The sequence below is a fragment of the Podarcis erhardii genome, assembly GCF_964252035.2.
Source record: "Podarcis erhardii genome assembly, chromosome: 7".
Lineage (NCBI taxonomy): Eukaryota > Metazoa > Chordata > Lepidosauria > Squamata > Lacertidae > Podarcis > Podarcis erhardii.
In genome coordinates this window covers 45,710,516-45,951,704 of record NC_138511.1, presented here as the reverse complement: position 1 = coordinate 45,951,704, position 241,189 = coordinate 45,710,516, and the positions used below count along the sequence as shown (strand labels likewise).

Genomic DNA, 241,189 nt, shown 5'->3' with positions numbered 1-241,189 from the left:
CAGCGTATTTCTAGCTTCCTCTAAGCCAGGGATCAGCAACCTTTTTCAGCCGTCCCTCAGACCATGTGGTGGGCTGGACTAAATTTTTTTTGGGGGGGAAATGAACGAATTCCTATGCCCCACAAATAACCCATAGATGCATTTTAAATAAAAGGACACATTCTACTCACGTAAAAACACGCTGATTCCCAGGCCGTCTGCAGGCCAGATTGAGAAAGCGATTGGGCTGAATCCAGCCCCTGGGCCTTAGGTTGCCTACCCCTGCTCTAAGCAGTTGATAATCCCGCTTCTCCATGGCCTCATACCTGTTGGCACTCACCCGAGTTCACGATTAGAAGTAATGATGGCTAAATGGAGCCCTCCTGGTTGAATGGCCTTTGAATACTGAATTGAAACTGCAAGAGCCCTTCATATCCTTATGAACTTCCCAGTAGCATGTGTTTTATTTCTAAATTTAAAATATTTCTATTCCAACTTCTATTATACAGTCCAAGGCAGCTAACCCAGGGGCTATAAAATAGAAGAAAACCAACAACCAATGGTTGTCTATTATGGGAAATGGGATATTAGGCTAGTCTGCTCCAGCAAAATTTTATGTTCCTAAACTGAACACAAGACTACACCATCCATTTTTGAAGTTTCTAGGAAGCAAAAACAGGTTTATCAAACCCTACATCATAGTGTGAGCGTGTGCCACAAGTTGCGCAGGCCCAATTAACATTTGATGACAAATTCAGAGATACACATTAATCTATAAATGCAGCATTCAATAAATGATTTGTCTTTGTAAAGAGCATGGAAATAGATGATTCAATAACTTTAATGTCATCCCAAGCAAGTTACTGTATATTTTTCTATGGAAATATGGAGTTTGCATGTTTACTTGCAGGCTACATCTCACACTTTACTGAGCTAGTGGGAACATTTGTGAACCCTTGTGCAAGAGAAAATTTTTACACGTACCCACTACGAGATAAGACTGGCTGTCCACAGCACATCTTTCTTTGCCATGTTAATAGCTATTCATGAAAAGTACTACCTAGAACCTCAGCCCTTGATAAGCCGATTTTCTATGTGCTGGAGCCCACACTTTTTTAGAACAGATGTATTAAAAATGCACTTATCTTAACTGGTACAATCCAGAAAGTGTTGTTAGTAGTATAGCTCAGCTCTGATATTGACCAACATCACCAATTTGTCACAAACATTTCTGAGAATGCATGAGAAGCACTTCAGCAACTGAGGAAAGCACTCTGGAAACACCAAAGTCCGGTATAACAGCTGTGCTGTTTATTTCTCCCCCTTCAGCTATATCCTGCCATTCCATAAAGCTTTTTCACTACTTCCCCACCCCTTTGTTCTTTGGCAATGCACAGCCTCCTCCAATCCCCATTGCGGGAAGCAATATTCCTCCTGCCATAGCAAACTGGGAGCCAGTGTGCCATCCCCCTGCCCCTTGAGGAGAGTGTCAGCAGGCCAAGTTTGGTTGAAAATAGGTCTTACATTTGATATTGTTAGGTCGACTATGCTTCAAAGAAAATGGAAGAGAAGAACTCAGAATCTTGTGCATGGATTCCAATTTGCAAGTACATTTTAAGCATCTTTTGTAGAAGTGTTGTGCATGGCCCATTAATACAATGCATGAAAAAGCCAAAGGTGTCATTAACTGTGTGCTATGTGATTAAAATGCATATGTAGTAAATAATAGTTATGATATTATTTATTGATAAATATGATATTGATAAATATGATATTAAATAAATATGATATTGATAAATATGATATTAATAAATATGATATCATATTAATAAATATGATATTATTTATTTATTTATAAATAATATGATATTATTTATTATTTATTTCTTTAATGGGAAAATCTCCCCACTGAATGCAAACAGCTCAAAAAGGTAACATGTATTCACTCCCCCTTCACTTAAAAGTGATTATAAACTTGTACCATCGTATTTTTCACACAACTTTTTGAGGTTCCAAGGAGGCAGAAAGCATGCACACAGGTTCATCATTATTATTTATTAGCTGTACAGCAGTATATTCTCCTTCCCAGAGTCCAAACCCCATTATGTATTTTTATAACATTTTATCTCATGTTGGTTTCCTAAAATAATGAAAAATATCACACAGTACAGCTAAGTACAAAAATGCATCAACCTAGAATCAGATAGCTAACCTGATAGCTCTCTTAAAAGCAATACATAGAAGAAAATTCTTTTTGAAATCAGCAAGACTGAGGCTCTATAAAAAGCTTACGTAGTTTTAACATGTGATGGTTCATATACAGGCATCATTTTGTATTTTCACATTATTCTTCTTTTTAATTAAAAACTCCAAATCTTTTAATTAATGACCTAGTATGATTTCTTGCCCTAGGTTTCAAGGGCTGGGAAGCCCTATACAAATTAACACCTTGGCTTTCAACACAGAATTCATAAACACAAAAAAGTGAGCAAAGAAAATTGAGTTGTGAAAACCTGAAACTCAAAAGGGAGTTTAAGTGACACGTTTCAAGACCAAGTCTATATATTTAGAAACGGAAATGGGGTGTGGAGTTCTATCATTACACTTGGCTAGCACTCTTCCACTAATTTGATAGGTTCCAATATTTAATTTGGGACCAATTCCTGCATAATTCATTTTTGTAAGAGTTTTAAAACAGGGGTGGGGAACTTGCAGTCCTCCAAATGCTGTCTGACTCCAACTCCCATCAGTGCCAGAGACAATGGTCAGAGATGAGGGGAACCGTAATCGAGCAACATCTAGAGGGCACCATGTTAGCTACCACTGGTTTAAAATAACAGGGTTCTCTTCTTTAAACTGCATTCCCCCCCCCACAAACCTCTTAATTAAATGGAAAAAAAGATTAAAATGTAAAAAAAAGTTATTTACAAGCTTGATCATTACAGAGATGCCCTGCAGAAAGCAAAGCATCTGGGAGGAAAGACACCAGCTGGAGCATGCCAAACCTACATTGCTGACGCAGAGCCAGTCAGTGGAAGGGTGGAGTTGGTGGGTGGGTGAGGGGGGAAAGCAAAAACTAAAATGCAATAAAAGTTTTACAACCCTCCTGAGTTCTGCATTTACATTTAAAAACCTCTATAGAGTAAAATGAGGCCAGAGGGCTTCAAGGAACGCGAAAGCAGATCCAGAGCAGTTAGTGTGGGCTCGAGTCCGGGCTTCCATGTTTTCCACGTTACGTGCAAAGGCTGTCCATGGCCTGTCACTACAATGCAGTCCAGAGTTAACTGGATCCAGCGACCTGCAGGAGACCCCTGGGGACTCAAAAATATCCCCACGTTCCATGATCCGGTTATAGGCTAACATTAAACAGAGAGAGTTCTAGGCAAATCACTTTCTAACATCATTTGAAGTTTTGTTTCCCGAGTTGTTTGGTAAAATGGTCTAAAAATGATGCATTTCCCAAAGCCAAAAATAAGGTAAAAAGGAAAATAAAAATAAAAGGGATCGAGCCGCTTCAAAAGAGCCCAGGCCAGTTCAGTCAAGAGAATAACTCTTCCTCCATCACCGGTCCATCATGCTAAGAATCATCTCTGGGGTGAGGTCTCCATTGGGTGCTTCCACCGCAGCTGGCTGAGCTCCTGCTGTAGCTGCTACAGTCTCTGCTTCGGGCTCCTTCTTGACTTCCACTATAATGTTTTCAATTGCACCAGTGTTCTGGTCTTCCACCTGAATGATTGCTGTTGCTATCAAATAAGAATGGGGTAAAAGTCAGACACTCTCTGGGGATACCACTTCACAGTATCTCAACACTAGGCACAATAACCATAGCTAAGGCTGTGTATATGCTGCGATTCTCTGGCAGTGCACTGTGTGGCGGAGAATTGTACAAACTCATAGCTGGACAACAGTGACTAGCTAAGGCCTCTCTAATTTTAACAATTCCAAGAGTGATAGCAAAATTGGTCTCTGACCAATGTGGCTTCAAATTGGTATGTTTTTGATGGCTGCAGGGAGAGGAAAAATGTGTGTCAGACTGAGCATGAATATACAGCTGAGTCCTGCCCATGGAATGCCATCACAGGAAATGTACTCTGACATGTATTACTCACACATCTTTAAGCTGCATTTGGAGAGAAAGAATAATTTTTTTTAGGCTGACTGCCTAAGGTTATAAAAATTCAGTCATCATAGAAAGCTGACTTTTATCAAATCAGGCCATTGGTCCTTCTGACCCAGTCAGATGGGGCAGGGTATTAAATTATTTAATTATTATTATTACACTTACTGGCAGGGGGCTGTCTAGGGTTTTGGAGCGGGGATTGATTCCCCAGCCCTACTTGGAGATGTCAGCAACTGAACTGGGATCATCTGCATGCAAAGAATGTGCTGTTCACTGAGTTACGGTGTTTTTTCCTGTGGCTGCACAAGCTTCTGAGAAGAGGTTTTCATTACCTACTGAGATGGAATGTACGGCATCTTGGTTTCATAAATGTTTCTGTTCCAGCCCCCGATTTCTGAAATTTCTAGAAATCTGAACAAGAGTTCAGCCATTAACAATACCAAGATGCTCATAAATATCCAATTCAGGGAGACTGACCAATTAGATTTGGTCATGCAAGTTCAATCTTAGTTGAGCAGAGTGTTAAGAACTAGCCACCCTGACCCTACATGCGCAAATGCTTCACCAAGAATCTAGTATTTTGTGCAAATTCCCAAGACATTTGAGTACTCTGCCCCTCACAAGTTTCTAGACCTTTATGGTAGCAAATATTACTGAAAATAGGTTAAGTGATGATATCCGATTTCCCACTGATTGCCAGTCATATTTGTCTCTATTATAATGCACCTTGCAAAAACTTGCAACCCCCCCCCCAAAAAAAAACCACCTATGCACAATCTTCCTTTTTTCCATGGCCCAGGACTTACGCTGGGGCTGTTTTGGTTGATTGGCTTTGCCTGGCGGCCTTCCTCTTCGCTTCTTAGCCGGTGGTGGTGCTGGAACCACAGGTTCCACTTCCGGTTCAGCCTCTATTTCAACCGCCGTCTCCTCTTCTTCTTCATTATCATCCAATTCTGGCTCTGCATTTTCCTCTTCAATATTGAAAAAAAGAAAATTAAATCAGGGCATCTATCAATGAAAACAACAAAATGGGAACAGGTAATATGCTCCCCATAGGCAATATTGCCATTTCAGGTTTTAATCATGAATGAATGAAATGTAGAACTTTGAAGATGTCAGTACACCTCTCCACAATGAAATGGGAGGGGAGAATTTTTGACTGTACATGTGTGCTGGGGGTGGGGTGGAAGCAAGAAATTTCTTTTTATTAGCTATTCAGAATGCTCTTCAGTGGAATGAAGAAGCAGAATTTTGCTTTATTGTTGTTTTTTAAAAAACATATTGCAAATAAATAAATTGCCTCCTAAGGAATTTCATCATCATGTGTGGGATACTGAACTTTAAGGCATTCTAATGACTTCCCTATTAACTTTATCAGGTCCTCCCCTTAAAATTTTCCAGATCTGCTTCAAAAGATCCCTGGCGCCTTTTGTCCATGTGTCTTCTCACTTCCACTCACTGAGCTGTCCTGTGACCACTATGAGCAAGTGTACAGATGCATACACACTTAGCATCTGGTTTGGGTCTTCTGTATATTTATCTTGCAAAGAAGTGCCTTCCCCACTGAACTGCCTATTAGAAATGACTCCCCTGCTTTGCACTTGGAGGCACCTTCCAGCATCCCCCACCTTGACTTGGAAGAGAACGGCATTGCAAGGGGTTGGACTAGATGACACTTGGGTCCCTTCCAACCCTACAATTCTATGATCCTATATAGGCTGTATGTAAAACAGGTGATGAAGCAGCCCAAAGGGAGGGGAAAATATCACCTCTACTGCCCTTTCTTGGCAGCTTAACATTAACACACTCATTCACACCCAAGATTTAGACCTGTTGTGGTGTGCCAGGTGGTAGGCAAAACAAATTTGGAAGCCAAAAGCTTGGATGTTGCCATTATTATTTATTACATGTTTATACCGCACTATACTCTATAGCTGCAAGAAAAATTGCAGCTAGTAGTGCTTAAGTGACCATTGGCAAGTTATTTGTTATGAGCGACATGCAAGGCTTGGGAACTATAGAGCTGCATGAGAATATAATGCAGAGGCTTGAGCACATAAGCAAGGTGAGGATGTCACAGCTGATTCAGAGGTAAGCTTACAGTTCTTACCACTATCAGAGGAGTCCTCTTTCTTAGAGCGCATCTTTCTCTTTCGCCCACGTTTCCCCTTCTTGGGCTCCCCTCCATTTTCTCCCTCGACTCCATCAGGGCCTGTGCAGTTATCTGCATGTCTGGCCATGGTGTTCTGATTAGAAAAAGCCAGGTGAATGTTAAGACGTTGGCTGTATCGAATTAGAGCACTTGAATCCAAGCATGACACACACCCCGATTTATCCCCCAAACGAAAAAAATGATCTTATTTGCCAAAACTGGGGCTAAGCCCCAACATCAGAAGTAAGCTGTGGAGATGAGCCAAATTTTAATTGGTACACTTTACTTCTCCCAATAATCCCACCCAAAGAGAACATACACACCAGCAATCATATGTTTGACATAGCTCCAAAGAGAGAACAGGAATCAGCAAGTGTATTTCAGTTTTGCAGCCCCTCCCATGACAAGTTACCATTTTGAAAAGGATACAAACCAAGCAAAATGCCGTATGGGGATGGCTTTTTCTGTTTGACCTCACCAAGGCAGATAGCAATATAGCACATCAAGGAAGCTGGAAGATCTATTAGTGCTCAACTTATTCTCTCAGGCACCAGTCTTACGCCCTGCTTCATGCAGCAACCTTGCCCCCAATCACTTACACGGCGTGTGAATGTTTTGCCACACTTGGAGCAAACGAAGGCAGCCGGAACAAAGTTTGGATCGTGGTAGCGTTTGAAGTGCATGTCAAGCAGCTGCTTCTGGCGGAAGGTCTTATCGCAATGGCTACAGGCATAAGGCTTTTCTCCAGTGTGGGTTCGCTTGTGCATAATCATGTGCCGTTCCTAGAAGGAACCAAGAACCAAGTCAGCAGGGGTGGGGGATAACTCTAGGGCAGGAGTAGACAACCTGGTGCCCTCCAAATGTTCTTGGACCACAACTCCCATCAGCTGCAAACATGCTGATGCGAGTTGTAATTCAACATCTGGTGGGCACTGTGTCGGTCTACATTATCCCACTTTATTATTCTGCATCCTCCCCCACCTGATCTGCGTGCCTCACCCGACCAGGGTGAGAACCACATTCTTAAACATTTACATATGCTTCACCTGTCGACATGCATAGTCACACTGGTCACACTTGAAACGCTTCTCGTTCTTGTGAGATTTCTGATGCTGGATGAGTGCATACCGCTCATGGAATACAGCATCACAGTAACGACACTTCTTGCCCTGCTCAATGTAGGAATGCTGCTTCCGCAAATGGACACCTGGTAAAGAGAAACAGGCCACATAGAGTGCTCTGCTTTTACTGCATAGCCTGTGGAATACATCAAGGTGCTCATGCTTACTCCCTAGAGATTATATTAATGTTCAGCTGAATGGGCAAATTCCTGCCCTAAGATAAATATTTTAGCCCACAGTGTCTAAGACTCCATGTCCTCTGTATTTGTTTTTCTGAATAGCATTGCTACTTTGTTCTGAGCCTTCAAGGTACGGTGGGATTAAAAATATAAATCTGTTATTGTACACATGGAATTTTAGAGTTCTGGAATCTGATATTTGCTAGGCTTATTATATTCTAAGCTCCCAATTTAGCAAGTAGTTATGTGGCCCTCATAACCAAATAGAAAGAAAATCAGACCCACAAAGGCAATCAAGTAACTGCATTTATACACTGCATTACTTCTGAGGAGCAAAAAACAGCTTATATGTGGTTTTCAGGCAATCTCTCAACAAGGCAATTTTTGCAGGGCCAGACCTGCATAGCTTTAGCAGCCTTCAGCCTGTTCTCTAGACCATCAAACTAATATTAGTTGACCAACCAACTAGCCTTTCCTCTGAGAAGTATGATCACCACCTCTCTTACTAGAATCTGGTACTTCAACCTCAAGCCTCATGGCACTCACCCAAGTCGCTCTTCCGTGCAATAACAGTGTCACAGTGAGGGCAATGAAACTTGGCCACATTCTCTGTGTGCTTCTGCAGGATGTGCATCTTCATAGTCCCACTCTGGGTGAAGCGAGCGTGGCAAATGTAACACTCGTAGGGCTTCTCACCTTTCAGAAGAGAGGAGCAGTTAGCAAGAGAGGCTCATTTGCGGGCAGTAAACTATCAAAGGACCTGAGGGGTGGGCTTGGAGAGACAGCATCCCCTCAATCAAAGTTAAATTATGGGGCAAAGAATTCAAAGAAGAGAGATCTCTCAAATGTTGCATGGCAGATCTGTGGTTGAGTGCCAATATCTCCTTCTCTCCCAATTACAAAATATCTATCGCTCTTTGAAGCTGCTGTCAGGAAACTTCAAGTTTAGTGTTCAGTTAGAGGTTATTACACTTTCCTAACAGTTTGCAAAAAAGCAAGTACTGTACAAATTTTAAAAAACGTCTGTAAGGAATCCCACTTCTTGAAATGCTGATCCAAGCAGTGACAATGGTCATAGCAGCCTTTAAGAAAAGCCACTAGAATATGAAGTCAGACAGCCCCCATCTCACTGTTTCTGAGATTATTACAGACATTGCACACAGGTTTTACATGCCAAAGAATTTCCATTGTGTGCTGGCCTCTGTGCCACCTCTGCAAAATATGTACCAGAATGGGTCCTCATGTGCCTCTTCAGTTTGTAAGTGTCCCTGCTGGCGTAGCTGCACAAGCTGCACTGGAATGGCCGCTCTCCAGTGTGAGAGCGAATGTGGCGTTTCAACTTGCTCACCTGTAATTTAAGAATACCAAGATGGGATTTGTACCATAAGAAGAAAGGGCTTTGCATTCACTGTCTTTTCACAAAAGAATCAGTGCTATTTTTACCTTTTGCATTTCTTGAATTGTAAGATGAGACATACAGAAAACAGAATGGCTATGGGGCTAAAAGCTTTCTGGGAGCCAAACAGCTGCTTATGGCCTGCCAATGTCATTTTTTATATTTCCACTCTGGGCAACAGACCTCCCCTACAAAACCAGAAACTGCATTTTTTGGGGGGCGGGGGTAGTTCCAGGGGCACCTGGCTATACATGTTTTTGCATTTACATGTGTTCCAGTTACAGATAGGTAGCCGTGTTGGTCTGCCATAGTCAAAACAAACAAACAAAAAAATTCCTTCCAGTAGCACCTTAAAGACCAACTAAGTCAGTTCTTGGTATGAGCTTTCGTGTGCATGCACACTTCTTCAGATACACACTGATACACACTGTATCTGAAGAAGTGTGCATTTACATGTGGACGGCCATAACCGAACCCTTGCATAAGATGCAAGTTACCTGTCTATTTAGACACACTAAATATATGGTCAAGAAACAAACAATATGACACAGGCTTTGTTAACTCCATATCCATTAAAAAAACCCAAAACCTCAAATGGGGAGGGGGGGCATGGAGACAGGATAATACTGGTAGTTAAGTGGGTATGGCCTACCTACTACTACTGGAAAACTGGATTCAAAACGTACCTCCACGCTGGCATAGTCACACATGGAACACTTGAATGGCTTCTCGTGGGTGTGTTTGTAGCGGCGATGCCGAACTAACTCGCCACTTGTCACAAAGGCCATGTCACAGTCAGGGCACTTGTGAGGACGAGTACCTGAGAGATCCCAGAGACAAATACATACATATATATATATATATATATATATTAAAAAGTCTAAACAGATATTGACATCATCTGTAGGGAATGTGTTTGCCTTCTTAATTTAAAGGTGCATCAAAAATAGGCAAGAAAATCTCTATTTAAAAAGACTGATTATTATTATTATTATTATTATTAAGTACACTGATGCCACCATGCTAAGGGTCCGAATGCTTGAAAAAGCTAAGTATGGTACATGCGGTTAAGTAAGAGTTGTTTTCTATAGCATCCCAACTATAAAAAAAACCAAGCCCTACCACCCAATGACATGGTAAGGAATGTGACTGTTCCACAGAGAAGCAATTGATGCAAGGCATTTTTATTTCAATTATGCTTCTGCTTTATTGGAAGTTATGTTTTGGACTTTGTGGGGTGATCAAAACTATGCAGGTTGGTGTTAACAGTAATGAAGCCAGTAATTCTCAGTGTTTCAAAAGGAAGTTTCCAGCCCTCGTGGGCAAGAAAATGAAACTTCACAGTATGATATGGCCTCTAGGACAAGGACTGGTTGGGACATCTGAAATGCTGAGGTGTCCAGATTGAAAAAGAATCCAGTCTGTCGCTTGTGTCAAATTCTTCCCCCATTCCTATGAGCCTCAACCTCCCTTCTGCAACCCTAAGACTAGTGTTCAGTTAAGACACAATAAGATTCGCCATAAAAATCCATTCAGGTCTTTTTGCATATACCGGTATGAGTTTTGGCTAACAAAGTTCTACTCAGAGTATACCTAATGAAATTAAAGGACATAATTCAGTCACATCTTTTAATTTCAATGGATATTCTCCAAGCAGAACTAACATTAAATACAGCCCTGTTTGATTATTCAGTAGATTTAATCATGACACTTGCCTCTCATATCACAGAATCTAAAATTACTGGTGGACCAATATTAGCACAAGGATGGCTTGAGATTGTAGCTCCCACAAACCAAGAGGCAGGTGCCAGAAAAAATGCTTATGGGTTGGCAGCATCACCTAAACCACAGATGGGAAACTTGCCTGAAGCAGTCCCATTCTTCCATCACATTAGAAACATTCTTCCTTGTTTTTCTTGGCTTTTTACAGTCTTTCCCCTCTTTTTATATGCAGTGTCAGAAAAGCTGGATGGGGCAGCATTTTATCTGATAAATATAAAGCTTTTAAAAAACATTTTTCCAGGTCGTATGGCTCGGTAAAAGCCTGAGAACAAATTGCTAGGTTTCTGGCATCTGCAGTGTGTGTTTTTGTTTGTTTGTTTGTTTGTATAGTCAGAAAGGAACTGCTTTCATTAGGTTTCTAAAACATTGGATATATTGGCCTGTTGTACTTAAAAATAATAATTCACTGCATACTTATTCATGCATCATCCCTTAACACCCAACAGCACTTACTCCTGAATAGACTTGCCTAAGTTTAGGGACTCTAGCATGAGGCAGTTACTGTGAAAATTTAAGCACAGTACCGTAATTCTCATTCTGGATCAATTAATCCAGAACCCTTGTGTCTGGCTCCATCCATCACTGGCTCCGGCATGCCGCCTCCAATACACTAACCCAGAGGGAATGTGCCCCCCCCCCAAAGAAACAGAGGTCACCCTTTCCCTTTAAAGTACCTGTGTGAGTGTTGAGGTGATTTCTCAGCAATGTGACTGTCCGGAAAGCTCTGCCACAAAGATGGCACTTGTGCGGCCTCTCATCTGTGTGGCTTTTCATGTGACGGTCCAGGTTTGAACGGCGTGGGCAAGTATAACTACACAGTTCGCACTGGAATGTCTTCTTCACTCCTGTCCAGAAAGCAAGGCTCTTTAGCAGTCTTAAAATAGCAACCCTTCTATATGCATAAATGACCTGGAGCACCACAGAGGCAAATCCAGTTCAAAGTCCCCACTTTGAGGCAGGATCCTCCTCATGTTTTTCTTCCACCCCACTTCCAATTTCAAGGCACCTATCCAAAGGGGACAAAGTATACCACATCAGATTAAATCAGGGGATAGCATTAATAAAACCAATAGAAGTAGATCAAACAAATTAATTAAGGAGGCAACTCCTGATCTGAGGTAACACTGATCTGAGGGAAAACTAGATAATTCACATCCTGAAATCCACCCATCACCCCTGTATTTAAATCTTCATGGAAGGAAACACCAGATTCTTTAAAAAAGTGGGGACAAAAACCCTTTCTTGATCTCAGCAGGCCATAATGAGGTATCAAAGATAGTCAAGTCTCCTATCAAAACATATCTGGGTTTCAAGGCTGGCAAGGCTCTTTGCTCTAAGATGATGATGTATTCAGGAAGAGAGCAGTAATTCCTATCCAGAACAGATACTGAAGATGCCCCCCTTCTGATCCCCAAATCCAATGTCCCATGTACCTTTCTTTTTAATTTTTGTTGGCTTGGGGGGCTTCATGTTGCCCACCACCTTCTCCGCATTGACCTCTGACAACAAGCCCTCCTGTTGCTCCTCTTCAAAGTCGTATACAGACACGTCCACATCTTTTCCCTCCTCAGTATAACGAAGTTTGCTTTTTTTGGTTTTCTTTGTCTTTTTGGCTGGGGGCTGATAGTCTGGGTCTTTCTGCCAATTAGGATCCTCCTGGGGCTGAAGTTCACCTTGCTCCAGCGTCTCCACCTCACCATTTGCACCAACTTTTACCACCTGGAAGCCTTCCGGCAAAGGGAGGGTGTGGCAGATCATAGGCTCCCCTTCCTGGAGGCCTCCTTTGGAGACCTCATTTTCGTAGGCCCCCTGAAGTTCTTCCACCGAAGTGGTAGCAACAGGTACAGACACTGGGACAGGCACCTGGACAAGTTGGAGCTCGCCCAGGTTTATAGGCTGCTCTTCCATATTCACAACTTGTAGGGTTATTATTTGCGTGTCGTCCACAGTAGCCTCAGCTTCCTGTTGCACAGTGCCTTCCATGACCTCCGTCTTCATCTGAAGCAGTGTTGGATCAAGCTGCTCCATCATGACCATCTGGACACCAGCACTGACTTCCTGTACCACTTCAGCCCCATCTGCCTGGTTGGGTGGCAATGGGCAAGCATCCTCCTCCTGCCCACCTTCCCGGCGCCTTTGATAGGTCTTCCTTTCTTTGCCTTTAATGAAAGTTTCAGACTCTTCGCCAATAGCTTCAACTGCCTCCCCTTCCATGTCACCTTCCTGCTGGAAAACAGAGCGAGAGACAAAACACTTAAGCAGTTGTTTCAGCAGCTTGCAAGAATGGAGGGACAGAGTCTCACACCTTAAGAAATCTGATCAGACATGAATGACACATTGTATTTGCTGAAAAAAGAAATTCTCAGAACAAAGACCCCTGCTCACAAATATTATGGATACAACTCCTTAAACACTCTTGATATAGGTCTGTAATGTGAAAAAAGAGAAAGAATTATAATTCATTCTAACTCAGGATTTGGGGGACAAGATCAGGCTACAAGGATACATGCATTTTACACTTCTTTCTTCCTCCTGCATCCCGTGAGTCAGATGCAGTATATTTGGGCTAATGAAAAGCTGCTTCTGAATTTTTTGTCCCTCCCAAAAAGATTGAGAGTCTCTGGGGACACCATGAAATCCCTCCGCCATTACTTTCAGCAGTAGCCATTAGTCAAAAGGAAAAGGAAAAGGCAAGTTGCTCTAGTTGCTCCTGGAAATAAATGGTCTAGGTGTGATGTGATGTACCAAAATGGGACAGACGAGACAGCAACCCCAAAATAAGATGTCAGAAAAGCACAACCTCCAAGTATTGAATACTTTGTTTTGGATCAGCCAGCTTTTGCAACCATACCCTTCTTTACTGTGCTTATGTTGCTTTTCCCCCAAGCAGGAAAAATCAACTAAGTGGAAGGGAAACTGGAACATATTCAGAATGTTGCGTGGATACACACCTAAAGCTGAGTGCCTGGGACACTGCCAATACAAAGTAAAATGGCTGCTGTGGAAGTGTCAATAGTTCACAGGAAGAGAACAGCAAAAAGGCTGAGAACGTGGGCCAAAACAAAGAAGAGCCCACACAAATGCGGGTGGTTCAGTGCCAAAGCAAAAGCAAACAAAAGACAGTTGACATGTGGGGAAAGGCCCATCTGAGATCTGTTAAAATTAAAACAATATTTTAAAATCTTAGCTTATTCTAACCCCAGAGGGTTGGAGTACCTAAGAACATTGAATGTTCTTTCTTTAAAAAGAGAGCGAAAGAAAAGTCTTTATCTGAACTGGAATTTGGAAGTCAACGCTTAGAGTTATTTTTAATAAGACTACAGTAATCCTGCAAATAAATCTATGTATAGCATTCACTCATCTACCCACACTAGTAATTTGTTGCATAATGATAACATTAAAATTAAAGGAATGAACCAACCTCTTCCATTAAAAAAGCACAACTCTGGTGGTGCCATAAAAAAAATCCCAGAGTTGAGCACTTGAAATTAATACAGATGCAAACTTTAGGAATTAAATTACATCCATGTACTTTTTGTTACAGAATTGACACAGGATTGTCCTTCTGGGACATTTTTGTCTGCATGGTAGTACACAATGCTCCCCAAGTTCAACGTGTCACCAGCATGTTTTCTTTCTGTATACAAAAGGTGTACAGAAAGTACCTGGGACACCCACAAATTGTACTGATTTGCTAATGGGGTGCTTTATTGTCCCACTGGTAGTACAGTAATGTACTGGGATGAAAATGTTGCATGTTTTTTTCAAACCAAATGATCCAGGGAAGTCAAATTCTAGCAACACTTTGTTTCATTTTAAGCCATTCCAGTTCCCCACAATATATTGGAATGTATGGAATAGAAAACCACACCTAAAACACTTACTATTGCTACTACCTTTCTATCCCTCCATGGAGCTCAAGGTTGTATATATGACTCTTCTCTCCATTTTATCCTACATAGCAGGTGAGGCTTAAAAAAATTCTATGTTGATTAGCTTGGAGAGAAAACAACTGCATTCACTGAAAGGCAAGTAAGTATCTTCTGGAAGCAAAGTAAAAACCTGCTATTTTGAACCACTATTTGGTAGCTGGTGTTGAAGAAGGGATTATGACTTAACTTCTGTTTTGCTTTAAATATGTTAACTTGCTTAGGTGTTTAGCTCACATGCAAGGCATCACTATCCTGCACAGGATTACAATAGGCCCTGGGATCTATTCCATCTCTTTGAAAGTAACAAAAGTGAGGCTGACGTAGGATGAGGATTGTCCTGATGAGTATACAAGGTATAAGGAATGTTTTCTACCTTCTTCACACTTAACCTTTGGAAAACACTGCTCTTGTCCATGCACTTCACATTTCCTCCAACATAATAGATACTTTTAGAGACCCATGTGATTGTTGATACTGCAGAAGCACCCAAAATTTTGCAAAAATAATGATTTCAGTGTCAGTAAAACTAAGAAACGGAAAAGTGACAAAGAAATGCAAAACAAATTGACATGCAATGAATCCCACTGGTTTTAAGTTAGTTTCCTGTTTTCTGCCAGCAGCTGTCTGAGTATCTCAGTATTACATCCGCCTGCATGACAGTTAACAGTGAGATTCAACGCATGCGCTTAATAAGCTCTCCTGTCTCCCTGCCCAGAAGCTGTGACCACATGATTTGCAGTGTGGGTGGGTTGCTTTGCTTGTCAACACTGAGACAGCCTCACGTCTCTTGCCTAAACCTCCCCACAAAATAAATAATTCCATATCCTAGCAGGCCAGCTAATGTGTCTGCATAGGAGGAAAGAGGGGGTAAATCCAGAAATCAAAAGATCAGAAAAAGAGAATATTTGGTTATCTTGATGCTCTAAAGGTCACCTCTATAGGACTAAGTTTTGAGACAACCCAATGACTCACTTTCTGGTCAACTACTTCAGGGCTGTTGTGCCCCCCCCCCTTAAAACAAAAGGAACAGCAGCATTGATGGAAAGGCCACAACATACCGTTCTTCAACAAGCACCACAGCATTTAATTTGAGCATCAGTAAGTGGAAGCATGTGCAATTTGAGCTTCTACAGTTGTGAGGCCTTATAGGAGAACTGGCCCACTTAGAATTTGCATAAAGGCATATTGCCACTTTAGTGTAGTAATTACATTTATGAACCATAAAATAGCTTTTACCCTTTTTATCCAAAATTAGTGAATTATTATGCATCTTTCTAAATGTTCTTCCTTTCCTTACCCTCCGACTTGTCTGTCTTAATAATTTTTGCATAGCACTTAGCACAAATTTAAGCACTTTTTTTAAAAAAAAAAGATGCTATCAACTGTTTTGGAGACATTCTGAAACATTTTTCTGTTTTTAAAACCATGGCAGAAGAGAAAAGTCTGAATGCCTGCAGTGCATGCTGTCAGTTTTTAATTTGCCTCTGTGAATTTTAGAGTTCATTTGGATTGGCTCACCCTGCACACCTGCAGCAGAAGCCCATGTTTCCAGCCTTGGCCATTGCAGAACACACCTACTCAAGTTCTGCTCTGGATCTCCAATTAATATTTACAGTGGAGTCACAGCAAGTTGCTAAGAATAACCTGTAAAGTTTAGCTGTCTTTTACAACATGAGAAGTTGGGTTGGAACACTGAACCAATTAACAGGTTAGATTAATTGATATAAAACTATTTGAATAACTAAACTGGTACTTCCTATTTTTAAAAGTCTGCATATTCTCTCCCCCCCCCCCACCCCGATCGCTGTTTTTAAAGCACTTATATACTGCTTTCAGGTTGGTTGGTTGGTTTTTAAAGCAATAGTGGTATATAAATTTTATGAAAAACATTATTATAAATTATAAGATAACAGGTGACAAGAAGCACTATCTTGAAATAATATTAATATTTCAAGTAATCCACCTGCCACTCTGGGTGGCTTCCAACAAAATAAAGGAACACATTAAAAGCTTCCTGAAACAGGGCTGCCTTCAGATGCCTGAAATATGAGGGATTGGCTCTACTAAAATATGCCTGCAAAAATATAGGGCATGATATTTTGAAAAGTGTAGCATTTTTCTTCAGAGCTATTGTTCTTACTAGTATACAGATGTTAAAAAACCACACACACCAATCTTAACATTTATTTAAGGAACTTGACAGCTTCAATTAAAAAAAACCCCTCAATGGGACAGTTGCATCACGGTGGGGGGAGTTCAAACAAGGCTCTGGATCCACAGAATACACTCAAGTTCCTGATGCTACACAATGGTCCAGAAAGCTAAGACAGTACCACCTTTTAGAGGAAGCAATTTAATCAAAATGCAATTGCGATCACTCCTATCTGTTGACTACAACATAGCTGGCATCCAAATCTGCCTCAGCCTGTATTTTCCTTAACATCGTAAAGAAAGAAAATGCTACTTGCTTACTGGTAGTTTCTATGCCTGAGCAGCCACGTTCAAGGGAAAGTTTTGTATGTTAAAGGTAAAGGTAAAGGTACCCCTGCCCGTACGGGCCAGTCTTGACAGACTCTGGGGTTGTGCGCCCATCTCACTTAAGAGGCCAGGGGCCAGCGCTGTCCGGAGACACTTCTGGGTCACGTGGCCAGCGTGACATCGCTGCTCTGGCGAGCCAGAGCCGCACACGGAAACGCCGTTTACCTTCCCGCTGGTAAGTGGTCCCTATTTATCTACTTGCACCCGGAGGTGCTTTCGAACTGCTAGGTTGGCAGGCGCTGGGACCGAGCAGCGGGAGCGCACCCCGCCACAGGGATTCGAACCGCCGACCTTTCGATCGGCAAGTCCTAGGCGCTGAGGCTTTAACCCACAGCGCCACCTGCGTCCTTTTGTATGTTACCCTGCTGTTTTAAAATTATGCTATCATGCATGACATTAATTGGTTAACCTAAAGGTTCACAACAAACATGTTTTTGCTCTACTACATGTAGATTATTATAAACAAGCAAACAAATAGGCAGACAGTATGAGACTTTACTAACAACTATAACAACAAAGGGAATGTTAGATAGAGCATATTATTACAAAAGCCGTTCCCTAAATACAAAAAAACACACAAATAAAACTCAGGTTATAGTTACCCCAAAAATGTTCATACTGTTTTTTACTAAAAGCAGCACCCTCTGTCTTGAGCTAAATTTCCAACATTTATTTCCAAGTAGCTAGTATTAAAAAGGGAAATATTCCGCATCAATGGAAGGTACTTCTCCAAAAAGTTCTTTCACCTTTTTAAAAGATCCAACTTGAAGACAATGATTCACTATTGTACAATAGCCACCTAGGTGGTTTTAAGTAAAGTTAGCCAAATTCATGGAAACACCTATCATGAAAGCTAAGTCAAATCATCTTATTCAGGGGCAGTATATCTCTAAACACCAATTGCTACAGGGGAGAGCTGTTGCCTTTAATCCTGTTTTCAGGCTTCAATTTTAGTTGAAAACTTTTGTAAATAAGATGCTGGACTAGATAGACAATTAGTTGGACCCAGGAAGGCTTACAAGTTAAGCATCGCAAAGATGAATAAGGCATTTTTTGACCTTTGCTAGGTTAAATGCTGATTTTAAGGATTCTGCCAAGGCTATTTTAGAAATGCTTATGAGTAACTCATTTCACTCCAGAGACAGCTGCAGAAAAACCTGGGAGTCAGTTACTCAAACCCAAGAATTGAGTACCTAGAACATCTGTTTTCTTGGCTTTTGAAGTGTACAATGATCTTTTAAAGGGCAGTAAATTTAGTTCATCAGGAAAAACAGTGCCTAACTAATAGCAGACATGCCCACTGAAGCTTACAAGATTCTCAACTACGGTAATTAAGAATTTATACATATTTTTTCTTAGTCACATGCTGCAGATATATTCAGAATTTCAGTCAATTTAGATCTGTGTCATATATCTTCATGTTATTCCACAGCTGTACATATGAACTCTCCCTGGTTTTCAATGATAAATGTATGAACATTTATGATCCTTACTCACACTAAGCTGGTGAGAACCTGTCATTTTGACACTGCCATCAGAAGACTAAGTGTTAAAAGAGGTTACTCTCACTTGTGCAAAGTTGTTGTTGTCTTAATGTAATATTCCAGTAAGTGACCAAGATCCCAAGCTTGTATGAAAGCTTTAAAATAAAGTATGCAAATGTGTGAGCTTTCAGTTGATGTTTAAGTCATTTTATACACATGTAAGACATACTGTAGACCAGAGTTGGAAAATTTCTGAGTATCCAGCATGTATATTTCCCCACTAGCCCTTGTTTAGCTTAGCTTGCAGTAAATTGTGCCCCAAAGTCTTATTCCAACTGATCAGGAATGTCAGAGAGCTCCTCTTCCATAAAAACCCTGCCCTAGAAGCTTTCACTAATGTAGTTTCTTTGCTTCCGAAGAAGCAAGGAGTACTGGAGTGCTTTCAAATAGCAGCTCTACCCAGCTATGCCCCCTCCGATCCCACATCCCCTCCTACTCTATTTTAAAGAGTGTTTTGAAAAGGATCTTGCAGTAGCAGTCAACCATGGCCAAAGGCAAAACCAGTGTTTCTCTCTCACAATCTTTCTGTCAAGAGCTGGAGAATACATCAGGTGCCATTAGGAGCAACCCTTTTGATATGAATGCTCCTTCTTGACACTGGGGAATCAACAAGGTATCAAGGTGACCCACCATTGGGATTAATCAGAGAATATGCAGAAAAAAAGATATTTTCCAACACTAGCTTATGAATCCATCTTCTGGGTTAAGTGGAGGGTGAGAGAGGGAAAAGATCTCAACCCCTCAACACTTGCCTCTTCTAAACTGGACTCTTCTGGCTAACGCCTTGTTTCACTTTCTAGCCAATGCAAAAAGATCCCTTTGGCTTCAGTGTGAAAGATCGTCTGCTTACAAGAAACCAACACAAAGATCTATGAACTCTGAACAAAATTGTTAAGTTCCAGGGAGCCTGAAAGCAACTGGAGGTTGCCCCAGACTCAACGACAGAGTACACACACAGACACACATACATACAATAAGTATGGGGAACCTCTGGCCCTCCGGATGTTGCTGGACTACAACTTCCATCAGCCCCAACAAGCATGGCCAATGGTCAGGCATGAAAAAAATTGTAGTCCATAAACCTGACACCTTCCTTACCTAGCTTTCCCCCAGGAGCTCAGAAGCTGCAGATATGAATAAAAGCATAAAATGCTGTGCATGAGATGCTATTTAAGCCATTTGACAGCAAGCAATGGAGAAGGTCTATTTGGATAACACAGAGATAAATTTCCTCTTTCTTGTTAAGTAAGTTTCCAAGACTGTACCCAGAGGGAAAGCTATTCCACCGCAGTGAGATTCAAAAAGGTTCCCTTGTTTATGTGGAACCATTTTCACTGAAGTATTCATACCTCAATTGTAGAGCAATTGCTTTGCATGTACAATATAAAGATTTAGGCCCAATCTTTGTCATCTCTAGTTAAGAGGAATCAGGTGGCAAGTGATGAGACAGACCCCTGCCTGAGACCCTGAAGAACTGCTGCCAATCTGAAAAGACAATACTAGGCTAATCTGACTTTATATAAGGCAACTTTCCATGTTCTTAACAACAAAGTCTATGCATGTCAGTTGAGAACTAAGTTCCACTGAGTTCAAAGCAGTTAACCCCCAGCTAAGTGGTTATAGGATTAAATCAACAGGACTTGAAATTTATTTTACAAAGGTGGAGCAAACTCTAAAAATCCTGAGTTCTATACTACATGTTACAAAGGCCACCACATTTTGTAATTACAGCTATGCTAATAAAATAGGCTGATTGAAGCTACTCAAGGGTTCTTATTTTACATATTTATCTGAGTCCAATATCACCTCTGAATGTACAAACTGGAAGTTACTTATATGTAATGGCACAGTAGGGAAAGTGAAATTTACAAAAATAAATGAATTCTACCAGGTACAAGAATTCACATTAAAAGTGACCTTAAGTTTTGAAAATAAAGTCAGGTTCCCTAGCTATGAAGCAGATTCCCAAACTGCTGCCCATTGGCTCAACCATTTAGAATACAGTGGTACCTCGGGTTAGGAACGTAATTCGTTCTGGAGGTCTGTTCTTAACCTAAAACTGTTCTTAACCTGAAGCACCACTTTAGCTAATGGGGCCTCCTGCTGTGCACGATTTCTGTTCTCCTCCTGAAGCAAAGTTCTTAACCCAGGGTACTATTTCTTGGTTAGCGGAGTCTGTAACCTGAAGCATATGTAACCTGAAGCGTATGTAACCTGAGGTACCACTGTATTTCATAAAACACACCAAGTTTTGACGGAAGTAGCAAGGGTACATTTAATCCTTAGCAGTACTGCTGAGAATTCAACAACTGCAACATTAGAATCAATTGATACATTCAGATCTAAAACCAAGGTGAATGCCTCAATATGCCAGGAGATTTCTGGAAGTTTTACAGATATATGAGAGTTCAACACAGGTGGAGATAAAAAGATAAGTAGAAGCAGTGTAGATGGAGGTGGAGCGTAACACCAGGCAAGTCTGAACTACAGCTCAGAAGACCAGGCTATTAGAGGAAGAATGTATCTGATACTGGGGGAAATTTGCTAAGATTTAATCATAAGAACATAAGAAGATGCTGCTGGATCAGGCCAATGGCTCATCTAGTCCACCATCCTGTTCTCACAATGACTAACCAGATTCCTGTGGGGAACTTGCAAGTAGGACATGAGTGCAACAGCTCTTTGCCTACCTGTAATTCCCAGGAACTGGTATACTACCTCTGACAGTGGAGGTACAACATAGCAATTATGGCTAGTAGTTGTTGATGATAGTCTTGACCTCCATGTATTTGTTTAATCCTTTTTTAAAGCCAACCAAGTTGGTGGCCATCACTTCCTCCTATGGGAGACAGCTCCATAGTTTAACTATGTGCTATGTGAATAAGTACTTTCTTTTATCTGTCCTGGAATCCCCAATGAAATAAATGGAACTACAGTGCACTGTTACATAGGCATGTCTTTCAGATGTCAGCGCAGCCTAGTCCCAACAGGTTAACTTTTGCTCAATAGAGTCTACTGCCGCCAGTATCAGCCAACTCTAACACCATCAGATTAGCATGAATATGTAAGAGTAGCCTTGATTAAGTTACTCCCCGCCTCTCAAATTCATTTGTTCCCTTGCACCACTTTGTTTAGTACACTACTTGCCCAAAGCCGGCAAAAGAGTAAGTTAAGGAGCACACAAGGTCCACCTGTTTTCATGGTAGGAAAGTTTGAAAGTAAAATAAGAAACAGAATGTAACCCATAAAACAGCTTACTGTGGTTATTTAGAGATGACTCATTTGCATTAGAAAGTGACAGACGAATGACAAATGGGCAAGACTTTAGAACTGTGTTTTAAAATATATGTGGGTGAGGGATACTAGTTTGGAATACACTTTTAGGTTTAAATGACTACTCAGACAATCACTACAATACTGGGAGCCCAAAAGAATATTTTTTGGGAAATCAAGCAGAATTCTAACTATTACAGCAAAACAGCAATGATGTCCACTGACAACATAGAAGCATTAGCTACATCAAGATGCTGCACCAACTATGGGCTAGCATAATATAATTATAGTAGCATGGGTCTATTATTTCCCTTAAATCTCCCCTCATGGACCACCTCATTCTGTAAAGAACATGTAACTGTAAATAAATGGTCAGAATCAAAGCTGGTTAGCTATGACCAATACCCCTCCTCTCCCCATTTTAGTAGGCAGTTCACTAGTGTGATGCAATTATGACTTATCGGTCAAGATTACCCAGGATGGCTTGGGCAACTTGCTATCACTCACCCTAACCTACTTTGGAGAAATACATCTAACAGGCCCACCAATTTCACACTAGCAACCTCAAGCATGTTCTCAACTGCTCAGATTAAATTGACAGCATACATTCAGAGCAATATATTTTAAAACGAGGCATATAAAGTAATATGCAAATTTCTGGTATATTCCCTTTGTGAAAGAGTTCTTTTCTTAAAATAAAACCGCAGGAGAACCTTCAGGAAGATAGAGAGTCGAAGTAGTAATAGACTTCTCTTCTTCAGGGCTGGGAGATCCCCCTCCCCCAAACCTTCTTGGATTATACATGAGGATGTATAAAGGAAGATCTCTACAACCTCCGGAATTGCGTGGCCCAATTTTCTGGCAATTTTAGAGGGCTTTCCCTTAAAGTATTACTTTTTTCCCCTTTAAGAATAGTATCTGCACAAAGATAATCAGGACTAGGTGGTAGCGTCGAGGCCAAAGTCATGACTCGGGGTATGAATGAGATCCTGAAGTCTCTCCCCCCCCCCTTCCTTGACACCATCGTAACTTTACGAAAGGATCTTCCCCGGTAAAGGTGAAAAGGGGAGCCCCGCGTGAGCTCCTTCCCGGTTCCAGGCCGGGCGGGCGAGCTCGGGCGTCCCCGCCTGGCGCTCTCCCGCGCTGCATGGCGCTGCAGCTCAGCCTGCCTTGCAAGAGGGAGCTCGAGTCCCGATCTTGAGCTCGCAGCGCCTCTCACTCCGCAGCGCGCACAGCGAGGCGGCGGCCGGCGGGAGCAGGCGGGCAGGGACGGGCAGCGCGGACACGCAGGACCATCGGGGGAAAAGGACGCGGACGGAGCAGGCCGGGGACGGTCAGCTGGGACGGGACGAGGACGTCCGGGCATGGGGAGGAGGGAGAGAAAAGCAGAAGCGGAGACGGGCGGGAATCGACGCGGGGCGGAGGCGACCGGGCGGAACGAGAAGCGAGCCAGAAGAGGCGGGAGGTGGCAGGGTTAGGCCGCAGGTTAATGGGGGCGGCTCGGGAGGAGCTGGGAAACGGGGGGGGGGACCCAATCGACTCGGCCAGGATCAAGGCGGGCGGGTGGGTGTTTTGAACAGAGGTTTTTGGCGGGGACAGGAACGCCCGGGGTTAGTCGTTTCCATAATGGCGGACGAGTTAAATAAAACCCGAGTCACTCCAGCAGGCCGTGGTTGGCGGCGGCGGAGAGGGTGAGGCGGCGGCGGGTTGGGCAAGGCCGAGCTAAGCAGCCGCGCCTCTGTCTATTTATCCAGGCCCGGCCTGGTTCCGGCAGAGGCGCTGCTCTGGGAGGCCGATGGGCGGCAGTACCAGGCCGGCATCAGGGCGATGGGGACGGTAGAGGGAGACAAAGCCCCGCTCCCCATCGGCGGCGCCGCGGCGGGTCCCAGCCCGAGCCCCATCGTGACACCTAGAGGCCGGAGAAAGCGACTGCAAACCCCCCGCGCTGCTTACCTGTCCCGGAGGCGCCTCCGGGCCGCCCCTGCTGCCCCGGGCCCCGCCCCGCTCGGGCCCTGCGGAGCTCCTACTGCCGCTGCCCCGCCGCTAGCGGCCGCCGCCAGCGCCCAGCACCAGCTCGCGGTTTAATCGTTCCACAGTCGCCTCGGACACAAAATGGCGGCCGAGACGAACAGTGCGCCTGCGCCAGCCCGGCAGCCGCGGCCGCCGAAGCCGAGCGAAGGGAGGAGGGAGCGGGAGAAGCGGCCGCGCGGAGCACCATGGGAGGAGCCGCTGGGCGCCAACTTCAAATAGAGGACCTAGAAGGGCCGCGGCGGACGTGAGGGCGGGTGGTGCTGTGACGTCACGCGCGGCCTGGGCTGAGGGTGCAGAGCACTTGCACGTTGCAAGAGCGGGCAAAGGGATTGGTTCCACGGTGTGGCGCCCTCTTGAGGTGACGTCGGCCCTGTTGCCACCTGCCGAGAAAGGAAAATCTCTGTCAACGGGCGGGGGTTTCACGGGCGTCGTGTTGGTATAATCAGGAACAAATTGGTGCAAACGTGTCCAGAAGCAAAATAGGCGAGCTTGGATATGCAAGTTAACTGCAGCTTATATTAGGATTAAACCTTTAACGATCCCTTAGTAGGCAGAAATTCAACAGGCAAAGCTGCCACCTGTCAGTGTGGTGAGAAATACTGCTGTCCTTTTTAATTTGATGCACAGCCATTAAAGCCCTGATACCCAAAAGAGCGGGGGTGGGGGTGGGATCTACAATCTTTTAAATCTTTTACATTTTTAAAGATCTACAATCTTTAAAAGTCATGGGGATGTTTGCTTTTCAAATCTCATTTGTCTTATTTGAAAGGCACAGTAATCAGGTAAATTGACCCTAATCAGGGAAAGGATCACAACAGGGGGGTTGATGTCCTTTCAAAGTCCATACAGTATTTGTTAGGATATGTACTGTACATGAAATGTAGGTAAACTAACTGCAACCCATCCCAATTCTTAGTGAAGGGTTTCCACCCCCCTTGAAATATCTTAGAGGAGAGCAGTTTGTAGTTGAAAGTGATTATCAGAAATTCAGCAGAAAACATATTAAATAGATTTGCTTGTGTCCTATTCCACATTCAGGCAGTTTAGATTTTACTTTAAAATGGTGCTTGGTTTCTAAAATGGGAAGTAGCTCTATCTAGAACCCCCTTACCTCTCCTTATGGAGCCAGTGGATTATAGTTATTCAGGGTTTCCTTGCTGCATATGTAACATGAATGTAGTGACTATATGTTTGGTGGTTGTTTTTAAATAAATTTATTCTACTTTAATAGTATTTATATACCTCCCCTCAACACAAAATATCCTCTATCTTTAATTCCTGTTCTTTAATTAATCCTAGTTCTTTAATTGGAGCTGTAGTAATTTTTGTGGCCTTGCAGCAGAAGGTGCCATCTTGAAGGGAAACACGAGTTTTCTACAAAAGAACAGTTCTCTCCTAGAAGAAATCAACATTATTTTTTTAAATTAATTACATTTATATACCACCTTTATCTTCCAAGAATCTCAAGGTGGTGTACATGGTACTCTTCCCCATTTCATCCTCACAAAAACCCTGTGAGGTAGGTTAGGCTGTGAGGCAATGACTGGCCCAAGGTCACCAGTGAGCTTCATGGCTTTCACTATGCATCTGTCACCTGTCTTCCTCTCTTGGCAAAAAGAGGATGGCTATGTCTGGGTCCAACCCTTTATCTCCAGTTCCAGGGCAACCATCAGGGTCCCAACATCACTGATACCTGCCCTGAGTCCCCCTTTATTTTTTGTGGGCCAACACAACCACAATTCCCACAACACCCCTGACAAAGTGCTGTTACAAGGTATTGAGGGAAATTAACATGGTAGCTAGTCCCTGCCATCCAGCATTGCTGAAAGCATCACTGTTGTTGCTGCCAACCATTACTGACAGGTATGCCTGCTAGGGTGGACACTAGAATGAACAAGGCATAGGACCACCCCTACCTGGGGCTGGCCCTTTCCAGTTTCCTCTCAAATGACAGCTTCAGGGAAATCTCCCCATTTCCATCTGCTTACACCAGCTAAAAACAGCTAGGGAAAGATTTAATGCTGAGCATAGGCAGTGATCCTCCATAAACCTGCTGGCCAAGAAATCCCCAAACGTCTATTTCTGGATTTGCTGGATGGCCATTTTACTCTTGGTGGACCTCTTGGGAATCATGACTCAATTCTTCCCACTAGAAAACCAGACAGCAGCAATGATAGATGTTGGAAATCGTTTGCCTTGTATGAATTGTCTCAGGCTTTGCAGGTGCCTGTGGGTACTTTTAACAATCCCGTAGTTAACAGGGTAGCAATGTTAACAGAATGTGTGCTCACTCTCCTGAAAGGTATTTTATTCTTTGTATGGAAGAGGCAGGTACAAGTGCAGCTGAACGTATGCACCTTACACTGATTTGTTCTACATCACAACTTTATGTGGGCAGTGGGTAAATAAATGGAGAGCAGAGAAAACCCACTGCAAAAAGATCTTTTTTGGCCTTCCATTTTGCTTATTGGGTTCTGGGAAGGTTACATGAGGGCCCTGGGCCTTGCACATCCTTTCCAGAGGGCAGTAAGTGAGGCCAAGGTCAAGGCTGCTGTAGACAGGTAGGGATGGTCACGGGGAGAGCAGTTCCAGAGGTTCCTGGCTTTACACTATTTTGCATTTGCACGTGGACCCCTGAAACCAAACCCTCATATAAGCTGCAAGTTACCTCTACACAATCACAGGAACTTCCACCTGAAGTGGTATAGTCCAGACACTAGGCCTTATTCAAAAGTTATGCATTTCATCTCAGTGGCAGGCTAGGGAAGCAGCTTAGGGCACTTTCAATACATTTTAGTGAAGTAACCATGTGGAAACGAAACCCAGGGTTGTGCCAACAAGAAACTCCAACAAAACAATTATACAGGGCAAATAGCTAGGTCTTTCACAGGAGTGAAATATTCCTCATCAGGGAGAGGGAGGCTGTGGCCCTCCAGGTGTTGTTAGATGGCTAAATGCCCTCTGTCCCAGTCAGTATGGCCAGTGGTCAAAAACTATGATAGTCTAGCAACCCCATCTCTATGCTAAAGGGATCCATTCAAGCTGAGGATCTCAAGACACATCATTTTGATGTCACAAGCCAAGGAAGAATTAATTTAGGAACAACCTTGGTTTTAATTTACTTTACATCCATATATCCTTGGGCTTTCCTCATTCAAGAGCTCATTTTGCCCAGTGACTCTAGGTTAATGTAAGTCGGACATGTTCATGCTAGTTTCTGGGTGTAGGAGCTTTTTGGAGTCACAAGTGGTACAGGGAAATTCATGGGCACATGCATATTTTTATAAGTGCATTTACCTAACCTGTATTTATCCACTTTCAAAATGTATTTTCTGTTCTTACCTAACAGTCTATATGCAGCTCTCATTCAGGCATTGATTCAAAAACACTGCATCAAGTGCTCCCAGACAACTGGAGCAATGTTCTTATTTTCTTATGGGCAAACTAGATGAGATTCTATCTACGCAGTTTACAATTGTGTTACTTTTTTTTTAAAGTAAATGGCAGGCGTAAGTCCCCTGACTTTAGCCCTTTGTCCTCCCCCTATATTTCTGATCCATACTCGGGGGGGGGGGGGAGAACATACCTGCATTTAAATGTAAAAAAATGTGAATTATGTTGCATCTTGTTCAGCACCTTTGCTTCTTTTCAGATTGCAGACACATTGAGCTAATGTTTTCAGGAGACATCCCCAAAGAATTCTCAGCCTAGGTTATCTCAAGAATCACCTTTCTTCATATGAAACTGTCTTAACATTTTTGTCTTCTGAGGCCCTGCTCTAAGGTCCCTCACCACCACAGGGCCTTTTCAGATCTGGAATAACATGCCAAGGGGATTCACCTGCCCCCTTTGTTGTTTGCTTTCAGATAGGCAGGAACTTTTTCAGATTACTCTCCTTGAATTTCATCTTCCTGTTAACTTTTTAGTGTTTTGCACTACAATCCTATACCTACCTAAATGAGTGTAAGCTGTCTTGAACTCGGAGGGGCTTACTTTTGACTAAAAAGCTGTAGGTTTGCACTGTTAATATCTTTAAGATTGTTAGTTTGGCAGCTTATGTTTGCTGCTGTATTGATCCCCCCCCCCAAGAAATTGAAAGTCAAATGTGAGGCTTCAACTGTGTCAGTTTTATTTCTGGTGTATAAGTTATTCTCTTTAACTGATATCCAAACACACAAACATAGTACCGAAGAAATATTTTCATGTTCCTTTCCTGTCCAGTTAAAAGTTTAGAAATATGTTGTCAGAACATGACAGTTTTCAGAGATCCAGAGGGCTCCAATAGGAGAAGAGACTTCCTTATTCACTTTAATGCCAGTGTGAATTTTCTGTATTGATTTCTATCTATTAGAGATCTCTCTCTCTCTCTCTCTCTCTATCTATCTATCTATCTATCATATTCAGAGAACCTTATTTAACAAGGCAGGGTATGAATATTGAACATCGATGAATAATGGTTTTCCATTTCTATTTTCTGTACTGCAGGAAGGACAAGGATGACTTGTTGCCTGTGGTCTTCAGTGTTCGCCTTTCACTTCTGGAAAGAAGCTCAGTCCATCTTCCTTTTTATTTCACCACCTGTAAAAACCACTAAAAAACTTCAGTGCTGTACTTTGTTCTTCAGTTACCTAAGGTGTTTTGGACCACTTGAGGTTTCACAACACCTCGCTCCTTCCCAGTTTGGTTAGGGAAACTCCACAGCAGCAGTCACAAAATGATGTACACCCAACTCACTTGCTCAAACTTCTTTTTATTTCAGGCTTAAAGTCAAAATTAGCCAAACCTCTTGATAATTACATTATATATATATTTATATATCTATGTAGATATACAGATAAAATTATAGAGATTTTATAGAAAAGACTTTTTGCTTTTGTCTGCAACCTCCCCCCCCCAAAAAAAATGTGTAAATAAAAATAATAAAATAGCCAAAGAAGTGGCAGCGTTTGTCTATCCATGTTGCTTCCATCTGCCACAGCACCACTGTTAAAAACAATCTGTCCTTCCTCCACTGGGAGGTGGGAAACTCTCCTGTAATTGTTGTGCACTTTCTTTCCCCCCACCTCTCAGAACCGAGAGAAGAGTTTGCAGCTCCTCAGTAGCAGAATATACCTGGTCCCAATTTCCTGCAGTATTCACAGCCCCAGAGGGTGGAGGACATGGGCAAGCTAAGAACAAGTTGAACACTAAGTGGGACTTCAAGAACACACAAAAAGTTTGTCTCAAATGGGAGATGGCTTTAGCAACTGAGACTTTCTGCCATGGCCATAATGCTCAGCTGTTGTTTTTCTCCAAAATGTGGCATGTTGATCCTGGCACATGGCAGAGAGCAATACTCAATCCCTCAGCCCCGTGGGCTCCTGTAGGAAAGGAAACAAGCGGATCTCTCAGTGTCTTGTACTCATGTTAGTTCCATGAGTGAAGCAGCCATTGGGGCTAGGAAAAGGCATCCTCCACATAAGACAGCGTGTGGGTGATGCTAATACTGCAGTGTGTGCATGCGCTTAGGGGCAAAGAGCTGCCCAGTCTATGGCACACTAGTCTGACCCCAGTCTGTGTGACTTGGTTGAAGTTCTGTGGCATGCAAAGTCTGGGTCCCAAAAGGATCTGGCTGGTCAGTTTGTGTGGCACCCTTCAGAATGCAGTGCTGGCCATGCTCCCAGGGGCAAAGATTCGGGGCAAACTGTCAAGAGACTCTTCTAGACGTCGATGAGCAGATTTCCCATCTTCTCCTGCAAGCAAATATAGCAATCAGCTGTTAATTAGGATATTGTTTGCCCCAGCCTTGCACATGTCTACAGAGTCAGACCATAAAATTTCCCTGTAATCTTCCTTGGCAACACACTGGCCTGAAAATGGGTGATTCCCTCCCCCACCCAAGTTCATAAAACTTCATTGCTTGGCTGCCTAAGGGTGACCCAACCAGCTGTGTGGCCATCTATAAGACTACACTTCCAAAATTAATGTATGGTCAATATTGTTTGCTGATGATCGTCCATTCATATTTTCTTGAATGTGAACCCAATACCCCAATCAAACAATGAAGACTGATGAGGCTATATGATTACTGACAAGAATTTACCCTTGTAGGAATGGTCAGTTGATACATCTGAAGAGCTCATTTAGTAGTGGTTTCCAGGTGCCCTTTTCTGTCCTGAGTCAGAGTCATTTAACAATTGTTGCCCTGCTTCCTCTGCATGTTCAAATTGGCGCATGACTGCACTATTCTATTTGAATTTGCCCTTCATTTTGTACCTGTGCTGATCTTTGCTTGTTTGCAGTACTTTAGAACTTGTAAATAAATACCCTCCACAACAGGCATGCTGCTTTAAGCAGAACTTGAAAGGGAACATAAGAAGAGCCTGCTAGATCAGGTCAATGACTCATCTAGCTCAGTATCCTGTTTTTACAGTGGCCAACCAGATGCCCACGAGAAGCTCCACAAGCAGGACCTGATTGCAACAGGTCCCCCCATTCAGGCACCTGGATCAACACAGTTTTTGTGGCATTGCAACTGCTGACAATCCCCTCCTGCTGCACTTTGATGGTCTGCTAGTGGGTCTGTGTAATGGGTGGTGTAACCCCCACAAAAACCTTTTAAATTATTAAAAACTATTGTCCAGATTCCATTTCATTTTAGAAGATTTACAGGGTGCCATGCCAGATCCTGTGGATCTCACCCCACTCCATAACAAATACAACCAGCTCTGTGCCAGTGCTGACTCCTTGGCTCTTAGTTTCTAGTGATAACGGTTGGTGTGTGTTCAAGCTTCCCCCTGAAACCTATCTTCCCAATCTGGGGCCTGCAGTTGCAGCATATGAACAGTAGGGGAAGCCAAGGGCGTAGGCAGAAGCTCTCAAGAGAGATGCTGTGAAGGATGTCCTGCTGCTCAGTGAAGGGTGTGCTTGGCCTTGTAACACTGGCTAATGCAGCGATGGGGGCAAGAGGCCTTTACACCCACCACTGGTAGCAGAAAACCCCAGGGTGCAATTCAAAGAAATATGCCCTATGACAAGAAAGTTGTCATTCCCAACAACAGACACCAACAGGCCATCATCCTAACCTTATAGTTAAACCCCTTTCAGCTCTCAGAAGTTAGTCGCCCATCACTAATGGAATGCAGGAGGAGCCTGAACAGTGCGCCTTTGAGCAGTGCACATCTTCCAGGTGTTTTGAGCTTCTTAAAAACAAGACACCTTTAGCTGGGAAGGCAGGTTTCATTTGGAAGAGATGAACTACACGCTTCTTGTTATCAGGAAGCATAAAATAGGGGCATTTTCAGTGCCAAGCCCCTGATCTAAAAGGCTTGTCTGGGTAGGAGAGTGGAACTTGCTTTGCATGCAGAAGATCCCAGGGGTGACTGCTTGGCATCTCTAGTGGAAAGATCAACAAGCAGGTGATGGGAAAACCACAGCCAGATACGGGAGAGCCACTGCCACTCCAGAATAGACAATACTGGGGCAAGATGGACAAGCAGTCTGACCTGGCAGAAGGCAATTTCCTATGTAATCTGGATCATAGCCCCTCAACAGGTGTGCCATTCCCTTTGCAACAGTGACAAAGACACAGCCAGAACACAAGCACACTAAGAGGAGTGAGCTGAGACAAAAGACCTGACAAGATAAAGACCAACAAGGTCCAGGACAAGAGACACCAATAAAGCATGCAGCACAGTGGGAAGGGGGAAGAATGGACTGGCCAACACATCCCAACCTGTGCAGCTGCTGTCATGACCCAGAAGTCTAGTTAGCCAATCAGATGGTTCTCTCAGTGCCATCTAACAAAATGATAAACAACAACTGCTTAGTGCTTTCCACTCTCAATGTTCCATATCAACTCTCACTAAGTGAGCAGCAAGGTAAGGCCAAGAGGGTGCTCTGTCCTACGCTGTGGACACTAGCAAGAGGTCAAGGAATAGGTATGGGGTATTTAAGAGCATAAATCTATGGCCAAACAGGCAGGAGAAGTTCTGCCTAGCCATCTAGTATAGAGTGAGCACCACATGGAGCCCGACCCCACCCCGCAACATGCCACAAGGCAGGAGTGGACAACCGGCAGGGTGGGCTGCATATAGCCTTTAGCCTGGTTTCCAAAGCCCTCTGTAACCTACTGGTTTAAATTTTGGGAAGAAGTGATCTGTCTCTTTCTGAGTGGCCTGTTGAGTAGCAAGGGGAGGAGGGAGAAAGAATGAAAAAGGTAGCCCCACCCACCTCAGGCTCTGGCCCTGTGCACTGCTGACTTTAGCCCCAATGGATTCCCCTGAGGGAATGTGTCCCTTGATGGTTGTCAACCACAGTCATAAAGGGAGCCGCCTGCCCAGATGAGATGGGAGAGAACTATGTCTGAAAACAAGGGAAGAGAAGGCACTCACCACACAGCATTAAGCTCTGTTTGGCTGCCTCTCGTACGGCCTCTTTGTCCGTTTGGCACAAGTACACCAGCTGCTCAATACTCTCCTTGGCCTATTGGAGGGAAATGTAAAAGAAGGTGATGTTATCAAGTTTTAGCTCCTTCTCTACACAGAACCACAAAACCCAAAGCTACAAATAAGGTGGAGGACCAATACACAAATACAGGATATTGAAGCCCACTGCAGCCCAGACAGTTGCTCAACCAAACCTTGTAAACCTTGTAGTGTTCAATCACCGGGAAGGCTTCCCTCCCTTCCATACAACAAAGTCTTGTTTTAAATGATCAGGTACAGAGGGTGAGATACATCCAGAAAACTCCTGAATGTGAGTTAGTAAATATATTAAAAGCAGACCTTGGAGAAAAGCTTCCATCTAGCCCTCACCTTAAGGCAGCCCAGAGCTGCACAGGCTGCAATCCGTGTTTGCACCTCTTCATCCTCCAGCTGCTCAAGGTAACAGACCAGGGCCTGGGAAAGACACATCAGTCAGCCTGCTTGTGCCCCCCTTCTGTACACCACACACCTTTTGTTTCTTGAGACAGATGGGTGGCAACAAACAAAACACCCAACTAAGAAATCAGCAACCAATGACTAATAAAGCACCCTCAGCTACTTCACGAAACTGCAACTCCCAGAGTACTTCAGGCGGAATCAAGAAAGTTTAACTGCTTCCAACATGCTTTAGCAATCTGTAGTGTATGCGAGTGGCGCTGTGGGTTAAACCACAGAGCCTAGGACTTGCCGATCAGAAGGTCGGCGGTTCGAATCCCCGCAACGGGGTGAGCTCCTGTTGCTCGGTCCCTGTTCCTGCCAACCTAGCAGTTCGAAAGCACCTCAAAGTGCAAGTAGATAAATAGGTACCGCTCCAGTGGGAAGGTAAACGGTGTTTCCGTGCACTGCTCTGGCTTGCCAGAAGCGGCTTAGTCATGCTGGCCACATGACCTGTGTACGCTAGCTCCCTCGGCCAATAAAGCGAAATGAGTGCCGCAACCCCAGAGTCATTCACGACTGGACCTAATGGTCAGGGGTCCCTTTAACCCTTTACCTTTAGTGTAGCTGCACCTGAAACCAGGCTATCTCCTGATCAATAAATCCTCTCCCAACAATAGGACCAGCACAGTAGATATTTACCCGTTCCCGGAAGCCAGGGTTCTCTGAAAGGTTGCGCAACTGTGCTGACACGGCCCCGACAACCTTGCTGTTTCCTTCGACAAGAAGCAGGCTTAAGGCTTTCAGCCCATCCTTATGAAGCCGGCTCTCAGGAACGCGCTTCAGGGCCTTCAGGACCACATCTTGGTCATCAGAATTGAGGTTCTGTGCTAGCAGCACTACAGTGTGAAGGCAGAAGCAGCTCCATGGTTAGCTACATCATTATTTATTTATGAAGTTCATTTACATACTCCTTTTCAGGAATACATCTGGGAAAGCTGAAGACCAGACACAAAAGGTTATTGTATCCACTGTTAGTCCCACTTAGACTCACTGAAATAGATAGACCTCTGGGTCTACTCTTGAGTGAAAGCTGGTTGGCTACAACCCTGAAATTTTTAAATGTAAGCAATCCAAAATTAACGAGTAAATAAATGCATAAAACAAATATATAAATCATTACAGCATTTTAAAATTACTCCCATCATGCATATACATTATAACCCAAATTTATAATAGTCAATCTATAATGGAACCTTTATTTTTTCCAGTTTTGACTAACAGTCATTCTAACTGCAGCAATAAGATGTACAGTATCATCATTTCTCCATCCTCTGCTAATATTAATGATTTAACGTAGCACAATATTACAGTGGCGCAGCGTGGGTTGTCAGCACCCGGGGCAAGGCAAGTAATTTGCACCCCCTAACCCGTGGATTTGCGCCCCCTAACCCGTGGATTTGCGCCCCCTAACCCTAACCCCCAGATGTTGCGCCCGGTGCGGCCGGCCCCCCCTGCACCCCCCACGCTACGCCACTGCAGTATTATGGATGGTAATATACATATATCCAGTCATCTTGTACGTTAGTCATTGCTAACTTCAAGTATTCCATAATTTGCGACATTTCCAATAAATGCAAGTTGCATCTGCTTGAACTACAAGCAGGAATTACAATGCCAGCGAATGGCATTAACTCCTGGGTCACTTTAATAAGATCCCTTTATGTGGCTTTAAAGCAGGCCTCTAATTGGTAGAAGGAATAGCCTCCCCTAAAAAATGTCATCCTTGTGATGGGCAGGGTGATGATCGAACCCTTTAAGTGGCATTTGAGCCAAGAGGTATGGTCACATGTGCAAGTCTTCACTTGATATTGCAGCTATCAGGCATCACAACATGCATTTGGGAACCCTCCATGAATCTTCACAAATCACACAACAAACCTTCCTCTGCCAACTCCATGATGTAAGAGTCCAGCGTCAAGACAGGCAGAGCCTCAAAGTGGCTCCAGTATTGGAAAACAGTGATCTGCTCAGCCTGGCAGCTCCCCTGGCGCCTGGGCAGTCTGCGTTGCAGAAACTCCTCCACCAGCTTCACACACACTGTGGCAGGGGAAAAAACACTGTCAAGGTGGCTCCCAAATACTTGGTAGATGCACCAATCATATGACAAGGGTCTTGCAACTACACCCAGGCTTCTGAATGGGACTGGAGGATGATAGGGACTTGGGAACAGTCCCTGGGAACAAGCTCTGGGGTGGGTTCACTCTTTGGATATGAATAAAGCTTTGAGGAGTTCATTCTGAGTTACACACATTTTGCCACCACCCTCAACAGTTCAATCATAGTCAACTCCAACAAATCATGGGTCAGTTATACTGTTATTTGGAGTACAATCAGTCTTTAACATATCTCGATACAAAAAATGCTGAACTAAGTCTAAGGCAAAGAACGGCTAATAGGTTCCCTAGGAGTCATTCCTTTATGAAAGTGAATTTTAAGGCATCACAAACGACTCTTGTCCTCTAACCATACTCACCTTCCTCATAAAAGAAGCATACTGCACAAGCATAGGAATGGATATTTGGCTCAGAATTCAGCACTCAGGAACCCCCAGATTCATTCATAAAAGAATCCCAAGCATCTGGACCCCTGACAACATGAAACATGACCCATGCCTGATGGAACATAAAGCTGGGAACCAAGTGGAATGAGGAATGCCTGAAAGACACAGGTGTGCTTAGGGGAAGACATGATAGCCATCTTCAAATATCTGAAGGGCTGTGACAGAGAAGATGGAACAGGCTTGTTTTCTGTTGCTCCAGAGAGCAGGACTAGTACTAATGGGTGGAAATTGCAAGGAAACACATTTAAGCCAAGTGCTAGGAGAAACTTCCTAAAAGTAAACGTTGCAACAGTGGAACAATTTGCCTTAAGAGGTGGTAAACTCGGTTGGATTAAATAGCTTCCAAGGTACCTTCCAACTGTATGATACTGTGAAATGTCAAAGCCGGCGTGGGATTGAGGAGGACTTCTAGCAGTCAAGGTATTAGCCCCTTGCCCTTCCCACATCACTAGCTAAAGCATAGATGGTGCACAATGTGCAGGTTCATGCTTGAATTGCAAAGAATATAAAAAGACTGCAGAACGTAAGATGAAATTGGGGGCAGTGGAGAGAGAAGTAAAGCATATAGTAAGTACTGTCCTGTGTCCAAGTCACACCCACCTGGATCTGCCAGGCCTTGCTGGCGTTCGTTGATTCGTGCCGCATACTGGGAATTGAGTGTCTGCAGGAATTTTTCTACAGGGCAGGTGTATAGATTAGGCATGACCACACAGTTGTCCCAGAAGAGCAATACTCCCTCCTTCCATGAAGAAAACTCTACCACTGAGAGGAGAAAAAGACGACATAGACAGCTTAGACCTCTGGTTATGATAATAACACCAGAAGGAACATTTCCCCCTGAATCAGTCTTACTCTTAGAAGCTCCACAAATGTCTCTCTTGCCCTCCCCTGCAAAGTATCCTATACAAATTTACACTGAAAACAGCAGTCAGCAATGCTCTAAAAGTACATATTTATGGTCAGCTGTACCCATTCCTCTGCAGGATGAGCTCAAGTTGCAAAGGTCTGCAGAAAATGGCTGTGCACAACTCTGATTGGCTAGCAGCTGTAAGGTCAACATCTCCTCCCTTCCCCATTCTCAATTTAGCTTTACAACTCTTTAAAAACTGTTCTTTTAAAGAAAGGGGTTCAGGGAATGTTACATTGAATAAAGGCAGACACAATGCTTTAAAAAACTTTTTTAAATATAAAAAACAAAGCATGGGAGAAAGGGCAAAACTAACAACTATTGCAGGAATAAATGTATCTTACAAAGACAGGGCAGCAGGAAGCCAACCTTACCCTATGGAAGAAAGACAAACAGCCTGGCTGTTTGCTTGGTTGTATATTTGCAGACACCCTTTGTAGAATAACAGTTGACTCACTGTATCCTGCAAATAAGTGCCTATTCCGGCACTGATGTAGCTAATCCCAGATTCATTCCACATCTGTCCTCTTTTTTCCTTACCTTCCTCAGCAGAGCTGGCTGTCCCTGCTCGCTCCTCTGCTAAACGGCAGACCATCTCCAGGACTTGTGCTTCCCTCACCAGCCTGTCGAGTGCATACATTTCCCGGCAGCGGAGGGGCCCAAAAGTGCCCAGTTTCTAGGAATCAGATACAAGTGGGAAAGATTCTTAGTGGAGGTGGTCAATCTCAGCTCATACTGTGCATGGCATATGGGGAATCCTTTTAAGGTAAGGCTACAGTACAAGTAGCTACTCCCCCCCGGTTAGGTATCATGCGCAAGAACAACACAGAAGGGCAGGCCTGGCATCAAAGCTGGGACTCAACAACTTGAGTGATGTCCGACTGACAGGATGGTCAGAAAAGACGAGGAGGAGGAGTTCCAAGGTAAGGGCCAAGTCTCAGGTTCCCTCTAGTGGTGGGGAACTAACTCTGGATGTTGTTGGGCACCAACTCCCATCAGCCCAAGTCAACATGGCCAATGGCCAGGAATGATGGGCATTGTAGTCCATCATCATCTTCTAGATTTCAGAGTCTTGGTTTTGAATGAGGAAGCCCTAAAAGGCCTGGGACCAGTGTTATCGAAGGACCTCCTTTGGTATCAACCTGCCTATATACTGAGCTAATCTAACAGCGCCTTGCTCCAGGTGTTCCTGCTGGCTGGTTATCAGAGCCTTTTCCATTGCGGAGCCCCAACCATGAAATGCCCTCCTCAAGTTTTTCCTAGCACCTATTTCTTATGTTTCTTCAAATGGCTTTGCAAAGTTTTAATTCTGGGTGGCTGTTGGGTGTGTTGTTTTTTTAAAAAAATATCTGTCCATAGTACTGTTTTTTTAAATGTGCATTTGTACTGTATTTTTATTTGGTTTTATTCCTTATTTTGTTTTTGTTTTTTAAAAAAGCTCTTGCAAACCCTCCTGATCTTCATTTTTATGCAAGGACAATCATCTTGCACAATGAAAGACATAGCCAATTCTTCACTGAAACCTCACTGTGAACTCACCAGCAGCAAGCGATTGCAATGGTTCAGGTGTAGGACCAAGGCCCTGTCGAGGAACTCGTTGCCAGTGCTCATGGGCTCTGAGCCACCCTCTGAGCTTAAGCACCCAGCTGGGTCTTCAGTAACAGCCTCACTGGGTCCTGGTACCCTGCCCAGGGGTGCAGGCTGTGCACTGCTAGCCTTCCTGTGAAAAGAGCCAGCAGGGAAGATATTAGCAGGGATCCAGTCCTTTGCAAGCCCAACTTTCTTCACTCTGTCCACCCCTGAACATTGAAATGCATTGCAAGTATGATTCAGCTTGTCCCAGCATCCATGTAACACCAAAAAGCTCCTGAACAGGTCTGAATTAGGGCTGTGATATCTACTTGATTAACTGGCAAAATCAAATATATAACAAACTTTAATCAACTCAAAAAGGTGTCTCCCTGTTAATCAGGCAGAAGATTTTTCTGAAAATGAGAACATATACTTCTTGCCTCACAAACGTTTACCCAACATGCAAATTTAACGGAGTAACACAAATCAATCCATTGATTTTAAACCCTCTTCCGTTATCATATCCATAACTGGGTTACAGGTCTAGTCGAGTGAGCACTGCAACTTCGACTGCCAGTGTCTCAACAGAGCACTCCTGAACACTTTTATCCACTTTGTGCCCCAAGACATTTATACTCCCCTTTTTGCAATGGTCTACTTTTCTACAGAGAAAGAAGAGGCTGGAAGAGAACAGATTCTTGCTGGCAATATCCAGGGCTGGCCGCTAAGTGGCACTGTTGCAGCACAGCCTGCTGGAATTCACCTGTCAGGCCAGGCTCATTTCCGGCAGCTGCATCGGCACTGTGGGAAAAGTCCATCTGGGTCTCTTAGCGTGCCAAGCAGAGACATTAGCCTGGAGCAAACACAGAGCCCCAGCCAGACAAGGGAGCCACTAAGAATCCAAACTATCCCTGAACTATGGGCCTGTTTATAAAAACCAGCTATCCTGAGATAAAGACCTCTGAGCTCCCTTCAAGTTCTGGTACAGGGAGAGGATACACAAATAAACTGGAGGAGAGTCAACAGCCATAGGCTGTTTCATCCTAACTTAAGCCCAACTGGCAGGCCAAAGAATCAGTGTTATCTGGCCCAACTTTAATCAAGGTGGGGTTTTTAAAAAAAGTAGTAGTAATATTCATACAAATAAAAAAAAAGAACAGGTTTGAAAAAGCTGAATATATTTCCATTCTACATCCACACTGGACTTTCTGTACAATGCTCCTGGTTATGCCTGAATACAGAAGTTTGTTCATTATGAAGGAAAAGGCTGCAGCTCAGTTGTGATGCACTTGAACGCAGGAGGTTCCTGAAGAAGTGCTGCCAATCAGCAAAGACAATACAAAGAAAGTTGGAACAAGGGTCTGACTTTGTGTGAGGCACCTTCCAATGCTCCTATGAAGCTTTTACCATGTTAAGGGTCACCAGTGCTATCAGAGGACTTGACCGCCCATGCTGGATTTGGAGAGTGTGAGAAAACATACTTTTAGGCCACAACTGGAGAAGATAGGGCTCTTTGAGACTACAGAAGCTGGTCAACCTGATTAAAGCTACAGTAAGGGTGTTATTTGATAGCCAGAATTTGCAGTTTGTCGTCTCATCAAAGATGGTTAAACAAAGGGGTGTTGTGGGAGAAACACTTTATGTACTTTAGTGCCATAATAAACCTGTTAGTATTTTAAGGTGCCTTAGTATATTTGTTGTTTTTGCTGCTACAGAGGAAGAAGGTGACCTTCCCAGAATTCCTTGTTCCTGTAAAACAGTTGCTCTTCCAGGATAACCACCTGGAACAAAATTGTAGAACCTCAGTAGTGTGAGGAAGCTCCAGGGCAGGCACATGCTAGCCAAGAATGTTAAAGCTTGTGGGCTCCTGCTGTTCAGGAATGGGAAGCCTGTGGCCCTCCAAAGGTACTTGCATTCCAGTTTCCAAACTGCTCTGGCCAGCACAGCCAATGGTCTGGGATGATGGCAGCTGTAGTCCAGCAGGAACTGGAAGGCCACACCTTCTTCAGTTAACACTTCATCATTTTGGGATGAGGAGTTTTCTAATTTTGCCCCTTTGCATTGCAAGCCTCCAATCACTTTTTGCTATAAAACTGAATATTACTTTGTCCCCACTTCTCATACAGATCAGAATCCCAACATGCTGGGGTTCCGCTTATGCCCACTTTAACTTTCGGCAGCCTACACTGAGTTCCCTAGCAACCTGTCCCATCCTCACTCACCCGTCATCATCTGAATCTTCTGTATCAGAAGCATTGAGGAAGCTGAAACTCTCCAGAGCGTGCTCTACCGTCAGACTGGTGCTAGAGGCCCGACTCAGGCACACACCCTGCTTTTGCTGTGGGATGAGGGGAAAGAAAACAAGAATCACTTTGTCTACTCTGGCAGCTGTTTCCTATGTCTGCCAGCAAAACACTCTGGGCCATGAGAACAAGCCCTGATCACCTGTGCTTCTGTGGTTGCAGCCGCTGTAGCTTCGAGAAGCGAGAAACTCTGAACAATTTCTAAGGGGAAAGTTGTAGGGAGGGGACATCTTCTAATCTCATAAGTATAAAAGCATAAGAAAATGTCAAAAGCAATATTTGGGCAATAGCTTTTATCAGAAAAACCAAAATGTCACAAAACTTGTGTGCAAGCTTTTAAGTTCTCCAGAACTCTTTTAACAGGCTAGATGGTAAGCAAAGCTGGCTGGCCCAGGGGTGAGGGAGAAAGGGAGGGGGAATTAGGCTGAGAGTGAAGCCAGGGAAACTCCATCTGATCTCCACAGATAGAATGTGGAAGGAGGTGGCAGACATTCAGACTCATTTTCCTCAGGTGCCATGCAGCTTTCAAGTTGCACTTAACGATGCTGGGAAGAAGGAACATACCATATTTTTTTTTGCTTCTATATGTAAGGCAGAATTTGGCTTCTATGTGTATCTGTTTGTGGGCTGAGTGTTGGATTCTGTCAGTCAGGATGCGCCTTGGCAAGAGGATGAAAAAGGAAGGGACCCCGGACTCTAAAGGTGCTTCAAAAACTGTTGTTACATTTCGGGGGGGGTGTTCTTGTTTTATTATACTGTATTGTAGCTCTGCTTTATATTACATTGCAATGCATTTTATTACATTGTAGTTTCTCTGTTTTCTTTTTGTTATATACACATATTGCTATTTTGTTAACTGCTTATGTGCATCTGCAACAGTAACTTCACCAGACAGGGTGGGAACACAAGAAAGGATTTGCAGTGGTCAGGGAGCGAGGCTTCAGGGGTCCAACAAATTATTCTTTTGTTCTTCCCTATGGTTGGCACAAATTATGCAAACAACAACAAGCAAATATGCACAAAGTGAGGTTTGTTTGCACAATTCACACAAGTTCCAGAATTCAGAAAAGTTTGGTTAAAACATTTTATTTCAGCTCTAAATATACACAGATCCAGGGATGCTGTCCTTCCCCCAGCCATGGTCTTCTTCACCCCCTCTCACTCACCAAGAGAATCTCCTCTAGGTGCTTGAGCTCCTGCTCCAAGGTCTGTAGCTCAGGGAACTGGCCTCGGTAGTCATCTAGAGCAGAGGCCAGTGAGTTGATGGCCTCCTCCAGCCCGCAGTCCACAGGCTTGGGTTTTGGTGGCTCCAAGAGTCCCACTGGCTGAAGCTCCTTTGGGACCGGCAGGCTCAATGAAAGCTTGGGCTGTTCAACCTCTTGGGCTTGGGAGGCTGTGTCCTCACTCCCTTCTACAGTGGGAGTGGCCCCGTCAGGCTCAATCTCCTGTTCTCCAGCCTCTGTGATCTGAGTGTCCAGCACTGAGCCTTCACTTTGGGGCAAGGAGTTCGTTTCCAGCGGAGGCAGGTCCCTGGGACTGGAGTCTCTGGGGACAGTGCACTCCTTTTCCTCTGCCAATGGCAGGTCCACACTAGCTTCGCTGATCTGACTAAGAGTCCGAGCATAGGGCACATGTCCATTAGCCACAGCCACCTCCTCGCGAACGGCTGGTGGCTCTTTGTCTTCGGGTTGCGTAAAGGCAATTTCTATGGCAGGCGGAGTTGCCTGTACTGCAGGTTGCACAATAGGCCTGGGCAGTGTATGGCGGGCACTTCCAGACAGCTGTGGGCTAGAGGAATCATCCGAAGACTCTGAAGAGATGGACCAGGCTGCCCCATTCTCAAGCTCCTCCTGCTGCCGCAACATGTTCTGGAAAGAATGCAGCATAGATGAGACACGAGGGATGCACTGAGCATAGTGCATGTGTGAAAGCATGGAAACATCTGTCACTGCCTACACCCCTGCATAAACACCATCACTTCCTTCCACCACCACCCCACTCCTTTACTCTTCAGGCTCACTGAAGTTTCCTTATTTGTGCCCCTTGACCCCCTGATAAGCTCCATTGTTATACCAGGCTGCAACTGAGCTCCCTCTCTCTTCACTTGGCCAGCAACAGACACTTGGGAGATTGTGCCCTTTGGGTGGAAAGATGATGGGTATCAGAGAGACTGCAACTTTGGTAGGAGCAGGAAGCGCAAAATGTTGTTCATCATTTTGCGGCTCGGCTCCCCACTGGAGAAGACAGCTTGCCCAGGATGTGTGATGCTGCATCTCTTCCAGACAAAAGCAAGTCTCTGCTTCAAGTCTCAACAGTCTTGGAGACAAGACTCCAGGGCAGCAGCCCAGCTACTTGTGGGCAGTTAAATCAACCTCCCTTGCAAGTGGGGTTGGATCTAGAGCTGGCCAGGAGGGCCATCATTCCTAGTTCATGTTCTTGGTTTGCTGTGACAACTCAAGGTGCCCTCGACAAGATGGCAAGGCACCTGAGAAACATTTCAGCCCCTAACCATTCTCTAACAGGCTGCTTGGAGGAATACTGGCTTCCAGCCCTCCAGCCCAACCCTTTCTATTCAAAGCCCTTTGTACTTCTTTACATAGCTTCCACCACTCCTCCATACATCCACCACCCATGGATAAGGGCAGGGATTGCAGCCAAGATGAGACACACGAGTGATTTGTTTGTTTGCCAGGTCCCAGCACTGAGCCACATGTCACAAATCACATGGCAAATTATATGCCAATTCTATGCTAATCTTTGTGGCAGACAAGGAGGAAATCACTGTTTATTTCAGGTAGCACCCCAGATGAAGGAATGTTGCACAATTCCCTGAAGGTTACATTTCCTCCTTTCTTGAGATACCTGCTCCAGTTTGGAAATACCACAAATTACACAGAGGAACACGGGAAGCCACCTCATGCTGAGTCAGACCAATAGTCCATCTAGCTCAGTATTGTCTACACTTACTGATAGCATCTTGCCAGGGATAAGGGACAGTCCCAGCTGTACCTGGAGCTGCAAGGAATTGAACCTGGTACATTCTCTGGGCAAAGCATCTGAATTACCACTGAGCTACAGCCTGTACACACACACACACACACACACACACACACACACACACACGTCAGCTTGGGAGGCCTAGAGCAGGGAGGGGAAACCTGTCATCCTCCACATGTTCAACTCCCATCATAATTTACCATTTGCAATGCTGGCTGGGGATGATGAGAGTTGGAGTTCATCATCATCAACTGGAAGGTCAAAGGTTCCTCAATTCCTGGCCTACAGGGAGGCAGCTCTTCCTCAGCCACCAAATCCACCAGAAGGCAGCCATATGATGAATATGGGCAGCACATAAAAGGCTGGTATATTACAGAAGGCAAACTGGTGTGAGGAAGAAATCTATGACTACAAAAAGCAGGAGACAAAAGCCTGTATGATCCGCACCCTGCCTTCAGGGGCAGCACAAGGAAGCACACGATAGCCACAAAACACCACAATCTGGGAAGACAGGGGAAGTCCACTGCTCACTACTGCAAAGCGGCAGAGGGAAGGGGAAGATTCTGCAGTGAATCCACTTGTCTTATTCACAGCTCTGATTCAGGCCTTGAAACAGGAACCACAGACTAGCACACGGGAGACAGAGCACAGCTACATCTACATCAGGTGACTAGGCTAAGCTACAGGGCCAGCACTTACACAGCCCCGAGGTGCCCTTGTGCCGAGCTGCACTGAGGAGACGTCGCTGCATGAGCAGCTCCGCGGCAGCCTCTCTAGGAAAGTCTCCCGGAAGATGTCCAACAAGGCCCACCTGTGCTTGTGGGGAGCCTCCCGTGGCAGGCTCTTGAGCGAAGAAAGAGGCAACGGTCAGAACCAAAGGCTTAGCTCCATTACAACATGAGACTCACTTGCCTTACAGACAATCTGCTGGTGCTTCTCCCTGGCAATCAGGACCACTCTGGTTTCCATAACTGATCGATCTGCCAGTGTGGGGACACTGGTTAGAGTCTCAGACTGGGACCTGAAAGACCTGGGTTCCAATCCCTGCTCAACCATGATGCTCATTGGGTGACCTTGGGCAGACCACTGCCTCTCAGCCTAACCTGCTTCACAGGGTTCTTGTGGGGATTAAATGAGGAGGGAGAGAATGATGCACACCACCTTGAGCTCCTTGCAGGAAATGCTGGGATATAAATGCATTTTAAAAAATATATAACCTGACATTTCTCCTATCAACCAGATGTTGTCCTCTCCTTTCCTGTACTAATTTCCTTAGCTTCTTCAGCTCAAGACAAAGGCTTGGTTCAAATGCTAAAGTCTTGACTTGATAAACTATGGTTTCTTGGACTGAGAACAAGTGTTGACCCCTCCACTTCTCCCACATGCCTTAATGCAATACGTTCAAAGTAGGACTTGCTCTGAAGATGTCTCCAGCTCATATAGCATTGTGGCTAAAAGTTTGAGCTGCGATCCAGGAGGCTGCTGATTTTTAGCCACATCTCAGCCACAAACTTAGTTGGTGGGACTTAGGAAAGCTACAGTTCTCCCAACTAGGACCAGGAGTGTGGGTTTTGATTCCCTTCCAGGTTTTTTCCTTTGCACTCACATAAAAAGCCTGTTCACGCATAGATGGTGTATCAGGTGGGCTCTGGTTGTACGTGGAAAATCTCTTGTTGACTGTAGATGTCTTTGTCACAGTGCTAGCAGATGATGGTTGGTCCTCTTTGTCAAAGGGGCTGGTGAAAAGAAAGCAGAGTGCTCAGAGAGAAAAGTGAACCACCCCTCCTGTACACTAATGTAAGAAGAGAAAGGGAGGGTCATACATTATTAAATCCTCTTGGGGAGTCACCATCCAGAGCAGCCTTTCAGATGTTTTGGACCACAGATCGCATTGGTCCCAGTCAGCACGTTATACTTGCCATGGGCTGTTGGGAATTGTAGTTCAAAACACCTGGAGGGCACTAAGCTGGGGAAGGAGGATCTATAGTACCATGGTCCTAGTTCCCTCACTTACCAGGCCCTTCCCTTCAGGTTCTGTAAGATCACAAGCTTCCTTCCCCAAGAGCATTTCTAACACAGCTCCACAACAGAGAAACTCAATAAGCCTCAAGAGAATAACTCACTTCCAATTAACCTCCAGGCTCAGCTTGATGGTGCCCAGGTCATTGATATCTACTGCCACGACCTGGGGCAGTGCTGCAAACAGGTCCTTCGTTTCACAAGAGACGTTCCCCACCACCACATGACTGGCCAAGCTCTTCAGCTCTGTTACCTGGGAGGAGAAGGAAGAGTTGAGGCCCAGTAAGCCTAGGAAATGAATTGTCTTTCCTGTGACAGGGGCCAGCTGCCCAGAGTGGCACCAGATACCTTGATGGACAGGAACTCTGTAATGAGGGGCAGGAAGATCATCTCCTCACTGTCCCACACTTGCTTGCTGTTTGCCTCAATGCGGCCCCGCAGCTTCCACCGCTGGCGCCCATATCTCATGAAGATCTGCCACAAGGAATAAGAGAATTCAGATCAACTGGATGGACGTGAAACAAGGTGTGCACCCTATTAGAGCTGGACAAGAGCTAATGCAATCAGTGCTGGGGGACCAGATTCCCCTCCAACAAGCTGTTCGGTCAACTCCAGTTCATCTAGTTTCCAGGACCCAAGCCCCTCCCTCTCCACATGTTCTGAGCCCATCTCTAACTCACAAACCTCATATTGGTCTCCAGCACAGAGCCTAGCAAAGCCAGCCAATCCTGCAAGAGGGGGGAAAAATGTCAGTGCCTCCGTCATGACCCCACAATTTTGCTGATCCACATAAATGACAAGAGGTGTGGGATAGGGTGCAGATACATGTTTAGGAGGTAAACTTGCAGTTGGAATTTCATATATGGGATCTGGTGTAAAACACATCCGCTTTCAAGAAAAAGGGTTAACCCTCCCACCCACTCAGGGTTATGCCCTCCCCAAAGCTGCTTTTCATGTTACAAAATGGCCACCAGACATCCCTTTGTATATGGCATATTGTTTTCCTTTCTGTACCTTTCATCTTGATGTGAAACTCTCCCAACTGACTCTCTAGTTCACTCTCCAACAGACACATATTCTGGAAGGGGAAGAAACCAAACAACTGCCCATTAATGCCGCCAACACAAAGCCTGGTCCCCATTCCACCATTTCCTTCCTCCTCCCTCAGTACCAGGCCATCTTGACTCACCTCTGTGTACTCTTTGTAGCCCTTGCTAGCCTCAGCCAAGCTCTCACGTGCCTCCTTGCTGCCAGGTGAACCAGCTGTGTAGGCCTTGACCATGTTGTGGGCTCCATCCCGAAGCCGCCGCTGGATGCAGTAGGCCTCATAAAGCTCATCTATCTGTTAGAAAGTAAACCACAGAGCTAGGATGAGGGGCTGTAGGGGATGCTTGGCAAAAGTTTGGTTGCCACGAACTCAGATCAGCGGAAGCATTCAATAGGGTCTCAAATTTCAGTGGCACCCTATGCAAACCCAAAATTTGGTGTGTGTCCCCCACCTCCCGTCTTCCATTCAACATCAAAGTTGTAGCCCCTGAGGCTCTGCACCCAGTGTGACCAAACCAGCCACGCTTCCCTAAATCCTCTTCTGCTCCCACCATAAAGCAAAGGTGGGAAACCTGTGGCATTCCCACTATTACTGGACTCCCATTAGGCCCAGCTAGCATGAGTAAAGGTCAGGAATGATGGGAGCTGGGACCCAGCATAACCTAGAGTGCTACAGTTTCCCCACTACAGATATGAAGTGCTCTATGGAACACAACAGACTCCTTTGCTTGGAACGTCGGTCCCCTACATAGCTATCTGCCTCACGGCGAGACTATACAAAATGAGCAAATATATACAAACATACTTAAACTGCATAATATTCAAAGGTAACAGAGTTCAGCTTTTCTCAGTACAGAAATTCTGTTTTACAAGCTGAGAAGCAGCTGGTACCTTGCTAGCGTGAAACTCCAGACGGCGCAGAAACCGCTCAATCGACTTGACTTGCTGTGAAACAATAAAAGGAAATCCCATTAGACAGGAATTGGAAATCCGACTGACTAAGTAGTGAAGGTCCCAGAAATCCTCTACGTTCCCAGCTTGCGCAAGAAAGGATTGGGGTCTTTCCATTTGCAATAGATGTATTATTGGTGCTTACAGGCTAAACCGATTCCTTTGCTGATCTGTTTTAGAGCAACAAGTTCCTGATATGTATCTTCATTGGCAAAAGAACAATATTTAAAGCTAGGCAGATATAGCCTAGCTCAGGTTAATCACTGGGCAAGTGGCCAGGGTCCTTCCATCTGGCTGCTGTTTTATGGGCAAGAGGAAGTCATTCAGGGTTGAAAGGCAGGGGTAGGAGAAACTGGCAAAGTTGCTTACTTTTAGGCACCAAGCAAAAAGCTGGTTGGTTTGCTCCCACTTTCAATGCTTCCCTCCTACTTTTAACAGAAAGCACATCTTAAAAACATGCAACTCCTTTTCTTTTTTAAAATCCATCCAATTAGAGGCCATCACTACATCATATCAGATATGCCCATGAAAAGAGAAGTCCAGGTCAGCAGACTGTAAATAAAAGGGAGGCCTGGAAGTGCTCATTTCTTCTCTCATTTTTTAACTCAAAATTTTGGAACCACGCATCTGCCCTTCTCTGCCTGCCCAAATGCAGCATCCTTTCACCAAGCAAAGCTGACCCCCAAAGAGAAAGCTCATTTCCTGTGCTTTTTGTTGCTTAGGGCAGAGTGCAGGATGCATATACATTATTTTTTGCTCTATAGGACCCACCGGACCATAGGACACATAGGTGAAGGCACCCTGCTGCCCTGCAGAGGCTTTGCGCAGCCAACCCCAAGCTAGAACAGCGAAACGGAGCACTGCACAGCGCTCCGTCTCCCTGTTCTGGCTTTGGGCTTAGCCGCGTAGCCTGCATTCGCTCTATAGGACGCACACACATTTCCCCTTAATTTTTAGAGAGGGGAAAGTGCGTCCTATAGAGCGAAAAATACGGTAAGTTGTAATGAGGACTAGCCCATGGCTGTTCCCCTCCCAGTTACCACATTTAGCAAATATACTGGTTTCCTTGATGTCATGCACCGGGAAGAAAAGAGATTAGAAACTAACTTTGAAACTTCATCATTTTGACGTTATCATTATTATTTTGAGATTTCATTATCTATTTAAAAGATAAATTAGCTACCCCTTTTCCTTATGTCTCTAGCATATTTATTTTTTATTTTTGCCTTCAGTTCCTCAAGGAAACTTCTTGGAAAAGAGCAGCTTCAGCCAAGGCATGCCTGAGTTAAAACTGAAAAAACTGCCCCCTTGATTTCTTTATGTTCTCCTGGCCCCACAACCAGAAGTTACTGCTGCAGCTAATACACAGACTAACCTCAGGCTGGAGATAGGCAAATAGTTTTTATAAGAGAGTTGCAACTGGCTCAAGAGAGATTTCGCAAGGTATTTACCTAATGGTATTTCTTTTATTCACTTCATGTCTCACTGAACAGGTTTTGCATGTTTTTGAAACAATGCAAAGTCTTGCAAGAACTGTTTATCAGATGCAAAAGAGCAGGATAGGGTGTTTACATCCACTCTTTTGTTGACGATCCTACTCTTTTGATATGAAAGTAGCAATACCTGTCTTGGAACCACTTTCCACCCTTCTCCAAGGTGGGGAAGTTATCATCTGCTCCACTATAAACCAAAAGCAACCTCAAAGGCTGCCAGTCTGAGCCAAGGAAGGGCCAGCAGGGTGCAGGAGAAACTGCTTGACTCTTTATAGCCACTGTACAAAGCTCAAAACAGACCTCCCCACGCTTCTTCCCCCACCCCCAGTATATCTTCCCCTGCATTTGAGAAAGCAGCTGAAGGGATCAGAAATGCAGGATTAAGCATTCCTTCCTTCCCCTCTTCTGCTTTTGATTACGACTTCCGAGGCAGCTTTTAAAGAGAAACACAGTGAAAAGAGATGCAGAACTCCTGCGTCACATCTAGTTTGGCTCTTAAGGCAGTTGGCCAAACAAAGGATTCAGGAAGTGACATCTGAAGGAAAGCAGCAGAAGCAGCAGGAGAGAAGCATCACTGAAGTCAAGTAACTTGACTTTCTGTGCTAGCAAAGGCAGGGATAAGAGATGCAACCCAAGGCCCAGACGCTTCAATGTCTTGCATCCAAGGGATACAGAACTCAGCGGGTTGGCAAGCCCTCCCCCACCCGCAATCCAGGGCAAGCACAATTTCCTTCGCAGCATGCCTTACCTTATCAAGATCGTACAGAAAGCCCTAGAGGAGAAAACAAGGAGAAGGTGAAGGTTAGGCAGAGGTCAGAAAAAAATGATTGCTGAATACACAGCCCTGCTGGATTAGACGAAAGGCCTACTTAGTCCAACATCCAGTTTCCCACAGTGGCCAGCCAGATGCCTATGGTAATACCACAAGCAGAACATGAATGCAATGGCCTTCTCCTGCTTATGATCACCAACAAGTTGTATTCAGTAGCACACTGCATCCCATATTGGGAGATAAAATCCATTCATCACAGATCAATTGCTACTGTTATCCTTCTCCCCGATGAAGTTGTCAAACACCATTTTCAAGTTGGTGGCCAGCACCAACTGTTCCCAAAAAGCATGTACAGTATATGTGTCCCAAGAACTGTCGTCTGCCCCATAGCTGTAGGGAAGCACCCTCAGGATCAGAACTGCTGAGAGGCTACAAACATGGCAGAAGCCAATGCTGAGTGAGAGGGCAAAGGCTCCAAAACAAACAGTATCAGAAGGCTCCTTCCCTGACCTGTCACAGTCTCTCTACTATTGCCAGTCCTGCACTCTGGGGAGAATGAAGTGCATACACTGAGGGCAGGAATGCTTTTAGTTGGCACCAACCCTCCACTCACCAATCGAGAATTCCTCTTGGACTCGCGGATTTGGGTGCTCAGCTTCTCCAGCTCCAGCTGGTGCACTTCCAGATAAGCACTGTTAGGGGAGAAATGGGGTAAGCAGAAGCAGCAGGACTCTTCCCCTTTAAGTAAAGAGCTATGGGGAGACAGCATCCCGGCCACTCTTTCAAACTTCTACAGGATGTTATCCTTGGCAGCAAGGACCCAAACAGAATCCTTGCTTCCAGATTCCCAGGAGGCTGTGCCCAGTTCAGCTGTGTCCAGCAGAGCTTTCGGTTCACCAGCTTCACTGAGAAGGCTAGTGGTATAGACTAAGGTTTAAGCAAACATACTGTGCTACTTGCCTGCATGTACCCTCATTGACTCAAACATACATTTGGAGAGTTGGTGGGGAGAGGGAATATGCAGGTACGTAGTGCATTGTTGTGTGGGAAGAAATATTATACTGTGTGTGTATAGAGGGAGGCAGGGCAAAAAACTATCCCACCCTCCACAGACCAGTTTTGACAGGTGGGAGGGGCCTGAGAAAGTTGGTTGGGGCTGATGGGAGTTGTAGTCCAAAACATCTGGAGGACACAGGGCTGACAAAGGCTGGGGCATACACATGTTAGTTATGGTTATGGTTAGTGTTTGTTATGATCACTGGGCAGCTGGCACCCCACCCCTTTGAGATCTGGGTTCTATCTACCAATGTTGGGTTTGTACTGCTAGTGAGTTTGCATTCCAACATTCATTCTAGGGAGCCTCAAACATCAACATGTGATAGAAAGATGGCATTAAACAATTTTCAATGAAGCAGGCACCATAGGTTAAGAGGGTTTCAATGAAACCCAAGCCATAGGTTAAGAGGGTGGGACTTCTGGCAGCAGCATCACTCACGTCAGTCCCTTCTTCAGTGCTTCGTACACTTCGTCGAGTCGCTCCGGCTGGGGCACCTTGGGTGGAGGGGATTTGTGGGACATTGAAAACATCCTACTGACCCTGGAGCCAGACTTCCTGGAGACCGTTGGGGTGCTGAAGGCAGGGAAATTCCTAAAAAAATAAAAATAAAAATCCTCAAGCAAAGCATGACGTCATGGAGCCGGGCTGACTCTTAAAACAATGGAGTGAGTGTACCCATGTGGGGGGGAGAGCTTTGACTCACAGTGCAGAGCACCTATCACAAAAATACATGCACTCAAGAGGAAGCTTTCCACACCACTGCTGCTGCTTAGAGTGAATGCTAAAAGCACAGAAAATGCTAAAAAACCAACTCACAGTAAAGATCATTTTCCCACACTTTATACCCTGAAAGTGGGTCACTGGGACTGCATGAACCGGATCCCTTATTGTAATATGGACTACCAGGAACAAAAGGGGAGGGGGAGAACCACAGAGCACCAGCAACTCTGCACAGTGCCATTTGGAAGTGCACTTCTAAACCCTTTAAAGTATATGTCCAGCAGAGAACAGCATGCAGCACTTCACAAATGCTATCCTAAGGAAGATGATCCTTACTCAAAGAGTAGTGCACATGCCTGAGTATTGTCACAACTCAGATCAGATTGTTTTGGTAGAGTCACCCAAGTATTCCATGTACCCTAGTAGAGGGGTAAGGAACTTGATCTGTCCAGTGGGCCAGATCCTTATTTACCCTAGCCTAGCAGGCCAAATCTGATATGTGAGCAGGGTGCCCCAACTGTCCAATCATCAGGACTTCAAGACAGTACACAGGGCTTGCAAATTCTCTGAAGTGCCACTGATTAGGAGGGTTGATCAGCTGATGGGCAACAAGTCCAAGCCTACTTTTTGCAGGTATCACCTGCACGATGGAGTTCTGCATGGGGAAGTTGGTTGCACAACTGATCCAGCCACAATTCTACCTGCCCCATAACTAACATGACATATGTTGTCAGATGTGGGGAAGGAGGTCATGGTTTGAGAGAAATAATGCATGCCAAATTGGAACCTGCGCCAGGACAAATTTGGCCCACAGGCTAAAGACTCCCCATCCTGCCCTAGTGTATAACTGAAGAATCACAATGAACTCCTGACTCTTGAATTTCATTCTCTCTTCTTTTCTCTTCCAGCTAAAATGAAACCCTGTTTTCTCTCAAACATGTGCTAAATTTGATTCTAAGCAACACTGACTAGTTTAATGGGCATGGCTGTTACTGTTAAATTGATCCCTGCACCCCCTAAAATAGATTATTTTATTCAGGCTCCAAATTCTTGCTGCCAGATTAATATCCCATGCTATTTTGGGAGTTACTGGTCAATCTTTTATTGCTACAACAGGAGCAGGGAACCCTTAGCCACCCATATGTTGCTGGACTACAGCTTCCATCATTCCTGACCACTGACCATTCTGGCCGGGGCTGATGGGATCTGGAGTCCATAAACAACCAGACAGCCACAAGTTCCCCATCCTTGTGCTGCAGGAATAGTCCCAAGTCTGGGAGATGTGTGAAATGGAGGACTGGAACTAAGAAAGATGCCTTGCTGTTAGGAAGCTTTAGACAGCTGACCATGACAGTGTGTCTTTTGCAGTAACAGATAACGAGTAGGGAAGTACATGCTTATCACGTTCATGACATTTTTGCTCCTGACAGAGGTAAGAAGGAAGAATGGACAAGTGTTGATAGCAAAGGAACATAGGAAGCTGACGTAGCAGGTCAGACCGTAAGTCTGTTTAATCTGGTACTGTAAACCCTCATCTATGGCAGCTCTCCACAGTCTAGGCAAAAGCCTTCCACCTCACCTGCTATTTTATCCCTCCAACTGGGGATGGCAGGGATTGAACCTGGGATGTTCTGCATGCAAAGCAGACAGGGCAATAGTAAAGAATCCCAGATACAGTAGGTTGTGGGTGAAAAGCCCAGTAAACCTGGACATAAGCAGCAGCATGCTAGGAGCTGAAGACCAGCACTCATTAAGAAGTTCAGAGGAGACCAACAAAACAAAACAAGAACCCCAGAACAGGACCAACATGGCTAGTTGGAATTGGGGTGTGAAAGAGAGCCAAGCAGAATGGCCGAGGATTGGTTCTTAGCCCAACAGCTTCATGATCCAGCATTGGCTTTTATACTAATTTTGCCTATGGCACTTAAAGGCTTACACCAGCCCCTGACTGGTACTCTTGAAAGACTTGGAGGCAGGTGAAGAGATGAACAGAGCAGGAGACTGAAGCCAACTGGGAGGCACTGGTACTGTACAGCATGAAGTAATATTATCTTTCAACCAACCCAATAAGCCTCTAATATGGTAGTCCTACCTAGATCTCTGTTTTTCATGGAAATAACTTGCTACCTTACTTCTATAAGTACTAGGAAGCCTGTAACTTCTTTTCAAAGGCTTAGGTTTTTCCATGATCCTTCACAAGCAACAGTACGGTACTTTGTAGGCTCCACTCCCTTCAAGGGTAAGAAACACAAAATGACTCCAACAGCTGGAATTCTGATATCAGCTCTAAACTTTCAAAACACAGCAACTGACAGAAATGAGGATTCCAAATGTCAACAGTCTCTGGGTTGAGATGGCAACCGTCGCTAAGCCAACAGGTATTGCTTCTTCACAGATGTTCCAAGCTCACCAGCAGAAACGTGAAATGTTATATCTGGAGCAATTCTGTGCTGCAAAAATGTTTGCTGATTTGAAATACTGATTTACAGAATTGTTCTACACATTGAGGAAGTGATTAAAGAAATCTGATGTTATGGATTTTGACACTCCTGTGCCTTCTGCCTCACTCTGACCTAAACCTAAATGTTCTAGCACTGCCCATGGGCAATAAGGGCACTGAGTATGGTGGGCTGATGGCACTTGTTTGCAGGCCTTCCCTCCCTCTGTTTAATTACTGCAGAAACAAGAGCATTCACCATCAAGTGGAACTTCCGTTGCATCTAGCATGGCTCATTTTGGTCAGTACTTCAAGAATCCAGCCTCACGTATTCAAGTTCGCCAAGGAAAAAATTATCCACTTGCCAAATGTTCCTACAGAAAGAAATAAAAGGGCCTTCTAACATGTGGTCTCCTTGTTTATGTTATGGACTGGCTTGTTAGTCAGATTGCATCCTACTCCTTCCTCCCACAAGGGATTCTGCTCCTGCTCTAAACCAGTGGTAATGAAACACAGAACTGTCTTAGGAGTGCATTCACTAGATAAACAAGTTGTTTTCAAGCATTCTTAAAATGGGGCAAGCATATCAACACCTCATCACCCCACCCAACAGGCTGAAAGGTGACTATCTACAGACCTTGCGCATTTTGGTGCCATACCCAGCTTTCAGAAAATTCCACCTTTTCACATGCTAAGAAGCACTCTCCACCCAGACAGCAGATACAGCCACAGATTGACTGTATGGTGAAAGAAACTATACTTCTGAAAAGCTTGGGATTCCCAAAAGCTTGGTGATACCTCCCTCTTACTGTGGGGATGCACAGCCTCAAAATCAGAAATGGCTCAGATGCACAGCTTGTAACTACTAGAAGCTGTGCATTCAATGTAGTGGGCCCCAGCCTGTGGAACTTTCTTTCAGCTGGGATGGGACATACAACCTTCTTGCTGAATCTCCAGTCCATGACTAAGACTTTCCTGTTCCAGCAGGTATTTTAAGGTAGCGTTCAGTTTTATGATCAATTTTATAGACCTATTTTCTGTGGATTTTTTTTTTTATGTACACCACTTAGAAATTCAAATAATTAGGTGGTATGTGGATGTCTTAAACAAACAAACAAACAACATAGGGAATAATTATGGCAATTTATATAGGTAGGGGTGCTTCCTGAAGCATCTCTGGAGCAAAGGCACTGAGCGAATACACCTGCTACTGCAAAGTAAGAAGCCAGCCACTGTTCTTGCTGAAGTAATGTCCTATGTTATGAACAAAGCTGTGTGCATTTCAGCTTTGTTATTTTAAAGTAAGTATTTCATGTCCTGATGGGAATGAAGCTTAAGAACATGTGGTCAGTAGCAGTACCTCAGGAGATTTGAGGGGAGGCTGAAACAGACATCCAGTTGCCAGGGGATTGGATCATTTTGCATATTCTAGCCCTTCCACTATAACTAGCTGAAACAAAATACATTATGCACAGTAAATTAAAATGTATGTACAGCAGCATGACTCTCAGTCCTGGGTGGGATGGGAAGGCAATTAGCCATTTAAGCATCACACACCACCATTCACCTTGTTCTCCGCATGCTCCAACTCCCATTTCCACCCAGGGAGCTTTTTCTGGGCCTACCTGAAAGATTTGTCCTGAGTGGAGTTGACGCCAGCGAACGATTGGCTCCTATTGATCCTGACCACCAGGCTGCGCCGCTGGGGCCGCACTGAGAGTGACATCGTCGAGCTCCACCTGGAGGGACGCCCTGCGGAGAGAACAGAAGAGCATGGCATCAAGGACAAAGTGGGGGAGCAAAAGGAAGCATGTCAGGGAGCAATGTACAGGGAGAGGAGAGGGAGGAGGGAATCAAAACTGCAGGAGGTGGAATGACTGTGGGAAAAGCACTTTTTAAATGTAACCAAAACAACCACTGAGTCATAAGTTTATAAAAAGCAACACCCCTAATTACAATGATACACAAAAACAATAGACTTAGCTGAGCTACAACTTCTCAGAAAATGAAGAGAAGGATCAAAGTTATGATCAATAAGGGAGGCTCATAACCCAGCTGCCTTGCAAAGGGCTCCTGTGTAGCTCATTCCTCAACCTCCATTTGCTAAAACACAACCTGGAATATCACACACACAAATCTGCCTTGTACCGAGTCAGACACATAGTTATGGTTTTATTATGACCAGCAATGGCCAAGGCCTGATATCTACTGCATTCCTTTAAACTGGAGCTGCTGGCAATCTCTTACTCTTCCACCAAGTATAGCAACACCAGGTTAATACAGTGGAGGGTGATGTACTGGGAGGTCAGTCCACTGTTTTTGAAAGCAGTAGGACCTTGCCTATACCACTTCTCCACTCACAACAGCTGCCGAGTCAATTGACACCCCCACACCCTCCCCCCAAGTCAGGGCTGAAGAACCTGCAAGCCTCCAGATGTTGATGGACAACTTGCATCATCACTGACCATGTTATCTGGGGTTGATGGGAGCTGGAGTCCAACAACATGTGAAGGGCCACAGATTCCCCATCCCTGCCCCAAATGCTATCCCACTCGACGAATCTACCATGGGAATAAACAGACAAGACTACCTTTCCTCTGTTCTAGATCCTTCAGACCAGGTCTTATTTTTGAGAGGAGGCATTGTCCCATATCAAACACTGAGTAGAGGGCAAAAGTGTATTGTCCAAGTGCTGGAAGCAACAGTCTCTCCAGAATTGACTGTCTAAGTGTCCTTCCTTCACGATCACTCGCTTGCTGTTTACAGGAGAACTAATACAGTTGCACAAAAGGGCCATGCTTGATTTTTAAGGCAGAGGTGAGGAAACTCTGGCCTGTGGGCCAAATAGGGCCTCTTAGGCTTGTCAAGCCCCACAGTGGAATGCCCTATGCCCTTGAGTGCTTTTATCTGGCTGGAATGTGTACTTGAACTGTGATAATACTTCTGGCCTGCCTGGATTCTGGATGGAGATGTATTTCATGTGTTTGGGGCTGAATATGTAGAAACCTCTGGCTTTTTTTGTAGCTGAAATGCAACTTGCTGTACAAAGGTAAGAGTCACATCCTTTGTTCCACCAACTTTCCCCACCAGCATGTGGCCCCCAGAAGTTCACCCATGGTGGAATGTGGCCTTCAGGCTAAACAAAGTTCCTCACTTCCGAGAGGAAACCCATCTCTTGTTGCAACTGTTCACCTTAGGGATTTTTAGTGGAGCTTTGTAAATCAATTACAAATGTCACCAGCCTACCTATTCACATATGTTAATCATTTGTGGTTTAGTGAAAGAGCCTGAAAGGAAAAAAAAAAAAAAGGGCAGAGGAGGGAATACACAGAACTGCCCCATACTCCAGCTGGCTATTTTCTGTACACAACGGCCTTTAGAAATCCCCAATCAACCTTGTTTCCTGCACATTTATTTAAATATTTATAAACCACATTCTTAGCCAAAGGTGGCACCCCAAATTATGCCAAATTCCAGAGGGTGAGCTGTGTGTGCTGCAGAAAACACACAGTCTTGTTGCACCTTGAAGGACTGGCATATTTATATAAACCAAGATCTGCCAAGATCAGAGAGCCCACAATATCCAATTTCATAGCTTGTTGAGGACAAGAGGCAATGGTCCCTTGTCTCCTGAGCCTCAGGGAACTATTTCTAGTGTCTGGAATGAAACTAAACAGAATGCTTTGGAATGTCATTTGCTTAGGTAGGAGTGGTTTAGGTTTAAGACCATTAACTCAGATTTTCAAGAATTTACCAATAGGAGGGAGGGAAACCTGAGGATAGAGCTATGTATTTGGACCTGGAGAAGTTCAAATCTAAACCCAGGATTGGATCTTATAGAACAACACCACCATTAGAGAGTAAAAACATACACATGTAGCAGGCACCCACATAGACTTACTTCCTTTGGAAAAGAGCTGCAATATAATAAAAGGGGACTGGATTGCCATTGGATTGATATTCAGAGTTGCGTCCCTAGCCAGTCTAACCTGCAAATTTCCAATTCTTCTCCATCCACTGATTTTTAGTAGGTCATTGTGCTGTTTTCTATAGACTAGAAATATAAATCTTCTTTGACTTCTGATTTCTTCTAGGGAGAATTATTAAAATGTTCTTGCTAGGAGCAAGAAACTATCATGGCCTGAGATGAGGGCACCAATTCACCTTGTCCAGTGATTCTTAGGCCACAGCCCTGATGGCTTTTAGGTTGAGCAACAAAAATGTTTATTTTCCACTTGGCTCTTGCCTTTATTGAGATTGAAGGTTTTGATTCATTCTTCCTATTTTTTAAAAGTCATGTTTAACATTCAGTTTTAATTCTGTTATTGTTTAAACTGGTATTTTCTTTTCTTGCAAACTGATAGGATGTGTGTGTGTGCTAGGGCTGAAAACTGGTATAAAAGTGTTTTATATTGTTACGGAAAGGGGGGGGCATGTCTTCTTCACCTTCTTCTTCGCTACAATATATCAATTTATTTCCAATTGTCAAAAGGGACTAAAATCTATAAAATTCATAGAAAATCAGCGTGCCAGTTTGCTCAATTACTCTAGGACTCCATCACATCTCCCCTGTCCAGCATAATCCCTCAAGCAAAGTGTCAAGACCCTAATCCTTTCAAATTGTTCTGATCAGCCTTTCCTCCAGACAATGTCAGGTGGCAGACTATGCATATTTGAGACCATTGTCTTTTCATCCCCAGGAAGTGTTTATCTGTGCATATCTCCAGCTCTGCATATTCCCCCCTCCCTCCTCCATATGTTAATCTGTGCAACCCCTACCTTACTGAACTGCTGATCTGTGCGACCCCTACCTTACTGAACTGCTGATCTGTGTAAACCCCCACCCACCTGAAGTGCTAATCTGTGTAACCCCTCCACCTTCCTGAAGTGCTGATCTGTGTAACCCCACCTTTCTGTGATGTATTCATGACGTGTTTTGCACTGTATTCTGGGACATGGAGGGAGTTTCAAAAACTCATGTCACCCCTTTCTCACTGTTCAATCTCGCCTTGAACCTGTTGCGCAATAAACTTGGATCTTCTGCAGTTTGCTCCTGTCTCCGGCTGAGCTCATTTTCCTCCGCAGGGACCCACGGACTTAGTCCGATGAGCTGGGTGGCAGAGCAGCCTCGCACCCAGATTTTTGCCGTAACAGTTGGCGCCCAACGTGGGGCATGCGGTTCTCCCGCGTTGCTGACCGGGGGCCCCGAAATCTTCAGCCGGCACCAGGCCATTTTGCCTGGGAAGATCCTTTGGACCCCCGGCCATCTTCCGGGCGGTAATCGAAAGCCCCAGGAGTTCAGCCGGGGAGCAAAGAGGGATCCAGCCGGCTTATCATCATAGAAGACACGTGAGTATAAGGAAAAGGAAAAATCCAGTGCACTGGTGGGAAAGGGGTGGAAATCTCCTGGCAACTGAATTCTCTGCCCTCCTCTCTATCGCTCCTTCTCGCCTGTCTCTTGGTCCAATTGGTGAGAGAGACCGTGGACTGCTGCTCGACCCGAAAGGGGGGTTCTGAGCTCTATCTCTTTCTCTAAAAACCCTCCAGCCAGCCGCACCAATTGGGAGTCCGAAAGTAAGACGGAGAGACCCGACTTGAAAGATAGCCGACTCTCCGCAACGGGTATCCCAGTTGAAAGCAAGGGGCTGGAGTTCTTCTTCCGAACTTCCCGAGCGCCCTTACGGAGGGGGCAGGAAGGGGTCTTGCTTTCTGTATCAATCCCAGCCGCACTGGTCGGTGCCACGTAACACGTGTATCGTGCGTGAGCCCGCTTCCAAAAGCAAGGGGGATTTTCGGTTCGAAACTCTATCCAGGGATCACCCGATCTGGCACCGCACGGCGCGGGCGTTCAGTAGGGCCCCTTTTCCTGAGATTGACGATAGGTAGGAGGTTGCCAGGAGGGATAGCCCATGAGGAATTGGGCGGGATCGGCAGAGTGGAAAAGGACCCCAGGTTATTGACTAAGGAAATAGGAAGGAATACCGGATAGCTAGAGCTCTTTAAAAACCCTCTAAGGAAGTTGCCAAGCGACTAAAGACCCCTCTTTACTATAAATCCCGTATTAAGTATATCAATCTCCTAGATATACCAATCCTTACCACCCTTTCTCTTCCCTCTTTCTGTCTAGACACGCGTAAAACATAAAATGGGTACCCAGGCTTCCAAACGCGAGCGGGCTCACTCTGGGAAGAAGGCTTCTAGAAAGCCATCTCAGTCTCAGAAGGACCCTGACTCTCCTCTCCAATTTGTCATCACGTATTGGAAGACGATTCCTGGCCACAAATTATTATCGAAGCAAAATTAGAGAACCTCTGTTCTGAAATCTGGCCTGCCAGCACCGCCTCCGCCAAGCCCGAATTGCGTTGGCCGGCTGGTTAACTGGTGGTGTTTGAAGAGGCAAGGAGGCTCTTAAAACCATGTGGGACCTTCCTACTAATTTCACTTAATGAAGCTAAAGGAAGCAGCCCAACTCCTTGCAATAACCAACTAAAGGATGAGAGTATATATGTTTACATGTTGTCTGTTATGTGTGTTGTGTGTTAATACATATATGAGAATATGTGTGTTTACATGTTGTCTGTTATGTGTGTTGTCTGTTCCTTCTGTCTCTGACAGACTGCCTTTCTTAAGCGCGCATAGTTTAAACTGCAAGCTTGCTTCAAAATTTAATTTTTAAGGAAGCCATGCTGGACCTTATCAGTCCTAAATAAGACAAAATGAGAATGAAAGGTGCAAATGTTTACCCCACCTCGTGCTCTGCCGCAACTTTTCAGATTGTGAGTCTACAGTCTATTTTGGAATGTGAATGTTTCTAATGTTTCTGGAATGTGAATGTTTCTAATGTGAATTAGATGTTTCTGCTGCAAAAGCGTAGTCGAGCACAACTGCTCTCTCAAGCTAAAATGCAGTGTATTTATTTCATGAAGCACATGCCTATGAAAGTATGGTCTTCCTTCTAAGAAAATATCTGAGTCCAGTTTTAACTTTGATTTGGTTGGACAGAAGAGTTATTGTAAGGCTCCTGATATCAGGCCTCTTTTCTTAGAAAATGCCCCCCCCCCCCGTTTCATTCTGTCTCTTTCAGGGTTTTTTTTTCCTTTCTCTTCTTCTGTGCCAGGTAAATTTACTTCTGAGTAAGCTTCCTTTAAAGGAAACTGCAAAAGGGGGGGGGCATAGATTAGGTTTACTATTCCTCTGCAAATTCAGGAAAAATTGTCACTTTTGTATTCCCTTTAAATCAAATCTATGGCTGTTTTAACTATGCTTTATAAGAGATCCTCTCCCTATCTTAAGAAAATGTTCACTTCAATCTTTCTTTAAAGATCATTTGTCTAGGAACTTGCACTCTAAGGAACTTGCACGTCTAAGGAAGTAAACTCAAACTAATCTCAAGATCTGCTAAAGGGTTCTGTATAAAGTTGGGAATTTTTATTTTCTTCTTCCTTAGTACATGATAGGAGCACTGATTGTGCTCTCTTCCCCAGTAGTGCCTGTGTACATAAGTATGTGTGTGTAGTACAAATCTTGCTGTGAAATCTTGCTGTGAACCTTTTATTTTGGAGGGTTGGACTAGATGACCCCAGGGTCCCTTTCAACTCTCCCAATTTGTGGCTGTGTGGAAGGACATGTGTCCGCAAGCATTGCAGGGTAATTCTTAAATTCTGGTGTGGTGATGGAGTTGAAATTCAGCCTAGCTTTGCTCTTTAGTTTTAAAAAGGTGAGAGGTGAAGCTGTGATGTTTTGAAGCACAACTGGTAATATCAAGCATTTGAGTGATTACAGTGTTTATCATTTTGTTTATCATTTTGTCTACTATTTGAAAATCAGACAAATACATATGGGCCTTGACCAATCCTGTAAATAAAGGGGCAGGAAAATTTTGTCTGCAAATGGTAAGGCCGGAAAACTTAGAATGTTTAAAAAAAAAAATTAAAAATCCTATGAATTCCGACTCTCTGGCCATTTTTTCCCATATATAAGGGCGCGGCATTGTTCCACGAATGGCCAGAGGGATATTAGCCCTTTCCTGTACATAAAGGAAGCAGTCGCTTTGCTTGGGCTGAAATTGCTAGCTTTTGTTGGTGAATACTTCAATTGCTGAGTTTCTCTCTTTTGTTTTAAATCTAACCCTCTTTTAAAATCTACTTACCCTTCCCTTATTCAAATTCTAATTTTGCCAAAAGATGCAACATTTCAATAGTATAAAAGGTTTGCTGAGACATGAACTCCACACATGCACAGAGACTAGATCAGCAAGAAAAAAAAGAAAAAAAAAGAGGATAGGAAAAGAAATGAGAGAGAGAGAGAGGAAGGAGGGGGAACTGTAGAGGGGGGAGAGGAGGTTTATGTAAAACTTGGAACCATTGAGAGAAATCACCCTTAATGTGTCCCAAGTTTGAAATCTTAACATGCCAAATTCTTTTCACAGGTAAATATCAAAGAATTCCACCTCTCAATGGGATTTAAATCACAGACTTTGTTTGTGTGCATTTTAGGAACAGCATTTCCTGATAGGCTTCTCACATGAAAAAATTTTCCCTTTTAACAGGATATGTGAACCCCGATAACAAAGTGTTTGTCCCTTTTTCTCCCACAACAACTTTCTTTCTGTTCTGTGAAATCCCTGCTGTATTAACTTTCTTTCTGTTCTGTGAAATCCCTGCTGTATTAGTGACTTCCATCTCTTCGTGGCTTTGACACTTTTTAAGTTACAAATAATCTGTTTTCATTTATTTAATCCGTTTTTCCATGATGTCTATGAAGCTAATCGAAGCACAACCAAACATTGTTTGTGGAATGGTATTTGTTTACCTTTTGCCTGAGCATTTCTTATTAATTCTGTCATTTTGGCTAGTTCAAGGTACTTGCACAACTTTAAATTGCCATTCATTTTTTCTTGGTATTAAGTCATTTCCCAGTATTTTGCTGTTAACATTCTAGCCGATATGGTCACATCAAGAAACACTCTTTTATTTTCATTGTTACTTCAGATTTCTTAAAATTCTGTGTCTTAGCATTTATTTATTTTGGTTCCTCATAGGTCATTGTGTGTGTGTGTGTGTGTGTGTGTGTGTGTGTTTTATTATTATTTTAACTGTGTCTTTTAAGTCCACCCTGCCCTTACAGGATATCACTTCTACAAGTGTGTTATTACAGATCCAATGAAAGACTTCGCCACCACAACAGAAGACACCAAAGTTTCAAAGTGGTGTCTCTTTCAAAGGATATAGACTGCCGGGGGGAGTGGGGCTGACAAAGGGGGGTGGAGTTGAATTACAAGGACATTTTCTGACTTTTGAACCTCAAGATACATATATAAAATATCCCAATTGTCTCAAGATATGCAACTGATATTTAATTAGTTTGTTTTGTATTATGTGTTATTACGTAGGAATGTTGAAATGTGTCTGACAGTGTGTCATTTCCACAAATGGGGGGGCTATTTTGTGGCTATTTTTGTGTGTAAGTGTTTTATGTCTAATGTCTTATTCCTTACACCCCAGTGGAGGATCCTCATACATTTTATACCTTTTAACAGATCAGGATATTATGTAGTCCAATGTTTAGACTTAGATAAATTTATTACCATATTTCGTTGTTTCACCTGGCACTCTGCCAACTTCCCTGGGCTATTTTGTGGGTATTTTTGTGTGTAAGTGTTTTATGTCTAATGTCTTATTCCTTACACCCCAGTGGAGGATCCTCATACATTTTATACCTTTTAACAGATCAGGATATTATGTAGTCCAATGTTTAGACTTAGATAAATTTATTACCATATTTCGTTGTTTCACCTGGCACTCTGCCAACTTCCCTACCCATTTTAAAAAATGTGCTAAAACCCACTTTACCAAGGAGAAGCTTCTAAGATACATGAAGGTGGATATGCTTTGGTTTAGCAGGAACAGTTAAATTGACTTATTTCGACAAGTGCCCCTTTAAGAATGGTTTTCTTTTAACAGATTGGTTTGAAGAGTTGAGAACCATGGGGAAAGATAAATTCAAATTGGACTCAGTTTGAATTGGGCAAGTGTATCCAGGCTGCAATTAGCTTTTGGTCCTTAAAGTGCAAGTGAGCAACTTCCCATGACTGCAAGACCAATAATAAAACCCCATAGGAAGCCAAGGCAAGGACATTTCCCTCAGGACGTGTGCAAACCTGTGGCAGCTGTGGTGAGTGCCAGGCAACATGGTTAATATGAAAGCCCTAAGTGGATTCACCAGGGATTGCCACTACTGTGAGACCACAGAAAAGCTACCTTGACACCTGAGAACACAAAAATGGCATGGGACAAAGCAAACTGCATTTTTTTTCCAGTCAGTAGTGGACCTTCCTGCTAAATGTAAAGCATAGACCACTATTGAACAAAATACAACAGGTGTCCTTTTATGCGATATCCTATATCCAGCTATCTGCACTACTATACTTGCAAATGGCCTTAAGAGGCATGATTTGCAAGTCCCCTTCAGGTTTGCACAAACCCACACATCTAGTACGATAGATACAAAGTTATTATTTAGTGCATATCTATATAACATAAACATACATTGTATTGGTCCGTGTTGCTCCCTCCTTTGTTGCCCTGCTCAACCCACCTCCTTTTCCATTAGGGCCTATTCCCACTCACACGGCACCCCTACCTTCACCGAGATTTAGGGTGCGGAGAAAAGATTTGCAAGTTCTTACAGAACTTTAATGCAAATCTATCTCCGAATGGGGGACTGTTACGGAAAGGGGGGGGGCATGTCTTCTTCACCTTCTTCTTCGCTACAATATATCAATTTATTTCCAATTGTCAAAAGGGACTAAAATCTATAAAATTCATAGAAAATCAGCGTGCCAGTTTGCTCAATTACTCTAGGACTCCATCACATCTCCCCTGTCCAGCATAATCCCTCAAGCAAAGTGTCAAGACCCTAATCCTTTCAAATTGTTCTGATCAGCCTTTCCTCCAGACAATGTCAGGTGGCAGACTATGCATATTTGAGACCATTGTCTTTTCATCCCCAGGAAGTGTTTATCTGTGCATATCTCCAGCTCTGCATATTCCCCCCTCCCTCCTCCATATGTTAATCTGTGCAACCCCTACCTTACTGAACTGCTGATCTGTGCGACCCCTACCTTACTGAACTGCTGATCTGTGTAAACCCCCACCCACCTGAAGTGCTAATCTGTGTAACCCCTCCACCTTCCTGAAGTGCTGATCTGTGTAACCCCACCTTTCTGTGATGTATTCATGACGTGTTTTGCACTGTATTCTGGGACATGGAGGGAGTTTCAAAAACTCATGTCACCCCTTTCTCACTGTTCAATCTCGCCTTGAACCTGTTGCGCAATAAACTTGGATCTTCTGCAGTTTGCTCCTGTCTCCGGCTGAGCTCATTTTCCTCCGCAGGGACCCACGGACTTAGTCCGATGAGCTGGGTGGCAGAGCAGCCTCGCACCCAGATTTTTGCCGTAACAGTATAAATAAAGTAAACATGTATCACAACACATTTCTCTGGGGACCAAACTGGGCCTGGTTCTCCTCAGACCCTTGCAATGTGACCATTTTTTGCTCTCAGTTCTCATGGCGCATTGTGCAGATCTATGGCAAGGGTGGGGAAAACTTTTCAGCCTGAGGACTACGTTCCCTTATAAGCAGCCTTACAGAAACCACATGCCAATGGTGGGCAGGGACAGAGGCAGAGGTGGTGGGCCAATGAATGTTAACTTTTACTTTTGTACAGTAAGCTAGTTTCCACACACACTGACGCAAAGTTCTGTATCATCCGTCCAGGCAAGCAGGAGTCATCAGAGAGCAAGGATGCATTCCAGCAGACCTCAGGTTTCCCACCCCTGATCTGTGCCTTTGACACAGCTGCCCTCCAGCCCTGGCAGGCATCACCCTCCACATCACAAGGGAGGGACTACAGTAGTACCTCGGGTTAAGAACTTAATTCGTTCTGGAGGTCCGTTCTTAACCTGAAGCACCACTTTAGCTAATAGGGCTTCCCACTGCCGCTGCACGATTTCTGTTCTCATCCTGAAGCAAAGTTCTTAACCCGAGGTACTATTTCTGGGTTAGTGGAGTCTGTAACCTGAAGCGTCTGTAACCCGAGGTACCACTGTACTTATACCCTACAGAAGATTTCAAAACTGTGTGTCATGACACGTTAGTGTGTCGGCTGCAGTGTGTAGGTGTGTTGTGCGAACGCTCCCCGCGCTCTTCCCAGGGCTGCAAAGAGGTTAGTTTAACCTCTGGTTTGCTAGTAAAACTGAATTACTGTGTTGTGAAATGATGCGTGTCTAAAAAGTGTGTCACCAACATGAAAAGTTTGGAAAGCTCTGCCCTACAGAGTCTGCCAGGCAGTCTCTCAGTTCACACTGTCAAGCTCTTCTAGGCCGAAAGGATCTCAGAAGAACTCAGTGCCCTTCGGATGCCAGCTGCTTGCTTGACCAAGCGATTGCCACCAACTTGAAGGCAGAGTCAAGGAGTCGTCAGGGCCTAAACACAAGCCTCTGGCTTTGGGATCTCCTTCTAAAGAGGCCAAGACTAGCACCAGCATTGTACTCTTTTCAGAGCCAGATTAATATATATTTTTTAAACTGTTCAGTCTTTAAAAAATTTACAATATGGTTTTAGGTGGCTGAATACTTCTTTGGTTACAACCTCTGTTGTTTTATTATACTGCTCTGATTTTTATTGTTTATTTTTAATATTGTAGTGATATTTGCAGTTTTTATGTATTTTTTTCTGGAATCCATGTCTGGGTGAAGCTGCAGTTTAGACATTCTAAATGAATGAATGAATGAATGAATGAATGAATGAATGTCCTTTACACAGAAAGGGATGAATCAACCATTGAGGCCTGTCTCAACACAAGAGGAGCACATGTCAAGCTCTAGCCCAAGAAACATCTCCTTTCCCTTACATGGTTTGACAGGAGACAACTTGGACCTGTCAACACAGGCTGTAGTATGAGATGGTTTAGCTGACTGTACCAATTTAGAATCAAGATAGAGTATATTACACTCCACAAATAAAAACCCACCCTTCAAAGAGAGGTGAGGAGGAACCTGCCACAGAAAGAAGAAAAGATTCTTGCCCTATCAGCAAGCTGTTATACAGGCAGTGACCATTTTGTGTGGGGGTTCCATTCCTAGCACCCATGCATGAATAAGCCTGCCCTGTTACTCCCTGTTCCGGGTCTAAAAGGACTCATGTGTTGGTGGTCACTTGGAGGATGTTTTCCACATAAAAATGTGGTCCACTCCCTGAACTCTGAAATGGTACAGTTCATGCTCTCATCTCAGTGCTCAACTACACATGTGGCAGAATGAGGCAAAACAGACCTCAGAGCCAACCTACCACCCCACAGAGCAAACCAGGAAAAACTCAGGAAAGCCTTTTTTAAAAAGTACAGTATCACATTTCTATCCCAACCATCACACAAGGTTGAATATATGCTATGTGTCCCCATCTTCTCATTTTGTGCTCACAACAGACTGGTGAGGTGAGTACGCAGAGATTTTGACTCAATCAGCCAGTGAGCTTCATGGATGATTTCAGCCCAGGCCTACCCGGTCCAACAGTGTACACAATACAATCGCAGTCCTTCAAACCTGCATCTCAGACAGGTCCTTAACAACCTCTCTCTTGAGGACAAAATGTGAAGGCATCACAGCTGCTCATGATTTCCTCAGAGCACCCTTTCCAACATAGGTGGGAACATTAAGAGTTGAAGCTTACACTAAAAGTCTGAGACATGACATGGCGGGAGAAGGAAGAGGTCAAACCTTCTCTGGGGGAAGGTAATGAGTGTGCTGTTTCCCCGAATTGGATAGCTGTCAGAGAAAACATTCCCACCACCTCTAAAGACAGATCCTCTCACTCTGTGCAGAGAACTCAGACCCAAAGAAGTTGAAGTTCAGTTTGTGAGAAGGAAGCAGCCAACCATCTCCAACTGCTGCACTTAAACATTATTCCTCAAGCTGCAGTGTCTTTAGCCCCTTCCAGGACTGCCTCCTGCATAGGACTAGCACTTGCCAACATGCAGACAGCACTGAACAGATGGGCAAGGATAAAGTGCCATGCAATCACAATGCTCAAAGACCAGAGCGGGTGGTTCTTTTCGTAATTGGTTTATTTGGTGCTCTGGACTCTCAATAACTGCTTGCTCTCTTCTAGCACTCTGGAAATCCAAGCATACATACACCACACACGTACACTTACTTCTGTACTAAGAGATGAATTTTATGCAAATGAATCATGTCTGACTTATTTTTTAAAAATATATTTTGCATTGTTTAATCTGGCTTTGCTAGCAGGGAGAAGAGCAGCTATGTAGGATACTGAAAAGTTCACACACTTGTGAACATACTGACAAATGCAAGAGCTAGGCTTTCTATTTAAAAGGAAAATCAGAGCTTCATAAAAATCTGGATTCTGAAGCCAACACTGATGCTGTGCTTTTAATATACTCCCTCAGAATCACAACATATATATAAATCCAGGGCTTTTTTCAGCTGGAACTCAGTTTCGACACCTCTCAGGTAGGCACCATTTCCATTATAAGAGAACAAGGGAGGCGTTCATGGTGAGTTCTGGCACTTCTTTTTCGAGAAAGATAGCACTGTATTAAACCATGTGAGGGTTTGCACATGGTATTTCTATTCTCAGTTGAGAATATAACTGTGTGAAGATGGGAATTGATTTGACTACACAAAAACAAAGAGATCACCATATTATATTTGTAGGCTAGCTTCAACCAAGAAAAGAACCCAACAAAGTAAAGCATACCGCTACTAAAAGGGACTAAAATACATCTGATATTATTTGAGAGACTTAAAATAGTGCATGGAATAATATCCAGCCCAAAAAACTACTGTTGTTGGGAATTATTCATTTGATCTTGCTAGTTATGCAGAGGTCACAAAATTCAGCTTCTCTCAGTTCTGAATTTAATGCTGGTTGATGTTAGTTTTACAGTATGATATACAGTTATCAACACCAGTGTGTAATGTGTCGATCGTATTATCTAATTAAGAGGGTAACTCTTTTATGTGACTTTTTTGTTTTTCTTTGCTCCTCTTTTGAGAACGCTTTCACCCTTTTTGCATCTTGATTGGCTAATTAGGGGAAGGGGAAAGAAGGTGGCTGAGCAGTGACAAAGATGGGGAAACATATAGGGAGTTCATTCACACACTAGCAGAACTGGCATCATTATTTGGCCCTTGGTGGGACTACAGCAGAAACAGAACAAGGAGCCTGCCCTGTGTGGGACAAATCACAAAACACTTTCCATTCCAGAGTTGGAACAAGGCACAGTTACAAACACCATTAACAACGGACAAATGTTATTAATTCAGCCACACACACACTTCCAGGAGAATGCTACTTTGGAGCTGGAAAGTCGTAGCAAACAGTCATGGAGGAATGAATACAAACCCCCCAGTTCTTTATGGCAGGAGAGGAGCCCTACGGAACTCAGAAGCTTGTGATTCTACTAACATAACTGACCCACCCAGAAGATGGATTTTAAGAACCATTTTGCATTACATCTATCTGCGTTCTTTATGAACGCTGATCAGTGGGAGGAAGAGGAAATAAGACAGCAATGGTACAAACTAACTGCAAGGTCACCTTACTCATGGTCCATAGCTTTGTCACCCAGCTAACAGCTTATCTGCCAGTGATAACAGGCAAGGTTCTTCTCACTTACCCCAAAAGCTACACAGACCTGAACAATAGCCAATCCAAGACAGTCAGCATCAGCAACCAGCCAATAGGAGCCAGAGCCTTTCCCCCACCAAAGATCTCCGTCACAACATCCAAATCCTCCATGGTTGATCCTTTGTCACAAACATTTCGGAGTAGCATCCCAGGAGCTAGGAGTGAGGCTGCTCACATTGGGCTCCCTCCCACCTGCACAGCTCAAGACCCAGGCAGTATGAGATTCAGGAGCTAGCCCTATGATTGCTACTCCAACGGTCCCGTTTCTAGGACAACAGTGGCCCAATTAAACTCATTACGAAGGAGCTGTAATCCAAGTAGGACCTTAGCGGATTACCCTCTCTGTTGGAGCCATTTAATCAGATCACCAAGGGAGCCCTGCCCTGCCACCCCCACTGAACTCAGAGGGTCTTTATGGACTGCAAGCAAGGATGATGAGGCAACAGGTGCTCCTGCCAGGTCAACATGATTTAGCCAGTTGGCCCACTACAGAACTAGGAGGGTGCCCTCCTCTGGTCAGTGTAAGGGTACTATTGCCAAGAGCAAAGCAGGTGACAAAACCATGCAGAGCCTTTGTGGAGAAGCATAGACGCTGAGCCCTTTTAGGTGCCAGGCAGAGAAGAAATGCCAGTCCCAGGAACTTACCTGTTCTACAAGGTTAACATGAGGTGCTGGAAATACTGCCGAAACCCTTGGGGCCACAGGAGATGGAAGCTGAAAGACAGCCAGCTCACCCTGAAGGGGTTGAAGTCTAGGTGTGCACCCGCTTTACCCAACTCTTCGAAGCTTAGGAAAGTATTTGGAATCCGGAGCGGACACATCGTACAGCAAGCAGGATGTTTCCCAGTGCTTTCCCCGAGGGGCTGGGCTCCACTCTTGCATTCCTAACATTTCAAAGATAATCAGCAACTGGTACTGCTGACAGCAGAGGCGGGGAGTCTAGGAGGTGCCTCTGGCAGGCGGGCTAAGAACAGGTGAGCAAATCTCCACAGGAATAGGGCTTGCAACAGAGACCTGCAGCAGGAAGGAATGAAGCTGGTACTTTGGGCCACTATGATCAGAGTTTCCTACTTCTGTGTTCAAAACAGGAAATGGACAGAAAAGCAAAAGAAAACACATACCTTTTATCATGCCCCAAAAGTCTGACCCAAACATAAAATGCATTTATAAGATCTTGGGAGTTTTGCTAGACGCAGACCTCATGCTAGTGTCCTTCCTATTTTACAAGAGATTAACATTTTCATCCTGTTCATCAGCATGCTTTTTACATCAGATGTAACCCAAAATTAGATGGTGGAAGAGTGGAACAACCCTTTAAGAGGCAGGCTGGTTGGCACCGCCATCGCCAGCATCATTCTCTAAAGCTTGGACAAAGGAGGCCAGTGGAGGCAGCAGGGTCGGCCCTACCATGAGGCCACCTGTGGCGGCAGATGCTGAGGGGTGGGGAGGTGTTGAAGGACACTGCCTGCCCTGGGCCCCTAAACTAGCCTTCTACCCTCAGATGTGGTGGGATGAGGACACTGCTCTGTTACCAGTGTTGAAGTAAGATTCAACTGGCTGTCTAGCTGACTTCTGTACATGGACCTGGGAAGGGGCACCATCTTGTCCTTTACCTCAGGCAACAAAATAGGTTGGGCTGGCCCTGAGCAGCAGCAACAGCCTAATGGAGAGAAAGTCAGCTTGTGTGTTTAACACCGAGACGGTGAGGAGAGGAAACCTGTTGGAATTCCATTGATATCTCCTCACTCGTGGTGCTAGTTTGCCGAACCATCCTGCTTTTTAGTTGCAACTGATGGAGAAACTAACAAGGACTCCCTGCCAGCAGGACAGAGGACTTGGTTGCATCCAACGAAGTTATATTCAGAGCAGACTCATTGAAATTAATGGTCCTAAATTAGTCACATGCACTAATTCCAATGCGTCTACTCAAAGTAGAATTCATATTGGATACAACCCTAATGTCTGCTCAGTCTAGAAAACATGTTCCTTAAGGGGTGCAAACAAAACCTTGGGAGTGACAAATAGCATCTTTCTTAATGAAGGCAGTAAAACAAACAAGGTATGTTTACCAACACTTGGCTTGCTTTGATTTGTCTGTATTGCATGAGCTACCTGAACATTTTAGTGGAGGCAGGATAGAAATATTTTAAATAATAATAAAAAAGAATTCCTGAGTATTAGATATGAATGCATAGACACACGTACTCACTCTACCGAAAATGGTTTTTAACTAAAAAATAGAGGTGGACTTGTGATTTACAGGGTCACATGCCAAGGAAACAGATTTCTAGCAGAGCAACCAAATTTGTAAAAACAGTAGTCAAAGGGGGCAGGGGAAACAACAGAAATTGTGGCTTCCCTAAATTCCCTTATTAGTCTTAGCTGGCTACGGTTTAACAACCCCTATAAGGAAACAAAAAGCAAAGCCCCTTCCCCAAAGCATTCTAGGGATAAAGGTGCTAACATGAGAGTATAGAAAAAGTGACCCTCCCCTTCAGACTGAAGTGGTACAGTCCATTCTCCCATTTCAGGACTGTACCATCCCATTCCACTATGTGCATAGATTTAACACAGGTCCACAAAGTGATTGTATTTTGTACAAGTCCTCAGATGGCCAACAGGAGTCACCCCAACGAACAGGCAGTGTGTTTGTATAATAAGAAAAGGAGGAACAGATTAGATGAGATTTATTATATTTATCCTGCTTTACAGTCCAAAGACACACAAAACAGCCTGTTCCAAATTCAGCTGCCGGCTCTCCAGACTCTAGGATAGAGCAAGCTGCTTTAGCAGCTCACAAAACATGGCGACGTTTTTGCTAAGTCAAGAAATGAGTCACAAACCCTCGACTTAATCCAAGTGCATTGTGACTCACTCAGAATTTTAATTTTTTGTCTGTCTGAGCAAAGGTTTCTATGACAGAATGATTGACTCTAAGCAAATAGATGAGAAATGGCACTACAAAAGCTCTGAGCCATATTTCCACCCACGCCCAGGGCTTCCCTTTCCAAGCTCTTGGAGCCTTACATGCATGCAGTAAAATAAGACAGCACCCAGAAAAAGACTTGAGCAGACACACTCCACCCTCCATTGGCCCCAAGAGGGAGAAATGGGAAGCTGAAAATAATTGAGGGTTTAGGTGAAGTAAACATGCATTCGCAGTGAATGGTCACATTTCCTTTAAAGCAGAACCAGGGACACAGGGGTCCTCCAAGTGCCGGACTACAACTCCAAGAATCCCTAACCACTGACCACGTTGCTGGGGCTGAAGGGAGTCGCAGTCCAGCATGACATTCCTACTGTCTTCATTGTCATGAACTCCAGCTTCCCCCCACAACTATTCATTTGCAGTCTCTGACTGAAACTGAAACAAAAGAAATCCACATTCTGGGAAGTGCACATGGAGATTTTGTGCACATCTGCACTGACTGTGGATGGCTGTCACAAAAGTTTGGTTTCCTGTTTCTAGAAGCATTTTGGAGTGATGGCATCACTGATAAAAGCAAACCACAGAAATGGGGAAAGACCCTGGAAGGAAAAGGCAATTCTCTGTTTAGCAGAGGGTAGCTATAATTTTAAGGAACATGTGTGAGGTATCTTCATGTCAAGCAAAGTCAAGATGCGTACGGGTTAATGAAAGGGCATGCACGAAAAGGGCGACTGGGAAAAGGAAGAGCAACAACAATTGGAGGAAGTGGTTGCTTACCCGTCAAGCATCTCAAAGGAGGGTGTGCAAAGCTAAGAGGCTTGGGAAGGGCTCTTCCTGCCACACCAAACAAGAACCTGTGATAACTGAAGCTGTTCTCTGCAGAGTTCACTTCTCCATACACTGCAGGGTTCTTGAGTCTGTTCTATTTGAAGATGGAAGAAGTGACCTCTAATCCCTATTCAGCTATGAGTTCACTGATAGACACATTAAGGAAGCCATTAGCTCAGAGGTTTTCAACCTTTTTGAGTCCATGGCTCCCTTGAGCAACTACATTCTTTCTGTGGCACCCCTGTGGGGCTCAGGAGCCCAGTTATGTCACCCCTTGCCTCCAGAGCTGGCAGCCTCTCACTCTTTTTTGAACACCCTCCCTTGTGGAGTGTTCCCTCAGACTCCTCTCCTTGCAAGTTCTCTGGGCAGCTGCCACCCCTGGTCTCTGAGCTGACACCCCCCCCCCCGCTCCAAAGAGAGGTGCCTCCTCACACTGCCCCACAGGGGCCTGGGACTTGTCTGTCTGTTCCCAACAGCAAGGGCTGGTATATTGACTAGCTGGGCTCCCTCCCTCACTTGCTTGCTTACTCCAAGGCTGCCTCAGCTTCTGGAAACCAGCACCCTCTGACCAGTCCTAGAGGCACCATTCTCCTGGGGAGCTTGTAGTCAGGGCTGCTGCAATAAACAGCTGTGCAAGCCTTTGGGAGGCAGAGATGCAAGAGGGCACCAGAGGAGGGAGGGAAGGAAAGAGGGACAGAGGCCAGTGCCGCTTGCAGCACCCCTGACCATCATTCAAGGCACCCTAGGGTGCCACGGCACAGTGGTTGAAAACTACTGCATTAGCTCTTTGCTTCAAGTTTTTTCCAACCATACAATGGGAATACTAATGAGCAGCCTCTTTGGGATTCCAATCATGACATACATACAGACTGTGAAAAACTCTGCACAAAGAAGTTAGTAAGAACCATCAACACCAGCCCATCATTTCTCCAGTGGAAAAAATCCCAATACAATTGTGCAGTGTGTTCTGATCAATTTCTAGGATAATGAACCAAACCTCTCTCTCACCCACAGCTTTGGCCACTTTATTACCCTTCTTCTGAACATGTACTTTTTCTAGTTGTTTTAAATCTCCACGGTACTTCACATACATTTACTCAGCCATTCTTGCAAGTTTGTAAGGTGAGCAAACTAATAGTTGTCATGAAATAAGATGGGGAACTGCAGCTTCCATGGGGAAAAGAGTGCAGGAGCTTGAGGCATCACCCCACCATGATTTAGCCGTGGCTTCTGAACCAAGCCAGTAAGCTGCCTTAGGCCATATTGTGACTTCACAGCTAAAAGTCAGATATGTGAAATCAGATACTTCCCAGATCACACAGGGTTAAGCTATACACTAGATTCAATACGAAGCTTTTTTCTTACACGGAGGTAAGTGTGCAGGTGGGACATGGTTTGCAACAACAGCTCATGGAGGAGCGAAGCTTAATCCTTCCCTCCCCATCCATTCGCAGCTGCTATAAATAGCTTGTAAAAATTGAGTACCCACTGGCACCAACTGGGTTTTATTCTGTCACTGGGTGTGTGTGAATTTCCTCCTGGTGACCCTGCCATCTGAAATGAGGCAGGAAGAAACCAGGGAATGGGCCTTTTCAGTTAGAACACTCCATTTATGCTATGCTCTCCCTTGGGAGGCTTGCAAAACACCCATTTCAATCTCCTTTCAGCGCCATGTGAAGACCTTTAAAAACAACAATCCAAGCATTTCAGACAAGTTTCCCCTCCTGGAAATTTATGCTGCAACGACGGCTGTTTTTCTTTTTATGCAGTGTTAATTTTTATAACTTGATTTCACTGTGCTTTGTTGTAATTTTATTGTTATTTGGTTGGGTGCCCTGAGAATATATTATTGAAATGTGGTATATAAATGCAATAACTAAGTACAGCATGCCAACCTTCTATTCCTGTCTGTATCAATTAAACGCTTCTAGTCCTTATACCAAGGGTTTCACCTTTACTAATCAAAGCAGTTGGAAAACTTTGGTCTCCTTCACATACTCCTTCTGAGATTTTAGGAGCCATTGCCCACCACTTTCAAACCTGTATTTGTAGCTCACTGTTTAAAACAAAAGCTTGGATCCTAGGAGACTGAACTTTGCAGTTGTCCTGCCTTGGATACAGGTTGCCCTCTCCCTGAAGTATGAATTGCATATGGCCTCTACTGCACAGGTCTTCACACCGTCCTTAAAAACTCACCTGTTTCCAGTTGCTCTTTCTTAAGAGTATCAGCACTGCTCATTTTTTGAGATTCCTAAGTGGCTCTAAACTGTTTTCATGAAAAGAAATTGCAGAATGGTTCTTCTATTCTATTGCCTTTTAGACTGTGGTCTTACAATTTTTTTAAGACTGCCTAATGTTCTCAGCGTATCTGACATTTTGTTTGCCTAAGCCAGCTCATGAAGGTTAATTCCCTACAAAGTGGCTGAGGAATACATATATAAAAGCAAACACGCACAGCAGCTATGCTATCTATCCCTTACGTTCTGCGCAACATCATGCATGCTGATTAGTACCATTTAAAAATAAAAATTAAAAATTAAAACTGCAACATGCAGTAAGAGTTGTAAATTCAGGATAGACAGAAGATTGCACTTCCTCATGCGATCTATAATAAATCTTGTGAAATCCAGTTGTGGTGATGGCTACTGGTTCAGAGGGCTTTAGAAGGGCATTAGACAAAACCATGGAGGAGAAGGAGGAGGTCTTCAATGCCGGAGTTCGCTGTGGTTGCAACCGTGGGGGAGGGCCATTGATGGAGGGCTTCCCAGAGGCATCTGGTTGGCCACCGTGGGAAAGAGGACAGTGGATTAGAGGGATCTAGATATAAACCAGAAGGCTCTTCTTATGTTCTTACGCCCACCTGACTTCACACAGGCACTGGCGAGGCAGGAATGAACCACATCCCCACAGCAAGGGAGCTGGCTAGGGCTCCCTTGCAGGCAAGACTGGCACCAGCCCTCCCTGCCAAAGAGTCAGTCAGCAGTTCAAAAGTGCCCCTGCCGAGGCCTCCCCAGCTGCACGGCATCCGCCTGTGTTTATTTCTGGGTTCTCATTATCAGTAAGTAGCAATTTAAAATGGAAAAAACTGTGGGAGTGTGGCGGGGCGGAAACCTTAAAGCGATCAACTCCTAAGACACAAGAGAGCAGCGCAGCAAGACAGACGTGCTGCCATGCGGGGAAGGTTGCGAGGGAGGCTTCCCTCCTGCCTATAGCGAGAAGAAGCACAGCGCTTGCCACTGCCAAACATCTGGCGCAGGAAGCGCAAGAGATGAAACCGAAGCACTGCTTGAGCTCAGCTAGTGTGGGGGTTGTGGTCAGAAAGCAAACCAAAAGAAGGGCAGAGCAAGGGCCATGTGCACACTTACAAAAGGAAGAAAAAAAATAGTCAAAACTCTGTGACAAGAAAAAATGATTTCTGGGACCGCTATAGATCAGCAAATGTTTACTATCCAGCATCATTTTCTCCACTAGGGATGAGGGAGGCCAGGTAGCATTTTTACAAGAGTCTCTTAGCATGAATTTGATAGCTGGTATTTTAATTCGTGTATTTTATTGGCTGTATTATATGTTGTGTGTTTGTAATCCACTTTGGGCCTGGTAACAATGAAGGGTAGGATAAAAAATTCTTAAAATAAGAAACCCCCCCCTCAAACCTGGAGCTGGCCCCACCTATGGATGCCACACTCTGACTGCCCCCAACTTCGGAAGAGAGGGCAATAGCAGGGGCTAGGGACTTCCTTTGCAATAGTATCTTGGCTGGAGAGTTCATCTCCTCAGAAGGATTAGTCAGGGACAAATGCTACTAACATTTAGGCACTGTGTTAATTTTCATTATTATTCTCTTCCCCACTCAGCATACAGTGGTGTAGTAAACCATGTTTGGAGGGCTGTGTTTTGAAGACAGGAAAATGCTTGGACAATGAAATGTAAGGAGTGAGGAATGAAGAGAGCATGAAATGACCAGTTACTGGAGGTGGAATTCTGTCATTTGACAGTCTCTGCAAAGTAGATTGCTCAGTCGGCAGAGCATGAGACTCTTATTCTCAGGGTCATGTGTCTGAGCCCCATATTCGGCAAAAGATTGCTGCATTGCAGGGGGTTGGACTAAATGACCCTTGTAGTCTCTTCTAACTCTACAATTCTATGAAAAAGGGAATGGGCCAGCGGGGATTAGCTGGGTGGGATTGGGTTTAGGACAAGGCTGGGGATCTGTGACCCTTCGGATATTGTTGGATCTCAACTCCCATCAGCCCCAGCCAGCATGGCCAGAGGTCAGGAATAATGGGAGTTGCTGCATTTCAGCAACATCAGGAGAGCAACAAGTTCTCCACCCCTAGTTTAGGAAGCTTCTAGTTACAACTGTATGTGAGGTAAACCAAAGACTCAGATCAATTGTTTTCCTTGTTCCTCAAATAAATGTTGTTATGCCTGAGTAATTGTCAGTGAAACCCACACTTAAAGAGTTTGAAAACCTACTGCCGATACCTACACCTACACAGTGCTGTTAGCACAGAAAGTGCGGCACAGCTATTTGAAACATTCATTGTGGTGTGTCGGTGTTATTAACATTTGCTCCATGGCCATTTCAACGTTCAATTTTATTACTATTATTATTTTTAAATGTTTTGTTTAAGCTGTCCTGGAGACCTTCCAGTCAAAAGGCAAGATAAAAATGCTGTAAATAAATGAATGAATTTAAGGCACTGAAGCCCCTATTCTCTGTTACCACCAAATGAAAGCTATGTTGTTTAAAACAAGACATTTATAGCATTAACATCATCTCCAGAAATAATGATGGTCATCCAGTAAGACTTGTGGTTGAATAAGGATTTAAAATTATTCTTCCTTAGTCTAAATTAAACACCATTACTCCAACTCTTTCCTCTCTGACCCTATCACTACTACCATCACCATGCCTGTATCCAGTCATACCTCTTCCAACCAATCACTGCCTATTTGTGAACACCTCTGGCAGCCTCCCAACTATCCTGCCCATTACTTAAACAAAACCAGGAATGAGGCCTGGCGAGTATCACCAGCACTCCCACAATACTTCAGATCAGGTCAACCTATATATTAGGGATAACTGAGCAAAGGAAGAGGAAGAGAACATGGCTCACATGTGAGCACCAGGAACATCTTATCTGCTTACAAAACAAAAGAACAAACAAACAAAACAGGAGCTTGAAAGCCAGGTTTCACTGCCACTGTCTCTACTATGTGGCCCCAGGCCTACTGACTCACTCCCTAGCAAATACTGGGGTGCAGGATGTGCAGTTTACAAGACACTAGAATCTCCATCCCAAGATTCAGCCAAGAATGAGCAGTTTTGTGCCCTAAATCCAAAAAAGCAGAAATGAGGCATCCCTGAAATTCCTCCAGAGCTCTAACTCTATTCCCCTCTAGTTTACTGATTTATAATTTTTAAACAAAAACTTTTTTCCCCAACCACAGTAACAAAATTCAAACAGTACCAAAATACTACAATCCTACAATTAAACAACAGGCCATTAAACAAGAGACAAAGTTAGTAACTCATATGCCACAGAAAACAAGCTTTTGACCTGGCACTCACTTAGCCCGGTGCACTGAAGAGAGAAAGTCACTACTGGCTCACCTGGGTGGTCCCTATCTCCTCTCCAAGCTTTTCCTTCCTTGTTATCCACTGGGATTTACGTAGTTAAGAATGAGCCATGCAGGCAAACATCCCACCTACTGCCTTGTCTCAGGTTCAAAGTTTGTCTAGTATTTAAGTAGTGCTTTAAAAGGTTTCTAAGGTCTTCACATGCATTACTGGAGCAATCCTTAAAAAAATAATCTTATCCAGCTGCCTAGTCAGTTTTATCATATTGCACATTTGAGGGTTGCTGAAAAGCTGTAATTTGCCTGAGGCCATGTCCAGACTTCATGGCAGAGGTGATATTTAAACCAAAGACGTTCCTGGCTTACAGTTCAACATTTTTCAGCCTGAAACCCCCTTCCCAAGATTTTCATTTTAGGGATCCCACCACAATGGTTTGGATGTCAGGAAGAAAAGAGAACATATTCTGAGACCATTACCTTTGTATTTCCCTTTCATCTTGAAGCTGGGGTTAATGCATCACCCACACTGAAGACTGGAGCAAGGGCTTGAGTACCAGTGTTGCTTGCTCTCATCCTTACCCCATGAAATGTGGCAGGGACAAGAGCTCCCAGCCAGCCAGCCAAACAGGGCAGTGTGTCTCCTCCCACACTTCCCTCCTTGCAGCCTGACATCACTGCAGTTCCTGCTGCTCCCAGGGTGAGTCAAAGCCACACAGCCATGGAGAGGCAAGAGAAGGAAGCCCTGCCTCTGGAGGAGGCGGGGAAGAAAGAAGACACATCAGGAAGACAGAGAAGACTGTCTAAGAACTTCCAAGAATGTCAACCGCTGGGCTGTTTTTCTCTTAGCCAAAATATCACAGCCCTGGAACAAGAACAGAAGCCTTCATTCTTTCAGAACCCAAAGCTTCAACATGAGGTCCACTTCAAATTTTTCTTAGCATATATAGTAGTAAATGCTATAGAACTTATGACAAAACCCAGCCCCCCAAGCAGTAGAGCATCTGCTTTGCATGCAGAAGGTTCCAAATTCAGTCCAGGTAAGGCTGGCAAAAACTCCTGCCTGAACATCTAAAGGACTGTCATCACCAATCCATGTATGCTGAGCAAGACGAACCAATGATATGACTCAAGTACAGTGGTACCTTGGTTTACATACACTTCAGGTTACACACTCTGCTAACCCAGAAATAGTGCTTCAGGTTAAGAACTTTGCTTCAGGATAAGAACAGAAATCAGGCTCCGGCGGCGCGGCAACAGCAGGAGGCCCCATTAGCTAAAGTGGTGCTTCAGGTTAAGAACAATTTCAGGTTAAGAATGGACCTCCGGAACAAATTAAGTACTTAACCTGAGGTACCACTGTATAAGGCAGCTTTCGGTGTTCCTTTATATGACCCCAAGGTGAGTCCAGAAACGCATACAGCTATGTGGATTTCTCTCTCTCTTTTACACACACACAGGCACACACACCAGTAATACTACCCATTGCACACTACCCAGTTTATTAGGATCAGCTGACATATCCCACTTCATCTATATAAATTTGTAAAAGACAACAGTAACTCTTAACGCCTCCTATCACTTCACTCCCTTGCCAGAGCAGAGAGTTCTCCAATTAGCCTGGCATCCTAGAGGTGAGACTTTGTGTGTTCCCACAACTAACCTGTTCTCTGCTCTGCCCATCCCACCCACCAGTTTAGAGTGACCAGATGCAAGGGAATTTACAGATCTACAGCACTGTATTTAATAACTCACTGGATCGCCCATGGCAACTAGAGATTCCACACAGGGGAGTGAGTGGGTTGGCAAAGGGGGGGGGGTGGATCTCTCCATTCCTCCTCCCACCAGCCTCCACTTTGCTTCCTCTGAAGCCAGCATGGAAACCAAGTCTGTCTCTCCTCCACCAGCCTGTATAGAAGAAGGCACTTTATTTAACAAGCCTGTTGAGAAGCTTCCTCTCCTCTGTGGTCATCATGGAAACAACAAGCTACTAATTTCCTTAGCAGGTTAGTAAAAAACACTGCATGCTAATAACTTTTGTGGGCTTATTTACAAGGCTGTTTAAATAGCTACATAAGAGGCGGAATGTTTACAGAGACAGCTTGTCATGTAGGAGTGAGAAAACCACACCTAACCATTTTTCCTCTCTACACAGCTATTGAAGATAAAGGAACTCTGCCTCCTTAGCATCTGGTCACCCTCTTTACCTCTCTTTCCTTCTTTAAGATAAAGCCCCAGTCAGTCACCGCCAAACTCAGGCAGCCCACCAACTGAAGACCAGTACCCCATATCTTTTTAACAAATGAATCTCTGAGCATGTCTAGATTGCCCTAAACACAGTGAGTATGTTCTTCATAGCATACACCCCACAACTCTGATTGTGCAGCAAGTTGTCCATGTAAAAAGGGACAGGTCCCAGCCAAATATGAATCTCCACACCTTCCTCTTTGCAAATTAAACCACCAGTTCTGTTTCCTTATGGTCAAGCAAAGCTGCAAAGCTCCAGGCTTTGCTGGAAATGTCACTTAGTGATGCAACCAAGACATGACTATGGGTCAGAAGTGAAGGGACACAGTGCCTGTTTGCCTGAGCTTAGCTCCTTCCCTTAATCTCATACACACACCTTCATTTCCACATTCTTCCTTATGGCAGAGAATTAGGTCTGTGATACAAAGAGATGTAATTTTGAATAACAGTGCTCTTGGTTGGCCTTAACAATCTGGGCAGGTTATAGTGAAGCAAGGGGAGAGCTGGTCTCTTAGCTATGGTCTCTTAGCACAGCTGTTATGGGAAGATGTCAGAAGACAGCAATGGGGTACCACTAAACCTTACCCAGAACGCAAAGGCAACACCCAAATCCTTTCAAGTAAAAGCTTTTGTCATCCTGTAGAAGGAAAGTTCTCTCCCTGGCTGCCTTCCTGTACTATGGTATGAAATAGCTAATTAAATGGCCACTTTTACTAACAGGCCTTCTGCTTGTATGCAGCACACAGCAATCAACCTAGTGTCCCTCTGCCTCCAGGGGCTGGAAATATATTCTGGTGCTACAAAGTGCCACAAACATCCCTAGTGCAGCTTTTCCACAGCTAGCAGCATGCAAAACCCATTTGAATTCCAGCTAAAGCACAGTCACCTCTAGCATGCTAAGCCAGCAGGGTTTCTCCCTCCACACATCACCTTAGATACACAAACATCTACCCATGCCCCAAGTTTCCAGATGAGCTGGCACACCTCCACAAACCATGCACAAACCTTTAAGTCTTGAATCCTGCAGAAAGAAAGTCAAGGCCTGACCAGCTGCCTACACCTTTTCTGTGTGAGTTCAGATTTAATCAAAAGTAGCCTTTCCCAAGGAAATAATCTTGCAAGGTAGCTCACTGTTGTCCGGAAGTAGCACAGTTAAACTCAAAACAGGCTCCTTTTGAGTTCTTTGAAGGAGTCCCCTCTACTTTCTCTCTCTCTCTCTTATTCACTCATGGCGCCATCTATAGGGTGGCGATTGTATAACGACAGCAGCTAGGTATAAGTAAAACTTACAAACAGCATGTTTTTGAGCTCACTAGAACTTTTATTCTTATATTTACAAGAAACCCACATTCCACCCTCCTATCCATCATTGGTCACATATAGTATAAAGAATTATTTAGGTTGGATGCAAGAATGAAAATAAGAAGGCGGGGAAGGAAACATTGTTTTGAGGCGTGATGGAAAAGGCAAAACTGGCAGTTTGTAGTAATCTTGAGATGAAGTGGAGGAGGTAGGCAAATAAATAAGATGAAGATTGAATTAGGCTGGACCAGATACCCTCAGCCTGGCACCCTCCAGACATTGCTGGACTCCCAATTCCCATCAGAACCAGCCAGCATGGCTAATGGTCAAAACCTCTGAAGGGAATCAGGTTGGCGAAAGTATGGGCTACACCAGGGCCAGCAGCCTAAGGCCCATGGGCTGGAAGCAGCCTGCAGAGGTCATTTGACTGGCTCACAAGCCACCCCCGAACCGAGCTGCCAGCCTTGTGTGCTGCGCTAAAGTGGCACAGTGCGGCATGGAGACTCACTTCTGCAGTGCCGGAAATTGTGTCTGCATAGACGCAGACGCCAAAAATCACATCTGTGCACATGCAGATGCCAAAAATCACGGGTGTGCATGCATGATCTGGCCCAGGCAAGATAAACTTTGCTGACCCCTGGGCTACACCATAAAAGGTAAAGGACCCCTGACAGTTAAGTCCAGTCGCAGACGACTCTGGGGTTGCGGCGCTCATCTCGCTTTACAGGCCAAGGGAGCCAGCATTTGTCTGCAGACAGTTTTTTTCGGGCCATTCAGTGCAAAACAATTCTCATGTTGCACCAGAGTTTATTAGAACAAAGTAGCAACAACAGCTCTTCCTTTGAAAATAAAAGCCTGCAGATACTATCAAGAGTTGAGCTCTTTAAGGGATGCACTTAAATACAGTGGTACCTCAGGTTAAGTACTTAATTTGTTCCGAAGGTCCGTTCTTAACCTGAAACTGTTCTTAACCTGAGCACCACTTTAGCTAATGGGGCCTTCTGCTGCCGCCACGCAACAACACGATTTTGGTTCTCATCCTGAAGCAAAGTTCTTAACCCGAGGTACTATTTCTGGGTTAGCGGAGTCTGTAACCTGAAGCGTATGTAACCCGAGGTACCACTGTACCACCTAACTAATCTGTCCTGATAACTAGCCCCCTTTTGTTGACTTTTTGGTTACAAAGGAGGAGTGCCAGAGAAGTACATGGAGATGGAAACCAGGAGCCCCTTGCCACCTGCCAGATCTCCGGAAAGCATAGCCTGGACCTTGCCTGCTCAATGCATCCAGGGCGAGATTCCCTCCATTCATCAGATTTCAGCAAAAAAGGAAAGGCGTTCCCTCTCTTCCTTGAATCCAGCCCCAATGATAGAATATTTCACTGTGATTCAGCAAAGTCCATCCCACTTCCTGCTTCTGTGCGCCTTCCCTTTAAATAGCCAGACAAATAAGAAACTGGAAAGGTGGTGGTGGTGGTTGTTTTTTAAGGCGCCTTAAGTTCTTGTACCCTCATTTCCTCTGCAGCCTGTGTTAGCCCAGCTTTCTTCCTCCAGTTCCCAAGTAGAGTTCAGTCCTTTCAGTGTGGATCAAGGAGACCCTGATTCTCCTCTACAAAGCCACCCAAATAGTGTGTATCACCAGACACCTCATTGGCCACAACGAATTCACTCCCAAAGCCCCTTGTGAAATACCAACACACAAACACAGATCCATTTGGCCTCCCATCACAACCACTGGCCCTTTCCAACATCATGCCCTCAACACCCCAAATTTGACCTGTCTGTCTGATGCAGATGACTGGGTGACAACATACCAGTCAGACAGGTATTGCCAGCTTCATGGTAGCACGTGCAGCACTTCTGTATAGGGACAGGTGCTGAACACTTGGAATTCCTGTTCCACAGCGGATGTTGAGCTTAGCTAAATTCAGGACAGAAATTCCTGAGTGATTACGTATGACCCAATCTGTATTTTGGCATTTGGTAGGATGTGGAACAAGATTCAGTGTGCCAGACCTTGGTAGCTCCCAGACTAGAAACAAAATGTTTGTTAGTATTTCTGTTATGGATGTGTAAAGAAAGTGAGGGAACAGCTGCTATCTGCTACCAGTGTCTTCAGGAATGGCAGGAGCTAGCAAACTACCCTTTTGCAAGCTGATAGTTTTTCAGTTCCTAAACGGAAAAGAACTTTACATACATTACACGAGAAGAGCACTTCTCAGCTATAACATGCAACATTTTCTTGGATCAAATCAACCCCCCCCCCCGAAGCATACTCTTTCTGTGATCATACTAACCGATGGGAGGACAGCCACAGATAGGTCTATTAGCCCTGACAGCTAAATTGAACCTTTATGTTCAGAGGCAGAATACAAATGAACACCAGTTTCTGGACAGCAAATGGCAGTGGAGGGCTGCTGCCTTCAGCCCTGCTTGTGGGCTTTCCAGAAGCATCAGACGGGCAGCTGTATAAGACACAATGGTGGTCGCCTGTCTAATCCAGCAGGACTCTTCTAATGCACTAAACTAGAATACTAAGAAGGCACGTGCTGGTTGCATCCTGCCTTCCTGACCTTTCTCAAGCCCAAGCATCATCCAGAAGAACATGGAACCTGTGGCATTTCACATATTGTTGGATTCCAACTCTTAACAACTCCAGCCAGCACAGCCAATGACAAGTGATAGTGGAAGCATGGTGCAACAACATCTGGAGGATCAATGTTTTGGTATAAAAATGTTGATTCTGCCCCCTTACTATCAGTAGTTTACTTATTACGGATTTATTATTTATTTATTATTTCCAACAAACCTTTTTGGATTGGGGGAGACTAAATTTTCTTTTTAAGCTAAAATAAAATTAAGGAGCTTTGTTGGGTTCCCTAAAACTCCACTTCTCCCAAAATGGTTCAGCATTTGGGACTCAGTGGTACAGCACATGCTTTGCATCCATCAAGTTCCAGAATTGATCCTTAGAATCTCCAGTTGGGGACTGGCAAGACTCCTGCCTGCCTGGCAGCAGATCTCCAGAACTTAATATAGAAAATACTATGCCATATAGACCAAAAGTGTGAGTCTGTATAAGGAATCTTCCTACGCTTCAGGAATGTAGTTGAAATGAAGGTTGGCAGTAGAGGGCAGTGTAGAGCAAGCCAAGCTGCTACAATCCTTGCAAGAACAAGAACCTGTTACTTCGCTCTCCCCACAATGCCTAGGGGCTCCCACAAACTACTGTTTCTAAGACCATGAACTAAGGTGCCCTCCACCTAGATGAATGAAGAGGCCAAAATGGCTTTTTATAATTAGGTGAGCAGGCAGGTAGTCAATAGCTGAGTGGTAACATGGGCTATGGTCTGCCATTATTCTGTGTATTGCTTACTTGTTTATGGCAAAAATATTGAAATTGAATTTGGAAATTCCATTTTAGCTATCAGAACCAATGCATAGAATTCTCTTTTGCACCTCCAAAATAAGTTGCAGATCAGCTTCAGTAGTGACACATTCCACAGATGGGCCTTTGCACACATATCTAGTTGAACAAAACCCATCTCACTCAGCCCACAGAGGCCATCCAAAAGGTAGCTAAGGCAGTGCTTTTTTTCTCTAAAAAAGTTTAGGGGTACTCTCATTTTCCTACTCTACTCATATTGAAATACTGCCCCTCAATGAGGCCAAACTTAGATTCACAATATGTTTAGGGGTATGTGTACCCCTGCATACCCCCCAGAAAAAAAGCACTGGGTTAAGGTATCCAGAGGATGGCAGATGAAGGTATAATGAGGGCCATGGATGGACTACTGCTTTTCCTGAATAATATTCAAACTGCAGGCTTTGTCAGGTAATCAACACACTGGCAACACAGTATTCCCCCCAAAAAAACCTTGAAAAACAGTTATTTAAATCAAAAGCCTTGTTTCCAGTATCTGAAAAACCACAAAAAACCATTGTTATACAAGGTTCTGCTTCAGGTTCCTACAGAGCCAAGGCCTAAGCATGTTCGTGCAGATATTAAATCCCCAGGGAATTCAATGGGACTTGCTTCCAATTAAGGATGCTTTGGTTTGCAGGATAAGATTCTGATCTAAGTACCAGTGATAGGCTTAAAGAAGCTGAAAATGAAAGGAGCAATAAAACAAAGATAGAAGAGAAAGCAAACTGGCTTCTTTTCTGAAAGCCTCTTTTTTATACTAGCTGGAGAAAAACAGGAGGGGGAAGGGGGGACTATCGCAACCAGAACTAATGATGTAAATGTACATTCACATTTACATAATTTATTTTAAGTGCCAGATTTGGGCCTGCCTGCTTCACCTTGGACTAGCAGCTAATTAACCATTTATTCATAAAGCACTTTAAGGTTTTCAGATCTTTTTTTCTGGCCATCTTTTCTTCCCATCCGCAGAAGGCAGCTTTAGATTGAAACAGGCTATGCCATCTCTCTTGGGAGAACACGGTGACAGGCATGCGAGGAAGACAGCATGCACTGAGCTGCGACTAAGGTTAATGGGCTCATGCAGACTTCCCTCCACCCCCATCACTCTTTCAGCTGGAGAAGAAGACCCTTTAAAAGAACTCCAGTGGTTCCCCCGCCCCCAGTTGAAAGGCTGCTCCCTGAAGCATCATTTGATGCTAAAAGCTTTCATTTCATTCGGGATCTCCAATGTGAGTGCAAGAAAGAATTTATTCATGGGTAAAAAAAGAGCCTGGCACACTCTACCTCCTTCCCCATCTGCTTCTGCCCCGCCACCCCACAATCTGGACTGCCTCATATTTAGAGCATTTAATGCCTTCTTACAGAGGAACACAGAGTGTATATGGGAGACAAAGCAACAGTTGAAAGGAACACGCAGAGGGGCAAAGCAGAGAGAGGAAAGAAAGAGTGCAATCCTATCTGTTTGAAAAGATTGGGAGATAATGAAAGAAGAATATAAATGACTGCTTTATTTCTTACATAGATACCTAGGAAGCCACCTTATACTGAATCAGATCGTTGGTGCATCTATCTCAGCACTGTCTAAACTGACAAGCAGCAATGCTCCAGGGTTTCAGGCAGAGGTCTCTCCCAGCCCTACCTGGGAATTGAACATGGGACCCTCTGCATGGAAAGCAGATGCTCTGCCACTGAGCTACGACACTTAACACTCAAACCCACCTGTTCTTCTATGTCTATACTGGGTCCTTCTCTCTTGGCTAAAACAGCAGCTTCCAGGCTTTGTTATAGAAAAGCATGCAGGTCCTTGGAAGTTGCTTAAGGTTTCTCAATACAAACATAAATGCACATGAGATATCCCCCCCCTGCCCATCCCAGTCATATGTAATCATGTGTCTAGGAGTTATCCTCCACTTAAACAGCTGTTACTCTAGGAGAATTGCTCATGAAGCCACTGATATGTCTTCAACACACAGTCTATCACAGCCGTCACCAACCTGGTGCCCTCCAGTCATTTTGGACTAAAACTCCCATAAGCCCCAGTCAGCACAGGGAGATCTGGAGTCCAAAACATGTGGAGGGCACCAGGTTGGTGAAGGCTTGTTAATCAGAAGTTGAAACTTATATATTTAGTTCTATAGAAAATGTTTCAGGCTGCTTTTCAGCTATGCAGACCCTCAAAATGGCTGAAAATAAAACAATAACAACCCTTCATAAAAGAATTCATTGGTAAAACACACATACTGTCCATACTATCAGCAGCTTTATACCATATTAAACATAAACAGTCCTAGTTCTTAAAAGGCTTGGTGGAAAAAATATATTCACAGAACAGCAAGAGGGTCTTGCAAGGGAATTCTACAACGCAAGCCCCCCACCCCACAAAAAAGCTAAATTTTTGGTTGTGGTTGATCTTATTGTGGATGGTGACGGCACCTATAGCAACATCCCTCCTTGTGAACCTTTGTTCACTGTTGCAGAGTGGGGAGCGGGGAGCCACTCTGGGAATGTGTTTTGAGAGCAAGATATATCTCTGGAGAAAGCTGTTCCTGAAAGCCTGTGGCCCTCCAGATGTTACCAGGATCCAACTTCCACCAGCCCCAGCCATATAGCCCATGAAGAGGGAGTCATAGGACACAAGATCTACCCACCCTGGAAGAATGGCAGATGAAAGTAATGGACTATATGGAATTGGCGGAAATGACTGGCAGAATCCGAGACCAGGGAGAAGAGTTGGTGGAAGAAGATTGGAAGAAATTTAAAGATTATTTCCAGAAACACTGTAAAATTATTGAATGTTAAAATGATGTTGGAACGAAACGAAGTGGTCTTAGCAATGAGGTTAAAAGGAATATGTAAAAAGGGATTGATATTAGATGAAAATTCGAAATTATAATATGTGAAGACAAAGAACTAAGAGAAAATAGAGAGGGTATGGATTTGCTGAATTAACTATTTGAATTGGAATACAAAAAAGGGAGGTGTGAGGAAGTCAGGAAAATAAGTAAATGAACTGTAAGATATAGAAAGAGGGATTTGTTTTTCATTGTTTTTGTTTTTTCTAGTGTTTGTACTTTTTGTGTTTTCTTTTTATCTTTTTTGTAACTTTTTTCTTGTGGAAATTTTAATAAATATTATTTTTAAAAAATGAAGAGGGAGTCATAGTTGAGGAGAGTCAGGGGTTCCTCAACCCTACCTTATGCCAGACCAATTATAGCAGCAATGGGGGACCAGCAGCTTTAATTTGGCTAGAAGCAAAATGATAAACCCGTAAGTTGAGAAAAGAATTGGTGAAATGAACTGGAAGCGAATAGCCCTTGACACAAGCAGGGTCCACTGACAGGTAAGCTGCTGTATGGGAGGGCTGGGTGGGCTTCAGGCTTTCAATTTGCTTTTTTTAAACACACACCCACACACCCTGGGAAGAGCCACAAATTGGAGACAGTTGCAAAATATACACATTTCAAGTTAAGGACGCCTCTCAGCGCATCCCAAGCCCAATAATTCGTTCACAGCATGAGAACTGAGCTCACAGTGCTTTCACACTAAACATTCACCCCTGGTTAAAGTTTCTTCTTTTCATCAGCCTTCCTGATGAAAAGTTGGTGGTGCAGCCTCTCTGCTGTTGCTCTGGTTAAGACTACTGGGAGTCAGAAAACAGTGCCAATCTACTATGAATGGCTCTCAGATCTACCAGCAAAGCTGGCTCTACCCTGCAACATAGGGCAAGGACACTTCAGGCTACAGATATCATGCCCCTCTCAAGGTTAAAGAGGTCCTTTGCCCTCTCAAATACGAAGGGACTGCAGGAACTCTTATCAATACCACACGTCTCAGGGGAAAAGCTCTTCCTTCTTCCTGATGCACACCAGCTCATTTGTTCTCATTAAATTTTAACAAGAACAGAGCTCTAGAGACAGAGGCAGTGTATGTGGTGCTCTCCATATGCTTGTAGTTCTTCAACTACATCTGGGCAGCCACAGGTCCCCTACCCCTATAGTATAGGCTTGCTACCAGAAGACTATTCAGTGCATCTTCCTGTTTTTTATCTGCAAGGGTCCCCTGGTAATATATTCAGATTAAAAGCCCCACACCATTCTCTGTTCAAAGTTAGAAGACTAGACACAATACTGTGATACAAAATTCACCCATTCCCTGCATCTAATTTGCGGCACAAACACAATGCTGTTATCCCCACCTGCACACCACTTCCACTTCTAAGGCTTGGTGTCCCTATTCATTTCCCCCAGAATGCTACCTTGTCTTTCTTTTAGAAGCAATCAGTATTCTCGCAGCCCTGCTGCTTCCTTTCCAATCCAAAACAGGCAAAAAGGAAGACAGGTAAGAAGCAGGGAGGTTTCCAATACACTCGGAATTTCTCTCTCTGGTTTTGCTGCCACAGGTCATTTTTGAGCCAAGTGCTATTCACAGAATTTGTACGCAATGTGTATCCACAACAGAGAGAATTGTGGGAAAGGGGATTACCTTCTAGGGTTCACCCCCATCCCTAGCCAGTAGTACCATCTTGGAATCGATGCAGTGAGGAACGGTTGAAAGAACTGGATATGATCAGGCTAAGTTATAATAAGTTAAGGAAAGACATGACTGGGATCTTCAAAGATCTGAAGAGCTGTAACACAGAAAATGAAGCACTCATCCTCTCTTGCTCCAGAAGGCCAGGCCTTGAAACAAAAGCTGGGAACAGAGGGAAGCAGATTTCAGCTAAGCCTTGGGAGAGGCATACCAATGATATGAGCTTTCTGATAGTGGAACAGACTGCCTCAGGAAATGGTGATCTTTCCTTTTCTGGGGGCCTTTTAAGCAGCAACTGGATAGCCATCTGTCAGGGACTTTGCAGTAGTTTCACCCTGAGTTGCAGATTCTGAACTGAGGAGGGAGGTGGAATAGATGTTCTCCAAGACAGCTTCAAACTCTTATGACTCTTATCTCAATTTCCTTGTGCAGATCTCATCCAATGAGCAGGTCTATAGACTGCTCTGCACAGGGATGCACTCAAAACATCCTGTGCTCTTTATTTCATGCATTCACAGGCTCTCTAGGACAAAGCTGGGTAAGCCCGTGAGTAAAATGTGGCTTACCAGGGCTCCCAATTTGGCTTGTGAGGCCATTTCCCCTAAGACATGCTCACCACCCCACACTTGACATCAGAAATGAAGCAGGCACTCATGTGGCAACAACTAAATGTTTGGGAGCTTAATGCAAGCTCCCAATTCTTCTTTTCAGCTAGAGCAAGGTGAGCTCCCACTGCCAATCAGCTGATGGGAGATGAAAGCAATTTCCATTTTGCAAACAGCCCTGCACTACTCCTTGGTTTTTGGAAGTTCAAAAAACAGTGCAGGGCTGTTTGCAAAAGGGCTTTCATACAGTCAACACAATGAACCTTGAAGCCCCAAGAACTGGGCTTCAAAGCACAGTGTCACCAAACATCATAGAGATACCAAGGTGATTGATTGATTGATTGATTGATTGATTGACAGAGAGACAGTTCCACTCACCTCTCAAATCTGGCCTGCTAAGGGTTGGAGAAGATCAGGATCTAGGCCAGAAAAGATTCCCCACCCCTGCTCTGAGCTCCACCAGTGACACCGTACACTACAAAATGGCATCTATCCTGATGTGTTCCCTGCACCATGGCGTCTCTGCTCCTTTCACCAGCAACTGAAACCAACTTTTGTAGCTCTAAAGTCCTGCAAGGCCCTCAGGCTGTACTATAGCAGGTGGGCATTAAGCATGGAAGCTCAATGGCCTCTGCACGCTGCCAAACACTGATTAACATTGGCCTTGCCAAGAGCAAGATGCTTGCCAAAGGAGCTGGGGACAATGGGACTGTGCGAGCCAGACTGCCGCTGCTGCAGTGGAAAGAACATGAAGCAGAAACAAGTTAAATTTATTGCTGCCCGTGGCTGTGATGGAAGGTTCTTCAGACCACTACCAAGAAAACAGGCATCAGATTATGTTGCAATAAAATATATGGGCAAGTGATGCCCATGATGCAAATAAGAACGCCTTACTCATTTACTGTTGGTAGGAAATGAGCAAATAAAGGAAATGTGTATTCTTTCTGCAGCATTCCAGCATCTGTCTGGCACTCAGGGAAATAATAAAGGTAGACAGAAGGAAAAATTCAAAATCCAGAATTTAAAGTCTTATAAATTATCTGAATAGCCTCCATCCTTAAATTATGGTACTCATCAAGAAACTGATCCTTAAAACTGCAACTCATTGCTGCACCTCAACACCAGCACAAGCTAGTAGCAACTGAGAATGTGAACCAAGATGCCCCTACGTTGTGGCTCATCTTAACCATGAAATCACCAACTGATCACAAGAGAAGGCATATTTTCTCATCCTCAAACATCCAACCCCCCCGCCCCAATACTGATTTATCAACAATGACCTACCTTACCGGATCGGATGGCCTTGGACTGCTGGTTGCCATCTGTCAACCCTACCTATTTCACCTGGTTGTTGTAATGATAAAAAGTACACACACCCCCTTGAGCTCCACTGTGGAAGGGTGAGATAAAAAAGTAACTAATAAATATACACATACAAATTACATCATTCTCTAGAGATGTGGCTGTTTACCTTGAATGAACCAACAGACACACACTATTCCCTTTCCTTGTTAAATAGTCCCCCCGCTCTTGTAGTCTTAAAGCAGAGATGAGGAACCTGTGGCCCTCCAGATATTGCTGGACTACAGTTCCCATCAGCCCTAGCCAGACTGGTCAGTGGTCGGGGTGATGGGAGGCAGAGTCGAACAACAGAGGACACCAACCCCGATATTCCGCTGCAGTCTTGCAGCAGAGAGCAGAGGCAGCTTCCCAAGGGCACATTTTTAGAGCAGTCTTGCTGGGAGCAAACTCGAAGCAGAGGTCAAAAGCGGTTAGGAAGCTATTTCTGGCTTTATCCTGGACTTGGTCCATTGAGAGCTGCAGTGCAGCATGCCCATCCTGCAGTACTTTTCGTCTGGGCATTGCCAGCCTGACCTGTCAGCAGCCCAAGGGACAGATCCCAACAAGAGTATTACAAGCAGCAAATCCATCACAAGTTCATATAGAACAGCTGAAGTCACTAGAAACACAATTCTACTGCAGCACAGCAGCGACAAGGGAAGGCAGAAGTTGAGTTTCAAGAAAGCATCACGTTGAAGTAACTGCATCCCATCTGCTGAAGACTTATATCAGTGACTTGGCACTAGGAGTGGACAGATCAGTCCATTTCTGGCCTGTACAAACTTCGTGCATGTTGTTTCCATATAGATGTTTTTTACAGTTCCATACCAATTATTCTAAATATATTTTACCCTAGTATAACTCTTTTTGGTCCATTTTTGTGCTGAGACCTCTACTGCAAATCTCAGAAAAGGGTTGTATCCAACATTAGTCCTACTGGTTGCACACCCACTGAAATTAATTAACTTAAGATATATTAATTTCAGTGGGTTTACTCCCAGTTTAACTTGGCTGAATGCAACCCAAGATGTGAAATCTGAAGGATAATTACATTTCGATCTGTGTGTTGGTCTGGGAGGCGTGAATTAGGTTAGTTTGCTTAAAAATGCAGACTGCACAAAATTCTTCTCCATCCCTCCTTGGAACTTATGAAGTGTACAGCACAAGAGAGATGCTCCCATGGAGAACTGGGCAAAAAAAAGACCACTACAAAACACAGACTCGGGGATCTCATAAATGCTAAGACACCACAAAACCTGACCTAAGCAAGGAGTTTTATTCCTTTGTGGAGGACTCCTGCCTACACCTACACATAAACAAGCACAGATATATACAGAGACCACGTGTTCCTGAATTGCTCTCTTCTTCGCCCACCTCTCAACTCCAGCCCAGCCCACAAGCAGCTTTGCAGCAATTATTTCAGCTAATAAGCTGTCATTTGGCAGAATCCACGTGGCTTTTCTGCATAATCAACCAGCACAGGCATTGTTTGCTGTTGAGGGCTCAGGAAACGACTGCAGTCTAATTATTCTACAGACCTCCCATTAAGGGGAGGAGGGAGAACTTGCAAGATTAATAGGATCTTTTAAAAAAAAGCCTTCAAGAAGCCAAGAGACAGAACAGATGGCCTCCTCCATTAAAAACAATATACTGTAGTTTCAACTATATAGCTTTGGTCTCTGTTCAATCAAATAGGTTCCCAAAAATTGCATTAAACATCTGTTGATCGCATTGATTCTGGTTATTAAACTCTACAATATACCCGTTGTCCAAACTGCAATTATCCAAATGGCTTGGTGGTCTGAAATAGCTTTATGTTCCCACACCTGTTGATGTAATCCAATGTAAATAACCACAGTTGCATTCATACAGACTTTTGCTAATCCAATCCCATCAATGGGGTTAATAATGATAAATAAAATAAAAATAAATAAATCAAGATTTTGCACACATTTATCAGCAAAAGGATTCACCTTTTTCTCCTTTCTACACATTAGGCCGTGTTTGACCAGTTCCACCCAGGCTGGGCCAGGAGCGATGCTTTACCATACAAAATAAATAAATCCCTGTTCTTAAGAAGCTGTCATGTCAGAGAAGTGGCTTACACTAGGAATGCTTTCCCTCAAATCTAGTTTACTATCTGGAGGGCTTGTTTTGTGAACTACTTATCAGGGAGAAAGCTTCTAATGCAGCCTTCTCCCTGACATGCTACATTTCTAAGGGCAAGGATTTATTTGTTTGTTTGTTTGTATTGAGGAACGCAGAATCCTATGAGTCACAATCTGAAGTAAAACCGCGCAGATGCTGAGCTACAACCCACATCAGTAAGAACTAGGAGCTTTCTTCCTTTCCTTTTTCCTTCATTTTCTCGCAACACAATCTGTGTTAACAACCCTTCTTCGTATCTAGCTTGGCACCTTACTCCCACAGCGCAGAAAATCAGATGTGGGAATCAAGTTATCTTGCTGTGAAAAACGATACATGCTTTTGTTTTATTGCTTGAATTATTTAAATTTAGTTTTATTGGTAATTTATTATTATTGTAAAGCACAGTAATTTTGTGTTAACACTTTTTTTTTAAAGGGGGAGAATCAATACATTTTATAAAGGAATAAACAAATAAAAGCCACCCTTTTCACAACTAAAAGGGACATGACTGTATTATAAGATTTGGAATTTCTTACGTCTTTTAATCCTCACCCAGCTAAGGGGCTGTCACATGGAGGATGGCAAGCTTGTTTTCTTTTGCTCTGAAGGCTAGGACCCAAACCAATGGATTCAAGTTACAAAGAAAGGAGGTGCTGACTAAACATCAGAAAGTATTTTCTGACAGTAAGAGCAGTTCAGCAGTGGAACTCTCCTTCACTGGAGGTTTTCAAGCAGAGGCTGGAGGACCATTTTTCATGGATGTTTTAGTTGAGATTCCTGCATTGCAGGGGGTTGGACTAGATGACCCTTGGGATCCCTTCCCACTATACATTTCTATGATTCTACGAACACAGAGTAGCTAAGAGAATGCTAAGCTTACAATCAACAGACTTAAACAAAGGAAGAGGGGTGATAAAATCCAAGGGTGCTATAAAATACAATGTGAATCATAAACCTGGCACATTGAAATAATATATGGACGACACCAGTGAAATTTCTGTAATATTTTCAGAGCAAAGCTCTGCCCAATGAGTGTTTTTCTTCCTCTCAAAAAGATTTTTGGCAGAAAATGAAAGAACAATTGCTTGCCGCTGAAGAGGCTGAGGTCAGATGGTAAGGATTATAAATACAGCGGCTGGCAGGCTGACAGCTCTCCACAGGTGAATATGTTGGTGACTTTGCCATAAGCTTTGCCATATTGATGACTACTAAACCAGACAGGTTTGGCATTCTCTACTTGAATTCATTAGCTCGTGGCTTTAATCACAGGTTCAACAACAAAAACAACAACCCTAAAATGTAGGCCTTTAACCCTGTGCCTGAGTTATTATCAAAGCCACGATTTGCTTGGCAAAATAACTTGTCCCATTTGACCCAGGTTTACATCACATACAAATGTCACAATCTTCTAACTCCAGATCAATTAAGCCACAGAAACTACCACACCCTGATAATGTATTAAGGCCTGATCTATACCGGGAATCTTAAGGCTGTAAGGAGAACTATACCACTTCAGACTGCAACTGGGCAGAAAAAACAATTCTGAATTGCCATTTAAAAACAGCCACCACCCTATCTTCCCTGTTGTGGTACTTTTCTGTTTGCTAAGAACTTTTCACATTTTATCGCCATCATGTCTAAAGTGACAAATTCTAGTCTACCATGTTACACAAGAAGAAACAGGATGCAACAGAATGTAGGGCTTGGACAGCAAATCCCCCACCAGCCACAAAACCCACCACAGAACGGCCCTTGGGCAAATTACCATCACATCCCTTAAGACTGTTGACAAAACAGAATAAATCCATGTGTGGTGCCCTGAATCCATTACCCTGGAGGAAGAAAGAAAATGTGATTTTAATAAATATTAACAAGCCATCACATGGGTCTGAATCCCCATATCACCAATAAAAGTCTACTAGAGAAACAGAACTTTTCTCTTTCCAGAGTTCAACCACTATGGCAGCAAGCAAAAATTAGGAGGCTGAAGGATGCCAAGGCAAAAACCAGTCTGCTTCTAAGGATCTTGAAGATGTGCTCTTAGCGAAGCAGAAAGAGAAATCTGGGTTCTTCTGCCTTCCAGAGACACCCCTCAACCCTACAGCAAAGCAAGCAAATAGAAATTCAAGCTTATACCCATGGCTGGCAGGGCCATAACAAAGCTCTCCACCCATCACTAGTCAAGAGCGATAACTGGTTTTGGTAGCTGCTTCCTCCAAGTACCACAACCTTTGCGCTCTATCCTGCGACTGAGGTAATGTATCTAGTGAGCGGTTGCATCTCAGCCAGCCCAGTTACAAGCTAAACACATACTGCTCACCAAATATAAAGTGCTGGGGGGGGGGGGGCTCGGCTATCCCAGAGCTGTCTGCCTTGTCTTTAAGTTTCACCTGTCAAAATGTTTGCGGAGCCCCTGGAGACTTACATGTCCAGGTGCGCAGGCAGATCAGGCAGGGAGAGAAAGCGTGTCCGGCTCTTGTCGCGTTTCCTTTGTTCCACTCCCATGGACAGAGCGAAAACACTGAAGTCTTAAAGGCACTCGCTCTGAAGCACCCACCCCCTCCTGCCTTTGCCATGGAAACCGTCCGAAGCCATGTGATTGAGACAGGAAACCAAGGGGAAGCGCCTCCTTCCCACACCCCTCCTCACCCACACGGGAAGGAGACAGGAGACTGCTGCCATGCTGAGTAAGATATAACAAGGGGAGGCTGCGTTAAGGCAGGTCCCCCATCTCTCTCACACACAAGATTCCAGACCAATTCTGGGCAATCTGTTTAAAGGCAAAGCTCACTACCTTCCTTTTGAGTCTGGCATCTCTTTGCCATGGGATCAGATCTCTTCAACTTGGAAGAACAGTGTGGAGAAATGTTGGCATATTGCAGAACAAGAGTTTGCTTAACACTAGCGGGGCCGCTTACTTTTGGAAGATCTATTGGGCAGGTTTTCCTTCAGCTAAGAGTCTGGTTGAATTCCATATTTGCAGCCAGGAAAGAATTGAAGCTCTGTCTCAAACTGGCTAGGAACCTAAGGTTTGGGTTTGGGCTTGTTTTGTGTACACATGGGGTTTCTTTTGGCATCCCACTGCAGTATGTGGCTTGGGTCATTTCCTTAAAGCTCAACAGATATATTTATTTTGTTGGCAAATTTCTGAAGTGCACCTCTTCTCCGTTTATGTCATATTGTCACCTTGTTTAATGCGTGGGTGTCCTTTCTTTTAGACAGGGGATTGAGCTATATGGACCTTCCAGCTTTTATTTTTAACTGGGGGGGGGGGGATATTCTCCACAGCATCTTATGAAAGGGGTAGGAACTTGGAGCATTTTGTTTTGCAGCCTCACTAAGTTATCTGGTCTAGCGGTTCCTGGGTATGCATTAAGGAGAACGCAGGAGCTGTAACTCAGTGGTAAAGAAAATGTTTGCATGGATAAAATTCCCAAGTTCAATTCCCGGTGTCTCCAGTTAAAATGATCAGGTGGTTGGTAACAAAATGGACCTCTGCCCAGGACCCTGGAGAACCACTGCCAGAGTAATGATAAGATGGACCAATAATTCGGCTCAATGAATTTATGCCCTTCATCTTGGGGAAATGCAGAGATTGGATATGCACAGCTATCAACAATGGACCCATTTAGAAGAACAACAGCAAACACATCACAGAGGCTTGCAATTCTATAGTTGTGCAGTCCAGCTTTGCTGATACAGGAAGGAAGGATGGTGGAAGGAGGGTGGGTTTGGGTTCCTTCTAAGGCTACCCACAATGTCTCCCTTGGCTCAGGAACCAGGAAGCCACTTGCACCTTGTCTACTAGGCTTACTGAAGTTTAAATTTACCACTTGGCTGGCTGAGGACTTCCCTGTATGTAGCTCAGATTCAGTTTCAATTCCAGGCAACAGGACAGTTTTAAATGCATGTATGGAAATGGAAAATTTGACCCGTTTTGTCCTTTTATTCAGAACAGACCAAAAGTGCCAAACGTGGGACTACAACCAAAGACATTTCACATTCCATTGGTTACACCCCAGTATTTCCTTTGATCCAGCTGGGTGATTCTAATACTTAGGAAGCTTTAGAATTGCAGTCCCTGGCAGAGGCTTTCACAGCAGCCGAAAATAAGGAAGGACCAAGCAGAAGGCGACTCAGCAGTCACATCCCCAACCCCCAATCTGAGTAATCCATTGGCTCATCCTCTTGCACGACTAAGAGCAACAACACTCTGGAGCAGCCTAGAGGAGACCAGGGAAGCAGCATGGCTAAGGTCCAAGACCTCCTTCCCAGTTATGCCATGAGTCACTATGACCTGTCCATTCTCTCCCCCCTCTTCTCTCCCAAGCAGTGCCTGTGACTCCCCTGTGCCTCAAGGTGCTTCTGCACTACCTCCCCCCCCCCTCTGGAATTGTGTCATTACGAAAGAGTCCAGACGAAATGGCTGCCAAATGTCATATTCCAGCATCTTAAGAAATAAAGGACAATTTTTCTGACCTTCAAATTCAACACAATTAGAGGGCTAGCTTTTCACTTGTGTGGACTGGCAAACATCTGGAATGAGAAATGGCCTGCCAGGCAGCTGGCAATGTGGCTGGTGCATTGCTTCACTTGCAATCATTACTTTTTTAGCACATGTGGATCCCTTTTTAATAAAATAAAATAAAATTCTGCATATCAGGTGTTCAAAAGGATTATGGAACTACATTCAGCCTCCCTATCTCCCCAACCTCTTTCCCACTAAGATGCTCATCAGCAGTATCTTAACTATCTTTGTATGTTTCAGTTCCACCATTACATGTTCTGAAAGACAGTCCCTGTAAACAGTATCACTTTTCAACTGCCGGTACTGGCTTGATCTTCTTCTTCTTTTCAATTCCTTTCTTCCCGAGAGTGCACATGCATTAATAAAAAGGTCAAAACAAAATGAATGAATGTTCCAACTTTTCACTTGGAATTTTACAAATATCCTGGCAATCAAGTGCCGTAGCTGACCCAGGCAACTTTACCATAGTGAAACATGCAAAGCTGACTACATATACACCAAGTGATAACGAAGTTGGAAACTGGGAATTGTGAAGTCCAAGTGGAAGCCTTCTTAGTGTTATTTCCAGGCTTCACAGCTTTGGGCCTAAGCTGGGGAAAGACCACTGCAAATTTAAGAAGCATAAATGAAAGAAATTCTGGATATCCATGGAACTGTTGACCAGATGACTCCAGGGCACTGCTATATGCAGGCTCCAGCAGGGAAGAACCAGTTTACACAAGTACTTCTATGGCCCATTACAAAATTTCTGAGTTCAGTGTGAGGCAGCCTGGCTCCTATTTCCAATGAAATTTACTCTGGAATGGAATAATGCTATGGAAAGCCAGCTTTTCTGTCTATCACACTTCACTACCATTTCGAGGGTGCCCAGTTAAGATCAGAGTCAACAGGAACAACTGTAAAAAGCAAACGCTTTTCAGTTATGAACTCAGGCTTTCTCTTCTGTAGATTTTGGCAACAGGCAGCCTCTGAGTGACTCCTGCATGGCTGTGTAGCGGCAAAGTCACTTTAAAACTAGACCCTGTTCCTAGCCATTCTCAGCCAATGAACAGAAGGGAACTAGAAGGCAAAAGAATTTTCAGCATTTATGCTTCCCCTTCTCTCGCTTGTGCACAATCTGGAAGAAAGAGGTCATGCAAACTGGGGGCAGGGGAGAAAAGAGGAAGTCTGAAAACTGAGGTAGTCATGGGGGGGCGGGGACTCGCCACCTGTTTATAAACATAAACAGATATGCCATGTGGTACAGAGCAAATATCAGGAAAATTAAATTCTCCTTCTGATACTGTATAGGCAACAGCATTCTTTTAAGTGATACACAACGTGGAGAAATACCCTGAATAAACTTCCAAAATATTTCATTACACTTTTGAAAATAGGCTTGGGAAATGTGTAGACCAAGCAAAACACAGCATTTGTGCAGTACGTGTATTTACCTTATTCAGAATACTAAATTTAAGTAGTGACCATCTTTACAAATCAATGGAGATGTTGCTATTAACCTATTTAAATTTAATTTAATAATCTGACAAGTATCTGCAGGAACAAAAATCACTAAATACATTAGAATCTTTGGGACCAGCAAAAACACCAGTTAGCATAGAAAGCAGGCAATTAATTGCCCACTGGCATTAATTCGTATTTTAACCTTTTTCTCATATATCCAGAAATTCTACTAAATTTTATCAGTTAATCTCATTAATTCCAAAATGGATGGGTACATACTAACAAATAGTAGCAAATCATCTGAATACAAACCTAATTTAAATTCCACTTGCTCATGCACAAAACCATAGATCTTCCTGTTCTAACTGCACGTGCCAACATTTCCAAAACATAGCTCAAATATCAGTGGAGGAAGAGGACAGTTTATCTTGTACCTTTCTCTATTATCAAACAAATCTGAAAGGATTCCATTTACCCTTACTTGCAACTTAGAAGAGTAGCACAATATTCGAATCCACTTTATAACATCATGAGGAAATTCAAAATTTTCCGAAGCAACATAAATGGTGTCTTATTTATGGCCCATCAGCTTTGAGTATTCAGCATCCCCTTAACAGCTGGAAATAATAAATGGATCATCATAAAATACCAAACCAGTTGCTACTGTTTATAAATGTTTATTTGAAGTGTATAAAGTAGAAGATCAGAAACTTATGGAACAATGGAACCATGAATTAGAGTGTGCCATGCAAGCTAAACAATGGAAAATTGCTTTAGAATCTATACAGAATGTTTCTTTAGATTTAAAACTGAGATTGAGTCAACAAAAAAATTGCATTTTGGGTATACTAGACTCCACATCAGATAGATGCTGGAGGTGCAATGTTGGAAATGCCTCATTGAGACATATGATGTGGACTTGTCCAGTGATACATCCTTCTTGGTTTGAAGTTGCTGTTCATATTAAACGTGTACTGGAGAAATCATTGATATTTGTGTGTGTTCATGTACTTTTAAATTATATTCCTGTACATGAAGACTAAAAGCAGGACAACAGAAACAGACTTTATTGGTGCTTGTGGTTGCTAAGAGACTTACACTTCATATTTATCTTCGAAGGATAAATATTCACCATCTATTTTGCAATTGTTTGAAGGCCTTAATGCCCTTGCTACATTTGAATCTACTTTCTATAAACACCAACTTTGTTTGGGTACATACTCAGACATTTGGAGGGCATATATCATTATGTATGTGTAAATTCAGATGGATGTACTGATGTTTATTGTTCTGTGAAAGTGAGCTGACGATTTTGCTTTTCTTACTGCTCTCTTTGTGTTCTTTTCTCCTTTAATAAATTCGCAAAACTAACAGTTATATGTGTGTGTGTATAAAAAGGCACTAAAGCTGAGCAATGAGAAACAGAATGTGATTATTATAACATACCTCTCATGTGAGCAGGAACAACATTAATTTCTCCCTGTCTTTGAAACATAAGCAAAGTTAAATGTAAAGCTTGAGCAGTCTGCTGCCCAATTTTTTGCTGAACATATTTCTGGAGGCGGTTGTGGTGTACCCACTGTTCCTGCGCTATAAATTATAGCAGCTGGAGTCTGTGGGCATCAGTACAGCATTGCTAAATCTACTCCCTTCTGTGCAATTAGCAGTTCCCCTTAAAGTCTGAGGACATTTATAGGACTTAGGAACAGAGATAATGTGCTTCAACACTGCACATGGCCCAAAGGAAGACGCAACTTTTGTTAAGGTGTGGCTTAATCATCTTTTCCCACGTGACAACAAATTGGGGGCAGAGGGAGAGAAAGCGAGCAGCTGCTTTGCAAGTTGAAGATCCATCAGTCGATTCCTGGCATCACCAGTTAAAAGGATCAGGTTGCAGGGGATGGGGAAAGACCCTACTGGAGACCCTGTAGAACTGTTGCCAGTTAGAGTACAGTATTAGGAAGCTGCCTTCTACTGAGTCTCATTGTCAGGGAACTGCCATCAGTACTGGAGGGGGAGAGCAAAAGCCAGAGGGATTCCAGAGAGCGTCCAGGGATCGGGAGGAGCAGCCCATCTTCTGGGGAAGAGAATCAGCGTAGCACCAGTGGAGAAGGGGGGCAGCTGGGGGAAGTGGCGAGGCGGTCTCATGTCTCCTTGCCTGGGACCAGCTGGGAGAGTAGGGGTCCTCCGTTGCCCACGCCCTCCCTGCGCAGAAGGCTTCCGCGCAGAGAGGGTAGGCGGAGACTAGGCGTCAAAGAACTTCTTTGCTGGAAGAAGTTTAAGAAACGCCCACTCACGGATTCTGCCAGCGATTGAGTCAGCCACGGGTGAGTGGCTGTCCGGACAGAAAGAGGTTCACTTTGGCAACCTAGCCAGGTGTTTGCACCCAGCCGGGGGGATAGGTACCTGCTTACGCACGAGCAACCCCTAGAACCATTACACTCATCATTGGTACATCTAATTCAGTACTGTCAACACCGATGGGCAGCATCTCTCTGGGGCTTCAGACAGGTCTCTCCCAGCCCTACCTGAAGCTGCTGAGGAGGATTAAACCTGAAACTTCTGCATGCAAGGCTTGACCACTCAGTTATGGCCCTTCCCAAACTGGCTACAGCAGAGTGGAAAATACTGAATGAAATGGACAAATAACTTAACTTTGTATAAGGGAGCTTCCAGTGTTCCTTAGACATGTAAAGAACACCATTCTGCCATCATTAACTTTAGGCAGGTAAGAGTCTGCAAATATTCTCTTACTCTCACCAGGACAGGCAAAATTTCAACTAGGAAAAAAGTGTGAGCTGCTGGATGCTGTGCCAGCTCACCTTGTATAAAGATCCTACTTCGACAAAGCTACAGTTAGCTTAACCTTGAGCAGCCTAGATATTTATAATTAAAGGCCATATGATGCAAATTAAAAGACTAAATTATGCAAATGCATGCTTTTCCTAATTGTACAGTTCTGTAAAGCAGCCAGAATTAATAAAATTTGTGAATCGTGTTTACACAAGTGTTGAACTGAAACAGCACATTCAAACAGAAAAATTATTATAAAGTGAAGATTTGCATTCATGTTTTTACAAGATCCAGTCACTCACACTTTTAAGACATCCTATGCACTGAAGCATAGAAAATTATCTGCCAACAAAACTACAATTCTCTAGTAAGAAAACCAAATTCAGTACTTCAGCAAATCAGCACAACACATACTTGGCCTGCATATCCTTGCTCTGTACATATTACAGTGGAACCTGCCATTTTAATTTTTCTTTTTATCAAGGTACACCACCACTGTCAACCCCAAAGAGTAATGTTTTGAGAAGAGGAGAGCTTTGAGTGGTTATGTAATACATAAAAGTACACAGCCACCTTGTACTGAGTCGGATCACTGACCATTCCAGCCCAGTAACATCTACAGTACTCTGAACAGTAGCAGTTTTCCATGGGAACATAGGGAGCTTTCACCAAATCAGACCATTGGTTCATCTAGCTCAGTATTTTCCGCACTGGGCAGCAGTGACTCTCCAGGGTTTCAGACACTGGACATTCCCAAGCTCTGTCTGGAGATGCCAGAGATTGAAGCTGTGACCTTCTGCATGCAAAGCAGATGCTCTTCCACTAAGATGGGGAAACGCATCAGCTTTGCATGCAGAAGGTTCCCGTTCAACCCCCGGCATCTCCAGGTCAGGCTGACAGACTCCGTTATGAAACTCAGGAGATATGCTGCTGCTGGAGAAATGCTGCAATGTGGACAAAACTGAGCTAGATGGCCCAACAGTCTGACTCAGCAGCTTCATTTTCACTCGCTCAGGTTTTGGCTTACTTGGTTTGCATGCAGAAGGTCTCCGCTTCAGTCCCTGGCACCTCCATAAAAGGATCTCAAGCAGCAGGTGGTGGGAAAGGTTCTCTGCCTGAAACTCTGGAGAGCAGATGCTACCCAGAGAAGACAATACTGATCTGACCTGGTATTTTCTAGGCCTGCTACCATTTTACTGGAAATGCAAGGAATTGAACCCAGGAGCTTAGGCAGGTATTCCACTACTAAACCACATTAGTTCCAGAAGCTAAAGAACACCTCAAAGTACATTACACTTCTTGAAGCAGAGTTAAAGAAAAGTGACATGAAGGCTTCAAGGGAGCCAATTGCGCAGACTTCACAAGTTCCCCTAAAGCCTTTTTCAAAGCACAGTGTACTTGCTTCCAAATTGGAGGGGCAGGCGCTAGATTCTTCCTCTTCTCTAATAGTAGTCTGAGATTCCTGTGATATGGCAACTACAGTCTGAGCATGGGATTCTGGAAGGCTAAGAGTCCTACTTACTATTGCACTGCTGCTCAAGGTAAGGCCCCCACTCAACAAAACTATCCTTCTCTCACCTTTTAAAAACAAGCTTGACAACTGTGCCTATGTAAATGTGGAAGTTGAGAAAGTGCACACCTTCTCTGATCAGGGGAAAGGACTGTAGCTCTGTGGCAGAGCACATGCATTGCATTCAAACGGTTGCATTCAAACGGTTCCAGGTTCAATCCCTGGCATTTCCAGATAGGGCTGGGGGACTCTTTTCTGTAGCCCTGGAGAGGTGCTGCCAGACAGTGTGAACAATACTGAGCTAGATGAACCAATAGAATGACTCAGCTTTCTACATTCCTATCAGATGTGAGGAACTATTCCAGAATTGACAAGAAAAGAAACTTTGTAGGAAAAGGTGTACAGGTCAGCCAGCAGCTTGTGCTCAATGGGAGACGGGGGGGGGGGGAGAGAGAGAGAGAAGTGTTCTAGTGTGCATTTCTTGCGTAAGTTACCTGCCAATCCATGATCAGCACCGGACCTGAAGAGGTGTTGTACCTGCATTAGCTGCCATCCTCTGTGCAGATGGGAAATGTCAGGTCTCAGTTGCCCTGGAGGCCCAAATCTCAGAGCAGCAGTCACTCTCACTGGATAAACATTAACTCTGCTGAGGCCTCTCTGTCCCGGTCTGTCACAGGCAGAGAGCACAGGCTGTTCTAAGCTTCCTGGAACCCTTTCAAACCAACCGTCCAAATTAAAGTGAGCCTAGGGAAGAAGGTAGCCAGGACACTCCAAAGCAATCACATGCAACAAGCACCCAAAGATTTGAGGGCAGAGGAAGAACAGGGAGCGAGTTTGTCAGAGCAGCTGCATTTTCCATTGTTGTGTTAGGTGGTGGTGGTGGTGGTGGTGGTGTGCGTATGGGAGTTTAATACTAACTACATCAGACGCTAAGCCAACGAGTGATGCTGTCCAGTCTGGCTTAGGGATAAGATGGCAGAAACATCAAAGTCCTAGAAGGAAAAACTGAGTCCCATGCTAGGTAATGAGGCCTTTGCACAAACCTCTGTTATACCTGTTATGGCAGCACATTCCCCATAAGCATGAAAAATTAAAAAGCAGTGCCTTCGTCAATATTCCTCAATAACCAAGCATCTTCCTCAGTATCAACCATCAGTATTGTACCCTACAACAGGCAGCTGAGGTGCCACCACTGGGCTATCAGCACTGACCCATGACATGGCCTTATCAGTGGCAATTTCCTATCTGTGGAGCACCCTCCCAGGTAAACTGTGCCAGTCTCCCTCATTGCTGACTTTCAGGAGAAACTTAAAAACATTTCTGTTTACCCAGGCTGAAAAGCCACTGTTACTAGAAACCCTGACATCACTGGTTGAGAGAATCTTTTATTTTTAGAAGGTTTTTTTTAAAAAACACACCAAACAAAACAAAACTATTTTTAGGCTATTTATATTATTGATGTGTTTGCCGCCCTGTGCTCCTTCAGAAGGAAGGGTGGGATATAAATTGCATTTTTAAAAGGAAGAGAAATGAGTAATAGGGACCAAATTGGGCCACTTTAAAACAGCATCAGACAAATCAATGGAGGGCAAGGCTATGACTGGCTATTAGCCATGATGGCTACATAAATATCAGTTGCTGGAGCACAAAAACCTGCTTATGTTTGCAACCAGGAGAGGTTAAAAGTGAAACAGACAACAAAGCCTTCCTGGGCAGGTCAAAGGTTGTGCCCATTCTGCACACTCTGAGGTCTGTTCCTCCTATATGCTCTAGGAACATTCACATGCCCTATCATGCCAGCTGATTTTTTAATTGATGGTTTAGATATGGACACAGTTGCCATGCTTGTTTTTGTTAAAGATGAAAGAATCTGACAGGAAAGGATGGTCTTCCCTTGTTTTAGGTGGGGTAGAGAAATGTCTCAGGATACAACAATTCATTCCTGGACTGCAGGATCACATAACCAAAAAGCAGTAATTCAGGGTGGTGAATTTCCCAGAGTTCTGTTTTTTCCTTAGAAAACTTTCCTTTTTCTAAGTTCATTAGTAACAGTGGATGGGCACCAACTGCAAATAGAGTTTAGCCTGGCAGCTTAAGTTTTTCACTTTGTTTATGATACCCAAGAAAAATAAACACTCTATATTAGATCACTCTCTTCTGAGACATCAGAAAATTTCCTGATGCAAACTGAAAATTACCCCATGCAAATTTAGGCTAATTTGCGTAAGAACATTTTCCAGGTCAAATATTTCTGGAAAGTCCACATCACTGCTAAGGACAGAAACTTTATTTCATGTAATGCAGGGCCACACAACTTTTTCCTCTGCGGATCTCCATCTTTTCTTCCCTTGACTTCTTCTCTACTCCTCCCAACCCCTCCCCATGCTGTAAAGCTGCTTTTATCCCAACAGCTGTCTCTGGCCTGAGGAACAGTTTTCAGAAGGTATAAATGTCTAAACAAGTTTGCTGCTGCCTCAGCATGCTAAGAGCCAAGAATAATCTTAGCCCCACGCCTACCCTGACCTTCCACATTGTCGTCCTCCTCCTCCATGCCTTCACTAGCCCTGCAGGGAACACCTCCCACCACGAAAAACACTTGGTGAGCTATGTGGGCTTCACAGTGAATGAGATTCTCCCGGCATTCCAAAGGAAGGGCTGAGAGACAAAATTCCACAACAATCAGCACGCAGAAAAGAGCCCAGTCCAGGCTACAAGGAGCAAAAGGGTTGCCAGAGTAATTGCTTCTCTCTTGATCCCCCTGTAGGGGTGGGGGAGCCCTACAGGTGTTGCTGAACCACAACTGCCATCTTTGCTGACTACTGACCATGTTGGCTGGGCTGATGGGAGTGAAATCCAACAGTATCTGGAGGACCTCAGGTTTCACACTCCTACTCCTGCATGAACAGGGTAGGTGGGTGGAATACCCACGCCATGCATGTACAGAAGAGCAAAGGTGTTACACGTGCAGAGCTGAGAAGGCATTTCCCCATCGTTTTCGTGGGAGGAAAGGCAGATGGCATCAAACAGATAAGCTGAGAGAAGTTGGGCACTAAAATGCTTCTAGTCCTTTTGAAATGTGCAGCAGAAAATTTTCCCTAGGAGATGTCACACTCGCATTAGCAATGATGACCAAATGCCAACTGAAAATAAATATGCAAGCTTGGCAGTTTCAAAAGTATTCAGCTTTGTTTACTAAATACAAGTAAAATAAATATTCTAAGTTTGATAACTATTGAGGGCATCTGAAAATTTTCTCATACAAACTAAATTTTCCCCAATACAAATTACCATATGCCAGAGATGAGGAATCTTTGGTCTACCAGATGTTGTGGACTACAACTCCCTTCAGCCCAGCAAGCATAGCCAATGGCCATGAATGATGAGAGTTGTAGTTCAGCAACATCCAGGACTGGCTCAATATATTTTGGCACCTGAAGTGAACCACAAAATGCTGTTCCATCCTACCATGGCCAGGGAAGAAGGGGTGAATGAAGATCTACATCAGGACCAAGGGGCCAATAAAGATCTACACCAGGCATAGGTAAACTCAGCCCTCCAGATGTTTTGGGACTACAACTCCCATCATCCCTGACAACTGGTCCTGTTAGCTAGGGATGGTGGGAGTTGTAGTCCCAAAACATCTAGAGGGCTGAGTTTGCCTATGTCTGATCTACACAACGGGGGGAGGAGACCAGCAGTGCCTCCTATTGGTCAAAAGGTCACTGTAGAGGTGGCATGGGGGGCAGATCTGGCTTCCAAGGAGCGCACCACAACTGTTGCTGCTACTGCAGCTGCAGCAGGCAATGCATTCCTTGGAGAACAGATCTGCTGCCCCTGTGGATCCTGACACCTGAGGCAGTTGCCTCACCTTGCCTCATAAGAGGCTTGGCTCTGGAAACATCTGAAGCGACAAATATTCTCCACGCCTGCCCTATGCAAATTAGCCAAATCACTATGAGACTGGACAGGGTCTAACTAATTCATAGCATACAGTGCCAAGGAGGCAAATCTAGAATGTGTTACTGTGGTAATGATTACCCCAATTTGTCCCTCCTGTGTCCTTATCTAACCCTGAAATCAACAAAACAGGCATCCTAGGGTCTGGCTTTCACAGCTGGTGATGCAGCAAGCAAACGGAGGAAACCCAACCATTATCAGTTCCACATTTGCAAAATAGGAAGTGCAGTATGCTTTTCATAATTATTTAACACTCACAGATGCAACAACTCATTCATCGAGACCCTTACAGGGAGCATTTTGGTGGATGAGCTTCCCCAGTGCTTCAACAGTCACATGTGGTTTTGCAGGCAAACATTTATCAACAGGCTGGAGCATGATAGGGCAGAGCGACACGGACTCCCCAATTCCTCAGGAGTGTGGAATATGGTGTAGAGAGAAGGATTCCGAATCCTGAGGGGTGTGTATGGGACATGATTGTATTTCAGTCATACATACTTTGCATGTAGGAAGGCCCAAGAATCAGCTCCTGGAACCTCCAGTTAAAAGGATGAAGTAAGAGGTGATGGGAAAGACCCTGGAAAGCTGCCACCAGCTAGAAAAGATGTTACTGGGCTAGATGGGCAAATAGTCTGACCTGGAATCTGAGGAAGAAGGGTCATCAAATGTCATTTAGTCAATTCCCCTGAAAATGCAGGAAATGTACTGGAGTAAGACCTGGTATAAGGCTGTTTCCCCATTTCCTATCAGCAGAAAGCTGCCTTCTATTGAATCAGACCGTTTAGCTCAGTATTGTCTACACTGGCAGCCAGAGGCTCTCCAGAATTTCCGGCACAGAATCTTTCCCAGGTCTACTTGGAGATGCTGGGGATTGAAGCTGTATGCAAAGTACAGTGGTACCTCAGGTTAAGTATTTAATTCGTTCCGGAGGTCCATTCTTAACCTGAAACTGTTCTTAACCTGAAGCACCACTTTAGCTAATGGGGCCTCCTGCTGCTGCCGCGCCGCCAGAGCATGATTTCTGTTCTCATCCTGAAGTAAAGTTCTTAACCTGAAGCACTATTTCTGGGTTAGCGGAGTCTGTAACCTGAAGCGTATGTAACCCAAGGTACCACTGTAAATGCTCTTCTGCCCCTTCCCCTAAACACAATGCAGCCTCCGAGGTTGAAAAATCATGTGGAATCTCAGTGTGGAAGGAGAGAGGGTTTTAATCCTTTCTCCTTGCACCTGCGAATGCACCTGCTACAAGGAGCAAAATCATCTGGAGGGGGGTATTCTCAGTGCAGGAAATGGTGCAAAGGGGAAAGGAGAAAGAAGCCCCTTTCCTTTCATACCAAGCTTTGATTTCATATTATAGCCTTGGCAGCTCCTGTGTGTTTGTATATTTTAAAGACAGTCAAAAAATGCATAATGTTTAAGAACTGCCCTGAGAATCTCAGCTTCCACATTTTAAAGCAAAGGCAAGGACCCAGTTCTTATGACTGCAAAGAAAGGCTGGGTAAAATGTATGGGAAATGCCACATGAAATTACACAACCATAACTGAACAGCAACAGAAGAATAGGATAGGATTTCTGGTGATTGGGGGGCTGAGCTTCGGAGCCCTGCATAGCTAAAGCATAATAAGTTATGCTAAATACATGCAAATGTGCTTGAGCTGCATAAATTATACACAACACAGAATCTGGCCAATTCCAATGTAAACTGTATTTGTTATGCAGAAAACATATTTCCCTTTGATAGGGAAAAGGCAGCCAACATAACTAGTGTTTGCCTCAAGGAAGGCAGAAAAATCCATGCAAGACCGAGACTCCAAAGGCTCAGAACATAGCAGCCTCTGCTTCCAGCTTTTAATGCTCTCTGTACCAAATTCACTTACCATCAGCACCTCTTATGACTTCCAAGAATGCCCTAAGCACTCCACAGGGAAGAATAATCATGAGGTTGTAAAGGCCATGGATAAAAGTAAATAAATGGCTGTTCAAGGCCCTCCTCCTATTAACCACTGGGTCCCCACAAGTCCCACAAATAACATGAGAAAGCAGGCCTATTAGATTACATATTAATAATAACATTTACAGCCTAAACAGGAAAACTATTTTTTATACTGTTTAGATAGATAAAATGCAACAGGAACACACAATCAAACCATAGCACAACACAGCAACAGGAAATAGCTTTTAATAACCTCCTGCCTCTTCTGGACAACAGATGTCCAAACTGCAAACTCAGAAGGAAGTCACATGGCCTAGGAAAGATGTCATGGAACAAAACACAAGGGGGGGGCAGTATATATTGCAAAAGTTCCCAAAGATGCTGGAGAGAACTGAGGTTCAGTTTCTCCGGAAATTATTTACAGCACATTTCCACACATGTGAGAAGCCAGAAAAGAAACAAGGGGAAAGAAGCAGGCTCCCTGGGATTGGAATCAGTTACCCATGGGTCCACCTTTCTACAGATTGCCCCTTTCTGTGTGAAGTCCTTGCCGTAGCAAGCAGTAGCAGCCTGGTCCCAAGAGGCGGGCAAAGTTTGCCTCACCAGACATCAAAAGGAGATTGAGACTATCCAGCAACAGCTACTGCTTGTGAAAACAACAGACGAAAAGGCAACCCACCTCGGAGGTGCAACAACCTACACTTGAGGGAAGAAACAAGGAGAAAAGTGACCACAGAGTATTCCTAGGACCCAGCCAGTTTCCAGACTAGCCTATAACACTGCCTGGCATACAGCAGAAGTCAACAATCTCCTTCTACTATAACACATCTTAGAGCTAAAGAGGCCATCTCAATCCTGTAGAAGCTGAATAGGGAATGAGGCCACAGGGAACTCAGCAGGGTAGACCTCTGAATAAATATGCTTAGAAATGGTAGAGCTGGAAGAGACTTTGGAGGTCATTTATCAACCCCCCTGCTCAGTGCAGGATATAACTACAGCATCCCTGACAGAACTGTGTTGCATTAACTCCAGCACTTATATTTGAACTTGTGAGCAGGGTTAGTTCATCAGCATTATCATTTAAAGATAGTCCCCAGCAATGTGAATATTAAAGTAAAAAAACCCGAGTAATCATGCACTATCCTGGTCCTGGGGTTTTGTTTTTTCCCCAGAATTTAACTGTGCACATACTTCGTCCAGAGACTGCCGTTTTTACTAAAGAGAAGCTTAGCATCTGGGTTCTCCTCCAGAGGGCTGGGAATTGGATATGCATGACACAAGTAAATATGATGCCATTTTAAGTGTATTTTGTGAAAACAGCTCAGCTGTTCTGTTTGCTCTCATTGTAGCTTGGCTCTCTGTATTTCCTTATGCTTCTTATCCAGTTCTACTTTCAGAAAGGCATTCACTTGAGTTAAGAAAATACAAATTAACAGCAGCCAAGTGATAGCTTCATTCTCAGATTTCTGCCCACAATCTGTCCCCCAGTCTTTTCTCTCTGCTCCACATTGCTTTACATCGGGATGGGGAACCCCAGGTCCATGGACCAAATGCAATCCCCTGAGACTCTTCCCCAGGCCACGCCTTATCCCAAGGGTAGCCCTGCTCTGTGTACTCCTCAACTGCTTTTGTCAGGCTGGAAAATGTCATTGAACTGCAATAATGCCTCTTACTTGCCTGGACAGAAGATAAAAAGATGTGGATGGTGGGAGTTTGTAGAAGCTTCTGGCTTTGGTGTGGCTGCAATGTACTCTACTGTACAAAAGTTAAGAGTCACATCCTTTGCTCCGCCCACTTTTGCATCTGGCCCTGGCCCTGCCCACCACTGACACATGGCCCTTGGTCTGGAAAAGGTTTCCCACCCCTGGCTGCATCAACCGTATCTCAATACGCAGCACTACAATTTGTATGCCTCAGTGATGGAGAGGCTCACAGGCTTCTTGAGGAAATGAAACAGAAAGGAATTCCCTTTCCCTGCTTGATCCCAGTGATTCTCATAAAACTTCCAGATATCAAGTCTCACTAACCTATTTGGATATGATTAAGTACAGAATACACACTTGCATTAGCATCTGCTGAGAAACAAGATTAACTTTAGATCTAAACTTCAGCCTTTGGTGATGCTTTAACAGGAGAGACACAACCCAAGCCTAAGGATCCAGAAACTGAAAAACACTCTGGATCCCTTGGGCACTCCTCAAAGGCAGGCACAGCTGAGAATTCACTAAGATCTAAAGTGCAAAAGCACAAGCACCATCTAGGAAACAGCAAACTGGTTCCTAGGCTGCTCTAAAATATTCAACCCGCAGGACCAAATTCCTCTTGTCATTTACAAAGCTGTTATATAAATGGCACAAGGACACAGCAGAGAGAGAAAAACACCATTCCAGATAAAGTGCTACTCATTTCACAGTGCTGGCCTTAACTTTGGCACCCTTGTCAAAACTATTTAAAAGGGCCTCACACTTGGCCAAAAGCCCACTGGAATATTCAGGCTGGTGGCACGACTGTGTTTGACCCTTTTCCTAGTCCGTTCTCACCTTCCCATAGTATCAGATCTCTCTCACAGCAGTCCTAAGAAGCACCACATATGCCAAGTAGCTCTGAGAACAACAGAAAGGCCATTCCATCTACTGCAGCAGCAAGAATAATACTGCTCCCACTACGAAGCACTGCTCCAGGCAGCCACTACTTAGTGCAGAATTCCCCAAACTGGTGGCCTTCAGTGCTGTGAGACCACGGCCCTCATCATCTTTAGCAATTTGCTACATTGGCTGGTGCTCATGGGAGCTGGAGCCCAACAACACCTGGAAGATAATAGGCTGGGAATATGGTCAGCCCTGCCAGTTCAGGTTCATCATGCCCCAGGCAAAGCAACACCCATTGCAATTGGGAAACACGAGGCTTATCAAATTTGTTTGCTCAATGCATCCAATACGGCGCTAAAACAGAAACCCTATGCCTTTTCATCTTTTTGGAGATACAAGTAGAAAGATCATTAGAAATATGAGGCAGGTTAATATCAGCCTATTTCTATATAGCACAGGGAGCACTATGTTCAGTTCAAGGTGCCACATTTTAAGACACATTTTGATGAACAGGTGCATGTCCAGAGGAGGAGGAGGATCACAGATCCTCCAAGTGTCCCTATTTTCCAGGGATGTCCCTGATATAGAGAAGCCGTCCCAATTTCTGATTTGATCCCAGAATATTCCACTTTTCCTTAAGATGTCCCTATTTTCATTGGAGAAATGTTGGAGGGAATGGAGTTATCTGACCTCTGAGCCATCTGAAGGCAATCCTGTATAGGGAAGGGTTTATTTAATGTTTAATTTTGTTTTTATATATGTTGGAAGCTGCCCAGCATGGCTGGGGCAACCCAGTAATATGTGTGGGGTATAAATAGTAAAATTATCATTATGGAATGGGATGTCCCTACCTATTTTCATCGGAGAAATGTGATCAGCCTTTGTGATCAGGATGGCAAGGGATCTGGAAACCAAGTCCTAAAAGAAATGGTTGAAAGAGCTAGGTATGTTTCGCCTGTGCAAGAGAAGATTAAGAGAAGATATTATATCTATATGCAAATATTTGAAGGGCTATTATGCAGAAGACACTGCTCCAGAGGGAAGGGCTAAAACCAATGGGTGGAAATGGAAGGGAAGCAGATTTCAGCTAAAGATCAGGGGAAACATCCTAATGGTAAGAGCTGTTCCTCAGTGGGACAGACTTCCTCAGGTGGTGGTGGGCTCTCCTTTGTGGCGGGTTTACTTAAGCAAAGGCTAAACAGCCACCTATTATGGATGCTGTAGCTGCATCCTGAACTGAGGAAGGGATTCAACGAGATCTTTTTCAGTTCTATGATTCTGCACATGCAAAAACTGAGGCATCTTCCTCTAGACCAGTGTTTCCCAACCTTTTTTGGGCAAAGGCACACTTGTTTCATGAAAAAAATCTCGAGGCACACCACCATTAGAAAATGTTTAAAAAATTAACTCTGTGCCTATATTGACTATATATAAAGTAACTCTCTTTAATAGCCATCAAATAAACACAAAGAAAGTACCGTATTTTTCGCCCCATAGGACGCACTTTTTCCCCTCCAAAAATAAAGCGGAAATGTGTGTGCGTCCTATGGGGCGAATGCAGGCTTTCGCTGAAGCCTGGAGAGCAAGAGGCATCGGTGCGCACTGACCCCTCTTGCTCTCCAGGCTTCAGGAAGCTGTCCGCAAGCCTTGCGCGCCCGGCAGGAGCTCCCGCCCAGCGCGCAAGGCTTGGGGCGGCAGCCTGTTGCCCGAAGCACAGGGAGCCCTCCGGAGGGCTCCCCGTGCTTCGGGCGAGTGTCTGCAAGCCTTGCGCGCCCGGCAGGAGCTCCCGCCCAGCGCGCAAGGCTTGGGGCGGCAGCCTGTTGCCCGAAGCACAGGGAGCCCTCCGGAGGGCTCCCCGTGCTTCGGGCGAGTGTCTGCAAGCCTTGCGCGCCCGGCAGGAGCTCCCGCCCAGCGCGCAAGGCTTGGGGCGGCAGCCTGTTGCCCGAAGCACAGGGAGCCCTCCGGAGGGCTCCCCGTGCTTCGGGCGAGTGTCTGCAAGCCTTGCGCGCCCGGCAGGAGCTCCCGCCAGGCGCGCAAGGCTTGGGGCGGCAGCCTGTTGCCCGAAGCACGCGGAGCCCTCCGGAGGGTGCCCCGTGCTTCGGCGAGTGTCTGCAAGCCTTGCGCGCCCGGCAGGAGCTCCCGCCAGGCGCGCAAGGCTTGGGGCGGCAGCCTGTTGCCCGAAGCACGGGGAGCCCTCCGGAGGGCTCCCCGTGCTTCGGGCGAGTGTCTGCAAGCCTTGCGCGCCCGTCAGGAGCTCCCGCTGGGCGCGCAAGGCTTGGGGCGGCAGCCTGTTGCCCGAAGCACAGGGAGCCCTCCGGAGGGCTCCCCGTGCTTTGGGCGAGTGTCTGCAAGCCTTGAGCGCCCGGCAGGAGCTCCCGCTGGGCGCGCGAGGCTTGGGGCGGCGGCACGGGGCGGCCGGCCGAAGCGAGCGGCGATGGGATTTGGGAGGGAGCTCGCTCGCCGACCCGCGTGTGCTCGCCGCCGCCCCGCCTCTCGCCGCCGGACTCGCCCGCCTCCCTCCCACGGCACACCAGGCAACGTCTTGCGGCACACTAGTGTGCCGCGGAACACCGGTTGGGAAACACTGCTCTAGACCACACCTAAAAGGACAAAACATTCTTTTATTATTATTAATCCCCAAAATTGGGAGTTCAAGAGCTGAAGGACACTTGGCAGAAACTGACGTCTGCATTCAAAACAATTTAATCAGTTTTTAAGAGGTTGGCCTTGAAGCCAGAAACATGAAGATCACATACTGCAAACCCACCTGGTCAAACAATTGAGAGCCTCCATATTCAGAAGCAGTCCTTCCAAGTTATAACCCAGATTATACATTAGTGAGCCACATGCAACAAATAGATTTAGCTATCAAAAGTTGTCAGCAACAAATGAACAAATTCAGTACATATATCAAGATGGCCAAGTTGAGGAGGGTACCCTAAAGTCCTCAGCCACCATGTTGAAAGTGAAAGATAACATTTCAACCATGGTACTGTTAAGCTTATTATTCTTACGGGATTTATTCAGGAAGGTCACTGGGGGCTTATTTGTGTTTTGTAGCATTTGCATTATTTGCAAATAATGCAGTTGAGCACACTATTTAAGTACTCCAAAAGTCACAACCCACTACTTTTGCATCATATCTCTAGGGAGACAACCAGCACCCCAAGATGCTTACAGAGTCCAAACTAAGCTCATTGTCTCACCTTTTTCAGTCTGACAAAAAGTCACTTCCAGACAACCTGTTTATTGAGCATTCAAATGCTTTGTTTGCATGAAGTTAGTGGGGCTATTTACTGAACATTCATTCCTAGTTGACTGTGGCGTTGTTACCCCAGACTTTCCAGTTTATTTTCCTCTCCTTACTGTGAAAAATTCAGACTTTATTTAAAAAAGTGGGCTCGTTACACAACAGCACCTAATCCATTTTCATTGTGCAACCTGAATTTGTTGGGAAGCAGTTGTATCCCACTTGCAAAATGAAAATAGTGACAGTGCTTGCAAACTGAAGTCATCTCTCCACACAGACACTTGGGTTACATCATCCTTAGCTAGGGTGCAGGGAGAGGTATATTTTCTTTTGCCAAAAGAACCCTCCAACTATTTCCTAGTCATTATGGGCCAGCTATTCAGAGCAATCAGCCAATTACCCTAACAAAAGGAAGACACTAAGCATCTCTGCTGGGATAGTTAAGCTAGCCCCCAGGTCTTCTATCCAACCCAGAGAGTTGCCTGTACTGTACAAGATAAACCCTTCTAGCTCATATGCCCAAATAAACAGGGTATAAGACCTGAGAGATGCAGGGTTAACTTCCAACTCAGTCAGGAAGCTGACCTTGGCCCAATTTCTTTTAGCCTAGCCTACCTCACAGGGTAGGGGGGGTGCAGAAGAGAAGAACCATATGTGCAGCCCTGAGGTCTTTGGAGGAAAGGCACAATCAAAATGTAATAAACATATAAGATTTCCCATGATCTATGGGTGTTGTTCAGGACTAGAGGCCACATCTTGATAAAATAATTTAACAAATTTTAATGTGGGTTGTTAAACCTGAGATTAGACTAACTTTAATGCTGTTTATGGAATATTACCACTCCCCTTCTCTCTCCTCATTTTCTTTCTCTCTTTTCTTTTCTTGCTTTTATCTTTGCTCTTTCTTTTTATTGTTGATGTTGTTATTATTGCTTTTTGTGCATTAGAAAATGGAAATAAAAACAATTACAAAATATACCCCAGATTAGACTGAGGAAGAGGTAGGAGCAGTTGCACCATTCTGAAGCGTTTGCATAAGGACCACAGCATCCACTTCTGGGAGCGCCTTTGCCAATCTCAGAGATAATGGCCACTTCCTCTCCAGAAAAGAGAAGTGAATTGTGGTATATGGCTTCTCTGTTCACAGTCCTTCTTAGTAGGAAATGAATACTGATTTGAACGTGCATGGACAATAAAAAGGTACGATAATTTCTCATAAACCATTATCACATCTTCCCCTTGAATTAGCACCATGTAACAATTGTCCTTCACTACAATATACTCCTGAAAGTGTGAAAAAGTTAAATTAGATGTGTGGATTAGTATCTTTTGGTGGGGAGAGGGGCTGACGAACCATTCCCCTTTCCACCAATACAAAACTCCCCCTGCCCATGCAGCAGCTTTTCTTCTCATGGAAAAAAAAGATGTAAGAACCATGCATCTTTTCCCCAAATGGGTGTGGGTGGAGGCACTTTTGAGCAGAAAATTGCAGGAAGCTAGAGCTGCCCCTCCCACAAGCCGCTTCCCTCCATATGTAGGAAGAAAAAGACAGTATCCCCATATTTCCAAAGGGGGGGGGGAGCAGGCCAGGGGAGGGATCCATTCCAAGTGGCAGGAGAAGAATTAAGCCCTCTCCACTTGGGGGGGGGGGACACCCTTTGCCTCTCAGTTGCATCCAAGGCTGTTTTTCTTATAATTTTCAAACAAGTTTCTTCAAGTTATCTCTCAGAGTTTTCCCTTCCAAAGGTAACCTCTGAAACGGGCTCCCCATTTAACTGTCACTGTTTCTGTTTCTTAAATAAGGTTCTCAATTATACATTAAAGAACCATCAGAGGCAAAGTCCACCTTTAGGCTCTATTTGGCAGCTCCTACCTGATCTCTCTTGCTTGCAACATCCCAACACCAGCAGAGACAGAGACTCAGCCTTGGTATCAAAGTTACTCCCTGAGCTTCCAGGCCTGGGAGGGCAAGTGGCAGGGAGCAGAAAGCTTTCATCTGAAAATTACACCCTGCTAACCTCCTCGGGAGAATGTTCAGGCTGTGAAACCCACACTGCAAATTACACAAATAATGCAACAAGCTGAGAAGCGGGCAGGCGGCAGGCAAATCACAGCCAACTGGCAACCAGACAGCGCACTGGGGAACTGGAAATTTAATCAAGCATTTGCAGAGAATGGCTACTCAGCCATGAAATGGAAAACGAAGATTACCTGGTATTACCAACGTGGCTACTGCCCACAGCAGAGCAACCAGAAGAAACAATGCAAGGGGGGAAATAGATCCAAGTTCCAGCAATTTGCGAGTTCTTTAAGCCTGTGCATCTCACTTCTCCCAGAACTGCATGGAAACCCACTCACTAGCCATCCTCAGCCACAACCCCAGATCATCAAATCCTGTTACTTTCTTTTGCAACCACTGCTCCCAAGCTTTCTCTGAAACTTTTGCCACTACCGCAGTCTCCTGCCACCTTCTTCCACTTCTCAGCATAGCTGGAAGAGGAAATGCATGAATGCTCCACAACAGCATCAATCTGAATTGGAGGGTTTTCAGCGCAATCCTAACCGTGGTCTGCTCAGAAGTAAATCCTGTTGAATTCAGTAGGGTTTACAACCCCAAGTAAAGGGATTAGGATTGCAGCCATCCTAGGGCTTAGCTCAGCAACACATGATTCAAACAAAAACATGCAGCACCTGATCATAGGCAGAGTGCTGCTCACAGTGGTTCAACAGTAACATGTATAGATATAAACACACACTGAGATTGTCTCTCCTTATGGAATCAATAACTGCCTCCATTGAACTTCAGAGGCAAAAAGTTTTTTCTAACTCACAGGTGGTAGAGGGGCAGGGAAGGAATGGCTGCCCCTGCAGCTACAAGACGCATCCTACTCAGCACTCAAATGAGTGTCCAAAATCCTGATCTGGAAACTGTACCATGCTCTCCTCCCACTACCATCACATGCTCTGAAAGATTCCAGGAAAGGGAATACTTGGAGTAGGAGGAAGAGAGAGGTTCCCATATTATAGTACTGTATTCCACTAACACTAAGCAAAATAAAAATAAGCCATTAAAGAAATTAAACAAGGTTGTGAGTGTCCAGGACATCCATTCTAGGAAATTCAAGATTAAGAGCTCGCTGAACCATTGCCATTCCCAAGTTAGGAAGTGACTGGCTCAAGCTGCCTATAGCATTCTTACTCATCAAGGGGGTCTGATGAAAAAAAGAGGGTTCAGAGCGGGAAGAGTCTGGGATGGACTTCGGGAATATTAGCCTCAGGCCTTTTATAGTCTCACAAAGGGGAACATCTTACAGACACTATGCAGAGCTTCTCATCCTCCAAAATGTGGCAAACCTGTGCTTCTGCCTTTATGGGGGCCTCGTGCTCATTCTGCTAAACAGTGGCCCCAAAGTCCCATGCTGATGGCACCTTGGGCCCTGGAAAGACTCCCCCGTTTGTTTTCCTCCGATGGGGAGCCCAGAAAGTGAGTTGGGAGACAGATCTCAAAGCATACACAGGAGGCACACCATCCCGAAGTATCTCCGAGTCTGGAGGAAGAAGAGTGAGAGGTAGAGAGAGCTCCAGCCTTTCTCCATGTAGGGACAACTTATCAAGAAAAGGGGGAAAGATCCAGGGGCGGAGGAGCTTATATTTTCCCCAGCAAAGGACGACGGAGCGTCCCCAACCCCACACCCTCCCAAACCATGTAGGAAAAGAGCCAGGAGGAGGAAGAAGCAGCAGGGACCCCGTCTCGCCCACTCTTCCTCAGGGTGCCCCGTGCGCCCAAGACTGCCTCAAAAAGCCAACCTTTAGCAGAAAGGGAGGGGGCCATCCAGCGCGCCCTCCCCCAGCGCCTCGCACTTACATGGCTGCTAGTTGAGTCCCCGTCGTCGGTCATCCGCCCCGTCCGTATCCGGACGCCGCTCCGCAGCTTGCCTGGCCAGCCAGCCACCCGAGGCGCACGGCAACAAGACGGGGAGGAGCCGGCGCGGGACGAAGCGTCGGGCCGAGCGCGGGGAGGCGGGGCGCAGCGTCTCCCAACCGGGAAAGCGGGAGGAACAAGAGGAGGAGGAGAGAGAGAGAGAGAGAACTTCGCTTGGAGGGCGGCGTTTCCCTCGCTATAACGCCGAGCGGGGAACTCGGCGGCGCCGGAGCCACCCGACCCGCACTTCCCCTTACAGTCATCAATCCTCCTTCCAGACGTTACGCCCGTAGGGGGCGGGGACGTGCCTGTTGAGCATTTTCCTCCCCCCACCCCCGTGCAGGCATAAGGTCTGCACAGGGGTCATGTAAGTGCTTTCGCGGCAGTACTTGCCACTCGAATATAAAAAGCGCATTTCTTCTCCTTTGCTAGAATTCTGTCCTCTTCCTGCTCGCGTCAACAACATTCACACGTGCACACACTTACGCTTTTAGAGCTAACGCGTCAAAGCATCCATTTGTTTTACTATCCTAAGAAAAAGAGCTGATGGAGCCACCGCGGTGACGTCTCCTTCTGTTGAGACCCCTTTCCATTAGACAGCACGAATGCCTCCTCCTTACAGGTGTCATGTTTTAATTGGAAGTTCACCGGTTGATCTGCTTTGTATTGTTTTTCTTCTGCATATTGTTGACTGCGAGAAGCTTTGAGGTCCATTGCAGAAATGCTGCCATAAAAGCTTCGGCTCAAGAGAGTTAGAAGGGACCAGTGAGGCCACATACTCCACCCCTGCTCAGTGCAGGAGCTGCAATGCAAGATGCAACTACAACATGGTTGACAGTAGGCCACCCAGCCTCCGCTTAAATACCACCAGCTTAGCAGAGCCCACCGTTTTTTGAAGCAGTCCCTTGTACTGCCAGGCAGCTCATACTCTTAAGTTTCTCCCTAATGTTTAGCTGAAATCTGCTTCCCTGCAATTTCTACCCATTAGTTTTAGCCCTGATTTCTGGAGTGACATTCTCAACAGCTTTTCCAATATTTTTGAGAACCGATATGTTATTACAGTATGTAATTATTGATGGACAATATATTTTTAAGCATAGAGATCATACGAATGCTCAAGCCCAGAGGTCGGCAGCCTAAGGCCCACAAGCAGCCTACGGGGGTCGTTTAACCAGTCCACGAGCCACCTCCAAACCGAGCCGCCCGCTTGGCGAGTCCCTGCGCCCTGCACTAAAACCACTCGCTTCCGCAGCGCTGAAAATAGTGTCTGCACATGCGCAGATGCTGAAAATCATGGGCGTGCGCACGCAATCCAGCCCATGGAGTGATCTCCGCTGGAGTGAACCGGCCCAGACGAGATAAACCTTGCTGCCCCCTGCTCAAGCCACTTCATATGGAAAAACATGCAACATGCAATATGTCAAAAATGTTGACAACCGAGGCCAGGACTGAGATTTGGCCCTTACTCTAACTCCCTTAATTTAATTCAGGCACAGGAGACCCCCTTACAGCTGGCAAAAAAATTAATGTTCACATCCGGAATATAATTGCCTTGCAATCCCTGTACCCTGCCAAGCCTGGAAAGTTGTGGCACCTTTGAGGGCCAGAGCTTTACACAGGCTCCTGCTTGTCATGGGTTTTCCCCTATGAGGATAAATACACACCTCTCTCGTCCTTGCTACATGTTTCTATTTACAGAACAAGTCTCCAAGGGCTTGGCTTTGTTGTTCTTGCAGCTCTTTGCTGCTGCAGTTTCCATGCTTCCACCCGCCTCCAACCAGCAGGTCTCCCACACATTGAGGAGGGGAGGAGGAGCTGCTCCCATTGGACAACAGCCCAGTAGGAGCTTGGCTTGATTAGCTGGTTATGGTGTCAGTATTTCATTTTGATTGACGGCAGATGTCCAACATTTGAGCCAAGCTGCAAAGCACGTTGCTACAGCACTGGAGCACAAAGAGAGACATTGTGAGCATCTTGAGTTGATAATTCCTATGAAACTCATGCCCTGGCTATATAGATCAAGAATATGGTCTTTCTTTGGGGTGGGCTGAGAACCCAAGAAAGGCCACCTCGGTCTACACCCACATGTGCTTTCCCATATTAACTCATTGCAAGTCACAGCAAACAAAGAAGATGACCCCCTCAAAGGGCAGCTGAGAGCGGTGGAAAGGGGGATAAACAATAAAATTGCCAATATCAAAATGCCATTATATAAATCTATGGTGGGACCATGCTTTGAATGCCTCCAGAGTCGGAGGCAGCATGCTTCTGAATACCAGTTGCCAATAATCACATATGCAGAGGAACACAGGTATTAATTGTGGACTTCCAATAGGCACTGCTAAAACAAGATGCTGGATTTCTCAGGTCTTTGGCCTAATCCAGCAGGGCCATGACAATTTTTGTCCCAGGCTTTTTAGACTTGTCTACCCATATACTATCTGAAACAAAAGAGGTGCATTGGTTGACAGATGTGATTTTTTTTGCCCCACTATTAAGTGTATTAGGAAGTGTACTTCTGATCTTTTTTTAAAAAAAAAGTCATCTAAACTGGTGGCAATCATCACATTTTGCGGTAGTAAATAAGCAAGCATGCAAGTACAGTACAGTGGTTGAAAGGAATGGCTGCTAATCATGACACCCGTACATTTCTACAGTATCAGACACAGTACGACTCTTGGTACCAGTCACTGGGATCCAGCAGAAGAGGGCACTTCTACTCACATTATTGTGTTTAGGAACTGATTGCTGGACTTTAGTCTGATCTAGCAGGACTCTTACTTTTTTAACACAGTAAGTAAGTAAGTAAGTAAGTAAGTAAGTAAGTAAGTAAGTAGTTTCTAGCCTCTTATTGTGCTTAGTTTTGTTTTCATGCAGGCTGTAGGCTAGCTGGCTGTTACTCCTCTGGGAAAGCAGACATTCCTTCAGCAGGGAGGACTCTTTCTGCCCACACTGTCAAACACATGCTGCTCTTGTTGTGTCCTCTTTGTGTCCTCCAGCTCCTTTATAATCCCCATTCCTGCAATAGGATGAGTCATGTTAGCTTTCTTGCTCTCTGTGGTCATTTTAATGCTCAGTAGGCATCCAGGAGACAGGAGATTTATACATCTATTAAATAAGCTGCCAAGGAGGAAAAAATATAAAACTCACTGCAAAATGCTACATTATTTTAGCATTTCTCATAATTATTGTGTAATTCATGATACTCTGTCACAAGCCTATCAAGGCCGATTCTTCTCGCTCTCAGTGTTTCCATCAACATAGTTTACATACCAATTTAACTTAAATACAACACATGGTCACATTGCATTCAGTTCAGTTAGAATACAAGATAGATAGACGACTATACAGTACATATAATACAAATATTACGCTGCCTGTCTGTGTATTTGAAATTAGTAGGACTGATTCATTCCTGGGGGTGGGGATGTTTAGGACTGGGCTGTAACATTCATCAGTTCCCAGACATAATTGCAAGATCTTGCAAGACCACCTGTGTTTGTTGATAAAATTTCAGCAAAAGGCAAACATGGAAGTTGTCTTAAGAGATTAACTCATATTCTTTCCAACTTATCTGCAAGTGAGGTCAATGCTGTTCCAGAGCATTTCCCTTCAGGTTTACCCAGATTGTTCTTTGGAGTGGAGAGGCTAGGTTTCTTGAATGCAATTTCTTTAGAGGATCTCTCTGAAATCTACAGAATCTAAGATGCTGACAAAAATGCATGACCTAGCTGTATCCCGTGTTCAAGGTGTGGGCCGCATACAGACCATATATTTAAAGCACATTTCCCCCAAAGCATCCTGGGAACTGTAGTGTGTACCCCTCACAACACCCTTAAACCACAGTTCCCAGGATGCTTTGGAGAAACTAATGTGTTAAAGCATGTATTGTTTGCATGCGGCTTTAGTTGCAAGAAGAAGAATCAAGCCCAAAATACTGCATGTTACCAACCCTTGGAAGTCTCACTCATCCTTAAATTGGCGGCTTGAACTTCCTTGGTAAAGCAGGAAGCATACTTTGCACATCAGAGACAATTTCCTTTGCTACTATACTTTGCCACATTGCACTGAAGACAATACCAACAATTATGGTCGGATTACTACAATGTAGTCTTCATTCATCTGAGTTTCTCAAGTTTCCTGTCATCTCAAGCTCTGTCCTGTTACTGTTGGACCACATTCCTAGGTTCTGCCTAAGCATCAGATTTTTGTCTTTTTAAAGAGTTGACTGGCCCATGGCATCCCAGGGCTCTACCTCAGGACACCACTAAATGCTATCCCATGCATCAGGTAGAAGGGCTACTTATCCATAAAAACTAAAAAAAAAAGAAGAAAAAAGAAGACAAAAGACTGCCCGGATTTACATGTGCTGGTTTACATGTATAATTGCAAATTTAGAAATAATTACTAAAATAAATACATCTCACCATAGGAAGGAAGACTGGCCATCTGTCATGGATGCTTTAGCTGAGATTGCTGCATTGCAGGGGGTTGGACTAGATGACCCTTGGGTCCGTTCCAACTCTATGATTCTATAATTCTATGATTCTACCGATCAGAAGATGTGTATGTCTGCTTAGTGTGCTGTCTATGTGTTGTTAATGGGCAGTTTCAAGGCCCCTGTTGTCCAGGATTTTCTTTGCAGTGGACTTGGACTAAACAGCCCTTCAAACTGAGGACTGTTCTCTGTGAAGTTGGAACACATGGCTACCTAAACCTCGGGCTTTCAAATGGCAGAGACCTGTCAGACCTTAACATTGCATTGTGGACATGAGAACTTCACTGCAGTTACTGTAGTCATAGATCCAACCAGCAGCCCCTCCAGATCTACAGAGTGTTTCTAACAGTGCTAAGATTCAGAAGAAGTAGAGAGAAACATGCCCATTTCGGTGAATGAGGGGTTCAGGAGGTTGCCTGTATTGCATGTGTTGGCTAGGTCATTCCTCCAGGAATGTCTCTTCTTTGAACTCCGTTATAAGCACTTGGCAGCTGAGGCATTGGGATTGCAGCTGTTCCCTAGGGCAGAGAGCTTCAGAAGGAGCAAGGACACTGTGCAGAGAAATGTTCCATCAATAAACAAGACTCTGCCAGGAAGTCATGCTAGAACAACACAAGGCCAATTTATCTAGAAAGAAGACGCTGCATCACTGAACATTCAGAGACACACTCACAGGCCTATCTCCTCATCCCCTTTGCTGGCCATAGTTGCTCTCTCTCACCATCTCCCCGCCATGAGTGACAGAAACAGCTGGGCCCACTGGCTCTGCCAGCAGTTGATTAGCCAGCGAGTGTATCACTTTGTGTATTCAGAAGTGCAGCCTTGTGCTTCGGGTGTGGTGCATGTCAGTGTCGCTATCAGGGCAGGACTTTGGGGCAGAATGCAAAAACACAAAGTATGCAAGCTAACGTGGTTTGGTCCAAGTACTGCTGAAATGCTGGCAGGGAGGAGGCAGAAACAGGCCTGCTTTGGCTCACATCACCTGGAGCACTTCAGAGCCCAGCTGGGATGAACTAACTACGTGTGGAATGTGTTATATGCTAGGCCAGGCAGCTTCCAGGAGACAAAACCCAACACATTTTGGTGCCCAGCAGCTTTTGGCATGAGCAATATCGTAGAAGAGAAAACATATGAGATTTATGAAAGCTGGATAACAGCTGGACAGATGGGCAGCTTCCTGTAATAGAAGGAAGCACAGCCAAGAGGAATGAGACTGAGCAACAGGGACAGGAATTGAGGTGATGGGCAAAAACTCGAATGGGAAATTATGCAATACTAAAAAAGAATCACCAAAAGAAGACTGCAGAAGAGGACAGAGATTTGCATAATAGGTACATTTGCTAATTCATATGTATAGACGCCAATTTAGTAATAGTTACTATAATTTAAATAGAAATAAAATACATAATCACCATGGTGGGGAAGACTTTGACCAGGTGATCTGTGTCTGCCCAGACTGCTGTCCAAGTGAAAACTATGGGTAACTTCAAGGCCATCCTGCTCCCTCTTTCTAGGGTTCTTATATTTAAACTGGACTTAGACTGAAGAGCAAGCTTTTGAGTTCTCCAGAACTCACCAAGCTAGGTGGGGGAGAGGAAAATTGACTAATTTAATATTGGAACCATGGAGTCTGTGACTAATAGCAGAGTCCATGGGTGGTATTTAAAGTTAGTGATACTTAGAGTAGACCTACTGAACTCAGTAGACTGAAGTAACTTGTCAATTTATTTCCCTAGGTCTCTCTATCACCTCATGGCTCCCACATCAGGCAATTTCATTCCTTACCCCCATCCAATCTTTGGATTGTTTAGCAAAAACCCCAAAATATCTGCAGAATTCTTTCAGCACCTGCAGACTATTTTTGTAATGTTTTGATTGGTATGTGGATTTTGGAATGAAAATAAATGACTGCCATCATCACATTTTGTTTGTTGAGCTTTAATTGCACAAACCTAAATTTCTGGTATGCACATGAATTGCTCCTGCAAAATATAGTGACAGTCTGGAGGCACCCAAAAACAGTTGAGTGAGTAAAAGCTGCCGCCCTTTCCTGAGGAAGCCACCACCGGGCTGGTCTGTGCAGTGTTATTGCAGCTGCTGCCACCTGGTGCTCAATAACAGTACCACTCAAGATGAAATAGATTTCACAAAACCAACTACAGTGGTACCTCAGGTTAAGTACTTAATTCGTTCCGGAGGTCCGTTCTTAACCTGAAATTGTTCTTAACCTGAAGCACCATTTTAGCTAATGGGGCCTCCTGCTGCCGGAGCCAGATTTCTGTTCTTATCCTGAAGCAAAGTTCTTAACCTGAAGCACTATTTCTGAGTTAGCCGAGTGTGTAACCTGAAGCGTATGTAACTTGAGGTACCACTGTAAGGCAGAAAAAATGGTTTGGGCTGATTTTCCTCTGGGTTTGATCTCACTTGCTTCCCTCACAGAATGCAATTGTTACTGGTAATTTACACCTGTCAGTTCAAGCCACTTTGCACTTGTCTCAGGTATCTTTATTACATTAATCACAGTCCTTCAGTGGAAAAGCATGAACCCACACAATAATACAAGACAAATCACAAACCAAATAAAACAAGGTTATACCTTTTTCACATTTCTGCTCCCAAAGAGATAGTCATGTTAGTCTATTGCAGCCAAAAGAACAAAGAGTTCTTGCTGTGGCACCTTAAAGGCAAAGGCAATTAATTTTTACGCAAGAGTATACAGTTAATAATGCCCATTGCTTTCAATGGGTCTACTCCAAGTATGACTAAGGTTGGATACAACCCAAAGAGACTGAGGCTGCATACATATTACCATTTCCTCTGGCTCTGGTGCACTCCCACTGCTTGTGTCTGAAACCAAGTACTGTACCCAAGATGTTAGCCATAATCCGCATGTATGTAGTAGTTTGAGAAATACTCTCTTTGGATGTATTTCCCCTCAAACCAGTTTCCATCTGATTTGGAAATGCAAGACACAAATAAGTTGAGGTGCATACTATTCAGACAGCTGTACTGCATGCGCGGGTGAAAGTGCATGCACAGATGACAGCTGCCTTGAATAGGAGTATTGGTTTTTTGTTTTGCAGGCACAGGGAAACAAAACAGGTAATGTGCATCAGATGACGACACCCCTACTCTTAAGATGTTTCTACAACTCCTATCTATATAATTACATTGTGAGAATTAGCTGATCTTAGTAAATAACAGGAAGCAAGGACCCCATTGTTTCTCTGCAGCATTGTATGTTTCCTTTCATACATCCAAAGCTGACCACAGTTAGACACATGATATTGGATTAAATGCTCCTTGGTCTGGTGCTACCAGGCTTTTTCCTTGCTTGAATCAAAAATTGGAGAAAACCAAAAGCCCTTTTAGTTTAACTCTCTAGAACAGAGGTAGTCAAAACAGTACTCTCAGAATTTCTGGACTACAATTCCCACCAACCTCAGGGAGCAGAACCAATTATAGAGAATGATGGGAGCTGTAGTCGAAAACATCTGGAAGGCACCACATTGCCTATCCCTGCTCTAGAATATAAGAAACTGCCTTATACGTCAGTCAAGATCAGTATCATCTTCACTTACTATCTGCAGCTCCTGGGGTCTCAGACAAAACTATTTCCTATATCTCACTCGAGATTACAGAGAATAAACTTGGGACTTTCTGCAAGCAAAGGATGTGCTCTACCACAGAGCTACACCCCTTTCTTATAACTATGGCAGAAACAGTGAGCGGTCCACCAGCTCTACAAAAAAGAATTCAGAACATAATGTTCCATCACAAGCAGAGAACAGACTAGCCGTGACAGAAAGATACACATGCAGCAAATAGTTCAAGGTATCTCATGTGAGCAAACAAAGCATCATGCTGAAAGGAAGAACAGAAAGAATCAACAGGTCCCAACACTTAAGGAGAGGAAATTATCAATATGTAGCTCTGAAGTCTTATTGTCAGGCAGAAGTAGTCAGGCTCGTGGGGTGGTGGGGAAATAGCCCAGCTTACCACATACCCCTTTCCACTAGGTCCCATATTCCAGGAGAAAGAAATCTTTACCAACCCCATAGCTGCATTTGTACCTGGAGGTTTTTTTTGGGGGGGGGGGGCTTCCTAGGTCCATATGCCAGTGGTGGGTATGGCCTGAGGCATTCGTGGGTAGAGCAGCTGCAGTGACTCTTACCTTTCTATGATAAAATGCTTCCACACACACCTCTCTCTATCCAGGTACACTTGATGTATTATCACAGGACACCTTCAGGTAAAAGGACCCAAGGAGGATGCAGAGAAGGGCTAGAAAGGTGTATGGCCTGGGGAGATTTCCAAGACTCTTCCAGGTAGCCTGAGATTCCCCATCCTTGCCCTATTCCTTCCTATTTGCTTCTTCAAAATTCTCCCCCTCCTCACTCCATCCACCCCAGCCTGCTTATAAACCACCTGGAAGAGTCTGGAAGCTCAACTGCAGGCTATTCAAACTGATTGCTAGTCAGGTTACTCACAAGTAAGCAGCTAGCCTAACAGTTTTTAAGTGTTGTTTTAATGGTTGCTATTCTTGTGCTTCTCTAGACACAGATGATTATGAAGAATATGAAGAAGAAATAAACATAACAAACCCATCCAAGCTAAGAATAAAATTGCTTCCTTATTCCAAAATATATGTATCTCCCCAAACATATTTTATTTATGTATTTAGTCCATTTCAATTCAATGCCAACCTACATCCTTAGATTCCTGTCAGTTTACAAATTGCCATTTTATTGCCAGTTTACAGTGCCACATTCACATGCAAGAGGAAAGGAATTCCATAGCTAAATTCCCACTGCAGAAAAAGCCCTATTCAAGGTCACCACCACACAGAGAGCAACACTAAATGGACAACAAAAGCCTTGCCTGAAGGCCTTGAGGCATGGGCAGGTTGATATAAGAATATGCCCATCCTATGTGCTAAAAGATAGCTGCATCTCCCCTGCATATTGTTGGCTATTTTAAGACTTTGTAATTGGCATCATTGGCTGCAAGAAGACAATCCGTTTTCGCCCAAAGATAGCTGGTTGCACTAAGCTATTCAGGCACAGTTTGTTTTTCCAAGAGGAGGCAACAGGAAAGTATCCAGGACATGGGGTGGGGTGGTGATGGAGCAGGAGCCAAAAAGAGATATTTTGGTTATGGAAGAGGGTAAGAACAACATGCAAGCAGGAGGAACTGCCACCTCATTGATCAAATAGGTGGCCAGCATAAAGGAGGGAGTAATTAGTTTCACTGCCTTTTGCTTGTTAACTAGAGCCTTTGCTCTAGACCAGGCATGTCCCAACTTCCAAGAGACTGCAATCTACTCCGATTGGATTGACCAAAGTTGTTGAGCTTTTTTTGGGGGGGGGGGAGCAGGATAATGCGATCAACCAAGATCAACCAGGGACGCCCCACGACTGACCAGAGTAGATTGCGACCGACCTGTTGGACATGCCTGCTCTAGACCAAAACCTTGTGGTGTAGACAGAGCTACATTAGTCCCCAGTTTGAGGCTGCACATACACCATCATTACCACAAAGAATCCTGGGAACTGTAGTTTGTGAAGTGTGATGGGAACTATAGCTCTGATAGTGTAATCTACAGTTCCCAGGATTCTTTGGAAAGAAAGACCCCTAGCTGCCTTTCTGTGTAGGAACTATAATACAGGGGAGCTACATCCTGGATTGTGAGGAAGAGAATAGGTTTCTTCTTTCCCCCTTTCCTTCTTCCTAGAAGGAAAGGCTTTTTTAGCTTCATGGCATATATCCTCTAACTTGATCTTCCCTCTGGGAACTGGGCATGCTCAGTGGCCACGCAATGCTAGCTGTCAGTGTAATGGTGGGAAGATGCAGAATGGAGAGGGAAAGGGAGTGGCATGTGCAAAAGACAAGCACTCAGTCCTGCAATGTACATTCCACTTACTATAAGCCATTAGTGGCTTTTGCAGACCAATTCCCTCCTTTTGTTTTCCCCCACAACCTCCAATTTCATCCTCCCCACTCAACTGACATGTCAGCATTTGTATGTTTCATTGTAGCTTGGCAGTCCCTTGAGTATGTAAGAAATGACTACCATACATGTGAGTGGCCCTGTTTTGCTTCAGATTGGTGGGAGTGGACACTTTAGCACCAGGGTTTGCTATCATCATAATCTTGCTATTGGTATTTGCTTTCATCTCCCATTTGCAAGTGCTGTTCCTCCTTTTAATTTGGCAGTTGTTGTTTTTTAACCAGCCTGCCTTTATGGTTGTTTCATTAAAAAAAATTGTGCTGTGTACATATTTCATTTCACTGCACATATTTATACATTTTTTTGGTCAATCTGCTTCATGTTTCATTTGATAAAAGATGGGAAATAAACAAGTAGATAGCTAGTTATTATTAGCTGGGATTTTGCTGTGGGTGGCTCAAGGCGCCTGAGCCCTGGATAGTTTGCAATGAGCCCCAAACTTTGGTAATAGGAGGCTGGGCATACTGCAAAGTGCAGTGCTGGTGAGACCCCAGTCACCAAAGACATTTATACATGTACATTAGCATATGCCGATTTGTGCCATGGGTCTGTAGCCCAGCTCCTGCTAAGCACTGGCGGAGGAAGAGGAGTGTGGGGGAAGCGCACTGCCCCCGGCAGCATGATCCCAGTGGGGGGCCATCGCAACTGCCCCCCCCCGCGCTGGGTGCCACGCCCCCGCAGGCCGGGTGCCACACCCCCAGGATGCACATCACACCCCTGCAGGCGGCGCACCATGCCCCCGGGACGCGTGCCAGCCCCGCCCCCACCTGCTCTCTCCCCCCCCCCCCCGGTGCCGGAGCATGAAGCTCCACCACTGCTGCTAAGTAACTTGCACTGCCCCTGTTATTAATTAATTTATTATCATTTATTTATTGCATTTCTGTATCCCACTTTTCCTCCAAGGAGCTCAGGGAGACAGACATGGTTCTCCTTCTCACCTTTTTATCCTCACAACAAACCTGTGGAGGTTAGGCTGGGAGTGAGGGATTGGCCAAAGGTCACCCAGTAAGCTTCATGGCTAAGTGGGGATTTGAACCCTGGTCTCCCAGGTCTTATTCCAACACACAAACAGCTACAATGCCTTTCTACATTAAATTAAGATTAATTTGAGTCAGGTCTCATGAGATATTAGCCAGATGAGTGCCAAGGTTCAGGCTTGTAAGTTGGGGGTTGCCATAGTGTTGTACAGTACATAGCTGCCCATGTGCCTACAGAGGACTTCCTGGCTTTCCTCCTCCCTGCTGAAATGAGGCTTGAGATAAACATTCTGTTGTAGCCTATATAGTAAGTTACAGTGTTCTTGGTTGCCATGTGTGTGTGTGTTTGCAAATTGTGCCCGTGGACCCAATAAGGCTGCTAACCCTCCTCACAAATTAAGAACCAGGCAACTCTGATCATGTACAATGTTTCTTTCCCTCAGTGCGCTTTTTTCAGGGCTTGGGTTTCACACAAGAGCACAACCCTGAAAAAAGCACATCTTTGGGGGCCACAATCTCACGTGGGTCACATGACTTGCACAGAAGGACGTTCCCGGAAGAAACACATCTTGGTTTTTCGCCTCAGCGTGTTAGAAGGTATGCATTTCGTAAGGTCACAGGTTCCCCAACCCCTGCTCTACACGTTTAGGATTATCATTCAAAAATTTTCATATAATCAAGGCCAGTAGGAGCACGAGCATCTATCTTGTTAGAAACTAGTAATTGCTTATTCATTTGGATTTTATTTTTTAACCTAATCCAGTCCCCAGAGCTGCAGGCAGATAACAATATATTAAAAACACACATACAGCACCCTTTTCAATAGGAATGGAAACAGGCCAAACATATCTAGAGTCAATCAAAAGCACAACTGCGCGACATACTTTTGGAGAAGAAGCAATGGCATATCAAGCTGCAATTTGAGGGCATGGTGTATCTCAACCCTCACAGGATCAATCCCCCTTGGGCAAAATGTTCTCTTAAACCAACAGAACAAGTAGCCCATCATATTAGGCTAATGGATTGAGATTTATTCTGTTTTCATGTTGACACAGGATGTACCACTGCATGAACTCTTAACAACCAAACCCTCCCTGAATGCCTGGCTATGTATCTGTTATTCTTTCTAGTGTGTTTGAAATTATGCGCATGTAGGGAAAGCAAGTGAAGTGGGAATGTCTATCTCACTTTTCCTCTGCGCAACTGGGCAGTGTAGAGTTAACTTTTGGGAGAGCAAGGAATTTGTTTTTTTGCTGAGGCACTTCCTCTCAGCTAACAATAATAAAAAACCCAGAAGGAGGGATACACGTGGGATCTGTGCAGCAGATAGAGGCCGGGTGACCCAGTCCAGGCCAAGAGGAAGCCTCCTGCATTATCTGCTGTTCCCATTTGGTCTCCTTGGCAAACTCTCAATCTGCAGCGGCTGCAGAAATCAAGATGTGCTTCCTTCCAAACAAGGCCAACACTCCCCAAGGCTTGTATCTGCCATGGCAACCATCCCCCCCCCCGACACACACACATGCAATGCTATACTGGAGGCCAGATGGACACAAGTTCACACACGCTTGTATTCAATTCACAGAAAAGCCGTTTCTAAAGTGATACTCATCCCTGCAACTGGGGTGGTCCAGACAACAGAACTTGACTGGATGGAGCAGGGTTCAAGAGCCCCATGTGTTCATGCCCAGGAGCATCCATGGCAATCAAGTGTTCTCTCATATGCCCTAACATTTGACAAAGGAAAAAATGGGCACTGGTTTTATGTAATTAGGGAAGGCCAGCATGGGTTCTTACATGAAGGATAGTCAGAAGTTTCAGGTGAAGCTCCAAAATAAAACAGCAGAAAATAATTTTGAGGTGCTGAATTTGGTGTCTTTTCCGGGGGGTGGTGGTGGAGTTTGTTACAGTTCACAGATTTGTGATGCAATTAACAAACCGGTCTATAGGACTGCTGTCATGACCCACCAAAGCATTATTAAACATATTCACAGGAATACATACTTTTCACAACCCATAATATTAAATTCCCCACATCAATTAGTTCCTTTTGACAAAGACAATACACCCCGCTTCCCCAAATGCCACAATGATCAGAATTCCTCACAAATTGGTACACACTGGGAAAGTTGTGAAGTCAAGCTCCCAAACGTCAAACCGCAAGATAACCACAACGGTTATGAGAGAGATATATGCCACAGTAAAAATCAAAAAGTAAAAAATATACACCAACCACCCGTACAGATGAAAAATAAATAAGTACTTTATGTCCTTTAAGGAAAAATAAACTATGTCCTTTCAATAAACATCACTCTCATATATGTACATGAAGAAAATGCCCCTTAGATAGCAACATTATGTACCCCAAACTATGGCGTTAGATTTAGGACGGGTTAAAAAATCTGTTCCACAATTGTTCCAGAGCAATTCTGTTGTACTTCACACTGTGCTCTTTAAGCTTCACTCCTATGGATACCGAGATGAAGATCCATTTGGGTGGCCCATGCCCCTGTGGTATAGGACCTATTCTTTAGCATTCCCCCTTTTAGTGACATTTAATGACTGAGGGATGGCACCTTCAAATCACGTACTCACCAATCCCAGAGGTTCAACCCAGAGGCTAGAAATCTAGTTTAATCCTGAGCTCAGTCAGACCTTGATCAGCTGCCTTGTCTGGCCATCCGGAGCTCTTCCCTGGGCTGGGTGTGTTAGCTAAGAATTCCCTTCCCCTGATTAAGCTGGGCAGGCTCAAAGAGTTTCCTTGCTCTCTGCATACTTATGACCTGCCTCTCACTTGATGCTCCACCTCCCACATAGCGGCTTCGGCTTTGACCCTGTTAATATCAAAGGGACATTTCCTGTCAGGACTGCGTAGAGTATGCCACATTTTTAAAAATCCTTTTTTGTTCTCCCACATAAGCACATGTCCGCTCCTAATACTTTGTTTCAGATTGCCCACTGCCAAGCACATCACACGTACAGGAGCACCCATCAAGCCATAGTTTGTATGCCAGTGGCATACAAGTTAAGTTTGCTACATGTAAAGGCAATGAAACATTGATAAGGAAAAAAAAGAATTGCAGAGCGGATGTGATATGCCTTCTCCTGGAGTCACTCGAAGGACATAACCTCCAAGCTGTGTTCGGAGAGAGCTGGTTCATCAAGGAGCCACAATATAGTTGACTGTGGCAGCCATGTTTGCTGTTCACATGTTCTGTACTCTCTCCTTCCTGCTACCATGGTCAGGGCGGAGCAAGGTGGGTGCAGTGGATGTGGTTTGCCCCAGGCGTCACCTCTGAGGGGAGGTGACAAAATGCTGTGCAGCACTCAACGTCTGCGAGAGACACTGTGCCTTTGGTGTGCGCAGGCCTCTGGCTCCCCCCTAAATATGAAATAAAGTCAAACCATTTTTGCAGGCAAAAAACAAAAATCAATGTGGGAAGGGGTGACAAGAAATTTTCCGCACCAGGTACCACCTGACCTTGCTACACCACTGACCACAGTTACATCCTTGCTCACTGGTATGTGGCTGGGAGAATACTGCCTGAAGTGATTGGACACAAGGAGGAAAGGCAAAGATAAGGACTCAGCTCATGCCATCCCAGTACCTTTTTTGATCTGACAGTTAAAACTGCCTCATCTCTCCCACCCCCATACACACACACTTATATGTACATGTACATACAGGCACATTTTAAAACAAAGTTAGCTTGGTCCAAAATGTTGCAGTAGACACAGGCCCAGGTCAGAGCTTTGTGAGTGTCATCTGAGGGAACTGAAAGAAGGGAGGCAAGAATCAAAAGACAACATGGCTGTTGTGCCACTTCTGGTAGCAGAAAAATGGCCTCCTTGTCTGGTCCAGCAGAAAAGCTATGTTGTTGTTGTTGTTGTTGTTGCTGCTGTTGTTGTTCCTATATTAGAAATATAGATGAAGAAGGGCTGTTAATCCTTTAAAAAGCTGTATAGTATTATAGTACCCAAAAGGAAACAGTCAAGAGATGCCAGGGCATAGGAAAAGACTAGTAATTTCAGGTTTTCCCAGGGCAATGGACATCTCTGCTCCCATTAAATTATCTGATACGGTCTCAAATGCAATAGCATAAGAACTACTGTTACTCACAATGGTGTCATCAGGGCAGAAATCTTGGAGGCAGAAGTCGAGCTCTCCGATCAGAAAAATTAGGCCCCCAAACACAGCAGGGCTTCATTTTGAAATGAAGTAACACACGTTACCATTTAAAGAAGAGCCCCCTCCCCAAGACAAACCAGTTTCCGAAACTGCCTAACAGCCCCACTAGTTATCCACTGGGATGTGTGTTCATGTTTTCCTAAGTTCTGAAGGTGTGACATAAAGGATGGTGGGAAGCCCCTTTCTCTGTTCTTAAAACAATAGAGTCATTTCCCTCCCATGTCCTCTCAGGATACAGTAATGTCAGCTGGGCCTAACTGTGAACAGCAAGTGGGGGTGGAAAGTCCCCAGTCAGAAAACTAAGTTATTGCAAGAGAAAGAGAAATGCCAGTGTACAGCATCAGACATGTGTAAGAAGAATTTGTTCTCAACATGCAGACAGTGTGGAAAGTCAGTCTCAAAACAGCCATTGGAATACAATATTGCCCCATCCGTGCTAGAAATGATCAATGGCCAGCATACCTTTCCAACCTATTAGTTCTCCCTCCTTTATTTATATCAGGGGTGGGAAGCATGTGTCCCTCCAGTCAGGCCTATGCAAAGCTTGGCTGAGGTCCGGGGAAGGAATCTTGTTAGAATAAAGTTATAAACTCAAACAAAAAGGCAGCTGGTCCCTGGCAGGGAGCCCCAACCAGCTTAGTCCTCCAAGGGCCAGGGCAAGTGTACCCAGCTGCCGCCGCACCCTCTGCACAACCCTGCCTCCAGTTATTTGTGGATCTCATCGGACCCAGCCAGCAAAGCCAGTACTTGTAGTCTGGGATAAAGCTGGGTGGCGGTAAGATTGGAGCTGTACAGATGCACTGGTGGAGTCAATATGGTGCTCCCGCCAATGAACCTGTGGTGTCTTGTCCTTGCCGCCACCTTAATCTGGTAAATGGCAGTGATACCTCAATCAGGACTACAGCAACGTGCCACCCCACTTCACCAGCCACTCCTAGTTGTAGTCCAGCAACTTATAGAGGGTCACATGTTTCCCATTCCTGATTCTTTTGAAATTGTCAGTAGGGGCTCTGTTAATGGAAGGGAGGCACCAAGATCACTAGCAGTATCTCTCATCTAACAAAACAGACAATGGTACTGTGTACTGTGTCTCTCTCTTTCTGTATACGATGTATACTACAGGTCTTTTCTTGAATTAGTTAGGGAGAAATGAGTAGGGAATTTTGTACTCCATATCTTGTTTCCAAAGTATCACAAGGAAAGTGGTGCAAGGAGAGCAGATACAGCTGTTGGAGAGAGTAAGCCAAAAGCATGTAGCAAGACGTTTACCAACTTACCAGGAAATATGCATCATTGAACTCTAGGATGTTCAGGATTGCATTGTTAGACCTGGATGGTCTTTGAAACAGCTGCCAATAATACAACATACGGAGTTTTTAGTGTAGCACAGTGATGAAGAAGCGTAAACTGGCACCCTCCAGTGCAGATGCCTCTAGACTCCATCTCTAGTATGTGGATAACACTTTGCAAGATTGCGGATAATACTTTGCTTGCCTGCTTTGCAGGTTTGTTGCAGTCAGGGCCGGGATCAGAACAGCTGCCAAGGCCCACTGGTGATGCCTGCCTTGAGCCTTCCTTTAAAAAGAAAAGAACTAGGCAGCTGGATAGCTACTTCTTAATTTCCTACAATGTCAGTGACCTGGCATCACTCGGGCATTATGGGAAATTAGGATGGCTAGAGCCAGCCAGCCGTGTTCATAGTGCTGTCACCATAGCAGGGACCATTGACATAGGAAAACACTCACCAGAGGACATTTTGCCACTGGCCATGTTGGCTTGGACTGACTGCAGTTATAGTCTAACAACAACCAGAAGGTCAGAGGTTCCCCATCCACACTTTACAATACCCCGATGCTTCTGCTGTTTTTGCTATAACAGATTAGCAACATATGAGTAATTTCTTTTGAAATTACTACGACTTGGAAATAACACACTCCCACTTTTGACCCAGCTGAGTCAAAAGTCCCTTTAGCAAACAGACACAGTCCCATTAGCAGACAGACAGAAAACACTATCCGGCAAAATTTATACATCAGAATTTCCAGTCGCCTCCCCAATTCATTGAAGTGCATTTTATTTTGGGGATTTAAGGTGATATTGATACCACCATGTGGTAAATGTGTATATTGCAGTTTAAAACTTTATGCAAGTTTTCAGCAGAGACTGAAGCCTTGATGTAAGTCACTATCTATTTCTCTGGTCTCCATGTTGCCCAGATGTCATTAAAACACTGTCCTAAGTGAAAAGCTAGCAGAGAGCAAACTAGGCCCAGGAACAGGACTGGCGACCAGATAGCTCATTTTATTTAGTATTTATTTCACAGATTTATAAACCACTTCAAAGTCGTAGAATTATAGTTGGAAGGGACCCTGAGGGCCATCTAGTCCAACCCGCTGCAGTGCAGGAATCTCAGCGAAAGCATCCATGACAGGTGGCCATCCAACCTCTGCATAAAAACCTCCAAGGAAGGAGAGTCCACAACCACCTGAGGAAGTCCATTCCACTGTCAAAACAGCTCTTACTTTCAGAAAGTTCTTCCTGATATTTAGTCAGAATCTCCTTCCGTGTAACTTGAACCATTGCCAGACTTCAACAATATCTTAAAAGACATTCTAGTCTGTGTTCTGCTCATTTTAATGGGCTGCACTTTTTGCAGCTGCTTTAAAATTTGTTGTGAGGTTGGTGGGGTATTTTATTGGTGTAAATCAAGAATGGGAAACTTCCAAGTCTCTGGGCCAAATGCAGCCCTCCAGGCCTCTCCTTCTGGCCCTCAGGAATCTCCCTAGTCACATCCCTCAAGAGCCCTGCTTTGCAATGTCCTTAACTGTTTTTGCCTGGCTAGAATCCTGCCCTTCATCTGATAGTGCTTCTTGCTTGCCTCTATGGAGGATAGAGAGGGGTGTGTGAGTGTGTGCATAGAAACCTTTGCTTCTGGTCTCACCCACCACTGGCATGTTTCCCTCAGAACACAAGGCAGCCCTCAGGGTGATAATGGTTCTCCATCACCATCTTGTGAGGGCACTGCATCCTGAATGGCAGGCTAGAAATCCTTTACATAAATGAACAGTTTGTTCTAGCCATAGCGTATTTCACTTCTGCCAACTCGCTTTCAAATAGCTGTGGAATTAAACCATTATGTTTGAAAGTGAGCTGGGAGTTAGCCAGTGTGGAAAAGTAAAGGACTCTAGTGCTGAAGTTGCAGCTAGAGTAAACTATTGCATTTTTACAGCATTGGTGCAAACATACTCCCAGATGCATAAGTGAAAGGTATTCTCACTGTGAGAATACCCACTGTTACTGCGGTTGTGTACCTTAACTGAGTAAGCAATTGAGATGCAAAAGAGGTAGGGAACTGGAGATTTTGAGCATCCAGGTCACCCGTTTTTTCATCCCTTCCTTAAAACATTGTTGGCTCTTGAAACAGAGGATCCAGGAACAAATAGCTGGACGGATGACAGAGCAACTGTGAAATCCCACCAGAATATTGAAAACAAGTGTTTAATGGGCCTCCAGAGCTTAGATTAGGAATATTTTACTGCTGCATCCATTATTTCTTTTACATTTTTACATTTTACATTTTCCACATCTTTTACATTTTCCTCTAAAATAATCCAACACAAATAACAATAACAAAATATTAAAATATTAACACAATTAAATATTAACGTAATTAAACACAACATAATAGCAATAATGCAACAGGGTGCTATTGGGATAAAATACCAAAGATACAGGCTCTAAAAACAGTAAAATCATATTTAACATTTTTAAAATCAATATTTCATTAATAACTAGGTCAGTGATAAAGAGGAGGGAGAAATTAAATACTGTACAGGTTTTTTTTAGCCAAGTCTATCAAATTCTCACTTTCTGAAACAATATAACAACTGAAACACGGCCATTTTTCAAAATTTAATCTCATCTGAATATTGTAATGTAGTTCCACAACCAATGCTTATAAAGATGCAGACATGAAGTCGAAATGAATATGCAAGTGGAAATGAATATGCAAGTGAAAATAGCATGCTAAAATGCATTATTTCAGGAGAAACTGCATACAAAATTAAACTTATTAGGGTAAATTTGCACCAAAAGAGCTGAAGAATTTCTATTAGGATTTTTTTTGGGGGGGTCACTAAAGGCTGCAGAATTGTGGGGAGATAATTTAAGACTGGCAGAAATACAAGATGGGTGACACCTGGCTTGAGAGCAGCACATGTGAAAAGGATCTAGGAGTCTTGGTTGACCACAAACTTGACATGAGCCAACAGTGTGATGCGGCAGCTAAAAAAGCCAATGCAATTCTGGGCTGCATCAATAGGAGTATAGCATCTAGATCAAGGGAAGTAATAGTGCCACTGTATTCTGCTCTGGTCAGACCTCACCTGGAGTACTGTGTCCAGTTCTGGGCACCACAGTTCAAGAAGGACACTGACAAACTGGAACGTGTCCAGAGGAGGGCAACCAAAATGGTCAAAGGCCTGGAAACGATGAGGAACGGCTAAGGCAGCTGGGCTTGTTTAGCCTGGAGAAGAGGAGGTTAAGGGGTGATATGATAGCCATGTTCAAATATATAAAAGGATGTCACATAGAGGAGGGAGAAAGGTTGTTTTCTGCTGATCCAGAGAAGCGGACACCAGTGGCGTAGCGTGGGTTGTCAGCACCCGGGGCAAGGCAAGTAATTTGCGCCCCTTAACCCGTGGATTTGCGCCCCCTAACCTGTGGATTTGCGCCCCCTAACCCTACCCCTAACCCTAACCCCCAGATGTTGCGCCCGGTGCGGCCGGCCCCCCCTGCACCCCCCACGCTACGCCACTGGCGGACACGGAGCAATGGTTCCAAACTACAAGGAAGAAGATTCCACCTAAACATTAGGAAGAGCTTCCTGACAGTAAGAGCTGTTCGACAGTGGAATTTGCTGCCAAGGAGTGTGGTGGAGTCTCCTTCTTTGGAGGTCTTTAAGCAGAGGCTTGACAACCATATGTCAGGAGTGCTCTGATGGTGTTTCCTGCTTGGCAGGGGGTTGGACTCGATGGCCCTTGTGGTCTCTTCCAATTCTATGATTCTATGATTCTATGAATGAGAAACTAGGATAACTGAAACTGACAAATCTTTCTGCCCCTAGTGAGGGAAAGCTTTCATAATTACTTTATCACTACACAGCAGCAACTTGTCTACAAAGAAAAACAAACATTTCATTACAGAGGAATGTATATTAATACAGTGAGAAATGGCACCCACCTAAAAGTGATTTTGGCACTCAAGCCTTGCTGCCTTTTCAGAATTTCTTGGGCGTTTTGAGCATCTGCCTTTGTAACTAAGTGTAACATTGTCCAAATCTCAGCCTGTTACTGATCTATTGAAAGACCTTCACAAGGAAGTTAGTTTCCCTTCCAGTCAACAAAAGGACTGCTGTGTTCATCACCAGGATTGAAAAGCACATGGAGAATCACTCACATGTTCTCCTCTAGTCAGGTCAGTCTGCAAGTGGATGAGCAAAAGCAGGGTGAAAGACACAGGCAATGGCACTTCTCTCTGGATGGTTTTTCTACTCTCTCATTATTTTGGAAGGGGCATATTTTACATACTAAAATGTTTATACCGTTCAATCAATCTGGTTCTATTAGGCCTCATAAAACCATAGCCAGAAGGCAGCCCTGCTTGGCTGAGGGTCTGTTCCCTTTCCCCCTCAGTGCTGCCCACTGGAATTTAAACTATTGTTGGCCTTAGGCAGCATTGCCCACTTCAGATCTTTGGCTTCTGCTCATAGCAGTTGTCCTAACTCTGTCCTACACTGTACTGCTGATTTCCAGCCCAGTCTCTGCCTGGCAACTCACCCCCCCACCCCCACCCCACCCCCGTAACCAAAGCAGAGATTGAGAACTTGTGGTTTTCTAGAGGGAATTAGAATCCAACAACAATCATCCCTGACCATTGACCATGCTGGCTGAGGATTATCCAAAATGGATTCCAACAACGTCTGTAGGGCATTCAGTTCCTTATCTCCACCCTAAATTATGTCTGGAGCCCAATTTAAAAGAATAAATAAATCAGTGGACTCAGTAGTGCAGGCCAGGTCTCTGGCCTAAAATCTGGTGGTTCTCCATTGCAGCTCTAAGCTAGATTGGCAGTTTCATGAGCCACCCTGTTCAACCAGCAGTGGTTGAGGTGTATTTTCTCACCCAAAATGACAACTTCGAGGGTGAGGTTCTATAATAAATCTTGGTACCATGTATCATGCAGCAAACATTAACCAGGGATTTAGAAATACTGTCTGTTGATACCACCATGTGGTCAATGTGTGTATTGCACTTTAAAACTTTATGCATGCCTTCAAACAAGCCTGCAAGCTTTGCTATAGCTCCATCTGCATTTATTCAAACACTTTCAACTATGTGCTTGTCCACACTGGAGTTTACCCTGTGTTTGCAGCTATTTGTGTTCCCATTTAATTTGCATAGTCCACATGATATTACCCTCAAACAACACCAGTCTCAATGCTCTCCACCTGTAGATTTGTGTTAATCCAACACGTGGACAATCCGAGAAACTAGGCTTCAAACTGCTCCACTTAGGTTTGCAGACAAATTGTTTTGATGTTTAGGTGAGGGTGGATCAACTGTCATTTTCTGCTATTCCCCTTTCCACACCCACTACTTCCTCAATGCTTTCATTTCTTTTCCGGCAGTGTTATTTCCAGGGTGCTCCTGCGCAATACCAGAAGATTGCACAAACAATTTTACAGTTGCCTGTGCCCCGTTCCACACTTCCTGGGTGGGATTTAAACAAAGAAACAGAAACAAACAAACAAACAAAACAAAGCAGCACACATAGTTATCTGTGTGCATGCTCTGTTGCTACTTAATTGGCACAGTAGAATTAACAAATTAGGAGTTAGGGGGGAAACACAAAAGCGAATTGCTGTGGGTATGAACCAGAAAGGCCAAAGTTGCTCCCTGTACACATTCAAATGTGCACAGGTCTAATTCAAATGGGGCAGGGAAAGTGGACAAGGCCAAATGTGGAGACAAGCCCATTTGGGGAGGAAATCGGCTCTGCTTGTGTACCTTTTGATGCTTTGTTTATTGTTTATTGCTACTACTTATTACTACTTTATTACTACTTTCACTCTGGAAAGGCGACACACAACTAAAACGATTGATTGCAAAAAGTGGTATGCAGTCAGTATATGCTGCATGACTATAGGGACAATGAAATAGCAGCAGGTATAAAAAGGTATGCATTGTCTCTAATCTACTAAAAGCTTCAAAAACTCATTTCAAGTGGCAGTTTGATTAGCAGAATTATCACTGGTGGTTTCCCTCGCTCCCTCTCTACTAGATCACCCCATCCAGATACTTCTCAAAGAACTCCAAAAGGTTAGACAGGACTTAGCAGAAGCTATGCTGATCCTTCTTTAGCAAATCTTGTCCTTCTATATCAGAGTGGGGGACCTCAGGCCCAGGGCCGAATGCAGCCCTCTAGGCCTTCACAGCTCACCCCAACCATGCTCCATTCCATACCCCACCTTTCTGAAGGCCTCCTCCACACCCTCAGCTGGTTTTGCCTGAACTGTGTCCTTGAATTTCGTTAATGCCTTTTGCTTGCCTTGATGGAGGATGGAGATGTGTGTATATGTCAACCTGTGGCTTTTGAATGGCTGGTATGTAGCCTATTGTACAAAGGGCAAGAGACACATCCATTGCTCTGCCCACTTTTGCCTCGTGCCCACCACTGGCATGTGGCTGCCAGTTTACCCCTGAGGGAATGTGGTCCCTGGGTTGAGAAAGGTTCCTCCCACTTGTTCTACATGCTTAGTAGCTTTCCCTTTATTCATGCATTCTATCAGTTTTCCCAGAAGAGACATTAAGCCAACTTAATCTAAAGTGATGAAGTAAGCAGAGTGAAAATTAGGCCCAGGAGCAAAGCTTGTGGTAAGATTGCTCCTGCGTTAGCAATGAATATCAGAGCCAGGTCTACAAAGTGATTCTGGCACTTGAGCGATGCTGCCTCTCCAGTATTTATTGAATGATCTGAGCATCTGTCTTGGAAAAAGAATGTCACCTTCTCTAACTCTCAGGCTTTTACTGATCTGTAGAAAAAGCTCCACTGTAGTATCCCATGGGTTTGGGAAGGGTGTGAGGAAACTTAGCAACAGGTCTGCCCTAAGAAAAAGAAGCAAGAGAAGCCAGTAGAACTTCAATAGTTGTATTTATTTGTGAACAAATATCCACAATTCAGCATAGCAGATGCATAGGCATGACTATGTTCCCACTAGTTCCCACTCACCTATGGAGGGAACCATACTCATGAGGGCAGAGCAGTTTCTACTAGAGACTCAGTACATTCACCAAGGTAGTTTCTGGCCCTTCCAGTCAACTAAAGTGCCATTGTGCTCATCAACGAGGTTAGGAAGCACCTGGAGAATCCCTCGCACGCTCTCATCGACAGTCATGACAGCCTGCAAGAGACAAACAGCAGTGAGAAGCACAGCCAATGGCTCTTCTTTGTGGACAGCTGGATTTATCCTCCTACATGTGGGGTGTGAAGGAATAATTCATTCATTCATTTAAACATTTATAGTCAGTGGCGTAGCGTGGGGGGTGCAGGGGGGGCCGGCCGCACCGGGCGCAACATCTGGGGTTAGGGCAAATCCACAGGTTAGGGGGCGCAAATCCACGGGTTAGGGGGCGCAAATCCACAGGTTAGGGGGCGCAAATTACTTGCCTTGCCCCGGGTGCTGACAACCCACGCTACGCCACTGTTTATAGTGCCAGATTTTGCTCTCAGTTGTCTGACCGCAACAACCAATCTGGCTGTAAGAGGATAAGCAGCTAGTCTCACTGGAAAAGGCTCTGCCTGGCTCGCTCCCCACAAAATGCCGACCTCCTGCCAGCCTTTGACAACATCGACCACTTTGAGTCCTTTGGGCGCACTTTTTCTGTGTCGAGAACTTGACCCTATCTCCACTCCCTTCAACCCTGTATCAGGGTTTAATGTTGAGTGTCTCTGAGTTTTGTACATAATACCCTGGATATATTTGATAATGTATGTATCATGATAAATGGTGCAGCTTTTATCATAGAACCTCACTCACAAGGTCTGTATGGGTGGAGAAATACACTTGTGGCTCCTGGACCACAGTGGAGAACAGAGCAGCCCATGAAAATTGCCAAATCTGGCCAACCTAGCCTACAACAGGGATGGGGAACCACCAATCTGTGAGCCAGACCTAGTCTGCATCACCATTCCATCAGCCCACTGTCTCTTACCTTAGATCCTACCACATGTAAGCCCTTGACTTCACCTGCTTCTTCTGCCATGACAAACAAGCTCACACTTTCCTGCCTGCTGGTCTTTCTGCTCTGGAAATCAACCTACCTTCACTATTTCTCCTTTTCCTCTTTGAGGCAATGAAGAGAGAGACTGCCTGGCAGGTGCATACATGAGCTCAGAGGTTCAACCATGGAATGTATCAGCTCAACTAGAGGAGTCTCCTTGGAAAAGACCCTCTAGCTCCCATACTCCATGGTATGGCCTTTGAGCCATCTGCTACAGTATGGGTGTACATGGGTGTGAGAGAGAGACACTGACTAAAAAAAAAAAGTTGAGTTTTGCCTCTGCTGGTTCCAGCCCTTAACCAGTTTGCATCAAGGGAATCCACCCTGAAAAGGGTTTTCTTCCCCCAGTGATCTAGACAACTGCCTCTCTTATGTGAAAGTAACACACTTTGTGCATACTTCCTGGGAGTGGGGGTGTCTAACAATCTTCAGTAGTTTTGCTTATGTTATTTAACTATCTTTTAAAGGAGCTCCTCCCAAAAAATTGGCACCCACCTCTTGGGTGCCCATGTCTGTCTTCACCCACCCTGGGTGAACTGCAGTACACAAAATCCCATCCTCTTTGTAAGTCAGAGACTGGCACTTTGTCAGCATGTTGAGAGCAGCCTGAAAGGGAAAGAGAGAGAAAGTGGGTAGCGAACATCACCATGGAAAGGTTAAAGCCCCCGTCTCTTTTGTTGTGGAACATCAGCAGGACCACCTGGGCTTGCCACAGAGTCGTTCCCTCTGTGGGAAGCTGCTGCAAATCATACTTCCCTGATAATTCTGACTAGTATTTGCAAACCTGGGCTTCTTAAAATTCACATCTGTAGAATGTGATGTGGCCCAGTGTCCTATATTTGCAAAAGAAAACTAGGACCGTGAGCTGCCTTAGATACAGCCACTTGTTTGGATAGGGAGTGTGCCCAGTAGCAGGGCAGCCGACATATTACTTGGGTGCAAGAAATGTCACCTACCTTGCTGCAGCGGTAGGCAATTACAGGCTTGGAATAGGTTGCGGGGACTAACTCAATACAGCCTAATAGAGAGGAGATGTTGACAATAGCTGCCTTGCTGCAGCTCAGCCCTTTCTGTGAACTTCCTTGGGCTGCCTTCCTTAACAGAGGCAGAAAAGCCTGAGGAAAGAGAGGAAGAGAGAAAATAATCCAGGAAAACTCAGTACCCACTTCATCTGCCTTATGTATTTATTCTTGTGTAACAATCTACACTTGTATTATAAGTAATGCCATTTTTACCCCATCCTCCCTGCAAAGAGTTCAAGCCATTGTTAATGATTCCTTCCCCATTTTGTTCTACCACTTTCTTGTGCCCAGAAAAGATGGGACACCGTTGTCTACACAGTGCACTATTCTGCCATTTTATTCCCAGCAACACTTCATCTTCACTCATTCAAATCCTGCATAAAACTCAGGTGACACAAACTTCTCAGTTTGCATGACGTGTTACAACTGTGGAATCTGGAAAAGGGAGACAGAGCACCTGCAGGCCAAGGAGCTTGATGCTAACTTTGTGTGTGGTTCAGCCAGCAGCAGTTCTCGTGCCACTGTGGCTCCAGCACATTTGACATTTGTGAAGACTCCTTCATTAGGCAGTGGATTCAGTATGTCAGTGGTGGCCCCTCCTACCAGAATTTTCAGGAAGCGTACATCTCTTTACATTCAGAAACCAGTGAAGAGTACTTTGATTACCCGGACATCTACTGCCAACTTGAATGCTGCAGTTTGGTAGTTTTAGACCCCAGACTTAATGTAAGGGGAGCTCTTTCAATGGCAACGTGCATTACTACACTTGCTTCAAAATATGGCAAGCCAGCCCCACTGTCTTTTGGGTCTCTGCTGTTCCTTCTGCTGTCTGGAGCCCCAAAGCCTGACCCTGACAACATCCCTGTTAGCACAGTTATGATGTTTGCATAGTGACAAATAGGTACTATTGTGAATGGTCATTATGCTTATTTTACATATATTTAGGACAGGCTTGTCCAACTTCGAAGAGACTCTCACTATAATAAAACTGGTGGTGATCTACCCACTGGATTGACCAAAGTTGTTGAGCTTTTTTGGGGTGGGGGTGGGAGGGGTCCCAAGATCTACCGTAATCTACCACAGGCACCATGCGATCTACCAGTAGATTGCGATCTACCTGTTGGCCATCCCTGATTTAGGATATACCTAACTAATGTAGAGATGCGGGTGGCGCTGTGGGTTAAACCACAGAGCCTAGGGCTTGCAGATCAGAAGGTCAGTGTTTCGAATCCCCACAACGGGGTGAGCTCCCGTTGCTTGGTCCCTGCTCCTGCCCACCTAGCAGTTCGAAAGCACAAAGTGCAAGTAGATAAATAGGTACCGCTCCGGCGGGAAGGTAAACAGCATTTCCATGCGCTGCTCTGGTTCGCCAGAAGCGGCTTAGTCATGCTGGCCACATGACCTGGAGGCTGGATGCCGGCTCCCTCGGCCAATAAAGCGAGATGAGCGCCGCAACCCCAGAGTCGTTCACGACTGGACCTAATGGTCAGGGGTCCTTTTACCTTTTAACTGATGTAGCATGCATTTCTTACTTTTAGTGATCTTTTGACCCAACTGTTTACACTCCCCACACCCTTGGACATATTTATCTGCAAAGGACACTTCATGCATCAGATGAAGTGAATCATTTGACTGCTCCGAGCTTGGCATTTGCACCCCCAAGCCCCTGTACCTTGCTCACTAGCAATGGCCCAGTCACATTTGTCTTGTATACATCTTCCATGTCTTCCTCGCTCACAGTGTCTAGCGTCATGCCTTTCAAAATGCCAGCATTGTTTATTAGCACATTCAGCCCTGTGTCTTTCAGATGGTCCCCAACAAATGCTGCAGCTTCCATAATGCTCGCAAGATTTGTAGCATCTGCAAAAGCAGAAACAGAAGAGATGGTTAGAAGCAGGAAGAGTTGGGGAGCACTGGGAGCAGCTGTGACTGTCCTAACACCAGCTGAAGTATGAACTTCAGCTACAGCAATACAAAAGAAAGAATGGTTCTCAAAGTGCTCCCAATAAGTTCATTGTAGTTGTTAATGCCCAACTTCAGGAGGTAATCTAAACTACACAGAATTATACATTATTTTTTTTTGGAAATGGTCTTTAAATATTTTAAAAACACCTTAACAAACACATTTTAGAACAAGAGTGGCCCATGCGGCATTACAACAACACCTGGAGAGCCAACTCCCATCATCCCTGACAAGTGGCTGTGCTTTGGGGGGCTGATGGGAATTGAGAGTAGCACAGTATTCAGAGGGCAACACATTGGACACCCCTGCTTTAGAATAACCAACTAAACCTTACACCTCTATCTCTAATTCACATTTGTGCAACACAAAACCATTATTAGTATAAATCAAACCCATTAACATAAAGCACACAATGTTAACAAACCCACTTATATTCGGAACTACAAATATTTTTTCAAAGAAAGCCAAAAAAGAAAAGGTGGAGACACAGACTTTTTGTTGGAAGACTGCAGGAAAATATCATTGAGGCTTCTTTTTTGGCCAGATGCAGTTAAGAGACCAAATGACCTATTTTGCCCCTATAAGATTATAGATTCTGTTATGGGCAAAACCATTGTAACCCAATGGTGGTTTTTTGTGTCTTTGTTTGCTCATTTGGCAAAAACCACTAAAATAATAGACACGGCTAACTTAGCTTCATTAATTTAAAAGGGTAAAACTTAGTTGGTTCCAACTCTTTATCCTTTCTTGAACAATGAAGCACAAGCCACCTGCTTCTTGATGTTTATTGACAGAAAAAGTGAAGCAACCGTAATCTGCTTGTGATCAGGATCATCACCCTTATTTGAGGGAAGATCAATACATTGTTAGTCAGAGAACCGTGCGCTGTTAGTAACAGACTGGCAAGAAGAAATGGTTTTTCAAGATCCCTTGAAAATGCAAACTCCTGTATATAGTACGTAAACTCGTCTGTCTTCCTGTATGGGCAATATTCTACATTTTCAAAGGAGGCTGGAATTTGGTAGATGGTATTGTTTATTGAATCATATGCATAACAGTGCCCTTATTTAATGCTATATAGAATCATAAGGCACTATTTACTTACACTGGTCTTCAGCTTTGTAAAGGATTTTGTGAGAAGTTCTTATCTCTTCTCTGATTAGCCTAGATCACTGCGTTCATCTTTTAAAAAATCAAGAATGATGCCTGGTGTTCTGCAGCAGCAGGTTAAAACCTCCTGTTCTAATATATGAATTTTGGAGCACTCATAGAAGGGGTTTATGGCAGTGAGGGGGCACGATTGTGACTATCTGAAGTACTTCTGAAGTAGCCACTGTACCCGTGACACTAGGTAACAGAATTATGAAAAACTACAAATTGCGGAGGGAGGATTTGCATTAAACTTCCTCCCTCTATAGCAGCCAATGCCATATTCTAGCTAAGATGCAAATGGCTGAAGAAATAGGGCACAGATCTCTAGCTACCAGGATCCAAACCAAGAGGCTATTTCCTCCATCCTTTGGGGAGAAGATGGAATGATGCAGAAGGGTTTGTTGCAAAAGAAGGGGGAGGAGTGAAAGTGAGAGAGTCCCACGAACATATGCTGGCTGTATGAAGGCTAAAAGGTAAGTGGGAGAGAAGGCATACCCAACTTCACCATCACAAGGTTTGGATGACTGGAAGCCAATTTCCTCAGTTCCTGGAAAGACATAAAGAGCAGAACAATAAATATTAAGAAGTAAAATTATATCAGATAGGCTGCTGTCGGAGTATACACTATTACTTCAGGATATTATTATTATTGTAAAAAAGAAATCCTGAGCATGATCCAGCCACATTTAAGCACTCATTGGAATAAGTGGGAATTAAAACATGTTTAGACTTGTTCTATCCCTACTAATTCTTCTTGAAGTGGGTCCAAGTGCTCTGACAGGATTGGAAGACTAACGGGCATAGCAATCTTTTGCATTCAAATAAAATATTGATCATGAATATGGTAATTTATTTTGCATTGGCAGCTGGGAGGTCAAGACAATTTTAGATTAACGTTGACATAAGAATGATTTGTGGATAGCCAATCCTTAATGATTTCACACCTTGTTTCATTACAGATTTGCCTTTAATGATGCTATACGTGTGAGACCAGAAGTGAGACTGATCTATCTAGCTCAGTACTGTTTTTTTCAGTATAATACAATTACTTACCAATAGTGCGCGCGCGCTCTCTCTCTCTGTGTGTATGTATTTTATATATATATATATATATATATATATATATATATATATATATATGGGTTCTAATGAACTATGGTTAAGATTATAAAACCATGGTCTACTAACAGTGTAGTTGTATGCACTCCAAAAAAAAGTCTCATTAATTTTAATGAGACTTACTCATTGGTGAAGTTTATAACGGATTTCAGCCTGAAAGTGCTGTCCTCCCTGGCTGGTTCTTGGCCACTTTCCTTGCTATAAATGCATTCAATCAAAGTCTCAAGCCAGTGCTGATGAGACTGATAATTCAAGGTTCATCTCCAGTTTTCTGCTCAAGCTCACGGTCTGTACTCCAGAGCACTCAAAACTGATGATTTACTTTATACCCCTCTTCTTGAGCTCTTAGCTAACCTAGGAGTTTAAATAAACACAATGAGTAGTGATTTCCTTCGCCTTTGGCGGGGTGAAAGTTCCTACCTAACACGCGACAGCAACAACTAGTGCAAAATAACTTCCTGACTCCTACGCTTCGATTCCCAGAAAGTGCTGCTCTTCCCTCAATTCCCAGGCACCCGACCAGCCCCAATCTCCACCCGTTCGCTGGGAAATAAACCCTGCTCAATTCAATGGGGCTTCCCACCGACCAAGGCTGCAATGCTGCGCCAGCTTACCGGGAACGAAGCCCCAGGGACCAAAGCGGGACCTGCTTCCGAGAACCCTCCTCCGTCCCCAAAGAAGCGGCTCCCAAGCAGCCCATGTTGGGGCCTGAGCCTCTCACCTGCCCGCGCTCCCCCTCCGGAGACCGGCTGCAGGCAAAGAGCCACTGCGGCGGGTTGGGCATCTCCAGGAGCTGGCGAACCAGCTCCAGGCCGATGCCACGGTTGGCTCCGGTCACCAAGATGCTGCGCGCTCCCAAGCCCTCCATGGGCATCTGCTGCACCGCCGTCCCGCGTCTGCCTCCGACAGAAAACTTGCCGGTGGGACAACACCCATCGCACCCGCCACACATCGCCCCCCTGCGGCCGCTTGCGGGAACTGAAGCCTTTCTTCGCAGCCTGATGACTATGATTTTTGATAACAGTGTAAAAGTGCACTTTGCGGAAGGTCTGCCTCAGGGGCAGAGAATCTGCTTTGCATACAGAAGGACCCACGTTCAATCCCCGGCATCCTCGTGTATGGCTGGGAGAGAACCTCTCTGAAATCCTGGAGAACCACTGCTGCCAGTCAGTGTAGACAATACTGAGCTGGAAGGAGAAACAGTCTGACTCACTGTAAGATAGTTTCCTGTATAGGCCCAGCATGGGTGAAACAGCTGCTCATGCCAATATATCATGGGTAGGCAAACTAAGGCCCGGGGGCCGGATCCAGCCCAATCGTCTTCTAAATCTGGCCCGTGGACGGTCCAGGAATCAGCGTGTTTTTACAAGAGTAGAATGTGTCCTTTTATTTAAAATGCATCTCTGAGTTATTTGTGGGGCATAGGAATTTGTTCATTTCGCCCCCCCCCAAAAAAATATAGTCCACCCCCCCACAAGGTCTGAGGGACAGTGGACCGGCCCCCTGCTGAAAACGTTTGCTGACCCCTGCAATATATCATCTAAGGCTGTTGCTGTTTACTTGGGCTCTAACCTGCTCCCACTGTTAGTGTTTGAAGTTGTAGACAATCACTATCTTTCCTCCTGTAAGTTTGTGAGATATATTTCTGTTCAGTGTGTATTCCTCAAACCAGCTTCTATGGGGCAGCCAAGGGGGGGGGTGCCGGGGGGGCAGCTGCCCTCCAATCAATAAAAAAAAATACATAGCCAACTCAGGTCCCCCCCCCCAAGAAAAGGCCTGCTTCCCCCCAACAAAAATCCAATTTAAAATGTAACCTACATCTACTTTGAGGTTAAGGTGTATACATTTGGGACTTCCGTTGCAGGTGTGTAGATGACAGCTTACTGAATAGGAGTTTGGTTTTCCTTCCCCTGCAACACCTCCCAAAAGGTAAGTGAAGACATCCCAGCCCCCTCACTGGACAGCAGTGTTCAAATGCAACTTGAAACACCCCAAGCCCCCCAACCCACCCCCAGAATAGTCTCACTGTTTTAAGCAACCCATGTGTACATAAGCAAAAAGTAGGGGGAAGCATCTTCTAATAATATAAGGCAATATGATCCAACATCCTGCTTGATGCAACCAATGGGGATTTGTATGAAGATCTCCAATAATCGTGATCTCATTCACCTCCTTTGGGAATAGGTTGCATCCATTGTCAAATGGCTCTTAACTGTTTAGGATGTGGGTGGGGGAACTGTTTAGGAAGGAGGAGGACACACCCATCTCGGCAACCTTCCAGAGGGCAAAGAGTATATTCTTGTTAACATGACGTTTTCACAATGGGTTTCATATAAGAACAGTATATCTGGCTTGGTTTTGTTTTGTTTTTTTAAAAATAAGACTCAAAATGTGTCTTCTTTTAATCAGTGAACCCAACCCCCTTACACTAAATGTTTTTATCTAATACAATGATGTCATTGTAATCAATCAATTTGATCTTTCCAATCTTTAGCTTCAATTCATATTTCAAAAGTTGTTGTGTGCTGGATATAATTCATGTGATTCAATCTATGTTATAGCCAAGTATATAAAATAGTTCATAACTCATTTTGATACCATGCACCCTGAATAAATTGACACTTCATGATCATATCTAAACCTCCCCCATGCTCCTATGCTCCTCACCATCTCCAGACCTCATTGTTTAAGAGATTACCATTTTACAAAAAGCACAAGCTGGAGGCAAAACCTTTTTTAAGATGAATTGGTGAATGTTCCCTAAATGTAGTAGAGAGAGATGCTGTTAACAGGAATAAAAAGAAGTGAACAGAGAAACTTTCTTAACTAGAGACCAGAGGCAACCTCCCACTCACCCTACAAGCAGTAAACATATATATTACAATTAATAAAACTGCCATTTTGCAGACAAAAGCTCAGCAGAGAATACAAGTATTAGTCCAAAATAACAAAGTATATTTTAACATCTGATTTTAACAAGGGAATTGCAATTTTCAGTTTTCATTTTACATTTCTTTTTCTTTTCTTGTCTTTTGGAGTGTTAAGTCTCCAGTCAAAAATATCTGCAGCCTCATCTTGTTCTTAGCAGCATGTGTCATGGAAGACCACAGCATAAAAGGAAATCCACATTTGTATCTGATGTTAGCCTCACTAAGTTTAGCTGTGCAGAAATACAGTGGATGTCTTTTTTGCAGTCATAGATTTCAAGTTTTGATAAAGTTCAATCTATGTCCCCTTCAGCTTTATCTGGTCAATTTGCCTAGTCAGTTTCAAGATGTTCCTTTATAGCACTGTTTGTGAATGAATGATTATGTCCTATGAGGGAAATCCTTATTTAGGCTTTGGGCCTAGGGCTCAATGGGTATGTTCAATTTGATCTACAGTGAGATGAATTTCAGGGAATTGTTTAGAGAACCAATCTGCTGAAAAGCCCATCATATTTTGTTTCTCCAGACCTTCTTCATCCCATCTGGCCTTCAAATTTGGTCTCAGATCTGTTTTTCAGTTACTCAAGCTGGGCATCTATTTAATATATAGCCTCTTCCATTTAAAAAAAGACTTTTTGGACTTCATGAACATATTAAATGCTTCAGAAGTTCTTTTATCTTTCCTGTAGGTTCTGTCACTTTTTCTTCCAAAGATAAGTCATATTTAATTTCTATTTTGAGATCTTTTTTTTACTAGAAATAGCTGCAAAGTGAACTTAGAGAGAAGCTCTTGGCTATCTTTTGACAGTTTTCTGTATTTTTGGTGCCATTGCTAAGTCACTGTCAAATCTTTCAATGAAACAATCAGACTCTATTTGTCCTTTCTTTAAAATAAGTCTCAAGGCTCATTTCTTTAGAATTTAAATAGTATCTTGCATATCCTAGAACAAGTCAACTTTCTTTTCTTTTCTTTTCTTTTCTTTTCTTTTCTTTTCTTTTCTTTTCTTTTCTTTTCTCTCTCTTTTGTTCTGTTAGGCTGTGAAGAGTGAAGTCTGGGCAATTGTCCCCATTGATTCTAAATCTGAGAAAGTGGGGTAGCCTGTGTTACACGTTTCTCAAATCCAACCATCTTTCACCAGTCCTGTAAAACCCTACTGTACACACATGATTAAATATTTGCCACTCCACTGGTGGCCATAGCAACACCGTTCAAACCACCAATCTTAAAGGCAAACATTGACATTTTATACCTGTAATTATGATGGAAGTAGAAATCAGATTAGCAGCAGAATCTTGCGCATGTCCGCTGAGAAGCAAGTCCTACTGAGTTCAGTGATGCTTAAGTTATGCCTCAGCAAGTGGTTATAAAACTGCATCCATAGTCTCTTTTCATTATCCAAGACTGCAGTTAGCTTTTGGTTTTATGTCTTATTTTGTTTTTCATTTGTTTGTCTGTTTGTTACTGGAGTGGGGAGTCAATGCATCACATCTCTGGTGCATGTACACATAATGCACACAAACCACTAAGGCACCTTGCAGTGTACACCTTGCTGTTTCACAACCTGCATTTGCTGGGGTATACATTTTAAATCATTAGCCTCTTGGAGGACATTCAGTTTTTCTAGTACTGTTTGGTCTTCTTCAAGTTGGTGCCTTCCAGGTGGTTTGGAGTCCAGCTCTCAGCAGCCCCAATCAGCACAGTCATGCACCTGCAGGGCAACGCTTGGCGAAGGCTGTTCTTCTTATAGATCTTTAACAGCTCCCCTGGGTATGATAGTTTTGCCTCCTCATACTGTTCATGCTACAGAATGGTCCCTACTTCTGCATCACATGCTGAAGGACCATTTAGGGCTGTTTTCTGGGCTGTAGGCTTTGTGTTACATCTGTTGCAGGCATCCTGCTCTTCTTCCAAGACAACATGCTTTGATCCACATGATAATCCTGGGAACTAGTCAATGCCAAGAGAGTCTAGCCTTAAAGGCTCAGTGGGCATTTAATCCTAGGATTCCTTGATCCAAGTTCAACTCTCTGTCCAGTGCTGAAATAATGCAGGAAAACAGAAGTGAGTGTGTACAAGCCCTATTTTGACCAAATCAGAGTCCTGTGTAGCCTTCTCAAGAGAGGGGCTGAAGGGACTGTCAGAAAATATAGTGGGGGCAGGCCCATTCTGCACCACCTGTAATTCAAGGATGGAGGCAGATTAACCTGGGTCCCTTGCCAGTCCAAAAAACCAGTTCCCAAACTCCTTTTCCACTTCAGAAGTAATTTAATCTATGAGTACTTTGGCATAAATAAATGAGCAATGTAAGTCAAAAGTGCTAAACACTTATGCCCAATAACTTTCCAAAATGATTATAACATTCCTTTTTCCTTCTTAAGAGAGTCTTATATGCACTTGACTGTACTAAGAGCCTCTTAATTTGATCATCAGATTTCTCTGTCCTTAAAGATCTAGCAGCATTTACCAATGGCTTTTTGCTTCTTCAACATTCTGCATCAAACTAAGTTTGTGTGAGAAATTTTGTTTTTTTCTGATATCCAGGTTTTATGAAGCATGGACTTAGGTTTTCTAGAATATATAAAATATAAAATATAAACTAGTTACTTTTCTTATTTATGAGCTAGCTTAATCATGGTCTGATTTCCTAAAATCTGCCTTATTTTACCAGCCACAGGTAATGTCCATCTAATATGTCTTCCCCCAATGCAGACACCTTGCACAGGATGTGTGGCAGTGTACTGTTTGCTGCTCTTTATGTAGCCTACCTATACCACCCATGAAAGGTGATTACTATCTGCCTGGTCTTCTAAATAGAAAGATTGAAAGATTTGAAATATATAAGAATTCTTAGCACTCAGAATTCCCTTGATCATTTAAAACTTTGTTGGCTCAAACAATTAGAGCATGGTTTTTTTATCTGCCTTCAGCCCTTTCAGGATTGTCTCTTCTTAAAACTAGAATGTAGCTCACACACCAGATGTAAATTTCAACTGGCAGACAGAGAAACCTCTCTCTGTTGCAAATTATAACCATTTCAAAGATAATTAGAGAAAGGGAAGCTTTTGTGTACCCAAAGCCCATCAGTGTTCTTACATGGCTTTGATTCCTCTGGTCTAAGTCACTCAGCCCCGTCCAGATTCCCAGGAGCTGACAGCTTCTCAGTCTCCTGACTTAGAAAATGGCTTTTTCAGAGCATCAGAGGCTAATCTCCTGTTCACTCTTACCTCTAGTGTGAATTTGATAGCCAAGATTTATGCCTGGCTATCATCAATCACCGCTTAATTATGTCCATTGGCGACTTGCCGGGGTTAGTGTTTCCTTCGAGAATAAGGCACAATGGAGGCTATAATGTATTTAAGTTATGTGGTTTGTTTACACATATATACAACCTGGAGCTTTCAGTGGAGGGGCTCATAGCACCAGCACCCCAAAACGTGCCAGCTTATTCCATAGTAGCAGCAACAATGAGTCCAGCACCATTCTTTCTCTATCTTGCACGGTAGGGCACAACTCAGAATAATGGTTCCTCTCTGCTTCCTGGTTGCATCACCCTTAACTCCAACCCTTTTCCTGTCCCCTTCCCTAAGTTCTGGTCTTTTTTATATCCCAGAAGAGGGCCCCTCCTTTGATGTGCTAAAGCTCATTACCTCAAAAAGGACCAGCTTTTTACACTTATTCACACTTAGCCCTTGAGAGAGGGAGGAAATCCACACATTTGCAAATGAGATTCATCCCCAGTCACCTCACCAAGAATTCTGTCTGAATTCATTAAAACTTGTTGATTTGGCTAAGGTTACAAGTTCTAATACACAACCCAGGAAGTATGTCTAGATTAATTATCTCTTCACATATGCTAATTCCAGGGAGATTAACAGTGGCTAATCCACATCTTAAATACACATGAGTCTGACTATTACCGGTCCTAACATACCAGTTCGAATAAAATCCCAAAAAATTATTAAACCCAAGCATTTAGCACCCACAGATCTAGAACAATATATATACCTATATGAAAGCTTCTTAGATGTAGGGATAATAACTCATATGTGATACTTACAGGGGTTTAGGGGCTGTTTTATGTATTACATACCTTAGTTCAGGATGCTTGACCTGAGTGGAAATTGCCCATTAGTTATATACCTTAAACCAGGCTTCCTCAACCTTGGCCCTCCAGATGTTTTTGGCCTACAACTCCCATTATCCCTAGCTAGCAGGACCAGTGGTCAGGGATGATGGGCATTGTAGTCTCAAAATATCTGGAGGGCCGAGGTTGAGGAAGCCTGCCTTAAACAGAAGCATACTGAGAGCATGTGTTGATGTTTTGTTTAAAATTCTAAATTTTAGTTTCCTGTGACAGAGAAGATAAGAGCACATTCTGTGGTTTGAAACATGTGAAGGAGATAACTGATGTGGTTAGAACAGGTGCAAAGCATGCCATAGAGAACATTCTGTGGTTGTGAAGATAGGTCAGAGAGTTGACATGTCTTGTGCTCAGGCAGAATAATTGAAAACCAGATATACTGTGGAATTTTTAAGGATTTCTTGTGATTTTAGGGGCTATATATAATTAGCCACCTGTATTGCCAGATTTTGCACAAATAATTACAAGGGGTGTTTAGGGGACAAGTAGGAACTCTGGTGGCTCCCACCCTATGACGACATACAAAAGCATACCTTCAAGTCTACTTTGTGAGGAAGGATTATTACAGATCTAGAGTTAGAAATTAGCAATGTGGTAGCATTTAGATAATATTTGGGACATGGATGGGAAAATACAGGTTGTAGCAGTTCTCCTGAACTGTGTCAAACATGGAAATTCCCAGGTTTAGCCTATGCAAACTAGCCTGCCCAGACTAGCTGACTGCAAGCTAATATGAAACAATGTCATCAACACATAAAATAAACATCCTTGGGTCTAGGCAAAATAGAGTTGTCATGGTTCCTGTGGACAGAGAAAGGTTTGTGATTGAAAAAAACGTCAGAAGGCAAACTGTGCCAATGGGGGGAAAGTGTCATTTTACACAGAAGCTTAGAACAAGGAGTTCTGGGAATCAGGAGGAGATAGGTAGCACTCCAAGTGGGGGCTGAGGCATAGCTGTCAACTTACAGATTTGAAAATAAGGGACCAGCAGCCTAGAAAATAAGGGATCAGCAGCCAAAATAAGGGATTTTCCCGGCACAGGTATGTTCAACTTCTGAACCCCTCCGAGCCAAAGGCAGAAAGCCCAGCCAGCAGCCAAACGAAGCCTCAAGGAAAACCACCATCACCTCTCCGCTGGGAAGCGCTGAGCAAAGGCGAGTCCCCAGGCAACGCAGCCAATTTGATCAGCACAAGGCATGCAAGCTCCACCCCCCCAGTCGTTCTTAGACTTCTTATTGGGTGAGCAACGCAGCCAAGCAACACAGTTGGAGCCTCCCTCCTCCCTGGCCGGCAGGGAGGGAGGGAGAGGAGCTGCTTCCTTTGAAACCCAGGAAATTTAAAGGACATCATCAATAAGGGATAGCAGCGGGACATGGCGCTGGGATAAGGGACTGTCCTGCCAAATAGGGGATGCTTGACAGCTATGGGCTGAGGGGCAGAATATTGGCAGGCTGGCTGAAGGCAGGCTGGGACAGAAGCATGAAGAACAAGCCCCTCTTGAGATGCAAATGCTGTAACCTCTGCACTCCCTCCACTGAAAGCTTCCAGTGCAAATATGAGTAAAATAAATCATATTTCTTAAATACACAACAGTCTGTGCCACGTCTTGAATTCCCAATGGCTACACGACCCTCGGTAAATGCCTGTGTTATGTACTGAAGTACTCACCCTGGGCCAGCAGGGGGATACTGTAGATAGTTCAGGTTCACATATGCAAATAAGGGGTCGAAAGTGACGTTCAATGATTGGATAGTTACAGAAAATGGTTACTGTTACGTTCCAGTGGAGATCTATATAAGCAGGCTGGCTGAACCCTTCAGTTCAGTTCTGTTCTGGCCTGTGAATAAACAAGAGCTGTTTGAAGAATTGCTGTGTCGTCTGATATGTTCACCCACAACTTAACCCTGGAACCCCCTGGATACTTGCTACTGCTCGGCAGAGACTGAGGTGGTGGTGCGCAACCTTTGTATGTGCTGGGCATAGCACATTCATAACACATACAAAGGTTGCGCACCACATTTACAAAAAACAGCAACCCTGCCACTAATTTTATGGGAATTGTGCACATTGCTAGGGATCTGTTTGCATCCTGCTAGTGACTGTGGTAGAAGCTGAAAGATGTTTCAGCAAAATAGCACTCCTGAAAAACTGCTGTCATTCTTCTGCAGAACAAGAATAGTTAAGACATCTAGCAATTGAACCTGACTTTCCCAACTTACAGCTTTAGGAGAATGTTAAAGACGCACCTCTTTACCCTGGCTTTTGATCCCTGAGGTGTATGTTTTTGGGACCCACCTTACTTTTATGGTTGTGGGTTGTTCTTAATTGTTCTTAATGTTGTTTTTAATGCCGTAATCTGCCCTGAGACCTTATGGTGAAGGATGGTTACTGACAATAATATTCATGATTTTCAATGAAAAAGGCCAGAAAACGAACCTGCTAATTGGTCTATTAAAAAAAATATGTTTGTAGCCATGTTGAACAACAATAACAACACTGAAAGGACAATGCCTTTAAACTGGAACCAACCAAAAGATTATGGAAGAGTCAGTAGCCTTTGTATTTGCCCATTGCCTCATAACATGAGAAACCCCCCTGCGTGGGTCATCGTATAATTTCAGAAATGTAGAAAATAAAATTTCAGAATTAAAATAGAAACTTTTCTTTCATGACTCAGGAGATGGTTTGCATAGGATGGGATTGTGGTATATGTGTGTGGCAGGGGACTCAAATTACAATACTTTTACCCCCCCCCAAAAAAAAAGCCCTATGACACAACCCATCATAATATTGGGAGGGAAAAATGGGTTTGGTTTTCTTTGGAAGAGAGGTCACTGGAGTCTCATTGCATTTTTCAAAAAAGTACTTACCCATGAACAAGTTGTTATTTTCTCACGCAGATCGAACTTACAACGTCCCAGCGAAGGTGGAGTGGGAAAGATCCCGGCTTCAATTTTCTCTTCCAATGAGCCAACAGTGACTGCTTTTGAGCAATGAGCCAACAATCTCCTACCTAACAAAAGGAAGTTTATACAATGCAATGTGATCGTATATCATTTTTACATTGAGATACCAGCCCATAATCCTTTAACCTTGAGAACTTTGCTCAAAATTGTGAACCAGCTTCAGTCCTGATCTCTCCAGCTTCTTTGCACCTGTCAGGTCCCGGCTTTGAAATGTTCTTGCTCTTCCAGAAGTGGTGTATAGGTGCCATTTCACACACCACACTCAATTGGCAGCTGTAGCCATGATTCATATACTCATAGTGTATATTTTAAAGCATTTTGGAAGTCTATTTCAAAATGTAGTGGAACTACTATGCCAACCCTAAAAAGCTGCAGCTGGGCACAACAGGAGACATTAACCTCTGCTCTGTCCAAAAGGCATCCAGGAAGCCAACACCAAAGGACTTCCTTCCTTCCTTCAGCAGTGGGCACATAAGGGATTTTGAGAAAGTGCCAATGCTGTAGGCATGCCCTTTATCAACCGGGGAAAGACACTACATCAGCCACCACTGCTCTTTTCACCTCTCCTTCCCAAAGTGTGGTCCACAGACCAGGAGCGCTCCATTACCTTCATTCAGGTGGCCTGTGGTGTGTCTGTATGAGCACAGTTAAAAACCATACAGCTGCTAACACAGTGCATTACAATTGCTACAACAGGCAGAATAATCATTAAGTGGTCCTCCAAGACCCCCAGCAATTTTCAAGAGGCCAGTACGGGGGGAAAGTTGGGAGATCACTGCCTTATATGTTGCATAAACTTGTACTACCCTACCATTTGAATAAGTGATAAGCAAGCAGGGCTCAATTTCCCCATAAGCCTAATATCATTTCATCACCCTTCCTTTATTCTAATCATTCAACCAAGTAAACGAGTCCCATAGTCTCAAAAGCCATTCTTGCATAGAGGGTGGGTCAAACTTACTTGTGGACCCAGTGCCCCTCCTGCCTGAGAATGCAGCGCTGCAAGCCTCAGACTGAGAGGACTCCATCATAGATACCCCACCAAGACCAGGGTCTCTCCTGCCCCTTAGCTGATCTTGCTCTCCTTCAGTTCTTTTACACAAAGGCATTCCTGTCCCTCAACGTCTCACCAGCAGTTATATAATCCTGGTTGGAGAAGCTGAAGGCTAGATTTACCGTTCTGTTTGGGTTGGCGAAGACCTTAGTCAGTTTGGCACAGGCTAGGAAGAGAGATGGCTGTGCTGAATGCACGCAGTGTCCTGGTGACTGGGTCCAATCGGGGTATTGGCTTGGAGCTGGTGAGGCAGCTGGTTGGGAAAAGTAACCGGCCAGAATGGATCTTTGCCACCTGCCGGGACCCAGAGGGACCACGTGCCCAGGTGAGCTCCAGGGTGGAACTTATGGTGGGTTTCCCTTTGATGCCAAGGAGATTGTGCCCTGGTCAGTAGAGGGGCCTCACAAGGCTCTTTAAGTTCCACATTCCTGGGGTAGGTTAAGTGGCTTGGAGATAGTTTGCATGTCGGCTCAAGCACAGATTGTTTACCCCTTTTGGGGTGCCTTTGCTGAAATTTTTCCTTGCAGAGCTAGGAACGAAAAGCTGGAAAGAAGTTAATTACTCCCACCTGAAGAGCATTTAAACAGAGAAGTAAATATCCAGATGAGTTGGAGATAACAAGAATAACTCAGATCCAAAGCTTCTGAAATACATACCATGGGATGAAGATTACTAAGGAGTCAATTACATTGAGCAGAGTGATTATTTTTTCTGGGTCAAAGTGTTTAGGATTAGAATATTGCTAAACATAATAATTTGTATTGAAACATGAGTGCCAGGAAACTGATTTGTGAGTCCATATATTAAAGTATAACACTCTGTTTTTCATCTGGGGAGTTCCTCTCCCCAGCTAAGCAAGAAGCCCTCTTTCTCCAGCTCCTTGCTAGGCAGTTCTTCCTAGGGACTTCACAAGAAGCCACAAACCCCTCTTGTGCTGTAAACAGCAGTGTAGCATTGCGACATAGAAATGCAGAACTGAGAAATGATTGCAAATATGTAGTTTTGTATTCTCCTGTTGCATGGCTCAAAGCAAACAAGTTTATTTTTAATCTCTTGGTTGGAATAGTTTGTTTTTTTAATTTAGAGAAAGAAGTGGTTTGGAATTGATTTTTTGGTGGAGAAACAAAACTGCATGAAACCAGAAGCAAGTGTTCCTTGTGATCTTTTCTGAAAATCATACTTGGACCCTCTTACATGGAAGCTCTTTCTCTGTTCATATATTAGAAAATAACACTGTTTTTCATCGGGGTTACTCAGTCATATATAAACACATGCTTGGTAGCCAAAGGCAGGAAGGAATTGCAAGCAGGCAAGTGAGCGCTCTGTCCTTCCTCTATGCCTAACGGCTGGAGGATAGAAGCCACAAATTATATTGGGTTAAGACTTGTGGTTCTCTTGGGGGAGGTTTGTTTTATCTCTAGTGGTGAAATCTGGTTTCTCAGAACTGTATGCAAAACGTTTGAGTCTGGAGATGGCTAAATTTTTTAAATATAAGTTTGTATATAAGTAGCATAAGGAAAACAAGAAAGTTGACCAATAAAATGGGGAAAGACAATAGTGCTGGCCTGTCAAATGATTGAGAGCATGCTGTTTGTGACAAGAAAAACTTAAGATCATTACCGTATTTTTCCGCTCCATAAGACGCACCTGACCATAAGTTTTTAGAGGAGGAAAATAAGAAAAAAATCTTCTGAACAAAACAGTGGATGTATGATTTTTGTGGTTCGTGCTGTGGCCACAGACATGTGATCTGATGGTGAATTTGGGGTGACCCAATGTAAAAATCCTGAGGATCCATGGGCTTTTACCTGCCCCCTCCCAGGCAGCCTCCACTAGTGTCCCTTATCTCTCTTCCAATCCCACTGATCAACTGTTTCCTTTCAACACTCCCTTCCCTCTTGTTTGCCTTAGTGTCTTTTCCTTAGCTGGAGAAGTTTTTGCTCCTGCTTTTCTTCTAATTTCTCTCCTTATTGCTTTAGTCTTTCTGTTTCCCCCCTTTGCAAGTTTGCTATCTTTACCTCCCCTCTCCCAAGCAGCCTCCTTTATCTCTAGCATCCCTTATCTCTCTCACCGATCGGCAAATGTTCAGCAGCTTTGTTTCAACACCCACTTCCCCTTTCAAAAAAAAAAAGCATGATCTGCTTTTTGCCCTGGGCAATTCGGCTCCAGGGACCACACATTCACTCCATAAGACACACAGACATTTCCCCTTACTTTTTAGGAAGAAAAAAGTGTGTCTTATGGAGCAAAAAAATACAGTAAATGATCCATATATCATGCAGACATGAATTCCATAACTACTGCACTGGTGCACTTAGGGAGTGTTGCAAATTGTTAGCATTGGTATAGGTGAAAAATATTGCTTTAAAAAATATGAAGCCCATTGGCCTGTTGGCAGATCAACTTCTGCATGACATGAAGGCTGGCAACATTAACCCATGCTGTGTGAGAATCCCTTGGAGACAGTCAGGTTGTATAGCTACTGCAGTGACCAGAGGAAGAATGGCTGCTGAGAGGAATGCAGAAAGAAGAAACATTCATGGTACACCTGCATCAGCAAAACAGAATGCCTTCATTTGCCCCCGCTGCAAATGAAAACATGTCTCTCCCATATTAGTCTCTACAGCCACAGCAGGCACTGTAACTCTCCAGGGGTTTGACTTCATCCTCAAAGGCGCACTCTTTCACCGACAGTTGGTAACCGTTACCAAACATGAAATTTCTATACTGTCCTTCACCCGAGGATTAACATGCAACTGTGAAAATTGTATTTTCTATCTGCAATAATTGATGACAGAAGAAAATTATTTCTTAAGAAAAGTTGTGTGAGAGAGATTCAGAATTCTAAGTTAGTTTTAGGCTTTTTTCATTCTGGTTATACATAATTCTGTTCAGGTCTGCATAAATTCATACTATTTCATTCATTTTTATATTTCCTTTCACTGTTTGTAAAGAGGAGAAACCTTTTTATAGGGGCATGTTGTGATTTGTCCAAGAAATTCAGCATTCTAAGTGTGTTTATTTTGTAGTTGATTTGCATCCAAGTTCACTATTTCTATTTCTGCTACCTCGCCTTACCGTTAATCTTTGTTTTCTAATGATCTACTGACGGGGGACAAATAAATAAATCTGATATGACAATCAACCATTTTTTGGATTACTCTTACCGGTCCAGTTGCTCCTGTGGTTTATTGTGACTTTGGGTTTGAGCCCCCAATATCTGTTCTTTGCTGTCACACAGAAGGAAGAAACACGGTAACAACATGAATGCCTAGTGGGAAATCACCCTCCTCTTCCTATCCTGTCTCAAATAATCCCGTATGCAGGACTTGAAGTTCCGTTCTTTCTCTCCTTTTTTAAATATTTCAGGAATTGAAGAATTTGGCTGCTAAGCACCAGGGAGTAGAGATTCTTGCACTGGGTAAGTGCCTGCACTCTCCACCTACCCCACCTTAAATTCCCTCATCCTAAATTACTGTATACAATAGCTAGAATTCAAGGCCATCTCATTCAAGGTATTTTGCAGGTTACATGTGCATTGTTTCTCCAGTGCTCACTTAGGGAGCTTCCAGATGGGGGCTCAATACTGCAAATCAGTCATTTAGATGTCACAAACAGGTTGTTGGCTGAAATAAGTATGGTTGGTTGGGTTTGTTTACTTAGCCACTTGGATTTTCCACAGAAAGGGGAAGATCTAGACTAAATCTTGTAGTAGCAGGGGGAGGGGGGAGATGCAGACTGGCATTCTGATGCCAACAATGTCATGTAGAAACTGCAGAAAAAATTGCATGTATGAGGAGTTCTAATGCCACAGTAAATGCCTTCTCAAAACAACTTTAGAATATAAGAACTCGAAAAAATTGTTGGATCCAGGACCAAAGCGAAAAAGCTAATATTCTGCCAGGTAGATAAAGAGAGAGAGAGAGAGAGAGAGAGGGAGGGAGAGAGAGTATGTTCCTCTATTTGGTATAAATTCAGTATGTTGCAGCAATTGGCATGCTTAGTGAGTAAATAGGCAATGTAATAGAACAAACACAGGGAGTACCATAAGTACTGCCAATGAGGCATCTAATCATAAGCCTGCATTTTTATCAAAGCTTCTATATGTTTAATCAGGGCTTGCATTTTAAAATAAGCTTAAAGATTTTCAAATGTTTCATGCCAGGCAAAAGACCAGCTGCCTAAAAGGCCTTGGCAATGTTTTTCCTCCTAGGAAAGGGGCCCCCTGATTTATAGCAGAAAACAATTCTCAAAGTCATAAAAAAAGGGAGTTACAGACCTGACCTTGCATGTTGCAAAGTACTAAATTAAGGGTGGATAAATGGGTAAAATAACACCATTTGCCTCCCAGTAAAATGAGCCATATCTTCTTCCTAAGGTTGAAAGGCCAAGAGCAATGGAGAAGCATCTAGCTGGCTGTGAAAGGAGGGGTGTAAACTGAAGAGGCTTCTTTTAAAGCTGTTTTTTACTGAGTTCCTTTTTTTTACTTTACAAAGGCCTTATTCCTTTTAAAAGGCTACCTATGATAATGTATGAAATATATTAGCTTAAATATATTGGCTTAAATGTAATTATGCAAAGGATTTAAGAAATGCTAGATTCTTATTTCATAGAGTCATATTGCAATAGGAGACCAGAGGGGCAAATGAGCCCAGCCTCCTGCCAGACAGGAGACGCCATCGAGCACTCCTGATATATAGTTGTCAGGCCTTTTTGTTTAGAAACCATCAAATGAAGGAGATCTTTCAATGTTGATGTGAACTCAAGATCCTTGACATCTGTTGAAGATAAAAATTTAAGATTAACCATCTGTTTTAGAAGGCAATAGGGCAAGGAGGGCAAGAGGTGAGCTGGTAATTAAGATTCCTTGTTGAGACATATGTAAGATATATTACTACTTATTTGTCATTTATAGATGTAACAATATATAGCTCTTTGTGTTCCATAAAAGGGCGAGGAAATGGGTGTATCTCTTGTGATTGGTTCTAGCAAACAGCCAATAGGAATTTCAACCAGGCTGATTGGACAGAGGCAGCCACAGGAGGAGCAAGGGGGTTGGATTAAGGAAATATAAGTGCTGGCCAGAATGGCAGGAGGCAGGCCAAAGCTTGGTAACCATGTACCACTGAGCCTCTCATTTATTTGTCTGACAAATAAATTATTATTTTAATTTCTCTATTGCTGCGTTGAATATTTCATTCCAGCTAAGCGTTAACCACAAGCAGGGTGCTACACCAACTGTATAGTCAACGCCTGGCCTTGAGCAATCTCAATCCAACACTGAGAGTTTCTCAGAACAACAAATAGATTTTTTAATTATATAAAAAAGGGAAAAGCCCAATCGCCCAGTAAGGACTGTAGTTGTGGAATGTTGTGTGTCAGTTAAAAGTGAATAACAATAGAAAAGAGACCTTTTTCACTTTCCCAAGTAATGCAACACCTATAAAAACACTGCTAATGCCATGACCCCTGAATCTAGTAGTAAGCCAGACACAGGTTGGGAGGCTGCAAAGATACCAGCTAAGGAACTGGACAAAGTTCAAGTCTCTGAGGGGCTTGTTGGTGACCAGGGGAGCATTGTACCTAAAGCCAGGGCACTTATGAATGTCTTCCCCTGATCCTGAGGAGCCAAATGCCTCCCACCACACATTGCTGGTCCAGCAGTGCACTAGGAGGCTATGGAAGACAAGAGAAGTGTCCATCTTCAGGTCAGAAGGCTAGCCCTTTAATTCTCTGAAGTTGTTCACAATGGGGTGGAATGGGCTAGAAAAGGTAGTCTGGAGGTCAAGATTTAAAAGGTTTCAGTCTGGTCCTAACCTTCATCTGAGCAAGTAGGTCACCTAGAGCTATCTGTGGTACTATTTCTGTCCAACACATGTAGACAGAAGTTGTTACTTAAAAGTAAGAAATACCTTTATTCAGACAAATAATGGTGCAGGCTCAGCAGCAGAAAAATTACTCAGGAGTCATGATTCAGAAGTTCAGGAACAGCAAAATAAATTCAGAATTGGACGGAAGTGATGAAGATGTCCCAACAAGTTTCCATGCCCCACCTACCAAGCTTTTAAAGACTAAGTGTGGTGCATTTACTCATGGCACTTGCTTGCCTTGATGGAATGTTGGGTTTGCAACCATGTGTTTCATTGGGCTGGGCGAGTATGCTCCTGTCTACAAAGGTGGCACCTGGTTCTAGGCAACAAGACTGCATGCTCCGGTTCAACTGCTGCTTCCTCTGTCTTTGGTGGCTCACAACCCTCCCCAGCCTCAACTAGGAAGCAAGGGAGAGCCAGCACCCCTGCTTCCCCTTCTGAAGCAGCTGAGACTGGGGTGGAAAGGAGAAATCTCCCCTCCTCTAACCCAGGATCCCACAATTCGGCCCCTCCAATTTTTCTTCTTCCCCTTGTGTCAGGGCTTGCTGTCCCAAGCTCAAACCCAAGGTGCTGCAGAGCTCATGACACCTTGCTGCCTTCTCTGTGGGACACCTGCACAGTTCTGGCAAACATGTGCTTGTCCATTACGTCCATTTTATCCGCTATACATAATATATATGGCATGTATGCATAAAAATGTGCCAAGTAAATTGATCCATAGTCCTCTGGATTTCCAGAGCAAGAAGACTGCAGGTACAGAGCAATAGCAGTGCTGGTGAGGTCTGCAGGGTTAGATCTTCATTCACTTTCATTTCCTTTAAAATATTTTTGCTACTGTAGATACTTCCGAGCCATCTAGTGTCAAGGCTGTTGCAACCCGAGTCACAGGGTGGTTGAAGGGAGCTGGGCTAAATCTTCTGATAAACAATGCCGGGATTTTAAAGCTAAGCACTCTGGAAACAGAGACACCAGACAGTATGGCTGAGGTATACAAAACCAATGTGATTGGTAGCATGTTGGTGACTCAGGTAAGACTCTTTGTCTCTTTGTTACATAAACTTTTTGTTGCAGAGCCCTTGACTTTGGAAGGTCATGATGCCGTTGCTTTCTGGCTTTTGGGGTGATGGGTCCGTGTGCCTTTTGCATTGAGAACATATGAACAGCAGGAACTTTTTATAGCTGCATGCCACACCAAAATTTAACAGATGTGGTATTTGCGGTTATGGAAGTAAAGTGATGAGAGAAGGTTGCACCTGATGAACAGCTTCTGTCTGGGTGAGCTGCAAGAGAACTTTGGCATGCCACTGCATGTAACTCCTGGGCTTATGTTTGTCCTCACAGTGAGAACGTTGAATTGAGAGGAGATACACTGACCTTCTCACTGATATAATTCTCTAGACCTACTCCAATCCAAGTTCAGAACTTGATTTGCGACTGGATTAGCTTTGGTTATCAGTAGAGGGTCAGAGAGAGTGCAACCCTGCTGCTCCTGCTTGATCTCTCATGACCATAGATGGCCTAAGGGAGATTGGTACCAGCAGCACTATTCTGCAGTAGTTGCAGTCTTATCTCATTATTCTTGAGCTATGGAGTACTGCAGGACACTACATGTCTCCAGAGTTATTTAACATCCATATGAAACCTTTGGGTGTGGCCATATGGAGATCTCGCACAAGGTTCAGCTCTATTTGTCTGTAACTTCAGAATCAGGAATGGTGGAGCAGGTCCTAGACCGGGGTCTGAATGTAGAGATAAGCTGGATGAGGGCTAATTGAATCCACTTTATTTTTCTTGCACCTAGGAGCCATAGCCACATGCCTCTTTGTTCCAGGAAGCAGGAGAGAGAGAAAGGGAGGGAAGCGAGGCTGCTGGAGCCACACCCACTAGCAACTTGTGCTCAGGGCTAAGGATAACCCTTTCATGCATACAGGCATGAGTCAATAATTGAATATCACAACAGAAGTCTCTTTCTTAAGTATACATTTTTTATTGGTTTTAAACCTGTCTTTTGCTAGTTGGAGGGGGGACTGTTTGAAAACCATTTTTATCTGTTTTTCTGGTATGTTTGTCAATTGCCTTTAGATGAAAGGAAAAAGTGATTCGTAAATTAATAATAATCAACATTCATTCTACCCTTCCCTTCTCCAGGCATTCCTGCCCTTGCTGAAGAAGGCATCTCAGGAAAGCTCCCAGAAAGGGATGAGCTGCAGCAAAGCTGCCATTATCAATGTATCCAGTGAAGCCGGTTCTATTAAAAATGTCCTTGTATGGAATGAAGGCCAAATCATTGGTTACCGTTGTAGCAAGGTATGGAGGTCACAGTGGTTGGCTCTGCAATCCAAAGTTTGAAAGTAGCTCTCAGTTAATTTCACCTTAGGGTGCTGAAAAGGTTCTTAGAAAATCCATCCTATCTTGACTGTACCCATTTTTGTTAGTAACGTTCAGAAACTTTCATCTGGTTAGAGTTAGTGCATGCTGGCTTATTTATTTAATTTAACAGAATATAGATTGATAGATTTAAAAAAATCTCTAAGCACATTACATAAAATAATAGATTTAAAAATAAATATATAACATTTATTTAAGATACTGATAGCATACTTTTAAAACAAACTGACATAATTAAATAGTTGTATTTGAAAAAGAGTATAGATAATTTATAATTTTTTTAAAAAAGTATACATAATTAGGAATGGACATATGTCACTGATTTCTGGTTTCTCGTAGCCTCTCATTTTCCCTGCCTTAAATTCAATCATCTTCCTTTCAGTTGTAATGTGATTTTTTGTATTGAAAATCCTCTTGAAAATATAACTCTGAATTTCTCTTAATAGACACATTCTTGATGCAGTTTTCACTGATACACGTTTGTATGTTATTTTTACAAATATAAGAATTTTATGTGCACTTTTCTATGTATGCTATATGCTTTTTGTACACATTGGTTCAAGAACAGAGCCACAGAATTTAGAGAAGTGTAAATTTCGAACAGAGATTGTTGTATTTCAGTTTGTGTATTGGTTTGAGTAGCTTCTCATCAAAATATAAACAGAATTGAATTTCTACCTGCTTCTGGTATGTCTCTCTCCTAGGCTGCTCTGAACATGCTCACCCGGTGCCAGTCCCTGGGATATGCCAAAGACAACATCCTGTGCATTACATTGCATCCTGGGTGGTTACAGACAGACATGGGAAATAAATTGGTATGTGATTCATGTATGGGATGTTATGAGTAGTACCTCTGGTGGGGGACATGTCATACTCTTTCTGGACTAGTTTGTCCACCTTTGCTCCCCACCCTGCACTAAACTCTCACCTGTGGCTCCTAGAAACTATCAGCATGTGACCTGACACATATAGACAATTGCAAAACAATAAGGTCTGTGCTGCCTTTAAAAGTTTTTTTGTGCTTCTGGAATTTGCTTCCTTGCTGTGGGTGGGTGTTTTAAACTTCTATTCCATCCACTCCTTTTACTTTCCTAACCAACTCAGCACTATAAGGCTTTCCATTATTAAGAATCTCACACAATGGCAGCCCCTCTCTCAGCCATTCAGATACCTTGTATTATTCACTTCCCTCTTTCCAAGCAAAATGAAGCAGCTAAAGGCTTGTCACTTTACAATTTCCCTATAGTGTTCTAAACCTCTTTTAAGCTTCATTATAACGTCCTTAGGAAAAGCAAAGCGTGCTTAAAAACAAACAAACAAACTGTAAATAAATGCAGATTGCTTTTCTTCAATGCATTCTGTTCCTGGAGACCTGAGTACAGTAAATTCTATATTTGCTCACAGCAGAAATTTCCAACATCCCCACTTCCTCCACCCTTTAGTTGTGGAAACTATCAATATATCCTTAGTCTCTGGTTCCCCTTAACCAGGTACTAATCAATAGGAGGATGTGTGCTCTCTCTTGACTTATCCATGTTTGTCTTTTTTTTCTCTCACTGTGCAAGACATTCATTTATTTTGCACAGTACAAGTCACTCATCTATTGTCTTTCCAAAGCTGCAATGACACTCATAGATTTATCTCCCATGAATTTGATTCCCCTGGAAAAACAACAGCACCTGTAACTGAACATCAAATTTTGAGGTCCAATATAGGTTAGCCCTAGGATCCTTTGGTGGCAGACTTTGTGAGAAACATTTTGGACGTATGTAATGTCTATCAGACCAGCCTTATCAATGCATAAATAGAAGAGCTATCAATAATATTTCTCTGTTTTCCTCTCATAGGCTGTTATGACGGAAAGCTCAGGTAGACCAGAGGTCTGGTGGGGCAGTTGAATTCCCCCAGAGTGGTGTGGCTCGCAGAGTACTGGGCTGGAGACTCACTCTGATTGTCTGCGGGTACAGCTAGCCAGAGAGGATTGGAGACAGCACTTTGTGAGAGAAAAAGGAAAGGAGTGGAGACTGGGGTTTCTGGTGTTCAGCTGGATAAGAGGATAGTATCTGAGCTTTGTGTGTAACATCCATCCTGAGGAAAAGATCTACAACCAGAGAAATAAGTTTCTCAGCTTGGATCGAAAGACAGTGATTAGTGTCTTTTGAGAGTATACAGACAATTCCTGCTTTTCTACTGGTGGTACTCAAGGGTACGCAGTACCCACAACTTTTTATAGAAGAAAAGCACAGGTTAAAAGTGTGGCATTTACTGTAACAACTTCATGTTGTTTACCTGCAACCTTTTTTTCTAGAAGAAAAGCACTGCAGACAAGTGAGAACTGGGTAGCTGAATTTGAGACAGGAGAAGTGGAGTTGTGAAGGAACACTCTGCTTAGGTCTCAATTCAGTAAGAAGGGAACAGATCTTCTGGTGAGAGAAGAGTAATCCCAAAACCAGCTCGGAGGGGTGTAGTGGTGATCCTCTGGTCTGGTATACTAATAGAGGAGCCTCAGGAGTGAGATTTATAGGAGGCTGGGAAAATGACAGAAAGTACCATCTTGTTTCAGAACCTAAGCTTTAAGACTTAAGCTGTAACACTTCAGTAAATAGTTTAAGAAATTGAAGGGGAGGGGAAGCTGTAGATATACCATCTTGATTAGAAGCCTGTAACATCCACTGAATTTAATATATAGAAGTTTACTGTTTCTTGGTAAACTTGGTAGTCTCGGTAGTGGCGCCCGCCCTCTGGAATGCCCTCCCATCAGATGTCAAAGAAATAAACAACTATCTGACTTTTAGAAGACATCTGAAGGCAGCCCTGTTTAGGAAAGCTTTTAATATTGGATGCATTTTCATGTTTTGCTGGAAGTGCCCAGAGTGGCTGGGGAAACCCAACCACATGGGCGGGGTATAAATAATAAATGTATTATTATTATTATTATTATTATTATTATTATTATTATTATTATTACAAACCAGTTTTACCAATTTTGTTTGTAAAATAATATATTTTTCCTGTTTAACTGCAAGTCATTGTGTCACTTTTCCTATTCTCTTTCCAGGGGCAGCCCCCACTGACTGTGGACAACAGTGTGCGAGAAATCCTGAACACCATTTCCTCTCTCTCTGAGAAAGACCATGGCACATTTGTGAACTTGGATGGGAAAGTCCTTCCCTGGTAAAACACGAAACAACCTGCTTGTCTGCACCGCAGAAGGAACCCCTCACTATCACAGGCAACATAAACACCTGAGAAAATATGCCTTTTTTCCTAATTCTTTAAAAAATACATCTTCAGCTGAAACTCTCACCATCTAGCCTTCCTTTGAACTACTCTGTGTCATGAGATTAATTCCTAGTGGCTTTTGCAGTCTCACTTGCTTGTATTTATTTTTAACAGTGCGAGTCATTTGTTAACTCATTTATTCACACTTTCAAGATATAGGCATCAAGGGTGCTAGTTAGCTTCCACTGCACACATGTTATGGATGCTTCCAGATGTGGGTGACCTAGCAACAGCCAGTGGTTGCTGTTCTGCTTCAAGCAAAAAGCAGAATAACAACTATTCACTGAGATTGCTGGAATCCAAATAACATTGTTTGGCTGAGTAGATAGTCTCCTTTCCCCCAGCCTCAAATGTTTGGAAAGGGTTATTTGGGTGGACTATGGCATGTGGAGGCTAAACCAGTCAATGGGGCAGTCTTCCTCTTCCCCCACCAAAGCATTTGAAGGGTCACAGCTAGAGATTTGCTATATCTAATGCATATATTTGGAGAAGCGCTGTAACAGCTCAGCGGCAGAGCCTCTGCTGTGCATGTGGAAGGTTCTGTGGTCAACCCTGATTCCTCCAAGAATATAGAATCATAGGAATGCCCTTTGTTTGAAAATCCAGAGAGCCTCTGCCCGTCAGTGTGGACAATACTCAGCATGATGGACCAATGGTCTGACACAGTATACCACAGCTTCCTTCCTATGTTCCTCCCTCGGGGGCTGGCCCAACCGTTTGGCAGAGGGAGGCAGCAAGTAAACAAAGCTATGTGAGCAATTAAAATCATCAAAATGAATGTAAGGAAGAAATAATTCAAGTAGGCTAACTGTTTAAGTATGAAATGGTTGATTGCAGTAATAAATTATTTTTTGAATTCTGCAAATATTTGATAATTTTTAAATTTTAGTAACTGTAAAAAACATGATTGGAACTTACTATGATTTGCAATTTCCTAATATTGTAAGCTATTCTTTTTGCATTTCAATAAAGTAGGTTTGCCTATCTAATGACCTGGCATTTATCCTCATTAAGTAATATTAAACTAAACAATACATTTATTATGTTGCTATTCCATGTAATTCAATATGCTATGTTTCCTAACAGCATTTGGGGTGAGGTGCAAGAGGAGGCCCCCAAGGCTATGTTTGGGTCACAGCCACGGCTACTTTTGTTCAGCCCTGCATCATAGTTGTCTTTCTCGAAGTGGAAGGGTTAAAGTGGACTGCAAAGTATAAGAGCTATAGCTGAGCATAGCAGGAAGAGCCAGAAACTCCATTCTGTCCAAAGGTCACCCAGAAAGCAAGGTACAAAGCAATGGCTTTGCTGTTATAGCTACCTTTCCCCAGCTTCTCTCTTTAAATAGGCAACATGCCAAACTTGTAAAGCCTCTTGCTAAGCCACTGCATGAAGGGAGCTCCCAACAAATCTCTTTCTCATTATTTCTTGTCATGTAGTATCTGGGCTGCTGCCAGTCTGCCTGCCCAAGGAGCTGAGTGGTAGAGCTGCTCCATCCATGAGGCAAGGTTTGGTGACCACCTTGGGGAGCAGGGTCCACAGGGGCAGCAGAGCCAGACTTAGATCTTTATCCTCTCCTGGCCCCCTTGTTCCTGATGTAGATCTTTACTCAATCCTCCTTCCCTGGCAGGGAGGGGAGTGCCATTTTGTCATTCACCTCAGGTGACAAAATGTCTTGGGCCAGTCCTGCTAAGTGGACCTAGCAGCAAAGCACTTCAGGGAAGAATTGCACACCACCCAACATTCCTCAGGTGAAAATAGGGACATTCTAGTCTACATCAATAATACTTCATTCTGCCCCCCCCCCCACTCCAGCACCAGATTTAGGATGGTGCAGGTAGTTCAACTGCACAGGGTGCTGAGCCAAGCCAGTGAATGATGATGATGATGATGTCTCTGTACACCTGGGATGAAGAACAGGGGTCAGCAACCTTTTTCAGCCATGGGCCGGTCCACCGTCCCTCAGATCATGTGGTGGGCCGGACTATATTTTTTGGGGAAAATGAATGAATTCCTATGCCCCACAAATAATCCAGAGATGCATTTTAAATAAAAGGACACATTCTACTCATGTAAAAACATGCTGATTCCTGGACCGTCCGCGGGCCAGATTGAGAAAGCAATTGAGCTCCCAGGCCTTAGGTTGCCTACCCCTGATGAAGAAGGTGGGAGGCACTTCTATGGATGAGACTCTGGTACTTTAAAGGACCAAGGACTTGTGCACCCACTCCCAGCCCTCTTTGCCCACCCCCACCAACCCCCCTGGCATCCATGGCAATGCCTCCCCCCATGCAACACACTGACAGGGCCCAGGAGGTGGAGGTGTGGGGAACACGCAGGCAGCCAAACACAAGTGCACACTCCGGGATCACTGGGCGGGGTGGGTGGGTGGGAGTCCAAAAAGCAGCAAAGGATGTGGAGATCAGGGGCGATCAGGGAAAGCCAAATGATGAATGAGAACAGGTTGAGGGAAAGGCGGAGGCACTTGGTGTGTGGCATGATCCGCTCTGGGATCTGGGACTTTCAGGACAAAGTCATGGAGTTGTGATGGCTGCAGTGTTTCTGTGGTGATGCCGGCAAAATCAGGGCAGTTGGAGGGTATGGAACTGGGTGTCAGAATCAGCTATCCTTGGGTGCCACTGTGTTTTCTGAGGCAGGGACCGATAAATGACTGCTATTTCTGCCCTGTCAGCTTCCCTTCCCCACCAGGCAACAACACTTGTTAATCTTTTCCTGCCTGCTAGTGGCAAACTCCAGCTTCTCTTCCTTTCTCCTCTGCATGAAGTAACTTGAACAACACTGGATTCTTGCCCAATAGAGCACACACTGATACCAGCCTTGCGGGAGAAACTGAGGGTTGGAGTTAGCGCTGGAGCTGAGCCGACAGAGGGCATTGTCAGTTGAGCGCAGGCTGGGAAGAAAGATGGCTGGGCTAAATGCACGCAGTGTCCTGGTGACTGGGTCCAATCGGGGTATTGGCTTGGAGCTGGTGAGGCAGCTGGTTGGGAAAAGCAACCGGCCTGAATGGATCTTTGCCACCTGCCGGGACCCAGAGGGACCACGTGCCCAGGTGAGCCACAGGATGCACATTGGGATGAGTACAGAAATGAGGGTGGTGCCAAGACACTTGTGCCTCAGGCAAGTGCCCCAGGCAAGCTTGTTGCACTTCCCATTCCCAGGGTCTGACTGCTTAAACACAATTTAGTGGCCCCCTTGAGTGCTTTGACAACCCTTTCTTTTACAGAATTAGGGAAGAATGAGTAGGAAAGAGATTTGGTATCTCACACCCCTTGATCTGAAGAACATTTAAAGGGAGAAGTGATTATGCTATTGGGGGTTGGCTATTACAAGAACAGCTCGGATTTTGAAACAAATAACGTGAGTTAAACATTACTAAATAGTCGCTTCAGTGAGGATTTTGTCTGTGTCAACGTGCTTACAATTGTAATGTTCGTTCGTATGCAATTGGATTGGAAGAGTGTGGAAAAAGAGCCTTACAACTTGTCAAAGAGGTAATGTATCATTTAGCTTGCAGGTAGGGACTGTCTTCTTATAGTGGGGTGTGGGTTACGGATTCCAAGCCCCAAGATGTGTCTGATCCCAAGGAAAGCCCTTAGGGTTAGGGGGTGGAGATCCACCCTCTGAAGGAGACTCAGGCAAGCTCTCAGAAATGCCTCCCTTTACCTCCCTTCCAGATATGCGCCCCTTGCTTCTCCACCTCTGTCACTTTCCCCTATTATGTAAAAGCCTCCCCCTTCAGGCAAGGCTGGTGGAAGTAAATCTGATACTGAGCCAGTACCCACCCTGCTTCCGTTGCCTAGGACAGAGACACCAGTGCTGGCCCATCCCGTCCTTCAAAAGGAAGGTGCACAAGGCATGTCCCTTGTTGGTTCATAGCTTGTGCTTAGCCAAGTCTTTAATCCCTTATGTAACCCACCGATCCTTGCAACCTGTGACTAATCTGAAAATAAAAGCTAAAATCACGAGTTGCAGTTAATTGGGTGGGGAGAGGCAAGCAACACTTATGCAATCAAAATCAAAACCAGGACAAAAATTATTCAGTAGATCTTTGTTTGTGGAACACATAGAAAAAACAAGTACAGTGGTACCTCAGGTTACATACGCTTCAGGTTACATACGCTTCAGGTTACAGACTCTGCTAACCCAGAAATAGTACCTCGGGTTAAGAACTTTGCTTCAGGATGAGAACAGAAATCGTACTCTGGTGGCATGGCGGCAGCAGGAGGCCCCATTAGCTAAAGTGGTGCTTCAGGTTAAGAACAGTTTCAGGTTAAGAATGGACCTCCGGAACAAATTAAGTACTTAACCCGAGGTACCACTGTACTCAGTTTCCCTTGATTCTTTAATAAAATGTGGGTTTGCAGCCCAAGCCTGTGTATACACTATACCTTTAAAGCACCTTGAAGTTCTCCCCCCCCCCCAAAAAAAAATCTTGGCACTGAATTTTGTAAAGGAGCTGAGAACTGTGGTTCTGTGAAGGGTAAACAACAGCAACCAGAATTCTTTGTTTGGTGCTTCAAATGCCTTTCAAGGGTATAGAGTGTTCACAGCCATGGCTTTATCACCACTTCCTTCTTGATTACCTAACCAAGGAGAGGTATTTCAAAAGCATATCTTGTAACCACCTCCACCCTTGTGGACAGCAGGATCTAGAATCAATCTAGACTAAGGTTACCAGATTTTTTTTAATGAATCCAGGGACACTTTTCAGCTTCCTATTAAATGAATGGATTTTGTCAGGGGACTGATTTGTAAATCCGGGGACTGTCCCCGGGAAATGGGGACATCTGGTAACCTTAATCTAGACTGGAAACTGTTTGTTAAGGATGAGAATGAATTATTCCAGATTAAGGAAAAACTACATTTTTGTGTTACGAATGGGTTAGTGTGTACACAGCCCAAATCATCTACTTTCTTCTCTCCAGTTTTAAATAATCCCAACTCCAGGGCTTGATGTTGCATCCTAAATCTATGGTCTGTGCATCTTCCAGGTCTTGAAGGATTTGGCTGCCAATCATCAGGGAGTGGAGATTATCCCACTGGGTATGTGTTTGCCCCCCACCAAATTGCCTTGCCCCCCTCTTCCCACATTGCCAGAGACAAGAGCTGAGATTCAAAGTCATTTCACAAGACTACTTTCCTGCAGGATATGTTCTAAAAAACAACTAAAATATATAAAAGTCAACTCCATTGTCAACAGTTGCTGAGAGGCATCCTCACACTGAGGATTCATCTCTTTTTCTTTAACTCTTTCATTTCCTTTCTGCCACATCAAATGATGAACTGCATGATGTGAGAAAGGGCCATTCTCCTCATGGACTGTAGGCAGAACCCCCAAACAGTCCAAGCACAATCCAGTTCAGCTCTAAATAGAGAGCAAAACTCAACATCATTGAGCCTTTCTATTTGCATTATAACTTTCAATTATATGACACACTATTCCATATCTAGGCACCTTTGTACTCCTGGCGATGACTCCACCTCTGATATTATGAGTAACTTGTAGGTGTTGCAATATTGACAAAAAAATTGTTTTTATACTAGTTCAAAGAGTTCTAGGCCTCTGCCAGAAGACTGCACCTTAATCCTCCGTGGGATTGTTGCTATTGGGTAGCTGTGCATTGCCTTTAGGCAGCTACAGCTACTGAAGAAAAAATATGTGAATAAACATGCTATTTCATGCACCCCAGTCTCTGAGCAGTGAGAGACTCCAGGTGTTCCAATGCTTTCCTGGGATTTGCTTTTCTTGGAATGAAGATCAACTAAAACTGCAGTGCCTTTGGGATATATGGTTTTATTTTATCACACATATATACAACTTGAGCATAGGATGGATGGGCTCACAGTGTTAACACTCCACAGATCTGGCCTCCCCATTAGGTTTCCAGGAAGATTGTCAAGGCACATCTTTGGGTCCAGCGCAGAGCAAGGCAAGCCTCTGTCTCCAGCTTCCAGTATCAACCAAAACTCTCACACACAAAGAGCTTCCCTTGGCCTATTGTTCTCCATCCATTACTGAATTGCAGCTGGCAGCCTTCTCAATGAAGAACCTTCCAGGCTGACTTTGCCTATCCTAGGCTCTCTATTGTCACTAAAGGTCAAGGGTGCCCAGCTGTGGTTTATTATGTTCATTATCTTTGAAAGTGCATGTAGTTCTTAAATCTTTTCCAACATGGGCTTCTTATATTTAAGACAGGTAACTTGCAACTTATGTGTGCTTAACATGCGCAATTTCACCTTTATGTGATTGAAGGCCAGGAGGTTGAAATCACACAAACTAAATGCACAGAAGGCAGAGAGCTTAAAATCTCTTTTTGTGCAGGGTTTTCCTAGCATGGAAAGAGCTTTTAAGCTCTCAGACTTGCCTTCTGGGTGGAGGTTATACTGTTTAGTGTCCTGGCCCCAATGTAAGGTTGCTTGCGCAGAGGCAGCTCCAAGGGTGTATATGTGTTTTTGTGTATACACATCATCCCTGGAATGTAACCCCTGCATAAAATGTGAGTTACCTGTATCTATTGTCTTCCAGTTTCTGGCAATTAAATCTCAGGAGGTGGAAATGGAACAATATTTGATGCATATCAAATTCCAATTCTTCCTTCTAAATATTATCATAAGAAAAAGGCTTATAATGTGTTGATTTGTAATGAGAGAAAAAGTTGGACTTATGAAATTCTTCTCTTTGCTGCTGAAGACATTTCTGAGCCCACTAGCGTCAAGGATGCTGCAACCAGAGTCACTGAACGGCTTAAAGGGGTTGGGCTGACCCTTCTGATAAACAATGCTGGAATTGCAAGGAGAAACTTAGTTATGGAAGCTGAGACACCAGAAGACATGTCTGAAGTGTACAAGACCAATGTGATTGGGCCCATGATGGTGAGCCAGGTAAGGCTACCTGGTTGTTCCTCCTTCACAGAGATTTCTTGTCCTGTTGCAGATCCCTTAATGTTGGAGAAGTAGGTGGCGTGATGTCACTGCTTCCTGGTGATGGGGTGATCGGCAGCTGTGCCTTTTTCATGGAGAAAGGATAAAGAACTAAGCTTGTAATAGCTGCATGAGAGAATAATATTTGACAGTGCAACCTTTGTGGTAATGGAGGTGATGGGGGAAGATTGAACCTGTTGAAGTAGGAGTTGTAGCTGTTATGTGCCCCCTTGGCTCAGTGCCCTGTGTGGAGGGAACTGCCTGCACTACCCTAAATCTGGCACTATGGCCAGTCTTCTGTACAGCATGTGCTGCTGTGTGCAATTCTTTTCTCTTCTTCTCCAGGCATTCCTGCCCTTGCTGATGAAGGCATCTCAGGAAAGCCCCCAGAATGGGATGAGCTGCAGCAAAGCTGCCATTGTCAACATCTCTAGTGAAGCTGGCTCCATCACAAATCTCTTCTTGTGGGAGAATGGACAAGTTGTCAATTACCGCTGCAGCAAGGTATCAACACATCACAGACAAGTAGTCAGTTTTGTGCAGTGTTCTTCAACCTTGGGACTTCAGGTGTTGTTGGGCTTACAGTGCCCTGTGCAACACTAATATCCAGCAGGCCCCACCACCTCTTGCCTTCCATTGGATGTCATTGCAGCGCCTAACGTTCTGCACTCGGTGCAACTGAACTGGTCATGCTCCCCTAGATACATCTTTGTCTCTGACAATTGAATAAGCAGGCTGAGGATTACAGGAGCTGTGGTCCAATAAAATCTGCGCATCCAATTTAAAGAACACTGGTTTAGTGGTCAGTTATCCAAGGGGCATGTTTCTTTTGCCTTGAAGGTGCTGGCCAGGTAATTATACATTTTTATATAAGTATTTACATATCTCCTGACCTTCATGACTACGGGCCAGTCTCCAATTGGCTTTTTTTTGGGGGGGAGGGGAAGTTTCTCAAGAACCAAGAGGCTAGACAACCTCAGAGACTCATGGATGAGCATTATTATCTGGCCCATTTTTGGCCCATTTTGGGACACTGCTTTGGCTTTCGTGGCTGACTATCTTAGCGGGGTGACTGACAGAGTGACTATTTTGATGCTTCTGGATATTTCTGTGTTTTTTATGATATTGTTGGTATTTTGCTTAAAAGACAAATAAGTTAAGGTATAATCATAAAAAGAGAATTCCCTGGATCGCTAGACCCAGGTTTGGGGCAAGTACTCTTTGGTGAGAGAACCCCAGCATGGATTTAAAATAACAAAATATGCAGTAACATAAAGCAGGGAAATATAGGTTGTTAGACCTTTAAAATACCCCCTTCTAAGTGGCTTCCAAAGTTCCCCACTTCCTTTAGCATAGAGAAGACCAAACATTTGGTACGTTAAAAATGGTTTACTTATAACCTCTTCAAAGGTCAGATTCATACAGCAGTAATAACACACAGGAAGTGAGAATTAGGTTCCTAAGTGGTGAGAGTTTCTAAATTATTTGTATAGAAACACAAAAGGTGGCTTGCTTAAGCCACACAGTCTGAGCTTGGAGCATCCAGCTTAGACCTCCTGACTAGTAGGTGGAATGGGGGAAAGTGGGAGAACAAAGAGCTTGATAACCCTTCCTCCCAAGGACTGACCTAGCTAAGCCTGGCAGGACAAGTTTCCTAATCTAGGGAAGGTCATAGCTGGTAAACCCACTGTAGATGGAAAGCGGTACAACTAGCCACAGAAACCACCTGTGTCTTTCGTGAAGGACTACATTGCAAAATCTACAGAAGTGCAGCATTTCAGTTGAATATTGGTTTGGGAAATGGAAATAAGATTGGTTCGAATTAAAATACAAAAGGGGGGGGGGAATTATCCCCCATCCTTAGCTGTATCATTCAGCTACCTGCTTCTGGTATGTCTCATTCTTAGGCTGCTCTGAATATGCTGACGCGGTGCCAGTCCCTGGGATATGCTAATGACAAAATCCTGTGCATTGCACTGCATCCTGGGTTTGTGCATACAGACATGACAGGTGGAGGGGTAAGTTATTTGTGTCAGAATCAGATCACCATACAAAGAGCATTGCAATTATCTAACTCGTTTGGCCTACATTGAAATAAGGGTCAGGATGGATAATGAGTTTAATTAACTTTTTTGTGTTTCAAAAGAATTTTAAAAGACATTCTCTAGTAATATTAGAATAAAATTAAAAATAAGGAAGCCTTTGGTCTGATGATCCAATCCACCAAGAAAATAGTCACACACACTGGTGGGCTACAATCCAGCATTGTGTTAGGAATGCTTAAGCCATTTAAAATTTCAACTCTCTGCTGAATTGTGGCTGGATCCACAACTCTGACCAGAAACATGACCCCCAATAAGTCAAGAATCAGTCTATGGACTCAGCTACATTCATCACAATAATGTGATTTGAATGTGTTTTAAACATGCAACATCAGATGGTGACAGAGAGTGAGAATTGTTTAACTCTCATTGGAATTTTTTTCTTTTGGTGAAAACAATCTAATTTCTGACTCATTTACAGTGTTGTATTCCTGTGTTTAAAAGGGACGTGGGTGGAAAAGGGTGGCGCTGTGGGTTAAACCACAGAACCTAGGACTTGCCGATCAGAAGGTTGGCGGTTTGAATCCCTGTGACGGGGTGAGCTCCCGTTGTTCGGTCCCTGCTCCTGCCAACCTAGCAGTTCAAAAGCACGTCAAAGTGCAAGTAGATAAATAGGGACCGCTCCGGCAGGAAGGTAAACGGTGTTTCCGTGCGTTGCTCTGGTTCACCAGAAGTGGCTTAGTCATGCTGGCCACATGACCCAGAAGCTGTACGCCGGCTCCCTCTGTCAATAAAGTGAGATTAGCGCCGCAATCCCAGAGTCGGTCACAAGGTCCCTTTACCCTTTACCTTTACTTTATACTGTGTTTAAATCCACCCTGTGAAGGTAATGCCAATTCCCTACTATTTATTTCCAGAGCTAATTGTCTGGACAAGGGCTATTGTGGCTGATAGCAACTGACAAGCGTTAAAAACATACGGTGTTTCCTGACTATCATCATTTTGTGGGAAGGATTCAAGCACATCCCAGAACTCTTAGTTCTGATTAACTAAAGCGAATTAAAGGGTTCTGTTGTTCTTGTGAAACATAATCACTTAAAAAAAAAAAGAATCTGAATGCTTGTGGTTTGGAAAGCAATGGGGAGGTGTATTCAAAAGTGTGTGATGAATGAATGAATAACTGTTGGGAAGACATCTGCAAAGGAACAATATTACCAAGCTGAAGGGTTGGGCTTTGGTTTCAAAGTACAGAAAGTACAAAAGGCCATTTGATTTAGCATTTGTTTTTCAATGTAGTTATTGACAGAAGAAAGTCTAGCCCGCTTTTGCTCAGAACTAAGTTCCCATTGCATTCAATGGGGCTTACTCCTAGGTAAATGTGGTTAGTGACTGCATCCTGATTAGCTGGAGTGGGGATATTAGAAGTGCATTAAGAGGAGGGGAAGAAGACAAGGCAAGGTATGGCAGATCTACTTAGGAGTATGCTCAAGTGAACACTATGGGAGCTGACTTTTGAGTAAAATAGTAAGGAAGGGAAGGGAAAAGAAAATTTCTAGTTGACTTCTAGAAGCCTTTGGTGTTGTTGTGAAATGCTTGTGGAGCTCAAGGTGGTACGTGTGGTTCTTCCCCTCCTCATCTAATCCCCACAATAACCTGTGACGTAGGTTAGGTTGAGACACAATGAGTGGTCCAGTGATTTTCATGGCCAAGTGGGGATTTGAACCCTGATCTCCCAGGTCCTAGTCTGACACTCTCACCATTGCACCACACTGGGTCATTAATGTCTTATTGGATCACCCTTATCCACAGATATAGAGAGCAGTCGTCCATAATGCTTCTCTGTTTGTGTTTGATGGACGGTGCGTGAATGTTGTCCCCTGTACTCTCAGTTGATGTTACTTATGTTTTTTGACACTCTTTTTTTCTTTTCTTTTCTTTTACTCACAAGTCCCTGTGTCACTGTTCTTTCTTTCCAGTTTCTCACAGTGAATGAGAGTGTGCAAAGCATCCTGAAGACCCTTTCCCATCTCTCGGAAAAAGACACTGGGACTTTTGTGAATTGGCAGGGGGATGTACTTCCTTGGTGAACCCAAGATATTTAGCTGCCTGATGTGGAGTAGCAAAGTGCCTCAGGGTGCACAGTCCCAAAGCGGATCACATTATTTTGACACCAGAGGCAGAAACACCCACAAGCTCCTCTCTGTCTCCCCCAGCAGTAAAAATGCAACAATAATAAATTACGGAACTATGAAAGACACCTCTTTTGATACAGTCAGAAGTGGGACAATGCATTTTGCTGCATGTGAAAGACCTCCATTGATTGTTATTTTATTTTTTAAATAATGTTTTATTCGGTTTGTAACAATATAGCAGCACAACAATTCAACAATGCATGGCACCAATACATTCTCAATCTAATAACAGATAATAGAAAAACAAAGGGCGGAAAAGGGGAGCAAGGTAAAGGATCTGTGAGTTGAAAATCATACATTTATTATATATATATATTTCATATATATATATATATATATATATATAATCATAATATATATATAATATATATATAATCATATATATATATATAATCATAATATAATGTATAACATTTCTTATATATATTAACATTTCATATGTATTTGTTAGAATAATTAAAACTTAGAGATTCCACTGAATCTAGATCAGGGAAGATTATTACTAAATTAAATGCTTCCTGTATTAGTATATGAAAAACAAAATAAAAAAATTCCTTCCAGTAGCACCTTAAAGTGTTGTGACGTGGGGTTTGTGATTTCAGCTCTCTTAACATAATATGCTGGAGACAGTTCTCTAGTGACACTTCTTTATTAAAGCAACAAGACTGAGACCTGAGGAGGGGAGAGCTACATTTATAGGGACAGGGAACTAGCTAGAAGGGATATATTTTGGAGGGAACAATATCAGGCAATCACAGTCCTGCCTTTTGGAGGAAACCAATAAGACAGAGGATCCAAATACAGCAGCTTAAATGAACCAATAGTAGCTGTACCCTCTGGAACCAAAAGGCAGTTACTTTACCCTAATGCAAATACAGACAATAATAATACAGATATAAAATCCTTTGACTCAATACACAACATAAAGACCAACTAAGTTAGTTCTAGGTATGAGCTTTCGTGTGCATGCACACTTCTTCAGATACACTGAAACAGAAGTCACCAGACCCTTCTATATAGTGAGAAGGTGGGGAGGGGTATTACTCAGAAGGGTGGTGGGAATGGGTGATTGGCAGATAGCTGTGATGAGCCTGTTGACGACTCTTAACGACTGCAATAGGTCTTACAGGAAAAAGCAAGGGGTGAGAAGGTGAAAAATGGCTTTGTCATGTATAATGAGATAAGAATCCAATGTCTTTGTTCAGACCAGGTCTCTCCATGGTTTTAAGTTTGGTAATAAGTTGCAATTCAGCAGCTTCTCTTTCCAGTCTATTTCTGAAATTCCTTTGTAATAGAACAGCTACTTTGAGATCTTGTATAGAATGTCCTGGGAGATTGAAGTGTTCTCCTACTGGTTTCTCTATCTTGTGATTCCTGATGTCAGATTTATGTCCGTTTATCCTTTGGCGTAAGGTTTGGCCTGTTTGTCCAATATAGAGAGCTGAAGGACACTGTTGGCATTTGATGGCATACACAATGTTAGACGATGAGCAATTAAATAGTCCCGAGATGGTATGTGTCATGTTGTTGGAGCTAGTAATGGTGTTGTCCAGGTGTATGTGGCAGCAAAGTTGGCATCTGGGTTTATTGCAGGCTCTGGTGCCAGTGTCCGTGTTAAGTCTGGTAGTAGTATTATTGTGGGTTAGGAGTTGTTTAAGATTGGGTGGCTGTCTGTAGGCAATGAAAGGTCTTCCTCCCAGAGCTTGAGAAAGAGAACTGTCATTGTCCAGGAGAGGTTGTAGATCTCTGATGATGCGTTGTACTGTTTTAACTTGGGAGCTGTATGTGATGACTAGAGGTGTTCTGTTATTGTCTTTTTTGGGTCTGTCTTGCAGCAAGTTCTCTCTGGGTATCAGTCTGGCTCTGTTGATCTGTTGTCTAACTTCATCTGCTGGGTATTTTAGTTCTAAAAAGGTTTGCTGTAGATCTCTTAGGTGAGAGTCTCTGTCTGTAGAATTGGAACAGATGCGGCTGTAACGTAGTGCCTGGCTATATACAATGGACTGTTTGGTATGTTTGGGATGGTAGCTAGAGGCATGTAGATATGTTTGTCGGTCAGTTGGTTTACGGTATAAGGTGGTGTCTATGCGCCCATCCTGTATTTTTATAGTAGTGTCCAAAAAATGTATTTCTTGCATAGATTGATTCATAGTTAGGTTGATTGTGGGGTGAAAATCATTGAATTTCTGGTGGAAGGTGTCCAGGGTCTGTTGACCATGTGTCCAGATGATAAAAATATCGTCAATGTATCGCAGGTACAAGAGAGGTTTGAGTGGGTAGGAGTTTAGGAAACGTTCTAAATCTGCCATGAAGATGTTGGCATACTGTGGGGCCATGCGGGTGCCCATTGCTGTGCCGCTGATCTGAAGGAACAGGTCATCACCGAATTTGAAGTTGTTGTGGGTAAGGACAAATTGGCAGAGTTTGGTAGCAAAGTCTGCTGTGGTTTTATCTGAAATGGTGTTCCTTATAGCTTGTAAACCATCGTTGTGTGGGATGTTGGTATACAGAGATTCCACATCCATAGTAGCTAGTATAGTATTGTTAGGAAGATTATTTAAAGATTGTATTTTCCTCAGAAAATCTGTGGTGTCACGTACATAGCTGGGAGCACTGATGGCATATGGTTTCAGAACAGTCCATATAACTGGAGACACCCACTGTAATAGTGCCAATACCTGAAATGATGGGGCGTCCTGGATTTCCTGGTTTGTGTATTTTAGGTAGAAGATAGAAAGTTCCTGGTAGAGGTTCTGTTGGTGTGTTTGTGAGGATCTGTTCTTGGATGTGTGGGGGTAGCTCCTTAACAATCTTGTTCAGTTCTTTTTTGTATTCTTGTGTGGGGTCTGAGTCCAATTTTATGTAAAAGGCGGTATTGGAAAGTTGTCTGTGAGCCTCCTGAATGTAGTCAGTTTTGTTCATGATGACGACAGCTCCACCTTTGTCCGCTTCTTTAATTATAATGTCTGGGTTGTTTCTGAGATTATCTATGGCTCTCCTTTCAGCATGGTTTACATTTTGTTGTAAGCGATGGTGTTTTCTGGTCACATCTGTTTGGATTCTGTGGCGGAAGCAGTCAATGTACAAGTCCAGTGTGGTATTGCGTCCATCAGGAGGGGTCCATGTGGAGTCCCTTTTTGTGTAACACTTTTTCGGTGGTAGTTGGTGGTCAGTGTTCTGTTGGGAGGGTGGTTGTTGTTCTCCAGTGGGTTGAGAGGTGTTGTGTTGTGAAGTTGTTGCTTGTTCTGCTTTGTCTTCTTGTTGTGTGTGTTGAAAATACTCCTTCAGGCGTAAACGGCGGAAAAATGCTTCCAAGTCCCCACAGAACTGAATCATGTGTGGGGATTTGGCAGGGCAGAATGACAGTCCACGTGAAAGGACTGATTCCTCAGCTGGGCTGAGTGCTTGCTGTGAGAGATTGACAATATTGTTGATCTTGTTTTGATTAGTAGCCTGTAGGTTGGAAAGGTTAGAGAGTTTCTTGTTTTTCTGTTTTTTCAGTAGCTCCAGTTGAGAGTGGTAAATGTTTTGTTTTTCCTTTTGGAACTCTTGCCAAGCTTGGTGGTTCCTGATAGAGTTGTCCAATACAAGGAGTTCCTCCTTTATTAGCTTCTGTTTAGAGTAGAGAACGCTGATCAGATGTTTGAGCAGCTTCTTAGAGAAAGTGCTGCATAGTTTTCTTGCATACTCAGTGGGATACGTGGATTGTAGAGGGTTCTTAATTCTAAGTCCCTTGGGTATAATGTCCAGGTTCTTGCATTTAGTAAGAAAGAAGATATCAGTCTGTACCTGTGCAAGTTTCTTGGTGAGGTTGATGGACTTCCATTTCATGCGGCTCAATGTGGTGCCTTCCATAGTTCCAGTTACAGATAGGTAGCCGTGTTGGTCTGCCATAGTCAAAACAAAATAAAAAAATTCCTTCCAGTAGCACCTTAAAGACCAACTAAGTTAGTTCTAGGTATGAGCTTTCGTGTGCATGCACACTTCTTCAGATACACTGAAACAGAAGTCACCAGACCCTTCTATAATAATAATAATTATAATAATAATAATATAAGGATGAACGGACATAAATCTGACATCAGGAATCACAAGACAGAGAAACCAGTAGGAGAACACTTCAATCTCCCAGGACATTCTATACAAGATCTCAAAGTAGCTGTTCTATTACAAAGGAATTTCAGAAATAGACTGGAAAGAGAAGCTGCTGAATTGCAACTTATTACCAAACTTAAAACCATGGAGAGACCTGGTCTGAACAAAGACATTGGATTCTTATCTCATTATACATGACAAAGCCATTTTTCACCTTCTCACCCCTTGCTTTTTCCTGTAAGACCTATTGCAGTCGTTAAGAGTCGTCAACAGGCTCATCACAGCTATCTGCCAATCACCCATTCCCACCACCCTTCTGAGTAATACCCCTCCCCACCTTCTCACTATATAGAAGGGTCTGGTGACTTCTGTTTCAGTGTATCTGAAGAAGTGTGCATGCACACGAAAGCTCATACCTAGAACTAACTTAGTTGGTCTTTAAGGTGCTACTGGAAGGAATTTTTTTATTTTGAATTTTTTTATTTTGTTTTGACTATGGCAGACCAACACGGCTACCTATCTGTAACTAGTATATGAAAGTTAGCTATATTTACCATATATAAATGTGAATATAAAAATGAGTATGAATACGATTATGAATGTGATAGGAATGAGAGAACCTGGGAAAAGGAGACCTGGATGCTCAATATCTTTTGCTTTTGTAGTTATATCAAGTTGTTGTTGGGGATTGGTTATTATCTGGAATGCTTGCATGGGCAGCCTATAAATAATAAAATTATTATTATCATCATCATGCAGAATTGTTGTGAAGTTATCCTTTTGTTTCTGATCTATTAACAATAATAATCTATTCATTAGTTTTTCCAATAGAATGATATCCCACACACTTTGTACCAGTCGTCTACATTCCCCCCAGAGATGTCTAGCTGTAATAAGAGTAAATTCTACACAAATTCAGTGGGGAGTCCCTAAAGTGTTTGGATGGCACCTTGGGTTACAGATGTTTCAGGTTACAGACGCTTCTGGTTACAGACTCCGCTAACCCAGAAATAGTACCTCGGGTTAAGAACTTTGCTTCAGGATGAGAACAGAAATCGCGTGGTGGTGCAGCAGCAGCGGGAGGCCCCGTTAGCTAAAGTGGTACCTCAGGTTAAGAACAGTTTCAGGTTAAGAACGAACCTCCAGAATGAATTAAGTTCTTAACCCGAGGTACCACTGTATGTCTTTTTCCAGAAAGTCCTGCAGCCAAGCTGGCGTTAAATCTATTGCTCTGACTTCCTTTGGACCACCATCAGCGAGGCTGAGAGGGGATCTTGTCATCTGGGCAGCCCAGGACCTCCATACACACTGCCCAAGTTTGCACCCTGAGGTCCCTTGGGCAGTAGTGAAGGGAGACAGAGGCGGGGTGCAGCAGGTGTTGGGGGATCTCAGGGTGTCATGCAGGGTATGTAGGGTGGCAGGGGAGCTGACACTTTCCATCCCTCAACAACTTTGCCTGATCTCCTTAAAAAAGCTCAAGAACATTGGTCCCCTAAAAAACCCCAACTCTGTCCCAGATGTTAGGGGGGGTTGCTAAGCCACTGCTGGCCTGGACGCTGCTGACTTCATCCCCGGAAGTGCACTCCATTGTCTCTCAAGACAAAAAGATGCCAACAACAACAATTTTGTTGGATAATTCACCCAAAATTTGGAGAAGGGCAAATGAGCAAGAACTGCAAATTATACCATTTATTCCCCATCCCTACCCAGCAACACACTTGAGGACAACCTAGCTTAGCAGGTGTAGGCAAGGTAGTTTAGTGGGCTCAGGGCGAATGGCAGGACTGCTGCCATCAACCCACCCACAGCATGTGCCACTTTAAGTAGCTGCCTCATCATGTCTAGTGTTAAGTCCAGCCCTGGATGTATCCCTCAGCAGATTATTTCTTTATTCAATACATATTTTAAGGCTGTCTTTTAAAGGTTGTTCATTATATCTCAGATCGGCAGCATGAAAAGTGTGTTATTCCATGCTGTCACAATGTAAATAATATGGAATTTATCTCATCTCTCTCATCACTGCCAGCATGTACTGTATATAATTTCTGTTGCTTATCCCAAGCTGCAGGTGTGAGCAGTAGACTGGGGAAAACCAACCCTGTCCAGCTGTACTGCCACCACCTTTGTAGTTCCCCAGTCCTAAGCCGGGGGAACGTAGGTTGTTCTGGACAAGACAAGACAAGAAAGACAAGAGCGAAATAGTTCACTCACTGTCTTTTGAGCCCCAAGCCACAAAGGAGTCAGTAGTGTGCAACCTAGAAGCCAAGGTACCAGATTCAGAGCTTACATCAAGAAGTCACACAAGGAATAAATGGAACACTTTATTAAGGAAGTTACAAACATAGAATAAGAACTCTTTATCAATAAAATACAGTTAAGAATGTCCAGTATAAATATATATTTGGAAAGCCAAGTACAGAACAAAGTAAGAAAGGTAGCTATTCATCCTAATACTTACAATCAGAATCACAGACTCCACAAGCAAGCTGTTTCCAGGCACACGTGGTTCTTGCAATGCATGATTCTTCATCTGAGCAGGACCATTAGACCCATGTCAGAGACAGGTTTATATACAAAAAGGCCTGCATACAGAGGGGTGGATTTTCCTTCAAATCTGGCCAAGTGATGGAATCTTCTCTCAGCAAAAAATGACAAAAACTACAATATTCATGTCACAGTTGGCTGTGGTGGAATTTAGGGAAGTATGTCCTCATTACCATTTATTTCAATGCAAAGGAAATGCAATGCAAATCGAGAAAAAGTGTCATCCCCTGCATATTGTTTTTTTTTTAAAAATATTTTATTTAGGGTTTTCTTGTTTTACAGTGTGAGTGTAATGCCTCGTATTTTTTTTTTCTTCATGTAACATTTTTACAAATCCGTTTCATTTGTTGAGGCATTAGGGGGAGAAGAAGAAAAAAAAGAAAGAAAGGGGGTAGAGGGAGGGGAGATGGATGGGGGTGGGGTCGGGTAGCGGTGTTTCTATTATGCTTAATGTATGTAGAGTTTGGTGTCAGCGTGCTTGTGTTGTTCACTTGTGTTCCTTTGGTGGTGAGAGAGGTTGGGGTTGGCCTAGGGTGTGATTGTTTGTTTGTGATTGGCTGTGGTGATCTTTGTTTTCGTGTGTGAGTGAGGTGGGTGGGTGTTTTGGATCAGGTTAGCCATATTGATTTGTATGCTGTTGGTGGATTATTGTCATTGTCCTGTTGGGCTGTGTATGTGATAAAGGGGAGCCATACCGGGGTGAAGGTGTCTTCTTCTGTTTGTCCCCGTGTCAGTTTCAGTTTATTAGTTAATTTTTCTAGTAGGGCTGTTTCCCATACTATTTGGTACCATTGGTCCATGCTTACTCCTGACAGGTCTCTCCAGTGTCTGGTTATGGTGTTTCTGGCTGCTGAAAGAAGGTGGGTTATGAGTTCTTTGTGGTGTAAATGGGCATTGTTGTCTTGGAAGATGTTTAGTAGGGCCAATTCTGGTGTGAAGTCTAAAACTTGCTTAGTTATTTTACATATTTCTTGTATGGCTGTGTTGACAAGGGTTTGTTATTTTTATAAAAGTCTATTAGGCGATATAAGCCTTTGGTTCGCCAGGTTTTTATCTGGAGGTTTTGTGCTGCATGGTGGAATAATGGGTGGTACGCCAGGGGGATTAGTGGGGATGGGGTTGGGGATAGTTTGCCTATTTGTGTTTTCCATGCTTTGAGCATGGTCTGTGTGTACCTGTTAAGTGTTGTGGGAATTTTCTTTAGTTTGTTTGGGAGGAGTGGGTATGTTGTGGTGCAGGTATTTTCAATTGTGTCCCTCTCTAGGTGTACCCATTGTTTTGTCTCATCTTCTAGTATATATGGGATTATATGGCGTATTTGGTTGGCAATGTAATATGCTTCTATGTTGGGGATTCCCCATCCTCCTTCTGAGGTGGGAAGGTGCAGGTATTTGGGGCTTATTCTTGGTTTTTTATGTGAGAAGATGAAAGAGTGTAGTTTTCTCTGCCAACTGCGGAGTTGGGTTGAGGGGATCCAGATTGGGAGGGTTTGGAATAGGTAGGTTAGTTTTGGAAGTGTGATCATTTTGATCATGGCTATTTTGTCTGAGAGAGTGAAATTCATGTTATTCCATCTCTTTAGGTCTTTGTTAATTTGTCGCCACAGGGGCTTGTAGTTGTGGAGGTACAATTTTGTGAGTTCTTTTTGGGTGTGAGGAGGGGTGTTGAAGCACATAGCTTCTGACTTTGTAAAATTTACCTGTAGGCCCAACACCATTGCAAATGTGTTGAGTTCTCTGATTAGGGAGGTTGCTGTGCTTATGGGGTCTGGTGTTGTGACCATTAGGTCATCTGCAAAGAGCCCTAATTTATAGGTTCTGCCTTTTATTTCCACTCCCTTGATGTCTGTGGCTGCTCGGATGCGGATTGCTAAGGGTTCCAGAGCCAGGATAAATAAGAAGGGAGACAATGGGCATCCTTGTTTCGTGCCTCTTTGGATAGATATAGTATTAGAATCCATATTGTTAGTTCTGCATTTTGCTGAGGCTTGGGAGTATATTTGTTTGAGGATTTGTAGGAAGTTGGGGCCAAATTTCATGTTAGTTAGTACTGCTGATATGTATTTCCACTCTAAGCAATCAAAGGCTTTGAGGATGTCTAGGGACATAATTGTCAATGGGAGTTTAGTTGCCTTGCTGTGTTCGATCAGGTTCAGTAGTTTCCTGATGGGGTCTGTTATATTGCGGCCAGGGACAAAGCTAGTCTGGTCTGGGGCTATTAACTTGTGTAGGAAGATTTTTAGGCGGTTGGCCAAGATTGATGTGAATATCTTGTAGTCTTGGTTTATTAATGAGATTGGGCGGTATGATTCTACTTTGAGGCTGTCTTTTAGTGGTTTTGGGATGGAGACTATTTTGGAGTGGGTCCAGGTTTGGGGAATGGGGCCCCCTTTTATGATGTTGTTGAATAGGCGGGTCATGTAGGGCATCAAGGGTTCTTTGAATTTCCTATAGAATTCTGCTGTGAAGCCATCTGGGCCTGGGGCTTTGTGTGGTTTCAGGTTTTTGAGGACCACATCTATTTCCTCTGGGGTGATAGGGCTGTCCATGAATTCCTGTTCCTCATCAGTTAGGGTAGGCATGGTCAGTCCTGCTAGAAATGTTCTGATTTCCTTCTCTGGTGGGTTATGGGAGGTGTATAGGTTGGAGTAGAATTCTGCAAATTCTGAGGTTATTTCTTCAGGGGAGAATGTTATGTTGCCGTCTTTTTTGGTGATGCAGTGTATTCTTCTTTTGAGTGCTCTTTTCCTACATCTATTTGCTAGTAATCTGGAGTTTTTCCCTCCATATTCATAGAAACGTTGTTTAGAATATAGAATGTTGATCATTGTTTTGTTAATTTCTAAGGAGTCTAGTTCTCTCCTTTTTTGTTCTATAAGTTTGAGGAGTTTTTTAGATCCTGTTTGTTTGTAGCGTGTTGAGAGGGCTGTGATGTCTTGTTCTATTTTGCTAATTTTTGAGGAGGTTTGTTTTTTAAGGAATGTTTTCTCTTTTATGCAAGCTCCTCTGGTGACCGCTTTCATTGTGTCCCATAGGAGGGGGGTTGTTATATTGTCTACATCGTTTTCCTTGAAGTAGTTTTGGAGGGTTTTTGTGAGACTCTCTCTAATTTGTTTGTTTGTAGTTAGGATGGGACTGAAGGACCATGATGGGGTGGTTTGTGTTCCTTCTCCTATTTTAACGATGACTTCTACTGGGGCGTGATCTGTGATTTTAATGTTACCTATGTTTGTTGATTCCACTGAGGGGATCAGACCCTGTGTGAGTAGAATGCTGTCCAGTCTGGACACTGTATCATGGCGTCCCAATTGGAATGTATGGCTGATGTCTCCCAGGTTTTGCTCACCCCAAATGTCGTAGAGACCCCTGTTTTTTAGCATTTTTAGTAACTTGTAAGAGTTCCTAGTTGTTGGGGGTTTCCTTCGGAGGAAGGTTGCCCATGGGGTTGTAGGGTGGATATCTTTCAGGGATATACCTTTCATATTTAGATTGAGGTCCCCTCCTAGGATTGCTTCGCCTTCAGAGAAGGAGAGGAATTTGTTTAGTGTCTTCTGGAAGAATTCTAATTGTTTCGCGTTTGGGGCATATATGGAGCCGATTGTCAGTTTGATTTTGCCATCTAGTGTCCCTTTAGCGAAAATGAATCTGCCTTTTTTGTCCTTGAGGACTGTTGTGGCAGTGAAGTTCAGGTCTCTACTGAGTATTATGGCTACACCGCGAGCTTTCCCTGAGCCTCGTGCGACCCACTGTTGACTGAAGCGGGGGTCGCTCAGGAGTTTGCTGCCTTTGGGTGGGTTGTGTATTTCTTGTAGGAAGGTGATGTGTGGTTTCATGGTGTTTATGTATGAGGTGATGCGTTTTCTTTTGATGGGGTTTCCCATTCCCCTCATGTTTAATGTAATTGCTTTTAGGTTAGCCATCTTGCTTATCTATTATGTGGGGCGATTCCCTGCCAACCCGTTTGGGTTGTCTTGTGTCTCTCTCTTCGTGTTGTTTAAAGAACCAGTGGGGTTGCGCTGACCCAGGGTGTGGTGGGTGGGGGGCTAATGGGATTAGAGTAAGATTTGGGTTAAAGAGTAGGGGGTAAGTTGCAGAGAGTTTCCTATATGTAGTCATATAGGTGTTTGTTTGGGGTATTTTAGGCCATCTGGCATTTAGCCAGTTGGTCCTAGGTCTCAGCTGGTGTGGAAGGCCGTGTTCAAGGACAGGCCATCCCCCCTGTTGTTTGCGATAGGGGGAGATCAGTGAGACAGTGTGAAGTGACTTTGTAACATCGCTGTCAAGTATAAGGTTCATAAGCCATGTTGCCAATGTTATGAGCAACATTGTTGGTGTGTTGGGGTGGGGATGTGGGTGCTGGTACGCTCTGGTGCCACCATAGTGCTGGTTGGGTATCAGATTTTAGCCTGATTGTGGGTTGTGTTATTAAGGTTGGAGGAGTTGTTTTTCCTTAGTGTTGAGTATGGGGATGTTGAAGGTGTGGGTGATGGGGAATGTGGTTGAAGTCGTCTGGACTGGTGTTGGGGTGGGGATTTCTGTGGGGGTGCAGAGCTGGGGGGGATGTTGATGGTGTTAACTAAATCTATGTTTTTGGGGGAGAGAGAGGGGGAACGGGGGGGGGGGAATCACCAGTCCTTCAGTTTGGTTTTTTCGGGTTTTTCCTGGTTGCTTCATTCAGCTGCGGTTGTTGTTGTTGTAGGGTTGTCCATCTGCGATGAATTGGTTTGGTTAATCTTGGTCTGGTTTCTTGTGTCGTATGGCCGGCGGGACGGTTCTGAGCACGATGCTTGTCTGTATTGGTTTGCGTTGTTGTGCCGCTTCTGTTGTTTCTTTTTCTTCTGTACCGTAGTCCAGTTGCTTGCTGTTGTTTCCTTGTGGTTGGGGCTGTCACTTGGTGGGTTTGTCGGTTGCCATTCCGGTGGGAGGTCGAGTTCAAGGTTCTTTAGTAGTTGCAGGGCCTCAGGTATGTTGGTAGCCATGTGTTGTGTTGTATTGGTTGTTACAATGAGGCGGAAGGGGAAGCCCCATCGGTATTTGATCCCTGCTTGTTGGAGACGCTGGGTGCATGGGCGCAGGCTTTTCCCCTGGTTTAGGGTATCCTGAGATAGGTCCTGTAAGGCCAGAATGGGGGTTTCTCCATATCGAAGGTTGGTTGAGTTTCTGAGGTTGTTCCATACCTCTTCCTTCTTTTTGTAGCGTGTGAAGCATACAATGATGTCTCTTGGGGGGGCGCTGGGTTTTGGCATAGGTTTTAGGGCTCTGTGAGCCCTCTCCAAGTCATCTGCCTCAAGTTTCAGGCTTGGGATTGTGTTTTTCAGCCAGCATATAATTAGGTCTGCTGGGCTTTTCTCCTCTGTTTTTTCAGGAAAGTTGCGGAAGCGGATGTTACAACGTCTATTGCGGTCTTCAAGGTCGGCTTGCTTAATTTTCATCTCTCTGTGTTCTGCTTCCATTTGGTTTACCAGTTCGTCCAGTTTCTTGTTCACACGTGCGTTCTCCTCCCGGTATTGCTCTATTATTCTTTCTTGCATTTGGTTCTTGTTCTCTAGAGCTTCCACTTTGGAGGTTAGATTGTTGATTAGTACAGTGTTTCCCAACCGGTGTTCCGCGGCACACTAGTGTGCCGCGGGACGTCGGCTGGTGTGCCGTGGGAGGGAGGCGGGCGAGTTGGGCGGCGAGAGGCGGGGCGGCGGCGGCGAGCACACGCGGGGCGGGGAGCGAGCTCCCTCCCACATCCCATCGCCCCGTGCTCCGCGCTGGTGTCCGCAAGCCTTGCGCACCCGGGGGATCTCCCCCCGGGAGCGCAAGGCTTGCGGGCAGCAGCCTGCAGCGCGGAGCACGGGGCACCCTCCAGAGGACGCCCCGTGCTCCGCGCTGGTGTCCGCAAGCCCTCCGGAGGACGCCCCGTGCTCCGCGCTGGTGTCCGCAAGCCTTGCGCACCCGGGGGATCTCCCCCCGGGAGCGCAAGGCTTGCGGGCAGCAGCCTGCAGCGCGGAGCACGGGGCGCCCTCCGGAGGACGCCCCGTGCTCCGCGCTGGTGTCGGCCAGCCTTGCGCACCCGGGGGATCTCCCCCCGGGAGCGCAAGGCTTGCGGGCAGCAGCCTGCAGCGCGGAGCACGGGGCGCCCTCCAGAGGACGCCCCGTGCTCCGCGCTGGTGTTGGCCAGCCTTGCGCACCCGGGGGATCTCCCCCCGGGAGCGCAAGGCTTGCGGGCGTCAGCTGGCAGCGCGGAGCACGGGGCACCCTTCAGAGGACGCCCCGTGCTCCGCGCTGGTGTTGGCCAGCCTTGCGCACCCGGGGGATCTCCCCCCAGGAGCGCAAGGCTTGCGGGCGGCAGCTGGCAGCGCGGAGCACGGGGCGCCCTTCGGAGGACGCCCCGTGCTCCGCGCTCGTGTTGGCAAGCCTTGCGCACCCGGGGGGCGCATGGGGCGCCCTGAAACAGAGGGTTCCCCATGCTGCGGACTGTAGCCTGCCGCCGGACGCGCGGGGCGCCCTGAAGCAGAGCGCCCCTCGGGCCAGGCAGACATGGGCCAGCCCCACAAGCTCGGGGGACAGCGGGGAGGCGCAGCACCGCCATCCCACTGTTCCCCGACCTGGTTTTTTTGGGGGGAAATAAAGGAAAAAAATTTTTCCTTTATTTCCCCCCTCAAAAAAGTAGGTGCGTCCTATGGGACGGAGCGTCCTATGGGACGAAAAATACGGTACTTACTATTTCATAATAAAGTAATTATAAAATACTTTCTTTGTGTTTATTTGATTCCTATTAAAGAGAGTTACTTTATATATAGTCAATATAGGCACAGAGTTAATTTTTTAAACATTTTCTAATGGTGGTGTGCCTCGAGATTTTTTTCATGAAACAAGTGTGCCTTTGCCCAAAAAAGGTTGGGAAACACTGGATTAGTACCTGCATGGGAGCCATTGTGGACTTCAGTGTTTCTTCTAATCGTGCTTCTAATCTTGCTTCCATTTCCCTCAGATCTCGTTTCGTTACTGGGTGGTCCTCATCTTGGAGGGGAGTTATGGTCTTAGCATTGTTTGCCATCTCCCTGGTTGGTGTCATCTCAGTCTCCCTAATGGTTTTGGTTTGAGGTTGGCTTGGCATCCTCTTGGAGTAGGGCGTGTGGCGTGTGGTGGTTAGGAGTTGTGGCAGTGGTGATTCCTGGGTATTGTTGGGTTGCTGGGCTGATCAGGCGTTGCTGGCTGGTGGCTTTTACAGAGCGTTTGGATTAGGTGGTCATTTGTGTCACTTCTAGCCTGTGTTTTAAGAACTTCTCTAGGGTTTCTGTAGTTGCCTCAGCGGTGTCGCCAAAGCGGGGGGGGGGGGGCAGGTAAGCAGAGATGGGTAGACTAACGGACAGACAGTTCATATAAAGGGGGGGGGGTTAGCAGGTAGATATGCAAGAGATTAGAGGCGTGGGGCCAGGGGAAATATGTGTTTAGGAGGGGGTTGTATATACCCAAAAGGGGTATTGGGGTCCAGTTAAGGTGGAGGTTGGGGTTGGGAGTGGGCTCAGAAACAGAGACAGACAAATAGGCTATATGTAAAGGGTGGAGGGAGAAAAAGGAAGAGGAAGAAAGAAAGAAGAAGGGGGGAGACGGCGGGGGGAGAGAGGAGATTGGAGTAAAAGAGAAGAGAGAGAGAGAGACAAAAAGAGAGTTGAAAGAGAGAGGAGAGGGAGAGATAGTACAGTAATATCGGCGGTATTAGATTGCAGCAGTAGTTTTAGCTATAGCATGAGGGGGGCAAAGTATGATATGGTGATATGAATGTGTGTATGTGTTTCCTTTAGGGGAAGGGGGGGATGGAGAGAGGGAGGAGGGAGAGAAAAGGAGAGGAGGAGGGGGAAGGGTGGGAAAAGGAAGGAGAAGAAAAGAGAGGGGGAGAGAAGGGAGGGGGAGGGGGTGAGCTGTGGCAATGGTATGGGGGGGAAAGTCTTATTTTAAAAGAGGGGGTGGGGGAAAAGGGCTCCCCCCTCAAAAACAAGCTGACGAACAGGCTAAAAAGGGGGAGTTGATTTTAAAAAATAAAGGGGATAGAAAACAAAATTGGGGATGGAAAGTGAAAGGTGGGATAAAAGGAAAAAATAAGGGGGGTGAAGGGAGAGAGAGAGGAGAGCAAAAAGGGAGAGAAAAATAAACGGGGGGGGAAGAGTATCAATAGCAATAGCAGTGATATGGAGGAAATTTTTGTTTAAAAAGAGAGTGGTGGTCGTAGCTGGGGGTGAAAGATTCCCCCCTCAAGAACAAGCTAACAAATAGAATAGAAAGGGCTTTAAAAAGAGGGGGGGGGGATTGTGTTGTTTTTTTAAAAAAACTATTTCCCCCTAATTATTATTATTATTATTTTTTGTTTGTAAAAAAGTAAGGGTGGCTGCTGCAGCAGTGGCCCCCCTTTTAAAAAGAAAAATGATAAAGTAGGTATATGGGGGGGGGATAAAAAGGAATTATTATTTTTTTAAAAAAGGGGGGAGGGGGAGGAAGGGGTTAAAAAATGATTTATTTTTTTTGAAAAAAAGGGGGGAAGGGTAGTTTCTTCCTTTCTGCGATCTCCTTTGTCATGCGGCTTTCCTCTGTTTTCCTTGCCTCTGGAGGGGGAGGGGTAGGCTCCTGTCGGCTCAGCCACGTGTTTTTTCTGGAGCCTTTTTTGCCTTCCCGTGCTCACCTACCTCTCCTCTTCTTTCCCGTCGGCAAAGATGGGGGCAGCAGCGGTAAAGTTGGGGCTCCTTTTTCTTTCTTTCTTTTTCTTCTTCTTTCCCCCTTTTCTTTTTCTCCCTCTCTGCGTTAGCTCCACTGTCCTCCTGGTTTTGGAGCTCCTCTCGGCTGTTGGGGGGGTGGTCGGGTGCCTTTCCAGCTCAATCAAGGTTGCGGGGGGTGTTTTGGCTCATTTGATAGACCCCCCCCGGGCACCCCCAATTCCTCTCCGCTGGCAGTGCTGGCGGCAGCAGTCCTGGAAGTCCGGGAGTCGGCCAGACAGAGCCTTTTACTCTGGCTGGCTTCAGGAGCTCTTTTCTGCTGTTGCAGCCGCCATGCTGCCTCGCTGGAAGTCCCCTGTGTATTGTTTGTGAAGTGAAAACTACAGTGAATACAGATCATATTTGCGGAAATGATTTCCTTTCCAGACATGAGACAAATAAGCAAATATTGGCCAATTTCCACTCCCATTTCCATTTCCATCATAATTATTCAATATCCTGTTTCATACTGTACATTTTAAAGCACCTTGGATGTGATGGTTAAAGAGAACTCCAGGAACCGCTTTATGACAAGTTGCCTATTCTAAAAGAGTTAGCTGGGCACAACAAGAGGAGCCACCTCTTTTCATCTGTTGGGTTGCAGATCCTTCCTTGCATTGTTTAGTCTGTTATCAGCAGGTTAGGCACTGCTTTCCTTTTGAGTGAAGACAGAGGCAAAGTAGGTGTTGAGCAGTTCCGCCTTCTCTCTGTCATCCAAAGCATTTCTCCATCTTCTCCATGCAGAGGACATACTACTTGCTTGCTCTTCTTCTTGCTTCAAACATAGCTGAAGAAACCTCTTTTTAAAAATTAATTTTAACCTATCTTGCAAGCCTGGGATCATTATGAGCTTTGGCCTACCTGACATTCAGCCTGCAACTATTGGCTACTCATGTATACTCCTCCTTCATGATTTCTGCTTTCTTCCATTTCTTATACAAGCCCTTCTTAAATCTTAGCTTATCTGCAAGCTCTGTATGCAGCCACATTGGTTTCTTTAGATGCCTCCCACTTTTCTTTCTTATTGTCTGCAATATTTCACCCATCCATCTGGGATTCCCTCCTCTCTGAGTATTTCTGACCGTGGGATCTCACTTAAGCTTTTTGAAATCAGCCTTCTTAAAGTCCAGAGTGCATGTCTGACTGCACTCTTGTCTTTTTGTACCTGGTCTGTTGCCAGTTTGTCAGACAGAGGATCTGAGGATCTGAGTCAGGGGGCAAGCACTTAGGGGCAAGTTTTTTTGTCAGACACAGGAAGATGAGAACTTCTAAATTCAGTCTGCCAACTTCCCTCCCCCATTTATCCTGTTTCCTTCTATTACAGTGAGACTCAATAAAAACCAGTCTGCCAGGTGGGAACTTGGCAAGGCACTGGGCTGTTGCCAAATGCAGAACATGAACTGACAGAAGAACAAGCAGCTTATGTAAGCCTTGCTAGATAAGTTGAGAGCTACATTTGGTACTGCGGTTGGGCTGACAAAGGCTGGGAAGAGAGATGGCTGTGCTGAATGCACGCAGAGTCCTGGTGACTGGGTCCAATCGGGGCATTGGCTTGGAGCTGGTTAGGCAACTGGTGCGGAAAAACAACTGTCCAGAACAGATCTTTGCCACCTGCCGGGATCCAGATGGACCACTTGCCCAGGTGAGCCCCAGGCTGTGCATTGGGATGAGCATAGAAACAAGGGGATTCCCCATGATGTCCAGAAGATAGTGCCAAGGGCAAGGCTTTTTATATTTTCCATTCTTAGAGTGAGGATGGTACCTTAAGTACAGGTTTAGTTAAGCACAGATTAGTAACCCCTTTTTACACACACACCCTTTTCTTTGCAGAATTAAGAGAGGAGTTGGAAGGAAAATTGTTGATTCCTTTCACACAGTGATTTGAAGAGCATTTAACAGAATTGACTCAATGGGTGTTGGAAATTTTAAAAATTCAGATTAAACATTCTGAAATACATACCATATCATGAATATCACTAAATAGTCAAACACATTAACTTCATTGTCTGTGTCAAATTGCTTAGAACTGCAATATTTCATCTTATTAAATTATGAATAGGTGGGTGCGAGGTTTAAAGAAGTTTCCTCTCAGCATTTTCTTGTATAAATCATAGAATTGTACAGCTGGAAGCAACCATGAAGGTCCTCTAGTTCAACCCCCTCCCATGCAGGAATCTCAACTAAAACATGCTGACAGATCACTATCCAACCTCTACTTAAAAACCACAAATGAAGAAAAATCCACCACCTTCTGAAAGAGTCTATTGCACTGTAGAACAGCTCTCACCATCAGAAAGGTCTTCATGATGTTTAGTTGGAATCTCATTTCTTGTAACTTGAATCCATTGGTTTGGGTCCTACCCTCTGGAGCAGAAGAAAACAAGATTGCTCCATCTTCCATATAGTTTGTGTGACCTTAAACCCACCCAAGGACTTGCCACTCAGAGTAGATCTCTTTATAAAGCACAAGTTTAAGCTGACATACTTTCTGCAGGACACTTTTGCAAATGCTCTCCATGCTGAAAACCAAAACCAGATGGGACTTGATCTTTTCCATTCCTATCCCATTTCAAATAGTTCAGACTTCACGACTTGCTGTTCCATCCTAAGTCTGTTCTCCCTGTATCTTTCAGGACTTGAAGAATTTGGCTGCCAAGCACCAGGGAGTGGAAATCATCCCACTAGGTATGTGTTTGCCATCCCCTCCTCAAATTCACTTTTCCCACACTGATATGGACAACAGCTGATATTCAAGGTCATTTCAAAATATCACTTTTTAGCAAATAAAAAGTGCATTCCCTATTTGTGTTGTTTAGTTAGATTTGTTTAAGGTTTTGTTGAATTATAAAAGAAAAATAATATAACAAATAAATCCAAGTACTCTGTCATATTACAGAACCACTCATCAAGCTTTAACAGCTGAACAAGATCAACAGAGGAACACAATTTTTGTAAATCATAGTTTTGTGGTCTAAATTCATGCATTGGTACAGGCAAAGAACATTGCAGGTCATTTGCAGTAGGGTAGGTGATAAATTACTCATAAGTAAGTTTCACTGAGTTCAATGGAGCTTACATCCAAGTAAAGTAACTTAGATACAAGTTAGATTAATTAGTGATAGATTTGAAATTAGTTTCTGAGGTCCTTCTCCAAGGGTCTTCTGCTGGTTCTCTCATTGTGAGAAGCGAAGTTACATGGAATCAGGCAGAGGGCCTTCTCAGTAGTGGCGCCCTCCTGTGGAACACACTCCCTTCAGATGTCAAGGAAATAAAGAATTACATAACTTTTAGAAGACATCTGAAAGTAGCCCTGTATCAGGAAGTTTTTAATGTTTAATGTTTTATTATGTTTCAATATATGCTGTAAGCCGCCCAGAGTGGCTGAGGAAACCCAACCAGATGGGTGGATAATAATAATAATAATAATAATATGCAAATCACTGACTGATATCATACCAAAACATCTACAGGACTCTGGCCAATGAGGAGACAATAACTATAGGAAAAGTTATAGATGGACTTTGTTTAATTCTCAAGAACCAAATATGAGATGTACATAAGTATTATAGAGAAGATCCTTCCTTCTAAATATTATCAACACAAAAAGGCTTCTGTTGATCTGTGACAAGAAGAGAAGGGTCTTACCTAAAAAATGGGATTTATTCTTTGCTGCTGTAGATACTTGTGACCCATCCAGTATCAAGGCTGCAGCAACTAAAGTCACCAAGCGGCTGAAAGGAGCTGGGCTGAATCTTCTGATTAACAATGCTGGGATTTTAAAGCTAAGCTCTCTTGAGACAGAGACACCAGAGAACATGTCTGAGGTGTACAAAACCAATGTGATTGGCCCCATGATGATGAGCCAGGTAAGGCCATCCTATTGTACCTTCTTCACAGAACCTTCTGGCCAGGTTGCAGGGCCCCTAATGTTTCAAAACTGTACAGTTTTCATAGAGAAAGGATGCAGAACAGAACTTTAACAGCTTCATGAGAAACTGACATTAAAAGTGCATCCTTTGGGCTTGTGGAGATCATAGGGGAAGGTTGTACTTGTTGCAGCTCCCTTCTGGATGAACCATGAGAGAACTCTGGTATACCACCAGCAAGTAACTGCTGGGCTCATGGTTTCACTCACATACTGAACTTTGAACTAGTGACAAGATGCTCAGTCCTCTACATGAAGGATGCAACTGTGTGTAATTCTTTTTTCTCCTTCTCCAGGCATTCCTGCCCTTGCTGAGGAAGGCATCTCAGGAAAGCCCCCAGAATGGGATGAGCTGCAGCAAAGCTGCCATTGTCAACATGTCCAGTGAAGGTGGCTCTATCACAACTGTCTACATGTGGCATTTGGCACACGTGGTGAATTACCGTTGCAGCAAGGTGTGGACACAGAAGTACTGCAAGTTATAAGATAGAAATTGATTTTTCTGTTACTTTCACCTGATGGTGTAGACAATAGTCTTAAATAATGCAGTCCACAATATGCCTACCTGACCCTTGCCTATCTTGATAAGTAAATATCTGGCCATAGGAGGGATCCAGCCCCCACTACGGAGGACCTGAGACCCCAGAATAGATGTCTGATAACTGCCCCCGCTCACGTGAGCACCTGAGATGTGATCAAACAAAATGATTTATTTAAATTAATCAACAATGGCAGGAACAGGAAAACATAGACAACCCCACAATGGTACTCTCAACATGAAAATCTTCCCACATCCCCTCATTGTCTAGAGGTGGCAATGAATGTATTCGGCTTCACTCACAATTAACCCAAAGAGTCAAACTATTAGCAAGTGTCCGTTCCTTGCTCCACAGAAATGTAAAAAAGAAAGTGCATTAAAATACATTAGGCAGAAGATGACAGCAAAAAGGCAGAAGATGACAGCAAAAACAAAACAGTCAGAAAGAATGAGCCAACTTATTACTGATTTCTGCCAATAGAAATTACAGCATAGGATCTCTACTGCAAAGCTTATTTCATTCATTCATTCATTCATTCATTCATTCATTCATTCAAGAAAACAATATAGTTTCCAAAAACAAAACAACAAAATTAGAAAATATAATATCAATGTTAAGATTTAAACAAAAAATAAAAATAACCTGTTAATAGTGAGAGCATTAAAACATATCTCAGTAATACAGAAGCCTCCTTTTTAAACTCATACCATCCTGGGGCACTGGGTTGCATTCTAGGAATGGACAAATCTTTCAATGTTGGCTTTTCTCATTCTTTCATCTTTTTTCAGTTTTCCCCATTTTCCCATCAGTTTGTGATTTTTAATATGCATTTTTGTGTACGACTTCCCAAGCAATCCCACCTAATATAACACATTTGTATACATTATTTTCACCACCAAAAGCATTATTGTATGCATTCTCCCTAATATATGCTTTATGGTAATCATGCTTTAATTGGACAACTACATCACAAAATTCAGAGAATCACAAATGTCAAAGGATTGCTGCATTTCAGTTTAAATATTGGTTCAGGAAATAAGTTCACATTAAAATGAAAAATGTGGGCAAAATTCTTACCAATCCTTAGCTGCATCTTTCATCACCTTGCTTCTGATATGTCTCTTTCCTAGGCTGCTCTGAACATGCTTACACGGTGCCAGTCCCTGGGATTTGACAAAGATGAAATCTTGTGCATTGCGTTGCATCCTGGGTTTGTGCAGACAGATATGGGAAGTTCAGTGGTAAGTGATTTGTGGAGGAAACTGAACTCTATGCATATTTACTTTATTTAACTCATTAGCCTTACATTGAAGTAAGAATCAAGGTGTATAATTAGTTTCAAAATCAGCAAGGAAGACATGAATGGCAATAACCCCCCTCCCTTTGGTGCTTCAAAAGAATAATTTTTTTAAAAAAAAGTTGAGGGAAGCCATTGGACCAATGGTCTGCTCCAGGAAGGAAATAGAGTCACACACAGTGGTTACAATCCAATTAGGTAAAGGTAAAGGGACCCCTGACCATTAGGTCCAGTCGTGGCCAACTCTGGGGTTGCGGCACTCATCTCGCTTTACTGGCCGTGAGAGCTGGCATACAGCTTCCGGGTCATGTGGCCAGCATGACTAAGCCGCTTCTGGCGAACCAGAGCAGCACAGGGAAATGCCATTTACCTTCCCACCGGAATAGTACCTATTTATCTACTTGCACTTTGACGTGCTTTCAAACTTCTAGGTTGGCAGGATTCGAACCGCCAACCTTCTGATCAGCAAGTCCTAGGCTCTGTGGTTTAACCCACAGTGCCACCCGCATCCCGTAATATGTTATTAGGTGTGCTTAAATTCAAACTCTAGGTCTCTGCTGAATTCTGGCTGGATACCCAATCGTCGTAGAAAGATACTCCAGGTAACTTAAGGATTGCAGTGCTCTACTATTATCTGCAGATGTTGCTCCCTGGGCAAGGAGTTTATTCTGTTAGTTGTTGTGGCTGATAGCTTTTGCTAGGTGGATAAGCCTTGTCCATAAAAACTAGTAGCTATCAAAACATCCTTTGTCACTGAATAACTATGTTTCATTACATTCTGCTTTATAGATGCCTCCAGAAAATCAGCAGGGAAGACATGAGGGGCAATAGCCTTCTCTTTCTGTTCCCCTCCCTGCAAGCAACTGGCATTCAAGTTAAATTGCCTCTGGACATTGTCACATGCCTAATCATAGACATGTTGTTGTTGTTGTTTAGTCATGTCCAACTCTTCATGACCCCATGGACCAGAGTACGCCAGGCACCCCTGTCCTCCATCGCCTCCCACAGCTTGGTCAAACTCATGCTACTAGCTTTGAGAGCACTATCCAACCATCTCGTCCTCTGTCATCCCCTTCTCCTTGTGCCTTCAATCTTTCCCAACATCAGGGTCTTTTCCAGGGAGTCTTCACTTCTCATGAGGTGGCCAAAGTACTGGAGCCTCAGCTTCAGGATCTGTCCTTCCAGTGAGCACTCAGGGCTGATTTCCTTTAGAATGGAGAGGTTTGATCTTCTTGCAGTCCATGGGACTCTCAAGAGTCTCCTCCAGCACCATAATTCAAAAGCATCAATTCTTCGGCGATCAGCCTTCTTTATGGTCCAGCTCTCACTTCCAATCATAGACATATCTCCCATGAATTTGGCTCCCTGGGGAAAGCAAATCAGCTGCTAGTGGGACAAAGAAAATGGAACAAGAATTCTACCTGTCCCCTAGGAGACTTTGGTGTCAGACTTTGTGATGATGATACCCATGCTGTTTGTCACTCTTTTTAAAAAATATACTCACAAGTCCTTGTGTCACTCTAGTCTGTTCTTTTTTCCCCCAGGGACAAGCCCCACTGACATTGGATGAGAGTGTGCAAGCAATCCTGAAGACCCTTTCCCATCTCTCTGAGAAAGACAATGGCACTTTTGTGAACTGGGAGGGAAACACCCTTCCTTGGTGAGCCCAAGATATTTTGCTGCCTGAAATGGAGCAGCCAGGTGCACAGTCCCTGAACTGGGTCAAGTTGTTTTTGGCACCAGAAACAGAAAATCTGACCTCTCCCCCTGCCTGGAAGAACAAAAGCAATAAAAATAAATTACATAACTAACAATCTGCTGCCCAAATCAACTGCCTGAGATGACCACCCCACTCAACCTAACAGCCTGCTTATTTACATACTAGGGATGATGCAGATTCATTAAATTAATTTCACATTTAAAGCCAAATCTATCCAAAACCTTACGAAACAATGTGAGAATGGAAACACAGCCATCCTTCAACATTTGCACTTATATGTATTTTGTGATGCTGTTCTTCAAACCAGTTTACAAAAATGCATATACATCTGCATACATATGCACATAACAGTGCATATATTAGTGAAGGTAACATACAAAAATGTATATATTAGTCAAAACTGTTTTTCTCAGCTTAACCCACCCTACAGGGTTGTTGAGTGAACAACCTAGGGAAAAGGAGACCCACAAATGCCACCTTGAGCCCCTTGGTGAAAGGTTGGGATGTGTGTAAATGTAACACTAAAAAAGAAGGAATAATAATAATAATAATAATAATAATAATAATAATAATAATAATAATACATCTCTTCTATCTGCCTGTGCCCAGATTTCAACTGAGAGAGCAGGGCTGGTTTGGAATAATGAAAAAAGCCCAACTTAAAAATCAAAGAAAAATGAAAAGGTTGTTTTCTGCTGCTCCAGAGAAGCGGACACGGAGCAATGGTTCCAAACTACAAGAAAGAAGATTCCACCTAAACATTAGGAAGAAATTCCTGACAGTAAGAGCTGTTCAACAGTGGAATTTGCTGCCAAGGAGTGTGGTGGAGTCTCCTTCTTTGGAGGTCTTTAAGCAGAGGCTTGACAACCATATGTCAGGAGTGCTCTGATGGTGTTTCCTGCTTGGCAGGGGGTTGGACTCGATGGCCCTTGTGGTCTCTTCCAACTCTATGATTCTATGAAATTGAGACACAGTCAGGATATTCAGCTGCATAAACATTGGACTTTACTTGTAGATCCTCAGCAAATCCCACATGTAGCTGTCTGCTGAGACAGGCTTTCCTGGGTGGGGTCAGGGACAGATTTAGGGTAGTGTGAGTGGTAGGCATGCACTGGGCACTGAGCTGAAGGGGTGTCCTCTCAAAGCCCAGTAATTGTGGGCATTGGACTTTGGGAAGAAAGGAGGCAAGAGGGCACTTGCAGGGTTCTAGAGTCCTCCCGCATTCTTCTCAAAGCCTAGTTCACACTTTTTCAGCTTTGGGGAAAAGGTGGGAGGGCTCTAGAATTCTAAAGTGGGGAAGGGAGGCTGTGTTACAAGACTGTATTGGGTCCCATATAAAATAACACAAGCTCAAACAACTTTGGTAAAAATAGTCAAAAATGTTAGAGCTTAGCCACACTTACCTTTCCTCCGCTTTTTCCAGCACAGTCTGCAGTATAAAGCTGTGTGTCCAATTGACCTTTTTTTCTTCTCCAGAGCTTTCCTCACAAAAGCCTACTCTTTAAAGCTCAGTTGGAGAAAACAGGAATCTGTGGAAAACCCGAATTGATGTTTGCTTTAACTGAGCACTAAAGAGCAGGTTATTGCAGGAAAAGGTCAGGGCAAAAAACAACAACCCCAAACCCCAAACAAATACTCAGACATGGAGTATTGAAGCACAGACTTCTCCCTGTAAAGAGCGGGGTAAAAGGTAGGTGTGAATAAGCCCTTAATGAACTACATTACAGTACTGTGTTTGCCATTATTACCTAGCTTTGGGTTGCCTTGCTCTTGCTCTTGCTCTTGCTCTTTTGGGGGGGGGTGATTCAGGGCCATTTCACACATTGCACTGATCAGGTCAGGGCTCCTTGACATGCATACTTATTTTAAAACATTTTAAAGCAGAGGTGAGGAACCTATCTACCTCCATGAGTCAGATCCTTATCAGGATTGGTGTGGCAGGCTGAATTTCACAGGTGGCTGGCCACCTGTCAATCACCTTTGTGATCAGAAAGGGGTTTTCATCGAATCCTGCTTAATGCAGCGGCATTTAACACCCCCAATCATCAGCTCATGAGTGGGGGGAATTAAATCCTACTGCATTGGTTGCACACACCAGTATCCTGCCAATGCAGCCAATGCCAAGTCTCCGAGGGACTTGGTTAACATTTGACAAACATGCTCTGGCCCAGGGGTGAGAAACCTTTGGCTCATAGTGCCTTCATCTGATATGCAAATGACAATGGGGATGGAGGGAAGCAAAAACTGCCCTTCACCCACTGAGCTCTTCCAACTCCTTTCATTCTTTTCTTTTTATAATGCATTTTCATACTGCCTTTCTTCAAAACCACAATTTTAAAATATTAAGACAAATGAACAGTACAAAATATTCTCAGGTCTACTTCAGGAGCTGCCAGTACCAGCTTTGTGGCCTGGACTTCTCCACCTCTGTCTTCCCTTGAGACACACATGTCTTAAGGAGCCCCAGGGATGATGGTCTTAAGTAGCCATGCCTGGTCTTAGACATTTTACTGCTGGCGCTGAAAAAGTAAATGGCTCCCCTCCCTTCCATTCCAAATACAGAAGCCGACTGTGTTGGCAATTGAATTTTACTTCAACACTGGGGATGGGACAGCATCTTCCACTGCATCTGAAGGCAGCCAAGTACAGTGAGGTTATGCTGGAAGTTGGAAGCCAGTTTGGCATCCCTACAAGCAGGTCTGTGCAGAGCTTGTCTGAAGCCCTAGTCTGATGCTACACACTAGTATGCAGTAACACAGGTCCAGATTTTACTATCAAAGACTTGCAGTGCGTATGGACAGACATTTCACCCATGGTAGTTTCATTCATTAAGTCCCTGTTCATTTGAGGGGCACATTCTTGACATGACAGTGTAAGTCCAGCAGGCCCTAGAGGGGGCCCCATCCAAATTAGCCCTCCAAGGCTTGGGCCAAGCGTACCCAGCTGCCTCCCACCCCTCTTCATGGGCCTGCCTCCAAAGTCAGCCTGTCTAGACTGCATCACTTCAACTGTGCATGAGAACTCCCCAAACATTTACAGACTTTCCAAGGGTCCATATTTTCCAAAGATGTCCCCAATTTAGAGAAGCCATCCTGGTTTCTGATTTGATCACGGAATGCCCCTTTTCCTTAGGATGTCCCTATTTTCATTGGAGAAATGTTGGAGGGTATAGAGTTATCCAACCCTCAAGCCATCTGAAGGCAATTCTGCATAGGGAAGTTTTTTTAATGTTTTATTATGTTTTTATATATGTTGGAAGCTGCCCAGAGTGGCTGGGGCAACCCAGTAAGATGTGTGGGGTAAAAATAGTAAAATTATCATTCTGGAAAAGGGCATCCCTATTTTCATCAGAGAAATATTGGAGGGTATGCATTGCCCTACACAGAAAACCTGGGCTGTCAGGGAGGAAACCTAGCTGTAACCCTTCCCTCAGACTCTGGAGAAATATTTTGCGTATAAGTCTGCCCAGCTGGCTATTGTGCTTTGCAAAGGACCCCTGTTGATGTCAGAATGGAACTGTCCAAGTTTTAGGCCTTGTGTTGCTACTAAGTTGTGGGCCTGGTTAACACTATCTGCTTGGTGACAAACTGTGAAAGGAAAGAGTGTTGATGCCTTTAATATTTATAATATTTAATATTAATATTTATAGACGGAGGTATGGATCAAGTAACACCATTTTGATTGGTCTGGGAAGCAAGAGGCTCTGATTGGCTGGAGATGCTAGTCAGTGAAGAAACGGCAGTTAACTGTTGGGAAAGTCAGTTGATAAGGGAGATTTGAGCAAAGACCAGAAGCAACTGAGGGGAGAGCAGGTAGCTGAGCTCTGGAGATGAAGCTATTCTTACCCAGCTTGGTAGCTATTCTTTGCTGGTGACATTCAGAAGAAGGGAGCTGGTGGCTGTAGTAGGCCGAGTGGCTGCCCTGTGTAAAGGTCTTAGTTGAAGAAGGCTGTGCAATCAGGTTTTTTAAATACAGTGGTGCCCCGCAAGACGAACACCTCGCAAGACGGAAAACCCGCTAGACGAAAGGGTTTTCCGTTTTGGAGGCGCTTCGCAAAACGAATTTCCCTATGGGCTTGCTTCGCAAGACGAAAATGTCTTGCGAGTTCCTGCGGGGTTTTTTTCCTCCCCCCCTTTTTCTAAGCCGCTAAGCCGCTTATCAGCTGATCCGCTAAGCCTAAAAGCCGCTAATAGCGCTAAGCCGCTAAGCCGTCAATGGGCTTGCTTCGCAAGATGAAAAAACCGCTAGACGAAGAGACTCGCGGAACGGATTAATTTCGTCTTGCGAGGCACCACTGTAAGCAGCCAGAACTACAGCCAGAGGACCTTTGGGGTCACAGGCAGGTTGTCCCCAGCACAGTGCCGGATTTATGTATAAGCTAAACAAGCTATAGCTTAGGGCCCCATTCTCTTGGGCCCCCCAAAAAAATTGAAAGGAAAAAAACCTGGATGTACATTTCCAAAATATAAAATAAATAAAATAAAATAAAATAAAATAAAATAAAATAAAATAAAAAGGGGTACAGTTAGGGTTACCCCAGAAAGCCCTAAAAAAAACTGTTTGTGAATTCCCCCCCCCAGCCAGGCCTCGGCGTACGCATTTTAAAAAACTGCATTTTCCTCTAAGACAAAAAGCACGAGCTAAGCAGTCCTCTCTGTAACAAAAATGCTGTAACAAACCCATAGCTGAGAACAGTAAAGCTTTTTGCTTCCCAGATCCAAGATAACCTTGTCCTGGTACATTGATTTGCAACTTACTTCCGGGAACAGAGCCAGAGAACGGAAAGCAACATTTCTATGTAAGAATCTGTGAAGGGGGAGAGGAAAAAAGGGGGTTTGAAAAAAGGATAAAACCTGCTTGTAAAATGTTTTCGGTGCGGCCTGTCTTTTGTGAACTGAATCACACAGGTGCCTCTGCCCCCCCCCCCCATGGCAGAATAAAACGCTCTTTCTCTGGATTAACCCCTTGGTGTTGTTTGGCTCCTTTTGTCTCTGCTCGGGTGCAACAATTATTCCTACCCATGGATTAAAAAGGCTGCAAAATAAAATAAAATAAAATAAAATAAAATAAAATAAAACCTACAAATAGCAACAGTGTTTTGTGTTGTGTAGGTCCATAAATTACCATATAGCATATATTCAACGCAAAAATTTGTTGTTGACAAAGGACAGCTGGACATATAAAGGGCCCCATTACCTTCAGTAGCTTTTAGGGCCTCATCAAACCTGAATCCGGCCCTGTCCCAGCAGCTGGACTGGGTTGTGACGTGTAGATTTGGCTGGAGTGGAGACTTTGGGAAATTGGACTGAGATAAAAGCCACTTAGAGGCTAGTGTCAGTAACGGTATCTTAACTGCTTAGAAATTGTAATTGTGTTCATTTAAAATGCCTTTATAAATATCAGTGTCCTGTCATGTATCCCTTTAGTAAACATAATTTAGTTCATCCGATGTTGGTGTCCATTTCATACCTACGGTAATTGTATTTTATCATGGTTGGAGGCAGCTTCAAAGGCATTCCAAGGAAATGGTAGCAGTAGAAAAGGGTCACATTGAGGAACTCTTAAGTTTTGGTGGCAGGGAGTTTGATAGACCCTGCAATATAAAAGATTAAGATGCACAAATTCCTAAACTGAGACTGAGGGGCTACTTTTCTTTTCAGTTGTGGCAGCAGATGAATCAGTTCTTCCCATGCAGACAAATTGCATTTTCTACACAGGATTTTTTTAAATGGAAGATAATCAGGTCAAGTGAAGCCTTGATTATATTATTTTACCTTTTTGCAAACCGCTTTGAGGTTTTTTAAATAATCAAGCAGTGAATAAATGTTAGAAATAAATAAATAAAATGAAGAGCAAACATCATGAGAGGGTTGCCCACCTTTTCATTTGACCCCTGCAGGTGTGACCAGCACTGATACCAACTGGAGAAAGAGTACTGCACTTTGCTGTAGGTAGCAGTGTGAGGCGAACCAGGAACCAAGAGCTCCCAGATGAGCCAGTAGCCAGGGCCAAAGAGGAAGTCAGAAGAACACAGGGCAAACCAGAAGCTAGGATCAAGAAGCAAGCAAACAAATAAAGTAAATATAACTAATTGTATTTTATTTACTTGCAGGTATATAAACTGCTTCACAATCAAAACTTCTCAAAGCAGTGTAGAATAAAATCAAATATAAAATATGAAAGATTACAAACTCAGTAACTGAACACAAACTATTTCTATGATTATACAGTTGTTATTCCATGAAATGGCTAGGTCTTTAAAAGCCTTCTTTAAAAACAAAAAAATCAATACAGTAGCTGCCTAAATATCAAAATGTGTGGCATTTGTCTAATTTCAGTTGGTAACTCAGATTAGTTACGTTTCACTATTCTAATTAGTGTTGTGTGTAATTTTGTTCATACATCAGCATTAAACTTATATTTTTAATTATGTGTAGATCTCCCCAGAAAAAGGAACCAGTGTTCCAACACACATTGACCTGTAAGAAATCTGCTTAGCTAGCACTTTTGAGAACAAGTTTTTCCCTTTTGCATTTTTTTCAGGATCGAGAAGAAGATCCTTACATTGTGTATCACTCTGAGACTGTGTTTGTGAGAAGGCACAATAGTGACACAAGACAAAAACAAAGCCACTTCTGGCCTGCCCAGGAGGTGGGGTTGCGGGCTTCACCCCCACCCCCACGTGAGCGGGGGCTGGTTTCAGCCCCCCCCCCAAGAACAGGGGAATCCCGGCCGGGTCTGCCCTATTTAGGGCCGGCGCAGAGGGGCCTCGCCCTCTTTTCGCTGGCTAGCCCTCGCGTTTGTTTCCCGCATATCAGCTGTTCCTGCTTGTTGGAGATCTTATCTGGTTGCCTGGAGCGTTCCTGCCTTGCTTCTTTGTTGCCTTTGTTCTTGAGCTGCAGGGCTCCTCATGGAATATGCTGTAGCTTCACAGAAAAAGCTCCCTTTCTTTTACAGGGAATTTCCAGCATTCGCTGCTGGTGTTGCTTGATTTCTAAACTGCTTGATTTTCAGGAGTTGTTATCTCTAGTTTTGTGGGGCTTTTCTCCTTCTGGGGGTTTCCCCCTTTGCGCTCCATTCCAGCTGCTGCAGTTTAACACCGGAGCTGTAATTGAGCTAAAATCACTGTGTGTGTGTGTTTGTGTGCTTTCCTTCCAGCATCTCTTTCACGTCTACAGTTTTACAGGGAGCTCTGTGTGTTTCGGTGCAAGTTCCCTGCCCTCAGGAGCTTGCTGTGCCTGCTGCTGCATGCCCCCTTCAGAGGAATTTATTCAGCTTTGTGGAGCTTTTTCTGGTGATCCGTTGCCTGCCCTCGACTGCTGACTGCCTGTTCTGCAAGGAGCTCAAGGAAGAATGTTTGGCTTCTCTTCGTTATTTCCACGGCCGTTCGGAGGACGCAGCGCACCCATCCAATCAGGTTTTGCTGTTGGGGCTTCAGGCTTTAGCTAGGGGTTTGTGCAGGGGAGCGCGGTGCAATTAGGCTGAACGGCAGCTGCGGGAGGAGAGCGGGCTGCATTTTGTGCCGGTTGTATTTCATTTTACTGCCAGGGTGAGGGGCAGAATTTCTTGTTAAATAATCATTTCAGCAGCATTCTTGAGGGGGTGAGTTCTACAGGCTGTTTTATTTTCGCGCGGAAGTTTAGACTTGGAAAGCGTCGGAAGCGGCTGCGCCGTTGCTGGGCAACCAGCGCACCCCGGCCGCCATTTTATCCACCCACGTGGCCTTCTGGGCGGCCGCCATTTTACTATAGGCATTCCACGTGGGAAGTAATTTTACAAACCCTCCCTTTTAAGTCTAACCGGCGAGAAAACCAGGGGAATAATTAACGTTCATAAGGGGTATGTGGGGAATGCCTGCAGGTTTTGCTCTTGAGGCTGCGGAATTTTTTATCAGTGTTAAAGGGCTAGCGTTAAGTGTTTCCGCATGTTCATTGTCGCTAGGCAACGGGAACGCATTACGGCCGCCATTTTGATTGCCCACATGGCCTTGCGGCGGCAGCCATTTTAGGAGAGGCAAAACCACGTGGGAGCTATTTCCTTTTCGAGTGCCCCTCACTTTCTTGTTGGTTTTAAATTCAAAAGCAATATAAACAATACAAACAAAGGAAATAAACATAAGCAATATAAACAAAGGATGAAAGCGCAATTATTAAAAGAGCCTAGCTTAAATAAGAGCGCGCAAGGGGCTGCAGGGAGCCCCTCCTCTTGGTGCATAAGCTTGTATAGAGCTGGCTACAGAGTCTCTGGCTAGGCTGATCTTAGAATTAATATCCTCTAATTAATTTGACTGCTTTTGTTTATACTTACACTCTTAAGAATTTCATTCTGGGAATTTACGAAACGCTTTTAAATTAAATTGAAGCATTAGTGCACAGCATATTGGAATTCAAATTATTTCATTCAGCTTGCGGTGCTCTGTGGAGCTGTGTCATTTACTCTCTGTCTAGGCACTAAGTTTTATAATTTGGTATAATCAACTCAGTTATAAGGAAAAAGAGATCCGGGTTTTATATCATTTGATTTATTAAAGGGCTTCTTCGCCTGCAATCTCTTGCGAGCTTTGCATACAGGTTTATAGGGAATCTAAAGTAAATAGCTCATGCTTCTTCTACGTTCATCTCTTTCTGGTATTTCATCTGTTAGTTTACAAGTATATATTTAATATGGCAATTTAATTCATTTGGTTGATTTTGATAATAGTGCTTAAGGGCTCTTGGGAGCTTTGCTTTGCTTATGGGTTTGTTGCATAAGTCAATTTATCATTTTTCACTGCTGTATTGCTGGGTTACAATTTATAATTCTACCTCTAGCTTGCTGCATAGCTGCTTACATTATCAAAGGTTCTCTTCTGTTTATTATAGACTCAGTATTCCTCTAAATAAATTGCTTTGAGGTGTGGGCTGGTATTTTGGATTGCTATCCAGTGCAGATAATACTGAGCTATGGTGATATTGTTTGCAGCTAAATACAATTTGTTGGAGATTAGTTAGGCATCTTTGAGTCCTTTAAACTTACCAGTGCAGACAATACTGAACTACCGTGATATTGCTCGCAGCTCACGCATATAATCCAAGCTAGTTGGCGTTGATTTTACTGAACCAGGCTAATTAAGGGTATCAAACTATGTCTGCTCAAGAGAACCATCAAAAAGCAGCTATATCTGGGGTGGCACAAGGGAACCAGGAGGGGTCCCAGGCTTTGTAATGCCTGCTGAATCTGGGGGTGGCATAAGGGAACCAAGAGGGGCCTCAGGCCTTCGTAGTGCCTAGTAACCCACAGACTTTGGCACAGTTTTTTCAATGCTTTTAAGACATTTTATAGGCAATATAGGCCTGCAGACCAGGTGGCAGCGGCACCTCTTGCGCTCACCCAAGAATGCATCCCGGATACGCCACCTAACGTTGTGGACCGCCCCGGCACCTCCGCGGCCACCGCGGCTGTGCTGAGAGCAGCCAATGATTCAACAGTGGGCCCTGTGTCCAAGATGGGTCAGGGTAGCCTCCTGTGCCCTGCAACCCACAGGCCTAGTCAGTGTTTCCTCTGCTTTTGAAACCTTTTACCAACAATTCAGGCCCATGGTCACTGCGGCCTCTTCTTAAATAGTGAGGAGCTCCCTTGCACTTTGGCCTCCTTATTTAGGGTTCCACATTCGGGTAGCAATCCATTTATGCATCCTCACACATAATTACAGTCTACGTGTCCCTGGGTTTCCAATAACAGATCCTCGGAAGGTAGGGCTCATGCTTACAATTATAACCTTTCTGCCTCTCAGTATACCCCAGACTTTCCCAGTATTCTACAGGTTTCACAACCTCAGCCTTTGCCATAGAAGGGGGCTCTGAAACATCATCGGATGATGAGACGCAGGGGCAACAGGGAGTGTCAGCGGCTGCAGAACAGCACCAGTCTCCAATGATGGGCAAGGGAGAAAGAAGTCTAAGTAAGAAGAAGCATTCGGCCAAGAAGAGCAAAAGAAGTAAGCTTTCTGATACCGAGAACGATTCAGAAAAGCTTCCTGCTGCCCACCACCTGCTGCGTTCCGAGTGACCAGAATTACAAGACAAAAACAACTAACAGACAGGCTAGGTCATATAAAGCAACCAGAAGGAATCTCTGCCACACAGAGCAGCTAGAAGGAAGTTTTAATATTTTCAGCAGAACTTGTTGCATTTATTGAAATTGAAGTTCATCTATTCAGGTATTTGGATTGCCCGTGGTGCTGGTTTCCCATTACAGTGAGGACAATAACATTGTGCTTTCACCAGGGAAGGGTTTCTCCATCGATGTTTACAAAAGTGCCAGTGTTTTTCTCTGAGAGACACGCAAGGGTGTTTAGGATCTCTTTCACACCCTCATCCACTTTCACTGGGGCTAGTATACCCTGGAAAAGGAGAAAAGGTAAGCGATATATCTCTTGCACTATGCAAATATGTAATGATGACAAATGGGTGAAAGCAACACACTATTATTTATTTTATTATTTGTTCATTTCTATACCACCCTTCATCCAAGGATCACAGGGCAGTTTGCACTTGCACCAAGTTCACGTATCAAGGGCAACCAGAGAAGCATTCTCTTGACAAATGCTCCAACATTCAAACTCTGGGCATTTTGGAAGCAACGGATATCTGCCACTGGGCTGGTGTTTGCCAGGCACAGAGTTTAGAACATGTGTGATCCTAGGGTATAGGGCGGGAACTGAACAGTACAAGTAAGTACAAACTTTTGGCTGCTTGTTCTTCCTCTGCCGCTGCCGCCACCACAGGTTTGTGGTGTGGTGAACCAGCTTATACTCGAGTCAATAAGTTTTCCCAGTTTTTTGTGCTGAAATTAGGTGCCTCGGCTTATATTTGGATTGGCTTATACTCGAGTGTATATGGTATTATTCATTCTGAGCCTCAGTTGGAAGCAGGCCCAGTGTTTCAGTGCATTTGATGACCTCTGGGAAGTGGAGAGCACCATGAACCACTTACTTCAAAATTTCCCATGTCTGTCTGTAACCACCCAGGATGCAGCGCAACACACAGGATCTCGTCTTCAGCAAATCCCAGGGACTGGCACCGTGTGAGCATGTTCAGAGCAGCCTAGGAGAGAAATATGCCAGGAGCAGGAAGGTGGTGAATGATGTTATAGGAATTCTAAGGTCTTATATATATAAAATAAATGTACAAGGCAAACACATACATAAGTATATAAACCACGTGTCTGAAATAGTACAGGAGAACAATCCTGAAGCCATTTTGACTCTCCCAAATTGACCTCAAATATTTCTCTGCGAGGAGGAAGGAAATGGGGAAAGCTTTCCAATTGTCTTTGGACTGTAGGTGCTTGCAGTCTGGCAAGTATCTGTTAAGCTGATATCAGTATGTGTAAGAGATTCAGGAACTACCGGTAAGTATTTACCATCTCAAAGGAATGGCCAGGCTACCCAGAAAAAGAAAAAGGAGCCCATGATCGACTGGAACCTCCCGGGGATCAACCAGTCAATCCTGATTGACCTGTTGGACATCCCTGATTTAGATGGATGGGCCTAGGCCAATTTCCTGTACATAAGGGAGGGCAGAAAATTTAGTCTGCTCATAGCTGAAATGACTAGGAATATATTTGAAATTTATGAATTCTGACTGGCCATTTCAATCATACATGTGAGAGCAGGTGATTGTTCTGCTAATGACCGGGGCGGGGGCACACAAAATAATGATCTCACATTTTTTGAATAGATATCTGCACCCCAATCTCCTGTAGATAAAGGAGGCATGTAGCTCCCAATTTTCTTTGCCTGGGGTACAGATATATCTGTTTAATACAGGAAACAAGATCCATGAGCACTGAGGCTTTAGTAGAAATTTTATTTGGCCAACTTTGTATTACAGTACAGTGGTACCTCAGGTTAAGTACTTGATTCATTCCGGAGGTCCGTACTTAACCTGAAACTATTCTTAACCTGAAGCACCACTTTAGCTAATGGGGCCTCCTGCTGTGCACGATTTCTGTTCTCATCCTGAAGCAAAGTTCTTAGCCTGAGCTGCTATTTCTGGGTTAGCGGTGTATGTAACCTGAAGCGTATGTAACCCAAGGTACCACTGTACTGGCTTTTGGTGAAAACCTTTGAGTTTTTGCCCTTGGGAAATCTGTTTTGCTTTTTTAATTGACCCCTTACCTTCCTTGAGTCCCTGGTAAGAAAAGCCAATCATGGCTTTATTCAAATGGTAATTAAGCCAAGAGATGCAACACTTTAATAGGCATAATAGATTTGCTGAATCATGAACTTTGTATATGTACAGAGGCTATACTAGTTGTTTGACAAAGTTATGCCCTGCACAGGAAACCTTATTCAAATTTATGTAAAATTGGGAACCATTGAGGGAAATGCAGTGAGAAGTACTCCTTTTGTGTGTTTGTGTAAAATTGTAGGTTGCCCTAAATAGTATTTTTCTTACAACAATGATATATACATGTTTGTATGCAGTTTTGCCTAATATACACCTTTTTGCACAGCAATATCCCCTAATATAATGTACGTTTATGTAATTCATGAATATATGCATTTTTGTGCATATTACTTGGCTGGAGACCTGCATGCAAAATGTGGAGAAGTATGAATTTTGGAGGGTGGCTGTGTTTTGGTTCATGCATTGTTTTGGGAAGTGGGAAGGGCTTTAATGCAAATTGAACTGATGTTCTGCCCCACTGGCAGGAGTTAGTTAACAGGAGGCATCTGTAAGAGTAAGGCAGGGCCACGGAACCTGTGATTTTCAATATATTTTTGGACTGCAACTCCAAATAGCCCCAACCAGCATGGCCAACGGTCAGGGAAAGGGATTATAGGAGCTACAATCCAACAACATGTGAAGAGCTAAAGGTTCTCCAACCTTGGGCTATGTTACTTTACTTTTTAAAGTAGGAGTGGATCTGGTTAGTGTCAGGAGCTTGTCCTACACTCAAGTAGGACCCTGGTAGAGTCACATGCCCGACTGGCATGTTCTCTCCCTCCTGGTCGTTTGTTCAGGAGCTTCAAAAGCTTTCTTCAGCCCGAACATCACAGCGGCCAATGCCAACAGACATCGGCACACTTAGGGATCCACAGAGTCTTCGCAGCTTGCGTAACAGACCTCAGCAACTCAGCATTTTGGCTAATCTACTTTATTTACATATAAACACACACGGAGCACTGCAACATGGCTCCCTCTCTAGTATCAGGCAGCGAAGAGAAAAAGGACAATAGTCCCACTTCATGGAACACAGTAACACAAACATCCTGTCTCTGTCACTTCCTACACTGTGGAGTCAAAACATACACGATCATGTGATAAACAACAATCGCATGACTGCAATCATGGAGCAGGAATTCTAAGAGTTAGTGCCTGGATGGGTGACTGCCTGGGAACAATATGGACACTGCCTCAGCAGCATATAACAAATGAGAGAAAATATTGGTAATTATTTCTTAAATGTTAGAAATATAAGTTAACAGAGGCTTCCTTTTATTTCAGATTCTACAATGCTGTCAAGGTATGTTTTGATAGTTTGATATACAAAAACAAATGAAAAGAAGGAGGAGCACGGTGTATCTGCCCTCCAACAAGCTGATATCTTTGAGAACAAATGGAAGGCTGTGTGCAAAGCTGGGGAAGAGTGCATGATATTGTGACACTTTCTTCCTACATGTTAGCACAGCTGCCCTTCATTGTTTGCATCCAGAAGCATACCTAGGATCCCTTGTGCCCTTCATGAGGAGCTGTATCAGAAGTGTTGATTCTGCACTTCAGAACTGAAATAATACAGGCAGCCATGCCGTGGGGGGGGGGCATTGAAACAATTAAGTCCAGGTTCTAAAATCACTTACCTGAACTACTGGCAGATTCAACAGAAAGATTCACTTCTTTTTTTAAAAAAGGAGCATCAAGTGAATGCTCCAATCCACAAAAGCTTTTGCCCCTGCACCCAGAAGTGCTGGGGGCATGCTTCTCTCCTCGACTATTGCTGCTGCTCCCGAGTCAGGCAGCCTCCCATTGAAATCAGGCAGCTGACAGGGACAACCCCAGCAAAAGCCCGCCACCACCACCCAGTGCCACGGCAGCACTGAGTGGCTGAGATGTGCCGCCACTGGAGCCCTGGAAGTGGGTGGGGAGTGTGAGAGGTGGAAGAAGAGGAGAGAGGTGCATCTGCTAAATCCTGCCTGGAGTTTGAATCCTTTCTGGTCTGAGTGTGCCCCTGGCAGGGGTCAGCTTTGCCAACCGCTCAGTGCGCCCCTCTTTGCATCACCATAAAATACCTCTGTACCTTGCTGCAGCGGTAGTTGATGGAATGTCCCACTTCCCATCCAAGTAGATTTGTAATGGAACCACCTTCACTGGAGATGTTGACAATGGCAGCTTTGCTGCAGCTCATTCCTTTCTGGGGGCTTTCCCGAGATGCCTTCCTCAGCAAGGGCAGGAATGCCTGGAGAAGGAGTGGAATGAAGGGACAACCTTATACTATGTGGGGAGATCTGGTCCTCCTTTATTATAATTATTATTTAATAAATTTATATACCACCCTTCATCCAAAGATCACAGGGCAGTTTACACTGTAAAACACAAAATTCATAATATTAAAATCCTAATAAAACTAATAAAAAAATAATAATAAAACACAAACTTAAAAGGGCCATAGATTGTTTAACAGCCAAAGGCCTGGTTGAACGGGAATGTTTTCTCCTGGCTCCTAAAGGTATGTGATGAGGGCGCTGGGCAAGCCACCCTGGAGAGATCATTCCACAAACTAGGAGCCACTAGAGAAAAGGCCTGTTCTCCACCCTTCAGACCTCTCGTGGAGGGGGCACATGAAGAAGGGTCTCAGATCATGATTGTAGAATCCAAGTAGGTTCATACCGAGAGGCAGTCTTTGAGGTATTGCTGGCCTGAGTCAATTAAGGCTTTATAGTTCAAAACTAGCACTTTGAATTGAGTCTGGGAACTAATTGGCAGTCAGTGCAGTCAGGCCAGGATTGGTGTTATATGCACTGGCGGAGGAACAGGGGGGTGGGGCAAGTGCACCACCCCCAGCGGCACGATCCCGGTGAGGTGCCATCATGGCTGCCCCCACACACACTGGGTGCCACACCCCCAGGACACGCTCCAAGCCCCTGGGACGGGCACCAGCCATGCCCCCGCCTGCTCTCCACCCCCCCCCCAACCGGAGCTTGAAGCTCCACCACTGATTATATGCTGAGACTGTCTTGCCCCAGTGAACAAGCCAAATGAATTCTTCAACAGCTGAAGTTTCCAAACTGTCTTCAGAGGCAGCCCCACATGAGCCTCAAGTGACAGCAATGGATCAAGGAGTACCCCCAAGCTACATACCTGCTCCTTCCAGAGGGAGTGTAACCCCATCAAGAGCTGCCCCCCCTCCCATTCTTCTGGTCTAGGGAATTACCCACTAACAGTGCCTAAGTTGTATCTGAATTGAGCTTCAGTTTGTTGGCTCTCATTCAGTCCATCACTGAAGCAAAACAACAGTCCAGCCCATCCACTGCCACATCAGTGTCAGTTGAACATCTGTCTTTCGTTCAGCTGTTAAAGGTCCTGTACATTTGAGAAATCAAGCCTATTTATTTCATGAAATTTCTATACTGCTCAAGTATAAAAACTAAACAAAAAACACTCTGCAAACAATGAACTCATCACCAGAAAACACTTGCATAAATCATTCTGTTCTTAAGAGCTCTACAACATGCTGAGGAATGTCTGTGAAGAAGCATGTATCCAGGGATAGCCTTACCTGAGTGACTACCATGGGCCCAATCACATTGGTCCTATACACCTCAGACATATTCTCTGGTGTCTCATCTTCCATAGAAGCTGGCCTTACAATCCCAGCATTGTTTATCAGAAGATTCAACCCGGCTCCTTTCAGACACTCAGTGACTCTGGCTGCAGCAGCCTTGATGCTGTTAGGCTCACAAGTGTCTATAGCAACAAAGAAATTATTGTAAACGTGATTCTGCTGAACCGAGTTAACCAGTAACTAGTAAGGTCTAACAAGGTTGAACATCTATCTTAAGGGCAGAAATGACTCAGTAATATACAATGGAACCTCGGCTCCCAAATGCCCTGGGAGCTGAACGTTCTGACTCCTGAATGTGATTGTTCTGGTTATCGAACGTTCTTTGGAAGCCGAACGTCCGGTGCAGATTCCAATTGGCTGTTGGAAGCTCCTGCAGCCAATCGGAAGCAGTGTCTTGGTTCCCGAACCATTTTGGGAGTCAAATGGACTCCTGAAATGGATTAAGTTCAGAATCTGAGGTTCTACTGTACATGATTAATTAATAGCTGTTACATTTTTTTTATTTTATTTTATTTTATTTTATTTTAATTTGCAAAGTATGTTAGTTGCATTTGATATGCCAGGCCTGGATATGTTTGCTAAATAAAGCAAACTTCCAATTTCACTTCTGTATTTGTCAATATCCTCAAATTATTTTTAATCATCTTGCTTTTGATATTTGAAATTCATTGGAGTAGCAACTAGATTACAATTATCTATGCCATTTGACTCTAGCAGAGCCTGAATTTTACTGCTTTGACTAATCAGAAAGAGCCTAATTCATCTCTGTCTATTTGCATGCCTAGGTAATTGTTCACTGTATCTAAATTTTTAATTTCAAATTGTGTTTTCAAACCTTTTTCAAACTTGTTTTTCTACTTATCTGAATCATAAATCAATAAAAGATCATCAACATAAACCACCAAATAAGTAATTCCATCATTGTCTCTACAAGTGTACAGAAATGTACACTTCTGGACCACCTCTACGATGGTCCAGAAGTGGACCATCGGCTGGGTGAGGACTGCAGGGCCTGCTCCCTCCCAGGGCCTTTTCCAACTGGCCCAGGGGGCGTGGCCCAGGCCCTCTCTCCTGGCTATAAAGGGACTCCTGCTGCAGTGAGGCCTCGGACCATCGGCTGGGTGAGGACTGCAGGGCCTGCTCCCTCCCAGGGCCTTTTCCAACTGGCCCAGGGGGCGTGGCCCAGGCCCTCTCTCCTGGCTATAAAGGGACTCCTGCTGCGGGGAAGCCTTGGACCATCGGCTGGGTGAGGACTGCAGGGCCTGCTCCCTCCCAGGGCCTTTTCCAACTGGCCCAGGGGGCGTGGCCCAGGCCCTCTCTCCTGGCTATAAAGGGACTCCTGCTGCGGGGAAGCCTCGGACCATCGGCTGGGTGAGGACTGCAGGGCCTGCTCCCTCCCAGGGCCTTTTCCAACTGGCCCAGGGGGTGTGGCCCAGGCCCTCTCTCCTGGCTATAAGGGGACTCCTGCTGCAGTGAGGCCTCGGACCATCGGCTGGGTGAGGACTGCAGGGCCTGCTCCCTCCCAGGGCCTTTTCCAACTGGCCCAGGGGGCGTGGCCCAGGCCCTCTCTCCTGGCTATAAAGGGACTCCTGCTGCGGGGAAGCCTTGGACCATCGGCTGGGTGAGGACTGCAGGGCCTTCTCCCTCCCAGGGCCTTTTCCAACTGGCCCAGGGGGTGTGGCCCAGGCCCTCTCTCCTGGCTATAAAGGGACTCCTGCTGCAGTGAGGCCTCGGACCATCGGCTGGGTGAGAACTGCAGGGCCTGCTCCCTTCCAGGGCCTTTTCCAACTGGCCCAGGGGGCGTGGCCCAGGCCCTCTCTTCTGGCTATAAAGGGACTCCTGCTGCGGGGAAGCCTTGGACCATCGGCTGGGTGAGGACTGCAGGGCCTGCTCCCTTCCAGGGCCTTTTCCAACTGGCCCAGGGGGCGTGGCCCAGGCCCTCTCTCCTGGCTATAAAGGGACTCCTGCTGCGGGGAAGCCTTGGACCATCGGCTGGGTGAGGACTGCAGGGCCTGCTCCCTTCCAGGGCCTTTTCCAACTGGCCCAGGGGGCGTGGCCCAGGAACAAACTTTTGGAACAAACTCTTGGGAAGGGTGGGAAGTGTTCTGCCATTGCTTCCCTGTTCCAGGGGGTTAATGTGCTTTAAAATGTCCTCAAGCAGTCGGTGGCAATTTAAATTTTTATTTCTTTTTTTCCATTGCTGGGGGTGGGTGGGATGGATATTTGGTTGGGGATTAATTTTAGCATAATTGTTCTGTTCCTTTTTGTTGTTGTTGTTTTATTGGTTCTGTATAGTTTATGTTTTGTTTTGAAGGGGCTAGATCAGGGCTGCCTGGGAGTGGGGCCCCAGCCATCACGATGGCTGGGACAAGTTCCACAGGGGGGGAAGCACTGGGACATCTGATCTCGGTGATCATGGGCAGGAGGCGGAGTTACGCTAAGACCAGACCATGTCATTACCGAGGAGGCAGGTTTAGTCGTTGTTTGAAGACTATCCCTGCCTCCGGGTCTGGCCTTGACCGGATGGATACTGGAATCAACAGGGGAAACCTACATGACCTGAAGGTGTTGCTGTGTAATGCCAGGTCAATGATGAATAAAACCACTGCCATCCACGACCTGATTGTGGATGGAGGACTTGACCTGGCATGTGTGACAGAGACCTGGTTGGAGGAAGCAGATGGGCCTGTCCTTGCCGCTGCTTGCCCACCAGGTTTCTCTTACGCACAGCAACCCAGGTCATGTGGGCGGGGAGGGGGGGTTGCAGTGATTTTTAGGAAGTCACTAGCTTGCACCAGGCGTCCTACTGGGAAGATCCAGTTTTCTGAGTGCATGTTCTGGAAGTTGGGCAATAGGGGCAGTACAGGATTCCTTTTGGTGTACCGACCTCCCCGCTGCACCAAGGATTCCCTGTCTGAGCTGCTTCAGGTCGTGGCGGATTTTCTCCTGGAGACACCTAGTTTGGTTGTCCTAGGGGATTTTAACATCCATGCCGACACGACCTTAGAAGGGGCTGCTCGGGACTTCGTGGAAAGCATGGCCTCCATGGGGCTGTCCCTGAATAAGTTTGGCCCAACTCATAGTCATGGACATGCCTTAGACCTGGTGTTCACCTCTAGTGACGTGGGTGATCTGACACTAAGTAAAAGTGAAACAAAAGAAGTGCCATGGTCAGATCACTTCCTGGTGCAACTGGACTTCTCCGCGACCCTTCCCCTCTGCAGGGAGGTGGGACCAATTCGGATGGTCCGCCCCCGCCACTTAATGGATCCAAATGGTTTCCAGAGAGTGGTAGGGGATGCCTTATCCCATGTTGATGGCCTTTCAGCTGATTCCCTGGTGGCCCGCTGGAATGCGGAGTTAACCAGGGCTATCGACTGTCTGGCTCCGAAGCGCCCTCTCCGATTGCATGGAGCCCGGACAGCTCCGTGGTTTTCTTCGGAGCTGAGGGCGATGAAACAATCGCTGAGACGGCTAGAGCGTTGGTGGCAAAAAACTCACTCCGAATCTGACCGGACACAGGTTAGAGCTCAACGTCGAGCCTACCAAGTGGCGATAGCGACGGCGAAGAAGACTTTCTTCACCGCCTCTATTGCATCTGCAGAAAATAGTAGCAGGAGACTTTTTCAGGTGGTTCGTAATTTAACGGAACCACCTTTACCACCGGGGCTTTGTAAAGACCCCAAGATCTCCTGCAACGATTTTGCAAAGTTTTTTGCAGATAAAATCACTCATATTCGGAAGGAGCTAGACACCACCGTGGGAGCAGGGCTGGGGCGGGAGAGTGCTAGAGCTCTGTCTGGTCAAGTTGCATGGAATCGATTTCAATCCATTACCCCCGAGGATGTGGACAGGCTGCTTGGACGCGTGAAACCAACCACCTGTCTCCTGGATCCTTGCCCATCCTGGCTAATAAAAGCAAGCCGGGAAGGGCTGGGCGATGGGCTCTGTGGGGTGGTGAATGCTTCTCTCTGTGAGGGAGCATTCCCAGATCCGCTGAAAGAGGCGGTCATCAAACCGCTTCTTAAAAAACCATCTTTAGACCCGGCCAGTATGGCCAACTATCGCCCAGTCTCAAATCTTCCATTCTTGGGCAAGGTGATTGAGCGCGTGGTTGCTGAACAACTCCAGGCACGCCTGGAGGATGCGGACCATTTGGATCCCTTCCAATCGGGATTCAGGCCTCATCATGGGACTGAAACTGCCTTGGTCGTGCTGGTTGATGATCTCCGGCGAGCTAGGGACAAAGGTGAGAGCTGTTTCCTAGTTCTGCTGGATCTCTCAGCGGCCTTTGATACAATCGACCATAACATCCTTCTGGACCGTCTAGAGGGGCTGGGAGCTGGGGGCACTGTTATACAGTGGTTTCGCTCCTTCCTCCTGGGCCGTGTTCAGAAAGTGGTGGTGGGGGATGAGTGTTCAGACCCCTGGGCCCTCACTTGTGGGGTGCCTCAGGGTTCCGTCCTCTCCCCCATGCTTTTTAACATCTATATGAAGCCGCTGGGAGAGATCATCAGGGGGGTTGGACTGGGTGTCCATCAATATGCAGATGATACCCAGCTCTACCTCTCTTTCAAATCAGAACCAGTGAAGGCGGTGAAGGTCCTGTGTGAGTGCCTGGAGGCGGTTGGAGGATGGATGGCGGCTAATGGATTGAGGTTGAATCCTGACAAGACAGAAGTACTGTTTTTGGGGGACAGGGGGCGGGCTGGTGTGGAGGACTCCCTGGTCCTGAATGGGGTAACTGTGCCCCTGAAGAACCAGGTGCGCAGCCTGGGAGTCATTTTGGACTCACAGCTGTCCATGGAGGCGCAGGTCAATTCTGTATCCAGGGCAGCTGTCTACCAACTCCACCTGGTACGCAGGCTGAGACCCTACCTGCCCGCGGACTGTCTCGCCAGAGTGGTGCATGCTCTAGTTATCTCCCGCTTGGACTACTGCAATGCGCTCTACGTGGGGCTACCTTTGAAGGTGACTCGGAAACTACAACTAATCCAGAATGCGGCAGCTAGACTGGTGACTGGGGGCAGCCGCCGAGACCACATAACACCGGTCTTGAAAGACCTACATTGGCTCCCAGTACGTTTCCGAGCACAATTCAAAGTGCTGGTGTTGACCTTTAAAGCCCTAAACGGCCTCGGCCCAGTATACCTGAAGGAGCGTCTCCACCCCCATCGTTCTGCCCGGACGCTGAGGTCCAGCGCCGAGGGCCTTCTGGCGGTTCCCTCATTACGAGAAGCAAAGCTACAGGGAACCAGGCAGAGGGCCTTCTCGGTAGTGGCACCCGCCTTGTGGAATATTTTATTTTAATGTATTTCTGGTTTTTATGGAAGCCGCCCAGAGTGGCTGGGGAAACCCAGCCAGATGGGCGGGGTACAAATAAATTATTATTATTATTATTATTATTATTATTATTATTATTATTATTATAAATTGATCAGCTTTGCTTTGCTCAAATCCAAGATTTTTCAACACACTCTAATTTCTTATCTGGGACGCAAGTAAAGCAGTCATGCGAGGGTTTCTGATACAACAGAACACGATTAAAAAAAGGCTCTGGAATGGGAAAAAAGATAAGATTTTAGAGAAGATAAGAGATGGAGAGAAAAAGCTGAGATCCAAACCAAAATCGAAGGAGATCTTGAGAGAAATCAAATTCTACCAAGCACAGTATGCGAAATTGATAAATCAAGAAGTTGAGTGGAAAATCAAACAAATGAAACAAAGATCTTTTGAATCAGCCAATAAGTGTGGAAAACTCTTGGCATGGCAATTGAAAAAGAGACAAAAACTGAACACAGTCACCAATCTAGAGATTGAAGGGAGAAATATCCAGAAACCAGAAGAAATTAGGAAGTGTTTCCAGAGATATTTTAAAAAGCTCTATACCCAAGGGCCACAAGAGGAGAAGGAGATAGACCAATTTTTGGAAACAAATGGACTACCAAAACTTGCTCAGGAAAAGAGAACAATCCTGAATCACAAAATAACACAACAAGAAATAGAGAATGCCATTCAGAATATGCAAATAGGCAAATCTCCAGGTCCGGATGGGCTTACCTCCAAGTATTATAAGACGTTGAAAGACTATTTGATACAACCACTAATGGAGGTATGCAACCAGATTTTGGAGGGGAAGAAGGCACCGGAATCGTGGAAAGAAGCTTTCATCACATTGATCCCTAAAGTGGAAACTGAAAAGACTCAACTAAAGAACTACCGTCCCATCTCACTCCTAAATGTGGATTACAAAATCTTTGCAGACATTTTGGCGAGTAGACTTAAAAATGTATTAAATGAAGTAATTCATAAGGACCAGGCAGGCTTTCTCCCAGGAAGACATTTGTCTGACAACACTAGGAATATTATTGACATTCTGGAACTTTTGCAAACCAACATTAATACAAAATCAGTGTTAATCTTTGTTGACGCGGAGAAAGCCTTTGACAATATTTCTTGGAGATTTATGAAGAAAAATTTGGAAGGGATGGGAGTGGGACGGGGGTTTGAAAATGGAATAGAAGCAATTTATTCAGAGCAGAAAGCAAAGTTAATTGTAAACAATGTGGTGACAGAAGAATTTAAAATTGAAAAAGGAACACGACAAGGGTGCCCCCTATCCCCTCTGCTATTTATTTCAGTTCTGGAGGTGCTTTTGAACATGATTAGGGAAGACCGGTTGGTACAAGGAATACAGGTCGGAGCGAAACAATTTAAACTGAAAGCTTTCGCAGATGACTTGGTTTTAACATTACAGGAGCCAGAATCTAGTACGAAGAGAGTGTTAGAGTTAATTCATGAATTTGGTCGGGTAGCAGGGTTCAAACTGAACAAGCAAAAAACTAAGGTTTTGGAGAAAAACTTGACATCTTTGGAAATAGATGAGTTTCAGAAAGAGACAGAATTAAATGTTGTTAAAAAAGTAAAATACCTGGGGGTAAACCTGTCTGCCAAAAATCTGAATTTGTTTAAAGATAACTATGAAAAATGTTGGTCAGAAATTAAGAAAGATTTAGAGATCTGGTCAAGATTGAAACTTTCCTTGATGGGCCGAATTGCAGCTATAAAAATGAATGTATTGCCGAAGATGTTATTTTTGTTTCAGACCCTACAGATCATAGACAGAGTGGAGTGTTTTGGGAAGTGGCAGAAAGATATTTCTAGGTTTGTCTGGCAGGGCAAAAAGCCCCGAATAAAATTTAAAATACTAACGGATGCCAAAGAGAGAGGGGGGTTTGCCCTGCCAGATTTAAGGTTATATTATGAAGCTGCGGCTTTCTGCTGGATGAAAGAGTGGTTATTACTTGAGAACACTGATGTCTTGGATTTGGAAGGGTATGACAATGCTTTTGGGTGGCATGCATATTTGTGGTACGACAAGGTAAAGGTTCATAAAATGTTCAAAAACCATATTGTCAGAAAAGCCATATTCGCGGTCTGGACAAAATATAAAGACTTATTAGAGAGTAAAACCCCGAGGTGGTTATCACCAGTGGAGGCCAAGGCTAGAAAAAGACTCAATATGGAGGTCGGATGGCCAAAATATTGGGAAATGATAGAAAAAATAGGAGACAACTGGAGACTGCAGAGCTTCGAAAAATTAAAGAATAGTGTGCAGGATTGGTTTCATTATGCCCAAATTCAAGAAGTCTTTAAGTCTGACAAAAAAACAGGATTCCAGGTGGAAAAATCGAAACTAGAGACAGAACTGTTAGAACCTAAGACTAAGGTACTTTCGAGAATGTATAACTTGCTGCTTAAATGGAACACTCAGGATGAGATAGTCAAATCAGCCATGATAAAATGGGCTCAGGATATTGGGTACAACATTATGTTTGAAGACTGGGAAAGGTTATGGACCACTGGAATGAGATTCACGGCATGCAATGCCTTGAAAGAGAATATTATGAAAATGATATATAGGTGGTACATGACCCCAGTCAAGCTAGCAAAAATTTACCATCGATCTGATAATAAATGTTGGAAATGTAAGGAGGCTGAGGGGACATTCTTTCACCTTTGGTGGACGTGTCCAAAAGTGAAGGCCTTCTGGGAAATGATTTACAATGAGTTAAAAAAGGTGTTTAGGTACACCTTTCCTAAGAAACCAGAGGCCTTCCTCCTGGGCATAGTGGACCAAAGGGTGTTAAAGAAGGACAGAACACTTTTTATGTATGCAACTACAGCAGCAAGAATACTTATTGCAAAAGGTTGGAAGACACAAGACCTTCCCACGCTGGAAGAGTGGCAGACGCAGTTGATGGACTATATGGAATTGGCAGAAATGACTGGCAGGATTCGAGATTTGGGAGAAGAGACAACGGAAGAAGACTGGAATAAATTTAAGGATTATTTACAAAAACATTATAAGTTGTATGAATGTTAAGAATCTGCATGATTTGGAAATTTTTGCTCCTGCAACTAGATTGGGAAAATAGAAAATTAAGTTATAAGTAAGAAAAAGGTGAAATTTAAAGTTATTTTATGTATTATTCTAAGGCATAAATATTTGAAAAAAGGTACTTTAAATCTAGAAGTAAAATATTTTGAAAGATACAAATAAGACACGAAATAAGGTAATAATTTGCTGACATGTTTATTGTAAAGAATGCAGGGTGAGGGAGATGTGGGGAAGTCCAGTTAACAATGTAAAAATGCATTTTGAAAGTTGGATCGCTTTTTCTTTCTCTTTTTTCTTTTTTCTGTAAATTGAAAATGTAATAAAAATTTTAATAAAAAAAACAACACACACACTCTAATTTCTTGTTCCAGCATCTAGCTGCCTGTTTCAAACCATAAATGGACCTTTTCAGTTTGCATACCAGATCTGGATCTTTCACAAAACCCTGTGGTTGAATCATGTATATTTCTTCTTCAAGTTCACCATATAAAAATGCAGTTTTGATATCAAAATGTGAAACCTTCATTTTCTTTTTTGCTGCTATTTTTAACAATAGCCTAACATTAGAATATGTTACAGGAGCAAAAATTGATTCATAGTCTTCATTGTGCTTTTGTGCAAAACCCCTTGCAACCAATCTAGCTCTAACTATCTGTACTTGAGCTTCTTCCTTTTTTTAAATTTTAAACATCCATTTGGAACTGATGGGTTTTCTCCCTTCAGGTAAAGGTACAAGTTCCCAAGTTTCATTTTTATGCGTTGCCTCCATTTCTTCCGTATCTCTTTGTTGTTTGTGCAGGAGCATGAATGGTGGTTGATTGTGTAGCAGCTTGTTTTAAAATTCCATACATTTTAATTAGGAGGAACTGCATTTAAGAAGAGGAGAAAGGTTGGTCTACTTCATTGTCTTTCGAGGCAGATGGATCCCAACAAAAATTATGATGCCCCCAAAACAGAGCAGGAACCTAGGCAAGACATGGGAACTGCAAACTACAAATGAGGAACCAATACAAATGAAACAGAGATCCTGTAAAATGGCCTTAAATGACAGCACCTTTCTCCATTAAGGAGAGAGAATTAAGGGGATAAGAGGCACATACCCAGTGGGTTGATAACGACTCCCTCATGCTTGGCAGCCAAATTCTTCAAGGCCTGAAAGATAACAAAACACAGCAATGTGGACTGAATTGTTTGAAACAATGTAGGAAGTGTTACAGAAATTACGGGGGTGGGGAGGGGCACATCTTTAAAATTGTTAAATGTTATAAATATTATGCCTGCATCTATCCTTTCGACGACAGCTCAGGGAAGATACCTAGCTTTATAAATCATAAAAAATCAACCCATTTGCCAATTTCCTCCATTCCAATGCCATTTTGCCCTTGGAAAAAGGACCCTTTCCCCTGCCACCTCCCGCCATAATCCCTCAAGCGTGAGGACATGTACAAACACCCCACCCAGGGGTGACAATTGCTGAGCTGGTTGTTGGCCAATGGAAACCAAATCTCATCACTGAACTTGCCCCAGGATGCAGACATGCAAAGATAGTTCTACAGTGGTACCTGGGGTTACATACGCATCAGGTTACATACACTTCAGGTTACACACTCAGAAATAGTGCTTCAGGTTAAGAACTTTGCTTCAGGATAAGAACAGAAATTGGGCTCTGGCGGCGCGGCAGCCCCCATTAGCTAAAGTGGTGCTTCAGGTTAAGAACAGTTTCAGGTTAAGAATGGACCTCCGGAACGAATTAAGTATTTAAGCCGAGGTACCACTATATTGTGCTTTGGTGAAGGGTACTTAAGAGGTGTTTGCCTATGCTAATCTTATACCTGGGTCTTGTCCTGACATTTCTGCTTATGTTAATCTTGTATAACCCTCCCCTTTCTGATTTTTAGTGAGGTAGTAATGATGTAGCAATGTTACTGTACGAACTGCATTCTGGGAAATGGTGGGAAAGTTTTAAAAGTCAATGTCACCCCATGCTCGGGGTTCACTCGCTGCTGTTTGAACCTGTTGCCCAACAATAAAGGATCTAAGTCTGCTGACTGCTGTTTTGCTCCAAATTACTTGGCCGGAATTTCCTTCTTTTACTGACCGCATGGACCCGTGGGGGATGCACCCAGAATTTTCCTTATCAGAAGCAAAGAGTTTAAAAGCACTTCCTACAGGTGTCTTTGTTGCTGTTGTAATGGATTTGTACTGGGCTGTCTGCTTCTTCTCCCAGTACATAAATGTTCTTCAAAACTCCCACACTATTGACTCTGCGCTGGGAGAGTCCTCTCAGGCCACTGTCTCTGTCCTGGTACCCATTTTTCAACAGCAGAATTTAGTACTTTCCTCTATGGAATGGGGAGGTTTCCCACTCCGTACCTTTCTGATATCATAGAATCGTAGAACGGTAGAATTGGAAGGGACCCCAAGGATGATCTAGTCCAACCCCCTGCAATGCAGGAATGTGCAACAGTCCCATACGGGGATTGAACCTGCAACCCTGGCATTATCAGCACCATGATGTAACCAACTGAGCTACAGAAGCTGCCATGCCACCCTGTGCTTTTCCCAGGCTCTTGCTGGCAAGGGTTGCTGCTCTTCTCTCTCCTTTGCCTGCAGTAAGAAATCTAGTCTCTGCCCCCTTCCTGTGCTCCATAGCTGAATAAAAATACAAACCCTGGAGTAAAGGAAAGACAGGGATAGTGTTATAAACAAAAATCTGCCCTTTTTACCCTTATGGGGTATCCAAGAGCTCATATAGAGTCCTTACGTAGGTTCCCTATTGGTAGGAGAAAATAACAGAGGTCAACCAGAGAATATTGAGAAGCAAAGCAGCTAGTAAGCTTGATCTTTATTGATCTGTTGCAACAGGGTCCTCGCTCACCACATGCAGGAAGGAGGAGGAACCCAGAAGAATGTCACTCAAGTCATTTAGTCATTTAGTCGTGTCCGACTCTTCGTGACCCCATGGACCAGAGCACGCCAGGCACTCCTGTCTTCCACTGCCTCCCACAGTTTGGTCAAACTCATGCTGGTAGCTTTGAGAACACTGTCCAAGGCCTTATATAGACATTTTAAATCCCCTGCCCTGGAGCTCAAGACCACCCCTCCATACAACATACATACATCACAGAAGGGGTGTAACCTAAGACCACCCCCCAGATACATCATACCTACATCCCAGAAAAGGCGGACTACAGCAGAAATCTGAGTGACTTGTTTATCTAGTCTGACAGGTTACCTGTTTAATGGTCACTTGATTGGATTGCCTGGGGAGCCTGGCCAGTCTTTTGTAATGATAAATACTTAGTTCCTGAGCCAGGTCATAGGCCCACACCCTATTCATATCTTAAATGTGCCCTTAAGACAGGATTTGTGAAGGAAAAAGACAATGGGGAGGTTTCCCACTTTGACCTTGCAGAGAAATAATTGAGGTCAATTTGTTCAGGACTTTTTTTCTGTGGGGTTTTCAGACATGTGGTTTATATATTTATGTACAGTGGTACCTTGGGTTACATACGCTTCAGGTTACATACGCTTCAGGTTACAGACTCCGCTAACCCATAAATATTACCTCGGGTTAAGAACTTTGCTTCTGGATGAGAACAGAAATCGTGCTCTGGCGGTGTGCAGCAGCAGCAGGCCCCATTAGCTATTTTTTTTATATATAATAATTTTTATTGGGTTTTCACATTTTTTAAAGACAAACACACAAGTTACAACAAAAACAAAACAGATATCATCTCAACGCCTTGTTTTCTTAACCTTATTCCCCGGACTCCCCCCCACCCCCTCTTCATACATCCCTATTCCCATGATTCGTTCAGCAAATTTTAGTTTCTTCTTCTTAACCTATAGTTGATATTTTTAAATATATCTCTTCGTGATTAGCCCCATTTCTCTTATCCCCAGCTCTTATAAACATTTAAATTTTTTCCTAAGGTCGGAGTAGATTCCCTTCCCCCGATTTCCCGTTTTTAAATGTAGACCCTTTTCACCCAACCCAAAATTTATCATCGTTCTTACCCTTCTGCTTCCCCCTCCCCCCTCCCCAGGTTCTGGTCCCTTTTCAAATAAAAATCAACCGTAGTTTTTAGCCCGGATTCCTCACGTCTGAGGCCTTTAAGTCCCTTTCAGTTCCTCTCCGTCGATTCTGTTGGAAGTCTCTTATATCGGTCATCAAATCTCGAAACAATCCATTCTCCATCACTCCAATTTTTCTTCCCACATGGATACTTGATAGCAACTGCTGCCAAAAGTCAACCAGTCTTTCATGGTCAAAAGGAAAGCCCCAATCGTATTTCTTGTATCCTTCAAGTTCCTGTGTTCCAAATACTTCAGGGGCCCCCTCCTTCATCCTTAACATCTTTTGCAGTGTTGTAATCCAGATAATCGAATAGACTTTTCCCTTGCGTTCCACCATTATGGACTTTTTGTTGGTATTTTTCAATTGTTCTTTCTCCTCTCCTTGCTCTCTTTCCTCCGATTCTTGGAATGTCTTTTCTGTTTCGGCTGCAGATTCCTTTCCTGTCAAATCCTTCATGCATTCAGCAGAGTTGCTTGTTCCTGAAGTCAAGGTCATTAATTGTTTGTTCATACTCAGACTCTGCTCTTGCAATATTCCCACAAGATAAAACATCCTGTTTATCTCTGCCTGTAGTTTTCCTTCTGCCGCCATTGTAGTAGCTTTGGAATCCCCCTAGAGGGATTCTGGTTACTTTGTAAACTTTTTCCAACAGTCCAAATCTTTTTTATTTCTTTCTATCAAATCTCCAACCACTTTGTTTCAATTTAGCTTTTAGTTCAGAGGGATATCAGTTAACAAGTTTTCAATCTGTCCATTTAACAGTTCTTTTGACAACTTATTCTTCTGCACCAGACTCAAACACGGGACTCTCCCTGGTCCCGGGGGGGGGGGGGGATTTCACAAAAAAATTCTCCTCACTCTCCAGCACAACACTTCCTTTGTTAAATCGTGGAAGAAGTTTCTTTTATAATGTATAAGTGTATCTTTTCCGCCTTAGTTCTCTGAACTTTGCTTAAAAATTGTCTGTAATTAGGGGGGGTGCGGACTCCCTTTTAGCACACCCTCCGGTCGTCTCCAATTCGAAGGAAAAATTTCTTAAAGCCAAATTCCATTTACTCACGGGTTAATTCTTTCATCCAAATTTCCAGGGAGAAAGTCAGCGCTCTCCGGTCGTGGCTCGCGGCTCCGCTCCACCGAGGTGTTGATCGACTCTCAGCGCCACACCACCCTCTGTACCCTTTTTCGAGGGTTGGGGGGGTGCTTAAGGCGCCCACCGAGTCTTCCCGTCCGCAGGCTTCAGCGCCTGTGGTTTCTAAGGGTCCCCGCGTCGCCGGCGCGGCAAGACCCGTCCTCGGTGAAGCCGATTCCCTCCGCAGCTCGGAGGGAATCTGCCATTTCCAGATCGCGCTAACCCGGAAGTCCCAGGCCCCATTAGCTAAAGTGGTGCTTCAGGTTAAGAACAGTTTCAGGTTAAGAATGGACCTCTGGAACGAATTAAGTACTTAACCCGAGGTACCACATTTATTACGTATCTAAGACCTTAAGACTCTTATCACAATAGAAAAAAAGTACCTGACCTGGTCTCTGATACATACACCATCCAAGTTTTTTCTCTATGGGGATGTATATCTTAATTTGTTGTTGCTCTGCAGAAGTGCCTGAACAACAGGAAGCTTAAGAAATCTTATCAGACACCTCCACATAAACCCTAGGCACAATTTCTCTGGCATCAGAGGGAATTCACTAGTTTAGGCACCCATTCTACAGGATTGCTGGCCCTTCCCTAGAGCTCACCTGAGCACCTGGTCCCTCTGGGTTCCGACAAGTGGCAAAGATCCATTCTGGCCTGTTGCTTTTCTCCGCCAGCTGCTTGACCAGTTCTAAGCCAATGCCCCGGTTGGACCCAGTCACCAGGACAGAATGCGCATTCAGCATAGACATCTTCTAATGGATGAAACGTTTTGCTTGCCTAAGTCCCCAGCTCCTCTGCTGCAGTTCACACAAATGATTGTCCTCCTAAACCAGGTCTGCTTTGCCAGCTGCTGGCAGCATAACAAAAAGAAAGAGGAACCGGTTTAGCGTACAATCCCTCTACAAGCAAGTCAAAGCAAGGTTATTCAGCAGAATTGTTTGCCCAAAGGGGATTTGATTTGGGAGAAAAAGAAAATGGGGGGGGGGGTGTACATGTCAGAGAGCAAGAGACAGGCAGAGACTGCCTGAAAACTTTGGAATTGTGCAGTGTGCAGGTTATTTGCCTACCCTTCGGAGTTTAACCCTCCATTCCATGCCTCAGCAGATCTTGAGTCAATTCCTTGATTTCTGAGCCTAATGGAAAAACAATATTCCTGCTGTAGAGGTCTTCAAAGGCTCCTGCATAGCTTGGGGGGGGGGGGAATAAGCAGCTCACTGCAAATTTCAAGAGGGGAGATTTGGTAGGGTTTGCCAGAGCTGTGTGCCAAAGAAGGCTTGGCAACAATGTGTGAGATCAGTGTCTGCTCACCCCACTTTCCTTTCCCTCAACTGGAAAAAGAGAAGGGGGCTAAAGGAAAACAACAACCCAACTGCTTCTGTTTTGGATTTGCAGCTATAATTAGGAACAAGTATGATGGCCCTTCCACACCATCATGATTTTATGAGGGAGGATTCACGTGGGTACCTGGAAATTTAGGTGTGGATTAAAGCCTTTGTGCAACAAATTCACCTCAGATTGACTTTGCAGTTAGAAAAGTGGGAGGGAAATGCACTGAAAACCATGAAATGGATGAAGTATAAATGTCCTGCAAACAAATCAGGATTAATGCAGGATGAAAGTTCATTATCCTATAACATCCTTGCAAACAAATCAGAACTGCTCAATAAAGATCAGATGTAATCTAATCTCTGTGTAAACTTTATGCAACCAAATCAGGATGAATGCTACTAAGTAGGTCATTTGGAAGAGCCCTTAGTAAACTGAGGCAGCTCTTGTTCTGGCTTGTTAGAGATTAAGCATTTCTGGTTAACTGGCCAAGTATGGCCAGGGAGGGAGGTAGAAAAAAATTCCATAATGCTCTCAATGGGAGTTTCTTTGTGACGGATCTTCTTAACTCGGTCTACTTCGCCTTGGCTACTCCCATGGCTTGGCATACTTTCTTTTGGTGAGAGAATGGGTCTTTGCATAACTAAAGAGATGGTCAAGTGCAAGTGGGATGTTTGCACAGGAATTCAGTAACTGGAGATCCTTCTGAACCCCCTTCTTCTCTAGCTGGAAGTCATTTCATCAAGGTATCTGCATGTGAAAAAGAACAAAACTGTCAGCCTTGAAACAAGGGTGTTAAAAAGGGGCACAGAGGTCTAACCTGCTTTTTGTGCGGAGCAAAATCCTAATAGGGAAGGCTGATCTGTTCAAGTGTTAATTCTGTGAGTCTTCCGTCTCTTGCTCAGCCCATACTTTTGTGTGAATAAGCTTTATGTGACAGAAATGCCAGCGGTCTCACAGTCTTACAAACACAGAGACACTGCTGCGTATGGGCAAGGGGTCCTCTGGGATTGCTCCATCCACCCACCAGAAATATTTCTGGACTGATATATAGCCACAACTGGAAGAGGAGTTGGCTCCGTGCTATTGCACAGTGTAATGGGATTGTGATCATGAAGCCACTATACAGTGTACAGATTTTGGAAAAAATAAATAAATAAAAATTTAAAATAAAAAGGAAGGGAGAAATGCTACCAGATTCCAGTGACCTTCAATCCTAGGAAACCAAACCCATGGTATGCATAACCTTTTACAAATAAGAAACTGGTCTGTTATGTAACACTTAGATTAGAATTTAGCCGTGGGATTGTGCTTCCTTGAACTGTACAACAAGGTATGCCTGAGCTAGAATGCAGGGAGAAATGGCAGCCTCTGTTCTGATTTATTTATGGAGTGGTTACATGACGATGAGGATTGTTGTAAACAAAAATCTGCCTCCCCCCCCCCTTATGTTGTATCCAAGAGCCCATATAGAGTCCTTATGTAGGTTCCCTATTGGTAGGAGAAAATAACAGAGGCCAACCAGAGAATAATGAGAAGCAAAGCAGCTAGCAAGCCTGATCTTTATTGATCTGTTGCAACAAGGTCCTCACTCACCACATGCAGGAGGGAGGAGGAACCCAGAACCAAGGTGTGCCTGCCCTTTCATCTCAGAGAGAACATACTGTACAGTGGTACCTCGGGTTAAGTACTTAATTCGTTCTGGAGGTCCATACTTAACCTGAATCTGTTCTTAACCTGAAGCATCACTTTAGCTAATGGGGCCTCCTGCTGCCGCTGTGCCGCCATAGCACGATTTCTGTTCTCATCCTGAAGCAAAGTTCTTAACCCGGTACTATTTCTGGGTTAGCAGAGTCTGTAACCTGAAGCGTATGTAACCTGAAGCGTATGTAACCCGAGGTACCACTGTATAGACATTTTAAATTCCCTGCCCTGGAGCTCCTGACCACCCCTCCATACATCATACATACATCACAGGAGGGGTGTAAACCCAAGACCACCACCCCACATACCTACATCACAGAAAGGTGGTCTAAAACAGAAATTTGAATGTTGTTTTTCCTGTCTGCCAGGTTATCTGTTTGCCTTTCTTGATTGCCTTTCCTGATAGTCTGTCACCCAGTAAATGCTGATTACTCAATTCCTGAGACAATGGGAAGGCTCCCTGAAGGCTCCCTGACCCCCTTCCTCCTTGCAGAGAAAACACCTGGTCAGTTTGGGAATCAAAAATGGTTTCTGGTCGGTCTTCCTGTGCTGATCTATGTACGTGCTTGGTTGGTACACTTATGAACATTAAACATATATCTAAGAGCTCAAAATTCCTATCACAGGATTCAAACATTCATCCTAATTTGCTTGCACGGAATTTGCTCATTCACTTTTCAACACATTTCCCTGTCACTTTCTTTAAAAGCCCTTAAAAGTGGGCTTGTTGTCCTATGGCAGTTCATCCGCTTTAATTGCACAATAAGTATGTGCTTGAATTCCTTCCACAAAAAGATTGACAGTCTGGAGGTTCCCATAGTTAAAACATCCACACACTGAATCTAGCAAAGGGTTCCATCTACAGTGTCAAAGAAGTAGGAAAGCTGTTGTCTCACCAGCAGGAGTGCCATGCAGCGTGTATGGCCCTGGCACTGAAATTTGTGGGTGCCTGGTGCCTTCATGGGGAATGTTGTGGGTGCTCACGTACCCAGCGCCCCAGGGAGTTGGCACCTATGCTCACCAGAGAAGAGTTCTCTCCCTTCAGTTCACAAAAAGGGTCACCATCAAAGAGATGAGAAAGACTGCTCAGATGAGGAGTCGCCTCACCAGGAGAGAATGTTCCCTTCCTCTTCCTGAAAGGCTCCTATCAGCGGTAATGATAAATTATCCAGCACCGTATTGCAGAAAGATATCTGTGAGATAAGGGAAGGCAGGATAATGGTCCTGAGAGAGAACTTTAAGGCCTCACTGACACAGTCCTCAATCAAAACAAAACAAATTCCTTCCAGTAGCACCTTAAAGACCAACTAAGTCAGTTCTTGGTATGAGCTTTCGTGTGCATGCACACTTCTTCAGATACACTGAAACAGAAGTTTCCAGACCCTTCTATATAGTGAGAAGGTGTTTTGACTATGGCAGACCAACACGGCT

At 44.2% G+C, this 241,189-nt stretch overlaps 6 protein-coding genes and 2 long non-coding RNA genes across 20 annotated transcripts; 4 read left to right on the top strand and 4 right to left on the bottom strand.

Annotated features, from left to right (window-relative positions):
* Positions 1-2,019: 2,019 nt before the first annotated feature.
* CTCF (CCCTC-binding factor) lies at positions 2,020-24,099 on the bottom strand. Of its 2 annotated transcripts, none has more exons than XM_081871806.1 (11): positions 23,970-24,099; positions 12,163-12,952; positions 11,404-11,574; positions 9,634-9,767; positions 8,779-8,899; positions 8,098-8,247; positions 7,298-7,458; positions 6,851-7,033; positions 6,210-6,345; positions 4,906-5,070; positions 2,020-3,722 (listed from the first exon to the last, which is right to left on the bottom strand). In XM_081871806.1, the coding sequence occupies exons 2-11, from the start codon at positions 12,941-12,943 to the stop codon at positions 3,541-3,543; spliced, it is 2,184 nt and encodes a 727-aa protein (XP_081727932.1). In that variant the 5' UTR covers positions 12,944-12,952; positions 23,970-24,099; the 3' UTR covers positions 2,020-3,540. The 2 variants fall into 2 exon arrangements, with proteins under 2 accessions (XP_081727932.1, XP_081727931.1); XM_081871805.1 differs by having other exon boundaries at positions 12,163-12,955; positions 23,970-24,096.
* A 239-nt stretch (positions 24,100-24,338) lies between these two features.
* On the top strand, positions 24,339-29,417 carry LOC309347331. Its single transcript, XR_014158905.1, has 2 exons — positions 24,339-24,548; positions 28,537-29,417. It is a non-coding gene; the product is annotated as an uncharacterized lncRNA (long non-coding RNA).
* Positions 28,778-134,581, bottom strand: RIPOR1 (RHO family interacting cell polarization regulator 1). 9 transcript variants are annotated; one of them, XM_081871795.1, is made up of 23 exons: positions 96,863-97,028; positions 55,411-55,537; positions 51,067-51,219; positions 50,185-50,263; positions 49,548-49,571; positions 47,247-47,300; positions 46,498-46,650; positions 46,323-46,386; positions 45,993-46,036; positions 45,657-45,782; positions 45,413-45,561; positions 44,896-45,025; positions 41,459-42,160; positions 40,212-40,327; positions 37,957-38,137; positions 36,958-37,093; positions 36,111-36,272; positions 34,829-34,987; positions 33,590-33,786; positions 32,843-32,926; positions 32,420-32,510; positions 31,762-31,825; positions 28,778-29,779 (listed from the first exon to the last, which is right to left on the bottom strand). In XM_081871795.1, the coding sequence occupies exons 1-22, from the start codon at positions 97,011-97,013 to the stop codon at positions 31,803-31,805; spliced, it is 3,105 nt and encodes a 1,034-aa protein (XP_081727921.1). In that variant the 5' UTR covers positions 97,014-97,028; the 3' UTR covers positions 28,778-29,779; positions 31,762-31,802. The 9 variants fall into 9 exon arrangements, with proteins under 9 accessions (XP_081727921.1, XP_081727925.1, XP_081727924.1 ...); XM_081871799.1 differs by lacking the exons at positions 31,762-31,825; positions 96,863-97,028 and adding an exon at positions 134,440-134,581; XM_081871798.1 differs by lacking the exons at positions 31,762-31,825; positions 96,863-97,028 and adding an exon at positions 120,306-120,459.
* Positions 134,582-144,227: 9,646 nt separating this feature from the next.
* On the bottom strand, positions 144,228-161,774 carry LOC309347324 (C-signal-like; the record flags this gene model as incomplete). 2 transcript variants are annotated; one of them, XM_081871828.1, is made up of 7 exons in its annotated part: positions 144,228-144,494; positions 145,870-145,980; positions 146,331-146,489; positions 148,069-148,256; positions 150,007-150,058; positions 160,570-160,712; positions 161,627-161,774. In XM_081871828.1, the coding sequence occupies 7 exons, from the start codon at positions 161,772-161,774 to the stop codon at positions 144,381-144,383; spliced, it is 915 nt and encodes a 304-aa protein (XP_081727954.1). In that variant the 3' UTR covers positions 144,228-144,380. The 2 variants fall into 2 exon arrangements, with proteins under 2 accessions (XP_081727954.1, XP_081727955.1); XM_081871829.1 differs by lacking the exons at positions 160,570-160,712; positions 161,627-161,774 and adding an exon at positions 151,352-151,594.
* A 16-nt stretch (positions 161,775-161,790) lies between these two features.
* Positions 161,791-174,248, top strand: LOC309347327 (C-signal-like). 2 transcript variants are annotated; one of them, XM_081871833.1, is made up of 6 exons: positions 161,804-162,044; positions 165,089-165,140; positions 168,430-168,617; positions 169,738-169,896; positions 170,682-170,792; positions 173,036-174,248. In XM_081871833.1, the coding sequence occupies exons 1-6, from the start codon at positions 161,898-161,900 to the stop codon at positions 173,153-173,155; spliced, it is 777 nt and encodes a 258-aa protein (XP_081727959.1). In that variant the 5' UTR covers positions 161,804-161,897; the 3' UTR covers positions 173,156-174,248. The 2 variants fall into 2 exon arrangements, with proteins under 2 accessions (XP_081727960.1, XP_081727959.1); XM_081871834.1 differs by lacking the exon at positions 170,682-170,792 and having other exon boundaries at positions 161,791-162,044.
* A 1,774-nt stretch (positions 174,249-176,022) lies between these two features.
* Positions 176,023-207,380, top strand: LOC309347195 (uncharacterized protein). The gene is made up of 12 exons (XM_081871536.1): positions 176,023-176,326; positions 178,269-178,320; positions 179,969-180,159; positions 180,544-180,702; positions 182,106-182,216; positions 184,217-184,326; positions 201,288-201,447; positions 202,439-202,490; positions 203,484-203,671; positions 204,027-204,185; positions 205,400-205,510; positions 207,111-207,380. The coding sequence occupies exons 1-12, from the start codon at positions 176,180-176,182 to the stop codon at positions 207,228-207,230; spliced, it is 1,560 nt and encodes a 519-aa protein (XP_081727662.1). The 5' UTR covers positions 176,023-176,179; the 3' UTR covers positions 207,231-207,380.
* Positions 207,381-209,989: 2,609 nt separating this feature from the next.
* Positions 209,990-221,562, top strand: LOC309347332. Of its 2 annotated transcripts, none has more exons than XR_014158906.1 (4): positions 209,990-211,098; positions 213,186-213,363; positions 218,295-218,429; positions 220,780-221,562. It is a non-coding gene; the product is annotated as an uncharacterized lncRNA (long non-coding RNA). The 2 variants fall into 2 exon arrangements; XR_014158907.1 differs by having other exon boundaries at positions 211,051-211,139.
* On the bottom strand, positions 213,365-237,681 carry LOC309347326 (C-signal-like). Its single transcript, XM_081871832.1, has 7 exons — positions 237,331-237,681; positions 232,616-232,667; positions 223,049-223,236; positions 221,570-221,728; positions 218,260-218,370; positions 217,362-217,667; positions 213,365-213,918 (listed from the first exon to the last, which is right to left on the bottom strand). The coding sequence occupies exons 1-6, from the start codon at positions 237,475-237,477 to the stop codon at positions 217,545-217,547; spliced, it is 780 nt and encodes a 259-aa protein (XP_081727958.1). The 5' UTR covers positions 237,478-237,681; the 3' UTR covers positions 213,365-213,918; positions 217,362-217,544.
* Positions 237,682-241,189: the final 3,508 nt, after the last annotated feature.

Excerpts from the sequence above, each read along its gene's own strand:
- LOC309347326 (XM_081871832.1), bottom strand. The coding sequence starts at position 237,477 with ATGTCTATGCTGAATGCGCATTCTGTCCTGGTGACTGGGTCCAACCGG. Across the intron at positions 232,668-237,330 it reads CAGAGGGACCAGGTGCTCAG|GCCTTGAAGAATTTGGCTGC; the intron begins GTGAGCTCTAGG and ends GTTATCTTTCAG. Across the intron at positions 223,237-232,615 it reads AGTCGTTATCAACCCACTGG|ACACTTGTGAGCCTAACAGC; the intron begins GTATGTGCCTCT and ends TTGTTGCTATAG.
- CTCF (XM_081871806.1), bottom strand. The coding sequence starts at position 12,943 with ATGGAAGGGGAGGCAGTTGAAGCTATTGGCGAAGAGTCTGAAACTTTC. Across the intron at positions 5,071-6,209 it reads AGAGGACTCCTCTGATAGTG|AGGAAAATGCAGAGCCAGAA; the intron begins GTAAGAACTGTA and ends TCAATATTGAAG. Across the intron at positions 3,723-4,905 it reads TCAACCAAAACAGCCCCAGC|CAACAGCAATCATTCAGGTG; the intron begins GTAAGTCCTGGG and ends CTTATTTGATAG.
- LOC309347327 (XM_081871833.1), top strand. The coding sequence starts at position 161,898 with ATGGCTGTGCTGAATGCACGCAGTGTCCTGGTGACTGGGTCCAATCGG. Across the intron at positions 169,897-170,681 it reads TTGGTTACCGTTGTAGCAAG|GCTGCTCTGAACATGCTCAC; the intron begins GTATGGAGGTCA and ends TCTCTCTCCTAG. Across the intron at positions 170,793-173,035 it reads CAGACATGGGAAATAAATTG|GGGCAGCCCCCACTGACTGT; the intron begins GTATGTGATTCA and ends TTCTCTTTCCAG.
- RIPOR1 (XM_081871794.1), bottom strand. The coding sequence starts at position 97,013 with ATGGCAAAGGCAGGAGGGGGTGGGTGCTTCAGAGCGAGTGCCTTTAAG. Across the intron at positions 45,783-45,992 it reads GTGCTGGAGACCAATATGAG|ATCTTCATGAGATATGGGCG; the intron begins GTTTGTGAGTTA and ends TCCTTGTGGCAG. Across the intron at positions 42,161-44,895 it reads TGCGTGAACAGGCTTTTTAT|AACATGTTGCGGCAGCAGGA; the intron begins GTGAGTGCAAAG and ends CATTCTTTCCAG.
- LOC309347195 (XM_081871536.1), top strand. The coding sequence starts at position 176,180 with ATGGCTGGGCTAAATGCACGCAGTGTCCTGGTGACTGGGTCCAATCGG. Across the intron at positions 180,160-180,543 it reads GGCCCATGATGGTGAGCCAG|GCATTCCTGCCCTTGCTGAT; the intron begins GTAAGGCTACCT and ends CTTCTTCTCCAG. Across the intron at positions 180,703-182,105 it reads TCAATTACCGCTGCAGCAAG|GCTGCTCTGAATATGCTGAC; the intron begins GTATCAACACAT and ends TCTCATTCTTAG.